Here is a 288,358-nt window from a genome sequence, read left to right on the forward strand (position 1 = left end):
TGAGGCCCCCTTTTCTCTTGAGGCCCCCGGGCCATGCCCGGGTGGGCCCATGCCTTAAGACGGCACTGCCTGCTCCCTCCACTACTTGCGGCCCTGCCTATTGGTAATATTATGGCCATTCTAACATTTAATGGTTTCTCCTTGGAGTGTTGTTACAGTCATCAACCGTTCGTCGTAGTGCTATGGTTCTAATTTTAAAAGTTCTCAAAATGACTCACCCTGTACGAGTTTTGAACATGAAAATACAGTGCACACAAAATAAAAAATGCAAATTTTTACACGAATCCCCCCCCCCCCCGTAATCTAACTTCCAATTAGACAGTTGTTGCTCTTTCTCTTCTGAGCCCAACAAACAAATTACATGTTTTTAACTGCATTATTCTATAGACGGAGATAGACTTGGAGGTATGGGGGGGGAGGGCACAATAATAATGATGTCAATTCATATATACATTAGATCATTCGACTCCACCTTTGACGCTGGAGGCGGGCAATGCCCTCCACTCCCCCTCCCCACGCATCTCCGCCCATGCGATTATCCCCACATATATTCAAATTCAAAAATTTTCTACATAAAAAAAAAAAAATCTATTATTGCAAATGAACGAATTTTGTTACCGCGAAATTTTGGTCTCATACATTCAGCATAGAAATGCGGAAATTTAGTAGGGTTTTCCGCCGCATCAGTAATTTTAAAAATTGAATTGAATTTTTGATTTTCGAAATATTGAGTTCGCTTAGAGATACGAGAAGCCCAGAAAGTTAAATATAAAATAATTAGCGCCAGATCCATTTTTGAGAGGTGGATATCCATACAATAACATTAATTTCAGATTTTTATTTATATCTTCTCAAGCACGAAAATTATAATTAATGTCTCCGTATTGTCTTATATTATCCAATTGCATCAATCCATATAGTTTTTTCGGAATCATCTTTCATTAATGCTGGAATTATCACTTTCATTAATGCTGGAATTATCACTTTCATTAATTTTGGAATTTTCACTTACATTAATTCTGGAATTATCACTTTCATTTATTTTGGAACTGAAATGATCTCTTTCATTCATTTTGGAACTGAAATTATCACTTTTATTTATTTTGGAACTGAAATGATCTCTTTCATTCATTTCGGAACTGAAATTATCACTTTCATTAATTCTGGAATTATCTAATTTTTGAATTATCTTGCATTAATTCTGGAATTATCTAATTTTTGAATTATCTTGCATTAATTCTGGAATTATCTAATTTTTGAATTATCTTGCATTAATTCTGGAATTATCTAATTTTTGAATTATCTTGCATTAATTATGGAATTATCTAATTTTTGAATTATCTTGCATTAATTATGGAATTATCACTTTCATTAATTATGGAATTATCACTTTCATTAATTTTTGAATTATTACTTTCATTAATTTTTGAATTATTACTTTCATTAATTTTTGAATTATCACTTTCATTAATTTTTGAATTATCAATTTCGTCAATGCTGAAAGTAACTCTTTCATTAATTCTGGAATTGTCTTTCGTTAATTCTGGAATTATCTTTCGTTAATTCTGGAATTATCTTTCATTAATTTTAGAATTATCTTTCATTAATTTTAGAATTATCAATTTCGTCAATGCTGAAAGTGGATAATATAAGACAATGCGGAGACATTAATTATCATTTTGGTGCTTGAGAAGATATAAACAAAAAGCTGAAATTAATGTTATTGCTTGGTAATCCACCTCAAATGTGGGTCTGGCTCATTAATTTACATTTAATTTTCTGGGCTTCTCGTATCTCTAAGCGAACTCAATATTTCGAAAATCAAAAATTCAATTTTTAAAATTATTGACTCGTCTGAAAACCACACTAAATTTCCACATTTCTATGCTGAAATCGGCAATTTTAACATTGATCTCTATGGGGGATCGTGTTTGTTTGCACCTAGTCACGTGATCTTCCGACGAAAGATGTCGGGGAGACCGCTGACGTCATGCTCCCTCCAGCGGGGCTAACGAGAAAGAGAGGACTATGACACTCCGAGCAGAAACGACGATCACGTGACCAACTGGGTCCTAACTTTTTTTCCCTGTTCCCCGTAACATGGCTTTCTTGCAAAACATCCTCTGCAATAGCCAAGTTCTCCTAACTTTGCAGAACATTCCCTGCGATCTTTCGCAGCATATATATATACGCATTCGGTTTGCAAAATATGTTCTGCCCAAAGGAGTTTAAAGAGAAAAAATGACATATAACACTCATATAACGAAATATTAAGCTTTCAAGTCTTTCTACACAAATTTGAATGTCATTTTCCGTCAAATATTGGATATATTTTCTTCTTACTAGACAATTACTGTATACAAATCTCATGGCCCCCACATCCTGGAACAAGGCTCCTAGGCGATATGGGGCCCCCAATGTCAAAGGTTGAGTCGACTGGTCTAATATATTATGCAAAAACCTGTGAATAAGGCTGTTTTTTGAAAAATGATAAACACTGGAAAAATAAAAACATTTTTTTTACCCTTAAAATTGGGATAAACTGCTGAAAATACACTGCACCGATTTACCTGCTTTTAATAGCTCATATACACTTCATCAACTCTAGAAATATATGGAAAAGAACCCTTCAAGTAAATTTCATCAGGTTCACTAAGTATTATATTCCAATGCATTTTCATAACCCTCAAATGACAATCTATTGGTCAAACACATACTGAAATAAAGTATATTTGCATTAGCGATTCAAGATCTATAGCTTAATTCTATGCAGTAAAATAAAACTTTTTGCCCATTAAAGAAATTTTGTAAACTGCTTATTCACTGTGAAAAAATACTGAAATATGAGAAAAAAAACCAGACAGATGCGTACAAAATTTTTATTTTCAATAATTCAATGCATAATTTGTTACAAAGCTGAAGTTTCGCAAGAAATAAAAACCACCAAAGTGTTGAAGCTACCAAATACTACAAATGTAAACATCAATTTTGCAACAACCACAGTTGCTCCAATTTTCCTCACCCCCCCCCCTCCAAAAAAAACCACTCGGGTGGGTGGGTTTCTAGATTTTAAAATGATAGAATCCTATCATTTTTGTCTTGAACATGGAGAATATTTATTTTTGTTTATTGTGTGCTGTTTCGCAACCTACTTTGAAAATTTTTCTAAACAACATGAGTTTGATCAAATATAATTTTTGAAAGAAAGTTTTTTTTCTAGCTAAATTTTTCTATAAATAAAATAATTTTGTGGGAGCATACTACCACCTTGATATCTTAAATCAGTGATTCTCAACCAGTGCTCCACGGAAAACTTGGAGCTCCGTGTGCAATTTCTAAGGGCTCCGCAGCGACTCGAGGAAAATAAAATAAATCAGTAAATTTGATAGATAAATAAAAAAAGGTCTACAGGGGTCCGCCATAAAAATTATATGCAAAAAGGGCTCCACCATAGAAATTATATGCAAAAAGAGCTTCGCCATAGAAATTATATGCAAAAAGAGCTTCGCCATAGAAATTATATGCAAAAAGGACTCCGCAATAGAAATTATATGTAAAAAGGGCTCCGCCATAGAAATTATATGCAGAAAAGCGAGTCACAAAAAAGGTTGAGAACCACTGTCTTAAATAATGCTTAAAGGAAAACCTATTTTAAAGCAGATCTGTGTGTTTGGGAATTCCAAATTATTCTCTACTGAAACTACAGATTCTGCTTCATAAGCTCAAAAACCAAATAAGAGTAATAATAATCTTTCAAGTTGTTTTAATTATCGAATGAAAAATGCACACCAAAATATAGTATAATATTTTAACGTTTATAAACGGATGAAAAATACAGCATCTTTTCCAGAAGACGAAAACGTCAACTACCCCACTTTCTTTCTGGAATAAACATTACTTACTTGAAATAAAGGGCCTTCAACTCACTCACAATAAAATGTCATACATAAGAAACAGTATCACGAAAATTGCAGATCACCGTAATGACATCAAGAAATTGACGTGCACGATTTGACACTCACAGGAATGAAATCACCACTCAAAACACTAGGACCAATTAGAAACATAATACTTGAACCACTGGAACGAATCTAAAAACATCTTGCCATGCCCCAGTCGAAGATAGGGCAGTGGGAATCTCGTCAATCCATGCGCATCACTAATCAGATGACAAGGCATCAAGAGACCACAGGAGAGTCATAGTAACTCCAGCTGTTTAACCCGCACTCGATCACAGGCTCATCAGAAACATACAGCAACACGTCAGCGAGAACTACATAGAAGAAACCAGCATATCTTTCCGACGAGACAAAACTGTTCTCAGATTCACCTTCAGAAAGTTCCCTAAAAAACATTAAAAATAAATTAAGCGAAATCTCCAGGATTTGTTACAGATGTTAAAACATTCGTCATAAAAGATACAACACACAGCAGGAAACAAAATCAGCAGTGTTTTTCAACGGGCCCCCATGGGCCCTGTGACAATTATTTACTATTATTACACAAAGAACACATTTAATGCTGTGCAATTGTAATTTAGTACTTCAATTTTTTTGATATATAAATTATTTAAAAAAAACACATTTTGGATTTCACGGAAAGGTAACATGGAATTTGCCCTTCGCTACAGGAGTCTGTGTTGTGTGTCTTGACATTCACAAAGGGGTCCACTACATCAAAAAGGTTGGGAAACATGCTCTACAGTACAAATACATACACTTTCAAAATGAACAAAGCATAAATATATAAAATGTAGGCCAAGTTCTTACAAAAACTATTCAAACTTATTTTACTGCTCATTAATAAATGATTACACAAATGTGTATCAATGAAATCTGCATGAATATAATACTTGAGTGTAACTTTTACAGGGCGTTCAATTGAAGCGTTGATGAAGTGCTCGTGAGCATGAAATCAGACATGAGCATTGCGCACCTTGGTGCTTCTGGGAGAAGACTGCTATTGCATAACGTTTGCAAACCTGCTACACAACATTGCTGGGGCATTGTAATATATACAGTGGATCCCGCTTATAAGGTTTTTAAAAAATCTGGCATTGAAAAATATTGTAAGTGGGAAAACGCTTTGAATGTGGGAAATCTTAGTACTTCTTACTAAGTAATTCTTATTAAGCATTATAAGCAAGAAAACATTATAAGCGGGATCGACTTTATACGGATAAACAGAAGGAAAAAAAATGTATCCAATATTGAAATTGAAAAAAAATGGCTTACTTTTTTTACTGTGACCTCAGAGGCTCCTCGCTTGGCGAACAAATCGTTGATCACCAACTTGCCACATACATCGCTTGGGCAGTGCAATCTATCTATAAACAAAAAAAATAAAAACCTATTAGCCAATATTGAATTTAAAGAAAAATTGCTTTTTTTAGTTTCTTGAAATATGCAATAATAAAAAAATTATACACAATGCTAATAAAAAGAAACTATTTTACTTTCCTTAATATACCATTACATTTTAAATTGATAAACCCACTCATCTTTTAAAATTCTATTTGCATTATACTAACCATAGCCATAATTTTATTTAAGTGATATGAGCGTATATGTGCATTTTATTTACATTATACTCTCATCATAGGCAAAAAATTTGCACCATACATGTATATCAACGCTTTTCTAGATGATTTGAATAACAATTATGACATGAATGTCGCTCTCCACTTGTTAATACAAGATATACAGAAGACTGGATGTTGTGAAGATATTTATTATTTGAGATGAGTTTTTTCCTTCCTTAAAAAATTAACATCTCTGCCTCTACCGGGAGTCGAACCCGGGTCCCTCGATTGCCGGACGAGTGCTCTGACCACTAAGCTACAGAGGAGATAGAGATTTTCCTTCGCTAGAGCGTATATATGCCGAACGGAACCGTGCAATGGACGGTGAAACCGATCAGCTAATAGCTCACGGACGACGAGCCACCAGAGGGCTATATATATATGACATATATAGCGAAGGAAAATCTCTATCTCCTCTGTAGCTTAGTGGTCAGAGCACTCGTCCGGCAATCGAGGGACCCGGGTTCGACTCCCGGTAGAGGCAGAGATGAGTTTTTTCCTTCCTTAAAAAATTAACATCTCAAATAATAAATATCTTCACAACATCCAGTCTTCTGTATATCTTGTATTAACAATTATTAGTTATTTTAGTCAAGCTGTTCATCATTTCGCAAATTTATTTAATTATTATACCTTAAATCGCAAATTTAACTTAATTATTATACCCCTACTGATTAGTTAATTCATGCAATTTCCATGCCAGAAATACGAACAGCTTCGCACGCGGTAACATACACAATTTGATTTACTTTATACAAACAAATATGTTAAATTAATAATAACAAAGATGGTAGTATTTAACACTCACCTGCATTTGCATGTTTCTCAGAAGCTAAAATTGGCAAAGATAAAATATTATAAAGCTTGATTATTGGATCGCATATTCCAACCACTGAAGAAATGCCTTCCTCTCAGCTAAAGCAAGCAGCAACACGAACGAACAACGAAAAAAAGTAGGACCCAGTTGGTCACGTGACTTTCGAGTGCCGTAGCCCCATGCTGTATTAAATCTTGAACCGCTTTGCGTAGCCCTCTCTTTCTCGTTAGCCCCGCCCTCCAGTTAGAACTCCTTAATGCCACTACCTCCTATTAGAACTCCTATTATAACACAGTTATAATAATGTATATGAAGGCGTCTTACCTCCTATATACAAAGCCCCTGCACACGTCACAGCTGACGTGGTCACGTGACTATCCGAAGGCCGATGACCGAGGGAAGGAAGAAACCAGCTATGGCGATGCTGTCTGATATTTCGGATATGTATATAGGAGGTAGTGTTAATACACGTATATGAAGGCGTCTTACCTCCAGTAATATAAGCTCGATGCTGTCGTCTGCTTCTCTCCAGGTTACTTGTTTTGGACGTCTCCTTGTGTCCTGAAAAAATTACTGAACTGGCAGTTCAGACTTCCAGTTCTGTTTATGAGCTTAGCTTGTAGGGAACCGAACAAAGCGACTTCTTTTCTGTCGTCTGCTAATGAAGAGGTTCTTTGTTTTGGACGCCTCCTTATGCTCATATAAAATAACCGAACTTTCAGTTTCAATTTCCAGTTCAGTTCTAGAGCTTTTTTTATAAGGAACTGAGCAGAATAAAGAATATAGTTTTTTTACTTAAACTTCATCATCACCACATGAGTCACTTTTAAATTTGAAATTAGATGGCAGCACATTACTATAAAATGGAGTGTGAAAAAATTCACTTTTTACGAATTTACCTGTCGTCTGCTTGTGTGGAAATCCTTTGATGTCTCCATGGGTCTGGAAAAAATTACTGAGCTGGAAGTTTGATCTTTCAGGTCAGTTTATATGCTTTCTTTATAAGGAGCAAAGCTGAATGAGAATAATTTAGTTTTTTATACCTGAGCTTCGTCATCACCACATAAGGCACTTCTGATTTTGAAAGTAGGTAGTAGCAGCAACCATATTTTTAAAAATGGATATCTTAAAGTATTCTAAAGTATTAAATTTTAATTTTAATACCCTTAAAATTGTTACTTCCTAGATACAATATCTATAGGACGTATTGGCCTAGTCGGGAAGACTGGATGCATTTATCGCACCCACGTCCTGCAGCAGGGGTCGCTAGCTCATGGTCGCTAGGCTGGGATCTTTGTTGAGGCCTTAGAGGCCAGATGATGGCTCATCTCTACTAAGTATAGACACAAATGTGGTAAGTAGCATTAGTTTTAAAGATGTTATCAAAGACTTTGAGCTAGAAAAAAGTAGGAGAAAGCTTTTAAATAAATAAAGTGAGTGATCAGAGAGAAATCTACTCTATAATATTTATAAAATCACAAAAAGAGCCTGTTTCTAAGCAACCGAAATTAGTGACGATTTTATGTTACGGAAATCTGTTACTTTTTGTGTTACGGAAGTCGGTTACGATTTTGGGTCAAGTATTCATTTAACTCTTACATATATCGGGACCCATTTGACCCATCGGGACCATGTTATGTGCATGTACCGAGAGGCTCCCACATCCTACAGCAGGGCCCTTGGCTGGAATTCAGATGGCGAGCCCCCAAACCAGCTCTTCAGGGGGCCCTCTGTGGTTAATTTATAGTGTGAAAAATCAAAAAGTGATAAGAATCGTTCCGGCCCCTGTCAGCCCTGCCGTTGTGGGGGGGGGGGGGGGGTCATGCCGAGAGGTATGTATAATATACATATAACACCAGTGCTCCCAACACACAGGGTCCGGGTACTCGGGGGGGGGGGATTGCACGTATACCTTCATGGGGAAGTTAAAAGTTTTCATTTCCAGGGGCCCTTGATATGGATCTCATTGTTTTCTTGCTGTTTTAACGTTGAAAAATTTGCGATAGCGAGAGCCCAAGATATATCCGGTCTGGGTGCCCCCCATAGAATTTGCGAATTCGGTCACGGGTAGTTGCGTGGGTGGGCCTGGATTTTATTCGTTGGTAAAACGAATACAAACAAAAATTTTCCATGACACTCGCAGTGGGGGATGACCGACAAGCTTCCAAGTCGGGTGCCCCATGTTTACAGGTTTCATTTTGGGAGCCTGGATGAATCTGATTCTCTTTTTTTTGCTTTTTTTGTTTAACATTGTAGAATTTGCAACAGCGGAAGACCGAGATAAATCCAGTCTGGATTCCCCACTGAAAATCTGAGTATTGGGTCCCCACTACTGGATGAGGCCCTGGATTTCTTTCGTTGTAAAATTGATGAAAATTTAAAGTTTTCTTGGCCCCTCACCGGGGAGATGTCCGACAAGCCTCCAGGTCGGGGCCCCATGGAAATGTTGACAGGTTTCATTTTGGGTGTCCCTTGATGAATCTCATTGATTTTTGTTGTGTAACATTGTAAAATTTGCAACACATCGGTAGCCTGAGATAAATCCTGTCAGGGGCCCTACTAAAATTCAGCGAATTGAAGTCTGGGGACCCCATGGGCAAGTTTCCTGGGGGTACTTAATGAATCACATTTGTTTTTTGTTGCTTTATTATTGCAAAATTCGCTTCTTCAGTAAGCTGGTGCTTTCACACGTCCCTTTCCATAGCACGCTGATGAAGTGGGACGAAATAAACAAGATATGTTGTGAAGAGAAGTTGGGGGGGGGGTTGCCAAAGGCGGAGGGGGGCCCCCCCAGTATTATATATATACAGATCATATATTCGACCTTCGGATATCCAGTCACGGATCCACAGCGATGAGTCAGGAGTAGTGGCTAATGTGTAAGATTGTCCTGTATTTTACGGGACAGGCCAAGTTTTACCATACTATCCGGATTTTAGGAGGGGCGATTACTCCCCACTCTACTTCTGGATCCACTGCTGGTCTTGATTAGTTACTTCTTAAATACAAACCTTCATTCAATGTTTTTTTTTTCTATTGACAGAGAGAGAGAGAGATTCAACATTGTGTAAAATATACGTATGGGGGGGGGGGGCACCAAAATCATTTAAGTGCTTAGGGCATGGCCCCCACATCCAGAAGTAGGGCCCTCTAGGCTGGGATCTTTCGCGACCCCCCTTTCTCGGTCAGACTTCTCACGGGCCCCTCTATAGTTCATGTATTGCGTGAAAAAGCAAAAAATTATGAGAATTGTCCCGGGCCCCAGGGCTAGAGCCCTGTCAGCCCCGGCCTTGTGAGGGCCATGGCTTAGGGCCTTCAAACATCTTAATCCGGCGAATTCTCTTTCCTTACAGATCGTGTGTGCTGAACCACGACCACCTAAATTACACAATGGTTATCTAGGTGGTCGTGCCAAGGGTCGTGTCTCCAGTGGTGTAGATCATGGAGGAAAGAATAACAGGAGGTGACATCAGGAACGAAAATTGAAGCCGTTGTGGCAACCCTATGGGCTGACGAGTAAGCCCAAACAAACCGCTCTTTTCCCTATACGTAACATGTGTTTTGCCGGATCGAATTCTCTTAAAATATTAATAACTAAATAAATTTAAGCACCATGACCATTTAATGCGTCTTCAGGTAATCTACATGATCTAATAAAGGGGAAAAATAAAATCTGATCCTTATATAAGGGGTTGTTATATTTTTAATTTATTTTTGAAAAAGGGGAAGATCACTTTTCACTCTCGACTCGTCATAAGTTTTTAGTTCAGTGCCTTCAATTTATTTTAAAAATTTGATGCATCACATTAATGTCTATGGGAATATGATTAATTAAAATAATATGAAGCTGCAATAAAATGCAATTTCATAATTTATTTCTTTCAACTGTTTATCTTGCCCTTTTGTTTCGTTCATCATTATGATAGATCCGGGACATTTCGAAAGTGTTTCAGGCCCGTGGGCGCTCGTCTTAAGCTTTACGTGAGGAATTTTGATTTCTGAATCAGTTCTGAGGTGCTCGAGCACCTTCTGACAGGACCGTAGCTAGGATTTTTGCCACCCGGGGCAACATTATTCGGCCGTCCGGGGCAAAGAGCATTTTGCCACCCCCGTGCCTCAAAGTACTGGAAGTGCTCGAACGTCGTCCGCCACTGTGTATTTATGGTTTTGCTGCCTGTAGGCTGTACAAATTTCGCCACCCTTCTTCCGTTCCACTCTCATATTCTTGAATACATATTACTGGAAATATATGCCGACCATCCGAACTTTCCGTTATGTAGATGTATTGAGAAAAAAATATTAAAAAATTTTTACGAGCCGCGATAAGTCATCTCTGGCCTATAGTATTTAGAAAAATAATCTGGGCTGTTTTTTTCCCTCTCCATTTTGTAGCTATTACTTTGCTTTTAAAGTGACATGTGTACGAAAATTTGACAAAAAAGTTTCGAATTGAATTTGAAATCTAAAATTGTGTCTGTGTTCAAGTTTTTGCCTGGAATGGAGAAATATTTCTACAATATTTTAAAAGGCATTTTGCTACAATTTGCTGAAAGGCATTATATATGCTAATGTTTTGCATATATAATGTTTTTCGCAAAAAAAGTCAGATTTTTTCAAACATCGCTTGTTCAAGTGTCTTTAAATATTGTGTGTGTGTACAGCACTGAGATGTTACATACTTTGGCATAATTTTTTTTAAATTAAAATGCCGAGAAGAAATTTCGTGGCACAAGATATGGGTAAATTTTGGTTATTTTTGCAAAGGTTCCATGCTGTTGAAGTTAATATTCGAAAACAAATAACAACTAAAATTGTAAAAGCTCTCGTTCAATTGTATAAATATATCCAAAGAATTTGGGGGGGAAAATCGAGTTCCTAAAGTGAATAGTAAATTTTTAAATGATTTTTAAAAACGGGATGTTTCTCATAGGAAAGCATGGGAAGCCACGGTTCGTTTGGGCTTACTTGGTCCCTTTAATAGAGCGATCACTGGCTTCATCTCGCAACCCAGATTCCCCATGCTTTCTCGACGGAGGCGCTGGTCGCGTCACCTCCTGTTATTCTTTCCTCCATGGGTGTAAATGGTAGCATGCTTGCCCGGTATGCAAGAGGGACTGGGTTCGAGTCCCGGTGGAGACAAGATGGCTTTTTTTTTTTCCGAGTTCACCTCAGCATAATATCCAGAAAATAAAATGTTTCCTTTATATCTTGGGCTGAGAAAAGCCATCTATCTCTCGAAAACCGCAACATTAAAAAAATTAATAATAATAACGAAATCGATGAGAAATATCCGTGAGTCACGAATGTCAGATTGAATCCTGAAGGTGCGGTCAAGGCCGTCCGCTTCTGAATGTAAACAACAGGAAATGTGCTAGATTCGTGCAGTTTCCGCTGATTGAAACGCCACTTATAATTAACCGTATCCTCTTAGAGTCGATCAAACAATCCAGTACAGCTGCAATCAAAATTGTCTAATGCGAACGAAAAATTGTTTTATATATATTAAATTATCAGTGTAAAAATATAGCAGATATTAACAATCGCCTATGTGTTTGTTGCCATTAAATGTGTTTTAGTTGCTGATTCCCCCCCACGCCCCCCCTTAACTATTCGATGAGTAGACCAAAGACAAATCCCATCGCCGAGAATTTGTACACCATCAAGCAAAGGTATGAGGATACTGCCCTGGTCCTGTACAAGGAGAGGCAAAACAAGACCAGGCCGTTGAATTTCTTAAGCATTGGAGAGAGTAGGAAAAGCTATGCTTACTCGTGTTACGGCAACCCTGCGGTGGTCATCCAGAAAAGGGGCAACGAAGTCACCAAGTCTGACGAGAAAGCCATACAGAGCAATGTCTGTGTTATCTTATAGAATACTCGCATTTAATGATTTCCACAAATTCGAAGAGAGCCCAAGATTTGATCATCCAGTCCTCAATCATGTAGCTATGATAGCATTACAAACTTGATTCAAATAAATGTATGAATCTCCTATTAACATGGGTAATATGTCCGAGTCCTATCGAGGTCTGCGATGTCGGTCTGTGTGTGTGTATTTGTTGAACGAGTGGGAAAGAGTATGTGCTTCTTGTGCAATAGAAGAAATATAGCTTATGATAATTGATGAGTTACATTGACGGTTTTCTTGTCCATGGTTGTGTTCAAGAATTGCTCAATGTGCGATATTTCGAAATATGTGATGCATTTTTGCCGTCGATGATGTTTTATTCTTTTTTAAAGCATTTATATGTGAAGTTTTTGGTTCTGATGTTGATTTTATTTCTTTAGGGTGAAAGTATAGCAGGTTATCGCTGTAGAATTTATGTGATGATGATGATGTCGAAAAAAATACATGTATAATGCGATTAAGGTGTTATTCAATGGAGTCAAAGGTATTATTTTTAAAAATTTGAAAAAATTATTAATTTAAAGAAACTATTTTTATTCTGATTTTTTTTAATAGATGATTGTTTCATTTTGTCTCTTTCCCCCCCCCCCCCCAGAAATGAATAATAATTTATGTTTCGGTAACCATGAATCACGAAGGAAAAAATTACGATTTGCTATCTCTTATCACTGATTAATTTTAACAAATTTTTTTCTAAATCAAAATATTTGTTGTCTGTGTTTGGAAAAAAAAAGTAAATTAGTTTGCAATTTTTTACTGTTTGATACAATATCAATTGGTTATGTAGTTGTTTGTTCAATATTTATGGAAATCCCATGAATAACCATTTGTTTGTAACCATTTTGTTTGTCACCAGCTTGATCAGCAGCAAGTTAGAGTAAATTTAACTACAATGAGCAAGTGAAAATGATAAAACGAATGATAAATTATTTATTGTCACTAATGCTATCTACATATGACGGCGTAGAAACTCAACCCACGTGTCTGAAACATTCCCAATGCCCCTGTCTACCTTCTTGCAAAGTACGAAGAAGTGATGATTAAAAAGTTGTTGAATATTTGGGCTTCTCGTAATCGTGTACTTTATGAGCTTTGTTTATTCTAAAAATGGCAAAACTCTTAAGTCAGTGATTCTTAAACTTTTCTCCACCCATGATTCTCTGGGCCTTGTTATCGTTTATCCATAGTTTCCTAAAATAGCAGTGATTCTTAATATGTGTGTTGCTTCTCCTAGGGGCATCACCAACCTTTGTCAGGGGGTTGTCTCCAGCTCTCATCACAGTGAGCTGGCGATATTTGTTTGTGTGCCTAATTTATGTTTTAAAGTACTTATTTTATGAGCAAAAATATCTATTAAACTATTCTGGGGAGCCGCAGATGAACCATGAACAGGGCAAAGGAGCCACAGGTGAAAATGGTTAGAGAATCTCTGGCCTAGAACAAAAATCATGTAAAGGCCATGAACAGGCATACGTCAACACATGGCAGAGGTTGATGACGCCCCTGGAAATTGAGGTATACACTTTGAAAATCACTGTCTTAAGCTGTATAACATCTTCTTTTACGATGGTATTACAAAAATAATGCCATCCATGCTCTGTAATTAGTATTATGTATAAAATTCTAATTGAATGTAATCAATAATATTTGATATTTCATAGCAATAACTGCTGTCATTTGCATCTCTGTTCATGTTCCTAACACGTCCATTGACGTTTGTATTAATCGTAACTTAATTTGAGTGAATTTTTGTAGAACAAGGTGATGTCTAATTTATTATTTGTTGTTGAAAAACTTTGTTTTTAAAATCTTATATGAACTAATATTTTTTACCGATTTTGTATTATGTTTCACTCATACACACACTTTTTTATACACAGTAAAAGTCAGGTATAATGACAGCTTGGAACAGGGAACATTTGTCATTATAACAGGCTTCTCATTCTAAGTAATAAGTGTCTTCAACTTTAGCTCATTGGTGGTGTTTTGCCAATCACTCCTGATAGCGAGATTTTTTTTGTATTAATTATATCAAACTTTTACTGTATTTGTCATGAAAAAAAAGAAAAATTGTGTAATTTCAGTTCTGTTTTATGGTGGTTGTGAAATGGATTAAGATGCCATTCCATGAAATAGATCATTATTATTATTATTTTTCGAGATTCCCAGGATGACAGATGGCTATTACTCACCAGGATAGTACTTGTACAATGCAGCATTAATGTTTATAGTCAAAATCTGAAACATAATTACACACACACACATGTATACTATACAATCAAAATCTGGAAAAAAAATTACTCAATTAGACCAGGGCTTGACAAAGTCCAGGCACTAGGTTCCATGGTGAATAAAAAATTGGCACCTAAAATCTTTTATATGTGGTTATTAAATTGTGGTTTCTGAGGGCAATAGAAAATGTTCAGGCTTTTTTTATGTCAACATGGGTCACCAACATGAAAAAGGGTCAATGGACAAGATTTCAGAAAAGATAAAAAATTATTTTGGACCAATTTTCCTTGCAAGAAAAATTTTTTTGGCTCCTGAAAAGTCTGGTTGCCATCCAAGTTGTTTTTCGATTCGTCAAGCCGTGAATTAGACACGATCCAAAATCTACATAATAAAAACTCTAAAATGTCTGCCTTTAGGTATGTTACACAAATGGGGACAAGTTGCCACTTTGAGCCCACCTCAGCGGGAATCTTGTTCCACACTCCACTTAACTAATGAATTAAATGTGCCTTTGATGATGGAACTTTAACTTGGGAGTTATGACTCTGGTTTGATTGAAAGTATGTTAGTGGATAAGGAAAATATCCATATCCCAATGAATATAACAGTTTATTATTTAATGTTGAAAAATTTAACAGATTGTAATGCTGCACATCAAGAAAAAATGTTGCACTTTTTTAACCATCAAACTTGGAATAAATTGAGCGTGGAGGGGGTTTAAGGAAAAACCTTTGAGATCTATTCTCAAAATTTTATAATATATACTACTCGAAATCACTTATAAAGGAGGCTTATTAGTCCTAGGTTGATGAAATAACCTTCTGTTGCAATGGATGTTCAGAGGTTCCAGGAATTTGGGATCTGGCCAGTGTCTTTCCATGTATAGAGGTGTTACTTTCATTCGCAGACCTCCAATGCAGAATATACCAAAAACTATGGCATACGTCACAGTACTATCTCGAGAAGGATTTTAAGAAAATTAACTACAAGAACTCATCTGTGTAAATAACATTATCACGAGAAATGCTAACCCTGAGCATTTTCATTCAGCCAAGGACTTGTTATAGAACAATGCAAAACATCCTGCTTTGATGGGAGGGGATGGCTAACACACAACCATACAAGCATATGCGTGACAAATCAGAAAAAATCAAAGTGGCAGAAAAAATTTGTAGAAGTCAAAAAAAAAATTTTTTTTCAAAGAAAAACTGGTTTAAAATAATATTTCTCTAAATATTTCTAGGACATAGTAGCCTTCTTCCATGTTGATATATACGCTGATACGAATTCCAAAAAAAAATTTTGTATTGTCTTGACTCCAATTTAGTAACCACATATAAAAAAATTTAGGTGCCAATTCTAGTTTTTTAGTAGTCGTAGCGATTTTGTGTCTGGGATTTGTCCAGCCCTGCTATAAAAGTCCTCCCTCCATATTGAGCAGTTAACACTTCAACCTTTTGGCAAGAGACACGGAAGAAAAATCTGTTCAGAATCAGCTATAAACTGTATGTCATGGCCTGATTAGCCCTGGTGTGCATAAAATGACTGTAATGTGACAAGAAAAAAATAGATCAAATGATCACCTATAGAAGAACAAAGCAAGTAAAAACATTTGAAATTTTAAGCATCATTTGTTTGGATGTCCCCCACTCATCTCAATGAATCGCAGTCATATGGTAATTTCTGCACTTTGTAAGGTGAGAATCTCGTAATGCTAACACATCGAGGTACCTCTGTATTTCGTTTCATGAATCTGGTGAATTTTTGATTCTCATGATTGTTGCGGTTTATAATGTATTCAAATGGTTACGGAAATTGTTGTATATATGTGTGGAATTATGCCCATTGTTTTTTTATCAGTTTGAATTTTATAATAAAGTGAAAATCCTATGTAATGATACCGTTTATGAAAATATTCAACTGTATAATAGTATTACTCTCTAGACCAAATGCAATTTTCATAATGTTAATTTTTTTTCATCTTTTATAAGATAAATCCTTTGTAGTGACACGTTTTACCTGTCCCTTGAGCATTGTTATATAGGAGTTTCATTGCTATATTATGCAATATAACTGTGTATTTTTACGTTAAAATGTCACTCAAGGCAATTGGAAATCTATCTTCCATAGTCTCAGGGATATTGTTAAGTAGATTGTATTTACAGTAATGAGATAAGTTTCTCGAAACATTATTCATTCATGTTTTATGTTGTTCTCATCAAAAGTTCCATCTATCTACTGTGTAGAGAAAAACCATTGTATCTAATCTATATATTTAAATCAAAAGCATATTTGGCAATATTATTTATTTGAAGATTTTTTTTTTAAATTTTACACTAGTAATAATGCAATTCCATTTCTGTTGTACCATGCAAATTTTTTTTTTATTGAATTTATTCAGTAATAACATACAAGATTCTAGGTTGTACTACAATGACTTTTGGTGGAGGGGTAGCAGAATCTTTCTTCTTACACTGCCGTTTCTTAGAGTTTGTTGCATTCGATGCAACATGTCCTTCATTTTATAATTTTATATGCTACACAGTGGTGGGATTTGGCCGGTTTGCATCAATTTAGTAAGAAGAGTTCAATGAGCCAGTTATTAAAAATGGCACCAGTAATCAGGGTTCTTTCTGAGGTGGATGCCTGGGTCACTGTCCAGGGTTTAAGCTACGGCCACATTTTTCGCAAAATGTGAAAGAAGTAGTAGCCATTTTCACAAAAATGCATACAGGAGGTACAAAATGAATAGACATCCAACCATCAATCATTAGCATTTTCGCTAAAAGAATTTTTTATCTAGCTTAAGCCCTGCAACTGCCCACTGAGTTCTTAGGCATAAACAATTTAACAATCTGTTCACAACAAACTGGTTGAATCCAACTACTGTTACATACTATACAGTATATATGTGATTATAAGCATTCCATAAACTAATCATAAATTGCGATTAGTTTGATACCGATATTTGGTAATGATGTAATTATATTTGAATGCTATTGTTTCTAATTTGTTTAGTCTGAAATTTGTTAAATCAATACTGAAATTAAAACAGAGAAAGTCATAGACAAAAAAGTTCTCAACATTCATCACTAGATGGGATAGTTTTATTCATAATTTAAATGTTAATTGGTGTGATCAATGGAAATCGTGATGCTCACCACTGCCATCTATCATCTTAAAATGGCCTTGACTTGCTGTCTATGCTTTTCCCATCTCTTCATCACTCCTAAAATGCTGTGGATTTCTGACACAGAGGGTTGGCTGTAGACAGCTCGGAATGGATGAACTTCATATTATAGACACCCCGTATATGGATGATGTCTGATCAAAATATTGGCAGTTCCAATGACCGTGTTTTTTTTTAGTTGTTTTGTTCATTAAATGTAATCAGCAATAATCACTCTATATGCTCATGAATTGCTTGCATAAGTTACATTTGTTTTGAGCACCAGTGGAAATTGCATTGAATGGAATTGTATGTTAATTGTATCGAAGGCTATGATATTACCCTTTTTGTGAAAGACCTTTTCATTATTAGTGAACTTGTATGGGGAAATTTATTATTGGAATGTTACTTGAGGCGAAAATGTCTGTGAAGAAAGTATACATATAATAATCCGTCCATCATGAGAAAAGATTTGGCACTGACTTTTTCAAGACTCTGCATTTAATATGAAATTTGCACCATCCATGAAAAAGCATTTTTTTATGCTGTACACTTTCCGAGAGCACTATATAGTGCATTGAGAGGAGAGGCAAAAAGTTCCTTTTAGCTTCTCAAATGCTAATCCGGATTATTGCATTTACTTTTGTGTCCTGTGCCAATCTGAATGTCATACATTTATTAGATTAGTAAATGCCAAAATATCACTGAAAGTCGCCAAACACAAAGGATGACGAATTTTGCTGTATAAAATTCATTTTCATTGTCATTACTGGAAGTATCACTGTTACAGATGTGTACAAGTCTCCCTCCTAGTGGACATAATATGCACTTCGACTGATTAATGTGACTCACAGAGCCCTTTGAGCTAAGTTAACTAGATGTACAAATATTGGTATCTCAGACTTTTGGTCATCCACCCTTGGGCTCCTGCTAGGACCTGTGTGACCATGTGAGAAACGTGTCTAGGGCCCCAAAATTTACTGTCTTTTGTATTTTTGTCCACATGTCCCTCCTCAAAGAACACTACGTTAAAAGTAAGAATTAATATTTGCCCAGGGTCAAAACTTACAGAATCTGGCTCCTGCAGCCTACAATTTGGCTCTAGTGACACATCAGTCATTTAACTCAAAAATAAATCAAAGAATTCCTAATACTTCTTATTTACATTGCTCTATTTATTGGATGATGTCTAAATTGTTTTCGAAACTGTTGTTCGGCTTGAGCTTCATGCATCCTTATTCTGGGATTACTCAGCCTCCCGCACAGAATACTGTGTGGGGCTGCTATTCCTTGTTAGATCTTTGATACTAGAAAAACATAACTGTATAGTATTTTTTGCCTAATCTGACAAAAATAGTTGTCATTGAAAATATGATAATGTTGTTCCTTGTACTGCTGCGCACACGTGCATTTTTTTCTTAATACCAAAGTAACCATTTGTTTTTTTTGTTATGCTGTTGATGTATATATATATGTTTATATATAAAATATTAACCACCACATTTTTTCTAATGTTGCTTATACAAGTTGAAATGTGAAAGAATTGTGCTTAAAAAGTTGATCCCAGTGATGCTAGTAATTTATTTTGATTTTTTGTCTATTGCTTGTTGGTTGATGAATTGTAGGGCTAGCTCTTGTTTATGAAACGCTATTATTGTTGACGATCTGAAATCAAATGTCTTTGTTCTGTTTTTGCTTATAAGCCCACATCTTTGATATGAATAAAGTATGGTTTTTTTAATGGTTTCTCAGTAGAATGCTTAAACTAGACAAATTTCTCCAAAACAAAAATAGCGGTAATAAGATTAATATACATCCGAATGCATTCTTCAAGTCTGATTGGATCACTTGTAAAGAGAAAAAAGACAAATCTTGTGCCCTGCTATTTGCCAGAGGGTATTGCTATCTATCTTTTGAATTAGCAGCAAGTGAAATGAAAATTTTTTATTTTATGGATGTGTCACTTGCTGTAGTGAGATTTTATTTTGATGTATAAAGCTAGCTTGTTTGTGCTTAAATATTGCAACAGTGTAGTAAAATAATTTCGGCTGACCAACATTGCATAGAGGCGAGGATCATTTCCTGACATGCAAAGCAACTATTATATAATACAGCCCAGTTCGGAATTGAACATTAATATACATTTTTCAGCCTCCTCATTGGGCAATTTGCGTGTTGTGGCATTTGTGTTTGTCCATTATCAAAATATAGGTATAATCTAATATACACCAACCTGGGAAGTACTGGTGAACTTTAACCGTTATGGTGTTATGCATTCCAGAATCGCTGCCACCTTTTTTTTTTTTCCATTTCAAAATTGATTGATAGTATAATCCTGTTTGTGAAATCACACAAACTTACAGAGAGTAAACAATATTAAAGCACCTTTAATGAACCAAACTGGAGAAGCAGCGCATACATCATACCATACTTTCCTGCACATAATCTGTGGATTTATCTGTCAAATAGATATCTGAGTTTGTTAATATGGATTATATTTTGCTGCATAATTATGTATGCAAGCTTTTATTTTCTGAGAGGTTGAACTAGAAATAAATATTAAAAAAAAATTAGATTGTAATTTTTTAAAGATTTATAGATACGAGTATTGACACCTTTTCTGCAAAAATGCAATCAAATCCTTTCCATTCCTTACAATGGCATTTATTACTGGTGAATGAAATTTGTATAACTATGCAGATTATACACAGGAAAATACTGTAATTCTATTCTGAATATTTGCCCATCTTATTAAGTAAACCTTATGAAATTGGTCAGGGAAAGATGCTATATTATTTTACATATACTTTTTTTTTTAATTTCATGACAGTATTATATAAGAAAAATAATAATAAAACAATTACAAATGGCACATGATATAAAACAATCAACATCTGATGAATAACATGACATCATAGAATTCTCTCTCGCTTACAGAAAAAAAAAAAGACATGACTTATTCTATACTATGTTATTTAAATTTCCTAAAAAATAACGTACACGATTTTGTACTGACGTGCCTGAGGTACAAAATAAAAAACTATGCCATGCAGTCTAAAAGAACAACACATTGCGCTTGGGAGATGTTAAATAAGAGAGTTTTCCGATATGCCTAGTGAATGATAAATAATGAATTGATATATGTACAGAGCGATTCAAAATCAAGGAATATTAAAAAAATTATATTTTAGTAAATAACACATATTGCAATTTAAATAAGCAAAGACATGCACGATATGACACCGGGTATTATTCGGCACCAGGATGAAAATTAGTTGAAATTCTGTCCACTAGATGCCACACACATCAAAATTTGCACATCTTTAGTTCGTCTAAGGTCTGAATTTTCCTTCTGTGACATATGTAATAAAACTATGAACCATGCTTAATTTCTTGCCATACATTTATTAGTATTTGCTGGAACATGTTTTATGAATGATTTCTGAATTTTGAATCGTTCTGCAATTTAGAAATGAGCGGGTATTAATTGCCATATTTATTGCATAAAAAGAAAAATACATGTGGGCACATACTAACCCAGTCTTTGAATTAGTGACATAAAAAACGTGTGGGAACAAAGTCCATCATGGGCCTTGCGTCAAGCAATGCACTGAGGCTCCCTACGATGCGTCAGTTGCTACGCAAGGTAATCAGAGACTCTCATCCACTAAGCGGCCGTCATGAAAATACATGAAAAGTAAAAAAAGAGGACAGTAAATTTAAAAACTTAATTCCAGCATGAAAACTCCTACAGGGATTCATTTCACTACCTTGCTTCCATTCGCACACCACCCCCCCCCCCCTTTGAGAAGTTTTGACAAGATCTACTGAGCACCAAAAAATTTAAAATCATCAAAAGGAAGGTCATTGATGAAAATCAAACTTCTCAAAAATAGAGCCAAAATGATATAATTTATATCGGGGGAAAAAATCATAAAAATAAAATTTCTTAAATTGTGTGGTGAGGGGGGTTTCAACCTTTTGCCACACTGATTTATATTTAAACAACTATACTAGAAATATTCCATTCTTCATTTTCACCTTTAATCAATAGTTCATAATTAGCCAAATATCACATTCATAACACTTGTTACTCATAAAAATTGATGATTGTACGGAACTTGAATTTGGATTTAAAATTAGACTTTCATATTCCATTGACTAGATTATAAAATTTTCCATTTTCGTGCATATCATTAGTATAAACGCATTTCGTGCAACAATCAAGTGTTTCAACGACTAATCCAAAACAACCAGGTGAGGCAAATTATATCAGAGATGTTACAGTATGTCATTTTTATGTAGTGAAAACTTGTCACTGAATGCATGGCTAATATAGTAATAGAGGCTAAATCATTTCAATAATGAGTCATGAAACCTTTTCACTAGAGCAAAAAAAAAAAATCAAACCCAGTTTAGACATGTAATAATTATCAGTATACGTACACCAATTTTATAATGTACATCAATTTTTTTGACGTCTATTTTCAATACCTGCTGATGGCAACAGAAATTATACACATACATAAGAATAGCAGGTGGAAAAGCATAGCTTGTATCATACCTTACATTTTGTATACATATTTTCACATGCACATAGTGCACATAACCAGTGATAACATCACTGATGACAGATTGCTATCAAAGATGACAAATTGAAAAGTTTCATATAATTTTCATTTGAAATTATATGATATATTCGAGCATAAAAAAGAAAACATCTCAGGTTACGATACATTACAGTGATACCTTGGCTAATAAACATCTGAAAATTGTATGCCAAGTCTCCAAAAACTCCTATATCTTTCCACATATATAATTTAGTACCTACGAGAATTGTTGAATCTGCAGCGAGTTTTTTATTTTTTTTAGTGACAAAGTCTTAATATAGATGCAACCAATGAAAAACAGTACAGAAACCCAAAATGACATTTGTTTCTGGAGAGAATTCTCTTCGCGTGCTAGATAAAAACCAACACACAAAAACGATACATTCAATACAAACCAACTTGATATATTCAAACATGAGATTTAGAATTCAACGAATGTGCAAAGAAACTGAATGGAAGAAAAGATTCACACCTTAAGACATATAAATTCTCAACACACTACTGATAACATAAATCTTTCACTGAAACCAGCTCGGATAAGACACAGCACGATTTCTTTAAGTGTACAACACACCCTTAAATATCTTACAATAATTCATAAAAATCTTTTTGATATCACATGATCTCTCAAAATTCATGTATCAACACGTATAATATGCACACCATATCGGAAAAAAAAATTCCGATTTGTTATTAGATTTTAGAGTTTTGGAAAAAATAACGGTTTTATCTTAAAATATTTTGATATAATTTACACATTTCCACCAACAAGAAAATAACTTCCATCGCAAAATTTAAATAATATAAAAAAAATTTAAACAGATATTTACAAGAAATATTTACTGTCACCGTTTCTTCATTTGTATATACACTTTTTTGCGCATCTTGTGCAGTCAAAAAATTTTTTTTTCAAAAAATATATTTCTGAAATGAATCTGCAGTTTTAAGACTAAGTTTGTTTTGGAACAAATAATATCCATAGGACATGATTATATTGCTCGAATCAAACATCTTAACACAGAAAAATGTGAATTACTGTTCAATCCTCAGGATTTACTGAATTGTGAGGCATGTCTGAAATTTTCCAGGTAGGGAAAAACAATAATTTATGAATTCGTAAAGCTAATTAGTGCTTAAAAAAAAGAGGTTGTATTGTCTCGCTATCATAATTTTTAAATATAGGGCACAAGTAAGGCATAAAGAAATTTTGAAAACTCAATGGAGCTGTATGAATATTTTGGAAGCTCTGTGGAAGCAGCTATGGCTAAAAGTTGGGAAACCCCTGATATGAGGTAATGGATGTAAATTTTTATAACGGAGTCAACCAAATGCATACGGATTACCAAAATACATTTACCTGGACAACAAAACAATTTTGTGGAAGTTCTTAAAAATCTTGATATATATACACCTTTATCTAAATTCCTCTGGCAATCTCTGTATAGTTAAATAAAACAGAAATAGTAATGTCATGGTTCAAGCAGAATTTTCATCAACTCATGCCAGGCCCGCAGCCAGAAATTTCATTCGGAGCAGGGAACCAAAATGATAGAACAATAGATTTGGCCATCTTTTTCCCTTTATTGGTCATTTCCTCACATTTCGAGGGGGCGGGGGAGGCAGACCCTCCAAGTACCCTCCCCTCCAGCCTTGACTCATGTCAAGTAGATATGAAATGGATCTGTTCAATAAAGGTCGAGAAAAGAAGGAATCACTCATTTTGGAAGGGATATGTGCATATTTGAAAATAATAATTTTAGACTATATCATGATTCACGACGATGAATTTAACCAGGAATCGATTGAAACATCAATATATGAGGGCCAGTCATAATGCCATTACTACACATTGAAATTAGTTTTAACAATCACAAACTATATTCGAGTTCAGCTTTTGATATGGTCTTTCTATGAAATGCGCTCCCACAAAGGGTGGGGCAAACAGGGCTCCAGCCAAGGAGCCCAAACCAGTTATCATTTTTGAAATGATAAATTCACTATTGAGGCAGTCCCATGAGAAGTCTGACCTGTGAACCAAAGATCTCAGCCTATGTACCCTGCTGCAGGATGTGAAGACCATGTGCAATGACCTCAGTTTGTCCATCGTTTTTAGAAGAATTGCTGGAATTTGTCTTTCTACATCACCTGCCTTTTTCAAAAGTTTCGGTGAGCAAAAGACGTGCAAAAACCCCTCTTTCGATATGGTCTTGGACTACTTCGAAACCACTGATGAGTGAAATCACTGTCAAAACAGCTTTGATTGATTAGCACAAGATGTTCTGGATCTTTTGTCATCGCTCTTGACTCAGGCTTCAGAACCACTGATGCTACAGCAAAGGCACTAGCTCAGCAGCTTCGATTTCTTTCAAGGAGATGTGACCAAAGTTACACAATGCAGTACATAAGTCATGTAGAATGTTTCATTGGGCAATAATTTTGCCATCAGTTTTGCTCATCGGTTAAAGAGATGGACGAAAAATTCAAGAATGGCCGACATACTGTGTGTGGACCTAGTAAATACTTTTGATAGAAACCATATTGAGCTGAACTCTAACTAATGTAGTTTGTGAATGATAAAATCATTCTCATCCTTTTTTAAGTGGTCTATATACTTAAAAATGACGCTAAACCTGTACAAATTCAATACGCTACATTAAAATTTTAAATGTCATCACAAAAATCATACACATATTTTTAACGAATAAAAAACAACTGAAAAATTCAGTTCAACAAGTTCAGAGAAGAAAAAAGAAGAGTCTTATACTTCACAAGTTTCTGCATCCATAACTTGACCGAAACAAAAGAAATACTTTGAAGGTGCCGGTTCGTCTTTCCTAGCAGGTGTATAAGACTGCTTCTCCATGTCCTGGTTTCTTGAACCAAAGTTCGATTGTAGACTCGGAATGTTTCTTAAATCAACAAAGTTGTTGACAGCGTGTGGACTGTCTTGTTTAGTTCTATTAGTGCATGGCATTTTTGGAACACTGGAATACACTGGCAATGAATTGTGAGGTACATTATGTTGGAAAGTCTGCTTGGGACTGCTGTTTGATGATGGGTTTGCTTCATTTACACTAAGATTCATATTAGACAATGAGGACAAAGGAACATAACCGTTTCTCAGGGGTGTGCTGTGACTTATGCATGAATGTGAAGAATTGAGAGGCGGCAGGAAAATTACACTATTTTCTGTTGTGGACACTGCTTGTGGAGTACTTGAGCTCATGATAGAGTTTTCAGAGCAGCCATTATCATCAGTGCCAGCATCTGATGAATTTTGGTTGCTTGAATCTGGAATTTTTCCCTGAGAGTTCCCTAACACTAGGAGATCATTATGGCAATCTTGAATGCCACATTCAGTCATTTTGTCACTGATATCAATATCAGTTTTATGCTGTTCATTATCAGGCAGTACTGGCCAAATGCTTTTGTCCAATAACGAATCAAGATAGTTATCTTGAAGATAGACGTCATTCATAAGCTCATATGCTTCATTGACTGATGGCATCGTGGCACTAGTCTCCATTCTGTTGTCACTGAAAAGCCCACAGAATTCAGCATGTTCTTCCCCCCCATTGTCCTGATTTGTATTACTCACAAATGGTATGTTCAATATTGGGTAGGCAGATGGATTTGGCTGACTTATAGCTTTGACTTCGCTTAGAGTAACATACCCTGGTTTTGGAGCATTAGGTTCCCGGTTGATTCTACTGAATTTTATATAGCCATCTCTCATGTCACCAGTTGTTGTTGGAACAAAGCTTGAGTAACGCTTCAACAGATTTTCGGATTCTGATATTGGTTTATTGAAACGTGAATCAATAATACTGCTGCTTTTGAGTTTACTGGGAAGAATGACTACACCATTTGAAATATGAGCATTTGCAACACAAACTGATTGGTTAACATTGGAATCAAACTGGGAATCATTGAACTCAAATCTTGGTAGCATTGAAAATTTAGAATAGCCAGGTTCTGATTCACTGCATTTTAGACCAATGATGTTGCCACTGCTTTTTGCTAGGCCAACTCTTGAATACGGTGGACATGGTGTAGTTAGGTGATAGGCATCCATAACGGATGGTTCACTGTTTGACAAGTTGCGACTGTAATGCGCCAGTGAATTCAACCAGCTTGGATTTTCCTCAGAAGAGAAGACAAACTTGCTGTAAGGTATACCATTTTTCAACTTCGAAGATGAAAACTCATCGTCATTCACCTTATCGGGTAGATTGACTGTTGCAGATGAGATCGTTTTTCTTGACGCTTCTTCAAGCGAATCTTGGGCTTCGATTACTACGGGAAGAGTGTTCTTGTGGCTGCTCTGGTCCATGAAGACTATGTCAGGCGATGGAGGAGCCATGAAATCAGATTCTGCACTGGATTCCGAAGATGCGTGCACTCTGGTGGTGTTTGAAGACATGCTGCTACAACCACTGCTTTCTATACTGGGCTTTCTTGAAAATTTGGTGCATTTACTGTTTCGGTACAGCAGCTGCAAAACATTAATGATGGTTTTTGTCAAATGTTTTAATAGGCATTAATTTGTATCCATCAGATATCAAATTTAATAACAAAAACCATGGCAGGAAATATATCAGGTATTACACTCACCTCATCAGTTGAAGAGTAACTGTATTGTGAACTCCCTGACCCATGGCGGTTTTTATCACTTTCGTCAATGACATATGATAGTCTCCCAACACTTGAAGCATGTACTGATTGTTGGTTCAGTAAACCATTTTTGAACTCGCCATAGTTATTCAGAGGATTCTAAAAAAATTATCAAATATAGAAATCAAAAACACATTATATAATTGTTGAACTTTCCTCACTGTGGCTTTCATGTATGCTACAAGGTTGTTAATGTAACTGTCATTGTAAATGTAACTGACATTTTTATTGACATTACAAATGGGTTGTATGCTTGAATGACTAATTTTTTAACTATTAAAGGCATAAAATTTTTTTTTGGTCATTATTTTTATTATTCTTGGAAACAATCTGACTACAAAATTATTGGTTTACAATGCAAGGATAATATGCTCAGGGATAAGTTAAGCGATATGCTTATATGACTTAGTGGGAATGAAGGTAATATTGCTACCCACACATCCTGTTTTTTACTGAATGTGTATATATATATAAAACCATTCTTTCCCAATATTATTTTTCACCTCAGGCTCTAGTGCAGGGGTGCACAACTTCTGGCCTGCGGACCAGATTTGGCCTGCCAAGGAGTTTCCTGCAAAAGGTGTTACGATAAAGAAGTATCAGTAGAAAAAGGCTGATCATATTTCCTTCGTGAAAAATACAAAAAATCAGGACCCAAACGAGCGCCAATTACCACTAAAAATTTTTTTTCAAAGTAAAAAGTTCCCAATTATAGCCAAAAAATTGACGAAGTAAAGTTGCAGATAACTGAAAAAAAATTGTCAAAAGGAAGTGAAGTTGCTAACTATAGCCAAAGAAATTGTCCAAAAAAGTGAAGTTATTAATTGTAGGAAAAAAAAATTGTCAAAAGGAAAATAAAGTTGCTAATGTCAGCCAATGAAAGAAAAGTTGTTAATTATGGCCAAAAAATTGTAAAGTTGCTAATTACAGCCAAAAAATTCTGAAGGAGAAGTAAAGTTGCTAATTATAACCAATGGAAGGGAAGTTGCTAATTATAATCAATGGAAGTAAAGTTGCTAATTATAGCCAAAATTGTGAGGGAAGCAAATTGCTAATTATAGCCTAAAAATTATCAAGAAAAGTGAAGTGGCTGCGAAATGAATATAATTTTATCTGAATTATTAATTATGTTAATTTAATGATGATTATCATCATATAATTTATAATCTTAAAATACTTGATTTTGGTAAAACATAAATTTGAATAAGATTATTAAGAATTAAGAAAATCGAGAAATAAGGAAAATTTCATAGAAAGTTAGGACGGCCCAAATTATGGGTCATATGGTCACCTCATATATATGTTTCTGACTAACGAGCCACATATGTGCAAAAATTCCACATGCCACTGAAACCTTTTATTAAGCAATCTTAATCTCAATATCTTATCTTAAAAATCCAGGGTTTTCCTTGGGTTTAGATTCAAGGGACCCTAGAATGGAGTGACTTCACTGATAATGTATGTAACTTTCAGGAATGAATGACACTCATAACTTTAAGTATCACTGTACTGTGTAGGCAAACAAATTTAGCTTCTCAGTGAGAAATACTTATCCATTGATCACTTATTATAGTTCACTCGCAACAGCAAGATTCTAGTTATAACTTGTTTTATCAGACTTTTACTGTATTTCAATAAAACAATTTTCACAAAACAAACTATTTCATGTCCGTGTGTCTGTTTAGGAAAAAAATTTCAAATACGAATAAAACTTTAAGGTTTTAATAAACATTAAAATTCAAAACATTACATAAAACTGAACTTACATTTTCAAGACCATCTAAACCTTTAGGAAGACGAACTGTGATGTTTTTGACTTGATGTATTTTATCACTCATCCTATCAGGGAAAAGATGCTAGTGTTTAATTCTAGAATTAAGTATATTTTTATTCTTGCCAATCAATATTCAAATAAACTTATTACAAAAATTGAAAAAATGAGCTTTTCATTTGCATATATAAAGCGCAAAGGGAAAAATAAATTGTAGAGTAGAAAAGTATGAGCCTTCAGAAATAATGAAAGAATTGTGTTATCACGATTTCCATGGCAGAATATTTTAAGTTTTACAGATCCTTCAAAATTTAACTTTTCATGTCAATTTTTTTTTTAAATGAGTGAATGAACATTTCAATAATATGTTTCAGATCACCATTTTTTTTTAATTTGAAACTCTATGATTCGTGAAACATTAAGATAGAGTATCTTGTGAAATTTAATTTGAGAGTTTCTCAAATGTGAATGCTTCTAAATGCAATGATCTTGATATAAGAAACTTTTACCAGAGTGTTCACATTATTGCTAATTTAAGCCAGGTTTTCCTAAGAGTAGAACTGTTACGCCATTGTGCAGAGTGAAAATGCTCATTGGTTAAAAACCCGAAATTCTGGGGTTTTTTTTTTACCAATCAGCATTTTTACGTTACACACAATGTAGAAAACCCAACTTTAGGCTGCATTGGAAACTCTTTTTCTAAGACAAATTTTCTATGGAATGAAATGACTTTATTATAAAGATATTGGACTGTATTTTAAATTTTATTCAGTGAACAGATATTTTAAAGTGAAAAATAACAGTTATGCATCATGTGTATATAAACATCCTAAGCTCTAAAATTGTTACTATGAATATAAGTATCATAGTGATTATTATGAGGAAAAGAAATGATACATGAATAATATTAGAAAATTACAATGAGAGGCATACCATCGAATAACTTTGTAGACTACCAGCATCATAACAGCCAACAGAAGGGTTCCACCAATAGCAGCACCAATAATCATCGCAAGACCTGAGATGAATTAAAGAAAACCCAATGATTGTTAGGTAATTCTTAAGGTGTAGTCACTAACTTGGATTTTGCATATTTGATAGCCTAAATTAAAAATATTACTACAGTAAAATCCACTAAAATTCTGTTCACATGGGCAATGGAAAAGCTGGTTTCTTTCATTCTGCAATAGGGAAAAATCACAAAACATTATGGGAAATGGACATAAAACTGCAAAAATCCACCAAAAAAGAGGGTGTAAATCTCTCCTCCTCTTTCTTCATGAAGAAAAAAAAGTTGTCAAGCAGCAATTCTATTCACCAAACCATCCCCAATGAAAAACCAATCTTGCACATGTAAACAGGGCTTACGAAAGTTATTCCATTGGGAAGAGACGACCCATAAAAAGAGGTGAACTGATGTGTGGGAAAAAAAATTCCAGACAAAGAAAAACTGGCCCTATTGGGAGGTGATCTTTTAATGGAAGTTTCACTGTATTGAAATTTCAGTGCTAAAAGAACAATCTATATGCTTAGATCACCAGTGACATTAGCTAAAATGTGTCATTATGCTATAAATTTTAAATAATTCAGCTTTCTGATTAATCTTTTCCTGGTATTATATAAGGAAGTTAAACATGTAGTGACTTTTTAAAAATATTTTATCATGCCTGATTATAGCAGAAAAGGCAATAAATAAGAAGTATCATAACATCTTGTGAATGAGTTGTTTTTAAACTACTCCCACGGAGTCAGTGGTTTTGGAGCCAAGAGTGCTTGTGAGCATCCACATCTTCCAGCATGGGGTTGAGCCTCCCCAGAATAAATTTAGGAATTGAAATCTGCTGAATAAAGCTCAAGTAAGTAACACACACACAGGTCTAAAATACTTCCAAAGAACCTGCATGCAATAATTTATGGAAAATTGAAAATACTGAAAAAATACAAAAAAAAACTCACTTGATTCTCTGAAATTCATAAGTGAAAAAAAAGGAAATCACAACAGCAGGTTTTAACGAGTGAAATCAGCTGTTGCTGGAACCTTCAAAGACCTTGACCATAGGTTAATGCACCAAGGGCTGCCCCAAGACACTCTGGCAACAGCTATCAACCAGAAATTTCCCCCTTCTCACATCACGGGTTGAAAATAAACCCAATGGAATTTAACTTCCATAGAGATAAACAACTTCCTGTTCAAGTTGCCAGGCAGCAATGTCTAATTTTAGGGGCACGCGTGGAGGATGTTTACTGTGTGGGGGGAGTGTGAAGGAGGATGTGTTGCTCTGACGTAAAGAAAATCCCCTGCCTCACCCACGTCAATATATGTTGTGTTTTTTTAAAGAGCCAAATAAGACATTTTTAGTTATTTTAGAATTTAAAATGGAAATTTTTAATGTTTGAGCAAAATTTTGAAAATTCGTTAAACACATGACATTGAAATAATTTCACATAAACTATTTAGAATAAATTTTCTAAATCATCTAGAATAAAGAAGCATTTCACATTCAAACAATTTTTTTTTTCTAAAAATGTCTCTGAAATCGAACAAAACAACAACCTCGCTCTACATTATTTTCACTTGAAATATGGAAAGAATTGGGTTATTACAATTTCCTCCACAGAATATTTTAAGCATGATCAGTACTTGAAAATAAAACTTTTTATGTGTGTGTGGTCCCCGAATTTTTGTTAAATTCATATTTTAAAGTTGATGACAATTTAAATAATACAGGGTGGGCAAAAAATCCTGAACACAAAAAAAATTAATTTAAAAAAGCAATCAATTGTCATAAAAAAGTACAGTTCACACTAAAATGCATATCATGGTCTAGAATTTTTTTTTTGATAGCTTAAAATAAAAATTTGAAATTTTTCCTGTATCACAAAAAACTCAACATAACACAAAAAACAACACAAACAGTGCATAATTAATGTTTATGACAATCTGGGTAAAATAAAACTACCACAAATCAACATGAGCGCACTTTCACCCTCTCAGATGTAACTAGAGCTTTGACCTTTGAAGACCGGACACACCCCACTTCCCATCTCAGAGAGATATCGAATCGGTCCTGAAGGATGGGTGTATCCGGAAAGTTTTATTATAAAAAACAAAACATTGTCGCCTCAGAGATGATGGCAACAAAAAATAAAATATATGTAACTAGAGCTACAAACAGCGCACATATGGAGAAAAGTGGTAGTTTTAAGTTTTATGCAACACAAATCATCAAAAATATTAATCATGCACTGTTTGTATTTAATACGCTGTCTGGTTTTCTTAATACAGTGTCATCTGTAAGTGAAAATTTGAACAATTTGTTTTGATTTATTGGAAAAAGTTCTAAGCTGTGATAACTATTTTAGTGCAAAATTTACCCTTTTATGTTGATTGATTTTTTTTATTAATTTTAAAATGTGCTCAAGAAAATTTATCATGTAAACAGTACAGATAACTGTCTTCTTAAATTCTAATATTATAGAAGCTTGGTTCAGAATTATTAAGTGATGACATATTCAGGCCTATTAATAATATTGAAATGGGGGAACAGTGCTCTTGAAGTTAAACTAATTCTGCTTGTCAACTACATTATTCTTTGAAAAAAAGATGTGCATTGTATAATATGTTTTAGTGGTTTTTACCACCATATTGGTCCTGATAATATTCTTTTTTACAATAAAAAAGATAAAATTCCTTATGACAATATATGTGACCTGCCTTTGGCTTTCTTTTCGGTATATTGATGTTGATGTCGGTTTTGATCCTGACTAGTGTAGATATGAGACTGTAGCCATATTTAACCACATTTAATCATATTCAATCGCATTTTATTCAATTCATGTTCTTCCTGGGGACTGCTCCATCCACTGGTCTGATTGATCAGTGTGTTTTTTTTCTCAAGAAAAATAACAGTCCTTTTGGGTGTTAGGTGAACCTATGTATTCACCCACTTAATTGTTATAGTCATCATGGCAAAGCACACTATTGTTATGGGAATCGGCAGAGTAATGATGAATTGCATTTGATAGGTTAATGCTACCCGTCGGAACCCAGAATCACCAATTATGGTTTACGGTAAATGATGGCATTAGATTTCCTTACGTGTTTCGGCTTTCTTTTCGGTTTTTGATGAGCCTGTTGTCTGGGGGTGGTCCTGGTTATTGTAAATAAGTTTGTACACACATTTAATTGCATTTATTCTTTACTAAATTGCATTTATATTATTTTCTCATATATTACATCTCCCCCTGTGGAATTTCATTTCCATGGGGCCCTGGTTGGGCCTATGTACGATTAAGTTATTGCTGAATATTTACCCCTTTCTGGGTGTTAGGTGAATCTATACATTCGTCCTCTTAATAGATATAAAACAGTCATAGCAAAGCACACTACTGCTACTGAATTGGCAGAGTAACGATGAAGGGGGTTTGATGGGTTAATGCTATCCATTGGAACCCCAGTATCACTAATTATGGTTTCCAGATAATGGCAATGTATCTGCACTTCTGGCTTAACGAATGCATGGAGTTAATATTATTTTTATAAATGCAGGAATGATAATAGCAACTATTTAGACTGAATTCCATAATTCTCACCTTGTGGCAACACGCAAGCTGTAGCTTGAGTATCAGCGGACATAGGTCCATACAGAAGTTCACCATGCTTACTATTAGCAGCTCGTACAGAAAACAGAAATTTTGAACCACCATCTTCGATCGATGAACATTTTATTTCAATCACAGTTGATAAGCCATCCTCAACTATTTCTATGCCGGTCTCTGAGTTGGTCCAGTTCTTCACTTCTCGCCAGTGAATCTCATAGAACTCAATCGGGCCATTTGCCATAATCGGCCTGTTCCAAAGGACTCTAATGAATGTCGAGTTTATGTCCTCTATTCGTGGTGGATCCATAGGACCAGGTGCTAAAATTATAATTGATTTTATACTTTCTTTTCTTTAATTAATTTTTAATCATACACATAACATTCACTTTTCAATTTCAACCATAAACTTTGATATTTTGGACACATTTTTGACAAAAAATATATATGCATGAATGAAAATTTTACCGCTTATATCTGTTCGAGCAAAGACAGCAGCAGAAGGAGGAGAACATTGGTGTTTCACGCATGCATCCAACTTGATGCTATAGTTCTCAAAATGCAACAAATCGCTCACATCTACTTCATAGAGATCAGAATACCCATTGACTTCAATGGTTTTCACCTTGTTTCCAATCATTAGCCGATACTGGGTGATCTTTCCATTTGGATGAAGCGGAGGTCTCCATGAAACATGAAGACTGGCATTAGGCATCGTCAGAACTTGGACATCCCACGGTGAATCGGAAGGAGCTACCCAATATCAATAATAACTTGATTTAAAACTGATATAGATTATATAATGCACAGCTGTTTTTACTGATTTAATTTATAATAACCACTCAAACCTTCAATAAAAAATCAAGAATAATTTGATGTCTTTAGAATGAAATAATTTTAATAAAAACAACTACTTACACAACAGGTTAATAAAAATCCCACAAATAATTCATTCCAAGTAATAATCAGCATGAAAGAATTATTATTAATCCTTAAAGCACTCTCCCATCACCCACAGATGATGAATGTAATAGCCTGCTCAATCATCTTGTGACGATTTGTTTCTTACGCATGCGTGATGAAATTCTTAAAATGATGTATAGATAACGCATATATGTTCTAGTTTTTTTATATACAGTGTATTTGTATTTTTTATTATTTCTCTATCTCTAAGAGGCTTGCGTGAACTGTGTGGAATATGGTGCATGGGCTGGTGTAGTTGTAGAGCAGGGGTCTCCAACGCATGGCCTCTGAGCCACATCTGGCACTCGGAGCTTTTTGTTGTGACCCGCTGACCATTTTCAGGAAATGGTCGAAAACATTAAAGGACATATAATTCTAAAATTAATGAAAGAAACAGTTTTGGAATCGTTGAAAGAAATAATTCTAAAATAAATGAAAGAAATAATTGCGGAACTAATGAAAGTAACAATTTTAGAACGAATGAAAGTACCAATTTAGGAACTAATAAAAAAAATAATTCTAGAATAAATGAAAGCCATAATTCTAGATTATATTGATGAAAACTCAGAATTACAGAAAGAAATAATTTTATAATTTTCAAAACAAATAGTTTCAGAACAAGCGAAAAAATAAAATAAACTAATGGCAGAAATAGTTTTATTTCCGACAGAAATTATTTTGTAATCAGTAAAAGAATTATTGCATAATTAATAAAAGAAATTATTTCAAGATATGTTAAGAAAGAAAATAATTTCTTGGAATTACTGAAATAAATATTCAAAGAATCATTTAAAGTGATTTCAGATTAAAATTATCTTCAGAGTCAATTAATTTAATCAATAACTAATAAAAAAACTTTTTCAGAATTAGTGAGGAAAAATTATTCTAGAACTAATCACACACAAAATTGATAATTAATAAAAGAAATAATTTCAGAATAAATAAAAGTCTTCAATTATATTTTGTCCCTCCTTAACTCGGGACTCATTGGCATCTTCTATTAAGATATCACTAAATTACATGAGTTGTTGGCCCGCGGCCTTCGTGGAAAATTTCAATTTTGTCCGCCGTGTCTGATAGGTTGAAGACCCCTGTTGTACAGTGTATTCCAAGATGGTCTCTCTGGGCGGTCAGCGGTCATGTCTGTCTGTTGTACAGTGTCTGCCTCCATTCATTAGAGTTCCAGTGATGGTTAGTTAAAACCCAGATTTCGAGTTCGAATTAACCCTTTTTTTTAAACTGTACTGAATTTGCAATATCTGTTTGATTATGAACTATCTTTCACAAAAGAGAACTGAAAAAAAAAAAGGAAATATTTTTTCGCTCCCACAGAAAGAGAACCATTTCTCTGACTATTCCCACAATCAAAAGGATAAGCAAGCAACAATTTAAAATTTTCCATGAAATGCCTTATTACCTCCTTCTAACGTTGCTTGGTACCTTGGATTGCTGTCTTCACTGCGAAGACCATCAAGATTGTAAGCTCTCACTATGATACTGTAATTAGAAAATGGCTGCAGATTGTGAAGAATGTAGCTCTGCTGACTAGCATCCATCACGTAGGAACTGAGTTTTGGACCTAGACAAAAAAAAGGAAAGCAATATGTTTTTATGGACTGGATATCGCAAACATGATTTCACTGCATTTAAGACCTTACATTTTTGTAATACCACAGTCATTTATCTATGAAAAATCACCAACGGTGGGATATGAAAAGCTACTGAAAATTTAATTGGATGAAAATATAATTCACTGGGAAAAAAAGTTTGATTTAAAAATCCTGTAAGATGAATATTTATATGAATGTGATAAATTATGATTAATTAATTTAAATTTAATTACCCAATGAATTTATCAATTATAAGTTATGAAAATAGTCTCAATCCTTGATTATAGAAAAGAATAAAAGCCCAAAAAAATAAGGGAAAAAACAGACATTTTTATTAAAAAAACTAAGACTGCAATAATCATGACAACGTTCTGTAAAATGGGGGCTGTATGCAGGACCCTCTTAAGAGCATCATGGGTCCCTGGGTCAAGTGATTTTTCTAACACCCTACCTGACAAATTCTCGAAAGATTCAACTATTTTTATTTTTTCGGAGACCCTTCTCTTCTCTTGAGGCTCCAGTGCCGTGCCTGGGTAGACCCATGCGTTAAGACGGCACTGGTGATATGGTCACACTATATATGTACAGATTTCTATCCCTCAAGCAGTAACACCATCACATATCTGACTGAAAAGGTTGTGCACCCCTGATTTAAAGAATGGTTTATAAATTACAAAAATTCTAATTAAATTTAAAGCATAGAGAATGTAATTGTCATAATACAATTGAAAAATAAAATAATTTTGTTGATTAACTGCTGTATTAAAATGCATAGTCAAGAACATGGCCCCACATCCAGGGTAGGGCCCCTAGGCTGAAATCCTTGGCAGGCTCCGAAGTCAGACTTTTCGCAGGCTCTTCTATAGTGAATTCATAGCATGAAAAATAAAAAAATGATAGTATTTGTCCTGGACCCCTGTCAGCCCCACCCTTGGGGGGGGGGGGCATGGTTAAGAAATACTAAATTTTTACGCTACTAAAAATTTAGTTTAATTAATTAATTTTCCTATAGTTAAATTAATCTCAAAAGTTGATTTAAGAAATTTTCGTTACCTTCACATATCTTGTTCTCATTCACTTTACAATAAACAACTTCATATTTCTGCACAACTTCTCTCAGAGCATCACAACGCAATTTCCAAATGACTTTCAGGCTTGTCGAATCTTCGGGCATCAGGAACACATTCTCTATCTTGTTCAGAGCTTTGAAAAAAAAAAAAAAAATGAAAGCAAAGAATAAAACTTCTTAAATGTTTGGGAATTTTTCAAATGAGCAACATAATTTATGAAAATAGACAGGCAGTATACTCTCGACTATCCGGTCTCTATTCTATCCAACCTAGTTAAGTAACAATGATGGTAATTCTCCGTGATAAAAATGAGGAACAATTTACTTTGCCAAGGCAATCCAAGTGTAATCAATTTGTGCAATCATCATCAATGAACAGTGAAATAAGTTTAAACAATTTTAGTAAAACAAGTCTACATTGATACAGTGAAATTTCACTATAATGATATTCTGCGGACCAAGAAAAAATATTGGTGAGGATATTGAGGGATTATCGTTATACAGCGAGAGGCAACATTATCATCATGTGCTAAATTTATGTTTCTGTTGGCATCTTTTCTAAATTAGCGTAGTTAGCAACCACCATTAAATACACTTGTGATGTTGTTACTGAGATGATACTGTTGCAGGGGTATATCATTGTTTCAATCATCTTGATAGCAAGGTTTCACTGTATTTTGTTTATTTTAAAAGTATATACGTATTCATACTGTACAGTAAACATGATTTTATGTTTCTTGCAATTAAGTTAGACATTATAAAATTTATATTGAAATGTGTGAAACATTTCTGTATGTGAACTTCCTTTTCCTGAATTACATTTTTAAAAAGTACAGTATAGGACATAAAAAACATTTATAAAGTACTGGCTTGTACTTAGAGGTCAGAATATATGAATATGAGTGGGTATTGATATAATGCTTTAATGGTATAAGAAGGGTAGGAAGTCAGCATATGTAGAACTTTGGCCTATCCTACTTTTTTGTTTTCTGGTCTACCCTTTCGCCACATTAGGCTCGATAGTCCAGAGTTTACTGTATTTCATAAAATCATTGCAGCAATTCAAAATCAGACTTTTTTATTCTTAGAAATCTATGCCATTAGAGCCACAATGAGAGAAAGAGTTGGCTAGATGGCTTGTGTTTTCATTCCAGAGGTAATTCATCCCATCTGGGTCCCTTTCAAGTGATATCAATTCTTTGAAATCATAATATTGGGGAAATTTTACTTACTCTCAGTGATGAGTCATTCCCCGAAAATTAGAACAATATTTCTTTACCTGCTTTGTATGGTATGATACAAGAAGCCCACTGCATCCCAGAGCTCGCATTCACTGTCCTTGCTGCAACTGCAAACTGAAAACTTGTGGTGGCATCAGACAAGTTCAATACCACTTTGGTGCCCGACAGGTAGGTGTCCAACCACTGTATCGGTCCATCATCACACCTTGATAACCAGGGTTTCACGCTGGAGCACCAAAACACTGTATAATTCACGGGCAATGACTTTCTAGACTGTTCCGATGGTTTCCAGGAAAGCTCATACTGACCGGGGGCATGAGATATTACAGTTATATCTTTAGGTGGCTTTGGAACTAGAAATGAGAAATGAAATATTTTGTTAATCTCGTTCATACAAAAACATTTGGTCCTAAAAAAAATTTTTTTCCTGTCATGTACACTGAATGAATAAATTTTTATAGGAAGTAAATAAATGCTTTAATTATTAACAAATAATGACATACTAACATTCATTCAATTTCTGATATTGAAGCATTGAACAAAAGCGTAAACTCACGATTTTCCTCTCGGTCCAGAAACACTGTCTGATAAACCTGGGAAGATCCTTGTGCATTCGATGAAGAAAGTTGAAACGTATAAGATATGTTCATGCGCAGGTGTTCGAATGTTGCTGAAATACTTGGAATACTCTGAGATTTTGTGGAAGAAACATCATTCTCAAGAAACGGTTGATCATATTTCACAAAATAAGTGAAATTATCACCATTAAAATATTTATTTTCCAGAGGCTATGGAAAAAAAATACAGATATTAAGCCATAAAAAAAGAGAAAATTATAGAACATTTTATGCTTTCAAAGCAAAAACAATAATGATCACTAAATTTTTTTTGTTAATCATTTTTATACATGGTATGTGAAATTTGATTTCCAATATCACATGCAACTGATTTTAAGATTTTATCAGTGGTTTTCATAGCATGTGTTGCTGCTCCATGAGGTTTTGACAAACTTTGTCAAAGTTCATTAGGAGCAGCAGGTATTGATATATGGCTACTCAGAAAAATTTGTAGTTAATCTGATATTTATCATTATTTTCATGAGAGGCAATCATTGGATGCAGGATGTCTACCATCATGAAAAAATCATGAAATGAGAGAAAAATCACCAAAAATCAAGAAAAAGTCACAAAATAAAAGGGAAGGTCACAATTTTATTACAAATCAATTTTCAGACTTTCCGCTTCAAGTTCCCGAGCTTGATTTTATCCTCAACAATCATGGCCTTCCTATCGTGAAAGTCTGATTGATACCCGCAATTGTATAGTAGAAATCAACCGAATATGGTTTTCTCTCCTTTTTCAACTTGAAGCATGAATGGGAATTGCTTTGTGTTTAAAAAATAAGTCACCCTAGCAAGCAGCAGACAACCAAGGTTTCAATTGTCTGTAGTTATTGACAAATCTCAATGACATATTTCATTTTGCCATATACTGAGTGTCAAATCACCAGTCATCCAATAATGTGAGCTAAATTGCCAGTGTCACCAAATAACGAGTGTTGCATTTCCAATGTCACCAAATGAATCAAGGATAAAAAATTCAGAAAATGGAGCTTAAAAGAAGCCAAAATTAATAGCTTTCAGGAACGACAAATAGTGTAAATAAGAAAACCTATTTCACTCTCATTTTTCTAGGTTCTGTTTTGCTATTTGCTGGAAATTACGAGTTTTTTTTCTAAAAAGTCACATAATTATTGTTCGGTCTGTGTTATACACCCTGGGATAAAAATCACTAGGACAACGGAGTCACACAAACACTTGTTTGAAAATCACTGAAGTATGCGAATCAAAATTCTTAATAAAAAAATTTTGCAAAAAAATAACCATTTCCATGCAGGTAAAGCTATTGCCGTACCTTCCAGTACAATTTCAGAGTCCTGTATTCATCATAATAACGTAGTTCATATGCTTCGGGTATGATTTCTGGCACTTTGTAGGGCACTAAAGAAAATAAAGAAGTAACATAAAATGAAAAACCACATTTCCAAAATATAAATACGCATATCGATTTGTATGTCATCAGTAAATATATCAAAATGAAAAGGAGGAGCCATACTAATTCCATATACAGATTCTAAAATATTCCAACTCACCATCTGGTAGGGTCATCTTTTGCACAGAGATTTTAGGACTCCACATGCCAAAATCAGAAGCGAATATTGAGCGGCAGTGAAGAGAGAAATTGTAGCGTATGTGTGGTATCAGCCCAATAACTGTGTAGGATAATGTATCGACACCAGCATCATACACCTGACAAAAGATTAAATACATACAATGTTAATGTATTTGTTGATACTTTTACAAAACAAGGGCTTTATTGCTTCAAAAACAATAATACTCTATTGAGTGATGATTAATATGCTTGAGTTGCTTGTATAGTCTTCGAATAACAAGAATGAACTTAGGGCACTTATTCATTGAAGACATACATTTTCTGCATAATTTTGTCTTATTTCTATTTCAAAAAAAAAAAAAAAAAAAAAAAAAAAAAACAATAATGATTCAGTTATAAAAATTATCCCCAGGAAAGAAGACAAGGTAAACCAGTGACAGCTTGTGCTGAGGAAATTTACCAAAACAAAACAATACTGCATGTCTATTTTTTAAACAGAAAAATACCCAATTTGGATACAGCATGTGCAATAGATAATTCTCTATTCCATCTTTATAGAACAGTCTTAAGAATGAGAGTAGCACAATTTTGCATATAAAATCTTTCTCATTTGCAGCACTTCAAGCACATTTCAATGTTCGTTTTAAATTGACTAAATAATTCCTACACCAAGGGGAAACGAGGAGATATGGCATATACGACTTCAAGACAGAAATGGTTATGTGCCTTTACACTAATAATACCAGAGAATTCTTTGTATTTGTCTATGAACAAATAGATCCCGAATTCAGTGAAGCATTCTTATGCTTGGCAAATACTGTATTTTAACGTGTATGAAGAACCACCCCCCCCCCCGTTTGCCAAAAATTGGGTCCCAAAAATAGGAGGTGTTTCATTACATAGTATCATAGGTACTATTTTTTCAACTTTTTTTTCCAAATTTTAAGCCTAAAAAATCAGGAAGTTCCTTATACACATTACAGTAAGTTGTGAATACTTAAAATGCTATATTTATTCCTATTTTTATCATTAATGTATTGTATTTTACAGATTATTCCGCAAAGCAAATTCATATTTATGAAGATATAATTTTAGTAGTTACACAAGACATTACAGTTTATATACTCAATTGACTTCTTTTTATCTGGAAGATTCCTCCAATACGATGTTCAAATTTTTTACGCATGCAGACTGATGAAAATAGTTAAACAATTTTAATGCAGAATGGCGGAAATTAGAGAAATAATTTGTGCAATGGCAAAAAATAATTACGAGGAATAATTTGTGGAATGGCAAAAAATAATTACGAGGAATAATTTGTGGAATGGCAAAAAATAATTACGAGGAATAATTTGTGGAATGGCAAAAAAAATAAATAAATATAGAAAATAATTTTCACAATGAATATAAAAATAATTTTTGCAATTAAATGTGGGAAATGAATTTTTGAAATAAAGATGGGAAATAATTTGTGGACTGGAAAAAAAATTAATACAGAGAAAATAATTTTCGGAATAAATATGGAAAACAATTTTTGAACAGGCAAAAGATAAATATGGGAAAATAATTTGCACATTGGCAAAAGATAAATGATAAAATGATTTGCTTGCCAGCGAAAGATAAATACAGGAAAACAATTCTGTGGTGTTTGGTCAGAACATAACTCCAAAATCACATTTTTGAGATATAAGCGTTTTCATTGTCATTTAAAAATCAAAAATGAAGCATACACACAAATACAAATGAGAATATCATACATCGGCATGTTGTTTAACCACACGGCATGTATTTGTGCATTTATCTCACTTCTAATTAGTTATAATTAGCAAGACTTACTTTTAGATCAAAAATACATTTTTTGGGGATATCATGTTCTGACCAAAGGCCACAGAATTTGCATACCAGCAAAAAAAAATTAATTAATAAGAAAATAAATTTGGGGACGGGCAAAAGGTAAAAAGAAATAAATTTAGAGATAATATTTAGTTTTTTTTATACATGGAATTATGTAGAGGCTACATAGACCTAACTACATAGAATTAACCATCTTACATCTCCAAAAGACTCGACCATTCTTAAAATAAAATCTATTTTTTCTTCTACTGACTGCTTTAAATGCAGCTTCTTTCCTCACACCACACAACGGTGTATGGAACAAACTCCCCATCTCTATTGTCGACTCTCCCACCATCACTAGTGTTGTGCAATATCAAACAATATCTACGTCACATTCAGCCACATTCTCTTGTATAGGCCTACAAGGCCAACAATATTGAAAAATATATAAATAGACTGGGTGAAATTTTTAGCAGACCTGCAGAAAGTTCCAAATGGTCTGTTGCGGACCAGTGGTTGAAGAACACTGCTCTAATGAAAAATTATCAGAGCATTGGCTACTTGGCTTAAATTGATAATAAAACTGAACAAAGATTTATAAACTTTAGCTAACAGTGTCATTGAAATCTGTTAAAGTCTTAGTAAATGTGTCAAAGTTTCACGGTGTCAAGTTAATATGTCAAAAGTTTTTCCATTTAGCTGAAAATTTTCGAAAAAAAGACAACAGCAAGAAGCTTACCATTCTACTAGGGTTATCAACACCCGTTTCTTCCACTATGATTTCATAATGTAGAGGCGGCTTCCTGGCCATTTTTTCCATTTTCACAGGGACTGTCCACTTGAGAGTGACATTCTGCTTATTGACTCCGATAACAGACAGAGACTGAGGTGTGTTTGGCACAACTGTAAACAGGATAATGGTATCTTAGTTATATTTTCTAAAAGAGCCACATTTACGGGTGTGCGACAGGTGTATCACACTTATGGTAACAATAATTTATTTTCAGAAACTCTGAATTCTCATCAATTCTGGAATTGTTTTTTTAAAAATAAATTTTAGAATTTTAATCTTTTTCGGAATTCTGAATTTTCATCCCTTTCTGAAATATTTAAATTATTTATTTTGAAATTATTTCTTTCACTTATTCTGAATTTTTTATCCATTCTGAAATTATTTTCTTCATCAATTCTGAAATTGTCTTTTTTATTCTGAAAATTTCCTTTGATTCTGAAATTATTTCTTTCATTTATTCTGAATTTTCATCAATTCTGAAATTATTTCTTTCATTTATCTTGCATTGTCATGATTTTCATTTTCTGAATTTTCGAATTTTATTTTATTTGATTCTTCTCTTCCATAGAATATATAAATTTGGCGCTGAAGGGCACCAAGATTATTAAGATACCTCCCCCTACTATCATTTTTGCAACAGGCCTTACATCCTGTCTGGGTTACCCTGTTTTCTAGCTCATTTGAAGATATATATGTTCGGTATACACTTATAAAACTTCATCAGATGTATAAAGGCAATGCATATCAGCTTTGTGACCAAAGAACGTGATTCAAGATTGAAAAATTAAAATTATTGAAATTGAAGCGATTTCATAAGAGAGTGTTTGAACTTACAGATTTCGTAATGACGAAGTGTGAAGCGTTGTTTCGATGAACCCAAAGAATTATTCCCATGGATTTCGAAAGTCAGAGTTTCTTCGCTGATATCAAGAGGTGGGTCTGTATCTGCTCGCCACTGACAGCTCGTGTTATTCAATGTTTCAGATGGGCATTGTCGTAACTCTGGTTTGTTTAAACTGAAAAAGAGTACCGGAAACAAGAATTATTACCCGATATCACCAAAATTGAATCTGAGAAAAATTTAAAAGACAGAGAAAAATAACAATGGCTAGCAAGTTGATGTTCATAGGAATCTCATCATGTGATTCAATGGTTTTACAATTTGACATTAGTTTTGCAATTAATTATTCATATGATCAGTGCCACCATGACAACTTTATTAAGCAAAATTGGTAACCTTGACTGCCGAATTCAGCAGTTTTGGCAACTGTTAATCTATTTCTATAATCTTAATTTTTTCATAGTGATTTCTACATTTCCTGCATATTTTGATTGAATATCACATATTAGGTTGATTCATGTAATAAATTGTATTTTTTGCGTAATTGTATGTGTTTTGTATGTGTATTCTTTGTCTGCTATCCTGAATTGATTGCCACAAAAAGAGTGATTGCTTTGCACGAAATAAGTCTCAGCGTTGACACTGACCATGCTTAAAGGAAAATAAATCAGTTTCATGATGGATTTGGTGAAACAAGGCACCCCATGTATTTATCAAGCTTGTGTGAAGAACTTACATTTGGGACAAGGAAGTCTCTCACATTTGAGTGTAATTTAACCGATACTAATTAGGCCTGAACATTTTTATCACACTTTTACATGAAATGACATTTCAGAGTAAAATGCTTTTATTGTTCAACGGCACCATGTGCTTCACTAGGGTGACCATATTGGATAGATAAAAATACAGGAAATTGTTTCCTGTAAACATCGCCAAATGTTGATGAAATCAGCAATTATTGTTAAGAAATGCCATCAAGAAAATTGACGGGAAATAAAAGGCTAAGTTCTACAGTAAACTTGCAGTGAAACAAAATGTAGGCCATAACAAATAATAAATAAATAAAAGTTGAATGGCGAAAATGTAAGCTGAATATTTTTGAATATTTATTTCACCTATATGTGAAAGTCAGCTTCATTGACAGTTTCAGTTAAGGTAATAAATTGGAGTTTTATTGAGGGAAAACGGTCAAAAATATGAAAAGGTCCAGCAAAATACAGGTCACATGGACACATTTATTTTTCCCACCATTTTTTAATTTGTGAATTTGGTGATTACTTTTTGTCGCCAACTGATTACCTCAGCGCTTTGGCTCTTTCAAAACTTTTCCCTGGTGATAATAATGGTTTTCAAGCAAAAGTGCTATCCTGATCAATTTTAGCGAAATTTTCATTTTTTATCGCCACCAGCATATTAGGTCTTGTTATTGTGCTGGTCATTATGCATCCTTTGCTCGTGAATTTTTCAATTTTTTTTATGGATGAGCATTCTTCAGTTAGACAAAGAAAAAACACTCCAGTTTTTGACTAAGTTGGCATGATACCTGCAATCGTTTCTTGCCCAAAATGTGGCACAAGCAGTTGGGTTTACGGAAATTTTGCCTGCCCTGACTGTGCGAGTGGATGAGTGACAAAAAGACCATATGAGTGATCAATTTCATGACCAAGTGCATGACTGTATGAGTGACCAAGTCGTATGGTGACACCAATGGTCATTCACTTGACCAGTCATATGGTCATTCACTTGACCAGTCATATGGTCATTCACTTGACCAGTCATATGGTCACTCACCCACCTTTTTGGTCACACACATTCATTCACTTACTTGGTCACTTATATAATCAGAAGGCAAAATTTCCAGGTCCAGTTTTGAATAGCAATCATAATAGGAAATTAGGTTGCCAGAATAGGAACCCAAAATCCAAATGTAGTGGGTTGATAAGAATCTCGTGGCAAATACTTTTTCATTGGTTCCAGAATTCCCCCCTTCCTGAACTTGAGGCAACCACCTATAGATAGCACCTTTATTTCCAACCCATCTCATTAATGGCAGTAAATTGCAATATAGCGATATGGCTAGAGTTGAGAGTAGATGTTTGGTGTAGTAGAACCTGCTCGTGATATTCTAGCTTGTCAAAAAATAGTTGAAAATTTATTTTTTGTCAGCCATCTTGATGTATGCAATGTTGGAAGATATTTGGCAAGCAAAAATTCTAGTTCAAAAACCTAAGCAAAATTTGAAATTGCTAAATTTGGCTCACCCCCCCCCCCACTTAACGGAATTTTAGCCATCTTCTTCCACTAATTTTACCACCTTTACTAATTTCATAGTAGCCATCATAGATCTCTGATCTCATGCAGATGTCTAACGAAGAGTATCTAAGTTAGCACATACATTACAGCCCCAAAGCAGAATGTTTTGTATTTTCTGCAATGAGCCCTCGGCTGACAGGAAATGTTCACTAAAAATCCTCATAATAGTGTAGTTTTTACATTTTTCTTAAAATTCTTTCTGGTTTTTTTTGAAGCAGCACTGGTTGTTCTGTGACACGCATCACAGATTTCGTCATATTCTGCTTTGGGGCAGTACAGAATTTAGTGGTTCCCAACTTCGAGGCGCAAATGCGAGCCAATCTCCCCATTAAAAAGTCTCGCCACAGAGAGCAATAGGCCTACAACGATTAATTATTCAATCTTTACACTTCACTCATAGTTAGAAAAACTGGTGGCAGATGGCAGCACTACACATAACAAGCATTACACGGAAACAAACTTCACGTCAGGTTTCACTATACGTACATGCACATTCCCGCATGTACCAATTCATTAGAGATTCTGCAGAGGAACATGGATGAGGTACATGTGTGGTTTAGTAGTTATAGTACAGAATATAAAAAATGTATTGCGCTATGTGTGAGTGATACAATGATCAAAATAATACTCACAAACGAGAAAGGAAGAAATGCTTATAAAGAGTATACTTGGACTGTATCTCATTGCTGGGAACATCCCAAGAACAAGTGAGACTCTCGTAATACCTGCTTACACATCTGAAATTGGTCACTGCACCAGGCGGAGCTGTAAAGAAAAATACAGGTTGGTTAATCGGTGTCATATATCTTCCTAAGTTAACTGTAGGCACATTTTGTTTTAACAGAACACAAATCTACTTACTTTCGAAAAGCATAGTACAAAATTATGAGCCCCCGTCCTATACATTTGAGCTCTCAGGCCATGCCCATGCATCGACACAGCTTTGTATGACATAGCCGCTAAAGATCATCATTGGGCTGCCATGGCCCCAGCCCGTGACGATTATCATAATTTTTTTTCCAAGGAGACTGCAAAAAGTCTTGCCTGGGTGCCTGCCATAGATCTCGGTATAAGGCTCTGTCACTGTGGTGGTCGAGTGGTCATAGTGACAGACTTGCATCGCGAGGTACAGGGTTCGATCCATCAGGGCCGTAACTAGGATTTTTGTCACCCGGGGCAAATATTACTTTGCGACCTCCCACTACTTATAAATTTGATAATTTTGTTATGGTGTTCTTTTGTTCCCAACAAAAACTGCTGCCTCCTAAACTTTGTGGTCCGGGGCAGTAGCACCCCTATGCCCCCTCTAGTTACCACCCCGCAATCCACACCGGCGATACAGTGGTGGTCGGCTGAAATTGGTTTTCTGTGGTCCCCAACTTCAAGGCAGGAATGCGAGCAGACCTCTTCGTTGCAAAGTCTCGCCACAAAACAGCAACAGTCTTAGAAATGATACAAATATTCAATCATTACACTTCATTTCTGAAATATAGATGGCAACCCTGAAAAATCAGATGCAACAGTAGATATACACTCAGACTTACTTGTAGCACAACTCACTGGGTTGTAAATTGACCATTGCGATAGACCTGAGTTGCACTCAGTTCGAAAGAAAGAAAGAGCCTAAAGCTCCGGCAGGATGTTCTGGAGCCATGATATCCACAAGAAAATGACTGGTAGGGCTCCATATGTTGCCTGCCCCTTAGCTTAGGGGCCTTTCATTTAGGATGTGGGAGCCATGTCTGGAGCCAACTATACCTGGCTAAAAATGTTATTGATTTACCTTATTTCTCTCTGGAAAATAATAGTACCAGATCTCATCATCTTAGAGGCCTCTCGACAACCAAGCAACCCCCCCCCCCCCAGGTAGGCCCCATACGTTAAGATGGTTCTGCTGTAGAAAACTTTACTCGCCATAACCTATGGATTATGAATGCAGCTCTACAACTAATTTTAAGGGAAGTCCCGCCTTAAACAATAAGTTGGTTGAAACGCCTTTGACTTCAAAAACTGATACATGGACAGCCTGACATCGAGCTTATATATAGTAATATAAGCTCGATGCAGCCTGAGCCTTAAATTATAATAGAAACCTCTTCTACATCAGGTAACCTTTTTGAAGATTATCAGAATATGCTGACCATATAGCATAAAAAAGTCGAGACAGCCAGAGGAAGGAAAAAAATAGGGGAATTCAAGTTTTTAAATACTAAAGAGTATTTAAAAACTTGAATTCCCCGAGTTTTCCTAGGAATAGGTTTTTTACGACGCGTGAACCGAATTAGATCATTTCGCGCCGGCAGAAACGTGTTACATAATCACGCTACGCATTTGTGTTTTCCTAGCGTGGCGGAGATAGACTTGGAAGTCTGGGGGGGGGGTGGCACGGTCATTATTGCTGGGAGGGGGCAAGATGTCAATTCGTATATACATATATACAGTCGACTCCACCTTTGACGCGGGGGGGAGGGGCATTGTCTCCCCCCCCTCCCCCCGTATCTCCGTTCATGCCATCGAGCTTATATTAGTAATATAAGCATGCTCCGGTTTGAAGAGAAGGGAAAGAAAACACAACAAAAATGTAAAGATCGGTGAAACGCGAGGCGCACGACGCATTTGACTCCTCCAGAAGCAGTCGGCCAATCACGCCCGACGTAAAGCGCTGTCCTGAGGCGTATTGCGCTCTGTAGGAAAACAGTCATATGCTGCTTTTCTTATCGGTGAGTAGACGGCGTGTCGCGCTGGGCGATTCACGTTGCGCGCGGAACAGGCAATCTGTTCCTAGGAAAACCCGGCTTTAACGTGAGAAATCTCCGATTGCCACAAAAAAAAAAGAAGTTGCCAACCGTCGGCACAGCTTAACCATTACAGCTGTAATCCCGAAATGCTCGTCTTCTTGAAGCTTTCCATGGGCGGAGATACGGGGCATGGGGGGGGGGGGATATATGAATTGACATCATCATCATCGTGCCCTCCCCCCGAACTTCCAAGTCTATCTCCGCCTATGAAGCTTTCTCACTTCGACAATTACGAGCCCAGCTAGCTCTGTAAAAATAAGGTGATCCAACAGCCCGTATTTCCTAGCATAGTCTCGGTTTTTTTAATGTTTTTCATGGCTGTCCCGACTTTTTTGCGAAAGTGTCCCGGTTTTTCTCATATTTTGAACTTGACTTTTTATTCGTCGAATCAACGATTAAAATTTATCTTTCCAACTCAAAAATTGCATCACGATAATTACTACAGATAAGAACATTCATCTCACATATTTGTCACGTTTTTTTCAATTCACTGCAGTTTAAAGTGTAACTTAATTTCCCGCGATTGGTGATTTTTCTGTGATTTTAGCATGAGTTGGCAACTTTGCTTGCATTTATCATTTTGGCGATAACTGGTATAATTTCCAGTATTTTCCCGTGTTTCGAACAGGGCCGGACATAGGCAGGTGCGGGTGCACCGGGCCGCTAAATTTTAGGAGCCGCAAAACTGGATTAAAATACCTTGATTACATTTTGACTTAAATGTTTTTAACAAAGCAAATGGCTCAAAATTCTGTCCAAGGACTTCTCTTAAAATTCAGACATCGAACCCTCTGGCCAAGAGTTTTCACAGAATCCCCTCTTCTCCGCCAAGCCAAGGGAAGGATGCAGATAGATCTAATACCCACAACTATCTAGTTGTAGATAATCGGTTCTCTAGCCTGACAGTGCCCCCAAAACCTTTAAGTGCCTGGAGGCACACTTCAAATGTTTTCGCTGGGCAGCGGACACTATTGTTCAAATTTATTGTCGAATGGCTATCTCAAATGTTTTTTATGACCATGAAAAATATAGTAGTTTGATATTCATTATTTGGGTGCAAATGTGAGCTTGGCGTGCACCGCGTTCGTGCTTACTGGGGAGTTACGAAACTTCGTTTTAAAGGGCCGCAAAGCTGTTTTCGCACCGGACCGCATAATTTTTAAGCTCGCCCCTGGTTTCGAAACCCAATTTCCAGTATTTTTCTCGAGAAAATGTTATTAATGTTGACTGAAGTTAAACAACTTCCATAGTAGGCTGACCATATTTGTTCGAGAAATTGGGTTCCGAAATATGGGAGAGAAATTGCCAATTCTAATTTCAATCTATTACTGCAATTTTTTGCGGCAGTACTCCATTTCTTGCCATTGGTGATTTTTTCAGCTCATATGCGAATAAAAATGATCAGACTTCAAAGATTGAAAAAAATAATAATAACTTACACCCGACGCTGACTTTGCTGCTACAGACTACGGTGTCCTTGGAAAGGTCAGGTATCTCCAGTTCACAATAGTAGAACCCAGAGTCACCTCTACTGGCGTTTGGCAGGCGTAGCTGAGCGGTGAGTCCGTCCAGGACGTGGACGAAAGCGGAAGAGAATTTCGAGCCTTTCCTGAAGGATAAGTGAGAAGAATTGACCTGGAATGCCGTCTTGTCGTACAGGATCTCGTACGAATTCAGCGTGCAGTTGAGGACCAGCTCTTTACCGATCAAGAGGTCATAATCCTTCGTCATGTCTAAAAAATGATGAGGGGGGGGGGGGGGAAAGCACAATTTATAAGCAAGAAGATTTCAATCTGTTTAATTGGATTTAAGGTTATGCTAAATCGATTGTTCCGACTCAGAGATGGATTTATGGTTTTGTCACCCTTCTGCCATTATAGTCCGATTTTCTTGACCACTCATTCTTCTATAGAAGAACGCCCTGGGCTAGCTTCACCCCAGCCGCTTGAAATACGCCACTGTCTTTAAGTCACTAGTTTGGTTGCTCATGGAAATGGTGACTCGCTCTATAGATCACTCTTTTGGTCATTCACATTCTTACACACGCTTTAAGGTCCTCTTTTTGGTCATTTACATTCCTGCACACGCTCTAGGTCTATTTTAATCATTTACTGACCTGGTCCGTCGTTCTCTAGGCCGCTCACTGACCTGGACACTCACTCAGTCTATTAATTATAATTACTCATGCGTGCACACATTCTTGTCACTTTTTTTGTCACTCACTGACCTAGTCCCCTGATCTCTAAATTACTCTTGGTCTCTCTCTCTCTCTCTCCCACGCTTAAACACACTCTAAGTCACTCTTCTGGTCATTCTTTTTTTTGTCGTTTTAGTCATCCATGCTCACAAAATCTATAGGCCTCTTACATTCTTGCAACGTCTCTGGGCCACTCACTAACATAGTCCTAGTCATAGGCGGATTTAAGGCTTTACCGCCCGTTAGCCATACAAATTTTGTCGCCCTTCTCCCATTCCACTAATATTCTTGACCACTCACTGATTCCTCAAAGGGTTATCCGTGGCATGAGTCCGAGCACAGAATTGACTCGAAAATCAAAATCATCTACATAAAGCTCAATGAGAGCACCCACAGGTTCGAAACACTTCTGGTGCTCCCTGAGCTCGGTCAGCCGGGACAAACAAACCACGCATTTTGGCGTCCCCTTGTAATGTTGAAGGAGAGGTTGAAAGGTGAAATTTATGTCTCTTCTGGTCCGTTGCCCGAGGCATCAGAGCAACACCAGCTGAAGCAGCACTGTAGCTGGTGTTGACCAGAACTACTTGTTTCTCCCTAGTTGCGGCCCCCCCCCCAACCACTCTCTCTCTATATATATATATATACAGATACATACATACACACACTAGCTATAATACCCAGTGTCGCCCGGGTTTGTAAAGGACTGAATAAGTGACAAACCATTATAATACTGGCAGCATTAAAGAAGAGACATACCACTGTAAAGGCATACGCATGTCTGAAACGAATTTCTAAGGGAATCACGGTAACTACAATAAACATTCCGAATGTGATTGTTGAGTTCTAGAAACCATTGTTGCCCGACAGTTTTTCGCGCGTTTGTGTATTTGCTCTGACAACCTTTCAAAGTAGTCTATCTTTCAAAATCAAAGTAGCCCTGTTTCGGGCCCTGTTTGATATATGTATATATGCAAAAGTTTTGGCAACGATCGATCTAAAATTGTAGATTTGTATAGAGAACAGACAGCAACAGAAAATCAATTTTATATATATAGATATATTTATGTATATAAGTCCCCCCCCCCCCCCGTAAATACACCACTGCTTGATGATTCATTTCACTACGTTGCGCAGTGGAACCTCCCTTAACGGACAATCCGTGGTAGCGCACAACTCCTGTTAACGGACTCGTTTTTGAATTACGTTATAGTGTAAGAATTCACTATATAGTACATGTTGATTTAAGATACTTTATTATATAAATTTATTACTATTAAAATTACTATGGGTTAAACTTTACTATTTACATCGCAGTCGAGTACAAACACATCCGGACATTCAGAAGTCTCGACTCTCTCTGTTCGTAGTACACATATACATATATAAGTACACACTCGCAGCATTCGCAGTGACAATCATGGATGACTAACGCCATCTGCTGGACTATTGGTTGCTATACAATAGTATCGCTACAACGTCTTCGGGCCTCAATGTATTTTACCATTCATTAACGGACACTCTTCCTTTGCGGACATAATCTTCGGTCCCAAGGACACTGTTTTTGGGAAGTTCTATTGTGACTGATACCTGTCTTAAGTGGTCATCGGTTGACGACAGGATTCCCACAGGGGAGGTGGAAGTTGACAAGGCGTTGGGCCCTGGGGAGCCCATGTTATTTCCATTATAAATGCAATGAAAACAAACATGATAACTTGTTTTCGTTATGAAAAAATTTCCTTCGCATATTGGAGAGATCTTCTTTTCAAAATGGTGCTGACCAACCAAATACGCAGGTCAACATTTGAAAATCCTGAGAAATATGTCGCTACTGAGAAGATATTTCTGAAATATAGTATAACCCCCTCTTAACGGACACCCCTCAGATGCGGCAGACACCCCCCCCCCCCCTCACGGCCAAATAATTTCCCCAAGTATAATAAAAGTATGCATTTGAAACCCCTGGTTAACGGTCATTCCTCCCCTTTTGTAGACGAATTTTTTTTGTCCAACCAGTGTCCGCAAAACAGAGGTTTCAGTATTATTCCAGATGAAAATCCGTTAGTTTCGATACACTATCAAGTATAATTTTGCATATTAGCTAAATACTTATTTATATAGTACATATTTGATTAAATCGACCAGAGCCGCTCTCAAGGGTATGTGATAGGTGCTGCCACACCGAGCCATCGCATATGTGGCAATATAAATGAAAAGAAGGCAACATGTCACGGTAAATGTGATAAATGCGGTAGCTATACATAATAACCGGTTATTACGCACAATCACCAAGCATTTTGGTAAGTTTAATGAATTTAGTTAAATTTATCACTTTTACCGGCGATTATGCATAATGTTCAAGCGTCGCTGGTAAGCACGAGGTATATGATATGCTATACATGATAATTCATATTGCATTATTTTCTCATTACATCGGGGTCCAACTATATTCATCACACATACTGTACTCATTAAGAATTTTCTTCATATTTATCTAATTCATCAATTACACTAGGACAGGGGTTATCAAATTTTTTTTCTCCACCCGCAGTACTCCTTTCCCTAATCAACATTTCTCCGCGGCTCCCCAGAGCAGTTGAGCAAAGAATCTCTTCAAAAAAAACCTTTGTCTGGGCCGTCACTGCGCGGCGCCCCTGAAAAGTTTGGAGGTGCACAGTTTGAGAACCCCTGCACTACGGTACGGTATAGTGCATAATCGCAGATAAAGGTGATAAATCTCAAGTATTTATCAAATTTACTAACGACGCTGGGTTATCATGCATTATTGCCGGAAGTGATAATATTTTCAGTATTTATCGAATTCACCAATGACGCTTGGGGTATTATGCATATTCACCGGTAAAAGTAATAAATTTATCAAACTTACCCAGACGATCGGTAAGTATGCATAATAATCAGTTAACATGTACAATACCTGATATGCCACATTTACCTCAACATGCAATAACTGGCGATTTCGCATACATTCGGGAACGTTTCTTTTTGGTAAAAATTAGCGATATCCCGCTTTTATTATAATACTAATTTATTGTGTTTTTCTATGGTCATAGTGAAATAACTTCACTTTAGTGTTTGATTGCATTTGATAAAAATTTTTATGTTTAAAATATGAAAATGTCTTTTGGAAACATCAACACCTCGGTTGTAATGCCAACTCGGATTTTACGACAAAATTTCGTGGAGTCTTCCATGCCACTATAACCGAGTACGACTGTATATGGGAGGGAAGATGTTTCAGTTATATGATTTCACATAAAATGTGAGTTTTGACCCAGAATCTTCAACTTCATCTAAAAAAACAGTTGTTTCTCAACCTTTTCCAGCCCATGGCCCCCTTTGGACCATATCTCTTTCCCGGTCCCCCCATTCCTCATCCAAGAACGAGACTCTTTTTACTTATTGAACTTAATTAAAAATCAAAAATTAAATTTATAACGAACCGAAATTTTGTAAGAACCCTGTGCCCGGATCCAGAAGGTTGGTGATCACCCGCCTCCCCCCCCTGACACATTACCTTGGGCAAGAGTTCAGTGAGCTTTCTTTTCTGAAGGGGCGTCTGTCAACATCATGGGTCTCTGGACAAAGTGATGTTCTAGGATCCCCCATACTTGGCTGGAAGTAACAACTTACATAATTAAATGCATTCGAAAATCATAGAACTAGATCCCACTATGCAGGTCCCCTATGGATATGAATCTCCCGGGCCATTCTAACATAGGCTAGGGTGGCCCTGGTTCTATGGACCGTTCTGTTGAATTCTGAAAGTAGTCAAATTCCCCCCCCCCCCATTTCACCACTTATCGTTGCTCCTCTTTCATCCATTTATCACCTGCGGCCTCTCTCAGAATACCCAGGACCGCAAGAGGTCCCATATCGAGGTCAGTAAGATGGGCGTCAAGCATAAGCATGCCGGCACCGCACCGTAAAATTTATCCTCGTGTCAGAAGTAGGACTTGTTAATATATGAGCAAAATATTATCACATAACTTTGTGCTTTTCAAAGTAATTAATCGCTATATTTCTCATCTCAGAAACATTTATAGTTAAACCATTTTTTTATGACACATGCCATTTTTAGCAAAAGAAACTACAAATTAATGATGGAGTACTATTTTATGTTTCCTGCAGTAAAGCTGGCTTCTAATATTGAGTATATGCACAAATGCTAAACAGATGGCAGCGCACATATCAAAATGATTTTCATAATTGCTATCGGTTTAAATATCATACTACTTTTACATTCTTGATCATTCAGTCCTCAAACTTGTCGCCCCTCTGAACTTGTTGCCCTGGGCTATAGCCTGCTAAGTCCTCCCTGTAAATACGTCTCTACTCCGATTCCAAAAACATAAAATGCCTGGTGGAGTTCTTCACTTACCTCCATATTTCGGAGCCGACCTTCCCCAACAAGCGGAGACTCCAGCGGGTAGAAGAAGTATAAGAATGCTGACATGAGCTATGAGAAGATCTGGCCAAGAAGTCGAATGAACCTTTGATAGCATAATTTGATCGAGAAGGTACATATGATATGTTATGTACTATTGTTGTGATGTAATTTTTTGGTTCACGTTAGAAACGTGAGCACCATCGGCGGCAACTGGAGTGACGAAACACCGGAAAAATCGGTCGCCGTCATGATTCTGCTTCCTCACTTTTCACAGCTGTGAAAGAAAAAGAAAAAAAAAACGAATACGTTATATATATAGTTGATCTAGAGATGCAATAAATTCAAGAAATTTCATCTTTCACAAAAAAATTTGAAGAAATTCTGAGGAAATTCACGTGTGAATTCTGGAGATCACAGGACATTGGAATCCATCGTGTCTAAGTACTCGCGTTTCTGACACAGGCGGGTATCCGGGGGGGGGGGGGTGATCGCGCCTCCCAAGAGCCAAGGAATATAGAAAAATTTGTCCGTCTCGTAAAATATGGGACGATTCAATTCAAAGAACCTATATAATGGTTCGCCTCTCCCGACACATCACCCTGATTCAACGCCTGCCTTTGCTATTTTTGCACAGCTGAAGATGTGAAATGCGAGCTGATCACCCTGTTAGAAAGTCTCGCCGCTGAGAGCAACAGGCCTACACCGGTGCTATTATCTGATAATAATTAAACTTCACTTATAGTTTGAAAAACTGATGGTAGATGTCATCACTGCACATAACCGGCATTACAACCTAACGTGAAGTTTGTTTCACGTTAGGTTCACAACACGTACATTTCGGCATGCACGAATCCGCTAGAAATTCCGTAGAAGAATGTATACGAGGTGCATGTATGGTTTAGTTGTAGTTAGCAGCTCAAGATGCCTGCCTCGGATTCATTAGCAGGCGAAGATACCTAGCTCCGCTTCACTCACAGCGGAAGATGTCTGCCTCGGCTTCATTACGGTACGAACATAGTGCACGCTTTTTTCCGATTGTGTGAGTCGGTGCCGTAACGGATTGGTTAAAAAACTCGAAATTTAGTTTTCAACTAATCCGTAACGCCACCGACTCGCAGAATCGGAAACCAGCGTCACTATGTTCGTAACCCCTGCCTCCGCTTCATTAACTACTGAAGATGTCTAATTCGGCTTCATTAGCAGCTTGAAATGCCTGCCTCCCGCTTCCATTCATAAGCAGCTGACAATGACTGTCCCACTTCATTCGTATCCAAAAAAGCCCGCCTCAGCTGCATTCGCAACTGAAGATCTCTGCCTTGGCTTCATCCGCAGCTTAAGATATGTGTCTTCGCTCGGATCCTGGGGGGGGGGGGGGGGTCTTTTCCCTTCCAAGAGTAATAATATGAGATCCAAGACTGGTCTGACAGGTGCTCGAAATTGGGGTAGAGTATGTTACACATGCTATAACCAATGCTCACTCTTCTATTCGAAAAATAGATGGCGACACCTCCACTCACTTCACAATTTTGTCTTCTCATTTCTTAGTCTAAATTACGAGGTATTTCACCACTGTTTGATTTGACGGCGATGGGTCGCAGATCCGATTCCTTAGGAAAGATACACGCACCGGAAAAGTCGCGATCATCGTTCATCTCCAGTATCAGTCGAAGAGCAATTAGACGTGTCAACTCTGATGTATATGCTCAAACTTATACCAACAATCCTTGAATTGTAACTTGAATGTAGTAGTATTTGAGTACCAGTACCGTAATCAGACACAAGCGTTGTGGTATTTTGAGCCCACGGTGATGAACAAATTGGTTGCAGGTTGAAGGTACTTGGGAAGTTGTGTTAGGAAGCCGTTCAAGATTTTCGTTCGGAGATTAAATGATTAGGCATCATCCCAGAAAGGGGATTAAGCTCACACTAATAGTTTTTCATGCTACTCACCACGATACTGGCAGGTATGGATCATCACTTCCTTTGCGAGAAAATCACCAAAATTAAATCAATCATGTTCAACAGTTGATACTAGCTTCATAAGTGATACTTTGGGCCATAGACATTCAGATCAACACCCATACGATAGAATTCTGTCATGTCTCTCTATTATACTCTTTGGGTTCGATGGAAGAAGGTGTGATGACGTTTCCTTCCTCTACAAAACTTCAATCATAGAGCTAATGACGGCAAAAAAAACCTTGAACATGCGCATGGACTTTGTGGAGGAAGAAGCAAAAAAAATTTTTTGAAAAAAAAAATTATTTAGGGAGAGCCATATTATGGGCGCGCACCTCTTTAGAGTGGTTTTCACGATGGGCAGGAAGCAACGTCTGTCTAGGCGCAGATAAGGACTCTGCCGCTTGCATATAGGAAGGACGTCCTTTCCTGTCTTTATGTGTGCATGCCAACCAAATCCTGTCTTCGACAACGTGGAGATACAGACGTCATTTTTAAATATGTGAATGGTTGTTCACACTGAGTTTACGTCCATCATCAGGGTCCGCTTGAGCTTACCGGCCGCAAAGCCTAACGTGCCACCACTAAAGATCACCCTGGTGGAAGGCCGGAAATCTGGGATGAACCTGATTTTTATTTTATCCATCCAAAGCCGTACTCATGGTTTACCCAACAAAATATTCTTGACCATATGTCCCGCGTTTATAGAAACTGTCCAATTTTTTGGTATAGGCCGTTTTCAATTATGCCAGACAACTTCTTCCACATTACAGTTCTTATTGATAAGCCATCACGATTTCTTTCTTTTGAATTTCCAATATCTCAAATTTCCTCGTGGAGTTAATGTTCAACGCCAAAATACCCAATTCAAGGTTCCCAGGGCAGAAACTATGGGAGTGCAAGGGGGTTCTAGTGCTCCCGGCTTTGGGCAAGTGAGGACCCGAATTCTTTTTTTGCCTTTGTTTGACTGCTCCAAAAAAATTACTGGGTGAAAGCACCAAAATGCACACTTGCCCAGTGTGATGGTGCAAAAAAAAAGTGACAGTGTGTGGTGTCTTGTGAGCTTCTATTATTTCAAATTTATAAAAATTTAAGTATCTAAACAAAAGCCTAGGCTGCCACCCCTTCCAACCAGCCACCCGGGTGCTTCGTACCCCTCGCCCCAATCCATCAACAACCATTCTAGATCTCCCCACCACCACCCCCTCCGCCGCAAAACATGCTTTTTAGACAAAACAATGGTATATTCGTGTAACAATCCAATGGTGTGGTAATGCTGCAAATTTTAACATTTGACGAGGATTGTTTAATCGGGGTATAAACCGATTATTTCCAGAGAGGTCGCTAGCCTCCGCTCAGACTCAGAAAACTGAATGAATAAGGGAATCGGAAGGATAAGTACAAATGTATGATGATGATGATGAAAATAAGATGGCGGTCCAACACGGAAGGCGAGGGGGCGAAGACTATCACGAGCCGAGAATGAACGATTGGTGGTGGTTCGAATACCAACTTTTGACAGAGATGAATGACGTTCCTGTGTTAATGACTGTAATCTGTTTTTTTCTTCTTCTTCTTCTTTCAAAAGAGGAAAAAATAAATAATAACGACCCTTTTTCTCTCTCTGCCAAGATTTCAACACTAAATAGTACTGTATACATCTTATTAGTTCCTATTTTCATAACATAGTTGTTTAAAGACACGGACCTGAAGCTCACCTCTCAGTATAAACCTGAGACTTCGACTGTAAGCTTCAGGTCGAACTCGAAATCTAAGACTGGAGGGTGTATCCTATTCAACCGCATTATCACCAGTGGCCATTCCCTGATAGAGAAGGGGGGGGGGGGGGGGTGGAAACCCTTTCGGTTCAATCCGCAACATATTATTACATCATTCTCGGTAAAATTGGTTCAATGGTTTCTGCATAATACAACCACAATGTTTCTGAGCAATGCTTGAACCAACGTTGTTTCTGAACTACGATGAAACCAACAACGTTTCTGAATTTGATGTACGTTTCGAAACAAGGCTCAAACCAACGATGTTTCTGAACTTAATTTATGTTTTTGAATAATACTTAGGTAACATACGATTTTCTACGATTCTAAAGCTATCTACAATGCTTCTGTTCTGAACGGCTCTCAAATTATCAACGATGTTACTGAACTGATCTCAAATTACCAATGATGCTTTTCAACTGCTTCCAAGTTATGAAAGCTGTACATGATTAGAATCCAATGCTTCTAAAGAATGAACATTCGATACTTTCAAAGAACAGACATTCGATGCGTCTGAAGAATGAACATTTGATGCTCCCGAACAGTGAACAACTGAACATTCCACACTTCCGAACAGTTTACGTGCTATGCTTCTGAAAACATGCCGATGAAAATAGCGCATGCAAAGCTTCTGGACAGTTAGCACAGTGCTGTTTGGCTGAAGTTGATTTTCTGTAGTTCCCAACTTCGATGAGCGAATTCAAGCCGATCTCCCTATTAAAAATTCTTGTCAAAGGGAGAAAAAGCCCTACAACGGTACAAATATTCAATCATTACAGTTCACTCATATTTCGAAATATAGATGGCAGCATTATAATAAGTATTACAAAGAAACGAACTTCACGTTAGGTTCACAACACATACGCGCACGCACAACTTCCAACATGGCCAATGACTTCTTCGACCACCTGCTAAAACTTCTTCGACAGAGCGGCGAACCTGATCTGGTTAGGAAGACAGTTTTTGCATGCGATGCTTTTGAACACGTGATAATAAAAATAGCACATACGACGCTTCTGGACAGTTCACAGTGGTGATCGACTGAAGTTAGTTTTCTGTTCCCAACTACGTGTGAGTACGTCTGACTTTTCTTTTTGCTGTTTCCAACTTCGAAGCACGAATGTCACCGATCTCCCCGTTGAAATTCTCGTTAAGGAGAGCAACAGTACTTGTATTCAATCATTACAGTTCACTCATAGTTCGAAATATAGATGACAACACTATATAACAAGCATTACACAGAAACAAACTGCACGTAATTTTTACAACACATACAAGCAAAACTTCCAGCATGGCCCGGGTCTTCTTCGACCACATGCAAAAAATCTCTTCATTGAGACAGAGCGACAGGCCATTACCATAGAGGAAAGCAGTTTAAATACGATGCTTCTGAGCAATGCAAATGAGATGCTTCTGAAATTCAAGTTTCCAACAGGAACGGCAAATAATGCTCCTCATACATCTGTTTAGAGAGGAGCAGCATTATCTAATGCAGCGGTTCTCAACCGGTGCTCCGCCGAGCCCTTGGGGCTCCTTGTACACTCTCCAGGGGCTCCGCGGCCGCTCGAAGAAAATTAAAAAAAACTAAAATTTAAAAAAAAATAATTGCAAATGTTTTTAAATAGTAAAAATAAATCAGTAACTTTGGTAAATAATTAAAAAATTGGCCTACGGGGCTCCGCCATAGACTTTTTTTAATTGAAAGGGCTCCGCGAGTCAAAAAAGGTTGAGAACCGCTGATCTAATGGATTAGATAATACATATTATTATTCATATATTTTATACATACATAATAATTAATGTATGTTTGTAAAAAGATTATGCACGAGGAGGAGCCAGAGTAGTCGAGGATAGACATTGATCCACGTGGGCTCACTGAGAAGCTGATAATAGGTAGCAATTGTTGAGTCTTACGAGAGACTTTATGGACTGAATCAAACGATGTGGTGCAGCGATTGGAATAACCTTGCTGCAGATTGATTCAGTTACCAATAGGAGACCGCAAATGAAATCAGGTTCATCATAAAAGTAGTCAATGAAAATCTTTGAAAAAAGGTGATCCAACTTTATTGATTAATAGTTATAAAGAACTATTCTTGATTATGAAGGTTATGTGATTTATAACTGCGATTTATTCACCTCTACCATCATTTTTCGACCATGAATTTTTCATACTTGGTTACTGGCGATGTGCTTAATTTCACCTGCCCATGTACATGCCCCCCACAAGAGTGGGCAGACAGGGCTCCAGTCCTGGGACCCGGGACGAATCTCGTCATTTTTTGTTTTTTCACGATATAAACTCACTATAAAGAGGGCTTCAGTGAACAAAATTGACAATGAAAGGTCTCGTGTGTAACAATGCGTTAAACCTCCAGTAATCATAAAAAAAAAAATCCCCCCAATAAACTATGTAATACGGCCTAGCTGAAGCACATTATAAAATATTTTTATAATGTAAAATATTTTTAATAAAATATTTTTAATTATATTTTAAATAAAATATTTTTATAATGTATCGCTGCCCTCATAAAAAAATGTTTCTAAACAGTAGAAAATTGGAATACCAAGAAAAATATTACTCATAAAAAAAACACAGCAAACTATTATCAAGCCTTGAAATCTTATCATTATGATTTTAACACTCTACGTAATTACATGAAGAGAGAAAAAAAAAAGTGCGAATCTTGCAGGTTCGAACCCTCTCTTTCGACCTGTTTTAAATATAAAAAAAACAACTTATATTCATGTGTAATGGATAACCAAAGCAACAATCAATCAAACATGGTGGTCAAGTTGTGTGTTGAGGTAGGGGGGGGGGGGAAAGAGAACTCGCCTTCATAGGGCCTACATCTACGGGTCATGACCATATTCAAACGTGAGCCGAAATTTCAGGGCTACTACAAAGTCAGAGAGAGAAGTCACAATCTTTTGCTGTTATTATTATTATTATTACTTGGGGGAAAAAATGAATAATAATGAGGTAAATAAGGGGAAAAAAACTAATGTAGGTTGTTACATTACGGTGATACATCTTCTTGAACATGACCGAAAAAAAAAGGTTCATCTCAGGCATGTATAGCATGCCTGAACGTCTGAGAATAACATAATGGATAGGTCTTTGAGCCTAGTTTTCCAAAATAATAAAAAATACTGTGGGTTTTTTTTTTTCTTTCTTTCTGGACATTGACCTAGGACTGTCAAACGTAGGACCCTGTGCACGGCCACACATCCTGTGGTAGGGCTCCTGGGCTAGGATTTTTGGCGGGACCGTCTGGTCAGTTGTTTCACGCCCCTCCCCTCCTCCTCCCACTATACTGATTTGTTTTGTGACAAAACGAAAAATAATAAAAACCGTCCCTGGCCTTGTGAGGGCCATGATTTTCTGCTTAACTCGACGGTTGAAAGCTTGGGTCACGAGTATTCTTGAGATGGGTCGTACAAATTTACTTATATACTATCCGGTTATAAATCTATTTGTTGAGCAATGGTTTCAGGAGTGTCTTAAAATTTCGGTCGTAACCCGAGACGCAGAAATTTTTGCGACCCTCCTGAAACCTTACTTTATACACCGCATTTTTGAGAAAACGGCATGCAAAAAAGACAGAATGCACAGGAATGTTGGAAAAGGTACCGATACAAAAAATCATGAAATTTAAAAATTGATGGGAATTTTAAATCAATGAAAGAAATGCATCATAATTCCAGAATTTATAAAAATAAAGTATTCCACTACTAATGGGAAAATAATTCCAGAGCTAATGAAAAATAAGACATATATAATTTCATAGTTTTTGTGGAAAAAAAAATTAGCCGAAGAATTATTTCAGAACTAACAAAAAATAACTCCAAAACAAATGAAAAAAAATTTCTGGAATGAAAAAATAACGGGAAAATTCGTAACATAAATTCCAGAATTTATGAAAAACCTTTCCACCACTAATGGAGAAATAACTCCAGGACTAGCTAGTGGAAAAATTCCAGAACTAATGAGAGGAATAATTCCAGAACTAAAGGTAGCAGGGCTGCCACCTACCAAATAAAAATTAAACTACCTGTTATTAATTTTTCAAGAAAACTAAATTGTACGCTTCAAAGCAATATGCAGCATGAAAACGAACAGAATATGCTATGATACTATATACATAATTTGTTTTTTATGCCGCATACCGGTGTAAATTTTATGCACCAAATTACCGATTAATATGCTTCCATGTTTGCCGCTAAATTACTTTTTGTAAACATGAAAAAAGCATAGTAACTGGTATATTTGGCGAATAAAATTCACACCATTGTGCCGAATAATAATAAAAAAATAGTTTCATACGGCATGTGGTTCATTTTCATCCTGAAGTCGCGGCCGAAAGAGGTTACGAACCGCGGAACCGCTAATTTATAGGCTATACTCACTAAAACTACCATAGCATTACACTCCTTTGGGAGTTGAATTGCGGCAGTAAACAAAAAAAAAATCGCGTTTTTGTTTGCATGTCACATGTAAAGCATTTGGAAATTTTAATGTTTTGATATCAATGTGAAAAATCCTGAGAATAGACGAAATAATGCTTTGAAGACAAATATGATGCTCATAAAGAAGGCACAATTCTTTATTATGGCGACAGGTGTGTGAATAGTGGTTCCATTATATGAAGCTCTCACATAGTTTCCATTATACAATTTTTTGAAATAAATTTGAAAAGAAAACAAAAAGCTTCATTCGACAATGAGATTTCTGAGCAATTGGAAAAAGCAGTTTGGATGTCGATCTTGTGAAGCCTTACAAGGGCCCCCCGCACTTAACAGTTTCCAGTTGCGGACCCGGTGCAAAAATTATTGTGGGCTGAGGATTCTCGAGAGTTCACATACATTATTACAAAATTTTCAAGAATGCTGAATAATAGCCATGCAAAAAAAAAAAGTATAAAATACACAATTCGAATGTAAACTAACGCGAAAATTCATGAAAATTTATAATGGAAGAAAATTTAAAACCAATGAAAGAAATATTCTTAGACTAATAAAAATCAGGACTTGAAGGAAGAAATGATCGGAAAAGTAATGAATATTTAGGATTGAATTAAAAATGAGAAAAATAATTGAAAGAAAATTTATCAGCACCTATGGAAGTTCAAAATTGATGAAAGAAATAATGGCGGAATTAACGAAAGAAATAATTCGAGTTAATGAAAGAAATAATTCGAGTTAATGAAAGAAATAATTCCAGAATTCATGAAAGAAATAATTCCAGAATTCATGAAAGAAATAATTCCAGAATTCATGAAAGAAATAATTCCAGGATTCATGAAAGAAATAATTCCAGAATTCATGAAAATTCAGAATTAATGAAATTAGTAATTCCAGAATTAATGAAAATTCAGAATTAATGAAATTAGTAATTTCAGAATTAATGAAATTAGTAATTCCAGAATTAATGAAAATTCAGAATTAATGAAATTAGTAATTCCAGAATTAATGAAAATTCAGAATTAATGAAATTAGTAATTCCAGAATTAATGAAAATTCAGAATTAACTAATATAGTGATTCCAGAATTAATGAAAGAAATAATTACAGAATTACTGAAAATTCAATTAATGAACGAAATAATTCCTGAATTAATGAAAATTCAGTATTAATAAAAGAAATAATTTGAGAATTGAAGAAAGCATTCAATGATTTGGGGCTCTAGGTACCTTTGGCCTACAACGAAAAACAACGGCAGCGTCCCCTTCGCAAGACGAATAAGTTCCCGTAATACAAATTTTTCCATTTTCTTAGTTGAAGCTCAGGCACCTTGTTATAGTTATTAGAAAAAAATTAATTGATATACACATTTTACTTCTATTACCGTGAGTGCGAGGCTCCTCAAAGCGCGACCGCACCTGTCTCACACCACTAAGGGCGACTCTGGGCCTTATTATGAAGATGAACAACTTGGTCGTGATTTTTTTCAGTGTACTGAAAATGTTTTCATCATTTCTGGTATGCAAAAGATAAAAATGCAAAATATCAAGCTAAAATGCAAAATATCAAGCTAAAATGCAAAATATCAAGCTAAAATGCAAAATATCAAGCTAAAATGCAAAATATCAAGCTAAAATGCAAAATATCAAGCTAAAATGCAAAATATTACCAAGTATGAACCCTTTTTTAAATACCTTTATGACTCGAGCATTTGTAAATTCGAATTCGCAAAAAACTTAATGTGTTCCGACCATGTCCCTCACATCCTGAAGCAGGGCCCCTAGGCTGGGATCTTTCACGGGGGCCCCCTTTATGATGAGTTTATAGCGTGAAAAAACAAAAAATGATTAAAATCCTCCCGGGCCCCAGGGCTGGAGCCTTGTCAGTCCACCCCTTGTGGGGGCTATGGTTCCGACACCCTGTGTCTGTGTCACGCCGTGTTAATGGAAATGTGTGAAGATCGAGCGGCCTCATTTCCTGTGAAATTAGGTCCGTTATTCCTGACCTCAAGATTATGATCTTTCGTCTTGCACATGCATGTGACTTTGTTCTCGCTCGTGGTAGCTTCCGGTGGGCGATTGGCCTTAAAAGGGTGATTAAGAACATAGTGCGCACTGGTTTCCGATTCTGCGAGTCTATTACGGATTGGTTGAAAAACCTAAAATTTAGGTTTTTAACCAATCAGCAACGGCACCGACTCGCTGAATCGGAAACCAGCGTGCACTATGTTCGTACCCTAAGATTATCGAAGATTATAATTAGCCAGTCCGAGCGTGGCTCATCATTCTTGCTTCCCCCAGCAGTCGCACACCTTAAGGAACATCGATACAACTTATGGGCTTCGGGAGTACATAGATTTAGCTTCGAGTTTCTACAAACTACTCAAGGTGGTTTCAAAGCTATTCTGTGTCGAGCGATGTGAGGCCTTCCCGGTATCGTGTAGCCCGGAACCCAAAAGACGGGACGACTGGAGGACTCGAGTTGCCCACGATCACAATAATATTTGCTAATACTACGCGATAAGGAAATGATGAGATTATTGAAAATTTAACCACTTATCACTGTATTTAGACTTATAAAAACATAGAATACTCCTCCGTCACAATAAAAGTTAAAAACGAGAACTGCATACAAGAAAATATGGGGGGGGGGGGGGTGTGGCACAATCTATATGTGAAAGAACGCATCACAAACATAAATATTTCAAGTCGAGAAGTAGTGGGGAGACTTGCATGCCAAAGTTACCTGTCATATATAATATCGGGGTATATATACATCCCCGTCCATGAAAATACCCGTGTTGGGTCGCTTGGATACCGAGTCTCCTAGTATTTAGACAAGATCACTATCCCGCTTGAGGATGGCCAGTGAAGTCATAGAAACACGTATTGGGTCGCCACGGTACCAAGTCTTCTAGAGTGTGCAGAGGTAATAATATTTCCGTGCGGTAAGAACAATCTCGTCAGAGATATATATGCACGTTTTGGATTGCCTGCTTACCGAGTCTTCTAGTATTTCAACGACATTGATATTCCAGTTTTATGAAAAATACACGTGTTGGGTAGCCTGGATACCGAGTCTTCTAGTATCTAGGTAACATTACTATTCTCGTATGAGGAGGGCTAAAGAAATGCATTTGAGAGCATCTATCAGGTCTTCTTGCCTATCGATTCGCCACAGAAACGCACTTTATGGCCACTTCAGTTTAATAAAACTTACGTGACTAGGTAGCCACAAGAAGCAGAACTTAAATCTCCAAGAGATTCCATTAGATATAATAGCAATGATCGTAACTCCCGTCCATTGTCACGTATTAAAACGCTTTAACCAAAGACACAGCAAATATTTGAACGATGATTTGCAGAAACAGTAAAAAAAAAAAAAAAAATCGGGAATCCTTTTCTCTATCAAGCATCGCAGAGGCTATACATAAAAGAATTCTCAGCCATTATCGCCATGGAAACACGCCAAGACAAAGCGTCCAATTGACGTCACATCGACCAGTTTGTGTGTGTCCCACAATTCTTTTTACCTATAATATTTTATAGATCACAATCACGAATGGGACAAAAACATGCGATAAACATTGTGTTGACTGACACACTGGCACAAAAGACACCACTAGCCTTTATTTTATTGGTATCATTTGACATTTCCGCATATGACAGGGTGGGAGGGACCATCTTCCCACGTTTTCGAGGAGTGAATTTACACGCGTTTTTCACGTAAAACCCCGAGATTTAACAATTTTCCTCGATTATGAAAACACAATGGAAAGACTATCATTAAAATGGTGAACCATCTATCTTTAGGTATAATTGAAAAAAAAAAAAAATGACCGTCTCAGCTTAAAAGTTAAGCGTTTTTTCCTTTCTAGAATGTATTGCAAGATGTTTAATTAATATGCACTGTGTTGTCAGAGTACATCATTATTTGGAAAATCATTTTCCTGGATGAACTAGGAGAAATAATTTGCCTTAAGAATATTGTTATAGCTATAGGCATTTATGGGAAAAACTAGTCAACCATGAATATAGGAAAAAAAAATGTATATAATTATTGTGAATAAACACTGTTGTTATAATTTGATCAATGTTTGAATGAAACTGTTGAATTTCGTTAGAAAATTGTTGCATTGTGCATTGCTACACAGACAGTTTTACATACCCCATTCTTGTCCTCAGTAATGACTCGAATAAATGTCCGAGAGAAAGTCAAACTGAGTAAAAAAATACGAATTCGAGAAACCATTCTTGAGACATGTAAATGACATTCAGAATAGCATTGTTACTTTAAAATGATTGATGTGTTGAGAAAAAGATTATTATGTTTAACGATAAGGTTCGAAAATAATAAGAAACATTATATTATCATCATGAGATACATTCGAAAATAGAATTGTTACATCGAGGTACGGTTTGAAAACAGAATCGTGTTATTTCGAGTTATGATTGTTATTTTATGATATGAATGTGAAAAAAAAAATCATTGTTACTGGATTTATTCTTCGAGAAAATATGCTTACGTCGAGATATGGTTTGGGAAGCACACTGATGTTTATTTTTGAATATGGTTCAAAGAAGCATTGTTGTTTTCTGAATGCGGTTCAAGAAAGCACGGTTACATAGAGAAAAAGCATTGTTACTAGCAGAAATTGTTTGAAAAGGTATTGTTACTGCCAGAAAGGATCCGGAAAATTCATTGCTAGTTCGAGAGAGTGGTTAGGAAAAATCATTTGTAGTTCGAGAGAGTGGTTAGGAAAAATCATTGTTACCTAGAAATATGGACAGAGAAAACAGTGTTACTTCGAGATATAATTCGGTAAAGTATTATTACATTAGGCTATCGTCCGAGAAAGCATATAACATCGAGGTATGATTTGAGAGAGTATTGTTACTTCGAGATATTGTTCAAGAAAACATTGTTAATTTTTTTTTCGAGATATGCCGTGAGAGGTAATTTTTTTTCTCTCGAAATTTGGTTTAGAAAAGCTATTGGAAGCAGTTTAGAAAGAAAAAAAAATTATTGCTACATTCTGAAACATGATTTGGAAAACCGTTGTTATTGACACAAAACATAATTTTCTACGTTTCGGCATCTCTTTAAGAAAAGAAAGACAATTTTTTTCCTTTATTTGAACCGTTATCAGAAAAAGTTGATATTTTGAGCACCGTATAAACAAACTTCTGATTGTTGTTAGAAAACAAATTTTTTTAAAGGATCGACAAGAATTACACATCTTATAAATTGTAGATATAAAACGTGACGTTTCGTGGTATCAACTTTCAATAATTTGATAGAGATTTTAAAGTAATGAATCTTCTCTCTTATCTTGAGGTCTGGCTTTTCCATTGTAAACTTCTTCCCAATCACTCTAAGTGCCCATTTGTCTTCGAGGTATGGCCACCTTCCAATTACCATTGTAATTAGCGGCTCCACGAGAAAACCAAAACGGAACAAAAGCAAGTTCAAACGCAAAAAGTGAAGAAATAATCGTCAAAAAAACAGTCGAAGAAATTAGGTCGAAAACACGTGTCACGTGATGCGTACGTGTCGGAGAACAACATATTATACGGGTAATCTCGCCCATAGTATAAGGAAAAAAAATAGTAATAATAAAACGGGGAAATAAACATCATAACTAATATTAAAAAAAAAAGCGTATCAGCGAATCCCGAATAAAACTGGGCCATAAAAAGCAAAATTATCGCTGTACGCGAGAAAAAGCGGACAAAAATAAAAGCGATCTATTTGTAAGCGTGCGTATTAAGCGGACGTCGTCCAAGCCGATGTACGATGAGAAACTTCTTTAGGGCACGACATCAAAATCCCGACTTATAATGAATTAATTACCCGGATATAACGATAGCACGACAAAGAGCATTCATTGTCTCCCTAGGAAATATGTATTCATTTTCTATACGTAAGAGGTTCTATATAAGCGAGTTTCTTTAAATTATATTATGGTAGCAGAGAAAGTATGTATATATCTCAGAGAGCGGCAGACCTTTGCGTTACGGATCAGGATACCTAAAAATTGTTGGAAAGGAAAAATAAAGGTCAGCAGGTATCTGTTATCTGAAGGTTTTACCTTCAAAGTAGAATAAAAACAAAAGGAAGGCCGTAACCTTGCGTATATGTATAAGTACTCGTGTATAACGAAACTTCCTGCTACAACGGATGCTTCACTGAGCACGAGCGACAAATTTCAACGAAGGACAAAATCTGATAATAAATTCGTCATAAGAATGAAAGTGGTTATAGAGTTCTGGAGTCTTGATGGTCACTTCAAAAAAGTGGACATTCAATGGTTCAACGTACAGATGGCATCTCTCTGTATATTGGTCGACTCCATATAACAACCAGGCATCCAATCGAAATCAAATTTTCTTGACTGAGAAATTGTACATTTTTTATAAAAGACGTTTGTTGGGCCTGTTGTACGGTTCGAGAGATCTTGGTTTACTTACATGTTTGGTTCGAGAGAACATTGTTGCTCCGAGATATGGTTGAGGGAACATTATTGACTCGAAAAAGCATTATTACTTCTCAACGGTTTTGAAAGCACGGTTACTTTGACACACTGGTTCAATTGAGCATTGTTACTTTGAGACACTAATTAAAACGGCATTTTTGCTTTGAGACACTTGTTCCAGAAAGCAGTGCTACTTTGAGACACTTGTTCCAGAAAGCAGTGCTACTTTGAGACACTTGTTCCAGAAAGCAGTGCTACTTTGAGACACCGGTTCGAGAAAACATTTTCTCTGTGTGACACTGATACTATAAAACATTATTTTGAGATACTGGTTAAACTAAGCACTGTCATTCTGATACACTGGTTAGAGAAAACATTGTTTCCACGAGAAACGAAGTTTGATTCGATGATTCGAGGTTTGTTAAAATTTGACTAATGTTAAACATATTCAACTCAGTTAAAGAAATTACGGTGAATATTTATGCAGAGTTTCTACCGTATATGCACAACTAAGAAGTTTCAGTATTTAGACCACAGAGTTCAGAAAAACTTTTTTATTCTACCGCCCCCTTCAGAAATTTAGTTCTTATCGCTCCTAATTAAAGCCACCCCCCACAGGATCCTATATTACACCCATGGTTCCTACGTTCCCCGGATCATCCCATCGCCTCCCGAGGACAGTATTGCACAACTTTGGAAAACACTGTTTTAGGTCATTTCGTCGAATCTTCAATCCTAATCCATTATTGCTAATTATTTAATCCATTACCTTTGTACGTACATTAAAGATCAAGAGCATTAATCACCCGGATTTCCGCTGTTTTCGTTGCAAACGCTTCCAAAACCGAGGTAATAAAACGATTATCGGAGGTGGCGCTATCTATCGTTCGTGAACGGCAACAGAAACCGAATTTAACAAAAATTCTAACGGATTTTTCCTGCTTCAAGGATTTTCTCCTCAATGGCGGAAAACTGATCAGTCCACGTCGTAACGACGACAACAACAATCAGTGCTCAATAAGGAAGAAGATACAAAATTATTAAGAGATGCTTTTTTTTTCATTATTATTATTATTATCATTATTTTTCGCTGCACGTGGCGCAGCAAAAAATGGCGACACATTTTCTGGATTTATAACAACACTTATTTTCAATTGCTAAAATTCATCAGGCGTTTTTTTCAAAAAGAATTAACTTTATTTTCGTCTCTCTTATCGAAGCTTTTTAACTCTTCTTTTTCTCAGCACTTTTAAGAGAGAGATGATCGTGAAATCATGAGATAAGATAACACAGAGGAATCTGTGTCTTTGGTTTCCGGGATGTTTAAAAGTTTCTTATCTTAAAAAAATTCGTTTTGTTATTTTTTTATTTCCAAGATGGCCTCGCTTTTAAAAAAGATGCGTTTCCTGTTTATCTGTCGAAGAGACAAAAAAAAAAAAAGTGTCTTTAAGCGGAAGTTTGTCTTGGAAAAATCTCCGATATCTAATTTCAGTTAATCAAGACGTGAATTAACACTGATTTCATATTTTGGTCATCATTCTTGGACACCTGACACGTCTATTTTTAATGGAATTCTGATAAACAGCTCGAATCAGGTACCCAGCCGTGGGTCACATTACGAACACGTGCCACTTATCCTCTCCTAAGTTCAGCAAGCTGAATGTGTCAATCAAATGAAACCTGTTAAAATAAATTTGATGTTGAAGCGGAATTAAATAGAAAATTTGACTCCAGCTCGTTTCATTTATGTTTTGAACAACTTTAGGAAAGATTCCTTGATGCTTATTACGACTATTTCCATGGAGGAACCTATGTTTTTACACAGGAACTGATTTTCGTATCCTCAAGTAGTCTTGAATAGAACTGAAGCACCTGAGGCATATCTTTTTCGGAAATCTGATTTCCGTCTATAGTAGAGTCTCTAAAGTTCGAGAATCCGGATAGTCCGGAGTTGGAATTGTTCTCAATTATTTCTCAAACCACTCTGTTTTTCCAAGGATGATGGCACTCTCCCCCTATCCAGTGCCGTCTTAATGCATAGGCCCACCCGGGGGCTTCAAGAGAAGGGGGCCTCATAAAAATTGGAACAGATTGAAATTTTCAAGAATTTGCCAGGCAGAGTCTCACAAAAATCATTTGGCCCGGGGGTCCATGATGAGGCAGCTCTGCCCCTATTCGAAAGTTTTCAACAGCTACCTTTTTCTTTTCTGAATTCATCTTCGCATCCGCCAGCTGTTGAAAACTCTCGAATGGATAGCGATCATCCTTGGATAAGTCGCCATCTTGTGGCAGTGTCAGCAATCGTGAGCTTTGACCTGAGTTAGGTCCGACCGTCCATGTACGGTCCCGTTCAGCGCACGAGCTCTAAGGAAAGAGTGTGATTCGTTGCCTTTGTAGTTTAATGCGCTCATCCGGCAAGTGAGAGAACGTGGGTTTGATTCCCCGCAAGGAAAAATTTTAATTTCCTTTCTTTCCTAAATACATCTTATTCAGCCAGCAGTTGAGAACCTTCGCACTCTGCATTAGTTTTCCGTCAAGATCGCCCTTTATTTCATTTTGTTTGATTCGTATAATAAAAATGCAAGTAATTTCAGTTTTATAGGGCCTTGACCAAAACTCACAAATATCCATGACTGTAACTCAAGAATTTTCACTGGACAAAACTCGAAAATTTCCCTGACTTCCCCGAACCGAAATAAGAAAGAAATATAATTCAAATTCTTAACCTTATCTTTGCATTTAGAGTCTTGTTTCTTTCTTTCACAGAATTTTTTTCCCGACTTTTGTCAAATATTTTACATTTTGCGGTAAAAATGCAGAATACGGTTCACCCTTATTTAGCCAATTGGGGTGCTCAATGCTATGATTGTTATAGTAACCCTACCATACAGAGGCTTTTCAGATTGACGTCATTTCTTCACAATCATCAACGCTGACATAAAAAAATAAAATTTAATTTAAATATACATTCATAAAATAATTTCCCGGTGATTAATTCTCAATGAATGAATAGCTATTAATTAATCGTGAAAATGAAAATTTATTTTATATTATGAAATGAAAAATAAATGAATACAGAATATAGTATGATGCCTTCCGAAATTAAAGGAAACGGTACCCCAGCACACTCTTTGGAAGGAATTATCGCTAGAACGAAATATAAATCTCTATCGGCACTATGACCCCCACATCCAAGAGCAGGGCCCCCAGGCTGGGATCTTTTGCGGGCCCCTTTATGATGAATTTATATCGTGAAAAAGCAAAAAATGGTGAAAATCGTCCGGGGCCCCAGGGCTGGAGCCTTGTCAGCCCACCCCTTGTGGGGGGCCATGCTCGGCACTATGTACTTTTTGAGTTAAGAATGATTCATTTCTATTTGATGATTAATCCATAAAAAATTGCTCACATATTGCATTGGCGATTTTTTTTTTTTTTTTGTTGGCGATGCTACCTTAGATGAACCATGCATTTTAACCCCTTTTTCCTCATCAATTGTCATTTTTTTCCGATTTTCCAGGTCGAGAATTATGCAATGGAAACCCGGCAGACACGCCACCATTGCCTGCACCACTTAAAACGTCATGAGGATGTGCCAGAAGGAAGAAGTCCAGTAAATGGGCAACACTATCAGTAGCAGCGATACTAGCAACAAAAACTTGAAAATGATTATTACATGGTTTTACACAAACACCAAAAAACGATTTCCTTCAGTAGAGGTAATAACGCAAGTCTGAAAAAAAAATTGATTAGTTTGTAAGTTGAACTGCGCTCGACAAAATGTCCATTAAGGCGGAGTCGAGTTCCCAAACGGGCGATTTGTTGGAAAGGGTGTGAGAAAAAACATGGAGGCGAAAAAATATGTATATTCGTTCCAACCCACGTTGTTAGGCACATTTGAACATTTTTTTTTTTTTCAGAAGAAAAGAAGATCCCGATAGAAAAGAAAATCCGAAGAAAAACTGCGGTCAAGGTCGACCACATCAAAAAGGGAAAACTAATCGATTCTTGCGGTTATTATTGCATTTAATTACTCGCGTGTGTGTGTGTTACCAGGAATAGTCTCAACCCATTTTATTTTTTTTAAACTCATTATTGTCATAATGATTTTGAACATGATTATTTTCACCCGTGATTACAGCAGCCGTTTTCTTTTCTTCATCCCTACGCCATTTTCTCTAATCATGATACACAGGGAACATGATCATGTTTAAAAAAAAAAAAAGGGGTTAAGTATTGAAATGTAACGATCCAAGAGATTCGAAAATCTCGGAAATGTTAGGACATGAACGGTCCAAAACGAACTTGTCCGGTCACCGATAGTCGAAATGATGGATCATTATTAAAATTTTGAAGAAAAGTAATTTTCCCTTCTACAAAAACAGATGATGATGGTGATTGATTGTCCATAATAAATTCACACTTCTCATGATAGTGATGGCGGCCCATTCTTTTAATCAAAAGACAAACGATGGTTCAAAAAACCCTCTTTTTTTGACCTTGAACAATTTTTTCGTACCTTCCTAGATATTGGTCGAATGTTGTATTCAGGTAATATTTTATTCTCTCCCATGCTTTCTAAACATTGTTTCGTTGAAGTACGAGGAAATAAAACATTGTTTATAAGGCGAAACATAGTTACATTCGATTTTTAAAAATGAAAAACGACATTATTTTGGAATGAATTTTTAAAAAAGCAATACTACTCTGAGATCCGCATCGACTGACATTGTTGTTTTACGAAAATATCGTCGGATAAGTACGGTTCGAAAGGCATTGACAGTGTGTGGCGTGGCTCCAGAGTACATTGTTACAATGAGATGTCGCTCGTAAATAGTATTGTTATTACAAATAGTATTGTTGCTTTGAGACGTTATTCGTGAAAGCCATTTTGAGATACCGTTCGTGAAATCATTTTGAGATATCGTTCGTAAAATCATTTTGAGATATCGTTCGTAAAACATTGTTGATGTAAGAAAAGCATTGTTACTGTTAAATATGGATTGTTGCATATTAATCAAGAGAGCATTGTTACTCTTATATATGGATCAAGAGCATTGTTACTCTTATATATGGATCAAGAGCATTGTTACTCTTATATATGGATCAAGAGCATTGTTACTCTTATATATGGATCAAGAGCATTGTTACTCTTATATATGGATCAAGAGCATTGTTACTCTTATATATGGATCAAGAGCATTGTTACTCTTATATATGGATCAAGAGCATTGTTACTCTTATATATGGATCAAGAGCATTGTTACTCTTATATATGGATCAAGAGCATTGTTACTCTTATATATGGATCAAGAGCATTGTTACTCTTATATATGGATCAAGAGAGCATTGTGTTACACATGGATCCAGAGAGCATTTTCACTCTTAGATATTGATCAGGAGGATATTGTTACTCATGGATCAAGAACACATTGTTATTGTGGATTATAGTTCGTGGAAGTATGTTTTGAGGTACGCCCCGAAAGACATTTTTACTGTGAGATAATGGTTTGAAAGCCATTGCTACTGTAAGTTACGATTCAGGAGAGCATTGTTATTGTGAGCTATAGTTGGAAGTTGTTCAAAAAATAGTTCACGAACGCTGTTTTGAGAGATCGTTCGAAATAGTTTTATCAACATGAGATATGATTCAGTTATGGTTCGAAAGATATCTCTTAAATATATTTCCAAGAGAACATGTTTCAAGATAGAAATCGTTACTACTGTTACTAGAAAGTACTGGTTAGGAAAGCTATATATTTGATTTAGACAATTTTTGATAAATTTTATGATAATTTAGTATGAAAAACTTTTTTACTGCTACTTAATATTATATATATATACGGGGTGCCGCAAAACTCATAAATAGTTTAGAATTTCATAAAAATTGAAGAAATTGCATATTTAATGCGGTTTATACGAAAACGTTATTCGCACGAAGGAATATTTTTTCAGTTTAGAGAAGTTCAAGATTTTGTCAATAGAGGACGCTACACTAAATAAAATTACTGGAAATATGCAATTCAGTAGTATAAAATGCAGGAAGTGTGATTAACGGCTCATTCCTGATACAACCACTTCCATGGGGTTTTCATTATGAGGTTGACATTGATTGACAAAACATTATTGGTAAAGGTGTTTTTCCTCAGCCATGAACCGCCTGCTCAAGCTTTACGAACGTTTCGGCCACAGGAAAAATGGAAGAAGGGTTCAGGTTCAGTCACTGTTGATTTGCTTTCGTGCAGCGTCCTCTGTTGACAAAGATTTGAACTATCTTTTCTACACCCAAAAAAAAATCCCCTTTCGAGGGAATAACTTTTTCACAAACCACATTCATATATGCCGATACCCTTCAATTCTGATGAATTTTTAAACTACAGTCGAATCCAGTTTTAACGAATACCGTTATAGCAAAAATCTCGTTTTAACGAACACTTTTCTAATCCCCCCAAATAAGTTTACAGAGGAACAATGCTAGGTAACCTGGAATTCCTTTATAACGAAATTTCGTTTTAACGAAGTGATTCCTCCGGTCTCTTGGCGTTCGTTATAACGGGATTCGACTGTATTTACGAATTTATGGGACACCTTGTACATGGCACCTACCAAATACTCCAAAAATGGAAGATAAAAATTTTAAACTTTAGGTATAATGCAAAGATGAATATTCTAATAAATTTCAGATTTATACGGGGTGTCCTGTAAGTGATAATGCGGCATTTATCTCCCCGACCGTCCGTTGTAGAGGTACGATTCCAATTTAACACATGTTCAAAGCCGTGTTCAAAAATTACTCTGTACCAGTTTTCCGGAGAAAAGTTCGGAAAGGACAGCATAAATGAGGGAAAGGAGCGTTGTCCGATAGTTTTTTCTATTTCTTAATAATTTTTCTCCGATTTTTGAATTCAAATTTCTTAATGATTATTGCACATGGAATTTTTTATTTTTACTGTTTGCTTCATGAGAGACGAGGCAACAACTTTCTAACTGGACGTTAGAAGACAAGGAAATCGTATAAAAATGTAGATTCTTTTATTTTGTGACGTACTGTATTTTCCCTCTTAAAACTGGTACAGAGTAATTGTTTGACGAATTTTAAGCATTTTTTAAATTTAGACTATATCTCTACGACAGACGGTTGATGAGATAAATGTCGCATTAGCACTTACAGGACACCCTGTATAATCAGGAATTAATCATCGAGGGGTAGTAAGTGTATTCATAATCATTAATTTAGAGAATTATCAGTAATTTTATAAGTTGTAACGAGTCTATATTAGCTTCTTCACAAGAGTAAAATTTCCTACAGAAAGTAATTAGTGACGGAATTGATGGGCCTGATGACTTAAATTGGGGTGGCGATTACACATCCTAGAGAATAATCGATTGCGGTCCTTGATCCCCTCCTGAAAATGCCGATTTCCATGCTCCATTATTATAGTATAAACATGAAAATCCGGAAGTTTTTGTGGGAAATTAATGTTGTTGTTGTTTTCGCGCCAGGTTTTTACGTTCCTTTTCCGCTTTCTTGTGAATGTCTTGATTAACGGAAGCTCGTTTGCAAAGGAAAAAAAAGACACAAAATTATATGGAAAATTACTGTTGGTGAAAGTTTCGTTTTGCGACATAACAATCGTTCGTTAATTAAACAATAATTTAAGATGTGAATTTTTTTTTTTTTTTTGCCAACAATGAACCTTTCTATTTCCAATTGATACACTGCTCAACACTGATTTTATTCTCAGAGATCATAGATATAATGCCACAGTTAATCATGCAACCCATGTCAAAGATATTTCAGTGATTTCAGGATGATTTTGTGGCGCCGATTCCGAATTTGGCATTGGTTTTGTCCGATTTTGGCTCTAGTTTTTGAGATAAAGTGAAAATTGTATTTAAATGGCAACACCATAAGCAGCATACACACTCACACAAGTTGCATTGAAACTGTGCGTTAATACGGTAGATCATTGGTAAAAATATTTCAATGATTTCAGAGTCATTTTGGGGTGCGGATTCCGAATCTGGCATTTGTTTTTCAGAATTGGCTTTGGTTTTTCAGATAACTATTACTCTCAACAATGTGATTTGTATGCTGCTTATATGTACTACCATTGAAATTTAATTTTCACTTTATCTCAAAAAATAAAGCCAATCTGATAAAACCAATGCCAAATTCGGAATCAGCAGCCCAATACACCCTAAAGCCACTGAAAGTTCCTCAAGAACTTTTTTTTTTCTGAGCAGTGTTATTCATGTAATATATTTATGTCTAACCCTTTGGATAGTACAACCAATTCTTGTTTTAACGAATACCGTTATAGCAAAAAGAAATCTCGTTTTAACGAAAACTTTTCTGATTCCTTAGAAAAGTTTACAAAGGAACAATTCGAAACATATGGAATTCCATAACGAAATTTCGGTATTACGAAGTGATTTCTCCGGTCTCTTGGAGTTCATTATAACGGGATTCGACTGTATTAAAACACAATAACACACTTCAAATTTTTTGATACAAACTTATTTTTTCCTCAAATTTTATAAACGTGAATGTTTAATTATTTTTTTACCATTCCTGAGTATTTCAGGAAGTTCTTAAGTAAATTTGATATAACTTTTATTTTTGTAAGTTTTCGATTTGAATATATTCATGTTCAAAATAAAAAATTCTTGATTTTTTCGTTTTTTCGGAAGAAGTTTTTTTATGCCTGTGAATGAATTAAAAATTGAAAATGTTCATTTGGACGAATAAAAAAAATTTAGCTATAAAAAATAAAGTAATGTTACTTGTTTTGTTTAATTTTGAAAATTCAATATTTATCAATTCAAAAATTCAATTTACATTAAATGTGGGAAATTCAATTTCAGTTCTTATAAATTTTAATTAAAAAAACGATTTAAAAGATTGAATTTCAAGTAATTAAAACAATTTAATTTTTATTTGGATGTTTTATCAAGAAAATTTACATTTTAGTGAATTTAGTTAACTAATTTAGATAATTATATCTCTACTAATTAAAAAATTCAGTTTTAATTGATTTAAAATTTCAATTTTAATGCATTAACGATCTTTTTTATCATCATAATCATGTAATGACGGCTTCAGTCAATCGAAATTAACATATGCAATAGTATTTATTTATGTTTGAATTTAGGTTTGAGTTTAGGTTTCGATGAAATTTCTTTAGTTTTTTATTTTATGAGAGCAATTCTGTTTGTTTTCCTTCCTAAAAAAGTAGAAATAAGTTGTTTGGTGTTAAACGTAATCACTTTTGTAATATTTTATGCAGTCACTTTTATATAATCATTTGTAATATTTTATATAATCATTTGTAATATTTTATATAATCATTTGTAATATTGTATATAATCATTTGTAATATTTTATGCAGTCACTTTTATATAATCATTTGTAATATTTTATATAATCATATGTAATATTTTATATAATCATTTGTAGTATTGTATATAATCATTTGTAATATTTTATGCAGTCACTTTTATATAATCATTTGTAATATTTTATATAACCATATGCAATATTTTATATAATCATTTGTAATATTGTATATAATCATTTGTAATATTTTATATAATCACTTTTATATAATCATTTGTAATCTTATGTAATCACTTTTATCATATAAAGTAAATTTCCCGAATCTTTTTTTTTTAATGTGAAATTAATAAAATGTTTTTGAAACGATTGTCAAACTCATTTATTTTCTTCAGAAAAATCTGCACGTGCAAATGAATATTTTCCGAAAAATAAATTGGAAATTATTTTGTAATTATCCATCAATATTAATTTCCTACTGATTTAAAAAAAATTATATATTTACACAAATACATACATTTTAGAACAAAGGCTGTAAAAGTTAAGAAGCGCAAAAAAAGGTGGCTGAAATTTAGAAAATTGAAAAACTGTCTATTCCTGTATGGCGTTGTCATTGATGGAGTCGAATAGTACTAAATTGCAGTTTCTGATAAAATATAGTCTTGATAATTCTATGTGTGGTCAAGCTTCTGATCTTTAAGAAATAACTGAATATCTTATAGAGCAGTGTTTCCTCAACCTTCTTGAAAACACAAGGACCAGTAAAATGTCTGGAAAAATTTGACGGAGCACTTGTGTTCCGCGTTACGAAACATACCTGTAATTTTGGTTGTTCCAACTTTTTTTTAAACATGTGTCCCGTTTTTTAACGATATTTATTTGAATTTGTAATAATTACTGAAGTCGTATTACACACATGCACAGCGGCTTCATAATATAAATAATATTATGATAATTATGATGAAAATTACAAATACTCACATATTTGTCAGGTTTAACGTTTTATCAGCAATTTTAATTATGATCGGTGATTGCGCCTACTTTTGGCAATGTTTTTTGATGACAATTTGTGATGTCACTGGCCTACCGTATTTTTCTCAATGAAATATTTTTCACCATTCGAATATTTTTTTTGGTGAAATACATTTTCGTTTACTACGATTTGTAGCAGCCCTTTATCTCCATACCTTTAAGCAATTTTGGCAGTAATTAACAAATTGCATTTAAAACAATAAATTGCAATATTTGGCCAAATTTTAAGATCACAATTTCCTGCATTCACCTCGACAGTGAATCCAAGTATGAAGGTATAATTTAATTTGAACCCATATGAAAATATTACCAATATCAATTACAAGGGATGGATAATCTTATCAAGTCTGCCTGCAGACCACCAGTGCCATTGTCGTGGACCATAGGTTGACAAACGCTGTCACAGCGAGGCTTGCTTCTTTCCTGCCTCTCGGATCAGATGAATAACAAAATACGGGACCTCCTATTGCCTAAGTGTCATGTCTTGACGTCAATTTGAGCTAATCGACAACAAAAACAACACCCGGGGGGGGGGGGGGTTTGGATGCTTCTTCGGTAGTAGAAAAAAAACCTGTCTCTCTCTCACTCACAAAACCTGCTGGTAATAGACGAAAACATTACGTAAGAGGAAAATATAAAAAAAAGTTAAAGACGTATAATTTTATCATGTGTGTAGAAATATACTTTTTCCTCGTTGAAAACCTATCTGATGTCGCAGATGTTGTTGGATGATAAAATAACATGTCGAATTTTTAATGAAAGGTGAGAGTGATAACCCGATATTAGAGCATTAATCGATGGCAGCGATGAGCCATTGTCAATACAAGTTCATCCTACGATGCAATTCAATCTCGTATTTATTATTTCAGAAATTCCTCCCGTAGGACAGTCTCTATCTTTTCCTCGCGTTATGGATACTTTAGGTGTGATCTTAGTTCAGAAAATTGTGAAATCAAATTAGACACGAATTCACCGCTGAAACGATTTCAGGAGCTGAATAGTTGCGGTAGAATCGGTTGCGAAAGTTTAAGAGTTGATTAAAAAAAAGCTGCAAGTTAACTGCGAAAGATGCAAAAAAAAGCAGAGCCGATTAAAAAAGCTAAAAAGTCGATTAAAGAAGCTGAAATGTCGATTACAAAAGCTACTACTAAACCACACATGTACCTCCTCCATATTCCTCTGCGGAATTTCTAACGAATTTGGTACGTGTTGGAATGTGCGTGTCCGTGTCGTGAACCTAACGTGAAGCTTGTTTCTGTGTAATGCTTGTTATGGTGCTGCCATTTATCATATATTTTTTGAACTATGAGTGAAGTGTAATGTTCGATGATTTTACCTGTAGGCCTGTTGCTCTCTGCGGCGAAACTTTTTAATGGGGAGATCGGATTGTATTCGTACGTCGAAGTTGGGAACCACAGAAAACCAACTTCAGCCGACCACCACTGTGGCAACGGTGGGGTTACAAAAGCTGGAAAGTCGATCAAAAAATTGCGAAGTCGATTAAGAAAGCTACAGAGTCAAAGTCGTTACAAAGTCAAATACGAAAGCTGAAAAGTCGTTGAATCGATTTCAGGTGTTGCGTTTATGAGAACTGTCTCAATGGTAATTATTTCAATTGCTTAACGTAGTTTTTTCAAACTTTTTCACTGAACCGAACAGAAAATTATGCTTCAGGCTTTCTGTACGAGTCAGATTGAAACTTGTAAACATCTTTATCTCTGACGTAAAACAAAAACCGCCTGAGAAACTAACCAGCACGTTATTGATACTTCAGTGAAGGGATGGATACTCTCTAACATATCTTAGAAAGTGTGTCGCACTTTCTCGTGAAGGTTCAGTAACCTCTCTCCCGTTTTTATTTCAAGAACACACAGAAATTCCTAGAAATTGCGAGGGAATGGAGGCTTATATACAGGTATATTTTTCTCCATACAAGACGATATTTGTACATAAACATGTCCCTAGACGAACAACAACAACTAATATGTACACACGCACAAGTCATGTTGACGAGCTACCGGCTCATTTCGGTAGCTCCCTCTGTATCATTACAAAACACCCACGCTGGATTATTATTAAAACAAAAGAAGCCACCAGCTGTAACAGAAAGGTTATATTATCCAAAAAGGGAAGTATGTATAAACTGTATAAACATGCTGTTTGTGTGCCAAGGGTTAGATTCCTTGTACACCAGCACAGCCTGGCATGACAGAGAAAATCATCAACCAGTGTGGCCTGGCGAATTTTCCACGCAGTTAAAGAGTAGAAATAACTCGATCTGCACACAAAGGCGTATTCACAGGGTCTTAGCATACTATATGGCCCATGGCGGAAAATTTGAGCAATGATTGATCAAGTAAATCGGTAGTAAGAGAAGAGGGCAAAATTTGTGTAGCCCACGGGCAGTACACTCATAAATCCGCCTCTGCCTAGGTCCGGTGAGGGACTAAATTAGTGAGTGACCTAGAAAGTTTGTAATCATGGTGAACAAAAGGGTCACCAAAAGATCAAGAGACTAGGTAAGTAAGCGACAGAAAGATCGGCCTAGAGCAGTGGTTCTCAACTTTTGGAAGAACGAGGCCCATTTGATTTTTTTTTTTTTTTTGTGAAAAGATGACTCGGTCGTACTGTATTTAAGGCTGATGGGTATAAATGGGGAGAAACTTAAACGGCAAATCACTCGCGGCCCGGTTTTACAAGTGTCAGGGTCCGATATCTAGCCACGACTCTGTGGTTGAGAAATACTGACCTAGAGCGTGTGCAAGCATGTGATTGACCAAAAGAATGATCCAGAGAGCAAGGGACTTTGGTAGGAGTAACTAAAAGAGTGATCAAGAGAATGTGTGAGCATGGGAATGACCAAGAATGATCTATAGGGCAACAGGGCCGGGTCAGTGAGCGACCGAAAGAGGAACTTAGAGCACTTGTAAGCATGGGAATGACCAAAAGAGTGACAAGAAAGTACGTAAGCATGTGAGTGACCGATAGAGTGAGGGACCATGCCAGCGAGTGATCAGGAAATGACCCAGAGCGTGTGCAAGCATGTGAATGACCAAAAGAGTTACGTATACAATTAGTGACCAAGAAAATGTACAAGCATTTGAGCGACCAAATATACCAGTTACTTACAGGCAGAGGCGTATTAGCAGGGGCGAGGGCCAAGCGGGCTATAGTTCGAGGCAGCCAATTTGAGTAATGAGCGGTCAAAAAAAACTAGACTAGCATGGGAGAAGTAGTGGCAAAATTTGTGTAGCCCACAGGCCGCGGCAAAACCATATATCAACAGCGTATTTGATATTGTGCATGTACCACCAACAAAGAAAAAAACATTCCTCTTGAACGTACACACACACGCACCACGAAATCATGTCCTTGAACTTGATTGAGCATTATCTTGACTCAAGACATATTCTTCTCAACCACTGCAACTGTCCACTCTACTCTCACCATCAATTCACTTTTAAAACCATCTCGCTTCCCAACCCACCTACCATCGCTAATAAACAAACTAGAGCTAGTCGAGAAATATATTTACACTGTATATCCTCCACCCAGTTCAATTCCGCCATTATCATTCTTCCTGATCTTGATTTTGGTTATGATGGAAGAACTTTCTCTCTCCACGGGTTTTTTTTCTTCTTTTCTCTACATAGGAACAAGTCTTGACTCAGGTAGAACAGGTTTCGATCCTTAGGCCCCGCTAAATACATTCGGTCTAATAAGTGAAAAAGCATAAAAGAACACGAGGAAAGACCTTGGAATCAGGGGGGCAATAGGGTGAGGTAAGGTCTTTGTAACGTAACAAGTTCTCTCTCTCAGCCTCTTTGGCAATGGTCATATTCATGATCATCATGGTGTTTGGCATAACCAGAGAGTTGTACTACCTTGTTTGAATGCAAATGGGTGTTTACCCTCCCCACGAATAGCCTAACACCCCCCTCTCCATGTGGGGTAGGTAAGAATAAGAAGAACTATTACCTACACTTACATCAATCTACGAGAATAAACGTAATGAAAAATCACGACTTTTCTCTGGAACCGGGCGCTGGTTGGAGTTCTCGGTAGCCCAGCTTGGGAAAGAATGAGTTATTTATACTGAAGTCGGATTGCCAACCGGAATACTGATACAAAAGAATCTGCTTTGAGTTAGTGCCCAGAACTGGACCCCTACGCCCATGTTGTTATTCGGGTTGCGAATATTAATAAGACCTCGTTGGAGATATGATAATCCAATGGCAATTAGCAGGACGAAATACGTGAAATTGCACCCGCACGGAAAGAGACGGATTTATGGTTTTGCTGCTCTTCTCCCGTTCTAGTCTAATTTTCTTGACTACTCGTTTTCTCAAATTAGCCACCTTGGGCTATAGAAAGCTTCGTCCTCCGTCTCTTGAAATGCGTCACTGTCTCCAAGTAACTATTTCTGTCACTCACTTGATTGCTCACTTTCTTTTAGTCACTCTTTTGGTTGCTTACTGACCTACTACATTACGCATCAACCCCGGCCATATCGCAATTTACTGCCGTTAATCAGTTGGGTTGGAAATGAAAGCGCCATCTATCGGTGGTTGTCCCAAGCTCGTTAGGAAAAGTATCTTGCTACCTATATTCTTTCCCCCGGTTCAAACCTGGGACCTGATGGCAACCCTCCCGGTGGTAGACGAGCATCTTACCACCACGCCACTCGGGCTGCTCATTGACTTGGTCAATTGCTCTCTTAGTCACTCTTGGAATAACCAATGGCCACAACAGGCAAATTGCCCTACGAGGTGGCTGAAAAAATTATGCCCATAAAAAAATATTGATGTACATGGATTCCAGTCGCTTACATGCTTGCAAAACCTCTAGGTCACACTTTCAGTCATTTAAATGAATGTTTGCAAAACCTCTAGGTCACTCGTTTGATCATTCACTCGCCTGGTCCCTGGCTCTCCAGATAGAGGCGGATTTATGGTTTTGCTACCCTTCTCCCGTTCTAGTTTAATTTTCTTGACCACTCATTCCTCGAATTGCTGCCGCGGGCTATAGCCCGCTAAGTCCCCCCCCCCCCCAATTGCAAATACATTCTGTTGACGTTGATGACTTGTACGTGTGCGTTTATGACCGATAAGAATTCATACTTTTGCCCTGCGGAAAGGCCAATCAACGCTGCTTTTGACAATTATTTTGTACAAAGTTATGCCAAGACACACATGCCTAATTCAAATCGCTTTTCACCCGTTGACATAGTAGAGTTGGGTTATTTGATTAGACTAAATATATAAGGTTCGGTAATACTTCGAGCCAGGGCTGTCTTAAGAGTATCGTGGGCCAGTTGATTTTTCTGAGGCCCTACCAAACAACTTCGCGAAACTTTCAACCAGATCTCATTTTTATGAGGCCCCTCTTCGCTTGAGGCCCCCATTGCCGTGCCCGGGTGGACCCATGCCTTAAGACGGCACTACTTCGAGCAACAAAATAAACTGCGATGAGTCCTCTCCTCAATACATCAATAGAAATTTTGTTTCGTACTTTTCTCAAACAATAGTTAGTTTTGTCTCAAATAATGTTTTCGCCTCAAACCACAGTTAGTTTTTTCTATATATAATCTATAAATAATAGTTTTGTCTACACATAATAGTTTTGTCTACACATAATACGTTTGTCTATAAATAATAGTTATGTTCTTATATGATAGTTAGTTTTTCTACAAATAATAATTGGTTTGGACTATAAATAATAGTTTCATCCACAAAACAAAAGTTAAATTTGCCTAAACAACAGCAGTTTGGGTAGTATACAAGCAACAGCTAGTCCTATCCACAAACAACAGTTAATTTCATTCATTAATTTCGTTTAATAGTTTGGTCTGCAAACTGTGCCCAAACAACCATTAACAGTTTTGTCTACAGAAAACAGTTGCCATTTTGTTTGCAAACAGCATTTTGTTTTGCCCTCATCGTTCCAATGAACAACAATAAGAATTCCACGTCATAGTGTCACTATATTATGCTCACAATACCGGAGACTATGACTGGCTGACACGGAGTGTCAAATCTGAAGGTAAGATATCATTATTTCAGTTGACATGAGCAGTAGACCCATTCGGTGCCGAGGTTATTCAGGCAGCGGCGGCACCATCAAGGATAGAGTACGATAGCCATCTTAATCGAAGTTATGCAATCGTATACCAACGATTGCGCAACCTCGAACGCAAATCGAAGACCTCCCAAGTAGTAACAAAACGATATCAATCTTCCTACAAATGCTCAAATTGTTTTCGATTTTCTCTCTATCTATCCTCTTTAATGACTCAATTAACTTATCGTCGGAGGCTGGACCGCGAATACTATTATTAATCCTCTTTGAAAAGTGCTTGTCAATCTTTAATGGAATCCGAAAATAAATCCAGTAAGATGTGAGAGATGCTTATCGGTCGCGACATCCTCACAACTGACAACTAATAAATTAACGTCTTCATTTGAATAAGTCTTGTCAAAATAAATAAAAACGAAATTCTTCTTCAAGAAACCTGTCCTTGACTCCTTATCTTTGGGCTACGTTACCCAACGAATCGCTGCTCAGGGCTATTGGCATAGCAGGCCCTTTGCAGCAAACAACAAGAAGGGACAGCAGATCTCGCCCGTCTATGACAACATGAATATACATATGGATATACCTGTCGGAATTCTCGCTGCTTTGCACATTATACGGGCATGTGTTTGACCCTGTCGAGTTCTCATGTTTCGCGATCGGAAAGCATTGCGGCGCGTCATTGCTTTTTATTATGCTAATCGAAGGCGTTTGGATGTATTTTCCATAGCTTCTCGTTCGTGTGTGTGTATGGTGCTTCTTTTCTACACCTTATAAATGCACTTAAAAAAAATTTTTTTTTTCAATCAGTCATTCAATTCTGGAAAAAAGTTTGTTTCTGGAACGAGAAAAGCTGAATTTTATGTTTTGAGGGGCCACAAACTGAAAATCGCGAGTTCCACATTCGAACTGTGAAAACTGATACAGTTATTTTTTGCCCGAAAATAATCGTTTTAGTTTTAGAAACAACATTCGATTTTTGCCCACAACAATTAATTTCGCATGCAAATAAGTTTTTCTTTTAATGCAGCGGGATTAGTTTCGTTTTAACCCTACAATGCATGCTGTTGCCATTTGGTAACATCTACTTTCACTATGTTTATATTCCGTTGTCAACTATGAACCTCATATTTGAGACATTCAATATTCCCCTTTTTTTCCATTTTCGTTCGGAAACCATTCATAGATGGCAGTGAAACTCTTCAATTAAAAAAGAAATGTCAGATCTGTATGTAACCTGTCGAAAAAGAAAATCATGAACTGTAGAGTTGAAATATTTTGCTACATTTCTTTTCACGATGAAGTTCGTTACCCGAATTTTTTTTTATTACTATAGTTTGAATCACTAAGATACGTATAGATAGATGTAGTTATAAATTTGTAACATTACTTCAGTACATTTATTTTATGCGAAACTTTTAAGGCTCTGTACGTTGCCTTTAACCCCGTGTAAGCAGTACAATCCGAACTGAATTTTTATAAAAAAAATTTCCTACTTTCTTTACGCGTCATTTGACTATGAAAACAAATTATCAGCTCCAAAAAAAAGAAACTCGCGGACTCTAGCGTTAAATCATGACAAATTTTCTCCGTAAAGAAATTAATTTTGTCTGCAAACCATGGTAAACACAAACACACACACACACAACAAATAGTTTTTCCTCCACAGATAAACATTTTTCTTCAATGAATAGTTTTTGCCTGCAAACAGCCGTTCTTTTGTTGTTGTTTTTTTTTAAAAACAGCAGTTTTTTCGTTCATAAACACAGCGATTAGTTATATTTACGAAGGTATTAACAACTACCTTTTGCGAAGATGAATTTTTGGAAAGAGAAAATTCAACTGCCCCTGCGGGAAATCGAACCCACGTCCTTTCACTTTCCGGGTGAACGCACTAGACTACAAAGGCAACGAATCTCTCGATCTTTCCTTGAAGCTCGTGTGCACTGAAAGGGGCCGGACCTGACTCAGGCCAAGATTCTCAGGAAACCTTCGTATGATAGCGGAGAGTGACGTCATCCTTTCATAATTATATTTGGTTCAGAACGAAAAAAAATAGTTTTTCTTCGTCACATTTAAATAAGTTTTTTTTTTTGACTCGCGAGAATCATTTTCAATCTTCAAACAGCAATATATACGTATTTTCGATTTTTAAAAGAATACTATTCCTTATAGATATACACAGCATATAAAGCAACCATTTGCGTACGCAAAATGGAGGGTTGGGGTTCTAAACCCCCCTCAGAAGGGAAAAAAATCTGAAACCCCCTTGAGAAAATTCTGTGACCGCCTATGAAAACAACAACTTTTCTTACGCATAAATCTCTAATACTTTCTTTTTCATAATCTCTAATTTTACTAGTAAACATCCTTACCTAATCTTTTAAACTTCGAAGCAACGGAGCGATAACTTGCAAGCCGAAACAAATACAACTTTGTTTCTCTTCGGCTGAAGAATTACCATTCCTTCTCAATAACAATCTTAACTGACTGCTGAAGATGACGATCACCACTTAAACTAGCAAAGCGCTCGACAAAACAACTTCCAGATAACCTGAGAATCACTTTGCTAACAATGAAATCAAGTATCCTATACGTTTTACTGATCGTTGTCATCAAAATCACGTGTTTATAATCTTTCATTGAAATTAAAAAGAAATTTAAGACGAATTTTCCGAAATTCCACAACAGATTTCCGTTGTTGCATCAACTAAATTACTGGATTTAGACGATTATATAGAAACAATTCATAAAAGCCTCAACTGGAACCAGGGCCCCCATCAAGGTTCCACCAAACTTTATCGAAGCTATAAACTACTGCGTGTTGTATTGCATGCGTTACTAAGTTCAAGAGAAAAAACCATTTTCACGCCCGAGGGTCTCATGAATTCCATGAGACTGTTGGATTCGGACAACTTCATCTATTCAGTGACATTCCTCTTGATAATCTCGTGATGACGTCATGTTTTATACGAGCACCGTATAAACCTTATAATCAGTCCGTAATCCGTTCTACTTTAATGGAGTTTTCCCCTTTAGAAAACAGCTTATCTGTTTTATACGTGAGGTGAATATCTCCATGTTTACTAGATATAGAGAGAATCTGTTTTTTTTTCTTTCCCGTTCAACAACGAAAACATGTTTCGGACATGGACCGTTCCATTTACTGGACATGAACACTCGCCTACGCCTAGGGGGCCATACAGATGAAATTCTGATATGATTTTTGATGATCAAAAAGCTATCAAATTTCGCGAAACATGCGTCCGCATTTAACTCATTTGTACAAACATGCCACATCCTGCAGTGCGTGGCTTACATTTTTTGGGGTTTGATTGGCCTCGCATCCATTACAAGCGAGTCAAATGCGTCAATCCACTCATTTTCCGCCAACCATTATAACTTCTGATAATTTGCAGTAGATCACTGACAATATCTACAGATAGGTATTTTCAATCAACCCTAAATGGTCAGGAGGGAACAAAAAAAAAAAACGCTCTCAGAAAATCAGAATAGATAGGCCGAATAGTAGTATAAACTCATTATCATAAAAAGTAATAGTTAAAGCACACGAGAAGATTCTGGAGCAAATCCGTATCCAAATAGAAAAGAGTTGTGTTTTTCTGCTCTATTCTAGATGAGTGAGATAGGAATAATTCCATATTCGAATCACGTATCTCCTCCTCATCTAAAGTAAAGTATATTCTCCGATATAGCGAAATCAAACCACTCAAACTACCAAAGGCGTCGTCGTCGTTCCATTTAAGACAACCCTCCGGGTACCAAATGCAACTGCCATTAATCCGGCCCTAGAAGTCACAGTGTGTGTGTGTTATATTGAAGTCGAGTTAAAAGCATTTGTGAGATGTTTAGTAATGATATGTTGCCAGATTCTTATCGCAATTGGGTTAGGACATGATGATTTCTTAAAAGGAAAAACAGACATGATGGGTGCGAAGAAACTAGACCTTGTGATGTTTGTTGAAAGTGAGCAAAAATTATAACGAACCAAACTGAATAGGATCCAAAGGTATTACACTGCTAAACCTTGATGTAACAATACTCTACGGACCACGAAAAAATATCGTCGTAGAAAGATTATCGTTATATCGAGAGAGGCAGCAGTTTAACGTTAGAACATAGACATTTCCAAACCTTTGTGGCGAGGTTTTACTGTAATTAGATAGAACGTTTTTCTGCTTGTGGATATTGTTATTGGTTCTGAGCATCACTGAAACAATTATATGAAATTTTGTCCACTTACAAAAGTCTTTGAATACAGTTGTTTTTGGATATTGATGCAATTCATCGATGTCTATATGTAATTATATTTACAGAATATTTTTACGATAAAAATGTATTTCTTTTAGGCCGTAGCTTGAATTTGATTGTTATTTTTCTCAGAAGTCTATGTAAATAAAAACAAAAAAAACACTGTTTGTCAAAAACCCTTTCTTTAAAAAAACTACCTATTGCTTAGAAAGTTTTGTGAAAAAAAAACATTGTTGCTCAAAAATTTCGCACAACAAACATTGTTGTTTAAAATGTTTTTGAAAGATAACATTAATTGTTGCTCAGAACTTCTTGAGAAAATACCGTTGTGTTGCTCAGAAGTTCGATCATTTTTGTCGCACCACGGTCATTTTCTGCACACGAGGGCTAATTAGACCGGGACCTACAATTTATTGCCGATTCCGAACGGCAGGCTTGTTTTTTATACTCGTTGAGAGGTTGGTGCGCTAACCCCTCGATGGGGGCGGGGACTTCCTGCGGTAGCAATCTTTTTCTGCGGTCATGTCGCCGTATCTGTTGTACCCGTGTCAGGAAAGTTTTTTTCTGACTACGAACCGGGTACCGAACTCGCAACGCCTCTAAACACCCTTTGGTACTTTAGGCGAGTATCTTGTCGACCTGGGCTACCTCGCCCTTGCTCAGAACTTTTTGTGATAACGTTAATTGTGTTCAGGATTTTTTGTGATAACGTTAACTGGTTGCTCAGAACTTTTTGTTAAAATGTTAATTGTTATTCGAAACAATTTCATGAAAAAGAAAAAAAAAATTGTTATACTACTGCATGGAACGTTTTGTGAAAAAACTTCATTGTTGCTCAGAAATTTTCACAAAAAATCATTGTTGTTTAAAATATTTTTGGTGAAAAAATTTAATGTATGGAATTTTTGAGAAAATATGGCTACTCAGAACTTTCTGAAAAATATTAACGGTTACTTAGAACATTTTTATGAAAAAAAATCGTTGTTATTTAGAGCTATAACATTAGAATATTATTGCTAAGGGCGTGAAAAAAAATCATGATCGTTTAGAAAATTTTGTCAAGAAAAATCATTGTTAAGGAAACAGTTATTTTCCGGATATTATGCTGAGGTGAGCTCGGAAAGAAAAGTCATCACGTCTCCGCCGGGACTCGAACCCAGGCCCTCTTGCATACCGGGCAAGCATCCAAGAGGGCCTGGGTTCGAGTCCCGGCGGAGACGTGATGACTTTTCTTTCCGAGCTCACCTCAGCATAATATCCGGAAAATAACTGTTTCCTTGATATCTCTGGCTGAGAAAAAAGCCATCTATATCTCTCAAAATCATTGTTGTTAAAATATTTTTGAAAAAATAAAATTCAATGTTACAACATTTTTCAAAAGAAAAATAGTCGTTATTTAGAGCATTTTTGGAAAACAAATTCATCGTCGCTCAGAACTTTTAGTGCAAATATTAATTATTGCTTGGACCTGTTCATAAAAAAATCATTGTTCCTCGGAATATATATATATATATTTTGAGGAAAATATTTATTATTGCTATTAATTCTTTTTTGAAAAAAAAATATTGTTTTTTAGAAAATTTTATTAAAAAAGATATCATTGTTCAGATATTTTTGTGGAAAGAAACATTACTGTTCAGTAATTAATAAAATCAAAATACCTTAATTCTTCATAATTCAAGCAGCACAATAAATTACTAAGGGGAAAGCGGTAAAATTTCTTGTGACAATTTTGAAAAAAAGCGTATAATGATTCAGATTTCATTGCAACTCAAAGCAATACTGTTTTATTTTACTTCATGCCTATTTTGAACATTACTGTCGTATAAAAGGGATTAATTGAATAATTATGTAATTCCCACATCAAAACCCAATTACCGCTGGAAACCAGCTAAAGAGTATCTTATCGCAATTTAGATAGAGACATCGGGGATTATGAGATAATTGTATCGCTACCATTATGCTGAAAGTTTCCAGGCCAGGGGAGGGGGGGAAAAAATCACACTTTTATTTCGACTTCAGCACAACGAGCATCGTAAAAAAAATTAATAACAAACCCGAGAGCACGAATCGATATCTTCTCTGTAATTTTCATATTCATAGCCAATCGATAACAAAAACGCCAACTACTAAATAACATTATACAAGTTTTTATTTCCATGCAACAAGATGACTGTGTGTGATGGTGATTTTAATTCTCCCTTTCTCCCTTCCCACTAGGATCATTCAAGGAACAAAGAACGTGATCCGAATGACCAATCCATTCGCAACATAACTAACACATCCGTGAAGGAAAACATCAAAAAGTAGGCGGGGCAAGTAGATGGCGCTACAACCGCACGCTCTATTTCAAAATCCCTCCCTTGTCTCCATCGTCCCACCGATTCTGAAGTTATTGGTGAGGCCTTGACATCGACCTTCGATAACTATAAGTGTAAAAAAAGAAATAAAACAAAAAGGAAAACTGATTCAACGCTTCGTTAAAGCAGCTGAAAAGCCCGAGTGATCAAGTTGGCGAGCCATGGGAGTCAATACTGTGCAAAATAACAATGGGAGAAAATAATTTCTTTTAGTATTTGTTGGGAAGAATACAGAGTACCCAACTTCCCGTGTGAAAGCCTAGACCATAAGATATTCCACGAGGATAACAATGATTGTCTTCGTAGTCGGCCTGTGCTTGGCTTCGAATATGAAACTGAAATAAAGGAATGCTTTGGTGAAATTGGACTTGGTCATAATACGATATCGTAGCTTTTAACCCATTAGCTGGCACGATCCCCATTTGAGGATTTTAGAATTTTACGTGCTTTACGTTTACAACTTTTTGTGCATATATATAATTTATCCGGCCAAAAATGTCAACAAAAAAAAAAATTGGCAGTTAATGGGTTAAGAAGAATATTTGGAAAATACTGTATTGTGTGAAAAGCATTTTATACCGAAATTATTGAACAAAAAACTTTCTCAAGACATTTTTGAACAAATAGTATTGGTTGAAATAACTATATACTCTCTCGACATTGTTGAAAAAAATTGGAATTGTTTAAAGAAACCTTATTCTCACGACATTGTTAAAACAACGGCAAAATTTCTCACAAGATTGTTGAAAAATGTCTCACAATATTGTTGAAAAATAAATTCTCACAAAATTAATTGAAAATTTTTTTTTTCACAAGATCGATAGCTGAAAAAACTGCTCACAAGATCACTGAAAAACATTTCTCATGAGATTCTTGGACAACTGCTCTCTTAAGAAGTTATTGAGAAATATTTTTCATGGCGTTGTTGAAAAAAAAAAAACCCCGTTTCCATAGCATTTTTTAGAGAAACAATTCTTAAGTCATTGTTGAATAAAAAACTTCAAGATCATTAAAACATGATTTCATGATGTTTCTTTAGAGAAACTATTTTTACGACGTAGTTGAACATTTTTTCTCACAAGACTGTTGAGAGACAAAAACTGTTCTCATGAGATTGTTGAAAAAAACTGTCCTCATGAGATTATTGAATAAAAAAAATGTTCTAATGAGATTGTTGAAAAAGTATTCTCACGATATTTTTTGGGAAAATTTTTCTTGCAACATTGTTGGAAACACTTTTTACCGACACTATTGGAAAAAAAAAAAAAGACTTTCTTCAGATATTATTGGAAAAAAAAAAATCTTTCTCATGTTGAGAAAACGGCATCGTGTAAAGAAGAAACTATTTTCACAATATTAAAAAAAACGTTATTACAACAATGTTTATTTTGTTGTTATTATTTTTCTTTTTGTAGCAGCACTTTTGAGAAAACTTCCTCATGGAATCATTGGAAGAGAATTTTTTTACGACAAAGTTCACACTATTGAAAAAAAATAATTTTATGGAGTTATTTGGAGAAACTAAAATCTCAAGGATTTATATATTTCATCTCTTCCCAAAAATTCATACCACCAGTATTTGGGCAGTAGTTCGTGGGGGGGGGGGGGGGGATTATTCCTGAAGAATTTAACCCGGAAATAGTCCGTCGTCTGTTTTTGAGCCCTTTTATGCATACATAATAATAACCACTTTTACACAGGATGTCGTGAGTCCTAATTCGGCCTTTATCTCATCAACCGTTCATCGCAGAAGTATGGCTCTGATTCAGGAAATGCTCAAAATGTATTCAGAAATCACACTGTACCAGTTCCGATAGTGAAAATACAGTGTCTCGAAATAAAAACCTAAACGTTTATACTAACGTCTAATTAGAAAGTTGTTGTCCGGTCTTTTTTGGGACCAACACAACAATTTCAAGTTACTATACTCTCTGGATATTTGAATTCAAAAATCGGAGAAAAGTTGGAAAACAATAGCATAAACTAACGGTCAAGGCTTTCCCCCCCCCCCTCATATGCTGTTCTTTTCCAACTTTTCTAAGATTTTTGAATTTAAAAATCTCGGCGAATATTGCACTTGTCACGTTTTGCTCAACGAAACATGAATTTTTTTTTTTTGGTTGACTTCAGGAGAGACAGGGCAACAACTTTCTAATTGGGGTTTGTGGGACAAAGTGTCTATATAAAAATTTAGGTTTCCTATTTTGTGGCACACACACACACACACTGTATTTTCACTCTCAAAACTAGTAAAGGGTGATTTTTGAACAAATTTTGAGCATTCTTTAAATTCGAGCCACACCTCTATGATTAATGAGACAAAGGTCGAAATAGGGCTTACAGTACACCCTGTATTATAAGTTCCTTTTTATATTTGCTAGTGTACGGTTTTTATTAAAGAATTCCGACTCCTCACGAGTTCTCATAGTTCACCTTCCTAGTTCTCATTCTCCAAGGCCGGCAACACTATGCGATATTTTCACTCCAAAATTAACAGCAACAAGATGCAACGTTCCGACATTGCTGATAAAATTCCTCAATACTGTGCCACGGTCGCAAGAATTCAAAAAGAAAAAAATGAATAAAACTCCCCTACACAGCCTCTGGTTTGATGACTCAATAAAACCCTGTCTCTGTTGATGTATCACGGTAGAAAATAAAATTGGCACCAATATAAATGTCAGCAGTTTAGCCATCGGGGACGTTGGTTGTGCGCGATGAGATATTGGACGGATTGTGGCTCCCGCCGGGATACTTCCAAGGCTTTGCTTTAGTGGGGGGGGGGGGGGGAATTCCAGAGTGGACAGAAACTAATATTTCGCGCAAGAGAAAAGATCCCTGGGTGCATCTAATGGGTGCAAAATACGATAGAAAATCCCCAATGACTATTTAAGGAACGCCGCTGTTTGTGCCGCGTGGTGCGGATAAATCGGGAAGCTATAGATTTTCAAGGTATTAAATTTCTAATAGCCTCTGGCCCCCCTTAAATTCTACACTTATCCCGAATGGAGATTTTCTTAAAAAATATAAAGCATTTTTATGTACAACAGCACATCTGAGGATGAAATTCTGAATGTTGAAAAAAAAATCATTGTTTTCAGAAGCGTAAATGGAATAAAAAATACAGAAATAGCTATTAAAGCCATTTTAATGAGCTCTGCTTTTATGCTGGTTACGAACATTTGCTGGCATTTTTGTGAACATTGTTAAGAGAAATGTGAAGAATTGAAAAAAAAAATGGTTTAACTTTTAAAAATTTTTTTGCAACATTGCTGAAACAAACATTGTCACAACATAACAAAACTTTTCATACTACAAGTGAAAAGAAGCACACAAATTGATATAACAAACTTTTCTCACAAATTGTAGAAAAAAGTTGCTTTTTATGACAATATTGAAAATTTTTTCTCATGACATTATTAAGCAACTTTTCTCTCGCAACGTTGTTCAAAAAACCTTTCTCGCAATACTGTTGAAAAATTTTTCTTGGAAAAAAAATATTCTCACGACATTGTTGAAAAATGGCAGTTTTAAAGGAACTATTCTCACGACATTATTGAGGGGGAAAAAAACGTTGAAAAAACTTTTCAACAATGTTGCAGGAAACATTGTTGAAAAGCATTTGCTATCGTTATTATTGAAAAGCATTTTCTATCGCCATTATTGAAAAAAACGCCATTATGTTAAGAAGCTATGCTCGGAAAATAATTGAAAATCTATTTTCTCTCAACGTTATTGAAAAACCATTTTCCCCACGATATTGTTGAAACATTTTCCCAGCATTGCTTAAAAAAACTATTCCGACGTTTCAAAAAAAACTTTCTCACGAAATCATGAAAAAAAATCTTTTTCATGCTGTTTTCATAATGTTCTTTTAGCAAAACATTGCTAAAAAATGCTGAGACAAATGCTGTTGAGAAAATGGTATAACATTGTTGAAAAAACTGTTATGCAGAACACAATTAGAAAAGATTTTTTCTCACGGAAAACAAAAGAAAGAAATTGTACCAATTAAGAAATTTTTAATTAGAGCATTATTAAGGAGAGATCACTTATCATACGATCTTAACAATAAATAAAATAAAATAAAATCTTTACTCAGAAGTTCTCAGTTCCGATTGTAAGCCGGTCTGCTGCCCTTACCTGAAGCGGGGCCGAAAATAATAACGGGGCCCTCTTGGCCCGATTCCATATATTTTACAGAAAAAGGGAAATCGGCACATCCAAAATGAGACAAAATTCCCATAAAAAAATTGGAACACAAATTGGAACTGACAAAAAAAATTTCATGAAAATTTCTTACTGAAAATTTCTTTTAATTGATGAAAGAAATAATTTCAAAAATTATTTTAAATTTAAAATAAATGATTAATTAAAATTGGGACTTAATCAAAGAAAATATGTGAGAACTAATGTTTCAGAATCGATGATATCAATACGATAAGTTTTCAGAATCGATGACTGAAGAATGAGAAAAATAATTAACAGAGTTAATCCCCCAGCATCTATGAAAATTCAGAATAAGTGAAAGAAAGGATTCAAGACCTGATAAAAATTCAAAGTAAGTGAGAGAAAATAAATAATTAAAGACCTGGTGAAAGTTCAGAATAAACAAAAGAAATGAAAGAGATACTCTTTCACAATTGATGATTCCATAATTGAGGAAAATTCAGAATTTACGAAATAAATTATTCATTGCCGTAAATTCGAGGGCCCCAAAAATTCAGGGCTCTGTGTGACCGCACCTGTCGCACCCCCTTAAGGGCGGCTGTGAATGTAAGAACATCATTGGACAGAAAATCAGGATGAAATTCATGCGGAAAAATAAATCATTAAGATGTTGATTCATCAAAATGACATTGTTTAAAGAAACCATTATCACATTCTTGGGGGAAAAAAATTTCCTCACAATATTGTTGAAAAACTTTTCTCATGACGTTATTAAAAAATTTCCATGGCATTATTTGGAGAAATAATCCTTATGACATTGTTGAAAAAAACCAAAGAAGGTGTACGAATTAAGAAATTCTTAAAGCATTGTTAAGGGGAGATCCCTATCACTCGAGACGAATAATTTCTTAACACTACAATAAAAACGAAATAAAAACGTTCAGATCTTCTGAATCACGATTGTTATAGCGCATTGTTGGGCAAAACTTCAAAGAGCATTACGAACTTCACATGGAAAAATAAATCGTCAAAATGTTTCTCCACGGATTGTTATGTATAATCAAAAAATCATTTAAAATTAAATTCCTTACCGGTTATATTGTTGAGGGATAATCATTGTTGCTGGCGCAAGCGTAAGAAGAATTGTTGTCACTAAAACGGAATCATTGTAATTGACCCGTTGGCGAAGGAAGACGCCGTCATGCCCGATTCTCGCCGGTTTGATATTTGCATAATGCAGATTTTCGAAAACGCGTCTAGGATCTTGGCCATTTCTTCTTCGGCGTTGATCGCTCCCGATTGACCCTTATGCTGCCTGTTGCCTACTTTTCTTTAAAGGCCACGAGGACAGGTACGGGATCTTGCATTTTAATGAAACAAATGGCCATGACCACAACAATATATTCCCTATTTTTTTTGGTTCATTTTGTTTTTTTAAGAGTCACGTTTACTTCGTTATATACGAATTCCGAGGAAACGATAGGGGTCCAGTTACGGCAAAAAGATTAATGGCCGTGTTGGTATGCAGACATGCAGCATAGGTGAAAGTTTCACGGTTGTGGGTCTCTTTGAATAATGATATAAATAATGTTATATACATCATATAATATAAAAAGTATTCGAATTTTGAGACTTGAGCGAAAAATTACTCGATTTTTCATTATGTTCTTGAACTTTGTATATTTCTGGAGTGACTTTTTTCCATTGCAGATGCTTCGGCGAATTCACACATTTTCAATCATCTAGGGTCGGAGAACATTTGTCCGAGACATCGGTCATTCCATTCACGGTAAAAGCGAATCACACAGGATTGGAATTATTCAATAGGAGTTCATTAAAAAAATCCCGATCTGAATTCTTCAGGAAGAGAATCCGATTCAATTAAAAGAATCGGGATCTGAACTCTTCAAGAAGGGTGCAGTTCCATAATAAAAATGGCTCAAGAGAGGTCCTTAGAAATGTCTGGATCCCCCAGCCTAGTCCACCCGAATGAGATCTCTCTAAAACCTGTGGCGCAACAAAAGGATTGTACGACCCAAGCCAGCAGCCCCCGCGACCCGGGTTTGGATCACGACCCGTAGGTTAAAAGGCCCTGCCCTAAGATCTTGAAGTGCATTTTTCAAGGAGAGTCACATCACCTTCAAGAGATCGTGGGCTCTCTCAAACATGCTGATTCATCAACAACAAAGCATAATCCAACATCAACTCATTAATTTAGGCAGATACGGATTAAACGAAGCTTCTGAGAACTTGTTATAGTTTCATCGGAGGGGGAAAATGGAATAATATCGTGGAAAACTAGCGGAAAGTTGCATCAAGGTGAGTGACTATGCAATCAAAATGGACGTAAAACATGGTATTATTATATTCAAAGACACAAGAAAACTCCCCTAATAGGATTTGTGACAGACGGTGGAACACATCTTTTAATAAACATACAATAAGAAAAAAATATCTTTTGACTGGGAAAACGTAACAACCTACATGTGTGTTTACAGAAAGCATTTTCTGTCCGTAATCACTTAAATTGCGTCCTAATACTTTCTGCATACACGTAAAAAGAAAAGAAGTGGTCAAGTCTGTGTGTCACGTATATAAGCTGCGTCAAGTCCACGGTGCAACGAACTCTATTCTGTGCGATACTCGGTCGAGCAGCTGTATGTACCGAGCGTGCAATGTTAGTTTACGCACGAGATACGCGTCACCCCGTGCAAACAACACACACACACACACAAATGATTCCACCGATTTCTCCCAATGCCACTTACTTCTTCCTGTGTTTTTACTGTTTAATTAAAAATCTGAGTGCAATGTGTATACAAAGTGGGATTTTCAAAGAAACTTGGCACTAGCTCGTGGCTTTCATGCTCCTAATTATCTGAACACCAGGACGGTGGTAGTCTTCAGCGACAAGTTTCTTGTTCTTGTGATTGACCAAGTCATGAAAGTTAGACCAGTGTCCGGACCTACAATTAGACGTCGATCACCCATCCTAAGAGGGGATTGGGTCCGGTAAAATACGGGATGAATTTGACGAACCTACCATGAGTCTGCCTCCTGACTCATCGCCTTGAATCCGTGCCTGCCTGTGATGACCGTTTCAGATAAATAGATCTGTTACCTATGATTTTTCCTAATCACATTCCTGGGATTCTTCAGGAACCTGTGAAGCAATTTGGAACTTGTTGCAGCGCCCCGGGGGACCATTGACCAGGATAACTGTGCCCATCATTTGAAGAGTTCTTTTTAGTCAACTTTTGACTTGCTGAAACTCAAATCAACATTCTTGTATGAGTAGCTTAATCAAAGTATCTATCAATGACGCGTAAGGAATCTTGTATTAGCATTGAGCATTTTTGGGCGGTACTGGTGGTACTAGCGCCGCTGTACGGTTGTGTAAGCACCGTGCTAGACATGTATCGCGACGATTCAGGTTTGAATCCAGTTGGTGTGGCCGGCTGAAGTTAGTTTTATGCGATTTTCCAACTTCGAGGTATGAATGCGAAGTGGTTCCCCATTCGGTAAAATACCTCCGCCGAGATCAGGAAGACCTTCAACACGATACTTACATAAAATTACAATTACAAGCATTTTCCGTTTTCACTTTGAAACATGGAAAAGACAGATGGCAGCAGCAATATAACAAAACCATACATATCTCTGGCAACATAAGTAGGTTAGAGCCACACAAATACTTGGAACACACGTTCCGGCTAGTACCGTTTCGCCAGAAATTCCCCAGAGGAAATAGAAGTGAGCAACGGATTGAAGATGACAGCAGTTTAAGTTGACGTGTTCATAATTTCTGTACACTCGTAATTTCATCAGAAAAATCATGATCTGAATTCTTCAAGAGTCTATAATTCCATTTAAAAAATCAGAATTCTTTAAGAAGAGTCCGATTCCATTAAAAAAAATTAGAACCGGAGTTTTTCTTACGCGGAGTTTAATTACATTTCAAAAAATCCAGATCTGGATTTTTCTAGAATAATCCAATGCCATTTAAAAAAAATCAGAATCTTAATTCTTCGAAAAGAAATCAGAATTCTTCTTGATTCCTATAAGTTCATTAAAAAAATCAGAGGATTCGAATTCTTCGAGAAGAGTCCAATTTCATCAAGAGGATCGGGATTTGAACTCTTCAAGATGAGTTCAATTTCCTTAAAAAAATATTATCTGTATTTTTCAAAAAGAGTCCAATTCTATTAAAAGAATTGGGATATAAATTTTTCAAGAAGAGTCCAATTCCGCATACAAAATAAAAATCAGGATCTAAATTCTTCAAGAAGAGCCTTGTTTCATTAAAAACAAAGTCAGAATCTGAATTCATCTGGGAAAGTCCGATTCCATTAAAACAATTAGAATCGGATTTTTTCAAGAAGAATGCAATTACATTTAAAAAAAAAATCCAGATATGGATTATTCAAGGATAGTCCAATTTCATTTAAAATTCTTAATCGGAATTCTTCGAAAAGAATCGAAATCATTGTTGATTCCTCCAAGTCTATTAAAAATCAGAGGACCTGAATTCTTCAAGAAGAATCCGATTTCATCACAAAGATCGGGAGCTGAACTGTTCAAAATGATTTCGATTTCGTTAAAAAAAAATAATTAGGATCTGTATTTTTGAAGAAGAGTCCAATTCCTAGAGGGATATTTACGAGGTTCACGTATAGTTACCTCTTTAAGCGGCATTGACGAGATATTTCGTCTCTTTAGAAGTACCCTATTTCAGCACTTACAAGCCTATATGTATTGTAAAGTTGATTTCCTCACTGGATCACTATACCCCTTAGTTATCACCTGCTGAAAGTCGGAGAGAAGTAAGCCTACTTCATTAATAAAGATATGGTATTTTGAAGGGAATTTAGCGATTTATGCTGTGCCGCTTAAAGGGTTAAGGAGTGGTAGTAGTAACGAGCAACGGATTGAAGACGATAGCAGTTCAGGCTGGCATATTCTCTAGAATACAAGCAGATTCATTCTATAAAAATCACGGGTTTATATATGTACATAATAATGGTTGTTAGTTGATTACCGCGAGGAAAAAAATGATCTTGTAAGTACCAAGAGTTGCCGCTACACGACATAATTGACGGTTCCCGTAATTTATGAAGAACTTCCACTTCACAATGTCTTGATATAGCAACGCTCTTCCTACTGAAGTTTGGGTCTAGAGAGCGACTAATTGACCCTAAAGATCTTGATTCTTCAAGAGAGATTACTCCCTCGGTCATTTTATAGAGCAATAAGGGTGGGTGTCCAGTTTGAGAACATTGATGAGAAAATCACTTTCTGAATTTGTGCTCATTGTTCGATGAAATATGAACGGACAAGTTTTTGGCAGCTCTATAAGCAAACTTATTAGGTAAGGCAACTGATCTAATGACAGATATATTCGTTTGTTGCTGTTTAAGTACCACATGAATAATTGATCGAATATTCATGAGAGAGAAAAATACTCAGCGTTGGACGTAAAATTCCACTTAAGAAACCTTGGGACGAAAATTCCCGTTACATAAAAACCGTAACTTATTTCATTTCCTCGTTATAGCGAAAAAACAATTAGTCTCTACGAGCGCTCGCGTCCTTTCCTCGTGCGACAAGACAAGAAACCACTGTCGTATCGATAAATAATCGATACTACTACAACAATAATGACGGCAAATAATAGACCAGAAAACTGAGATTCTTTCTGCTAATGGCTGTCAACATGTAATTAAAATGATGGGAGAAATGAGGAGAAAAACTGACATTTTGGCGACGAATTGTTTTCTTCAGTTCATTTACATCACGTCCTTCGGGAATTCATCACACTCTCGTTGTTTGTCGATTTTTGGCGCCGCTTTGGTGTCACCATCGACAAAAAAAGAAAAAGTCACTCACAATACACACCCCTTTTGAAATAAAGAAATGCTACAATTTACCGCAAACGACCGTGCTAAAAGAATTTTCTTACGCACCGCCCTATTGTGTGGCACCAAAGGAACCAGACGCCAAAAAAACTGGAAGGACTTCTCAGGATTATTACAATCATAGAAACACACACACATACACAGATATTATTACCTTTGTGAGGTCACAGTTATGTTCTCTATGGACATCCTTATATTGATGGAGTAGAAAAATTTTCCATACCCGTAAATGATTACGATACACTACAAAAGGCACGTCCTCGATACAGTTATATACTGGTTTCGAATTCCATTCTTGTAGCAGTCCTGATAATTGAATTGTGGTTGACCGGTAAAGCGGCGAGACAACAGAGTAATTCGGATCTGAAGGTACCGGGTGCCAATAGTTGTTTATTAAGAATTAGATAGGTCGCTTTAGTAATAAATTATCCTCAAGTTCACTTGGAGATACAGAGAGTCAATTAAATAAAAACTGAATAACGTTCTATGTGAGGAAAAAGTAGCTCAAGACTAACTGACTATAATGGAATGAAGGTTTCACAGTGGAATTGGGATTCGGAACAACTTAGAATAAGGAAGTATTCAAAATCTCGGTGATCATTTTAGCTCTTTCAGATCCGAGCATTAATTTTTTGAAATTTCCAATTTTTTAAAAAATTTTTGATACTCAGAAAAAGCATTTAAAACATAGTCAACAAATCTTCATTTTTTCAATTTTTTTATGAAGAAATAATTTTCTTCCTTCAAGTTTCTTCAGCCAAGATGATACAGGGTATATAAATCTTCGCATACAATTTTTTCCAGAACTTCATTGATAAATTTTATGTAATAAATAACTTTTCCCGGAGGCACTTTTCCCTGGAAGCCATTTTAAAAACCTCCTAGAGTTCAACTTCAAGTGCTGCCCTCTGATGAGAGCTCCCAAAGTTCATATTCACTATATTTCTAACTTAACTAACTTACACGATCCTTTCAGCCAGGGCTTAACTCTTTGTGAGGTGATAAAGAAAAAAAATTCTACCGTGAGAAAAGGCAACCCACACATTTGTGGCACCAGGGTTTGAAAGGGTTAGTGATTCTCAGAACTTGAATATTTTCAAAGGATTGTTTGATAATTCTGAGATTGGACGAATCAGATAACTGTTTGCAATTTATAAAACAAATCCTTTGAGCAATCTTCAGACCACCTTTTGCTCATTCTGAGATTCTTTGAGCGATTCTCACGCGACTTTTTTTTTTGCTAATTCTAAGACGTCTAAGGCCGATATTGAGACACGATGTTATTTTCTCGGGCCGTAATACATTGAAAAATAGATTTTTCTGGTTGTTATGCCAATTTGAACGGAAGAAAACATAGCTGTCTACACCGAGAATCAAACTCGGGTCCTCTATCATACCGGGCTCACTTGCCCGGTGTGATAAAGTTATACACAACCTTAATTTTTTTTCTATAACACGCAGCCCGGAAGAGACAGCTAAATTTTTTTTCCAGGTTCGTATTGGCATTTAACAACCAAAAAAAATCTCTTTCCCAATAATACTATCTAAACGATTCTCAGCCTACTGTTTGCTAACTCTGAGATTGTTTGAGCAATTCTACAGCGACTGTTTGCCGATTCTGAGATCCTGTGAGTGATTAATAAACGACTGTTTAGTATTTCTGGGATTGTTTGAGCCATTTTCGCACAGACGACTGTTTGCCAATTCTGAAACTATTTGAGTTATTCTAAGCTACTGTTTAGTAATCTTGGGACTTTTTGAGAGCGATTCTTACACGATTTTTCTCTTCTTTTCATAATTCTGAATTTGTTTGAGTGATTCTCAGGTGAATTTTTGCCGATCCTGAAACTCTTGGGTGACAGTTTACTAATTCTAGAGATTAATTGAGCAATTCTACATTGCCAATTCTGAATCTATTTGAATTATTCTCAGCATTTATTTAGTAATCCTGACATTGGTTGTGATTCTTTTTTCACAATACTTTTCTTTTTGCTGATTCTAAATTTGTTTCAGCGATTCCCAGACGAATTTTTGCTGATTCTGAAACTCTGAGTAATACTCTCGAACTACAGTTTGCTAATTCGGAGATTGAGCGATTCTCGCGAGATTTTTTGAAAGTTCGGATATTGTTTGAGCAATTATTAGATATATATATATTTTTTGGTATTTCAGTGATTGTTTGAGCGATTCCCACGACTTTTATTGTTGATTCTGAGATTATTCGAGCAATTCACAGACGTTTGTCAACTCTTCATCGATAAGCAGTGTTTTAATCTGTTGATATGTGTTTTAATGTGTTTGAAGTCGTTTGTGAATGAATCGCAGTACTGTAATGTGTTATTAAAATGTTGGCTCACAGTTCCAAAATTTGACTCCTAAGTCTCGATTGATAACCAGGGCCGTCTTAATAGCATCATGGGCCCCCGGGCCAAGTGATTTTTCTGAGTCCCCACCTGGTTAATTCTAGAAAATTTCAACCAGATCTCATTTTTGTGGGGCCCCTCTTCTCTTGAGGCCCCCGGGCCGTGCCCGGGTGGGCCCATGCGTTAAGACGACACTGTTGATAACCCCCCCTCCCCCACACACACACAATGACAGTTGGCCAATAAGTAATGAGTCAATACATGTACTCGTTACATCTGGAAGTACCGTTACTAAATATTTCGTTGCATTCATAAAGTAACCGATAAACCACGGCGCTATATAGGGTCAAATAGCTCATATACCACGATACCAAAATAACCGATAAACAAAAGCTTATCAGACACGTTTTGAGTGTCAAGATTTCTTTCAAGATTTTTGATTGAACTGGAGATTCTTTAAAGATGGAAAACGACATAGATAAGATCATGATAGCTTCTTACGTGAAAGTTGTGACGACGACATAATAGAAATCTTCAAGATCATGGGGAGGGGAAAAGATATACACTTAAAAATGCAGGAGTTTTCTTTAGAATCCACGAGGAAAACAATGACCGATCATTGATATTATCTCGATAATTGAAAGCTTCATGATGAAAGATGTTTCAAAATTTTCCTGTGTGTGTGACATTATTTTTTCCTTACATGCGTAAAAACACGTAAAATTCCAGTTTCCTGGCGCAATAACATTGATTTTTTTGTTTTTTTTTACAATTTGGCAGATTCTTCGTTTACAATGAATTTCGTCCGTAAGCAAAGCGTAATAACGAAAGCTTAGAACTTTTGAAAAGCGAAATACGGTACTCTCTTTAGAGTACCAGTATGTGTTTCTCCTTGAACAATTCTTCCCTTTCTAACAAAGAAAAGTTTTCCCTGTTAAAATTCTTCGAAGACGTCCCCTACTATAGCGACATTTCCATTGTGACACCCGACAAGACTGTTTGAAACTGAAACCGATACTGTACAATGTTTTGTTAACTAATACAGTAGAACTTACTTATTACGAACTCTCACTGAGTTTTCTAACGTTAAAATTTCTTATTTGGTTCGATTTTTTTGGAATGTTTTGGATAATTCGAAGTTGGAGCGAAAAAACCACGATTTTGTGTGAGCAAATTTAAAAAAAATTCTACTACAAGAAATCAGACTTTTATTAGTCTAAAGATTTAGTCGAGAAAAGCAAAGTTAGAAAATTCTGTTTTTCCTGTACTCTTTCTTTGATAATTTAATGACCATTTTAACATTATTCAGCTGGAGTGCATCGAGAATGTATACCACTTGATACTGATTATGTTGCTGAACCTATGGGATCAAGATATACCATTCAAAATTTGAATCTTTCTATCGTCATTAAGAGTATAGCATGTATCGGAAAGTATACACAAATTGTATAATATGTTAATGGAAGTTCCATTAACATTATTTAGTTCCATTAACATGTTATTTCCTTGACAGCATAAGAATGATGAGCGAAATTTGGGAAACAATTTCACAACGGAAGATCATGAACTTTTTCCGTAAATCAGGCTTTGGGCATGGTCAAAATAATTCTGCAGTGATGATGATGATGATTCAAGAACAGTGGAATAATGTAATATAGCTAAGATCGATTATTATAATTATAACATTATTAAAATTTCGGAAAAAGTTTCGTAACTGATGATAAAACTTTAATAATTGATAATAATTATCAAGTTGTAATTTGTAGTCATTTTACGGATCATTTTACTCAGGATAGATTAATTGGATCATTGGAACTTCTTCTCAGTGACTTAAACCAAGTTTGACTGTATATTCAACTGGAGAAACCGCGAGATACCTAGGCACTGCCGCAAGAAGCAACGTAAGCACTTCGGCCCCCAGAGGGGACCCGGGCATCTCCGGCAAAACCAGAATTTATTGATACGTCAAAGATTACATATAGAGCATCGTAATTAAAATTATGTAAATCAAATGAATCAAGTGAAAGTCAAAGTGTGGGTGCAGCGGGTACTGATAATAAACTGTTACAGAAAGTTGTATAAAATCATATCGCAAAAGGCGCAATCCGAAGTTTGATCAAGGATTGTATATTCAACTGTATAAAAACTATTTGAATATCCTGCCCCGGAATGTTGATATTTCGTGTTCAGACCTCTACACTTACAAATTTCTCGATATAGTCTATAGGCCTAGTCTAGAGTTTGGAAAACGGTAGTTACTGTTCTGGAGACCCATTAAAATGGTACGTCTCGTCGGAAGTTAATGACGTGAGGTGAATGACGTCAATGATAACTGCAGATAAACACACTACTAGCCAACATACTCTTTACACCGAGATCAATAGCTGATTCTGAGATCTATCTGAGCGATTCTCTGAGATGATTATTGACCAATTAAGAAATTATTTGAAAGATTGTTAGAGACGACTGTTTGAGTTTGAGATTGTCTTGGTGAATCTTAGGTGACTATTTGCTAAATTTTCCGTTGCTAAACAATTCTTAGGTGATTAGGACTTGTGGAATTTTTTCAGCGATTATTGTATGCGAGTTCTCAGACGTTCAAGTGATTCTTAGACGATTGTCCTCAAATCCTTAGATCGTTTGAGCGATTCTTAGACTCAGTTTGTTGATTCCGAAATTGTTATAACGACTCTAAGACGATCGCAAATTCTGAGGCTGTTTAAATTATTAAAAGACTAGTGTTTACCAATTCTGAAACTTTTAGAACGGTAATTAAGCGGCTGCTGCTTGTCAATACTGTGATTTTTTGAGCAATTCTCGAAGGACTGGTGGCCAATTCTGAGACTTTTTAAACCGGGGGTGCACAACCTGTTTAGTGTTTTAGTCCACAGACCAGATATTCGGAAACTGGTGCACTTATCGTACTGTGGGGATTGATTTTTTTCAACATCTTTCTCGGGACGGAGGTTGTACACCCTTGATTTAAACGATTCTCAGAGGAATGTTGGCTGATTCTGGAACTGTTCAAACGATTCTTAAGCGGTCAATTTTGCGGGAGTTTACGCAATTCTCGGAAGACAGGACTGATGCAAAATTCTGAGGTTGTTTGAGTGATTTTCACGGCACTCTTGGCCTACTTTAAGATTGTTTAAATGATTCTTAGAGGCCTGTTTTGGCATTTCTCTGGAGATTGAGAGCGTTTAAGGTGATTTTCGGGCGACTGTTCGTCAAATCTGAGATTTCAATGCTGAGCTTGTTCTCTCAGAGGTTAGAGACTTGAAGACAGTGAGTCTTTACCAAGTAATGAATTCTTTAGTGAACAAGATCCTGCATGTTTTGGAATAGTTAAGGCGTGTTATTGTACAAAATGAAAGAGGGAAGTCCGCCCGCAGGAACACTAAAGGTGGATGACCATACTTGACGTATGATCAGAGGCACCTCCATACAACAATACTGAAACAAGCAAACTCGAATGAGATACAGACACATAGCAGTGGTATAAATTTCCGAGTTATTATGTACCATAAGTATATCCGAAGGTGAATAAGAACTGTATCCACACTGATTCATACCACCTATCGGCTCACATCATAATTAACCATCATTAGTCAAAAACATGCAAAACATGAGATTTTGATTCGAGATGATGAGAAATTGCGGATCTGTGATGCGTATGAAAAAAACAATGTAGGGCAGAATAACATACAGTACATGACACACACCACGTGAAGTCCATTTCATAGGCGCCAAAACCCAGAATAATGAAAAAAAGGGGGTGGGGGAAGAAAACAAGTCCATTATCATCATCATCGTCGTAATTTACAAAATAATCTCATTTCTTTTCTTTTTTTTTATTGTCATACCCATGAATGACCTTGCTAAATGGCCGGACAAGGTTGACCCCTTTCAACACCGGTCTTTTTACTTACACAACATAGAAAGGGGGGGGGGGGGAACCAATAGTTTTGGCGATTTAGCATAGCTCGCACCGGCACCAAAGACGTAACAAAAATCGCATCGCATTGGTATGCAGCACGTGTTTTAATTGATCGCTCGGAAACTGGTATGACTCGTTGCAGACCAACAACTCTGTTCCTTTTCCAACACCGACAAGTCGTCGCCATTGGAGTCATTCCTCGAGGACTCTTTTTGTCATTCACCCAAAAAAAAAGAGTGGGGGGGGGGGGTAGAGTTAACGCGCACCTCTTTATAAGTGTTAAAACACCTGAAAATTTATGACTGAAGCCTTTCTTCGTAATTAATCCAATAGCAAATGTTTATGAGGCCTCATTCGGCTGCAAAGATAATGCGGTTCCTCTTATATGCTAGGCTCGTAGTACTTGAAGGACCTTGAAGGACTCGCGCCTTAATTCGAGGCACGAATTCTGTACCTTTTTTCTTGATGACACCCATAAACACCGTTCCCTGTAAGGGTAAAAACAAATTCTTCAAGTAGATAGTGTTTTAAATCTTTTTCCAACTGTCCAGTGACAGTCACTTTATGAGATTGGCCGAATCTATGTACGTATGAGTGTGAATAAATACTGTATATTCTAAATGGAAATTCTGTGAAGTGAGATTTGATGATTGAGAGAGAGGACAATGTTTTACCACCGTTCTACCCAAGATTGATAAGACCTAATGTCATTCAGAGGTTTCACGTGTTTGGAATCCGCTTAGTTCTTGTCGGAATGATTACTGACACCGCTTTCACTTGATGAAGAAAGGGTGAGTGGTAGTGCCAAAAGACGACCGCGAGCAGGGCCGCACGGGGCCGTTGAATTTTAAGGGCCGCAAAACGGAGGGGGGGGGGAGAAAGTTGATCACACATTTCGACTTTTTCTTCTTGACAAAGTATAATAGCTTAAAAGTCTGTCCAAGACAGGGAATCGGAGCTGATGTCCTAGGCACTGGACCAGAGCAGGTGCTAAATTCCTCCTTTGACCCAAACGCCTGCAACCCTAGACACAGCGTGGGCCACATTTAACTAATAAAGACTATGGGCCACTATACTAATCATATGCTCATCACTCATCCGAATGGCGGGCCATGTGTTGAACACTCCTGCTTTAACCACTTATTCAAAATTACACAGGAAAAGGCTAAATAAATACTTGTCCCTGTTAAAAAAGTATCTAATTGCAGCCCTGGGTAAATAATCTGTTCTGAAGCCATGACAGCTCTTCCCCCTATGGTCCCGCCATAGGTACTAATATTGTATAGTAGTGATTCTCAACCTTTAAGTTCTTGGTGGTAAGCACACTTGCAATTTTTTTACTGGGTCGCAAATTTCACGTGAACATTTCCCCGCGCACATTTCAGTCAGTTGTGGAACATGCTTGCTATATTGCAATTTCACATGGTATCCGAAAATGATGACCATCATGTAGAACATGTTTTGTTTCAGTAACAATTGTAAAAGTGTTTAACAATTGTTAAAATTGTAAACGTTTGCCTAAATGTGTCATTTCTTAATAAAACGCCCTCTGGTGGTGACATGTGCAACTAATACCCCCGAAACAAATTCCCATCAATTCATGGAGTCCTCCACAACATTTCATAATTTTCTGATGATTGGTTTCGCCTGTAGGCCACTTTAAAACAGGGTCTTTTAATTATGGATGCCCTAGATAACTTAATTCCCATCACAGCTATTATTGATCAGCCATTATTACTACTGGTGGCTCGAGGAAAACTTTGTACCCGTGCGAACCTATTTTTGGGGTTCTCTGCCCGCGTTTTTTTTTTTTTTTTGGTCAACACAGCTTTCAATTATCCAATCAACTCAGATTTAACGCCCTGTGGGGTCGCACGGTTTAAGAGCCACCCCTGATTATTACTTACACCTGTCATGCGAAAAGCAAATGCAGTGAGACGACTTTCATTGAGAAATTTATTTCAAAAGGCGTTTTCAGCTGGTGCTCCAGAGACTGGACAAGTGAAACGCTCTGCCACCTGCAAGCTATTCGAATTTTGTCGTCCTTCTTTCGTTCTAAATCATAATTTCCCAAACTTTTTGTTCCATCGCCCCCTTCCTCAAAAAAATTTTCTCCCATCGCCCCCCACCTCAAGTAAACCCATAGGATCCTATGATAAATCCGTAGGTTCTATCGCCCCCTTGAACCATTCCATCGTCCACTTTGGGAAAAACTGTTTTAAATTCATATTCTTGGCCATCAATGAATAAAATTTGCCGGCCCTCTAAACATTTCGCTCTAGGCCATAGTTTCTCAACTTTTTTTTGTTCCCCCCCCCCATCGCCCCCTTCTTCAGAATTTTTTTTCTCCCACAGCCCCCCTCCCCAACGCAATCTAACCCATCGAATCCTATGTTATACTCGTAGCTTCTACCGCTCCCCTGGAACATTCGGTCGCCCCCCTAGGGGGCGTTAACGCCCACGTTGGAATCACTGCTCTAGGCTATAGCGCATGCAGAGCAGCACCCCTGCAAATACACTTCTAGCTAGAAGCTGAATTTTTCCTTACATATATTTAACTGTTCCGGAAAAATTACTGTGTCACAGCACCAAAGCTCACATTTGCCCCTTGTGCGTTAGAACGTTCTTATTTCTGGTGTTACTCAACTTTTCTCAATATCTGTCATCAAGTATGGCTCAAAAGCTTAATGGCATGTGAATTTTTACTATTCGAAATTTTTAACCCGCTGCACCGCACTCCCCTGACACCCTCGTATAAGCCGCCCTATATCTATCGGGGTTGCCTTCGATTTAGAAATGTTTGACCGAAGCGGCTGCATTGAGTGTAATCAGATAAAAATATTGCTTCAAGTTACAATGGTTGCAACTTGTGATTCGCGTACCCGATGGGTACGTGATGAGTCTCCGTGAAAATTGAAATTTTCAAACTTGTCGTAGAGACGTCAAAAACAAAATAAAGTTGAAAATTTCAATCAAAAAATTGTTAAACGCAAGTAAAGTAGTTGTACATTACTGCCAAAAGTGCCAAATTCAAATAAAGTTGACAACTATACCTAAAATTGCTGAAAATCGAGAGATGGGGGGCTACAGCAAGTGGCAATTGGTAAAAGTGAATTTCACCAAAAAACGTATATTTTTTACAAATATGTGAGATGAATATATTTATGACTAATTATCATAATTAACACAATTTATAAGTCATGAAAATGGTCTCGGTTCTTGATTTCAAAAGTTCTAGTAAGCCTCGTTGAAAGTATTGGAAAAAACGGAGCAATTTAAAAACCATTGGACTGTCAAAATTACGGGACCTATATTTTATGACCAGTAAAATATAGGTCATATGGTCATCATATACACAGGGTGAATAGGTAATAGGGCGTATTGTATTTTACATGCGAACCATTGATCCTAGGGGCATATTTCACCAATTCGAAAAAGTTCCCAACTGACGTGTAGACCTCAGATATGTGATTCATGTTTCAAGGGGTTGTATAGTTATTAAAATAAAAATTTTAACTTTTTATACGGACGCTCTGGACATACGGGCGCTCAAGAACCCAATTACAAAGTTGTTGCCCCCTGTCTCTATGTAAACGAAAAAAAAAAAAACGTTTTTAAGTGCAATATTTGCTAAGATATTAGAATTCGAGAAACGGAGGAAAGTTTAGGGGGAAAAACAGCGTTAAATGCGGGAAAACCGTTTTACCCGCAATTAATGCTATACCCCCCCCCCCCCAAACTTTTCCTCCGTTTTTCGAATGCACTCTGTGTAGAAGTTTCTGGGCCGCAAGCAGCAGAGATGACCCATATGTTGTCCGCGGACTGAAAAGGTTGAGTACCCCTGGTTTTTCTGAATAATTTCTGACGCAAGAAGATCCGAGCGGGTATCTCGAAATTGTATCCGCGATTCGACATTACGCGTATCCACTAGACCCTTATCATTTTTTCGAGTATTAAAATAAATTGACGTAAGAGTAATATAAACGGAAGACAGATAGCAAATGACGACGCGATGGACTTCGTCCTACCGGGAAGAAGCAATAATTCTCAGACAACGCGATGATTTCATGGTAAGAGGTAATTTTTAGAAACGTCCGTTGGAGAGTCCCTGAAGGACAGAACGGTCATCATTGGCGTATAGACCCAAAGTCAAGTTTAAAAAAAAGTTCAAGTAGATTCCCCTCCCACACTCCCTCGGCAGAAGCGTACGCAGGACACCAAATGCGAGGAAGGCCCGGGAAACCGGGGGAATCTCTTCCCCGAGATATTTTGGGCTTACTTACCTTCAAAAACTGTTTTAAGTTAACAGAGAATTTTAATTGCTTCTGCAAAAATGTTTTAAGCTTTCTACCATCTTGGGGGACATAGGTCCCCCATGTCCTCATTCCCTGTGAGTACGCCTTTTTGCTTGGAAGTGATAACCCCGAAAGAGTCCCACAATATGCAGCGAGGCTCATAGGAAAGGATCTGTTGGTGGGTCTACACTAATGTTTCCTAAGTGGGCGATGAATTGGTCCAGGAGGGCGATAGAAGATACAAGTATAACATAGGATCCTATGAATTCACGTGAGCCGTGAGGGGGGTGGGGGGGGGGGCAACGAGAGAAAAAAAATTCTGAAGAAGCGGGTGATGGAACAAAAAGTTTGGGAAACTATGGTCTAAAACAGTGGTATATAAAAATATTCATCTCACATATACGTTTTGTTTAGTGAATTACAAAAATTTCCACATTCACTGCGTCTTGCAGAGGTTTCCTAGTTCAAGCCATTGGCGATTTTTCAGCAATTTTAGCAATGGTTGGCAACTTCACTTGCCTTTGATTATTTTTTTGGCTATAATCAGCAACTTAACTTGCATTTGATAATTTTTTGGAGATCATTTGTGTACACGTATAGATCCGGATTTCTGTTTCCCGTATTTTTATGAAGGAAATATGGTCAGACTATTATTGTGTTGTGGTCAGGAACTTATTGTGTTGTGTGAAGTGATACGTTTCTACCACAACACCAAACATGGCCCCCGCTATGTCCCTTGCGGGATATAAGCGGATTACCTTGTGGCTGGGCTTTCCTGGAAGAATACGCTTCTACCGGAACACCACCGGCGGGTTAGATGGAACCCCCTTGTTGGGCCACATCTGACCCACGGTCGTAATTTGCCCATCACCAGTCTAAACGGTCTCCTCTATACGATGTATCTATATATTTAAAAAGGTAAAAAGTATAAACATAGAACCCTATCATCATCCTCTATGTGAAAGCCCTGAGGACCCGTGGGTACGAACATCATATTTTGGGAGCCGACTATTAATGGTCATCATAAACTATGATATACTCTTTTATTTAATGGTTTTGGGCGAGGTAGCCCAGGTCGATAAGATACTCGCCTTAAGTACCGAAGGGTGTTCGGAGGTGTCACGAGTTCGATACCCGGTTCGTCCTTGTCAGAAACTTTCCTGACACAAGGGTGTAACAGAAACGTGACATGGCCACAGAAAAAGATTAATACCGCAGGTAGTCCCACATCGAGGGGTTCGACCACCCTCTCTGTGAATGCGTCAAGACCTTCTGTTAACTGAATGGATCCTCCCGAAATTTTAAAAAATGCATGCGTAAAAATACGATATTTGAACTTGATAACTGATATTTAATCATTTTTTTATGATGCCCCTCCCCATCTTGGAGCAGGGCAGGCCTATAGGTCAAAATTTTCATTGGGCCACGTCAAGAAAAAAAATTTTTGAGGGCCACCTTTAAAACGAGAATTTTTCAGTAAACTTATTGCAAAAAAGTTCTATCTTGTAGCCAGAGCCAACCTTCAGCTTTGTATAAGAGTTATCAAGTTTCTTACGTCGTACAGTAGGCCTATGGGTCAGAATTTTCCCTAGGCCACCAGGATTATCCCCCCGCCCCGGTAAAATAGATCGGTTAGTAAATTTGTAGTGTAAAACGTGCAAAAAAAATTTGATCCCTGGGCAAGAGCCCGGATTTTTTTATTTTATGGGGGCTGCTCTTAATCAGGGTGCTCAGAATTGGCATAAAAATGTGGGTGCTTAGGGTACTTTAGCGTTTCCCTCCAGAAATTTTTGTGATGAGGGCTGAGGCCCCCCCCCCTCCAAATAAGGCATAAATTATGTTTGACACCACTGCCCCGAAGTTCGCCTTGGATCACCTTATACACAAGACGTCTACGGCAACTCTTGCCCTATGGGTATACTATAGAGCAGTGGTTCTCAACCGGGGGTCATATGCCCCCCCCCCCCCAGTGGTACTGGGATACTTCAAGGGGGCCACGGAAGAAAATGGAGAAAGGGGCCATGATAGGTAGTCTGGAGGGCTGCAGAGACATGAGAAGAAAAATTAAGGTGTGAAGAAATAACGCTTTTATATTAGTGACTATACACTTACAGAATCCAACAAAACCCACCCATAAAACCAGGGCCGTCTTAGGGCATGGACCCACCAGGGGCCTTCACCGCCTATATTTTGCAGCAGATTCCCTAGGATGGGGTTTTTCGCAGGCCCCCGGCTACATTTTTCACAGATCCCCTCCTCTATATTAAATTTATAGTGTGAAAAACAAAAAAATTATGAAAACCATATCAGGCCCCGGGCTGCAGCTCTGTCAGTAACACTCTTGTGAGGGATCATGCCCGGGGGTCTCATGTCCATAGGTGACGCCACCTTATGATATTTTGTATAGTACAATAAATTTTGAAAATAAGTAGGAAATATGTAGGCTGTTTATTTCCAGCTGGGTATGGGACTACCATAGCATCACTTTGCCTAAGGCGCCCATGATGTTGAGACGGCCCTGAATAGAACTCAGACGAGCGGCCAATCTTATTTGCAAAATTTTCGTTCAGTATAAATCCACTGAAAAAATCAACTCAATACGTGTAAAGGATCTTGCTTCTAGATGAGGGTCGAAGACTCTGGGTAAGGCAGGGGAGCCACGAGAAAAAAAATATGGTTCAAAGAGGGCCACAGGGAAAAAAGGTTCAGAAACACTGCTACATAGGTACTCAAAGGGGGACCCCTCTCCTCGAGCCGGGATTATGGGGTATTTTTGCAATAAAAGAAGAACCCTCCCGAGAAAATCCTGCGTACGCTACTGCGCCCCACCGATGTTTTTCTCGTGTGTTGTGTGTGTGTGTGTCGACGCCTCTCCCCCCCCCCCCAAACCAGAGTAGTTCCATATAGGCCAGGATTTTCCCCGTACTCCAGGAACTTTCCCAAATTAATTGTTTCCTCATAAATTAATCGTATAAAAATGGGGATAAAAATAGTTTGATCCCTGTACAAGAATCCGCAAGTATTTTTCATGGGAACCAACACTGCCCCCAGGTTAAAATATTTGGCGTGGCCCCGCGTGATCAGATCTTTCACGAGTGCGTTTATAGTGTGAAAAACAAAAAAAAATTATGAGAATCATTCTGGGCCTTTGGGCTAGAGCCTCAGCCCATCCTTGGAAGAGGGCATAGGACCCACCACTGCCACATCAACGTTGAGTCGGTCCCATCGTCCAAATATGCAGGTGCCCACAAAATATATATATGTATATATATATACACACAAAAATCAATATCTAGACGGGGCACTTTTGCCCCGTTAGTTTTGTTTTTTTTCTGGGGACCCATCAGGAATCTTAAACCATGACCTGTAACGGGGTTCTTTGACTGGAATCTTTGACTGGCCACTGTATAGTGAATTTATAATGTGAAAAAAAAAAAAAATTACAAGAATCGTCCCAGTCTAGAGGGTTGTTAGCCCTGCCCTGGTGAGGCCATGTCTCGAACGGGAGCGATGTCATAGATTAGGATTTTCACAGGTACTTGAGTGTAAATTTGTTCTCCAGTAAATTTTCAGTACAAAAATGACATCTTGGGACCCTATCATATATATGCCCAACCCGTGGCCCTCGGAGTCATCTGATGTGGCCCGCTACCTCAAAAGCAATTTTTTAAAAATGACGTGGGTGGCGCACATTTGCTGATGACTTAAGTGACCCGCAACACATTTACAGATCTACTTAAGTGACCTGCGGTGCAGTTCCACATCATTTAAGTGACCCGCAGCCAATTTACAGACCATTAAGTGACCCGTGATATAGCTCCGAAACATTTAAACGTTTCGTAGTACAATCCAACATCCCTCAAGTGGCACGTGACACATTTTCAGGTGACTAAAGTGACTCGCGACACATTTTCAGATGACTAAAGTGACTCGCGACTCATTTTCAGATGACTAAAGTGACTCGCGACACATTTTCAGATGACTAAAGTGACTCGCGACACATATATAGATCATTGAGTGACCTGCGATGCAGTTTAGAGGCCCATGGGTATAATTCTACATCACTCAAGTGGCCCGCGGCAGTGCCGTCTTAACCCATGATCCGGGGGCCTCAAGAAAAGAGGGGCCTCAGAAAAACGAGTAGTTGAATTTTTCGAGAATTTTCCAGGGAGTAAAAATCATTTGGGCCGGGGGGTCCATGATGCTCTTAAGACGGCCCTGGCCCGCGGCACATTCCCAAATCACGGAAGTGGCCCGTGGTAATTTATAGATCACTTTAGTGGCACGCGACACATTCAGAGATCACTCAAGTGGCCCGCGACACATTCAGAGATCACTCAAGTGGCGCGCGACACGTTTTCAAATCAATGAAATGGCCCGCTCTCTCCTCAAGGTTGAGCACCCTTGATTTATGGGAACCATAATCGAAATAGTTGAAGGCCGCAATGAGCCCATGCACCATAATTTCAAATCAAAAACTATGAGAAAATTTCTAAAAAAACAATCGAATTCACGTGTTTCCGTAGTAAATACGCTTTTACAATTTTTTTAATAAGTTTCTCAATGGCGCAATTAAATATTTTGAAGACAATGAATATCATAAATATTCAAAAATAAATAATAATCAATGATTGTCTTACCTTGTTTCAGCAAAATCCGTGATATTATTATGATCCTTTTCCGGGCGATTCTTTTGTCAGTGGCGTAATCGTTCTTTTTTTTTTTTTCTCCTTCCCTCAAATGAATGATGGCAATTAAATTCACGAAAAAATATACAATTTTATCCAACAGCTGATATTGCTTCGATTGAACATTTGTAATTGTCTTCACAGCGATTGTTTTTCATTTGATTATTCGCACGCACACAATTAAAATAAAAACAAATCTCATGACGCGACGCACGCACGAAACACACCGAAACCGCACTTGAAATGTGTTTCAAAGAAACATCACATCGCGTTTACGAGCGCGCGCGCGCGCGTCGAATATCTCGAATTGACACACGATTGGAATTTATCGCCAAATTTCTCGCCAAGTTGTTTATCATAGCTCGGAAGGGAAGTTCGTGTGTTTATTATGGTCATTAATCCCTAATAGACACTCAAACTTGGAGTGGAGATCCACGCAGTGCCGTATTTTAACGCATAGGTCTATCCGGGCAGTGCCGTATTTTAACGCATAGGTCTATCCGGGCAGTGCCGTATTTTAACGCATAGGTCTATCCGGGCAGTGCCGTATTTTAACGCATAGGTCCATCCGGGCACTGCCCGGGAACTTTCAAGTGCAGAGAGAGAGAGAGAGCATCATGAACAGAGCCACCCTTAAGGGTGTGCAACAGTTGTGGTCACACCGCGGCCCGCGCTTTGACAGGGCCAAGCACTCACGGTGAATTTTTATCAAACGCTTTCACACAGTTCTGAAATTACTGTATTTCCTCCATTAACTCTGGATTTCCAGAATTCTGGAATTTTCACTTCAATTCTGTCAGTCACCTGTGATACATTTGCAAGTGTTAATAACGTTATTCTATTACGCACAAACATCAACTGTTAAAGTTTTTCACCAAATTGGGTAATTCAATCTACCTTATTGCTCAAAAATATTTATCAAAATCCAGTCACCAGTTTTAATCGAATAAAGAGTTGTGTCTTTTATTTTATAGGTGGCAGAAGGGTTTCCAGTATAATGATACGTTTCTCAATATACATATTACATCCTGTACTGCATCCTTGTATTTGCAAAAAAAGGCATATTTTGGCTGACAAAATTTTATTTTTACCCGTTAGTTGGTTACGGACAAAAGTAACTAAGAAAGGCACCATTTCTTTTTATGGTTAAATGTGTTTACAAAATATGGACGTTTAGAGGCTCAGAATGCTTCCGTGTGCACAGTTTTCTTTTTGCTGCGCAGAAAAAAAATTCCCTCTATATTGTCATTTTTTGCACTGATATCGAAATTCAGTGAGCAGAGAAACAGGTTAGTGCAGGTGAAATAAAAGACTATGTACCCCATCTGCAAGGAAACTAAATTAGAGGGCACATTTCATGTAGGAATAAAGATTTTCATTTCCCCGCGGGCATCTCGGTATTCATAATTCTCGCCTCAGAGCCAGCGCCCCCCCCCCCCCAAATGAGATCTTTAGTGAGGCCCCCTATATAGTGAATTTATAGTTTAAAATAAAAAATAGTAATGATATTTGTTTCCGGTCCCCCGTGCTAGAGCCCTGCCAGCCCTTTCCTTGTGGGGGACATAATGCTCTTTTAAACCATTATATTGGTGAATAACCACGATATTCACCGACAGCTCAGATGAACACCCTATGATTCAATGATTAGCGTCATGATTATTTCTGTTAAAGCATATGTCACAGTTCTTGTATGGGAGCTCTTATTCTGGTGATGATTTTAATCAAAGCTCTTGATTCGTGAATAGGCCCTATGTTTCCCAATATGATGACAGGGCTCCAACCTCGTGAGTCCCAACCATGAGCTCAATCGGGCATGGCACGGAGACCCATAGCCCACACATCCTTCAGTAGGCCCCCTAGGCTGAGATCTTTGGTGCCTCTCCCCTTGTTAGGTTCTTTACGGGAGCCCAGCAAACCCCATCTCCGTAAGAGCCATGCGGGGACCTCAGTTAAATGATACGATAAGATCTGGCATAATGTTTTATGGCAATAAATAGCATATTAAGAGCAGCACAGGCTCACTGGATAACTGGTGGTTAGGCAGCCTCATGTTAACGAGACATATGCAAAACAAAATAAAATATACTGTATGAAAAAAATATTTTTAATTGGGGTAGCTGCCACCTCAAATCTGATTAAGAGACGTGCCCAGGGACCCTACTTTCCCTAAAGCTGATGATGCTGTTAAGACCATGCTTCACCCCCCCCCACACACACAGGAGAGGCTAACGGGGCTCGTCGTGTCAAGAGAATTATGGGCCTCTGGCCAAAGTGATTTTTTTTCGAGGCCCTACTTAGTTAAAAATACCTGCCTACCTAATTTACGTTATTCTTAATCTCGGAAATTTCAACCAGACTGAATTTTCGTGAGGCCCATCTGTACTTGGGGCATAAAGGCCGTGCCCGGGTTGGCCCATGCGTCAAGACAACACTGCTGCGGGTACTCAGGTATTGGTCTTATATTTTTCCAATATTTAAAACTATAAATTTTCCTGAAAATCAGTAACTATAAGGAGTAAGCTATAAATCTTCACCTGAGGTCCTATCAAAAATAAAGCCTCATTCACAAGGATGATGTGGGGCAGATGTGCCGACATGAAGAAAACAAGAAAACATGGGGGTGGGGGGCTGAAAGTTGCCAGTCGTCCCGTATATATGGGACTCAAACGCATACTCAGGAGGAGAAAGAAGGGTGTGGGTGCATTACATGTTTTTAATTATTGGGGGGAGCAGGGTTCAGCCCTCTCACAAAATTTATTGGAGGGGCTCAAATGGCCTCAGCTCCTAAGTTCCAGCGCCTATGATGTGGGGGGGGGCAGTGGCGTATTTACAGAGGGGCTTAGTGATAAATAGTCCAGGGCGGCAAGTTCCATGAAAAACGGAGGCCCTTATGGGGGGGGGGCACGCGTGACTCTCCCCCACCCCCTAAAACTAGCTTTACCCAAATTTCCTCTCAATTCAAAATGCTGATGGAGTTTGGGGAACTTGGTTTTCGATCGCATTATATTTATTATTTTGTTTGTTCTACAAATGGACTAGAAAATCAATATGAGACCCACTGTAAGTCTTGGGGCAGGACGGAGTGGGTCCCATACTCATGTGTAGGGTTGGAAGTTCTTTTTGTCAAGTAAGCTTTTTTTCACAAGTAACAACATTTCGTTGTGTCTTAATTAGAATTGTGCTTCATCGTGAATCCGCCAGATGAGATTAATCACGCCAAATTTGGCTTTGTTTTCTTCATTTGTTGATATATTGACCCGTATGACGTCAATTTTCGCCCGTTAGCACGTGAATAGTTCATGACCGGTTCAATGGGGAATCAAATGCGATTGATTGTCATTTATGTTTGTTTGACTGCAATTATATTGGGTATGCGATGATAATTTTATATGCATGGCTCTTCTTAAATTTTTTTGATTCTTTTTGAATCGCTTTTTATTATTAATTAAATTGCTTTCATTTTTCTCTTTCGTGTGGGAAATATGAAAGTATTTAATACCTGAAATCGATCTTAAAACTCTGTATGTGTATTCTGTTTCAATGTAATGTTTTTGTAATTATTACATTCGCTGTATCTTTACTAATATCGCAGGTTTTCCATGCTTAAAATTATTACGACAAATAAACAATAAAATTAAATTATTATAAGTATTGTAGCGCCATCTATTGTTGTTATAATCAAACAAGAAAAATTTGTTTCTCTAGTATGCACGTTTCTTATTTTTCGCTGTTGCCAAAAAACTTTACGATCAATTAATGTACTAACATTGGCGTACGCAGGGAAGGAGGGCATGCCCCCCCCCTCCCCAAGGGGTGGGCTGACAAGGCTCCAGCCCTGGGGCCCGGGAGGATTTTAATCATTCTTTTGTTTTTTCACGCTATAAATTCATCATAAAGGGGGCCTCATAAAAGTCTGGTCCGGGGGCCCGTAAAAGATCCCAGCCTAGGGGGCCCTGCTTCAGGATGTGGGGGCCATGAAGGAGGTTTAACCCTCAAGCCGAGATTATAGTGTTATCTTGCAGGAAAACACGTAAACCCCCCCCCCCCCCCAGAAGGGAAAAACATTTAACCCCCTCCCCCGAGAAAATTCTGCGTACGCCTATGTGTACTAATATTATACTTTTGCTTTGTCTGTTTGGCAGTTAGTTTTAGTTTAAAATATTGTATTTCACAGCCTTCAGAATACCATTTTCTGTTACGGGATGTTGGCCTACATTTCTTAAGTGCGGCAGATCTACCCTGATGCAGTGGAACCGCCGAAAAAAGTATTATTCAGATCAGGTCTTATTTACTTACGATTGGCGTTTATAGAACTTCTCAGTCTATAGTCGCCAACCCTGTATTGCGGCTCCGAAAGATCGTCATGATATTACCATACAACGCTTTCTCTGTCTGGAAGTTTCTGTGCATCAGGCATAGGCGGAGATGATAGACTTGGAAGTCTGGGAGGGCACGGTCATTATTATTGCTGGGGGGCACGATGATGATGATGTCAATTCATGTATACATTAGATCAGTTGACTCTACCTTTGACGCTGGGGGCCGTCCCCCCGTATCTCCGCCCATGGCATCAGGCAGACCTACAACACGATACAGTACTTCTGCTTCACGAAAAAGCAGGCACCTGCCATTTTAACTTCAAAATATGGAAGACAGATGGCAGCACCGGTACAGCTCGAAACAAACATCACTAAGGTTTATACAAAAATTGCCACGTTTTCAAGACAAATAAATTCAATTGGTCGAATGGTCGACGCGTTTCGGCTCTTCAATGGAGAGCCGTCATCAGGACTTCGTGGTCAGAATTCACACGAATGAGTCGTGGAGGGGTGATATTTACGTCGGTCGTCCGAAGAGTTCGCCTTTGTATTTGCTGCGTACGAGTGGTCTTTGGATGCAAATTGGGAAGCCATCTGTTGCAAAGTGTTGAAAGTTTTGTCACGACCTCAGTCGTGGCAATTTTTGCGACGTTGAAAACGTGGCAATTTTTGTATACATTAAAACCAGGCAAAGTTTCTCATTTTTGTGATAATCACTAAGGTTATCAGATTCGGAAATTGAGAAAAGAGGACGCCTGCCAGAGCACTCTTGTGATGTCGCATTTCTTAAATTTTACAGTAGAGGAAGCCACTGTGGTAACAAAAAATCCCAAAGAACTTTATGGACCGCTATTTTCTAAATGGAAGTGTTACACTTAAGTATTAAGGAAGTAATTAAACTAGGTTACCAGTTTCGAAAACTGTGAAAGGGAGACGTCTGCGTGCGCACCCGTAATAACGTGCGATTTCCACAACAGATGGCGCCATAATACAGACCAATAAAACCGGCCACGCAATATAATCCTAAGTACATAGCTGCCAAGTCTCCCGAATTTTTCGGGAATCTCCCGAATTTTACCTTCATCGCTCGACCTCCCGAAAAGTTCTTTAATCTCCCGAATTTTTACGAAAATCACAAAAATCCCTAAAATTGTCCCTAAAAATTACCTACTTCATTAAAAAAAATCCCCGCTTATGAAAACAGTCCCTAAGGAATTTCTTGTGGGGCACGAAGCCCTTTTTTTTCCCTTTCGAAATGACGTCACACGTCGTAAATGGGGAAATTCCCTTTTTAAGGAAGTTTTACAAACCCTCTGATGGTAACAAGAAAGTTGTTTGTCTTATCGTGCAGGGAAATGGCTTAGCAGCCAATAGTCCTGGATAATAATTGAAGATTATGGTGATGCACATGTGGTCAAAATTTCTTTTGTTGAAGTTACGTACGTGCGATATAACAAAGCATGAATAATGATAAGCAAAAATATATTTAATAAATTTTAAACATATTTATTCCCCGATGAATTTCCTTTCATCAAACGTTCCAGAAGAGGGCCGACTTTTCCTTTTTGTACAAGTTGTGTTACGGACATAAACATCGGTCATGGAAAGACTACCATCATCACTCATGTGAAATGAAAAAAAAACATCAAGCAAGTGTCACAAAAAGTCAGTGTTCTTAAAAAATTGACGGTGTTTTCCTTCATCTTCCGATGATTTTGGGGGCATTCGCGCAGAATGTTTGTTCACGTTTCTGATTGAACACAATATATATTTTTACATCATTGAAGTTTTGGCCTCCAATTTCACTTGTTTTTTGCGTAGGAATTTTATTTCCAAGGGTTTAACTTCCATGTGTGTAAAATCCCTATTTAATTTGACTTCAGTTTTTGAGTAGGGATTTTATTCCCTACGCTTGAACTTTTGTTTGGAAAATCCCTATTTTATTTGGAAAAATCCCTATTGTATTTATTAGGGAGTGGTTTAAGCGTAAAATACGGGTTTGCGCGAAAATCTCCCGAATTTTCATTTTGAAAAGTTGGCAGCTATGTAAGTATAACTCTGACAATATGAATACGCCAGGACCACACACTTTCCAGCATGTACCACTTTGTTTCAAATTCTCCAGAGGAATGCTTGCGAAGTGCATGTACAGTTAAGTAGCAAAAGTGAGAGTAAAAAGTTGTCCGGTGACCTTACGTCCAGTAGTTCACGGAACAAGAATGTTTTTTTCTCCGCATAATTGTTTACGCCCAGGCTTTTTAGGAAGCGGTTGAAGCCAACTCGTGGGTAAAATGGTTTTTCCGCACTTAACGCTGTTCTTTCCCAAATTTCCTCCATTTTTCGAATTCGAATATCTCTGAATATTCCACTTAGAAACATGGAATGTTTTTGTTAGCATTAAACGAGAAAGGTCAACAACTCTTTCTAATTGGAAGCTAGAGCACAAGGGGAGCGTGTAAAAATTTAGATTTTTTTTTCATTTTATTACACACTGTATTTTCACTCTCAAAACTGATACATTGTAATTGTTGAACGCTTGTTGAACATTTTTAAAATTCGAATCATACCTCTACGACGGACGGTTGATGAAATAAAAGTAGCGCTTGCACTTACAGGCAGGGTTGGGTTTTTACCGGAAGAAACTGGAAGAAATTGAAAAAATTTGCATTAATTGCTATTTAGTTGAAACACACGTAATTAATGCTTGTTATTTCACCTCATTGGTTGTGAAATAACATCAAATATGTTTTAAAAACAATATTTTTTTAACATTTAATTATACATATCTCACCACAACATGTGCAATATTTAATTTTCCTATAAAGCACATATATTGAAACAAATTATTTCAATTGCCACTCAAAATGTTTTAATCTGAGAATGTAATAAATATTATACAGTTTAAATTTTAATTAATACATGTTTGTAGAAAATAATTATTTTCATATTCAGCACACTTGGCATTATATAACTATCAGGAGTAATATGTACGCGTTTAACAAAAATGTAAAAATATTTTAGGAATTATCATAGTATTCGTGTATGATCAACAGGCGTTCCCTATGCAACAAGACCGAAGCTGCTGAGAGACATCAGATATAATAGCCAACTGAAATGCTAAGAAACATTTTTAATCGTAATGTTTTTTCATCATTGCGAGTGACTATCTGTATTTGAAATTTTAAACTGCTCTCAATATAACAGCTACAGAGAAATTGTGCGAATAGTGCTGATTATTATGACGAATGAATAGTGCTTTTTTTAAAAATGCTGGCTTGATGCCTTTATTTGTAAGTCATAAAATTAAGAAATGAAGAGACTATTCTTCCCTATCATTTGTTCTCATGTCTTATCATCTTATCAGTGCTGAATATTAGGATGAAAGATTGAATTCTGAACAGGAACTGTGGCAAAAAAGTACTTATAACATAGGCACGCAAAGTACGTTGGCACATAGTAACTTGTGATTTTAACTGCAAGTGCAAATTTTTTTTTTTTTTAATAATAATAACGTGATCATCACGTATTCCCAAGGGATCACAGTCATACTATCAGTACTTCAGTCATACCATTCAAATTTTAATATAGTATTATGGTAAGAAAGATGTTACATAAAGAAGTAGTGTTAAATATCTGAAATTCTCTTAAAAAAGCTGTGATTGTGTTGAAATGCTTCTAAGTTGTTTTATTATATACGTATATATTTTTTGGATTCACCCACTCAACTTTGGAAAAGCCTAATGGCTGTCATAACAAAAAAGGTTTTGTTACACCATGTTACACTGAACTGATGAAAGTGAAAAATTAGTTTTAAAATGGTTATATATTTCTTGTGAATAAAAGTAATTTGAAGTTCATAAATAAAGGACTTTTTATTCAAATATACAAATAATAAAACCTTTCAAAATTAAAATATAACATTACAGTTGATAAAATACTCCTGTAATAGCAGTAAATTAAGCTTATGATTGCGTAATTTCTTCCCATGGTTTTTTTCAATCTTGGCAGCGACATACCTGATGAACTTTGTATACATGTCAAAATGCTTTTAAGCCCCCTTTCAAATTTTGCAGAACTCAAAAGCATTTCCTCGTCTTTTGCATTCAATCATTCCAAGCTGAGAAATCGATTACAGCATGCAACTACTGCTAAAAACCCTTTTGTTTTCCAATGTTGCACTGCAGTGAGGAAAATGAGGAATTTTATATAATTATTATTTGTAATAATAATCTGTTTTCTAATGATCTTTAAAATAAGATAAAAGTATGGAAGAGATCAGTATCACTTAATAAATTAATAATGTTTGTTTTGTTACTTGTTAAAAATAATTTAAAATAATTTTGTCAATTATAGATTGAAATTAGATAAGTGGATTTTAAATTTTCAATGAAATTTCTGTAGGCCTGATGAAAAGCTTGAGCTAGGTATGTGAGCTTGATCAAAGGACCGATACAATTTTTCTGATTCATTTTACATGTACATAGTTAAATTGTCATAGACCTAATTCAAATTTATTAGAGGTGTTAAAATGTATTTGCCATATCTTACATTGTAGTGCAAATGATGAATACGAAAGGAAGACTGGTTTTTTCCGTTTGGAAGAGAAGCAAGGTCGGCAGTTTTTTTCCAAGCGGAAGAGACTGTCCAACTCTTCAAAACACTGATGCAGTTATTAATTTGCATTCATAATTAAATTAGTGAAATTAAATTTGTTTAATGTCATAAAAAATATACATTAGCTATATCTAAAGCATAAATTCTAACATGTATGATAAATTATTGGAGGAAAACTAGTTTCTTCCGGCTGGTTTTTTTCCGTGGTTTTTCCCGCTTTGGAAGAAACTGTCCAACCCTGCTTACAGGACACCCTGTATAGCAGCAAGTGAAGGTACACCAACGGCTGATCGAATTTTACGTTCTTATTTATTGATATATTTGACTGTACATTCATTGATGCCGTAATAACGGAAAACCGCAGCAATGAAGCCAACTTTTGCGAATATTTCGAATTTTTCTTGCAAGTTTTTCACTTTCAGAATCATTTAAACAACAGTCTTGTTCAAATATTTTTAGAAGTACCAGAAAAACCTTTAAAAGAGATTTTTTTAAATGTTCATTTAAAACATACAACTTATATTTTGTTTTCCGATATATACGAGGTGTTTTTCAAAAAAATCTGAGAAAGAGACAGCGAATACCGAGGGCCGACTGTGGGTTGCATAGATAACACGGCGTATAGCATTTTACTGGCAAACCTTGGATCATAGAGGCATACTTCCAATTAGAAAAAGTATCCAGATAGGTCATCCATGTTACCAGGGATTGTATAGGTATTAAAATTAAAATTAAAACTTTTTATAGTCCCCGTGTGCCCAAAAACCCATCTAGAAAGTTTTTGCCCTGTCTCTTCTGAGGCCAACTAAAAAAATTCCACGTTTCCAAGTGCTATATTTACTGAGATATTCAAATTCGTAAAGCGGAGGAAAGTTGGGGAAAAAACAGCATTAAATATACGGGTAAAAACCATTTCTCTGGATAAAAAATAAACCATAAGTAAAATAAGAGCCGATATTAAGTCTGAGTTCATGTAACTTCAGAGACGAAAACAGATTTTATACTTATTTTTTAAGTTTTTCCCCACGAAAATTGACATTCTTTAAAAAACTTGGCTTTTTGCGATCCTATGGCGACGTGGACTCGACATAGGACCGCATCAGGAAACAACGATAATTCATTGTTACAACGATCCTTACGATGATAGAAAGCCCCCCCCCCCCCCGTCAATTCAGCTTTTTATAGCAAAATTCATAAGCTATACAAAAACCACAAAGAGATGAACATCCAGGGACCTTTCTCATTGTGAGGGAGTCGTTATGAAATACGAACTGTAACGAACAAACCTCTGGACCGCAAAGTGTTGATACGAAAAAAACATTTTTCAGGTATACATTCAGAAACAACAAATACTTTGAGATTTTTCCTACTTGGAGATTGGGGTGGCATCCCATTTTGGCCATATTGCACCCCCGTTCAAATCGGTGTCAGCAAGATCATGTCTGATATTTCGTCGGAATTGAAAATGAACTTCGTGTTGAGTTTGGGTGATAACTTCTATTTGAATGGAGTCAAAGATGATCGTGATCCGAGATTCAGGGTAAGTGTTTCCAAAATGTTTTTCATTACAAATTAATGATAATATTCCACATTTTCAATTACATTATGTTTATCAATAAATAGTGCAGTAGAGCAGCCATAGTCCAAAGATGATCTTGATCTAGATTCAATAGTGAGGGCCGAGAAACAAACACTATCCTCAGACACATAGGTGTCGGAACCTAGGGACTGAGGCCATTTGACCTCCAACCCCCGATAATTTCTGAGAAAACAATATAATGCATTCTCTTCTGTGTACGCGCTTGAGTCCTGTAATTACGGGGCAACAAGCAACTTTCAGCCCCTCTTTCCCCAATGTTTTCTTCATGCCGGTGCCACTGTTCAAACACCAGTTACACAGATTGTTTCAAATGATTGGAGAGTTTTGTGATTTCACAATCTCCCTTGGTATATGACCACAAAACTCAACGGTGAAATAGAAAATCGATCTCATGATTACGTACTTATTACTACGGGCACAAAAAGGGGACATATCTGCAAACGCAAAAGTAGGCATGCATTTGCTTCAGCAGTATGAGAAAACGCGTGGGTGATGTCGTAAAAATACGTTCTACTGTGGCCATCTTTGACTTTGATATGATTTTTTTTATGTATCAAGATATTGAATCGTTAAATCTCCGGGCTCATGTGTTAAGACGACACCGGTTGCGTGATATCTGATGCAGAGTCCTTTAGGGATGTTCAAAAATTGCAGCCGTACCGTGCTTTGCACATTATCCGTTAACCGCTAATAATAAATAATCGTACACCTAGAAGAATACTGTCACAACTGAAAAATCACGAAATTTAATTAATTCCATATTCAAAACAATTTTTTTTTCTCTACAAGTAAATAATAGTGACATTCCTGTAGCTAAATAACGAAAATAAATTTCATTTTTACAATACAAAGGGCTGCCTACAAGAACGAAACTTCTGGTACTTAACGAAACTTTTGTAACTGGCCTCTAAGCACCAGAAGTCTCGTGGTAGAGATGTTTGTTTGAAGAATTTTTTCGTTGTTAGACGTTTCTAGCTGTATGTACTACATGATTATACAGGATACATTTGAAAAAGCTTACAGCTCGAGATATCTCCAGATGCCTTGGTTCATATTGGCTGGTAACCATGATCATCATGGAAACATGACCGCTCAACTGGATTACACGCTGCTGTCGAACCGATGGTATGTTTGTAAGTTTTACTAATCGATGAAATATCCCCGAATAATTGTATTTTTGATGCAACCCTGAACCTGGACCGTCTTAACTCATGGCTCACGGCCTAGGAGCCTTAAGTTCGCTAGCTGGCCTCGTGATAACGAGATTCGATAAGGTCCTCCAACCACGAGATGAGACAGCACGTCACGTCAGACGATTCTGTTCTTTTCCAGAAGAACAAGGCAAACCTGAAAGATCAGTCACTGATGAGCTATTCTCGATGCGCATGCGCCCACCCGGGCACCCCAGGAAAGAAAGACCTCACAAAAATGAGTTCTGATTGAAATTTTCAAGAGTAAGCAGGTAAATTTGCTAGGTAGTGCCTCAGAAAAATCACTTGGCCTGGGGGGGGGGGGCACGACACTCTAGCACAAGACGGCCCTGTGCACAATTAATTGTTTTATCTAAAAGAATTGAATAAAATTCCTCCAAGACGTACCATTATGTAGCCGTCTCATTTCGTGCTTGGAGGACTATTATTCGCATGTAAAGGAATTGGTAGGCAGGCACTTTTAGGTCACTTTCACTAAAAAATCAACATTTATGTCAATTTTCCAATAAGAGATTAAACCGACCTGACGATGTGTAACAAAATTTTTCCCTTTTATGTTTCTCTCTCCCTCTCTCTTATGTGTACAAAATTTTAAAATTTTCTCTTAAGTAGGAATTTTCCTGACCTCTATTACAAGAAATCTTTCACAATTTCACCATCAACGGTCCTGGATATTTTCATGATTGACACCGTGCTGTTATGTGGAAACACGGGACTCGATAACGAAGAGCGACAACCGGTGTTGCAACAGCAAGACATCCCAGCGTCTGAGAAACAATGGCAATGGTTGGAGGATGGACTGAGATCGTCAAGGTAGACATCGGAATTTAGTACAATGTGTCTCGAAGAATTATTCTATGGCCAACAATTCATGGTTTGTTTGTTTTTTTCGCCTATCAACTCATCATTGATGGCGCATGGTTCATTTTTTCCAGAATCTGAGACGGGAGAATAGCGTCTAGATTGAGTTGCCACAGATTAAAGACTAATTACTTTTATTTTGTGTCCAAAATATACTGCGATACTATTTGGCTGAAAAGCCTACAATCGTCCCTCTTCTTTAAAAAAAAAATTCTCATAAATGACTTTTTTTTGTACGTCGCAGAATGCTCACATCTCCGCTTTTATTTGCTAGCAGCTGCATTTGCAATTTCACACTTCAAAAATATGGAAGACAGGTGTCAGCACAAGTGAAAAAAGTAGTAGTAGTAGATTCGTTCGCTCTCTCAAATGAGAAGGCACTCTTGTACCACCCCCCCCCCCACGGCAGATGTGGGTTACTTTCAATACGATTAATTAGGATGCTATTTTGCAAATACTATAGAAATGGGTTTTCTTCCTCTGCCAGGACGAACAGCCAACGATCCTGTAGTTTCAAATTTCGTTATCGTACTCCGAGGATTTTTAACATTCATTGGACATTTTTGAATCTTCTTCCAACTCCGATATTTCCGTATTTACTGCGGAACTGTTGTTTTAGTAAAACAATTAGACCAAGAAAGCGCGATCTCGTAAACTTATCGTCATTGTGAGCATCAAACACATTGAGAAACAAGATCTTCGTGAATGTTTCTAGGTTTTACAACAGCTGCTGCGTGACATCGCATAAATTTACATGTTTACGACAGGTATTCAAACTGAACTTCCCTCTGGTAGCGACATGTACAACCAATTTTTTCCCCCTGAAACAAATTCCTATCACTTCAATGGAAGCCCACACCCTATTAGTTTTCCGACAAAACTAGAGAGAGAGAGAGAACTTCCATTGCTATTTTTTTCCAGCTTTCGACCAGACTTTTCTAGAGCTACCGGATTCCGAAACTTAGAAATGAGGATAAATGCACGAGCACTCTTGCCTACGTCACTTACATATTTTCACAACAGATGGCACCTCTGCACCAACAAAGAACAACAACTGTTTTCCAACCACATGCAGACACATATATTTTTTTTTGGGAGGGGGGGGGGTGTATTTTTCTAAATATTAGTGTTTCCATCATTTAACAATTGAGACAAAAAATAATTAATATCACGTTTATTTTTCAGGGCTAACTATTTGCTAGTTTGTGGGCATTATCCTGTGTATTCCGTCGGGTTTCATGGCAATACAGAATGTCTTGTTCAACGTCTCATCCCTCTTCTTCAAAAATATCGTGTACATGCGTACATCAGTGGCCATGATCACAATATACAGGTAGTTATGTATTTCGGTTCTCAACACAATTTGTGTCTACAGTAGACATAAAATGCTAATTATATACGATTCAATTTTCCCAAACTTTACCCCTCACAAAGGCAATTGCTTCCTAATATTTTTATTACTGAGAACTAACAGTGTACACGTGAGGCAAACGCTGTATTGTCACGAGTTCAAAAGATGTATCAAGTTCAAAAAAAAAATGTAAAGAGTTCAAAAGAAGTGGCGTCTTAACACTTAGGCTAATGGGACCAGGAATACAAACAAAACCAATTAATTGAAGATAATTCGGTAATTCTAAATTATAACAATTTCTTAAATTATTTCTTTGATTGATTTTGAGTTTAATAATTCTGGATTTTAGATCGATCTGAAATTATTTTTCTCATTAATTTTGAATTTTCAATCACTTGGAAACATTTGTTTTAATAAATCTGATACTACTTTTCTACTACTTCTTTTAAACTATTCCTGCCTGAATATCTCATTCTGGAATTTTCATTTATTCTGAATCGTTCCTTCCTGTAATTCCGAAATCATTTCCTTCATTTATACTAGAACTATTCGAAATTATCATTCTGAAATTATTTCTTCTCAATAATTTGAAGTTATATTTTTTCCCAATATTATGTTCTAGTTATTTTTCCCCCCCCCAACAATTCTGTTTTGTTTCTCTCAATAATTCTGAAATAACTTTCTTTTCATAACAATTCTAGTTATTGGTTATTTTTTCCTCAATGTAATTTTGCTTTTTTCGTTTTCTTTCCTCAATTACTAGATTTAACTCTCTCTCTCTCTCTCGTCCCTATTTTCTTTTTTTTGCCTTAAAGGCTCCAACTAGAGTATTTACTTATAATTCATGTTCATCTACACCTACAGGAACCCATTATTTATCTCTTCGTGATTTTTTTTTTCTTTTTTTTTTTACGTAATATAATATAACGATTGAGTAAATTTTTCAAAAATATAGTAAAAGCAATACTTTTTATCTCGTTAGAGATGTCTTGGGGGAATCTTAAGAGTCACAAAGAACCCCGGTTGAGAGACGCGGATACAGACCAACATCTCTAAAATAGCATCCGGAAAATTTTCCTCCCCGACCTTCCGTCCCCCGGAAATTCCGCCCTGAACATATGAGTAATCAGGTGAGGAAGTGAGCGAACATATGAGTGACCAAGTGAGGAAGTGAGTGACCGTATGAGTGACCAAGTGAGGAAGTGAGTGACCGTATGAGTGACCAAGTGAGGAAGTGAGTGACCGTATGAGTAAGTGAATGCGAGTGACTATATGAGTAAGTGAATGCGAGTGACTATATGAGTAAGTGAATGCGAGTGACTATATGAGTAAGTGAGAGTGAGTGACTGTATGGTTGATAGCCCCGTCGCATGAGCCCACCCGGGCACGGTCCGGGGGCCTCAGGAGAAGAAGGGCCTCACAAATATGAGATCAGGTTAACACTTTCTAGAATTTACCAGTTAGGGTGTCAGAAAAACCACTTGGCCCGGGGGCCCATGATGCTCTCAAAACGGTCCTGATGGTTGAGTGAATGATCAAATGAGTGACTGTAAGAGTGAGTGAGGGACAATATGAGTGAGTAAGTGTCCGTATTAGGGACCAAGTGAGCTCATGACTGATCATGGTCATTCACCCATTCAGTTGTCACACTCATACGGTCACTCACAAATTAAATTCGTCACTCACCCTGTTAGTCATACAGTCCCTTACTTGGTCACTCATTTGGTCACTTAATTAGTCACTCATCCACTCATTTGGTCACTTAATTGGTCACTCATCCACTCATTTGGTCACTTAATTGGTCACTCATCCACTCATTTGGTCACTTAATTGGTCACGCATGCAGTCAGGGAAGGTGAAATGTCCGGGGTGAAGTGCCAAGGGCGAAATTTGCATAAACCCTCTAAAATCTTGTCACTCACTTGTCATAATATTGCTCTCGGAAAGGTAGAATAATTTGTTTTGTTTTGTTTTGTTTTCACTCTCTCCGCAGCATATTCAGCCAAAAGGAGCTTCATGGACAGTGAACTATTTTGTAATTGGAACGGGGAACTTCATTGACCCACAAACAAGGAATATTCATAAGATTCCACCGAAATCTCTGATGTTTCACTGGGGCGACATTTTCTCGTTAGGGGCTTCATCATTCATTGAAGTCAACGAGCAGAACACGACGATATATTTCCACCGGTCATCACACGAACAGCTTTATAACTTTACACTCATCCCACGGTCGTAATGTTTTCAGTGAAACACATGCCAAACTTTTTCCGTGTCGTGTCCGGAAAATTCACCGTTAGGAAAATTCACCGTTAGGAAAATTCATCGTTAGGAAAATTCATCGCAGAAGAAAATAGTCGTCACTCACTCACCCTTTTGGTCGTTCATTAAAGAATGCGCATGGAGATTGATTATTTTTTGTTGATATTTTCATGTCGGTGAATTTTTCAAACGATGTTTTCCTGTTGGTGAATTTATACATGATAAACTTTCCAATCGATAAATTTTTTGCATGATGAATTTTTCTGTCGGTGAATTTCCCTGTCGGCGTATTTTTTTTACACAATGAATTGTATTCTTGTTGGTGAATTTTTCACACGATGAATTTTCCTTTCAGTGAATATTTACTATACAATTAATTTTTTCTGTTGGTGAAATTTTTTTTCGATGAATTTTCCTGTCAGAGAATTTACTCTATACAATGAATTTCTCTGTCGGTCAATTTTTATACAATGAATTTTCATGTCGGCGAATTGTTTTATGCAATGTATTACATTCTTGTCAGTGAATCCTTTATGCGATGAACTTTTTACACAATGATTTTCCTCTCTGTGAATTTTTTACACGATGAATTTTTTACATGTGAAATTTTTTTTTATACAATGAATTTTCTTGTTGATGAATTTCCTTATACCGGGAATTTTTTTCATGATTGTGATGTGATGTAATGCTGTATGTATACGCTTCTATCGATAACTTCTCTGATCTTTTAAGTTATATGGAAATTACTTAGAATGTACCGTTATACAACGTGTATGAAGCCTATATACACTCTGCAGCGGTGTATAATCCGTGTAAATTTCTGGCAGTTATTTTTATTACCAACAAACGAAATGTAATAAATAGGAAGGCTTGTTGGTTACGCGGGTTTTTTTAATGATCTTTATACACGCATGTAATGCGCCATCTGGTACTTAAAAAATTATTTTAAACAAATTAAAAAAAAAAAACAAGAAAACGTTCGTTGTAACCATCTAACAAAAAACAAATCTGCAAATGATGAGCTTCGTCTGTACAGTCGAATCCCGTTATAGCGAGAATCCCGTTTTAACGAACACTTTTCTAATCCCCCAAATAAGTTTACAGAGGAACAATGCCAGGTAACCTGGAATTCCTTTATAACGAAATTCCGTTTTAACGAAGTGGTTCCTCCGGTCTCTTGGTGTTCGTTATAACGGGATTCGACTGTAATAAGCACTAAGAAATTCAAGCATATTTTTTTTATAGGTGTAAATCTTGTGAGTTATACGGAAGATATTACGGTTATAACGATGATAGAATTATCAGTGATCAGCGCTTGAAATGTGTCGAATCAGCTATTTATACTATAACCTAATAATTATTATGACCATGTGTGTTGCCAATCTGTTCGAGATTTACAAACAATGTGGAAATGTTGCAAAAAGGTCGAATAATTCTGATAAAATAAATAATAATCTTTCATAATGAAGAATCTCAGAGGAGTTGCAGCTTATAAAAAGCAGTCAAAACAGGGGTTATCAGTGGCTCCTTTCCCCCCCCCCCCCGATCTTATGCAAATCTTAGGTAAATATTTCTGGCGATCCCTTCTAATTTCCTAGTGAAGTTAAAATTAAATTAAATTCTAGTTTAGTCGAGTAGGTGCTTGGACCATGTGCCCCCCCCCCGCACACTGGAGCAGAGCCCCTGGGCTGGGACCTTTGGCGGGCCTTCAGACCAGACTATTCTCGCGCACCCTTTATAGTGAATTATGGAAAGAAAGAACAAAAAAATGATGGGAATCGTCCCGGGCTCCACGGCTGGAGCCCGGTCAGCCCCCACCCAGTTGTGGGGGCTATGGCCTGGACCCTCAAGCTATCGGCCTCCCATTTCTGTAAGCCAATGGGAAGAGGGGCACCTTAATTCATCAGCTGTATTATCTGGACATACTCACGAATTGAAAATGTTTCAAATTTTTTGAGGGGAAATATGTAGATCAGGCCAGATATGAGTCATTTTGTCGCTCGCGGGCCAGAAACTTCTAAGAAAGGATGACCATATGGGTTCACGGAATCTTTGCCCCCGACATCTCGCCCCTGTTACATTTGGTCCCCGGAAATTTCGCCCCGGTATATTCGACCCCTGAAAATTTCACCCCAGATATTTCACAACGAACATTTCACCTGCTCTGACCATATGAGCGACCCGGTGAGTGACCACTTGAGTGACCCTATCAGTGATCAAGTGAATTGGACATTATACCCCTGACATTTCGCCTGCCCTGACCGTATGAGAGAACATATGAATGATGGTACAAGTGACCGCATGAGTAACCAAGTGCGCTGGACATTTGACATCCGTGACAATTAACCTGCCCTGACAGTATGAATGACCGTACGAATAAACATGTGAATGATGGTGTGAGTGACAGTATGAATGATCAAGTAAGTTAGACATTTAGCCCCCGATGGTATTTTGCCTGCCCTGACCGTGTGAGTGACCGTATGAATGATCAAGTAAGTTGGACATTTAGTCCCTGATGGTATTTTGCCTGCCCTGACCATGTGAGTGACCAAGTGAGTTGCCATGTGAGTGACCAAGTGAGTTACCCTATGAGTGATCAAGTGAACTGGACATTTACTCCCTTCACATTTCGCTTGCCCTGACCGTATGAGCGATGGTATGAATGACCGTATGTGTGAACAGATGATTGATGGTAAGAATGACCATGTAAGTTACCGTATGAGTGATAAAGTGAGTTGGATATCTGCTTGTGACACTTTGCCTGCCTTGACCAAGTGAGTGACCAAGTGAGTTGAACATATACTTCCTGACATTTCACCTGCCCTGACCGCACGAGCAATGGCATGAGTGACCGTATAGTGAACATATGAATGATTGTATGAGTGACCTCATGTATGATCAAGTAAGTTATTTTATATCGGTAGACATTTACAGATTGGCATTTCACCTGCCATGACCGTATGAATGACCGTAGAAATGACCGCAGGAGTAACAAAGTGAGTGACAAAGTAAGTGATCGTACACTGAAGAGCCAAAAAAACTGGTTCACCTGCCTAATATCGTGTAGGGCCCCCGCGAGCCCGCAGAAGTGCCGCAACACGACGTGGCATGGACTCGACTAATGTCTGAAGTAGTGCTGGAGGTAATTGGCACCATGAATCCTGCAGGGCTGTCCATAAATCCGTAGGAGTAAGAGGGGGTGGAGATCTCTTCTGAACAGCACGTTGCAAGGCATCCCAGATATGTTCAATAATGTTCATGTCTGGGGATTTTGGTGGCCAGCAGAAGTGTCTAAAGTCAGCAGAGTGTTCCTGGAGCCACTTTGTAGCAATTCTGGACGTGTGGGGTGCCGTATTGTCCTGCTGAAATTGTCCAAGTCCGTCGGAATGCACAATGGACATGAATGGGTGTTCAGACAGGATGCTTACGTACCTGTCACCTGTCAGAGTCGTATGTAGACGTATCAGAGATCCCATATCACGCCAACTGCACACGCCTCATACCATCACAGAGCCTCCACCAGCTTGAACAGTCCCCTGTTGACATGTAGGGTCCATGGATTCATGAGGTTGTCTCCATACCCGTACACGTCCATCAGCTCGAAGCAATTGGAACCGAGACTCGTCAGACCAGGCAACGTGTTTCCAGTCCTCAACAGTCCAATGTCGGTGTTGTCGGGCCCAGACGAGGCGTAAAGCTTTGTGTCGTGGGGTTGATGTTTCGTTGAATGGTTCGCACGCTGACACTTGTTGATGGCCCAGCATTGAAATCTGCAGCAATTTGCGGAAGGGTTGCACGTCTGTCACGGTTAATCGTCAGATGACTGATGATTTTCGTCAGTCCCGTTCTTGCATGATCTTTTTCCGGCCGAAGCGATGTCGTAGATTTAATTTCTTACCGGATTCCCGATATTCACGGTACACTCGTGAAATGGTCGTACGTGAAAATCCAAATTTCATCGCTACCTCGGAGATGCTATGTCCCATCTCTCGTGCGCCGACTATAACACCACGTTCAAACTCACTTAAATCTCGATAACCTGCCATTGTAGCAGCAGTAACCGATCCAACAACTATGCCAGACACTTGTTGTGTTATATAGGCGTTGCCGACCGCAGCGCCGTACTCTGATTGGTTCCATATCTCTTTATTTGCATACGCGTGCCTGTACCAGTTTTTTTTGGCTCTTCAGTTTATGAATCATCAAGTGAGTGATCAAATGAGGGACCGTATGAATGACCAAGTGAGCGACTACATGAGTTGGACCGGATATCTCATTTCAAACTCGACATTTCGCCCCTTGTGTAAATGTTAGGTGAGTATCGCGGCAGAAATTTGCACAAAGTATAATATAATGTCTATTGCTGTCACAAATGCATTGGCGTACGTATTAAGCATGACGAGGAGGGGGGGGGGGATAGTTTGAAGGGAGATTTTAATGTTTTTATTCAGGACTGTTATATACTCCAGCTTATGTTGAAAAATTTCGCTGCAAAGTAAATTTGGAAACAATTATTTTATGCTTTACAGCAAATTCCAAATTTTTAGGGCCCATTAAAGTACTACATAACCACCTATAAGAGGGGGATAAAGAGGAGGTTCATCTTTGCAGACACACCCGGTCAATCATTTTATCACTCACTTCGTCAATTACACGGTCACTCGATTGGTCACTCATTTTATCACTCACTTGGTCATTCATGCGGTCACTCACTTGATCACTCATATGGTCACTTGGTCATTCTTACGGTCACTCACTTTGTCACTCACTTGGTTATTATTGCGGTCACTCATATGATCATACACATGGTCACCCATTCTATCACTCACTTGTTCATTATTACGGTCGCTCATACGGTCACTCACTTGGTCATTATTACTGTTACTCATATGGTCAGTGACTCACTTGGTCAATCACTCACTTGGTCAATCACTCACTTGGTCAGTCAATCATACAGTTATTCATATAGTCAATCAATCGGTCACTCACTTGGACACTTACATGGTCAATCACTTGGACACTTACATGGTCAATCACTTGGACACTTACATGGTCAATCACTCGGTTACTCGCTTGGTCACTCATGCAGTAAATCACTCAGTCACTGACTTGGTCACTCATACACTAAATCACTAGATCACTCATGTGGTCAATCATTTGGTCACTCATACGATCAATCACTTGGTCACTCTCATGGCCACTCATACGCTCAATCAATTACTCACTCACTTGGAAACTAATACAAGCATTCAGTCGGTTACTCACTTAGAAATTCATACAAGCATTCAGTCGGTTACTCACTTAGAAATTCATACAAGCATTCAGTCTGTTACTCACTTAGAAATTCATACAAGCATTCAGTCGGTCACTCATACGGTCAATCACTCAGTAACTCCCTTGAACACTCATACGGTCAACCACTCAATCACTCGCTTGGATACTCATCATACCGCCATTCACCTGGTCACTCATACAATCATTCATATGGTCAATAACTCGGTCACTCGCACGGTCAACTATTCAGTTACTCATATGATCAATCTCTCATTTGTACACACATACGGTCACTCACTCATACAGTCAATTCCACAGTACTCATAGATACTGTCGCTCACGTGGTCAATCATTCTGTCACTCAGTTATTTGTACGGTCACTAATTCATTCCTAAAGCTGATTTCACACTCACTTGGTCCCTCACATGCATGGCGCCCACATCCTGAAGCAGGGCCCTAGGTTGGGATCTTTTACGGGCCCCCGACCAGACTTTCACGGGGCCCCTTTATGATGAATTTATAGCATGAAAAAACAAAAAAAATGATTAAAATCACATCGGGCCCCAGGGCTGGAACCTTGTCAGCCCACCCCTTGTGGGGGCCATGCTCACATGGTCACTCATCCACTTATATGGTCACTCACACAATCAGTCACTCATATATTCACTCATGCGTTCAGGGCATGTGAAACATCAGGTGCGAAAATTTCGGGGGTGAAACGTCCCGGGGCCAAATGTACCGGGGAAAAATGGCAGGGGCGAAATTTCCGGATCCCGACTTCATGATTATATTATGGTAATTATGACTCCATCATAATTAATTAGTCATATAAATACATGTATAGGCTATTCGTTTCACATGTTTGTCAAACATGTAGGCCACATATTTTTTGTGAGTAACATTTTTACCGATTGCGACTTACAGCCCTCCATTTCTCGTCATCAACGACTTTTCAAAAGTTACCAATTGCAACCAAATAAATTGTGAAAGGCAAGTAAAATTGTCGGAATGCCAAAATTTCAGAAATTTTGGTCTTTTGAAACTTTACCTGCCTTTGAACGTTTTTGGCTGTAATTAGCATTTTTACTCGCCTTTCACAGTTTATTGGTTGCAATTGGCAACTTTACCTGCCTTTGACTTTTTTTTTTTTTGCTACAATTGGCAAATTTATTTGACTCTGGCAAATGTTTTTGGCTGTAATTCACATTTTTGCTTGCCTTTGACATATATTTAGCTGTAATTAATTACTAATTTGCCTTAGACAATTTTTTTTTTTTACAACTTTACTTGCCTTTTGCAATTTTTTTGGCTGAAATATTGACGTTTTCTCCTTGCCTGTAACAATTTTTCCGGCTGCGATTGACAACTTTACTTTCCTTTGACAATTTTTTCGTGATATTTGGCGATATCGCATATGAATCCCCCGATTTCCCGTATAATTATTTGTGAAGGAGATACAGTCAGCCTAAGGGGTCATTCAAGTATTACGTCAACATCGGGGGGGGGGGGATTTTGGATTTGCTGACTTTTGATGACAGAGGGGGGAGGGGGGCTTGAAGGTTGCTTACGTCATCAACCACCCCTTCTTGAAGATATGAAATATTCTAAGCTGCTGACGAAATTTTGCTGATAGGGGGAAGGGGGGGGGGTCAGTTTTTGCTGACTTTTGCTGACAAGGAGAGGGAGGGGGTCAAAAATGGCTGAAAATCTGCTTACGTAATACTTGAATGGCCCCTAAGCATTTATCGTGTTTGTGTGTGTGTGCTGATACTTTTCTGCAGTACACTTTTCGCGGGCCGGATGGAACCCATCGGTAGTGCCGTCTTTACGCATGGGCCCACTCGGGCATGGCCCGGGGGCCTCAGGCGAAGAAGGGCCTCACGAAAATGAGATTTGGTTGAAATTTTCTAGAATTTACGAGGTAGGGCCTCGCTCAGGAAAACCAATTGGCCCGGGAGCCCATATGATGCTCTTGAGACGGCCCTGCCCATTGGCAGGCCGCATTTGGCCTGCGGACCGGAGGTTGTACAACCTTGGCGTAGATGAACTAACTAATAAATCATTAAAGTCAATTTAAACTTGTATGAGTTCAAAATTTGATTTTCCCAACATCATTTGAATGAACGCATTTTTTTCAAAATTAGATCTGAAATTTTTTGTGATGATTCATTTCAGAATTTTAAAAAAAAAAATGAATCCTCTTTTGCCTTTACTGGGGCCATTAAGGTTTGAAATTACCGCGTTTTTTAAAAACTTGTTTTTTTTATAAAAGTGGAACTTGTGCTGTAATTTATCCTACGTTTGACAAAACTGTACTGTCCTATATCTTTGTTTATGTTTGAACTCTTGATCAATAGATGACAGCATAATCTTCACTCTACAATTGTTTAAAAATGACCATATTTCATGAAACCAAGACGGTACATTGAAATTTAGAAAATATTATATTACGGATGTTTTCGATTATAGCATTTCTGCGTGTAATGTTTCGGGCACTAAAAAATTCGTATTCGAAGCACGTCGAAATACTTTTGAAAGTTTAGTTTTGCTGGGCGAAACAAGAAACACAAAAGTTGTGTCGCTTACATTTGTCACACACTTCTCATCACGATATGACGTCATCGCCTGACGCTATCAACGAATCAAAAAGTTTCATCGCGAAGAAGTCGGTAGACACATCAGGAATCGGGTGATGTTGCATTAATAGGTCGTCGAGGAGATCTTTCACTAACCGTTAACCGCGTAACAGAATCTAGAATAAACGGCCATATTTGTGTTATTATATTTTGTTATATAAATAATAGTGCGATTTGTGTTGCTTATACTATTGATTTAATTGAGCCGTTATACAAATTCCACGGGTGATAGTGTTTGAGTACGGCAAGTTTTTGGAAGCTGTCGTCTGAAGTTGTATTTTTAAACCGAGTGTGGGTTTTTATTTTATTCTCGTACTCGTCGCTTAACGTAGTTATGGCGCTATCTTATCAAAACAACTGAATGGACAACAACAACAGTAGCAGCATGGCGGGTTAGAGAAATAACTGTTGCTGCGTTACAATCCACGTTGCGGATTCGTTTCTTTTAATTTTTTTTTTTCATTTTATTTTCCCATTTGTGTGGATGATGGATCAGTTGTGTAGCTCCCCGCAGGACACTGACTCCAAGATTGATATATCCCGTTAAGGTGAGTCCAACTGTGACCCGCATTTTCTTCTTTCTCTCTCATAATTGAAATAAATAATTATTATTGATTTGTAATGAGTGTCGTGAGTATGTTTGAAACACAGCCGTATAATTTTCGTAATTTGTAGAGGTTTAATTGTTGAGCCATATGTAATTCCCCCTTCCTCCCCCCCCCCCCATCCACTTGAAATCTGATCTTGAAACTTTGATCTTTTTAAAAGGCATGTGTGTGATTATTCGCATTTGATATATATTTTGCCATGTGTATATCATGTTAATCTTGAGTTTGTTGATTTTATTTTGTTGAATCTTGACAATCTTCGCGGAATAAGAATGGTATACCGATCGTGATTTGGTGATAATTTGGCGCGTTTTGTCAATCGTAATTTACCGACATTTGGAGATATTCTTAACCAACAAGCCCCTTCAAGTGCTCCATCTTTTATGAAAGCAAATGGATTTTGTTCACCAGTGTGTAATAAATTTTCACGTCGGAACGCCAACAGAAAAGCAGTGCTAATATGGATTTTGCAGTTTTTCCTCCAGCGTCATTCTTGCTAACTGCTATCATCACGCGTGGCTCCACTACCTCTAAATTTTGTAAAAAAGTGAATTAAGGTCATTCAAATGACCCACGGAAGTAGGTGGCCTGCGGCAAAGGTTCCCCTGACTTCTTATCAGTTGTAACAATGTGGCTGATCAGATGGAAAAACTAGTGGCAAAATGAGGGAGAACCCTATACAAATTGACTCGCCATAGAATGTGAATTTCAGAACAACTACAAATTTCTGATTTGGCCATCAAGAGGCTGAATGAACGCTCACAATTCAACAAGTTTGATCTTTTCAAATGATATATTTTGGTGCAATGGCGATTGACAGTGTGAACTCTGCCTGGGGCGTAGTTTCTGAGCATGAGCAGCCCATGGCTCAGGTCCGCATAAATCTATTTACTCGCAGCATAATTCCAGTTCACTTACGTGACCTACAATACTGTTACACGTCACTTGAATAGTCCACAGCACATTTCCAGATCACTTGAGTCTGTGACTACTGGAATATTTACAGATCTCTTGAGCTAACTTGTGATACAATTTCAGATCATTCAAGTGATCAGTGGCACATTTACAGACCACTTGAGTAGCCCATGGCACTATTAAAGACTTTAAGTGACCTGCAACAAGTTTTCAAACCATTGAAGGAACGCTCTCGTAAAGATTGAGCACTCTTGCTGTGCATGCTGGCTCGGAACTAGGGAGGACAAAGTGGTTGGGAGGCTTGTTCCCCAGATGGCAAGAACATTAAAACTTGTAAAATTATTGAATTTTGTAGCAGAGTAGGCGGCAAAATCCTAGCTATAGCTCTTCACACATGCAACCTGTTAAAAATTCCTTTACATTATTTCCAAGTTTTTCCTTTTTAAGTGGTGCATGATGGAATGTGTTGTGTGTTTCATATGCATGGCCCTAAAGTTTATGGTAACAGAGTTATGAGAGTTTCATGTAGTGGTGCAGCCACCTGTCTTCAATGTTTTGAAGTGAAAGTGGTAAATGTCTTGTGAGTTTTCCTGTAATTTTTTTCCCCCTGTTGAAGGTCTTGCTTCCCTTCTTTGTGTAGTGGCTTTTTTTTTAATGTTTGAGATCGCCAGTTTGGATTCTCACTAATTGAAAGTTGACAATGTCATCATCAATTTCAACAGCCTAATCAAGTTTTAATGTGAAAAATTATTCTCGCTGAAAGCTGTTGATTAAATAATCAAAGTTACAAACATGCTGTAATGACAACATAAGCAATGCTCAGCGCTTCCAATTATAGTCTTACGCAGGGTTAGGTTTTTGTCAAATACTGGTTTTGACATAACAAGTGTCAAAAACCTATATGAATGGTTTTGGATAATGTTTTGAACACAATAGGTATATAACATGATGAAAAAAATTACTTTTTTTCCATATTACCATGTCTTATTTTTGAACATTAATTTATTACAATAATTCAAAAAAATATATTAATTATAATTTGTAATTTTGAATTTTTCAGCATAAGAGTCCAGAACAGTGATTCCCAACGTGGGGCGTTAACGACCCCTCGGGATGGTGGGAAGTGCCAGTGGGGCAGTATAAGCTACGGATATAACATAGGATCCTATGGGTTAGATTGCAATGGGAGAAAGAAATTTCTAAAGGGGGGCGATGTGGGTCTTAAAAAGGTTGGGAAACTATGGTCTAAAGCAGTGATTCCCAACGTGGGCGATGGAATGTTCCAGGGATTACCTATGTTCAATTTTCTAAGCAGAATAGAGCTGCTTATTCAAAATATGTATGATAGAGCATCAGAGTTAGGTCTTAGACTTCAGAAACTAAATGAGTATTAAAACAGTCACACTTATTGTCAACGTTGTCAAATAGTTTTTTAACCTGATAGATATGTTAAATAACAAAACACTTACTTTTATGCAGATTAAAGGATTTTATCTTCAGAATTATAATTACAGAGGAAAAAAATCTATTTTCATATTTTAAATTTTCTGATATGCCCTAAATTTTATTTCATATAAAAATTTTCACGCAGCATCTGTTAATACACCAATTAAACTCACTTATTTTCACCTAAAAATTTCTTAGCTCAGGGTATATAAATTCAGAGTTTTAAAGAGTATTTTCAACCAAAGCAGGGCTGACAGTATTTGATACCCAAAGCATTTGCTTTGCGCGTTTAAATGCAGCTTCAATTGGAAAACCATTGTGTTATAAATGATAGTAAATATACCATATCATAGTACAAAAGAAAAAATAACTGAGTTTGACTAAGCATGAGTTACTGGAGTTTCTTAAGCATCTTATACAAGCTAGCATTGTGAAATTAAGTGACAATTTAGTATTTTGATTGCTAGATATATTTCAATGTTATGCACAATAAGAGTATCGCGTTGACTATTTAGATAATTTAATAACAGAAATCAACATTACATATTTGATGTAATAAACTTTTTTAAACACTTATCTGTTGTAAAAAGAGTACAGCAGATGGTTTATATCAATGCAAACATATATAAGCAGTTGAAGAAATTTTGGAAGGTCAAGAATCATCTTGAATCAGAGAATGTCGTATCATTCCATAGTTTTCCCTTTAGTGTTTATGCTATGCTTTATTCAAATTGTATATTTTATGAGAAAAAAAAACGTCCAAAATAATTCTGTAGAGAGTAGAAAATTATTGTACAATCATATTAAATATTTATTCTTTGGAGAACATAGTCACTTTAAACATTGCAAACATTTAACGTGTGTATTTCCAACGGGAATTTTTATATTGAAAAGCAGTATTTGAGGTTTTGACAAAGGTTTTTAATGTGACAGTTTAAACCATCAAAAACTGTCATGTCAAAAACCGGCTATCCCTGGTCTTATGCAGTGCACGAAATAAGCTTACGTACCCACCCATTAAAATTACTGGCATCAGCAATATATCTTGAGAGCCCAGCATATTTTTTCAGGAAAAAAAGTCCAAAATAAGGTTTTTTTAACTTTCAAAATCTTTTGCTTTCCTTTTTTTCCGCTCATGCACAGCCCTGTAGCAATCACAGCGTCCCAAACTTCCACCATGCTAGATGATGGATGCCTGACGCATGTCTCGTTGATGGTCATCCCAGGTTTTATATCCGTCTAGTGCACATCACTTTCAACTTTATGAAATATTTTGTGACATGCACACATTGATAGGAAATTTCAGCGAACGGCTCAAGAAACAGCATAACATGCGGATGTAGAGGAGCTTATAAAAAACACTTTGAAAGTGTATGAAAGAAAAACCATCTATAAAAGTGTATTCACTGTACGTTGTAATAATTGGGGGATTCTGAAATTTTGCTCCTGGTACTTTTTGTCCCTGGTACATTTCGCCTACCCCTGACCATATAAATGGCCATGAAAGTGACTGACTGGTTGAGTGAGTCAGCGATTGACTATGGGTGAGAGAATGACCACATGAAGGATCATTTGTGTGAGTGTGAATGAATGACCATATGAGTGATCAACTGAGTAGGTGAGTGAATGGCCAAGTGAGTGACCATATGAGAAAGTGTGAGTGAATGGCCAAGTGAGTGACCATATGAGAAAGTGTGAGTGAATGACCATATTAATGATCGTGTGAGTGATCATGTTAGTGACTATGAGCGACCATGTTCATGATCAAGATGATGACCGTATGAGTGACTGCACTCATTTCATCTCTCATTCTGTTAGGAAAGGCGAAATTTTCGTGAATCAACAATTGGATCTGCTTCGCGTTCTTACATTTATTTTACTTCTGTCATGAAATTCAATGAAGCATTTCAAGCAAGAATTAAGAGGTTGTATAATCTTGCCGATTGTTTAACAGGTAATGTTTTAACACAAAAGAAACAAAAAAACATACTTTGGAATTGTATTAGATTGATAAACTTCATGTTTGCTAAAGCCTGATTATAACATTTATGTCATTATATTTTCATGCAGATATTGATGTCGTTTCTCTCACAGTTTATTCCGTTTCTTTTCTCCAGCTGCCAAGCCTTGCCGGAAAATCAACTGTCCAAATGAAATGAAATAACCATGTGTAGGTAGCACGAGGAGACCAGAAGGACTTGCTGCATCTCTCTCAATAGAGTATATAAAAAATATATCAAACTGTGTATATTGTTACGAGCGAGGAAAAACTCTATAAAGAAATATACGTTGCGATATGGACTGTTACTCTGTTGCAAGGATGTAGAAGCACCTTATTTTAGTTGTTTCTATGAGAAAAAAAATCCCGCCTCTCGTCCATATTATTATTATTTTGCCAGACCTGTGCTTTTTTATTTCTTCTCGTTGTGAACTTGTTTTGTTTGAAGTGATTGATACGAAGAAAATTTTTTGTGCACTTGTGCTCATTCCGTCGATGCAGTGATCATCAATTTTCATTGTTCATTCCAACAGTGCTTAAAAAATAATAATAATACAGAGAACGAGGAAGAAACGTTTATACCACAAGATTTATCTTAATCCAATTTCACATAAGCAGCTGGATCTGTGATTTATCGAAGGCTGTTTACTGGTCCAACACCTGGTGAATATGATTTGATTATTTTTTTTTTTTGTGATAATTGATTTTATATAGTGAAACACGCAGTATTGTATGTTTATAATATTGGTTGCTTTGCAATTTGACACTCAAATTTCTTGTGACTATGTGACTACATGTATATCAAATCGACAAGTACGCCCGTGTGGTTAATGTTAATATTGTCAGGCTATTAGTTGTGCGTTCTGCAGCTGACTAGTGTCAAATTGCAATGCATTACGGCATATGTAAATAAGCTGACTCTCACATAAATATTGCATGAATAAATATTTTTCCCCCCTTGTATTTCTTTCAGGGCCTATCATGGTTTCCCATGTGGTTTTCCACTGATGGCGCATACAAACGCTCCAACGCATGATTTTGCACCACCGTGGCTGAAAATTCCTTCGTACGATTCGCCGGTAAGTCAAGTTAAAATATCCGTTTTTCTCTCTCTCTCTTGAGATGACAAAAGAATTATGTTCACAACAGTAATTGGACATACTTGTGAAGATTGCAAAGGTCAGATCAGACTTTATGGTTAATGTGTTAATTTTATGGCCGTGCCCCCTTGCCTTTAAAAATGTTTGAGTTGTCAGTTGTATCATTTTCTCACACTTCACGTTAAAAGCCAGCCCACAGAACCCCATGCTGTATTATGTAGCTGCCGTGTCTCTGTCATAATTGGTTTTGTCCGATTTGGAGAACACTGGCCTAACCATTATGTATTTATAACAAATACATGTAAATAGTTGTGAAATGATGTCATGTTCTAATATTAGATTTATGATATCAGGTTCTAATTTACTTAAATGATCTCTTGTTGGAATTTAAGTTGGAGAATTGGTTCGTAAATTGGTATATTCCCTATTAAATATGAAATTTCATGTTTATAACTCTTTAATATGAATTCATATCTTTGTTTTGCAGAAGCCCTCTGGTGCAGACAGTAGTGATCACAACAGTAGTAGCAGCAGCAGCAGTGGTTTCACCAATCATAAAGAGAGTCACAGCTATACACCTTCTCGTCATACCAAAGAAAGTGATAATTTCTCTTCTCGCCATCCACCCTACCATGATTCTCGTAGAGAGAGAAATGGTTAGTATTAAGCTGGTTCACTTTTCAATGCATTATTTTTTTTACATGAGTATATGAGATGTTTTATGATTTCTTTTTATTCTACATTTCAATGACATCTTTTTGCCATTTCAAAGAATCTCTTAATTGGCCTTGAACCAGCTCTTAGTTTGGATAGTACAATATACCTCTGGTGCAGTCTAAGCTTCATAAAACCATCCACCTCCCATACGTCTACCTGTCGTGCCCTTTATGAATTAGAAACTCCATTTCATGTAGTTACTATAATGTTTGTAAATCTTGAAATGTTCCTATTGTTTTATGGGCTGCGAAATCACTTTTTAATGATTTGCAATGTTGGGGAACTTTTACACTTGTGCAAAAAAGAGGTATTGTCAGACTATTTGTTTGGTTTACATGTTAAAAAATGAGGAACAAAAAGTTGTTTTTAAACTTCCTTGAAAAGTAATCTTTCAGTTCTCGAATGGAAGTTTAATGTACTCAAAATATGATAGTGTGATAAAAAATATGAGGTGTATACGTTAAATATATTTAAGTGTGTATATCAATTTTGTTTGTCTTGTTCAGCTTTTTCAGGTGATAGAAAACATTCATATTTGTCCTCGTACCATCATTCGATAGACTTTGAAGATCCTTACTTTGAGGGGAATGGTTACCACAACAATTCCTACCCTAACGCCAGCTGCAATGGTACTTCCAATTCACACGTTTCACTTCGTAGGCCTCACAGCAGGCATGACTTTAGAAATGGGCCTTCTTACGGAAAGGTATAATTTTAAGAATTTTATTTAAATTTTACATAAAATCACTCCAGTTATCAGTTATATTTATTTTTCATTTCTAATCACCTTTCTACTTCCTGCCAATTAATTATTTTCATTCATGACCTATCTAGCGCTATTGACAAAAACCCACAAATTGATGGTATATTCTTGGGTTTCTCTGAAGCCTTTGATAATGTCCCACATGATGGACTACATCTTATGCTCTGTAGTGCTGGCTTGAATGTTCAGTTGTTTAAATGATAGGAAGCTTACTTCTGTTAATCTCAAACACTTCGTCTTTTTCAAGGACCAACATTGCCCTAATTTCCATGTGCATTCCAGTATGCATTAAAGGTTTTTCCCTCTCACTATTGTTATTTTGAATTTGTTAACTACTACTTCGCCACACACCAATTCCAGTCACATCACCATACAGCAATTTTCAACCAGTGGAGTTGGGTGGGAAATGAAGACGCCATCTATCGGTGGTGGCCCCAGGCTCGATAGGGGAAAGAACTTGTTTTCAATGTTCTAGGTTCAAGTAACCTTCATAGTGGAAGACAGGCATCTTACCACTGCATCACTCTGGTGCAGTTTATGTTATGTTAGCTGATCTGTCCAGAATTTTTTATAGACGTGTATTTGTGAAAATGATTTGTAATTTTGTGGGAAGCAAAACACTCTAGTTGATTTTATAAAAAAAAAAGTAATGCAATTTCAGATTTGTGGTTTCATTAATTTGTATTTTGAAAAGAGTTTGGAAAACATACTGGAATTGCTTAATTTACTGATGTTCATACCGGAATCAACATACTTGCTTCCGCATCTTGTATAGACGTTGGCCAAACAATGGTTACATAGGTGATATCCTACATTTTTGACTGTTTTGCTTGATTATTTTACCTAATTGACAAATCTGTTTCTTTATTTCTTCCAGGGAGATTTGTTCAACAATCACATGAAGAGTAACGGTGGTTATCATAACAACAGAGCAAAGTCAAAATTCTCAGAGCCTTCAGCAAACAGCAATAGTATATTCAGTGAGAATGCATCGGGGATCAGCGTTACCAGCAATAATTTCAACCAGGAATTTGTAAGCTTTGTAAATGATCATTCGTAAAATTTTGCTATCATAATTTGCTGTTCAGCTAGCTCACAAGACATAAGTATGTCTGAGTCAATGAAATTCCAATTACACAGATTACTTCTTAGTATGATTTGACCACGTTAACTAACTTTTCTTTCTTTCTTCATCAGCCCTCTCTTCAAGGAGACATTTCGGAAGAGCCTGTTTCGACTCCTGTGAATGGCAGTGTTTGGGGTGAGTTTTATCCTTTTCTATCATTTTTCCAGCTCAACTCATTCAGTAATAAGTTGCCCATAGTGCATGCATGCCAACCTTTGGACAGGGTCTCTCTGTACTGTCTGTAGTGGCAATGTTTGCTGATGGGAGAGGGGAGCCACTGCCTCTCATTTTTTCCTTGTGACTATTTAAAAAATTCAAATCAGTTTTATTTTCTTCAGCTTGACTATATCGGGCATTTACCCAACTCTGACAAACATTTAAAGTGGCCTTTTGTTCAAGTTTGGGCCTGTTTGTTATGAATATTCCTTACGAAATCAATGAAAATTCTTTTTCGGAAAAGGATGTTACCACTGTTTCATTGTCATCCACATCTCTTTTCCACTTTCTTTGCAGAAACGTATCCATGAAAAATTTTATGAAGAAACTTGATAAATTATTAAATTACTGCTCATTCGTTTTTCGTTTTTTTTTTTCAATTCAGCAATTAAAGTATATGGGCCCCACATCTGGGGATTCAACTTGCGGATGTGCAGACAGCTAAACAAAGTAAACCTTCACAACGACTACCAACAAAGTTTCTTCATTTCTAATTCAACTTTATATTCATTCTTTATTGATGCTGTCTTTGCTTGACATCATTTTGTACTTAATAAAGTAATAGAATTCAGAGAATTCTCTCTCCAACTAAAAACAAACTTTTGAAGAATAAAAATGCATCAGACTTCTGTAATTTTTCTTGATTCACCATAATTCTGTATTTTACTGTGGAAATCCATGGAAACTACAAACATTCTGTAGTAGTTGGCAAGTATGCCATAGTGATAGACCAGAGTTATGTTAGGTTTGAAAGAAAGCTTACGAGAGCCTCATTGGTCTTATTTATTTGTGCACATCGTTGCATCATGTTGTGAAAAGTTTTCCAGTATAAACACCCAAATTAAATAAATGTATTCTTTATGTATTTAAAAAAAATGGGCTAAATTGTAAAATTTTCACTGTGTTTACATTTTAATTTGTCAACTTAAAAGTAGTAATTTGTTGTTGATGCTGTTGATTTTCGGAGTGAACTATGGGAGGATATCTGTGGAGTATATAATTTGTTTTGATTTAAAGTTTATGCTCGGGTGTTTTCAAGAGATTTTATGCTTAGATGTTTGCTGAAAATGAAGTTCCTCTCCCCCCCCCCCCCCCCCCGGTAAAAATAGTTATAGTGGAACCTGTATGAAATGGAACCTTAAGAGATCAAAATAATGTTCTGTTTTAAGCTGGGATTACACTATAAAATTTTGATTAAAGATCTTTTATAAAACTGGAAAAATTCAACCAATAGGTGCATTACATTTGGATCGGTTACAGTCGAGCAAATGCAACTGGTGATGTCATTGGTGAAATTTTTCGAGTTTTATCAAAGAACTTTTACGAAACTTTTATAGCGTAATCCCGTCCTTAGACAAGTTTTCGTTTTATAAAGGTACATATCAAAGCACAAATCGTCTATTGGACTACCTGTTGATTCTGTTTAAGGCAATTTTTCGTCATGCATAGTGTCCCTCTTAGGAGTTATTCACTGTATTAGCCATAAAATATTAATGATGTTCATTATAATGCATTATAGAAAAGTATTGAGTGCTCATTAATTTTCATCTATTTTCTTCCATGTTCTGTTCCCCCCCCCCTACTAGAAAAACCAAGAAACATCAAAGTTCATGGAAGTGGGGTAGGCAGAAAACTTCAGCTTGTTAAGAAGACGAGCATGATTGATTCCACCGCTGATAACTCAAGGCGTAGTATATTAGGTAGGTGTTATATATAGTGTGCAAGGAATTTATTTTTGCTGTTTTTGTGTCATTGAAGGCATTTTTCTTTAAAAATCAATGTCAGCTTGTTGTTTAAACCTCATTGTCTTGCTCATTTTAAATGTGCGGTCGGATCCTGTTATAACGAATACCGTTATAGCGAAAATCTCATTGTAACGAAATCTTTTCCAATCCTTCAAATCAATTTACATAGTAACAATGTATTGCGCGATTCTGGTATAACGAAATGAAAAATCCGTTATAACAAACTCTAAAACAAGAAGAAAAAAAAACAACAGAGTCAATCTCCATCCACTCTTTCAACGTTTTTGAAAAAATCGGACGAAATTGAAATTTCAAATTTGAACAAAAAAAGTTATAGGATCTCCTAGGAAAAAGATCTAACTTTCGAATTTACAAGATGTGGATGCAGCTGTCTTTACCTGGTTTCAGGACATTCGTTCCCGAAATGTGCCAGTTACTGGTGGTCCACTCATAGGAGAAAAGGTTTTGGAATTCACACGTGCTGTTGAATGCGAAAACTTTGAAGCAAAAACGGTATGGTGTGGTAGCAAAACAAATTTGCGGGGAAGCAAATTCAGTTGATATGAAAAACGTGAATGAAGGGAAAGCTGGTGAAATAGCGAAAGGGATAAATAAAAAATAGGCCTACAGGGCTCCACCATAGAAATTATGTACCAGAAAGGGCTCCACAAGTCAAAAAAAGGTTGAGAATCGCTGCACTAGAGTATGCTTTGCTACCTACAGCATCTGAAGTCTTGGCTAGTTTGGAACTCTAAAACTATATTTATCAGAGAACCTCCAGACCATTTATTTGAGCATGCGTATACTTTAGAAGAATTCGTTTTTTTTCTTGGCTTCCACAATACTTGTGCAAAATAATAATAAAACAGATTATTTGCCTCTAAAATGCTAATTAAGTAAAACTTATGCAAAAAAACTCCAATGTTCAATTGATTTGAGTTGCTTTGTGTCATTTTTGAAATTCAACTTCATTCTCTTTTTTTTTTTATTATCTAGAGAACGTAAATAACTACTTTTTTCCCCTAGAATCAAATTCTGCAATTTTTTTTTTTTTTTTTTGCGCATGTTAAAAATTGGAAATTCCTTTTATAACAAAATTTTGTTATAACGAAGTGATTTCTTCGGTCTCTTGGAGTTCGTTATAACGGGGTTCGACTGTATGTACATTTTGGAATGAATGTCTTCATTTCAAATATAAAACTGTACGATTACATCTCATTCCTGTATTATGCTCCGGTTTTATGTCATAATTTGATCTATTTTCAAAAACTTCACAAACAAATGTTCTAAGGCAGAAGCAAAGCAGTTTTTCTTTTAAAATGAATTCAGTAGTATAGCTGGTCGTCGGTATTCACAGATTTTATATTCATGGTTTTCATATTCTCTGCCTTTTTCCTAGTTTTCTGGAAATAACTTTTCAGTTCTAATTCTAGTGTCTGAACAATATATAAATTGTACGTGTCTAATAAACAAAAGAACAGACTCTCGTAAAGGTTTTTCTGGTGCTTCCGGAAATGTTTCTAGAAGACTTGTTTAGTTGTTCCTCTGAAAGGAAAAATTTTACTATTGGCAATGTTTATCTTTGTTGCTGCGGTTCCCCGTTTATTGTATCATCGATGAATCAGTCAGATATGCAGAGGGGGGGGGGGGGAAACTTTAAATTCTTGAAAAATCAGCTGTTGCTCTGTAGCTACATCTGCTACTATATAGCCCTTAATCCACAGTCAAGGGCTAGATCCATCATTGACTCATTCTTCCCATATGTAAAAATGTTGGTAGAGGAAGCCTTGTCACTATACTCTAACAAATTTAGTGGAATGAAGAAGAAACAGGCTAGCAGGCATTAGTGTTCATGTTTTTCAAAAAACATTGTAGAGAAGCACTGCATGCTCCTATTTACTTTGGCAGCCCAAAGCAAATATAAATGAGATGCCAAAAAACAAATGCTTATGGTTTTCGTTATTAGCTGTGAACCCCTGGAACATAACCCCTGTGAATACCGAGGGACTACTATGCAATATAGACTCATAATGCTATCAACGTTAATGTTCTTGAGCCAATGTGTTCTGAATGAGTTAGTTCATTGGGACTTTTTCTCTCGTATGGTTCAAGTTCAGTAACTCTCACAATCTAGGGGCCGTTCAAGTATTACATAAGCAAAGTTTCAGCAATTTTTAACCCCCCGTCAGCAAAATTTCGTCATCAGCTCTGCCCCTCTGAATCCTAACTAATATTTTCGTAAAGGGTGGTTGATGACATAAGCATTATCCAAACCCCCCTCCCCCCCCCCCCTTGTCATCAAAAGTCAGCAAATCTGGGACCCCCCCCCCCCCCATCGATGATTACATAATACTTGAATGGCCCCCTATCAAGAATTCTTGCAAGGGCTTGATAGCAGCTGAGGAATTAGTGCATTTTAACTTTCAGTAGCTCTCCGATTGCTTGCAAGAGCATACATATACTCAAGGGTCAGGATGCCGCCATACGTGAATATGTGTCTCATTGAACACACACAAGTTAAAAAATTTTATTTGAAACAGAAATCTGAATGAACACATGTATGTATATTTTCCTTGTCTAATCCTTTTCACTGAGTTGAATGGTTTTATTGCTGCCACATTGTGTTATCAAAATTATAAAATTGAAAAGCGGTTTTTCTTAGAAATTAATGGGCAATGTGAGCAAATTTAATTTTTTAGAGAAACTTTTGGGAGTGTGGGAAAGAAATTATGTAGCAGCAATGATCGTAATTTGTTTCAACTTGGGGGAAAAATTGGGGGTGAGTGAATAAATTTCCTTTTCAGCTTCATCATCATCATTATCTGGTTCAGTTCTTAGTTCATCTGGAGGAGGAGGTCCTGCATCATCGTCAAACTCGCACACAGTCATTGTTACACCAGTTGCCAAAAGCAGTTCTGGCACCTACAGAGCTCTGGTACCAGCCAAGACCACCAGCACCAAAAAGCAACAGATGTGCAAGGATGGAGGTTCTGCAAAAATGTCGTTCATCACTAAAGTGAGTATTGGAGACTTTCTTACCTTGACATAGAACTTGTATAGATGTCCTCTGCAGTGGCCATTTGTTTTGATATTTCATTTTTAAGACAACTGAATTTCTATAATGTTGGCGTAACACCTGTTGGTTGTGTAAATACTCATTTTTAAGCTGTTCATTATAGCCTTGGGTCAGTTTGTCTTTTTTTAAAGGATGTTTTAAAAACTTCAAATTTTGTTCAAGTACCTTGAACAAAATTTGAAGTTTTTAAAACATCCTTGAAGTTTTTAAGTACCTTGAACAAATCAAATGATTTCCCATAGAAACCTATGGAAAATCACATTTCAGCTAATGAATGTGATTCTGGGACAAATCATCTTCGTTAGCCAATGTATCACTGTATTGCATGATGAGTGGAAAGAACAAAATAACTTGCCATATTAAAAATTTGTTGTCAGTGATAAGTACATGGGAAGGAAAGTCATTATCAAAAATCACTTATCTTTCAATATTTATGTATACAGCAAATGACTCTGAAGAAGAATCAAAATTTCAATTTTCTTAGATACCATCAGTCTAATCGTTTGCTAAAGTAAATATGTGGTCAAAATGATTGTTTCCTTCATTACATTGTAAAAACCCTATTTCTGCTTTTATAATCAATTTCCGTTGTATATGTTTGAATGACTTATTTATTTTTCTTCCCAAATTTGTTGTAGAAACCATCACCGTCTTCCCCTGCTCCCACTAATCACGCAATGGAGATACTTGTTAAACATCCAAAAGCTTGTGGAAACAAAAGTGAGTTTTTGAAAGCTTTGCGGAATGAGAACCAGAAGGAAGCGCAGGAAAACAACTCAAAAAATGCACCAACCAACGGGGGAGAGGTGATTATATAGTTTTATCATGTGGCTAAATATGGGGGGTTCACATGTTGGAGTGTAGTGCTCAAAAGTGTATAACACATTTTGCATAAGCGTATAGAAATGTATGCGATCTTAAAACAAATGGGTCTTGCACTTAAAAATATGAACATGCATGTGATAATTTTTGTTTTATGGAAATACAGTGTTTCACTGATATGTTATTTTTTGCAGTTGTGTTCAAAGGAGAGGGAAGATAAACCGCACAGCAATGGTATTGATATCGAGAAACTCAACATCAGTAATGACAATGAGAAGCCATTGCTTTCAAGCTCTTTGGAGGCTGAACAGAGGTAGATATATAAGTGTTGATTTCATTCACAATAACTTTTTATTCTTCGTTGCAAAGTGACAGTTCAGTTATTAAATAGTGATATCAAAATCTCAGCAATCTCGTTTGAAATCACTTCCATTGAAAAGCAGCAATATCGTAACTGAATATTGCTACTTTTCAATGGAACTGTGATTTCAAACGAGATTGCTGAGATTTTAATATCACTATTATATCCTTTTTATATTGATATTTTAAATATCGATTGGTTCCATTTTGTTTTATGTCCTTTTATAGGTTATTGCGTGAGATGGGGTGGAAAGAAGAAGCTTCAGATGATGATAATTATGCTCCTTTGACTGAAGATGAAATGCGTGAGTTCAAGGCTCTCAGTGAACAGGTAAATTTTGAAGAATTTTCTGTATTAATAACCGGTTCACTCTCTTGTATGGTGAGATTTGTATGATTTGCCCCTGCATCCTATGCACATCCTATATGTATATATTGGACGTGCATTTGTAAGATCATTCAAAAACACCTTAGTTTATGGCAAATTTACGTCTTTCTTGTACCGTTCAGCTCTCCTCTGGGTTCTATATCACCCACTTTGCTTTTAATGACATGCTATGCATGTAAGAGTCAGTAGTACCAATGATTCAATCTCATAAAAAAAAATTATATACTCTATTCACGAGAATGTATCTTTTGAGTTTGGTATTGAACCAGCTTTCGATAGTCATCTCACTGTCATAAATTAGTGATTTCCCCATTTATGTGAAAGCAAATGCAAGTTTGGTTTGTTTCGAACAAACACATTCAATGCTCCGACATGCACCAGTTCATTGGAAATTTCCCAGAGTAATGTTTACAAAGTGCATTCCAGTAGTAGCACAATAAAATAACAGTAACAGTAGTTAATTTGTTAGAAATTCCATTGAGGAATGTGTTCAAGGTGCATGTATATAGTTAATACAGTAAGACCTTGGTATAATGTCAAGTTGTCAACCACTTTTCAACAGCGTACTGCTTAAGTAGTAGTTTTTCAGAGATGCCGATGTACTCTAATTTACCTGGGTGCCGGGACCCCAGGTTATTCGAAAAATCTGGGTCCTTTTTGAGTGAAAGTGGATCCCTCTCAAAAAAGTTTATATTGTAAAAAAATTATGCCCCCCCCCCCTCTTCCCGCCATAATTCACTGGTATCTCTATGAATTTTCTTCCAGCATGCTGCAGGATTCTTTCTCCTCTCTTAGACACTTATCTTCTGATTTCCTATTCATACTTTCGTTTTCCTGATAAAATGATATTTTCCCCTACTGATAGTTCACCACTCTGATCTGTCACCATTTAACTGCCATGTATTTGCACACCTGAATATGGGAACTATGTCAGATTTGTGTCGGACTTGCTAGTGTGCTTATGTGTGTGCCCAGCATTTGGTGTGTTTTGTGTGCAGTAGGTGGTGCCATCTATCTAGTGCCGCAACTAGATAACTTTCTCAAATGAGGCAAGCACACATTTTGGCGCACTCATGTAATGTAGAAGAAGCAGTTATAAAGGGTGAATTTGGTGTCCCCCTCTGGTCCAGAGCCCAAGACGCTTATAAAATAATCCTTACATTTCTAGCTACATTGTAGAAATTTAGCGCATCGTGATTGGCAGAAATGAGTGATGAACCATTATGTCACTCCTGGTGAATTTTTACTGGTGACATTTAACAATAGATACATTTAATTGTGCTGGAATCCAACACAATTAAACTTGGAACTGAAGATGGTTTGCAATGCCTTTCAGCTTTAAAGTGCAAATTTGAGTGTTTCCGTTTAAAAAAAAATCGTCACTGGAAGCAGCAGAAATTACTGTAGTTGATTGTCATTGTGTTAAATCCCGATGTTTCGTGAAAAAAATTTTCATTCCGGGAGTAAAAAGCGCATGTTCACAGAATTACGAATGTTAGTTTAGAAACTTTGCCGAATAACGAGCGTTAAATCGTCAATGTTGCCGAATAACGAGCGTTAAATCGTCAATGTTGCCGAATAACGAGCGTTAAATCGCCAATGTGCCGAATAACAAGCGGTAAATCGTCAATATCGCCAAATAACAAGCGTTAAATCGTCAATCTCGCCAAATATCGAGTATCGGATCGCCAATCTCGCCAGATAATGAGTGCTGAATCGCCAAACATTGAGTTGATTCTTCCGAAATTCTCTCCCATTTTGCAACAATTTCTTTCCAAGTATAAAAAAATTTAAAACTTATAAAAAAATTTTAGCACATTTGAAGTGCTGCTGTTCAAGGCAGCAAATAGTGCCCTCAGTAAGCAAAAATCATCTTAAATAGACTGGTGCAAAAAATTTTATGACATCCGCTCTTTCAAACAAGGTGTCAAAAGCCTAAAACACCAAAAACAAAAATCAAGCTGACGAAAAGATGTTTGATAACAAAAGACAGTGCAGTTTTATTTTGAAAAGGGTTGAGGGTTAACGAAAATATTCTTGTTAATTTCACTGCTCCAATTTATAAATATCTGCTCCGAATCCCATATTTTGCTGCTCCGAATCCCATATTTTGCTGCTCCAAAACTGCTCCAAATCCTGAATTTTGCTGCTCCGAAATGTACTTAGTCACTTCCCACCCCTGATAATTTGACAATTGCATGGCCCCTTCTTCAGGGAAGCAACTAGAGTAGATGTCCTTCATTTTATTCTTCAACAACCCATGTGTATATAGTTCAACATCACTCGATTACGATACATGGCAAAAAAAAAACGTTAGGGAGGTTTTTCCTCTCTACTTTTTGTCTTAGAACCAGGAAAGAACACGTCCCGAAAGATGCGTGAATGAAATTTTTATGTGTCCTTTTCTGAAATTCCAGGTATTTGACCCATTATAGCGCTTCAATGGCATCTCTGGTTTTTATTTGTCCTCCAGGAGTACTGTCAGGCCTTGGCAATTTTTTCCTGCAAAATATTGAATTTTTTAACTTGTCCTTGACTTACAGACCCTACTGTTTTTTTTAAATGTTTCCCACTGCTACTGAATACTTATCAATCCTAAAGAACATGCCTACAAAATTTGGTTAACTTATGCGCATTTCATTTTGCTTCCTCCCACAGATGGTTAAGAAGAACGGTTTCAGACGCAACTTGCAGACCAACTTCAGTCCACGGCGCCTAGCGCCATATTCCTCGCCCAGTGCTGTTGTTCCCTTGCCAGCTGACGAAGCTTGTACCAGCTCTTCATCAGAATCGGATTCTGATTTTTAGATGCCATTTTTTTACACGATTTTTTTATCTTTTTTTTCTGTTATCAGTGAGCACATATATTTTTATATTTTGACTTGAATTATAGATATCGTTTCTTATTTGGTGAATACAATCAGAGTTACGTATGTTTAATGCTTATTTTAAAAAAAAAAGTTAAAAAAAAACAACCAATTATATCGATACAGGGCTGTTTCGAAAAACATTTTTTTTTTTTTTTTCGCTTTACTTTTGTCGCCTTAAAACGTATATCGGTACCACCTTTTTTTTCTTTAAGATTGGATTTTTGGTGAATATATATATATACAGCTTTGATTATTATCTGTGAATATATGGGAACAGTTATGTATAAATAATAAGGTTCCATTTTTGTGTTGTGACATTAACACAAATTTTTAGCTTTTTTTCATGATAAAGGATTTAATGGGAAAAAAATTTAAACAGTTTATTAGGAGCGAAAAAAGAAAGAGGTGCACATCTAAAATCTTTTTAATGTATATACAATGCAAAATAATGGAAAAAAAATAGTGAAAAAAAAAATACTTGATACGCTTTCATTTTCACGTTGCTTTTTTTTTCTGAGAGGATATATAAATAATGTATAAAAAATATATATATATTATGAGTGTGTTATTTTTCTCTTCCCCAAAGAATTGGTTCGCAAATTATGTGGACATTTTTGATGGCGCTTGATGAACGGAGCCTGATCTTGAAAAAAAAATATATATTGAAATTGTACAGAAGTGATGTTTTTTCCTCCAAAAAAGAGATTTGGAAAAACCATTTCCTTAAAACTGGGAAAAAAAAATTATGGAAATGATGGCCGTTGTTGACGATTGAATAAAAAAAAGTAAAATTATTTTCTATGGTTTTCCATTTTTTTTGTGTGTGTGTCTTGTACGAAGTTGTCTGTATTTATTGTGTACATGCTAATGATGATGAAATTTCTCCCCCCCCCCCATTTTTAAACAGCTGTGATCTATCCCTGCAGAGGCAATTTACAACCACTCTTTTTCCAAAGAGGTAGTTGTGTCTGAATATTAATTGTTGAATTTAATTGTGAATTTATGTAAGTTTCATACCTGAATTAAGGTGAAAGGGGCAATGAGTGAATATTTTAATGAGTACAGTTCAAATGTGAGATGTGTTAGTCACTGTGGCTAATGCACTTGGCACATTTACAGATCAGCTTAAGTGACCCGAAACACATTTTAAAATCAATGAAATGGCTCCCACTATTGAATGTTGAACACCCTTGATGTAACTCCTGGAGATACAACGATTGGAATGGCCTGCATATGTTCATTAATGTCTTTTTTTCAAAGATGATGGCAGCCGTCAATGGCATAGACACAAACCTAGTATGTCTTAAAACACATGCCAACCCATGGCCCTCTGAATTATCCGATGTGGCCCCGGGACGAATAGCAAAACCACACAAGAGGATCACGAATGATCAAATCATTTAAGTGGGACACATTTCCAGATCAAGTGACCCCAAGCTCATTTCCAAATCACAGCGGCAAACCCCCAGTTCACTTAAGTGGCACGTAGTTTAGTTGCAGATTACTTTAAGTGGTTGGAGGCACATTTACATAGCATTTGAGTGGCCTGCAGCACGCTTCGAGATCACTTGAGTAGCTCGCAGCATACACATCACTGGTCTGCGATACATTAACACTTTAAGTGGCTCTGTGCATTTTTTATATGTAGATTATTTCAGTGTTGCTCTTGACACATTTCCAGACCACTCAAGTAGCCTGCTGCGCACTTTCAGATCATCCAAGTGACTTGTCACACATTTCCGGATGACTCAAACGGCCCTCTGCACATTTTCATACCATCTGAATGACTCGCGGCACATTTCAACTTCACTCAATTTTTTGAAGGGAGAGTGATCTATAACAGTGCCGCAAGTTATTTGTGTGATCTGTAAATGTGCCGTGGGTCACTCAAGTAATCTGGGAATGTGCCGCGAGCCACTTAATTTATCTAAGTGTGCCGGGGCCACTTTAAGTGGGCCACATTTAGGCCATGGGTTGAGAACATATTGTGCTTTAAAATAACGGACACCCGAAGTTATTTTCTGAAGGTTGAAAAAAACGGTTCATTTAGCAACTAATCGGCTCGTTCGTCTCCCCCCCCCCCCCCGTAAAATCAGACGTGGCCCGGGCTCTGTCCCGTTAGAGATGAACGCTCGTTACGGGATACCGAGAGAGAAACCCGTGTCTCATGGAATCGCGTGTGTGCACCCGGACTACCTGTCCTGGTTCCCAACTTCAGGGCGCGAATGCGAGCCGATCTCTTTAAAAGGTCTCGCCACAGAGCAACTGACCTACAAACAGTACAAATGTAATTCAATCATAACACATCACTCACTTCTGAAATATAGATGGCAGCACTGAAAAATCACACTGACCTGAGTTGTGCTCGGTTTATAGGAGCGCTGCGAGGCCTGCAAACATTGGCCAATCACGTCTCTCACAATCAGGTCAAAGAGAGGGCCGGCTATCCACGGTGATGGCACCCCAAAGCATGATGCGTTATAAGGGTCCCACACTGGTGATGCGTGCTCGAGAATCGGTCGAACAAAAGTGTTGAAGGCACACATCAGAGTCGTACTTCGAATAGCACCTTATCATGTGAGCAGCGGAGTGGCTTTTGCTCAGTTTTTCTTATACAGCTGGACATTGAAAGGCTCAGGTCTATATCGATGCTTAGGTCAGAGTGTGCGGCTACTGCTTTTATTACGCAATTATTTAGAAAATATCGCGTCATTCAGGATTGTTGATCCCTATGTTTAACACAAAAGTTTTATCCAGAGATACAGGCGGTGAATTTTGTTCACACACGCTCTATATCAAAAGGTGATCCATGCTATCTGAAGGTTATAGGCAGACTGAAAATCTTCTACGATATAGAAAATTTTCAAATCGTCGGCATATACATAGCGAGGTACGGGGAGCAGAAAAAGCGGGATGTCATATGTGAATGCGAGAAACATCAGCGGACCTAACACTGAGCCCTGTATGATTCCGCTAGTTACAATCCTACTACTCGATAGAGTATGACCCACTTTTACTTGCTGGTATCTGGTTTAAAATAAGGAGGCTAATATACGTATCACTTTATCAGGAAGTCTAAGTAACTTAATTTCGCAAACAGAACTGATCTTTTCAGCTTGTCAAACGCTCTCTCGCGGCGCAGAAAACCTATTCCTAGGAAAACCCGGCGTTGTTATAGCACTGAGGGCAGGACTCGGCACAACAAATTCTCGCATTCCGTTTTCTTAGTAGGCTTTTTGCGCCGCGTTTACCGAACTGGATCATTTCGCGTCGGCAGAAACGTGTTACATAATCACGCTATGCGTTTGTGTTTTCCTACCGTGGCGCATCAGCTCAGGGTGGATATATAAAGTATATGACCCTGGCATCAGCTACTCCTCCGTCTGCATGCTCCGGTTTGAAGGGAAGGGAAAGGTAACACAACAAAAATGAAGGGAAGATCGGTGAAACGCACGACGCATTTGACTCTTCTAGAATCAGTCAGCCAATGACGCTCGACGTAAAGCGCTATGTGAGCCGCGTTGCACCCTGTAGAAAAACAGTCATGCCGATTTTCTTATTGGTGAGTGGACGGCGTGTCAAGCTGGGCGGATCACGTTGCGTGAGGCACAGAAAACCTATTCCTAGGAAAACCCTAGGTTTTCTGTGCCGCGCGCAACATGAATCACCCGGCGCGACACGCCATCCACTCACCAGAAAGAAAAGCAGTATGACTGTTTACGCTTTACGTCGGGCGTTATTGGCGCACATTATCTGGAAGAGTCAAATGCGTCGTGCTTTTCACCGATCTTCCCTTCATTTTTTTGTTGTTTTCTTTCCGTTCTCTTCAAACCGCAGCATGCAGACCCACAAAGTAGCTGATATGCCAGGGCCATATACTATATAGCCGCCCTAAGCTGATGGCGCTTAGGAAAACACAAACGTGTAGCGTGATTATGTAACACGTTCCTGCCGAAGGGAAATGGTCTAATTCAGTTCACGCGGTGCAAAAAACCTATTCCCAGGAAAACCCGGCTTAAATGATCCTTCTAGCTCGAAGGCTAGAAGTCCCAATGCTACCGCACATGGAAACGGGATAGTCTTTTTTAAAATATCGTTGGTGCTGCCATCTAATGTCTAAATCAAAAGTGACTTACGTGGTGTTAATGAAGTTCGGGTTGAAAAACTATACTCTTTATTCCACTCAGTTCCTTATAAACAATGCTCATAGACTGAACTGGAAATTCAATCTAACAGATCAGTTACTTTCGCAGGACATAAGGAGACGTCCAAAACAAAGGGCCTTCCATCAAGCAGAGGACAGGTAAGAAGTTAGTTTCCTCACTTCAATCAATAGTGTAGGTGCTGCCATCTAATTTCAGATTTAAAAGTAACTTCACATGTGGTGAAGATGAAGTTTAATGAAAAAACTGTATTCTTCATTCCACTCAGTTCCTTATGAATAAAGCTCATAAACCGAGCTGGATGTTCGAACTAAAAGTTCGGTTATTTTATCTGAGCATAAGGAGCCATCCAAAACAAAGAACCTCTTAATGAGCAGACGACAGGCAGAAAGTCACTTTGTTTTGTTCCTTATAAGCTGAGCTGGCTATTCGAAGTAAAAGTTCAGTAATTTTTTCATAACATAAGGAGGCGTTCAAAACAAAGAACCTTGGAAGAAGTAGACCACAGTGACTCTGAAGCTTAATTATATACTGTTGGTGCTGCCATCTAATTTTGACATTTTCAACAACTCAAATGATGATGAAAAAACAAGAGAGAGAGAGAGAGAGAGATCGGTATTTTTAGAATAATTAATATCATTGACTTCGTTATAAATATGAACCAAAAAATCATTGATCAAAATGGGGGAAAAAAGCTTTTATGATAATTTACTTACTCTTATGCATGTAAATTACCGTGAAATTTTTTGAGACGAAAATTTCGGCAACAAAATTTGTACACTTATAATAAAATTAATAGATTAATTATATTTTTAAATAAATAATTTTCTATAAATAATTATATTTTTTCAACAAAAAAATATTTTTTGTAGAAAGAATATAATTATTTCTTTCCAAAAAAAAATTCTGACAATATGCATGATCGAACACATAAGTGAAAATACGGATTATGTGGTCTTCCAATAGGGTTACCAGATTCAAAACTGAGCAAGGAGTACACCTGACGCTCACCTTAGATAACGCTACTTTTCCAATTTTTTGAAACAGATGGCACTACCCTGACGGTAAAATTATATAATAACGTAATTAAAGCCGGGTTTTCTAAGTATTTCAGCTCGTCAGGACTTCTGTAAAGCCGCCGGGTTCTCCTAGAAGCAGGTTTCATGTGCTGCGCGCAACGTGATTCACCCAGCGTGACACGCCGTCCGCTCACCAGTAAGAAAAGCAGCATGACTGTTTTCCTACACAGCATGGGCGGAGATACTGGGGGGGGGGGGGAAGGAGCATTGCGCCCCCCCCCCCCCCCCCAGTGTCAAAGGTGGAGTCGACTGATCAAATGTATAAATGCATATATGAATTGACATCATCATCGTGCCCCCCCCCCGGACTTTCAAGTCTATCCCCACCTATGCTACAGAGCGCAATACGTCTCACGACTGCGCTTTACGTCGGGCGTGATTGGCCGACTGCTTCTGGAGGATCACGCACTACGTCCTTGGCAGACTCTTAATGCAGCTTTGGCTGAGTGGGAGCAATAGACAAGAGCTAATAAACAACCCTGTGGTGACAGCCGCGATGCTTTGTCATTTTTCAGATTGAGTCTGAAACGGACCCGTGGGCTTTCCATGGATGTGTGTATGTTGTCCTTTATATATATATTTTTTAATAAATGAGATGGCGTCTGCTGGGGTCGTGGGTTCGCGGTGTGTGGGCTCAGTTCGATGGCAAGTTCTGTTCTTTCCAGCGCGCCTCCAATACGTTAGAAGTTCCTATGGAAACTTAACGTGGAGGCGCGTCTGGTTTTCATGCTTCTGGGGGAGTCAAATGCGTCGTGCGCTGCGCGTTTTGACGATATTTATCTCCTCTCGTGTTTTCTTTCCCTTCAAACCGGAGCATGCAGACGACAGAGTAGCTGATGCCAAGGCCATATACTATAATATAGCCGTCCTGATTTGATGCGCCCCGCTAGGAAAACACAAACGCGCAGCGTGGTTATGTAAGACGCTGGTGTTGACGCGAAATTATACTGTTCGTATCACGCGGCGCGCGAAACACCTATGCACCTATTCCTAGGAAAATCCGGCTTAAGCCGCTGTTATAGCCCTGAGGGCAGGAATCTCGGCACAACAAATTATCGCATTCCGTTTTCTTAGGGGTAGGCTTTTTGCACCGCGTTTATCGAACTGGATCATTTCGCGTCGGGAGAAACTTGTTACGCAATCACGCCACGCGTTTGTGCTTTCCTAGCGTGGCTACATAGGCGAACGCAGAATTTTCTCAGGCGGGGGGGGGGGGTTTACATTTTTTCCTGTAAAATAACACTATAACCTCAGCTTGGGGGGGATTAGAACCCCCCCCCCCCCTGCGTACGCCAATGGGTGGCTATATAGTATTTGGCCCTAGCCAGGGCCGCAACTGGGGGGGGGGGGTGGCACTAGACCAGAGGGGGCGCAAATTTTATTAACAAACCTCTCCTTCAACATATTACAAGGGGGTGCCAAGATGCGCACTTGCCGCGGGTGACCAAGCATCTAGTGGCGGCCCTGATTTGGATGATATATTATATAGGAACTTCCCAAACATGCGAAAACTGCTTTTCACAGCGGAGGTAGTAAATTTCGGGCTTGTCTAAACACGAACCAGACTCAATTTGAAAATGAGTTTTTCATCATCCGTTTCTGTTCAATGGATTTGTATTCATTCCCCCATGATGGAAAATTGGATCAAAATATTGATTAAAATAATTTTCAACATGTTCACTTATCTAAAATATTATGTACAGAAAAATAAAACTTTAACCCCTTACATAAAGACGATACTTTAAAACACCACGTTCGATTATTTGTTTTTTGAACTGTCTCAAAAACATTGTTTTGTTGTCTTTAATTAGAACTGAAATGACCTACCAAATAATTTACATGATAAATATTTATTATCATTACATTTACACTTTTATTTTATTACAATTTGTTTCTCATTCTACATTTCACAAAGTCGGATATAAAGGGTTAACCCATTTTCGACTGAAGTTGAATGTTTGAACTAATCATTTCCGCAACGCTGTTAAAATTTCTTTTAATTTTCACACAAATTTTTGTATGTGAAAATCAAAACTGATTGATGCTTATCCACAGGACTTGAACGAGAACTTGGCAGCTGAGCTACACTAGTTCCATTCTTATGTGCGGCATAAATTCAAGTGGAACAAATACTGTAAAAGCAAAAAAAAAAATAATAATAATAATGAAATTAATATATAAAAGTTCTATATAAAATAATTGTAGAAGACGAATTGAGCGAGCTTTTCCGAATGTTGATACCGGTTTCAGGACATTTTTAACATTGATGATTACGAATCGCTCTGCTGAGCATTCATTTTTTTCAAAAAAAGCATATAAAAATCTTAACAGAACAATTATGCAACAAGGTAGGCTCGATGCTCTATCTTTACTGTGTATAGAAGCAGATGTGTTGCGGAGCATTTGTTTCGAAGACTTAATCAAAGATTTTGCGCCAAGGAAAAGTAGAAGAAAACATTTCAATAAATAAAGTGCGTATTTAGAAATATTCATATTACAAATTTTGGCTCAGATGTTCATTACTTTGGAAAAAAAATATTTCATGGTTTTATTCATTGATAGTTCCAAATATTGAGTGAAATATATTTTTACTAATATATACTTATGATAGGGCACCAAAATCACCCGTGCTTAGGCAACACCCCCTATAGATAAGATATATATCTATGGGGGTGTTGGCTTAGGGCCTTCAAACGTCTTAATCCGGCCCTGCAGTAGGTTGGCTTTGTCACAGTCGTCGAAAGCAAAGCTATTCTCAGTTTTCACGGGAGTAATTCTGCTGTACGCACGCGATTTTCGTGAAATATCTTTGTATAATGCGTTGCGATTGGCGGAAGTGCAAATAATGGGAAGACGTCGACTTTTCTTTTCCTGTATGTACAGGTTTCATCAAGAAATGAAACGTTTCTTATGATGAAAAGACAAGGGTGCTACATTTAGCATTCCTAATTGATATCTAGATTCGAATCCTGGTTCGGGTATGAATTACTAACTACTAGCAAATTCCCTGGGCAGATCACACAGATCCCTTGAGAATAGGACAATTATCAATTACCAACTTTTTGTTATTAGAGAACAAAATTTAAAAAATTAATTTTTGATAATTGGCGGTCCACTTGATATATAATTTTGAAGGAAATGGCCCAAGGTCCAATAGAGTGACACTCCTGATCTAAAATAACTGAATTGCTTCACGCCAGAGTCTTAATCACACAAATGGGTCATTCTCACAAAATTGGATGGGAAAAGAAAATTCAAGAAAACAAAAAAATTCTTAGCAGCACTTCTTTACCTGCTGATAGATGAAATGTAATCAACAGCATAGTTTGAAACTAATAGTGAATTTCTTTTAGTACAGTTGAACCGTTATAGCGCCCTCAAAGGTGTGCCAGGAATTTTCAGCGAACATATAATGGGACCACATGGGTTCCACCATGATTTGATATTGCACTAAACTCGTTATAGGGTCAGAATTCTGCAAAATAAATGGTGGCGTTAAATCGAGGTTTGGCCGTACTATGTAAAGAGATAATATTAATCGAAAGTGGAACTGAGGGACTTCTATGCATTTCAGCTCTAAATTAATGCATTCGTAACATTTCATCTACTCAGACACTATTTTACACTTACAAGTGGAGTGGAGGAGAAATTTGTTCATTCTGCGTGACAAAGAGGCTCTTGGTTAAGTGCTCATTGAAAATAGCCTCTTTAAACTTCTTGTTAAAAGTCATGTAGAAAATTGCAGATGGTTTAGGGGCTATTCAGTCAACTTAATTGTGAGCTTTTACTTTTGCTTGCAGAAGTGACAGATATTTTGCAGAGTAATGTTTATCAAGACACAAAGTATACAGTTTTTTTCAGTGTGTCTGCCATCCATTTATATCTCAAGCAGCAAAATATTGAGTGAAAATGCTTAATTGTGGTGACCACTAATGTTCCCTCCAAGTTGTACAAATACGTTGTTGCACATGGTGGAAGTGATTCCGGACATGCTTAATCACGATTGATTCACAATTAATGTATATAAAGTGAAATCTTGATATAACAATAGTCTGCAGACCAAGAAAAAACATCATTGTAAAGGTAATTATTGTTGAAAAAATATTGAATATCATTGTAACGAAGTTACACTGTATAACAAATTGCTTCGCAGAGCACAGGAAAAACTGGTCCACGACAGTAAAAGAAAAAGAGGGAATGTTGGTGACCACTAAAGACTTTCAGAAAAATGAGGATATTACATATACAAGGTTTGTCACACACAAAAAGTATCTGACCAAAATTTTTCATGTGTATGAACTAGTGAAGCATGATTTGGTGTACGTATGTAGGTAATCCTAGTGTGCATGCTTGAAATTTTCCTGTCTGCAGAAGCTGTCAGTTGCCAGTTTATGCACAGTCCACGCCGAAATTGCTCTAATCAATCGACAATACTTTCTGAATAGAACAGAATTATTACTACAAAAAAAGACAACAGATGGTTTAAAAAAAAAATTCATTTCTATAAAATTATAAATCATACAAATTCGTGTTCATTGGTGCTTGAGCACCCACAGTACTTTATAGCATAGGACCGAGTAACCCCAGAATTAAGAAATCAAAATCTCTTTTATAAAGCTCAAGCAGAGCGCCCACCGGTATAAAATACTTCAGACACTGTAGATCGTGTTGATGGAATGCTTTTGATTCTGAATCTTTGATCACAAAAAGACTGGTCACTTGAATTATATACATGCCTGCATTAATAACAGCCAAATAAATTTAAAAACTTCACATGCCTCAGGCATTTCAATGAAAAGAGTGCATACTGCAAAATGTTTGTATGCATGTGTGGTGTACATGTCCCCTCGAACATATTTATGGTGTCAGAGGTGTGTGTGAGGACATGTCCGGAAAATTCACAGATCAACAATTCATTGAATGGAAAATTTATCATTGAAAAAATTCACAGACAACAGTTTGACATGAGTGAATGAGCTCAATCACTACATAACTAATTCTATAACTCACTCACTGTCTGGTTCACTTGCTCACTCACAATGTTGCTCACTATGTCACTCAATCACCTTCTCAGTAGGTTGTTCATTCATTCCCTAGGTTGTTCACTTTGTCACTCTCATCTGGTCACTAATTAACTCACCAGGTTGCTCACACTGTTACTTTCCAAGTTGCTCATTTTATCACTAACTCACTAGATTGCTCACTCTGTCACACACTTGCTCAATCAATTACTGTCTCCCACTGTGCCACTCACTCATTAACTACTGTATCATTTATTGACTCACTCCCTCTGTCATTCCTCGTTAACTTACTGGCTCACTGACTTGCGCCAAACTGTTGTGAATTTTTAGTCATGAATTTTCCCATCTATGAATTTTTCTAGCAGTGAATTTTCTGTAAACTGGTGAGAGGAGAAACCCTTCTAAACAGAAGACAGGCCCATTTTCACGCCTCAAAGTTATAAAATAACAACAGCCAACCACAGTGCTGTTTGCAGAGATCAAATCTGTGCCTTAATGCTGCCAAGACATTGCAATATCCGAACAGCAACAGTGGTAAGATAAATGAAATCTGAAAGACGGTTAAAGAGGTCGTACCTTTCCATAATGAATTATCATCTTACAAAAGGCTTACAGATTGTTTCATATTTAGTGAAAAACTATTATTACTAATGTGTCTTGTTTCCTAGTTGTTAATAACAGAATATCTAAATGTCGCATCTTGCACACAGATTAGTATGTGTTTGATAAGGAACAATCACCATTTGCGGATTATTCTGATCACAGAGAGGATAGTTTTGTTAACCAAATTTACGTAAATGTGAGTTCACTGCAAGATGTTGAAAAACATAAAGGGAGGGGTAAATAGTTACAGAATTAAGTTCCATCACGCTATATTTTTCATCATATGCATATAATACAGTAAAAGCCTGAATATAACAAGTAATAGCTTACAACAAGAATCCTGTTACCATGAGCGATTTGCAATGCACAATCGGTGTACTAGCGTCGAAGATAAAAACAAATTTTTTTATGACGAATTGCAAAATTAGAAAGCGTTTGCTATGCCTAGAGTAAAAATTTTCAAAAACGCCAATTCTTCCCGGGCACATTTCTCAGCCATTTATAGCAAAGAAGAGACAGAAAAACCAACTTTTTCCCACCCTTTCTATTCCTAAGCTTTCCCTTAATATACCAGTGCTTCTCAAAATGTGTATCGAGACTCCTGGGAGCATCGCAGTGAGCTGGAGATGTAGATTTGTGTGCTTATTTATGCTGTGAAGTGGTTCTTTAAGAACCACTGCAATATATGAATGGGACATGCCATAATCCAGTTTTGAATTTCAACTTACTTTTGTCACTTGCTACAGGGCTGCATTTAGATGCTTGGTCGCCTGGAGCAAGAGCGCATTTTGGCGCCTCCTTGTAACGTTGAAGGAGAGGTTTGAGAATAAAATTTGCGCCCCCTCTGGTCCAGCGCCCGGGGCACGAGATCCGCCTGCACCCCCGTAGTTGTGGCTCTGACTTGCTATATCTCACAGACTAAAGTCCTCTCTCACACTAGGGCTTATTTGAGTGGAAGTGACAGTTTGAAAGTCATTTCTAAACGCTGTACGAACATCAAAATTTGCAATAATTGTGCTTAAAAGCTTTCCAATCAGCAGAAAAATATTAATGAGTCCATGAAGGCATGAAAGTGAGGTGGCATAGCTACTAACCTTGAAGCATGAGAATTGGGTAGGATTTTTATATAGACCTGAATTCTTTACAATAACTGTACAGACAAATATAAAAATAACTTTTTCCTCCTTTGGAAAAATGTGACATCAAACTAGCTATCGCCAAGACAAGCAAAGTCGCCAATCATCACCACCCACCATTGGGTGAAATTGCCTGTCATTACTACACTGAAGTCAAAATCAGGGCGACAAAAAATTGGTTTCAGTTCAAAAAAAGGGACAGACTTATTAAAAATGATAGGTACAGTAAAAGTGATGCTATTACTAAACTATGCATGTATCTTGTAACATGAATTGGAAATGGAATGTGCGTGGTCATATTATGAATCTGATGTGAAGTTTGTTTCTGTGAAATGCTTGTTATAGTGCTGCCACCTATTTTCCGAATGACGAGTGAATTGTATTTATTGAAGATTTGTACCATTATAGGCCTGCTTCTTTCTGTGGCGAGACTTTTTAATGGGGAGACTGGCTTGGATTCACCCCTCAAAAAGTTGGGAATCAAAGAAAACCTTCAGCCGACCACCAGTGGGGTTCGAACCTGGGTCCTCGCATGATGCGAGTCCATCAATATGACCACTCAACCACCACAGGGGCAATCTAATGGATGATGGCAAATTTTTGTCCTTTCCTTTATAAAATTTTACATTGCTTTGTGATTTAACACAATGGTGAGGGGGGGGGGGGAAAGAACAATCTATTCGTGTAACATCATTTCTGAGGGAAGAAACAGAAGGGGACTTTATTGAAATTTTTTCAGAATAATTATCTTCACCCCCACCCCAAAAGTAAGGATTTTTTGAAATACAAGAACTTTTCTGGAATCTGAGAGATAGCGCAGAAATTCAGGAGACCTGGCAGCCCCCAAAGCAGAATGTGCCGAAATCTGCGACGTACGTCACAGAACAATTACCGCTACTGCAGAACAATTTGGAAGAATTTTAAGAAAAAGTGCAAAAAACACTATTACATGTATGGGGATTTTTACCGCAGAACATTTCCAGTCAGCCGAGGGCTTGTCGCAGAACAGTACTAAACATTCTGCTTTGGGGCTGGCAGCTATGAAATAGTAAAGTAAAAATTTTTATTTTTCAGATGGTTGGCTAAATTATTTTGAGAAACTAATATGATGTTCCGAGCTAAAAATCCATTTCACTATTGCTATCCTGTTCAATCAATGAACAATGTGATCTAAATGGCGTTCATTGCGAAACTAAAGCAGAAGTGTTTTGCAACAATTTATTGACTATCACAAGCAATAATTAAATATGCTTATAACGAAAAGTCTTACAATTTTTCCTGGCGATTATCAGCTCCCATTATAACGACTTTTACTGTATTAAAATATAACCTGAACTTAACGACATCAAGATTTCTCACAAAGCAACAGAATTTTTATTTACAGCAAACTTAAAATATAAAAACTATATATGAAAAAATCCCATAAAAAGGGAAAAATACCGAGTATTACTGACCACACCCCCCCAAATCGTGTAATAAATAAATGGGAAAAAAAACTGGATTTCTGTAATACATATTTTATGTAAAAGAAAAATGATCTGCATTGTATCAAAAATGAACAAAGTGATGTTCTACCGTGAGATGGAAAGTAAAGGTCTTTCTCAGATATGATGTAAGAAATTCGCTCTTGAAAAAAAAAAAATCACAGTCTTTCATAGGGAAAAAGATACCTCCTCGTTGCTTGTCTCGCAAGCCCAACAACGTAATTACTATAGTATAATAATAAAAAAGATGGATCATCATCAATGGCTAACATAGTCGATTTGTACATATAACTGCGTCACACCAACCTGTAAAATAAAGAAAAAAAAAGTATTAAAATGTGATTAGAAACTTTGCATGTATACAAACACACTTTATTCAACACTTTTTGTATATACAGTAGTACACTTCTATGTATAGACTCACTTGAGCAAATATACTCTGTGTATGGCTTAAGAGATACTTTGGGTCAGAGTTATAGGCTGCTTCTAATTTTAAAGTGCCTATTAAGACATTACTGCACAATGTCCAAAAGTGTGGTTCCTGCACGCTCAAGACGCCTTCCAGTTGCATAACCTGCACGAAAATGGGGTGAAACGATTAACAATTATAATTTCATTGCATCAAATTTATCAAATACGAATAGAATGCTACAACAGACAAAATATCCAATGAGATAGAGTATGTTATTACATGCGCACACACAACCATACATTCCAGTATAAATTTGTTTCTGTATAAGCCAATCCCTCCCAAGTTGAGAGAGGATCACCAAAAAGACAAAAAATTTAAAATCTGTGTATAAGCCAAGCTGACCCCAACCCCACAATCAGACAGTTTTGAGAAAAAAATTACATTTCTCAGATATGAAAATTGCAACGAAAAATTACCAAAAAAAAATATTTTTCATCCTCCCTTTTGTTTGGTTGACACTTTACAAGGCAATAGTAATGCATTTTTTCATTGCATCAATGGCTACCACAAGGGCAAGAAGGTATGGGTGCATGTTCAGTCTGCTGGCTGAATATGCAAGATGGCTATCATTTTCAGGCCACAAATAGTGTACTTATCACATCATGTAGATTCTATTTTTTGGAAAAGCCTTCATGCAGGGCTGTCTAAATGCATATACTACAACTGCTTAACCGTACACATTCCTCTACTAAGCCAGAGACATGCACTTCGTCCATATTCATCAGTGGAACTATACAAATACAAATTGTATTGGTACATGTTGGAATGTGTGTGTATGTATAGTGAACCTTCCGTGAAGTTTGTTTCTGTGTAATGCTTGTTATGTTTAACAAGCTGTGTAATGTTGCAGTTTTTCAACAGAATATTTACTGTGAATGACTATGAAAGTGCCTATAACCTTACTGGTCGAATTGACTGGTGATAGTCTCTCTAAGTGTATCTAAAATTATTTTTTCAAAAAATAATTTAATAATATTCATATTAATATTAATAATAATATAATATTAATAATTAATTAATGATTTTTTTAAATTTATAATGGTTGGACAGCGTAATATTTAAGCATTTTTAGGAAAAATTTCAACATTGTAAATGACCTAGTTCATCACGAAGATCAAGCAAAAGGTCAAAATGACCGCCGTGGTCCTTCTAGTGTTAATGCATACATTGGAGGGCCTCTTGCTAGACTCCTACATAAAAAGACTCATGCACAGCAATTCCCATCACTCATGTTCAACTTATGGTTAGGAGGCTTAGTGCATTGCTTGACCTTAGGGGCACGAGATGGTTTGAAGATGGCCCTGCTTTCATGGGCAGGATAAAAATCTCCTTGCAGGCTGATTTCTATCACAGGCCTAAAGTTGTGCACCTCTGCTATAGGGGAGTTGCTGGTTTAAACTGATTTCATTCTCTCTCAAAATACTGACTTATATATGAGCTGGCACCCTTCGTCTCCGATTTAGAGATGAAATGAATTTTTGAACAAAATTACTTGGCTTATACACCAGGGTTTAAGCTGGATAAAAAAATTCCTTTCGCAAAAAAGCGAAAATTGGAAAAGCTTTAGCAAAATGCTACAATGCTATGTAATGATTGATGATTGGATGTCTTACTCATTTCGTACCTCCTGTAAGCATTTTTGCGAAAGTGGCAACATCTTCTTTTGCATTCTACGATTTTCTTTCGCATTTTGCGAAAAATGCGACAGTAGCTTAAACCCTGTTATACACAAGTATATTTTGTAATGACAATGGGACAGAAAGTTTATAGTGACATGGCCTTGGGCATGACAAGGAATTTCTTCGTTCCATGTCACACCCAATATTCAAATACAGGCTAGTTTGTTAATGATACAGTTAGAGGCAGCACAAATATAAAGGATACCATTAATACTGTGATGTGAAAATAACATTTATTTCCTTTAAACAGGTTGTATATCATTTGCTAGTCAAGTCCCAATGATCCAGACATTTTCCAACTATAATGCAATTTTTCATTCTTCAAAGCAATTATATTCTTGTATAAAGGTCTATCACATGCATTGGCTCGTTTCTGTTCCGAAAAGTCTGTGTGGTTTTGGTTAAAAAAAAAAATCTTTCCACCATTAGTATGTTCATTCACACTTGTCAGGAGCAGTTCAGAATCTGATCCTAATGTTTTGTAAAGAGGCAGATCACTCAGAACGTAGACAGGGCAGTGACTTATGTGCAGGGTTCGCCCTGAATTTTTATCAATTCTAGTGATTTGGCTAATCAGATGAAAAAAAGTTGCAGCCAAATTAGTCATAAAATGCAAATTTTAAAACAACTGCGTCAAATGGCCAATTCAAAAGCACAAACCCTGCTTGTGTGTGTGTGAATAGACGTTTATGATCACACCTAAGTGCAAAATTGGCTGAGTTAAAAGAACATCACACCTTTTACCAAATGTATTTCAAACATATTTAAAACCAATTTATTTTGAGTAAAACTAAGGGAATTGTCAAATGATATGATTTATTTTAAAATTACACAAGAAAACAGAATTGAAAAAGACACTCACCCTTTGGTAACAAGAAGGAAGTTGTTTATCAAGTTCTTTGGGAGTCCTTTGCATCAAGACACAAATAGAGTCATTCAGCAATGGTAATACACTGTAGTTAAAAATAAAACAGAGTTGATCACTAAACATCTTTCATAAACATCACAACATAAGTGGTTAGAGTAATGTTGGAAAAACATCAAGTAGATACTCAATCTTACAACTGCCCCTAAGTCGGAGAAAATTATTGAACCACCACCATATATAAAAATATAACCAACTACCAACATGAGCCATGTTCCCCTAATTTACAGACTAAACAATGTATGTAAGGTGAATGAACAACCTGGTTTTTCATTGGCCTAAGTTTATTATTCCAGATATGACATTATCACATTTGTCTTGAACAGATGCATGCACCCCAGTATGAACAGATTTTATTTGATCACCACTAATACATTGATCAAACATAACAAAATTTATCTAATACAAAGGCCACAACAGGCCCAATGAGGTGGCTGAAAAAATTATACCCATAAAAATATGGATGTCAAATATAACCAAAATATAATTTAATAATATATAATGCACTGCTCATAAAAAAGATTATGGTTGTCTTATCTAAGTATAGATAGGTTCAATTTATCCCACTATGTATATATCATACTTCTCGCACATATCAGTGTGACAACCCTATCAGAGAAAAACTCTGAGAAACCACAACATGGAATTGTCCTTTACTAAACAATAATGATGTCCCCTTGTTGAAGCAATGATTGACGGTGCATTAATAACACGTGGTCCGTTCAATTGAAAATTTTGAATAATTCTATCATATCCCCAACACCTGCGTTCCTCCACTGTAAACATTCAAGAAATCAAATTATGAAATAAATTGTGAGTTGATACTTCACACAAATAAATAAATTCCTATACAGCTTTAAAAATGTGAATGGTTAAAAAAAAAAAAAAACGCTCCTAATTCATATCAAATGATTGAATTAATCAGTTGACATCATAAGATCCCAGCTATCATTTATATATATATTAATGTTAGATACAAATCAGATAATTCATATAAATTAATTTCAATTTTAAAAGCTTCAAATACACGTGCTAAGAAACATAACATATTCTCTGCAAAAAACAAGCTCTCTTACCTAAAACCAATCAGAACAGCAATGAACATAGAACAGATAGGGTCAGCTATTAACCAGCCAAACTGGTTCATCAGTATTGCTGATACTATAACCCCGACACTACCGAGTGTATCAGCTAATATATGGAGGAAGACACCTATACATATGCAAAGAAAAAGTTAATAAACTTTTGGAACATGATTACACTAGCACACATTTATATAAAATATGTAGCCTGCCGATATATCAATGAACTTAAATACATAAGGCTTAATTGTGCTTTCAGTTGATTTCTCAGAGAAATATTTCTTTTAATTACTAAATCCTGAAACAATTTTTCATAGGTCTCAATCAAAACAAAGCAACTGGTATTTCTCTTGCAGTGTTGGATCTCGTCTTATGAAAAGGGTGTCCTGCTCACCATCAGCCTGTTTTTTTATGACAAGTAAAATAACCAATCTATAAGCAGGGTTTCCTTAACCAGGTGTGTTTACAGACCCTTTGGGAAGATTTCAGAAAAAGGTGGTGAGCTTGAATGAGAGACCAATTAACATATTTTTATATGTTAAATATTATTTCAGAAAAGAGCTCCATGGTCTCAAATGGACTGATTTATGCAAAATTGGAATATTGCACATGAAAGAATGTAAAAATAGCAATCTAACTAATATTACATATGAATACTTGCCTTGTAATATCTGACTGCTTGACCCACCATGAGAATGGTTCTCCGTTTTACAGTCATCGCCTTTGCATAAAGAACAAATTATGAGCACGTGAAATAAGTTAGACACAAAAATATGCAGAAAAGAAAAAAAATGAAGTGATAAAAATATACATACTGAAACCGTGAGAATGGTCATGAGCGTGCGAATGATTATGATTGTGGGCATGACTGTGACCATGATTGCCTGTAATGAAATATGAGAATGTACATTATAATTTTTGTGTCGTTAAAACAAGCAAGAAAACAAAGGAGAGGGAGTGGAAAATCAAGAAATCCTAACAATCATCAAAGCAAATACAGCAATACCTTGGCTAATGAAGGCTTTTTTCATGGATTGACAGACTTAGCTAATGAATACTTTAGGGAAATGAACATTAACATGATACTACCATGCAATGAACCAAATTTTTGAGCTAATCATTGTCAGTATCATTATATCAAGATTTCACTGTATCGGGGGTTGGCAAGTTTTTACCGTAGGAGGAAAAATCCACAGTAAAAACTGTTCTGGAAAAAATATTCTTTTCCCAACCATGCATGCAAGGCATTGTTATGCATTTACCTATTTATTATGCAAATGACATAGTTTTGAATTCAAAATTTTGGTTTAATAATCAATAATTTTTACAGTTGGATAATTTGTTTTTGTAAAGAATAAAACAAATCAACACTTTCTGCATTGTGATTTATGTATACTATCAGTTTAAAAAAAATGATGAAAAAGAATTGTATATTGTTACAAACCCCCCCCCCCCACCCAATCATCCTGGACGATAGGTGGTCACTGTATTGGAAGGAAAAATATAGGATAGTCATTATATGAAAACAATAGGGATTTTTCCTACATGTCATTGTAATGGAATCATTCTCTATATCATGGGGGTCATTATAATGACAGATGTGCCAACTTTGGAAATCCAGAAATCCGGAGATTCTCCCGAGGGGGGTACCCCCCCCCCCCGACACTAATTCATTGGAAAAAAAAAAAAAAAAATCGAATTTTTTTTTTTTTTTAAATAAATTAAGAAAAAGTTACATTCTTTCCCCTCCCCCAAAGCAGGTTCTGCATTGCCCCTGAGAAGAATATAATTCCATGTCAGTCTTTCCATGCAGAATAAAGAAATCCAATCTACATACTGTTCATAAAGTATAAGTGTTTCCTTCCGTGGATGCTATCAGTGATTGATAATCTTGGGTATATGAATTCTTAAAAGCTTTATATTTAGCTGTATATAGCTTAAAGTTTTACATTTTCTTTCTGAAGATGTTTAATCGGAGGAAACAATTAAAAAAAATTCAAATTACAAAGCTGCGGACGAAAAAAATGTGTTTACCGCACGGCTGTTAATGGAATACAATAACTTTTATACAGGAATTTCGGCAACCAAGGTCATGCCCCTGATAAATGATTGCCGATAAACACTACGAAAACGAAGTCACGTCTTTGCCAGTTGCTTAAATGCGGTCACAAAGACTTTTTTACAGCTGCTCGATGGAAATGACTAAGGCTATCCTATATGGGTGTTTTCCCTAACAGCAACGGTAATCATTGATGCCACGACAACGTGAACGCTCGCGTAAAATCTAATTTTCTGCCAAAATCCGGAGAAATTTTAACAAATCCAGAGAGCGCGAGGAAGGATGAAAAATTCGGAGTCTCCCGCCTAAATTGGGAAAGTTGGCAGGTCTGTAACGAGCATCAACTAGGCTTATTTATGTAAATGTATTTTTCACCAGATTACTTTACAATATGTTATAAAGTTAATTATTGTAATGATTTCAAGCCTCAGATACATATAATATACATTGAGTCAAAAAATTTTTTTTCCATAAAACCATTTTTGAAAGTTTTTGCCACTGTCCCGACAAAAAGATATTTTTTTCAGGCAAAATGACCAACCTGCTTACTAATACTGCTTTATAAAACTTATTAAATTTTTGGCAATATCTAGAATGAATCTAAAATTTTTTCATAGAAATAAATAAATTTCATTTCAGCTAATGAATGTCATTAGAGAATGAATGATCTTCTTCAGCTAAGGTATCAGCGTATTAACAATGAAAGAATATTTTCATCAAGAGGGATCTAATAATCATACACCTGTAATGTTTTCATAATAAATATGCATTCAAAATTTTTGTAATGTACTATAAACAAAATTGGAAAAACTCCAATTCGATCAAAACCAATTGGTTTTGACTTACCTCCATCATGGGCATGACCATGTTGAAACGCAAAAATTCCAACTAGGTTAACAAGAAAACCAAGAACTGAGACAAGGAACAGTCGCTCATGTTTTACTTCTGGAGGCTCAATAGCTCGCTAACAAGAAAGAACAGGTAGAATTAGTGGATCTGCATTAATTCAGAAAACACTAAAATATGTGATTATGTACAAAATAGGAAAAAAAAAAAAAAGACAGATCATTGCAGACATAACAAATATATTACAGGATCACAAGTTAGGGATTAGAAGGGAAGCAGGGGCTAAGATAATTATTAAATGTTGATAAATGCTAACATCAAGAGACCAAGGATTTGTGGGACGGCAAGTCAGTACAAACACAAGTGACCGTTACCACACGTATAATTGAGGAGTATCTTCAAAATTCTAGTCTCAGTTTTCCCGTCTTTTACCCACACACTAATCAACTTAACTTTTTACATCATGAGAATGATAGTTAATACACAAGCCATGGGCTCATAAAATGTGGAATAAGACATTGAGAACTTGGAAGAATAAATACAATGGAATTCCAGATTAAGACTTACTGGGTTTTGGTCTACCATAAAAACTGATATCTTTTAAACTGCTCCACTATGAAACAAATATGAGATAAAGTTATGACATCATCAATGCAATGGAAATGTCACTGAGGAATCTGTCACAACTTCAGATACATAGATGGCCATATAATATACAGTGGATCTTGCTTATAATATTCCTTACCTAGGCCTTTTCCCCCCACTTAGTATGGATTATTTTCATGGTCTCCAAGCTTTTACTAACACTCAATGAGATTTTCTGTTTGAAGTATTTTCATGCTTACAAGACAGGTTTTTGAAAAATGGATTACAGAATCACCCTAAAGCAGAATATGCTGAAATAGGTGATGTATGCCGCAGAACATTCTGGAAGAGAATTTCAAGAAAAGTACAGGAAAAGGCTATTATGGGAATTTTTCAGAACATTAATGTGGCTCCCCCCCATAAACAACATGATTATTTAATTTTGGAAATTCATACCTAGAAAAAGTTCAGAAACTTAAAAAGTGATATATCAGATTTATATATAGATAATTTAAATGAATTGAAGACACCATACGTAACCACCCGGCTTACCTCAACCGCTTCTGAAAATATGAAAAAGGCGATGAATAGTAGGAATAACCCATTAACAAACCCAGCAAGTACTTCAGCTCTCACATACCTGTAAAAATACATAACACAATATAAGTATACATAGCAGAAAACTGTACACTTGCTGTATACATTGAAGACAGGTATCAACCTTAACCCATTTGCATGCTCCTTCGGAATTTGCCTCTTAAACACCTTGCAAAATATTTTGCAAATGGGTTAATGTAGACACTGAAATTTTTTACGTAAAAAAAACACAGCCAAAAAAAAGAAACGCATCAACTTTATTTTTACCCATAGGAAAATCTGTCATTAGCTCTCCATTTGGTAATTACAGAAGCCGCTAAACCAGCTAGAAGAGCTGTGCAATCGAAAAACATGTGGAATGAATCTGATATGAGACCCAAACTGAAAAAGAAAAAAAAAAAATCTATGAATATACACGTCTAGCTAGCATTACAAGAAAAGATTATATGCTCATTTATCACTGCAGTAGACTCTCGACTATCTGGCTCGTGACTAATCTGCCTAGTTGAAAATAATTATAATTGTCCGAAATAAGGCAATAAAAAATTTACTTTGCCAAAGCATTGCAAATGTAATCAATTTTTGTAATCATTTATCGATGAAATAAGTTAAAGTAATTTTTGTGTAAGAATTGAGCTAAGATTCTAATATTTTGGTTGTTTCAATACTTTCCCACCTCACTAACCTCCTGCCCCCATAAAATACCATATATTTTTTTAATGTGAAGAGAAGGCTTTCTTCTGATTTTAATATTAAAAATAGGAGGAATAAATTAAAAAAATAAATAAAAATAGCGAAGACAAAAATGCGCCAAGTTGTATGGTTATAATCATACTTATTTTTACGATACTTAAAGTCAATTAATTACAGACCTACCAATTTTAAAGGGCAATACTAATTTTCATTTTTACCTGTTTGTCCATACTCCATAGAATAATTCGACAAATGCGAAGGAAACATTTAAAATGAGGAAGCAAAACAAGTTTCTGGATGTCTTGTCCGAGAATATTAAACTGTAATGACAAAATTAAGAAGAAAAAAACATGAAGCACTCATTCATGAAAATCTTCAATTTCAAAATTCATTTCGAGTAGCATGTCAATTATGAGAAATGCCTACAAATGCAAGGATATAATAGCGTCACATTTTCAACACAAATATTGGAGGAAAGTGTGTGTGTGAATTAGGTGGAAAAATCTCCAATATTGAAATGAAATTTTCAAGTATCCTCAAAAATTAGTACTGAAGAATAAATTTTTTTGATCATAGCTGGGTATCCCATTAAATGTTATATCAGACATTTGCCTTATCATAGTTATTTTACGTGCCCTCATGAGCTGATTGGATTTATGAGAGTCCACAACCAACTAAAATATTTGAAATATGTAATAGTTATAGTAAGTATTGAATTTTTTTTTTTGTATTAGACACAGCCAACATTACATAACCAAGGTATTCAGACAAATTGAAAATAATTTTTTTTTTTTACCTAGAACAGCGGATTGACAAACACATGGCGATTAAAAAATTGACATTGACACCTAATTTTTTAAAATGAGCTATGACGAAAGACTCAATTTTTTGAATATGCTTACATTGATCATATCCTGACACCTGCATTCTGCCAAAGTGTTTAAAATTTTTAATGGAATGGATAGAGGATAGACTACGAGTTATTAATACACCGTCAATCGACTGCTTCAACTAGGGGACACCAGCACCGATTGACACGGAACAATTTCAGGTTGTGGTGTCACAGGGAATTTTTCTATGATAGTGTTGTGAATAAATGGAATAGCTTATCTCCAGGGATTGTGAATTTTAACACAATTGATACGTTTAAAAAGAAATATGATAGACATAGTGGGATAAATTGAAAAGCTATTTATACTTAGATAAGGAAACCATTATATTTTTTATGGGTAATGCATTAAATATGATTGTATTGATGTTGTATAGTTGAATGTATTAATTATTAGATTTTTTTCGTGATATATGCTCTTATACCAGGTTATTGTATTTTGGTAATATTTGGCATCCATATTTTTTATGGGCATTTTTTCCCAGCCAATTGGGCAATTGCCATTGGGAAATTTGCCTGTTGTGGCCTTCGTACTTGAAGACAGCACAAAATTATTGAAATTATATCAACATGTGTCTGTTAGCATAGAAAAGGGTTCCTGAGTCCTGGACAGGCCGAGGAATAGACCTATGCTATTTTGAACCAATTTTGCCAGGAAAAACATTCTTGGCACCTAATTATTTTGATTTGTCAAACTCCTGATCTAGAAAAAATGCATAGTTGGGTCCACTTTTGTCACTGTTCATTGACAGGGCTCCACATGCTTTCGAATGAAAAATTTCCAAGGTGCAAATTTGCTGGATATACCATTCTTCTATATAATATATGTATGACTCTATTGAGGAAACTGTTATTAAAGGAGGTGGCTATGGAATTCAAGCACATTTTATAACTGTGTTTATTCAAGTTGAGTTCATAACTCTGAATTGACAAATTAAAATTTTTGTTTCTTGTTTTTCTGTTTTCAAAACAAGGTGCAAAGCAATCTTGAAACATGGAACGAAGCTGGCTCATGCTGAAAGCAACAGTGGCATATTCCAAATTGCTGTCACGTTTTGGTACCCTTTCAGAGTTGGTTCATGGGTCAAAATACTAAGATCTCTCAACCAAAGCCAGCACAAAATTACTCCTTTAAAAAATGTATTCAGTTGCTAAATTCTCACTTCCAATTTATAACATAGATGACAGCTCTTCTGAACAGTATAAATAGCCTTGCAATCCTTAAACACAACTAGAATGGGATAGTTAATAAAGCAAGCATGGAATCAAATACAATTATTGAGCATTCTTGAGCTCGTGATGCTCGATTTACTGAGCAACACGAACAGTGTATCAATGTTAGTGTTTCAGAGATACTTTCACTTACATATTGAGCCATAGCAATATATAGTCTAGACCAGTGTTTCCTAAAGGGCAATATCACCCCTGGGAGGACAGTAGAAGATATGGAAATTACATAAAATCCTATGGGTTGACTTGAGTTAGGAGCGATGAGAGAAAAACATTTCTGTACAGGGGGGGGGGGACAGATCAAAAAGTTTGGGAAACTCTGGTCTAGCCTGTCAAAATTATAAATTCTCAATGTTGCCAAAAAAAAACCCCACGAAACTGACAAGAGACTCATATTTTTATTATAACCATTATAGCTTCAATGACAGATGTTTGCTTCAAGGAGTAAGCATTTGTATGTCACACAGTCAACATTGATATTTTGGCTCGAAGTTCATTAGAGAAGTTTATAAGGTTTGCATATAAAAATAAAACAGAAGTTTTTCCCCCAATAAGAATTTTCAGATTCAAAGCTGTCTGAATATGTTTAGCAATATAGTGCATACGTGTAAAAGATTTTGAAATTTCCCGTACAGCAGTGGTTCTCAAAGTATACATTACTGCTCCAAAGAGCCTTACCAAACTTTGCCAAGAGTGTATAACCAAGCAGAAAATAATGTGCAGCTACATAATGGTCAGTAGGAATCTGTTGCTGCCAGGAAAGCACCACGAACATACAAATTGTTAAGATGAGGGAGCCGCAAGTAAATGAGTTATGGCAAGAAATTCACAGGCACTAAAGGTTTGAGAACCACTGCCATATAGCAACAGAAAAAAAAACTAACTACTCAACCTCAGCAATGCATTCAAAATAAAAAAACTAAAAAAAACCCAAAAAACAGGACTTGACAAATTCTAAAGATGAGGTTGCCATGATGACTTTGAAATGGAGTCTAAAGTTTTCTATAAAGGATTACTAAATTAAAGTCTGAATGCAACAAAAAATTTTCAGAATTTATGCCACTCTGTGTCTACCAACATGAAAAGGGGTCCCTGAATAATGAAAATATTGAAAATTCTATTTTGGCACTTTTCCCAGGAAAAAATAAAACTTGGCTCTCCTAAGAAAGTTTGCTATAGCCAAATTTGCCTTTTCTGGATTTGTCAAGCCCTGCTTTGAATTAGCAATAAATTCATTCAAATCCATAAGCTACTAACTTCCCTGTCGTGAAAAATACATTATATATCAAATAATAAATGCTTTGCAGTGAGGTTCATAAAGAGTTCATAAAATCGATAGAGACTCTAAATCATGCATTTAAACTTGACAAAAAATATCTGTTAGCAATACTTATTCAAACATGCAGGGTGTTTAATTAAAATTTTGAAAGAAGAGTTACAGAACTGTTAAAAGAGTCTAAAAAGACGGAATAAGCATTTTTTGGTGAAATGGTTACGGTATAGAGAGAGAATTTATAATGAGGAAAAAAAAACTTACATGATAATGTTCTCTCTATCCACCCCAATGCAAAAGTGACAAGATGGAAGAAAGAAAATAACCTTCAATTACTTAATGAAGAAATTTTAATCTTAAATCTATTTAGCAAAACATGACAGAATCAGAGAGAAAAAACTAAAAAAAACAACAAAAAAAAACACCAATTATTTAGAAAACCAAACGCCAAGAAAAGTACAAATGAATCCAATATACCTTTAGGAAATATAGGCTACCACTTAAGAAAACTATGAAAAAAATTTATTATCGTTATACAGTAAAACCCCTCTTTTGTGGACACTCACGGGACAAAAAAATTTGTCCGTAAAAGAGAGGTGACTGCATCAGAGGGAGTTCTTGTTGTGAAACTGTAAAATACAGTATTAATAACTGAAATGGTTCTTTGTTTGCAAATGAATGGAATTCTAACAATATAAGATGCATTCTATGAATGTCTCATATATTAGAAATACGAGACATCCCCATATTTGTTATGGACATCTTTTTCTCAGCCACCTCGTTGGGCATTTTGCCTGCTGTGGTCCTGTATTTGTATTCAAAGTCATGAAAATACTGTGCATAATTATTGCACAGATGCACACTGGAAATTACAAAACAAATTATACATAGTTTATACACCAAATTTACATCTCTCGTGAAAACCGATTATCAATGTTTGGTGGGTTTCGCTAAGTACCAACAACCAGACGCAGAAAATTTTAGGCATCAATGGTAATTTTTCGTTAGTCAATGCAACCTGGGATTTGTCAAGCCCTGAATTAAACTAATTAAGACTAAGGCTTGGAAAATCTAAAAAAAAAAAAAAAATGGTGAGAGTCAGGGCTATAACTAGAAAAGGATGGGGGGGGGGACTGCCCTGGCAGCAAACTGAAGGGGGGGGGGAAATTTTTAGGAAAATCAAAGATCAAATCAAAAATCATTCATAAAATCAAATTTTACAGTTGTGGTGGGCATCAAAATCATGTTTATCCACCCTCCCAAAAAACCCAGTTAAAGCCCTACCAGGAGTTTCTGTAGTGCCAGACTTTTAGGGCACTGGAGCTTAGTGATAAATATTGTGATTAGCCTCAGATATAAATTTAGTAAAAACATAGAAAAAATATGAATGGTTAGGGGAGCTAGCCTCTGACTGTGCAGGTAAGGGCTCAAATCCCAGTTGTGCATGGATGCCTACTAACACTAACATATTCCCTGGACAGATCATGCAGATCTCTTGGGATTACGTGATAATCACATTTAAAAAATTACAGAAAAACGAGACCAGATTTTTTAGTGCTATTGCAATCTGGGATTTGTCAAGCTTCTATTAAGACACTCATATGAGCACTTTTTTCTAAAGATTGCTTCAAATGAAACTCCCTTTTGAAAGTACCCACCCTATAGATAGGTAATAGCTAATAACAAATCACTTGTTCACAGTGTTATTGGCACACACGTCAGAGCTATTGTACGAGACTTCCCATGCGCATGATCACAAAGATCTTCAGCCATAAAAAATTCTGGTTATGTGGTTATAGAGGAAACCAATATGTATGTATTCTGTCAGAGCTGAAAACTAGCAAGGTGCCTTATTCTACTTAATGAAATTGTTGATTGAACCAGGGGCCTGACAAATCCCATGCACCAGGCAATGATGGCAACTGAAAAATTGATACTGATGCCTAAAAGTACCGGTAGTTATATACTACGTTTCCAAAAGTCTGTCCTTTTTGGAGTTTACACATTTTCTCAATTTTCTAGGAAAATACTGGATGAATCGTTATGGAATTTCAGTCATATATACCCAATATTGGTACTTGCCATTTCCAGTGAGAATTTAGAGTGCATTTGGGGGACTGACAAAAAAATTAAATGGGAAAAAAATGTTTTGATCAACCCTGTATCACAGAAAAATTTGCAAATGACTTGTAACTTTAACAAAATATTGTACTTTGTGCAATACTTCTGTGCATTTTCGTGAGAACAGCACACATATTCATGAAAACATAAATGTTTTCTATAAAAATTAGGCCTACAATTTTCATTGCATGAGTTTTGCTTTTGCAGGCCGAGTTTTCACTCAACTTTTACGAAATTCACAAAAAACCATGACGTTACTCATGAGACATACTGTGTAGAATAGTAAAATATGACAAATCATTATTAAATAAGATACGAATATTTATAGTAAATGTTTATTAATTGCAAATGCTCAAGAAATATTAATTTTATTTTTCTTAAGTTGATTGTCAGATATATAGTGCAATTCATATAAAAATTCCAGTTGAATGCCAGGAAAATTCAGAAAGATTGTAAGCGCAGGGGCACAACTAGATACTTTGTCACCCGGGGCAAGACAGACTTTTGGGGCCACTTACATGTAGAAGCAGCAGTTAAAGGGTGAATTTGGTGTCCCTTCTGATCCGGCTCCTGGGGTACAAACCCACCTGTCCCCCCCTAGTTGCGGCCCCGTGTAAGCAATATTGTAAACTGTAATTTTGAAATTTGCTTACAAGTAACTGGATAATAAGGGATTTTCCCCAAATTGGTAAGAGATTATTTGCTGTTATTTCATTTTTGACTTGAGTTTATTTATTTAGACATCATACATGCATGTTACGCTAAAATACTTTTCTTACATAGCATCAGACATGTGTCTTTGCTCATTCATATAATGCTATGGGCTTATTCTCGAAATAACCAAATAACAGAAAATAATTGTATACCAATTTGTGCAAAATCACTTATCATTCAGTTACTTTCAGCAAGTTTCAAAATTACAGCTCACAATATCACACATATCTTTCTGAATTTTCACTACATTCTGCTGGAATTTTTATATACCGTAAGTTGCACTATATCTGGCTGGCAATCAAATTATGAAAAATTAAAATTAATATTTCTTGTGCATTCACAATTACTAAACATTTACTAAAAATACTTATATCTCATTTAATATAATGATTTGTCACATTTTAATTTTCTGCACAGTATGTCTCAGGTATAGCATGTTTTCTGTGAATTTCGTAAAAGTTGGTTGAAAACTTGGCACGACATAAGCAAAATTCATGTAATGAAAATTAGAATTTTTATTGAAAACATTTATTTTTCCATGAATATACCTGTTATTCTCATGAAAATGCACAGAAATGTTGCACAAAGTTAATGCAACATTTTTTTCAAAGTTACAAGTCATTTGCAGCTGTCTTGATCAAAAACTTTATTTAATTTTTTGTTGGTCCCCAAATACACTGGTGACTAGATTTTTGCTAGAAATGATGAGTACCAACATAGGGTATATGTGACCAAAATTTCTGAACGATTTGCCCAGTATCTTTCTAGAAATTCTAGAAAATGTCTAAATTCCAAACAAGGACGCTAACTTTTGGAAACAATGTATGATAACCATTAAACTTGCCTAGCAATCCGACTTGTATTTTTCTTACATTCATACAGTGTAGTTATCATGCACTTAACATAGAAGATGGGAAACGGGGTGTGTCCTGTGTCCTTCAATGTTCAGTTTATGATAACCACTGTATGAATGTAAGAAAAAGACAAGTCTGATTTGTAGGCAAGTTTTATGCCGCAACTTTGCTTAAGAAAGATTTGAGTAATAAGAAGGCGACAAATCTTATTCACAATTTCTCGCATTGTCTCTTCTGGTAGCTGAACTTATTTTTGCTTAATGCAACATTAAAAATCCTGAAAGAACCAGTTTTAAATCAATTCAAAAGTAATCAATTCAATTAGCTGTTTATTCAATCAGAATCATTGTACTTAACCTAAACATAGCAAGCATTACGCAGTAACAAACTTCACATTAGGTTCACAACATACATACCGTGAACAGGTTGTACAACAGGTACCAATTTGTTAGAAATTTCACAGAGAGGAATGTAGACAAAATGGTTTAGTAGTAGTAGCTGTTCCTACACACTGTTAACAATTTTTTAGTACACTTGGTGCCTAAGTTTTTGCCAAGCCTCGGGATAAACCCCCTTTCTAATAATTTGTATAATCTACCACACATACTGTGATACACCTTTTACAGAATCACTAGTATAGGAATATATTCAACCACATGGGTAATTTACCTATATGGTGGATATATTCCCGTATATATTACAAAAGGTAATATTAATTTTTGAATTTTGCATAAAAAAGCTGAAAATTAACCCTGGAGCCAAGAAGCATAAGTGATGTTGAAACTTGTGTGAAGTATATGAGACATCTTTTGAGTTTTTCAAAATATAAAACTTCAGACAGACATCTATTGAGAAGCTTGATCACTGGACCTGACATCTATGGTGAACATGGATAGTCAGCTGCGAACTCTACTGACCAAGACCCGGAGAGGTCAGACTGTTTACAAGATCTTTGATTTCTTTGCTAATCATTGACTCTTGATTACTTTGCAAAGCAAGGTCGAATGATTATACAAGACACTGGTTTCTTCGCCAACTTCTGCTGGGCCAAAGTGGCGTGGTGATAAGATGTTCGTCTACAACTGTATACAAGATTCTCGATTCGTTCACCAACAATTATTACTACTACTACTAAGCCACACACACACATGCACCTTGTCCAAATTCCTCTGCAGAACTAACATATTGGTACATGTTGGAATGTGCATGTCTGTGTCGTGAATTTAAAGTGAAGTTTGTTCCTATGTAATGGTTATTACAGTGCTGTCATCTGCCATCTATTTTTTGAACTATGAGTGAAGTGTAGTGATTGAAGATTTGTAGTGTTCGAAGTTGGGAACCACAGGAAACCAACGTCAGCCGATCACCACTGTGGCGATGGTGGGATTTGAACCCAGGTCTTCTTGATAAGAGTCCGTCACTATGACCACTCGACCACCAGTGACTTTGTCAACAATTGCCGGAAGATTAATACACTATGAACTATTGATAGGTTACAATCTAGAACCAACGTTCTAATTACACTACATAACAAAACTAATAGAGAGCCCCTTTATTCCTGGACACATCCATTCCTAAGGGCACCTTGATATCTCTACAAGGAGATGTAAGAGTGAATGTGTCTTTTTCACATAAGTGAATGTGAATTTTCCAGGTCCAGAACTGGTACGCCCCCTGAGCCCCCACCTTTGTAAAGGCCATGATTACAGTATAGTGACCAGTTGTAGAGCCTTGGGTACAGCTTGACAAGCGACAAGTTGCTGTGGAGGCTAGAAAATATATGTATCTGTGCCTAAAGTTTTCTATATGCAATTGCTAGATTACAGTCTAGATGACCGAATTTTGATATCATGATAGTTTGTCTTCCAATGCAGGTCCCTGTAAAAAAAAACAACATTTAAGACAACTTTTCTAGAGCAAAAAATCATGATTAAGAAAAGTGGTTGGTACCTAAATGTTTTTTTTATTCTTTAAGCTCTGACCATGGACAACATTTATGTATCAGTCTTGAATGGCGATTCACGTTAATCGTACTTTCATCACCACTGTGGCAAGGCCAAAGGCAGCATCTTGTCCATCTCAATGCTTGAATACAACACTGGATAACCACTGAACATCTGCAGTATAATCCACCGATTCCGTTGGTGACTTTTTTCTGATAAGTTGCCAAAGCCGACATAATGGCACTGGAATTCCATATATCTTTTATAGATCTTTCTACCCAGGTGGCGCTAGTTCCACAGGCTTAACAAACAGGTTCCTCATATATTTCAGGTTCCAATATTTGTCTAATATTTGAAATAGCTGTTTCATTCCTTTAGCTGCTGTTTTCTGACATGTCAGTAGCATTATTTCCCGATTAGGTTATATCATTCTTATATATATTATTTTTCTTGCTGTCATATTGATTAATTATTTAAAAGAGTCCGGGTTTTATTTTTATAAACAGAGAAATATTTCCATTATTATTGTTTTCTATGCTGATGGTTTTTTGGTATCCATAGCGTCAGTTATGGCCTTGGCAACTTTTCGTCGGACGTGTTTGGTTGCAGAAAATTACCAATCTTTGGATTATACGACAGCTGCTCCCTTTCTACATTACGCCAAAATGTGTGCTTTCGTGGTTGATAAAGTATCTAGTTGTGACACTGCACTCATGTCCTCTTCACAAGAACTTGAAGGGTAGGATGTGGGGTAGTCTCTATATCATGGGGGGGGGGCCCTTAGCTTTTACACATAGTTCCGAGCATCACTATGTGTAAGGGGGAGGGGCCCACGATGTTGAGACAGTCCCACGTCCAACACTTTTTGTGGAGAGGACATGAGGGCAGGACCACAACTAGATACTTAGTCAGCCAGGGATTGGCATAATGTAGAAGGCAAACTTAAGGGAAAGGGGTAATTTGGCACCCTCTCCAGTCCAACGCATTGGACTCGCCTGCTTCCCACTAATTGCAGTCCTGCATGAAGGTAGCCTAAATAATTAAGCTGAGTATAGACATATCAATTGTTCAACAAATTGTCAATCATGATTGTCATATACATGAAAAATATGAGGGTCCCCCCAGCATCGTTTTCAACAGGCCATTGGATGCTTTACACAAAAAAAAAAAAAAATTTAGGTTCATTGACAGTTTAGTTTAATGGGTGCACCATCAAAAAAACATGCATTGGTTTTCAAAAACTATTGGTATACAAATGGTATCGGTACACAAAACTTCTAGTGGGCATTCAAGATATATTGTGTATAGATAAATCAAATCAAAGTTGATTATTTACCGGAACCATCCTTGAGCTTTTTCTTTTAAGCGCAGCCGCCGGCCGTATTCCCTGTCATTGCTGTGTATAGGAAGCATTGTTTTTTTTCGCCTCCTCGATTAATTTAACAAATATAAATAAGTAGATGTAGATTTGTTTTTTTAATTGAATCACGATCGAGTCTCGCTATTGAAACATATGCTCATCATCTTTCATTATACGTGTTACTAACAGATGGAAAATTTCTTTTTGGTTACGCTTTGGCGAGCAAAATAAAGATGTACAGCTGGCATGGGATCACATCGTTCATTCAGCAGGGTACACGAGAAAAAGCTACATCCACGCTGTCGAGCGTTACCGCGCGCCAATCAAAACCGTTGTCTTATTCCTTAGATTAAACTTTTTTCACTCAAAGTCACGTCTGATTGATCGAAATAATGTAGCGTCATCAAAGTGTTCAATTCATTTTCATGACGAATTTTGATGGTTTTTAGATACGCAACGTTTGCTACGCCCCAAACATAATTTTTTTTTGTAACACAATATTGATAAATAAATTGTCCTGTCTCAAAATAAATAAAAAACATATTATTATAATCGTTTTACTCAAATTTATTAATTTTGGATCTTTTTTTTTTTAACATTCAAGAGAAAATGTTTTGTTTCTTTTCGTTCGAGCTCTCTCTAAGAAGAAAATATAACAACTGGATGCAACTGGATGTCGTTTATTGTTTCGATTGTGTCGTTGATTGTCGTTATCTTTATCAATATAAAGTTACCAAACGGTGAAAAATTTCTAATTATATACTAGTTTTGAGTGAATTTACTATAAATTTGTCCATGATTGTTAGCAAATGAAAGTAAATAGCATTTAACCAGAAAAACATTGAAAAGAGCTAGAATATACCATATATTTATATTTATTGTGATGATTATCAAAATACAAATCATAAGTTATTAAATTTATTTTAATCCATGATTTTTGTCAAGATCACAAATTCAAGAGAGCTTTTTTTGGAAAAACGGGACATTTTTTATAAAAAAAATGAAACGGATGAATTTACTAAGTAATAATATAAAATAATAAAACAATTATCAATTATTCTCATAATTACAAATTATATAGTAACTAAAAAGATATTTAACAATTTTTAATACTGATTGCATGAATTGTCCATACCTATTCCGGCAAAATATGGTCACAACAGTTTCAGACATTTTGCCATATCATCGTAAGGCTACGCTTAATTTCGTAATATAACCATTATATTAGTGAATATAAACGAGAGTTTCGTAGATTATCGTTTCTTGATTCAGGATCTTACGATAAAGCTATAAGTTTAGTATCGCTCCCAGCACTCAGGCGTACGGGCCTATCCCGCCGCAAACGTGACGTTTCAAACTCAGCATCATCAATGAAGTGTTTATCATGTCTATCTGCTTTGATTTGTTAACTGTGAATATAAGGGCATGGGCGAATCGTAACAGGACCAAAGCCATCAAGAGGACCGCCCTTCTCCTCCACACCGCTCCGGTCTGGGGATCAACCATGGCCTCATCATCTTCGCATTGCAACAACAACGAGCCGCTGTCCCATCCACATGCTCAACCGTTTCATCCCAAGAAAGCTTTGATTTTAACCAAATTCTCCCGTTACGAATTCGAGAAAAGGAGGCACCCTAGTCTATCTGAAGATGAACTCGTCAAAAATGTAGGTACAACATTGTTTATAACGTGAGTAGGGAGGGTACCTCAGTGTGTTTACTATGAAAATTTACCAATGTTGAATATTATATTGTACACGTTTTACGCCACACATGCCCAACCCATGGCCCGCGGGCCAAATATGATCCTCAGAGTCATCCGATATGTGGCCCTTAACCTCAAATTTAATTTTGTATTCCCAGGTCACAAGTGACCAGCGATATAGTTCCACGTAACTTGAATGGAGTGGCCCGAAGCATTTTCAGGTTACTCGAGTTACCTGCCTCACAGTTTCAGAGCACCTGCGTTACTCTTTGAAAGTACTTAAGGCGCCCATGGTACATTCCCAGATCATTTTAATAGTGATCTGCGGAAGTTTCGGAGCACTTATGTGAACTGTTACACAATTCTAGATCATTGTGGGCCATGGCACATTTGTTGATTGCTTAAGTTGTGTGTGGGAGAGTTCAGATCACTTGTGGCCCATGGCACATTTAGTTACTCAAAGTAACCTGTGGCAGTGCTGCGATTCACGACAGGTTTGATGCTTGGTTTGGCTGCCCATGCCTGATGGCTCTAAGGCTTGAGCATGTGTGTTTTGGATGTTTAAAAAGTAAAATTCCAAAAAAAGCTGTAAAGATAGATTTTTTTTCCATCTCTTCTACAGCTAGAAGAACGAGGATCAGATTACCAGAACTTGCTTCAGCATCACAAGATTCATTGTAAAAATAGAGACAAAGTGCTGGAAACTTTGCAGTAAGTAAAAAAAAAACTATTCATTCATTTGTGTTTTGCTGATTCATATGTGTAATTAATCTTTTTTTGCATATGTGTTTGTCCTAGGAAGAATTCCATAGAAACAAAACTCGTCAATAGGTTTGATTATACGGATGCGAATATCGATTGGGCAGACATTGTGATAACTACTGGTGGCGATGGCACATTCCTCATGGCTGCGAGCAAGATCAGAGGCAAAGACAAACCATTGATTGGAATAAACAGTGACCCGTCAAGGTAATACAATATGCATATTAAAAAACATTTTGAGAGATGCATCCTTTAATTACGTTTTTCCTTTTTAAACTACTTTATTTCCTAATGCGGGGCGTTAAAAATCCTAGTTATGGCCCTGCTTTAATTAATTACTTGAAAATTTGCTTCGCTCAGTTCATTTATTTTTTACTGTTTGTGAAAGTATGCTAGAACCCAGCAAACTCATACACCTTACTAGTATGAAGAGTTCTAAAAGAAAACCACTGCACACACACAAATGCATGTGAAAGATGGTGATTGGGTGATCCCCAGTCTTTATTAAACAGAGTTATTGGTTCTGTAACTCTGGTAGTACAGATAGGTGGAGTAGTTTCTGTGGATTGCCAGTCACTATAACTATTAAAGTAAACAACTCCATGTTTAACTCTTTCCACAGTTTTATAAATTTTACTCATTTATGTTATAACTGACTGGCACAGTGAACATAATCAAATCCTCTGTAAAATTCCACATCTTTTTTTCAAGAGGAAGACTTTTTTTTTCAGATTCTCCGAGAACAGTGGAAATGAGGTAGAAAAATATGCATTGGCAGTTAATCTGGCTGGTTGGACGGAAAGAGGAAGGGGTGGAAAACACATTCATATAAAGCTCTTTGGGCTTGTCATTGCGTGAATAAGAGGGTTTTAAGGAGGCAAGATATCTTATATATTTGCCAAAATACAAAGCATTAGTTCAGGCGAAATATCTCGTTATTGTTCTCAGAGAAGGTAAAGTCATCTGAATATTCTATTAAGCCGAATAGGTCCTGATCAAGATTAACAGGTTTTACTGCATTGCTTTCTTGTGTTACTACATGTGTGGACTATGACAATAATCGATTCGGAGACGGACTACCTTTTAGCCTTTACCTGTTTCATCAGATTACATCTTTCATAGTGTATTTAACCGGTTGAGCGGTGAAAGGTTTTTCGATTTCTATTTGAAAAACGGTGTGAGGTTATACGGAAAAATACTTGTAAAGTGGCGAAGCTTCTTTATCTCAAGTAGTGCTATCCCCCCCAACAAACATGCAGGACAACAGAGAAGGCGTGGTTGGTGGGGTCCATCCAAGTGACAGGTTGGCTACACCTATTCCTAAAGTTATCCTATTCTTTACTAATACACACTCAACTTCAGTACCTGTTCTTTTGTTACAGTATTGGCCATTTTTTTTCTCCCTGTCGTGGTCATAGACATATTTAGAAGTTCATTTTTCCTATTGCTGTGGAACATCGCTAAAATGACACTTGATACAACGATATTTTTCAAGTATTATTTGGAAATGTCTATACTCTAATGTTAATCGGCTGCCTCTCGATATAGCGATAATCCCACTACAGCGATATATTTTCTTAGTCCGCAGACTATCGTTATATCGATGTTTCACTGTATATATATTGTACTTTTCTCACTAATTTATTGGCGAAAAGAAGCGTTTATATTCTCTAAATGCACAGCAACACTATAACGGGGTATCAGGGATTACGCAACAAAGTTTTTCTTTTCATTTTTATTTAAAAAAATATTTAAGCCCGTTCTGAGTCTACGTAGAGTTTCACGGTGTTACAATACTTTATAATCGCACTTCCTTGCAATTTTTTCGTCCCTCTTTCGCTGACGTTGCATGCGACTTATCATTTTGTGGTATCACTAAAGTATCTTAGCACATTTTATCCGAGAAGTGTGATGCACTTTTCCAATGTATACTTTTCAGTTTAATCGAATTGCTTTTTCGCAAGAGAAATGGCTGCACAGTTTTGAACAGTATAGGAAATTTATGAAAGCAACACACATTATGTGTGATAAGGCACAAAAATATACATATATGGTGTACCTTGAATTTCCTAGAAAGTTGAAAATAACAGTAGTCGATGATTTTAATTACACAAATATCGATATTATACCTTATGAGTAAATTTGAAATATGCAATGAATTGGAAAATACCTTCGTTTTTATTTAATCTATTTATACAACACGAAATGATTTATACTTCACGTAAAAAAACTAACTGGTTATAAAATATATCGATTTTATGTGTATATGGAAGGAAGCAATTATTATGATGTATTTAATACATGCCATTAATAATGTAAGATACATTATAAACGCAAACGTTTTAAAAGCCTATTGGAGCCTCGTTTCGATTGGTGGCATGTTCAGCAACGCGATGTATCTTACAGAATTTTTTTTTCTTTTGATGAAATTTACTTTCTTTGATGATATACAGACCAAAAAAAAATAAAAGGTAACAAAAGAAATGGAATATTTGTCAAAATTTTAATTGAATCAACGATAACAACTGCTTTTCAGGGTTAATCTCAATGTAATGTCACATTCAGTTGGTCACATATAATTGAATTTTTACGCTTCGCATAAATTACATGTGTTATCATAGGATTCTAAAAACACATTCGAAAAAAAACCGCATACATACACACAGTTGTACCCGCTTATAACGAAGTTAGAAAAAACAGCGAATATATTCAATATACGCGAATTCCAGCTTGGAAAATGATACGATTCAGCGAATAACACATTTTGCACGAGCGATACGCATTTTTCAGTAATCTGAACATTCTTAAAATGAATAGATTAAAATAAAGATTAAAAACTTAATTGATGATATAATAACATTCCATATGAATGTTATTATATCATCAATATGTGATTATATAGAAAATAATATGTACCGATTATTATTTTTCTTGATATGATTGTAAATGTCAACCGTATTGCGTTTAAATCATTTTTGCCAAATGATGCATGCACAAAACATGTCTTTTTATTTTAGTAAGTGCATAAACACCAAACAATTTTTGGTCTCTTTTTTTGAATTATACAAAAGGAATTATATTATCAAATCCGGACCACAATCATGCCATTCTTTTTTGCATGCATATTATGTATTGAGAAAACTACTATGTATATATATATATATATCTATCGAGTAGCTTTGTGTATCAAAATTATACTAAATACAACATAGGCGTTCTCAGGATTTTCTCAAGAATGGAAGGAGGAGGGGTCAATTTTTTTTTTTTCTTCTGAAGGAGGGGGGGGGGGGAAGTGAAGTTTTTACTGAAAAATAACGCTGTAATCTCGGCCAAAGCTTGAACCCCTTCTCCCCTTTTCATACGCCAACGAAACATTCTGTATTTGGGGGGGATCGTTTCATGCCTTGACGCTGCTCAGAAAACATGTCAATTTCAATATTATTTTTGTCAAACTGACATCTCTCTATGATTTTTTTCTTTCAAATTTCACATAAAAAAGAAAAAATTGAGGAAATTAAGATGTCGGATAAAACAGTAGATTTTGCTTTCGAAGACAAATTAAACATGCAGCACAATGTTTCAAAAAGGCCACATCACATACGTTTTCAAATAAAGAAAGTCTTGGTTTTGACGTGTACCGCGTACGAGCTATTTCTTTATAAAATTTAGTTCCCTTGGTAGGGTGCAAGTCACATAGACTATTATTGCTTTCAAAAGAGAAAAAATGTCTTTCTGAGCCTTTCTGATCGGTATATCGATCTCTAAGATATCGATATACCGATTTCTTTGATCGTTAGAGTTGCTGTCGCTAGCCATAATTATAAATGGTCACAATTATCATCAAACACTATGCCAACGTGGTGATGACCCTAAATCATAGGAATCGATACATGGGGCCGGTCAAAGCATAAAATTTGGACATTGGCTGGGCAAACTGCTCAATTTCGGGCTTCGCCACTGTTATGCAGGGTCGCAACTGGATGCTTGGTCACCCGGGGCAAGTGCGCATTTTGCCCCCCCCCCCTGTAATGTTGAAGGTAAGGTTTGAGAATGAAATTTGCTCCCCCCTCTGGTCCAGCGCCCAGGGCACGAGGCCCGCCTGCTCCCAGGGCTCGGTTGATTGCGCCGAAAATGGGAGTGCTTTTATTCCCCCAACAGGTCGATTGCGCCGAGTCTGGAAATCGGGTTGTTTGGATATCGGGGTGAGCGCAATCGACCTATAAACGGTTTATCTTCTGCGCAATCGACTTACATCCCTGCTCCCTAGTTGCGGCCCTGCCCATTTATACATATTTATTTATGCAGACCAAGAAAGAAATATCGTTGTATATTGGTTATCGTTATATCGAGAGGCATCAATGTAACATTAGAGTAGTGACATTTCCGCACAAAACTCGAAAAAATATCATTGTTGAAGGATTTATCGCTTATCGTTGTAGCGGGGTTCCACTGTATTTAAAAAATTTGTAAAATATAATTAAAACATTTATAATTAAAACAGCAATTGTGTATTAACAAATAGCACGAAATATTATGCAAGTCTCAAGTTAAATCTATATACATATAACTTAGAATAAATTCTAAAAAAAAATAATAAATTCTGGAAAAAAATTTAATTTTAATTTCATCTTCCAGTCAATAAACTTTTTGTTGGATTTTAGTGGATTGCATACATTTATTTATGTGTTTATATACAGTGAAATCTCATTACAATGTCACTGATACAACGATAAATCCATGGCCCCCATATCCTGGACTAGGGCCCCTAGGCTGGAATCTTTTGCGGGTCCCCCCCGACCAGACTTTCGTGGGCCCTTTTATGATGGATTTATAGCGTTAAAAAACAAAAATAATGAAAATCGTCCTGGGCCCCAGGGCTGCAGCCTTGCCAACCCACCCCTTGTAGGGGCTATGGATAAATCCTACTACAATGATATTTTTTCGTCTTATTTAGCAATGCCTATAGCCTAATATTAAAGTGCTGTCTCTCGATATAGCAATAACCCTTCTACAACGATATTTTTCATGGTCTCGAGAATATAGTTATATCGAGATTTCACTGAAAAATTAAAATAAAATAAAAAAATATTTTTGAGAAAAATTTTGACGTACAGCTTCACATGTTGTGAATATAAGTGTGGAAAAAACAGTTCCCCTCCTTAGAAAGATGAACAGTTTCTCTCCTTCTTTCTCTGTACCACCCCTCCCTAATTCCATTTTAACAATCTAGCATTCTTACTTTCAAGATACCAGTAAAAAAGCCACACCTTATTCTGTACAGACGGTATTTATTGTGACGGTCTATAACCAATTCATTGTACTGTTCAACCGAGCGCTTCATTCATTTGAAGGATTAGGAGGCGTTGAAGGTGTCAGTCAATGTACAATAGGTCAAGGGGGAAGGAACAGGTCTTCCATGACCCATATATTCGTCACCACCGCTCAAGGATTGGAAAAAGTTTGACCCATATAGTCGTCATCACCACTCAAGGATTGGAAACATTATGACCCATATATTCGTCATTGCCACTTGACTGGTTAAGCTCGTTAAGTCTCGCAAAAAGTAAAGTTCAGATATTTTCAGTCGAGCAAGACCATAACCTCGAATAGCTGAAATGGATTTATTATTGAAATACACTTTTACTGTTTTTATGGATAATGCCAATGAATCCCCCCTCCATTCTACATATTTTTATTGAAATTTTATGTAAGGTAATCACGGGTAATTCTGAGTTACAATGTACATTTTTTTTCCATATATTCCAGATCTTTGGGTTACCTGTGTCTGCCTACAGAGTTCACAGAGAATTTTCCGAGTGCCATGGAAAGGTTGAGAAAGGGAGATTTCCGGTATGTGTAATTATATGTATGTATTACATTATGTATTATATATGTATGTGTATGTATTTCCGGTATGACAGAATGAGTATTTTGATATTTTCGATCATGTATTGAATTTGAATGATACAAATGCATATTTCCTACTGTTGATCACAATTTTTTCTTAATCGTGATAAAAGATTTCATTTACACGCATGTGCGCCCACACACACAGCCTGCAAATGAAAGATTGAATGTATATCTCACACAGTGTATATTCTCCAATATCACCAAACAGCTTGTCAATGTAACTTGGCCCAATAACATTTACTCCGATTTGACAGTTTTTTTGGTATTAGAAGCTGTATCATCATCATTGATAAAACAAAGCTCTGTATACATATGCATGAAAAAGCTGATTCAAAAAAAATTTTCCAGAAATAGACCCATCACAAGGTACAAATTAACGAAACCATAAATTTGGCATTTCATTTTTTTTTGCCGGTAAATTAACTAGATTGTATTGATTTTGACAGAATTTGACTTTTCACACAAATAAGGAAATTTGTTTTTCATGAAAACAGGATCCTATGGGAAAAGGTCTGGATAGACCCCTGGTTACATAAGCTAGCATTTTTAACGTTCGGGAATGTGCACATGAAACTAAATTTGATGATTAACAGCCCCAAACCATAATTTTTGCATTGTTCTGCACGAGCTATTGGCGGACTGGAAATGCTCTGGTGTAAAAATTCCCGTAGTATTTTCTACACTTTCCTTAAAATTTGATCCAGATTGTTTTGCAGTAGCGCTGGTTATTCTGCGACGTAAGTCAGATTTTGGCATATTTTGCTTTAGGAAATTAACAGTTCGACAAATCTTGGTGTACAGTATATTAAACTCTCAAAGTGTTATATGTGATGTATAAGATTAGCTAAAATGGTAACCCAGTAATTGTCAGACAGAAGAAAAAGATCAGACGGGGCACCAGTGGTAGGATGCTTGCCTACCACCATGAAGACTACCATCAGGTCTGCAGGTTTGATCCCCAGGAGTGACAAAGAAAAGTGCTTTCTCCATTGAACTTTAGGTGACCAGTGTTAAATGAAACCACCTCTGTGTGCCCTCACCGAAAATCACCTCTGTGCTCAAAACAAAGATGGAAGTATAACATGACTTTCTCTAGAAAGATTTCAGACCCAACTCATTCGGCAGTAAATTGCTGTATGGTGATATGATCAGAACTAACGTGTGGCAGAAAAAAAATCAGACACTACTTCTGTACAAAAAGGTGTTCAGAGGTGTTATGAGATTCGATACATGTCCAGTTCTTGTCTGAATCTTTTCTGACACCAAGGTACAACAAATGCCTCCCACCAATGACAAAGCAGTTGTGACTATAAAGCAGACTATTGCCGCAGGAATTCTTGCTATGAGCTGTTAGCAGAGGCGTAGGCTGACCATATTTCCTCGAGAGAAATACGGGAAATCGCGATTCCAAATACAGGAAAATATGGGACATCACCAAAAATGATGCTGAAACTAAATAAAGTTGCCAAATATATTTTTTAAATTATGGAAAAATCACAATGGTTGGAAATGAAGCATTACTGCAAATTGCAGTGGGTTAAAATGAATTCCACGAAAAAAAAAAATGGTTTATCAAGACAAATATGGGAGATTAATATTCTTATTAATCTCCCATAATTGCCGCCTGACAGTCGAATGGTTAGGGAGCTAGCCTCTCACTGTGCAGGTCTGGGTTCGAATCCTGGTTCGGGCATGGATGTTTATTAACACTAACAAATTCACTGGACGGATCATGCTGATCCCTTGGGAATACATGAGGATTGTGTGTGTGTGTGTGTGTGTGTAAATAAAAATTATATTTGCAGTTGTAGTTATCATAATATAAATAGAATAAAAATTCAAGTAGGCTTCGTGTAAAAAATCGGAAAAACTGGAATGCCCAGAAACACAAAAATGTCCCGGGAAATATGGGATGTATGGTCAACCTACAGAGGTGGATCTAGCTCACACTGTTGAGTTGGGTGATTTTAGAAATTTCTAAAAATCTGATTTCAGCATGGGGTCCGCATCTTTTCTCTAATTTTTCATGACGGTCCTGTTTTTTGTTTTTTTCCCCTCCATCCCAACTTTTTTGAAAATTCCCTGGTTTTACCGGTTTTTTAATCAAAGTTTTCTTGGGTTTGTTGTTGCCATATTATGTAGAAGTTCCAAAAATTTCATGAATTATCTCATTTCGCTCTTCCCCCTATAAATCCACCTAGACTGTTACTGAACCACCCTCCTTGTTGGGATACGGAGAAAAAAGCCATTTGAAATTGACTGACAATTATTGATCTTTGTCTAATTACTCATGTTGCAATGAAAAATGTAAAAAAGGAAAGTAAAATGAATTTAGGATGTTTTTAATAATGAATTCCTGTGATTTCTAGGTGGATGTTTCGTCACAGGATACGCATCACATTGGTTGGTGAACATGCCTTTGATCCTCCAGTTGAGTTACATGACCAACAGTTGCAATATCTAGAATACCGGTTTCTGGATAGTGAAGACGAGCACAAAGATGACAGCTCTTCAGCGAAGATGGTGAAGCTGGATGATAGCAATAAGCATCAGTTATCGGTTCGAGCTTTGAATGAGGTTTTCATTGGTGAATCACTATCTTCCAGGTGATTTTATTGATCATTGATTAATAGTGGATGCACGAGTTTCGAATTAGTTGTAATGGCAACAAAATCTCAAGTTATGTTCTTATCAGTATGGTGGAAACTCTATGACAGACAACTATAGGGACAAACTATTTTGTCCAGTAAAAGGGAGTTGTCTCTCAATAGGCAGCAGAATAAATCATAGTGTTATTCACAGGATTTACAAAAGCATCTGTTCAAGAGAGGAGCTGTTATGAGAGATTCCACTGCATTTTTGGTACTACAGTACCTTTTTAGTGATAATTTTGAATGGATGTTAAGTCATTAAAAAGTTATACCTGGATAGAAAAAATAATTTTGTATTTGCTACTTCATTGGCCCTGGACTATTTCATACATACCTAAAGACCAGTCATGGCCCAGACTCTGTCCCTTAGGGGATATGAGCCATTTACCCTGAAGGGTTGAGTCATGCTAGAGAACATAGTTACTGGCATTTATCATTTAAAATTATGGTGCACGTTTTGTGTATTGGTGAAACAACAGTTTGCATAACAAAGCAGATGGATACCTAGACCTACTCTAGGTTATGTGACTCTGATGCTACCTAATAGCATTCAGTTGTCTTCTATATTTTTAGGATGTGCAGAGGCGTAAACAATGTTCACAAAGCTCTGCAAAGAGCTACAAATAAAAATGCTGCATTTGTCAGAAACGATCTTGCTGGCATCAAACAGTAAAATGCAAAGAAATCCCTTTTTTAAAAAAAATAAATAAAGATGGACAGCACAGAGAGTAAAACCATCCGGTTTACTTTGAGTTATTGGACCTTGCATTTACAAATTTTGCATTTTTAGAAGTGGTCTTGGTGGAGCACCATTTTTAAATGTTAATAGATGTAAAACTTGCATCTTCATAATTTGTAACAAAAGTTGACAGACTAGGTTTTAGAAGACTCCTGGGAAAAAAGAAAGTAATATGTATTATGAGAACTGTTATGTATATGTGGTTGCTAATATGCTGTTTTGGTCCAAAATTCTTTTTCTTACCAAGTCATTTTTGTCATTTTGCTTTGGCTCAAATCAATCTTATAGGATACTGAAATAGTTCTATGAAATTTTTTTTTTTTTTTAATTTTGTGAAAAAAACTTTTTTTTTTATAAGGCTATGATTACGTTGCGTTATTAGGGTATTTCTTTCCCCCCATCCTACTTTTTCTAATTTTTTGAGTGGGAGTCCTTTATGCATCTTCAAATCATATGAGTGAGTATATGAATGTATTTCATTATCCCTTAATGAACACTCCTCATTAACAGGAGTCCTGTAGGTCCACTGAAGTCAGTTATGGGTGACCATCAGTGCATTTTTTTCAATTTTTTGTGATTTGGAGTGTTATATGTATGTTAGCTCAGCATTCTTATTTATGCTGCAACTTTTTTTTGTTTTTGAAGCTAATGTTTTTTCATTGGCATTGTTACTGTCCACTTTTATTGTATCATCGAGAACATAACATGTTGAATCAGCGTTATCTTCAGGTCTGTCTAGTCACAAAAAATTCTCTCGCGCAGTCCCCGCACTTGGCGACCGTTGGCCACAGTCTTTGGTGAGCCGCCGCACACTCCCCCCCCCAGTAGCAAACTTACGGTTCGAAACGGTCCGGGAAATGGACAGTTCGTCCGGAACGTGTTTTTCTTGTCTGAGGAACGGGAGGCGTAGGTAAGGTAATTCTTGTTGGTGACGGACTGGAATCGTTCACGTCTGAAGCCAGGAAGGCGGGTTTCAGTCTGTCCAGAGAAACTGTTCTTTTTTTTCCACGGACATCGATGTCGAATGTCTTTAAGCTCTCTGAGCTAACTGATAGGATGGCCTGTGTTTCTGACGGCATACGTTGGAACCATAGAGTTTTTAGAAAATCGTCGCTTACAGATTTGCCGGCTAAATCTCTCATTTCCCTTAATAGGTGTGAAGGTTTTTTGTCCCCCAACTGTAGTTCGGACAACAACTTGCGTACTTGACAAGTGTTAGAATCAGAGAATTCTTCGATTATCCGTTGTTTAAGAGTCTCATACTTGTTTGTTTCGGGTGGGTTCAATAAAATATCTGAAACGGAAGCGAGCGTTTCTGGATCTATAACCGCAATCACGTTATTGTATTTGGTAGCGTCGTTAGTTATGGCGGATATTGAAAAACAACTTTCCACTTGAATGAACCATAACTTTATATTTTGCCGCCATATGGGCGGGAGTTTCAAGGCAACGCGACAAATTTGTAAGTTTTCTGGTGATGGGTCAGGTGGCGAAGGGTTAGGAGAGTTATCGTTAGGCATTTTTGGATACAGACTTTTATGCGAATCTAGTTATATAATTGCGAAAATAAAAATAAGAACATTTGTTATCCTGACCAAACAAAATAGAGCGATCACAAAAAGGTCCTACCCTGATCTTAATGGCATCGGCGGTGCTGCACACATTGGGCTTCGGCTGAGTAGATTCGTCATCTTTATGTCATCAGAAGGTTGCTTCGGTCTAGGTCACCACTGTTACTGTCCACTTTTATTGTATCATCGAGAACATAACATGTTGAATCAGCGTTATCTTCAGGTCTGTCTAGTCACAAAAAATTCTCTCGCGCAGTCCCCGCACTTGGCGACCGTTGGCCACAGTCTTTGGTGAGCCGCCGCAGCATCTAGAAATCCTTATGACTTTCACCATCGAGACATTCCCAGCTAAGTCTTGGTTGGCTTTTTCTCATAGCCAACCAGTGGTAATCCAGATAACTTATTAGTAGAGCTTGGTTTTTTTATGACCTAAAGGTGAAATGTTGTTGCTGATAGGTTAAGAAACTTGAATTTCAGGTTTTAATTACATGGTTAATAACAATAAGAATTTTCAAACACAACGTAATTCATAAAGCAAAAAATAATTAAATTGGAAAAAAATGGTTTTTACTAAAATGTAAGAAATATTTATAGATTAATTAATATGTGAATAGTGTTAATTACAGTAATGAACATTTTATTTTAATTATTAGGAGTTTGAATGATTTTTCAGAAATGTTATTGCTTTTAATGTTAATTCTATTTAAACCAAAAAAACTGGGTTTTTACCAACCCTGATTAAAACATGAAAGTTTTGAAGAAAAGCAATCTTGTATTCATAGAACTTTTTGAGAGCAACACAAGTTCCAATCCTATATTTGTGGAAACGATACAAGTGCTGTGATTCTAGAAATTTCCATGAGATCAATATTGTTAAAATGAACTACTTTTTTATTTCCCAGGGTGTCTTATTACGAGCTTTCCATTGATGGGTCACAGAGAGAAAAGCTTAAAAGCTCTGGAATCACTGTTTGTACTGGCACTGGATCAACATCTTGGTCATTCAACATCAATAAAGTCACTGAACAATGCGTGCAGCAGCTTCTACAGATAGGTGAGTGAGAAGAGACTGCATTTACATAATTTTAGCGCATAACAGGATATTACAAAATTAAGCCCACTCAGATAGCAGGCAAAATAAAATGTAGTACCTGCAAATATGTAGGCTGAATATATATATATATATATATATATATATATATATATATTATATTTTTGTAAGTCCTAATTAACTTTTATCCCGTCAACCATCGTCCAGATTTTTCTCTGATCTCTCTGAGAAACGTTTTACGACTTCATTGACTTCTAATGAAAACAATTAGAGCAAATTGGGAAAAATTCCATCATCTTTGGTAAATGTTTATCTCTGTGAAATTTTTGTAAGATTTGATCTTGATAATATTAATCTGATTGTATGCGTGTGTATTGCATTTTCAGCAAGCAAGGAGTCTAAGGTCAATTTTCCGGGCAACTCAGAGTTTGTCAAGAATGTCACTACAGAATTCAACAATTCCCTGATATTTGATCCCACAAAAAGAGCTATGGCTTACACGATAAGAGACCCCGTGGTTTTTGGTAAGTTACATATTAAAAAAAAAAAATTCTGTACATTTTATGAATTTATTTGAACTGTTATACTACTGAAAAGTTAGGGGAAAAAACAATCATCCGGATTGTTTGTCTTTACTGGGTTTGACCATTACTCTTTAAAAATTGCAAACTTTTTTGAGGTTAAAAAGCAGTTTTTAAGCTTTGCAATTTTGACTAATGATGGAAGCTATTATGAGCAAAAAACAAGTCACATGTGTACGTGTGTATTGCATTTTCAGCAAGCAAACCAAAAAAATGTAATGCAATGTAATGTAACCGGTTACTGTTTGGAAGGATCTCTAAATGTGATATTTACTTTTGTCTGATCGTTGGCCGTGGGTTGCTGATCCGCCCAGACTTACGCCCAGTTACTGGGCTTTCCCAAGTTCTGAAATGCCATGATTTGAATATGTAAATCTTGATAGTGACATAGTTATTTTTGCTGTGAGACGGGTTCGTACTGTTACCCGATTGAGCCAGGATTATTCTTGTTTTGTCTGTGTATAAAAAAAACTCTCTCACCATTCATATGAGTAATTCATGATGAGTAATTCATATTCATCATGTAGTCTAATGTATTTCCAGACGTATTTTACTGTTGCATTCAGCTTTGTCTTTCAATATGTGATTGACTGAAGTTTCTTTCTCTGCTCATTTGGACTTTGACTGGGAAAGTTATCCTGTAATGTGAAATTAATCCATTCCCGGCTTAGTTGGTTTCCATCAAATTTGGACGACTTAACAAATTGATCAGAGTTCCAGTCGAGATTGATTATTTCAACAATCTCATCTGATGTATTGATGATGTCATGGATGTTGAGAGATTGCTGTTCCTGCGATTCTGTATTCCGGCTGGCCACGTGGTTTTGGTCTTCTACCGCTACTAATTTCTTCACGGCAGTTCCTGACAATGTACAAGTCATTAGCACCGCACTCATTTCTTCAGGGTGATGTCCTCTGGAAATTTCCATCAAAATATCTTGACAATAATCTAAGACTTAAGCACACTTCAGTCTATAAGTGTCCATCAAAAAACAAGATGTCTTGATAGGATATAGTCCTCTGGAATCTTGCTGAAAGATAAGTACTTTATTTTGCCGCACGATTTATAGAATTTATTTGAGACTAGTGTAGATTGTAATGCATGAAAAAATACAATATTTTATGTATGTTATGAAATAGAAAATCTTTAAATTCTTATAAATAAATCATTCATTGAAAAACTGATTTCTGTTAAAATCCTTATGTTGTCTACTGGTTTTGTTTTAATGAATCCAGGCATGCAACAAAACAATGTTGCAGCAAGACCACTCTAACAATGTTGCAGCAAGACCACTCTAACAATGTTGCAGCAAGACCACTATAGCAATCTTGTACATTACATGACTTATTTTCATTCGTAGTAGCTTCCTGTGGAAAACTGGCTCAAGTGTTTTCCTGTGAAAATCATTTTAGTTTTTAAAGGTACAGGCTCTGACCGCTTCCTTATGAACATATTCACACAGGAGTTACAATTCAGAGGAAGATATGTTCAGCTAGAAATCGGTGCAATGACTGCCAAGTAGAGCTGAAGACATAATGAAACCATCGTATTGAGCATATTTAGACTGTTACACCAAGTTTTAGACTTGTCACAATAGTTAAGAGAAACACAAACCTTGCTTCACATATCATGTGTTCTCATGTTTGTTTATATGAATTTCATTCTAGTATTCACATAGCAATGTTGTATGGCATATACCCTATGTTTATGAAAATCATACGTACAACAAGGCTGGACAAATATCTAAAAATTGATAAGTTCAACTTGAAATAATATATGCCCAAATCAATGTTTTACATGATAACATCGGGCACGGGGTTTAAAAACTACATGTCGAGCAATATATAGATTTGTCCAGCTCTGATATACAATCTAAACACATTTTAAATACCTGGATCTAAGTTTAATTAGTTATAAGTTAGAACTATGATACAAAGTATAATGTTTCCCATGGCTTGACAAATCCCAGGCCCAGGCTGTCATGGCAATTAAATAGTTTATTAGCACCAAAAATTTCCTGTGATTGTTAAATTTGAGTCTGGATGATAGCAAAATTTTCATTACAGCATATATCTCAATATGAGGAGTTAGGAAAAAACATTATTTAGGACAATTTTTTAAAGCAAAAACCATGCTTAGCTCCTAAGAAATTTGTCTGGCATTTCTAAATATTTTTTCAATTTGTCAAGCCCTGATGTAACTCATCCACAGGCCAAATAGCCTAAGCAATTTTAACTGTTGCTTAGGAAAGCCTCGTTTGGTTGAAAATGGTACAGAAAGTGGGTTTAAACTTTTTACTGATCTGCTAAGCCAGTGTTCGACAAACTGCGGCTTGCAAGCCACATGCGGCTCTTTGGCCCCTAGAGTGTGGCTCTTCCACAAAATACCACGTGCATGAACACAAAAACTCCAGATTTTTGAAAAATGTTTAGACCAGGGCCATCTTAAGGACATGATGGGGCCCCGGGCCAAGTGATTTTTCTGATCCCTACCTGACAAATTTTTGAAAATTTCAACCGGTTTTCTCTAATTTCTCTGAGGTCCCTGGGTCCCCATGCGTTTAGATGGCACTGGTTTAGACACACATTTTGGCCATTTTGTTCTTGCTCCTTTCCCCTCCCTTGTGAGTCATCTTTTTCGTGGGCTTTTGTCGCAAGCCTGACGCTGCTGTCATGTGACACTTCGCGACCAATCAGGGGGGTCGAAACTAGGAAGTTCGGGAAAAAGTTGTTGAAAACGAGGCGTTTTTCTTAAAGTACTGGTGGGACAGATAGATGCGAAAGACAAATCTCCTCTTGGAACAGGGGGGGGGGGGTGGCATGCAATATTTTCCATACCAAAGGAACGCCAACCTCTACCCGGCCAGATCATAGAAGACGACGCTCCTGGGCCACCACCTCTCATGATGACTCTCCTGTGGCCACCTCTCTCCATCCGCATCCAACATCGGTCATATACAAGACGAGTGTGGATGGGAGAGTCTGAAGGGGTTGACCTCAGCAAACTTACTTCAATCAGATCGAGGACGTTTTCAGCAAAGGCCAGCTTAGGAGTACCCTAATTAAGTTAATAACAATGTACCTACCTATATAGTTTAAGTTTAAAACAATTGGCTCTCGAAAGAAATTTCAATCGCTGTACTGTTGATGTTATTTGGCTCTGTTGACTAATGAGTTTGTCGACCACTGTGCTAAGCCATAAACTTCAAATCACCTCGCACCACCAAGTGAACTTCATTTTATGTTCTTGCACTTCCTTAACCCCTCGAGCCCGGAGGAGATTTAAATGAATCTGTTAGATCAGACATTTAAATAGAATCGTCAGCTTTCGCAGATGTTTAGTAAAAAATTATAACTTAAACTAATCATTGAATTAATTTGAAATTTTTTTTTTTTATCAAACGATGTCTTATCTATAATATTAAATAGTATCACTTGTCATAAAATTTTTAGGTAATATACATTTTATTTGGTAAAATTGTTTTTTTCTCTTTTACCACTGTCAGAAATTGGATTTATAACTCAGCCTCAAAGCTGTAAAAGTACTAAATTATACAGAGCGTTTTAACTCAAAAACGGGTTGAGATATGTTCTTCACAATAATATCTCAAATCCCTGCATGTTAAGCAGCAAATGTTCACTCACAGTAAAATGACAAATTAAATTAATATATATATATATAATTATACTTATTACTATTATTTATAATTATATAATATATATATATATATATATATATATATATATATATATATATCTCCACATTATTCCTCTTTTGAATGATACCGAACATGCAGAGATCGTGAAATAATATAATGGATTAAATTAATGGGTTGATCGCTGCTCGACGATATGTGAAGTCTGGGCCCAACATAATCCCTACGTTTGCTCAACGTTGAAGGGTTAAATAGCCTTTATGTCATTGGATAGTTTCAAGCTTACAATCCTAGTTGTGTATGCATTCTTGGTTAAGAAACAGTGATTTAATTTGATGTGATGAATGATTTTAACATATTAAAACTAATAAATTTTATGTTTAATGAGTTTATATGGATTTAATGAGCCTTTTGATTTTAAGGTACTGGCTTCACGTGTAAACCAAGAGGCTTTGCTAAGGAGTAAGTTAATATTTTTTTTTTATTTTTCATGATGACGTGTTTTTAAACTTAATAGGGTAGCTTTAGCCTATGTTGAACTCGGGATTTCTCCTTTTGATATTTACTTGTTAAGCTTACTGATATTTTGAACTGATTTCAGGTCAGTTTTCCATAATGCAGGTGGTTTCCAGTAATAATGAATATATATTTTTTCATGATTATTTTCTTTTGAATTAGTTTTTTCGGGTTATTTGTGTTATTCAATTGCTGTTGAGCAAGGATTCGATTTGAAAAAAAAAAATCAGAGTCAATATGTGTCTGAGTGGCGCTGTGGTTAGATGCTTGTCTTCCACTATGAAGGCTACCACCATCAAGTTTCACAGGTTCGAATTTGAGCAAGAACATCAGAAACAAGCTCTCTATTTACCGTGCCTGGGGCAACCATGGATTCTTCATTTTCCCACCCAACTTCATTGGTTGGAAATTGCAGTATGGTGATGTATGACTGGAGTTGGTGTGCAGTAAAGTAGTCAATCAATATGAATGAATTTTTTTCATATAAATGGACTTAATCCCTATCCCAATTAGTTTAGATTAGCAGAGAATTGTTTAGATCGATTATGCTCGTCTTTTGAACACATTTTTTAAATATATTATTAATAAAAGTGGGTATCTTTTAATGTGTTGAACAAACCTTTATAATTTGGGTTAACTGTGCCTATAGTCAGTCTCTGTTTACAAATATTATATATCTTTCCTATATTCTCCTATGCATCAGAAATCTGGGATCACTCACACTTCTGCCAATATAGGCCAGCTAGAATTAATTGAGAATAAAATCGCCCACATTGTCCATAACTAATGGGTTTTCATCAGTTTCTATTTCTGAATGTTAAAAGACCACAACTTAACTTTTTGCCCTCTTGCAACTCATCAATTCACCTCCCAATTGATTATGCTGTATAACAGCATTTCTCAACTTTTCTGAATTTAAAAACCAGCAAAGGAGACAGTTCGATGGACCTCTACACAGTGTGAGTAGTATGACTATGCATCCAATATTTTACGGGGCATTCCTGTGATTTAGTCTATTTCATACAGTTGTCCCGTTTTTTTCTACAAAACTTATTCAAATTTGTAACATTTACTTAAAATGGCTAATGAAGATAACTTTCATAACATAAATAATGGTATGATAGTTATGAATAAAAATATACAGTCAAACCTCGTTAATGAGTCACTCTTGGGAGAGCAAAAATATGACTTAGTAAGCGGAGTGACTCATTAAACAGAGTAAGCCATAGCTGTGCCAATTCCTGCCTGAGGACAATTGGGACTTCCAAAAAGTGACCCGGTAAGCGGAGTGACATGTTAACAGGGTGACGCACTAATGAGGTTTGACTGTACTCATCTTACATATTTTCTCCTGTTCAGCATTTTTTCCGTGAACTACATTTTAATTCACTGCCAATCCTAGTAGTCCTCTACTTTTTCCTTGATTCAAAATTTTAAGTGATTTCAGCAGCAATTGATGATTTTACCGACTTATGGCAATGTTTTTGATTATAATTGCCATTGTCCCATATTTTGCCGTATTTCAGATCAGTTTTCCATAATGGTGGTGGTTCCCAGTAGTAATGAATTTTTTTTTCATGAAATACATTTTAATTTCCTGTGATTTGCTTCAGTCCTTTATTTTTTTTACTTTTTAGCAATTTTAACAAATTTGTCATAAATAGTATTTTTTGGTTGCAATTTACTTCATATTTAATATTGGGGTTCCCAGTATTTTCCTTGATTAGAAATGAAAATGTGAAGGAGTATTTTCACTCAATAAAATTTGGAGAAGTAAAATTCAATTTTACTCCTTATGTGTGTCACAATCATGCATCTAGATGTATGTATTGCCAAACACTCATTGGATCAACCCTTGTTCTCCATTATCGTTGATTCTCTCTCGATTTGGTGAATTCCTGCTCATTGCAAAACAATATCTGTATCATAACTGCCATTTTATCAATTTCATTATATAATTGGGTTGATTTGTATATATGTTATGGTAAATATAAATCAATCAGTTATTATCCATACTTGCCAATAGTCTTGATAAGTTTGATAAATTTCACTTTTTTACTGATGAATATGCATAATACCCAAGCGCCTTTGGTAAGTTAGATAAATACTAAAAACATTATCACTTTTACAGGTACACATAATAACCAAATGTTGGTAAATTTGATTAAAATACTTGAAATTTTTATCACCCTTCTCTGTGATTATGCATAATACCCGTGTGTAGTTGGTGAATTTGATGAATATAAAGCAAATTCCAAATGAGTCTAGTATGTGTGAGGAATATAGTCTGACCCCCTGCTATAATGATAAATTTTGCAATCGTACCCCAATATAATAGTACAACACATGTTAATGAGATTGTGCATAGTATATCATATAGTGTAATTTTTATCATATTTACCAGTGATGCAATGCTTGGGTACTATGCATAATTGATGAAAAAAGTAATAAATTAAGGAAATTCATCAAACTTACCAAAATGTAATAATATGTAAGTATGCATAATAACTGGTTATTAAGTATAATACCTGTATATATGTTATGGTAAATGTGATAAATACAAGTTTTTGACATTTCATTTGCCATTTCAGAATAGAGGTTAGGTCAAGGATGTTTGATGCTTGTCTTGTCATCGATGGTGGCCTCTCCTTTTTGTTCAATGATGGTGCAAAAGCAACATTGGAAATTCTGGAGGAAGATGCACTTCGAACAGTTGCATTTACGTAAAAGAGAATATACCTGTATATGTAGCTTGGTTTACATTTGTATTTAATAGCTTTGATAAATGTGCAAATTTTCATTATTCGGGTATAAACAAGATTTATAGAAACAAAGGAAATGGATTTGTACAAATATTTATATTTTTTTGCTGTTTTTCTTTTATTTGTTTACTTTTTTTTATGAATGTCTGTTGAAATTTCGGAAAAATAGTAAAGCATACAAAATATTGCTGTTCGTACTTTATTAAAAGATACTGAATTTTGTTGTATTCTTCCATCATCTTGAAAACAAAATGCGTGTTGAATTGATAGCTTATTTTTGATGATAGCAACCCTTTAATAGTTTTTTGGCTTTGATTAGGTGCTCGATGGTTGACCTGATGAGTTTCCTGCATTTCAATGTTGATCTAACATATGGTACATATATTCCATATGCTTGAACACGAGATCTAATTTATTTCGGGTAGGGGATGTTAAGTTTTGCTTCAGTTTGCAATATTGTACAAAAAAGGGATTTGTCATTCAAAAAAATCTTTTCGTACGTTTTTTATTTTACACATTTGCTTATGTTTTGTAAAAATTTATTTCAAACTCTATTATTCCTTGATTGTTGTATGTAGTCTTTTTTTTTTTTTTTGGACTGTATCAATTGAAATTTCACTCAATATTGAAGTCAACCTGTAATACAGGTTTGTTTGAAATAGGTTGATTTTTGTTGGAAGTGGAAAATTGAAGAAAAAGCACCCCATCGGGATGCACTCCTCCCTCTCATTAAGGTGCACCCATAGAATTAAGATGGATTTGCCAGACTAGAAAGACAAAAAAAAGGCAGCTCTAAATCTGCTCCTATTCACCCGTTTGTTTTCTTGTCAATCGTTTACAACTACATAAACTGTACCCATATCCTCCCCTACTTACATCTATAACTGACAAGTACAGTATGTAAAATCGTTTGGAAGTGGATTATTGTACAATAGAAGCTATCGAGTTGGAAGATAAGAGGATTCAAGTTCAAAGAAAATACTGTTGAGCATCATTGATCATATAAACCAAAAATGAGTTAGGTTGTAAAGGTGTTCGGCTGACCAAGTTCTGATAAATGAGGTTCTACTGTATATAAATTATATTAAGACAATGAATATTTCTCTCTCATATTTTTCAAGTTTCTGCATTTCTTTTTTGAGATTCTCAGCAATTTCAATAACAATTGGTGATTGTACCTAGTTTCTGCAACGTTTTTGATGGCAATTGGTGATGTCCTATATATTTTACACTATTTAAGATCCCAGTTAATGTATATTTCTCAATGAAATATGGTCATCTGATCATTTTAATATTTCCCCCCATGAAATTTCTGTTTACTGTGATATGTAGCAGTCCTTCATTTCCCCCAACCTGCAGAAGTTTCAGCAGTAAATTGAATTTTTTAATAAAATTTAGGGATATCCCTTATTTATTGCACCCTATAGGTTTGCTATTCTCAAGATGATGTATGTTTAACCCAAGTATGAAGGTATAATTTTTATTTTAACCCCTATGGGGAAAGAAAAGTAACGTCAGTTACAAAGGCTGAATAATTTCATTCTGTTTAAGTTTTATTAGAATTAATTTTATCCAAAAAAAAGTGATTGCAGACTACAGGTTGAGAAACACTGACTTAGGGCCGTATTCACCGACATGGTTTAAACTGTAGTCACAATTTCCGGATAAGAGATCAACGTAGATTGGTTAAAAACCTGAATTTAACCAATCCGTGTTGATCCCTTATCAAAAAAATTATGACTATAGTTAAAACCATGTCGGTGAATACCGCCCTTAGGGCCGTATTCGCTGGCGTGGTTTAAACTAGTCATAATTTTTGGATAAGAGATCAACATAAATTGGTTAAAAATCTGAATTTAACCAATCTGTGTCGATATCTCATAAAAAAATTGTGACTAGTTTAAACCATGTCAATAAATACCGCCCTTAGAAAAACCACCAGACACTTTTCACATCAACATTATCTAGCAATGCTTATTTGACACTTTAACATGATTGTTTTAAATTGTTTGAAATTTTTTGGCTCTTATGTTTACCATTTTTACCCTTCAATTTACTGCCATGTTGGCTGCATTTGCTGATGTCAAATAGTTCTATGGAAAGTTTCTCATATTCCCCTTTTTTTCATGTCTCAATTTTCATGTCAAATTTTTTTAAAGTGTTATTTATAATAATAAAATGCAAAACAATAGTTTTCTTAGAGATTCATGGGATTTGTTCAGAAAAATTGTCATTAGCCTAGGTCCACTCCAGAACTGGGATTTGAACACAGAACTTGAACTTAAATTTGCTCTTCAAGAATTGAAGTGCAAATTTACATTTTAAATTTTTTTTGAAAATTGAAGTTTTTCCATGATTTCTAAAAATTAAGTAATCTAAAGAGAGAAATTATTAATATATGATAGTATTATGGTCAATCTTTTTTTGTAATATAGTTTTCACATTTTCCTGTTCACATTCTCCCTACCTTTCAAAACCGCATTCCATGGTATTTTTCACCATAGAAAGTTTTTCAGAATTTCTCAAATTGATTAAGAGGTACACATACTTCTTTATTAGTGAATAAATTTTCATTCAGTTTTAGTTTTTCAGGACAGAGCCATGCCGAACCTCTGCATGATTATATTTACTCAGAAAATAAGTACACATTTGAAAAATTTTGATCATTAAGTTGAAACACTATTATTATCAAGTGCAATTACTTTGTGAATCTGTCATGAACATAATAAATTTAAATTAAATCAGATATACTCATTGAATACCTCTTCTATACTTTATTCAAGCATTCAAACATATTTTAAAAAATATCAAATTAAACTCTTAAAATCATTAAACTTTTCAATCAAATCTTTTTAAACACTTGAACTGTGACTTTAACCGTGAGAAAAAAGAAATTCCCACAAAGAAAAAAAAATTGTCTTGACTGGATTTGTCTAAGAGCCATTCAAAATAGGGATTGTAGTAAAAGTTGGCAAAACAAAAGCACAACACCCATCATCATTCTCCTCTGCCTTTGGAAGCATTACATTATATTAAATTTTTGAACTTAATTTCAACGAAAATCAGGTCGGTCAGGTAGAAGAGAGCCCCAGACCCTCTTACCCTAAAAGTTCCCGCCAAGAAGTGTGTTTCACAGATTTTTCTAGCGCACTGACAGAGATGCTACTCTTTATTAGGTCAATAGGGATCATGTGCTACTTCTGAAATTTCATCTAAACAGAAGAGATAATGATTATAACGTGACGGCAGCCACCAAGTGAAAAATACAACAGATTGGTATATGAACTTTAAAACAAAAGGCTTTCGCTGAAGATAAGAAGTAAAGACGGGCCTCAGCTAAACGAACGCGAGCGAAGAAAAAAGAAGTGTTCAATTCTCTGATTGATTGAAATAAATTTAAAATCCTCGTAGTAAAAATGCTCTTACGACATAATACCGACTGGATAGTACAACCGAAAAAAAAAAAGTGGTACTATAAATATCTCACTTCACTAAAACTAACCACTCTTATCATTTTTAACCAGAAAAGTTTTTTTTCATAGCATTTGTTTCTATGATACGACTATTTACTCAGAAAATTTAGCATACGATATGACTGTGGTTTCGACTCAATGAAATTCAGATGTCTATTAATAATAAATAAATGGAATGATTGTCATCATTTGGATTATTTAACATCATTTGAGGTTAATTTAGAATATACACATAAAATATTTGAATTCTATTCAAATCACTAAATGTTATTGAGAAAAGTTATGAGATTTTTAATTGTCGTGTGTGTGTGCTTTTCTATCTAGGAAACGTTATGCCACTTTTTTTAAGCGTTAGTGGCACCTGTGGGAGCTGTATCCACTATCTTGCATTAATAAGGAAATTGGGCTATTTGATCTTAGGATGATTGAGACTGGAAGAAAAAAAACTGCTGGTTTCCGTAAAATAACGAATGAGAATAATTAAATTTCGCTAATTCTCGGTGATCTATAAATCCATTGCTATCCTCATTTTAAATGATCCCTATTAGGGATATAGTCATCGAGCTTATATTACTAGAGGGAGAATCCGGCCACCGCATTCAAGGAAATCACGTGACTTGGTGGAAACACAGTTTCTGCCTGGCAATTTCCCCATTGAAATGTATTTCCGTCTCTAAATATTGGATTTTAAAGATTAAAAGACTTAATTAATATAAAACTCATTTTTAAAGATAAAAAAAAGATTAAATTATTTATTTCATTAATACTGGAATAATTTCTTAACTTCTTTCATTAATGCTGAAAAATTTCATTGATTCTGGAATTATTTCCTAATTATAATTTCTTTTATTAATGCTGGAATTATCTCTTCCCTTAATTTTGGAATTATCACTTTTCATCGTTCTGGAATTATCTTTCATTAGTGAGATTCCCGGAGGAGACATCATTTTTCTTTCCAAATAATAGTTTCGGCATAACATTCAGAAAATTTAATTTCTCAGTATATTATCCGAAAAAATACTATCTCTTAATAAAGGAGTAGAGTAGTTAAATGAATAACTTTCTATACGACTCCATTCACTACTTACGTAAAATTGTATAATCAGAAAAGCCAGCTCAATTTGGAATTGTTTATTCTATGTCTAAACTTTTCAAAAAGTAAAAAGTCGCACGATGCACGTGACAAGAGTGTTTTGAGCATTTCACATTTTCTAACAGATAATTCTTTATCAAACAATAATAAGGGCAGATCACAACGACCCGGCGACTTGCACGAAGTAGGCAAGCCACACACAGGGACGACCTGTACCCCTTCAAAAATTAATACCAATGAGATTTGGTGAGAGCCGAGCGTTACCAAAGCTCGTTATTTTCCTTACTCATTAGTTTAAGGCACGATTGTACGAGGGTTTCATTAATATCTCAAAAACAAGTATCTATTAAATGTGTTAACTGATAATGTCGTACCCTCTCCAGAATAAACTTGTATTAAAAATAACTTCAAGTATGTTCGAAAGTAAAATTTATGTCAATTTTATTTAGTTTGGAGAATAATTTGATACATTTGGAGAGTTATTCTGGTGAATAAACTATCATAATCACCGTCATCATAGATTTTGCGTTTAGTTTATTTGTCACTAGATGGCAGTATAAAAGTCTCTTCAATTGATCTACATATATGAAAGTGACATCTTTTGGGTTTTTTTTAAACTAAAAAGAAGTAATTTGAATTATCAACTTTTATTTGTGATCATAACAATCAAAGCTGCATTAACTTTCAAGCCCGGTTTTGGTAACAATATCGCAAAAGATTAAGTACCTTCCACAAATCAGGTTAAAATGCATTTGTTGCACTACTGGTTCCAGTGGCTCTTCAACGCTTCACGTTTTAGAGGTCTGGGGCTAGGACCCAGATATTTTTGGGGACCTCTTGAGAATTCAAAATTGATGGAAGAACAAAATTTGAGAATTAATAAAAAATCATTCTAAAATTGATGAAAAATTAACGAAACATGATTGCAGAATGAATAAGAATTGAAGTCATGCGAGAGATAATTCCAGAATTAACGAAAATTCAGAAATTCCAGAATTAAAAAAAATCAGAATTCATGAGAGATAATTCCAGAATTTAAAAAAATTCGGAATTCATGAATTAATGAAAATATTCTGTATCATTAAAGAAAAATACTGTATATATGTATAATTTCAGAATCTCTCACTCAGTGAAAGCCTCTTGAATAATTTGAGGCCCTCTATTTGATTCGACGGCCCTCGGCTTATAGGCCCTGTTGGCCCACCTTAAGATACCACACACACGCGCGCGCGCTGGTTTCACAAATTTCTCAAAATAAACGAACATTTTGTCGATCAGAAATACTTAATATTTTTTTAATTAAAAATAGACCGATAGGTAGCTTAGCTTATCATATTATTGATCTCGAGTCACGGCTGAAAAAGGTCAAGAACCCTAGACCTATGTAATGCCGTATAATGACGAGGAAGACATGCATGTGAAGTCTGTGGGGAAACAAACCTTTCAACTTTTTTCCAGCTTTTCTTGCATTCGTCTCGAACAAAAACATTCACGTCTAACACATCCGGCCAAAAAAATTAATGCAATAGCGAAACGTGTAATTGTAATTCTGTTTTAATGAAAACTCTTACAATCTCGACGAGAGTTCGGCGGTATGTTGATTGCTATCTAAAAACTTGCTAGATATAGCGAAGCCTAAAAATATTTTTTCATTCTATGCCTGACAACACCAAGTATGTCGGATTTTTATCATTGAATCACTTGCACCTATTTGACTTTCTGATGAGAATTAATACAAAAAGTGAGGGCCGCCACTGGGAGTGGGGGAGCAAACGGGTCAGAGTGGGCTCGAATTTTACCCTTTAACCTCTCCTTCTACATTACAAGGAGGCGCCAAAATGCGTGATCGCCGCGGCTGACTATGCATTCAGTTGCGGCCCTGCAGCAAAAGCAGATCAAAGACCTGTGATTAAAAGCAGAAATATTGACGAACGAATTAGAAAAACGTACTTTATTTGAATCACGTACAATATGGTACGAATTTCTATAAACAATATTTATATTAGAAATCAATATATTAAAAAAAAAGGTACAAAAACTCTATCTACTAAATGGATCACAAAAGTTTGGCAAATACAAGTACAGCTTCCATCAATTTCAGCTGTAGGAAAATGGTTCAGTTTGGTACATCTTGTTGATACTCAGATTAGGACATTGGTTTATTATGCTTTCGATAAATGAATAATTAACACCTTTTGGGAATGTGTTCCTCAATAAATTATTTTTTAGATATTAATGATAGTTTTTGGTCTTGATTTTATGTACAAGGTGTTTCGTAAATGCACGTGCAAACTGGAATGCTGGAAGTGATTGAATCGTATACAAACGCAATGTCGGATTGGAAATGTGGTCTTCGTCTTAATTATGATGCTCATTGTGAGTACTTTCTCATAAATTATTCAGGAGATACTATCATTTTTCAACTTCTGAATTGCAAGATGAATTGAGGAGCTTATTTTCAAAAGGACACATTTCCACTTTTGTTAAATTTACAGTAGAAGTAAAAAAAAGTATTCCCCCAGAATACGTTTGCTTTACAAAAGTAGAAAAAAGTAGAAAATAGCCCAACAGGTAGCATGCAGGAATAGTGGAAAAATATTTAAATATTATGTTTCTTGATCCACATTCAAGGGAATTACATACATTTGAATTTTGGAAATTTTGGAAAAAACTATCCCAAGAAGGTACCCTTACTGCCCTCTTCTCATTAACATAAGAAACATGATTTTTCAATAGTGGAACCTCACATAATGAACACTCCCGTTAGCGGACACCACCTCCACTGACGGACACAATTTTTAAGTGCATCGACGGGACTCAGTGTATCTTACTATTCATTAATGGACGCTCCTCGTTAGTGGACAACATATTTGGTCCAGTGGTGAGAGATAAAAAATGCCGAAGTATGAAAAAGGTGGATATTCCCTTTTGATAGAAACGACTAATTTCACATTGTAATAATTTCTACGAAAAATATTCCCGTTTGAATAATCTCTGTTGCATAACTTGACAGAGCTTATCCCAAAGATTCATAAACCGTTAAAAAGTGCATTTCGGAAAAAAATGGAAATGTTCCCTTTTGAAAATAAGCTCCTCATTTCTGAATTAGCAAACTCAGAGATGGTTGATATGGAATTCACAGACATACCCGACGTCAGACTGTACTACCAAGAATGGCGGGCGAGTACCGAAGCAATTCAACATACACTGATAACTGAGGCACGGATTTTTTGAGTAATATTTTATTGATTTTTTGCTAACAGTTCTATTTTCAGTCATTAATCGCTGAAAATTCTCATTCAAATTTCACACAGTTTTCTGTATATAAACTCCGTGAAAAGAAATCTCCCTTAAGATATACGTGCCTCGCGAAATTTTCTACGAAGAGTTAGAATCGGGAAATGGGCTGAAAATTTTCTTTGCTAACAGGAAAAATCATTGGATTATCTTTCTAGAAAATTTAATTCAGGTGTTAACCTGGATTATATATAATTCCAAAAAATATAATTCTTAATTAGAATGCTAATTATTCTAGAATATAACTCCTTTATCCAAAATATAATTCCTTAATTTAATCAAAAAGTGCAGTTGATGTATTTGATTCTTCAGATGCTTGATCCGTTAAGATACAGTACGTAAAATCGAACTTCATAAATGGAGTGACATCGAGAAAAGTTTTATTGGAAAATCAAACGAAGTATTAGAAACTAATCCGGGTAAGTTCTACACCTTCTAAAAATAAATATTAATTTTATGATGAAATATAATCAAGTTCACTTTCTGTGATATCTAGGATTTCTTAGAGAGAATATTGCAAATAAACAAAAGATATTTTCAAGTTTGAATATCTCAAAAACACTTGTCATTGTTCAGCGCAATTAATTAGTGTCAACTACTAGAATAGTAATGGCAGCATTTATTTTCATTCCAATTTTGTAAGATGGTTTCGATTAAAAACCATTTGAAACTTTGATTTATTTCATTTCAATTAAAATCGGCTGTTTATTTTTAACTTAATGAAATTATAAGCAGTTAATGTGTATCATATATATTATAATACTTATATATATATTTCTCAATGTCTTGGGTTTCTCCGGCCCACGGGCCAAAATGTGGTCAACCCTGAAAGGGTTTTCATCCGGCTCATATGAATGGTGTTCCGGCGTTGAACAATGCGATGTATAACTTGCGGGATAACCATATTTCTTCGTTAAATATACGTTAAATTGGGATTCCCTATATATATAGAAAACTATAGAAATTGCCCATTATCGACAGAACAGTTGCCAAAGGTAAGTAAATTTGCCATTTATCATTGAAGTTACGGAAAAAACGGGACATCTTTTATAAAAAAAAGTTGTGACGGTCAAAATTAAGGAAATGTCCAGTAAAATACGGGTCCTTTGGTCATCCTATTTATATCAGTTTCTTTGTCTTGAGCGGTAGCAATATTTCATATCTTGCCGAAAAGGTTGTGCCTTCCCTACTACATAATTTAATTTAGCGGGAGACCATAATCTGGTGTGGTGGTGGTGGTGCTATATAATTTGTGTTTGTGGGTCTTATCCATTCCTAGAAATTTATACACACATTTTTGAAACACCTTGTAAATGATAACGAGAACTGAAACTATGAGATTTTTTGTCGGGCTCATAACGAAATTTCAGCATAAATTTGCGGTGACTGATTTGGTCCTATGACAAGGATTACGAATCATTTTTTTTTTCGTGTGTGATTGTTGTGACATGTATTTCTTTTTTGTATTGATATACAAAACATTAATAATATAACAATAATTTTTCCTAATATTGTCCGTATCGCACTCGTGGTCCGGCGTTATTACCATAGCCTGCATACTGAGGTTGAGCCTGCGCAGGTTGGGGCGCGTATTTAGCTTGTGTCTGCTGTGCCTGGTAGTGCTGGGCTAGAACGGCGGCTTCTGCGGCACGGTGAGCTTGGAGGGCCTGGGACTGAGAAGCGTGTGCGTAGTTGGCGCCGGGTGCTGCTGCGGCCTGGTAGTTGACGGCTTGTTGCGGTGCTGCTTGATGGTGGACTTGTCTTGGTTGGGCTTGATATGCCTGAGGTTGATGGTATACGGGCCTATAAATAATATAAATTTTTTTTTTATTTGAGCCTATTAAGCCTAAAATACATAATTGGTCCAGCAGAACCTGCCAACTTGAACTGACACAGAATGTCCACTTGGGCATGTTTTATTGGAACCGTCGGTGTCCAACTTAGATTTTAACGTATTTGTTTACTGGAACTTACTTTGCGGGTGCGTGTTGCCTAGGAGGTCCGTAATGAGCCTGTTGAGGTGTGAAAGGAGCTGAAGGTTGGGGTTTAGCAGCCGGTTGGTGTTGATAGGCGGCCTGGTGCTGTTGAGGTTGTGCGTATCCGTGGTGGGCCGCTGGCTGATGGTAAGCTTGTTGGGGTGCGTAGGCGGGCTGGGCTGCTGCTTTGTGTCCTCCTTGGGTTTCTTGGGGTGGAACGAATGGGTCTCCGTTGGCGTAGTTGTCAGGATAATATCTTTGGTGATAGAGAACGGTGTTGTTGGGTCCTCGCTGGTCGAGAGGCTGTAATGCGAAAATGAAACATGCAATATTAACTTATTCTCAACACCAATGATACTATTTTCATTTTTGTTTATTCACACCAGTCTACACTCCTCCGTAAGCACCACATGGGCCTATGCACCGCAGTGTGGAAAAATCATAAAAACATATATGTGAACTTGACGTAAGTGCCACGCTGGACATGTATCAACGGCTAACCGGAATAGTCTAACAAACTACCTCTTCATGACATTTAATAGGTGCACATTAATAAGAACAACTCAGCGCGACGCTCCTGAGAAAGGTTGATAACACCTCTAGGAGCCACGATGCACACTTTGAGAATCGCTGGATTATATCATGGATAATTCTGTCTTACCTTGTGCAAGTAGTCATTGACGAAGAAGAACTTTTCAGCCTTGCCGCAGATGTCTTGGTCAGATGGCACGCAGTTCAAGTGAACCTGGTGGAAGACGGTACCAGCAGGACACATCATAGAGTGCTTGTGTCCTCCGACGCAGTAATGGAAAGCTTGGCATCCGACGTCACCGTCAGCGTAGTATCCGTCCTTTTTGGCACCGCATTCGAACTTGGATTTCTCGAGAAGTTGTTCTAGGGGGTGAGGTCCTTCGTTCTTCTCTTCTTCGCCCTAGAAATAGACAGACGGAATATATTAGGCTTGTTCATTGTCACGAATACGTTGAGGTACATAAAAATAACCGGGATAGTTAGTGCTTGTTGCTGTCAGATCTTGGGGTTCCCTGCCTCAACCTGCCGAACGGCATCCATCTATATGGAATGGTTCGTCTTACTTATTGATTTATTTATTCATTCACACTCTCACAACAGGCACCAACGATGAAAAGAAAAAAAAATGCAAATATATAGAACTAATTATCTTTAAAAATAAATGGTTTTTTTTAAAAACGTTGGAAATAATTTTTTCATACACAAAAGCAAAGTACTGTATTCTTCAATTTGATCACTAAGGGTAAGTGTGAGAAGTAGCTTTTCTTGCAAAAGGATGTTGAGACCATTGGAAAGAATTCAAAAAGCTTTCAAAGATGCTGCTTTAAGTCAGTGGTTGTCAACCTTTTCAAGCCCGCGGCCCGGTTTTATTCATTTTTGTGAGTCGAGGGCCCGGTCAAACACACGACCAATGGAAAATGAACGAAGAAAAATGAAACGGTTAATCACTCGCGGCCCGGTATGAATGATATCAGGGCCCGGTGGTTGAGAAACACTGCTTTAAGTAAATCCCAAGATTACCAGTCTCTTATTAAAAAAACGACAATATGATAGAACCGAAGATCTGCCAGTCTTATGGAGAGCAGAAATGAGGAAAGAGGGGAAAATGAAAATCATTAAAAGATAATTGTCCGAATTTTTAAATAAACAAATTTATCATGAAGCACCTGCCAGTGAAATTTAATATTTAAGTGGGCACATCTGCCAAATTTGTTTCGCGGATGCTCATACGGGAGCAGAAGAACGTATGGGAACACCTGCCATAGCTCCCCTTTCACTTTATTTTCACTCACAGCCAGCTAAGGATATCTGGCCAGTTGAGAATAACTGCTAAAGGATAATTCATTAAATTTTGTAAATAACTACTGCAAATTTCAACCTCTACCTACACATATAACTCACCATGTTTTTTCGCAATGCATTTTGGAACATAATTCAATAAAAACAATAAAATATCGATTACTTGAAATCTGGATACAGTTTGGTATCAAACAATGAAAATCGAATGAAAAAAAGTAAATTTGTTGAGAAATTTAAAAAAAAAAAAAATTTGATTTATTGATTGATTCCAACATAACACTAAAAAAACTTTTCGTAATGTATGTTACGCTATGTTAAATGTATGACACCGATTTCATCAGAAGTGGGTATTTAATGGAAATGGACATGCATAACTGCTCATGTCTTCCATTGAACTGTGCAATCGTTCTGAGATGCGTGAGAGAGAGAGAGAGAGAGAGAGAGAGAGAGAGGTGATGGAAACAAATTATTTATTTTATGTATATTGGTAAAGCGATGAGTATTACACAAATTAATTGCTTTTATGTGGTAATGTGCCGACAACGAGATCGATATACAAAATTAAAAGCCAGATGGTTATAATCTGTATAACAAAGCAACACAACAGATGAAATTGTATGTAGATAACTCACACACAAAAACGAACTCGCATGTTATTATATACTTCAAAGTTCTTCGAGGCGTGCCCGAAGGTAGTACGTGTTTAAACCACCTACATATTTTTAGTGGCACGCAAGACTAGTAGGTCTATGCATGTCTAAGGGATCAGCAAGTTCCCTACACATTTCAATGCATTAGAAAGTCTCCAACACATTGCTTAATGCATTAGAAAGTTTCCAACACATTTCAATGCATTAGAAAATTTCCAACACATTTCAACGCATCAGAAAGCTCCTACGCATTTCAAAGGGTGCGAATTACTTTTATGCATTTCTAGTAGTGGTATGTGGTTATCGTAGGCCCACGCACGTGTAAATGTCGTCTACACATTCGCGCTATGCGTTATCTCTGAGTAATTCGCTGAGCTCTCGTATGTGAATAAGATGACAGGGGTCACAATGATTTACAAGATAACTAACGAAAGTCATACTTTCGATGATCAAATCGGTAGTTGATGCATCAGAGGCGACTTGGATTTTGTATGGGAGAAAGCTGTGGTGCTGCGATCGCAACAGGTTTGTGCGTGGGTAGAAAAACAAGGAATAACAAAAAGAAAAGCAAAAGTCAGGCTCATTTACCTCCCGGTCAAAGCGAGTTAGCATATTTAGACGTATCTTTAGGAATTAGCAAGTTTCCTACTCATTTTTAAGAAAATGAAAGCTTCCTCCGCATTTCAAAGGGTGCGCACTATTTTCTTTCATTTATAGTGATGCGCAAGTATAATAATACGCAATTTCTATCAGTACGTGAGTATCCTGCGTATTTCTAGGAATATCGAAGCCTCCTGGATATTTCGAGTGATGACCATATCTCGTACGCGGGCTTAGGGAGTGAGCGGAACTCACATACGCTAGCCTCTTACACATTTCAATAGGTATTCACTCCCACGTATTTGAAGGAGTAATCAAATCTGAGTTTGTCCCAATTGAAAGAATCTCTACCATTTGATTATCCACCTGAATTGGCTTTAGAGGACTCGAATGGACGAATGAACATCAAAATAGCATTCTATATAAAGACGAATGCACCATCATCATCAATGGGACCCACCATCGAATCTCTTCCTGACCGAAAATCGGGACAACGCCCAGAAAGAAATAACACTTTTTCTATTCAGAAGTTATCATTAATCTGGAAATTTCTCGAACGATATTCCAAAGTTTAGGAAGAGACATGGGGGGGGGGGGGAAAGGAAACATTATTCATTTTCTTCTAATGACGCGATTTACACAAAGCTTCATTTCCTTTGTTTGTTTAGGCCACCTCCCTCTATATCACAACACTGCAATTGCCGATCGCGTTTTTAAAGCGATATTATTACCACGACACGAACAAATATATCTTAATCGTTCCCTATATCATTTCTTTTTCCCGAGAATTCATTGAACCGAAAATAAGAAAAAACGCTTTCTTTTTTATCTTATTTTCTGCTTGTAATTGACACATAATTTCGGCATCAGGAAACACCGGGGAAAGAAAATAGAAAATCGAGTTAGAGATTATACACCAGCGAAATAATTCTTATTCTCGACGACATACTTTAAGAGGCGAAAAAGATTAGATCGATGTGGTTCCGATCTGATAACCATTGGTCGAGGCTATTGTTTCCGTTATAACCTCGAAGAAAGTACGAAAGAACTTCCGAAAAGGCATATATGTATTTATAATACGTACCCAGATACCCAATAACCTCTTCGATTTATGCAGGTAATACATTTCGGGGTCAATTTGCATACTCTTATCTCCACTCCGAGGCATAAAAATCGCATACATATATTTTCCGCATTTAATCTCTTGACATAATTGCGGTGCTCTTTGGCAATAGTCTTTAAAGCTTGGCATATCTTTAAGAAGCCCGAGGACCTTCGAACGCATTGAACCTTCCACACATCTAGAAAGCATATTCATTCTATTTTTTTCGCAGCAGCGTTTATGTAATTCCACAAACATTGGTCCAAAGATATTGGTTCAATGGACTCTCAGAAACTTACTGGTGCTGAAGGTTTGTGTCCCTGGTGGTGCTGCTGTGCCCTCTGCGGTGGGTAATGCTGTACTTGCTGGGCTTGGTGCTGTTGTTGCTGTGCATAGTGGCCCTGGGGTCTGTATGGTGCAGCGCCATTGTAATCGCCACCGTAGCCTCCGTAATTTGTTTGTCTTTTTATCTGAGGAAATGATTAGAAATAAATATTTGAAAATGATTAAAAATGGGTGTCTGGAAGAAAGGCATATGTTATGATTTTAAAATTTTACAGAAAACGCCAAAAAAAAAAAAACAAAAAAAAAAAACTAAAGGCATCTCATTTCGAAGTCTTAATCGCATCAGGAATTACATATGTTCTTCTTTGGTATGCCCTTATGCGGTAGTTTTAAACACCAAAATCATTACAACGGAGTGTTTCACATCTCATTTAACCTTTTTTCACAAAAAAACCTTTTCGGAAAAAATGTAGCAAATAACCATCTTTCAGACACCAGATTGGCTCTAGTTTTTGATATTAAAAATTAAGTAAGTAATTGGAAGTAAAAAATTGAATTTCAATGGCAATACATAAGCAGCTTACAAATTACATTGTTGAGAGTATGCATTATCTCAGAAACTAGGAGCTAATTCGGCGAAACTAATGAAAGATTCAGAATCAGCTCCCTAAAATCACTGAAATTTTATCTTTCCCAATGATTTACTGTATTTATTTATAGTGCACAGTTTCAATGTGATTCGTAGGATGCTTATGGTATTACCACTGAAATTAAATTTTTACTTTATCTCAAAAACTAGAGCCAATCTGACAAAACCAATGAGATTCGGAATCAGCACCCCAAAATCATCCTAAAATCATTGAAGTATCTTTTGAAAACAAAATCATTGTTGAGCAGTGTTATCATAAAAAAGTAATGTTTAACAGATTTAAATTAAAATACAATAATTTTTCCTCTTCACAATCCTCACTGTTATACTATATTCAAGGTGCCTAAAAAATGACTCACTATTTCAAAAGGGAATAACTAAACAATGACTCTTCATTGAAAACACCATTGGCTGAATTTTTGTTAAAACATTTTGTTAGACCCTAATAATTCCAAAGAGCAAAAATTTGATGTATTTGACAGAAGGGTTTGATGCTGTGACTTTGACCGAGGGAATCCTCCGCTCAGACAAGATGATTATTTTTGAGCGGAAAACAGACTAGCACTCGACGCTAAATTTCAACATGAAAGATTAGTGGCAATCCAGATTGCAATAGACTGGTACGTCTTCAAACCGAACCATCGACATTCTAGTTAAAGAAGGTAGCTCAGGTAATAAGGATACATGTTTCGTAAATGTGGAATCTAATTATGGACTTGCAAAGAGCACCGGGTAATTGTACTTCGCGTGAATCCTCTCGCAGGTAGTCTGCTTGGTTCATACGAGAGGGACTGTTCCTTCTCCTCTTGTCATAGTGTCATCACGTGTTTACCCATTTCGGGCACCTTCGGAGCGGATGGTCGATGCATTAATGCAACTGGCTTTCGGCACGCTTTTCATTAAGGTAATGAAATTCTTCTCAAAGTCTACCGTGCCTGCAATATTTCTGCGTAATAATCCATGCTTCCACACGGGGTGCCGTTATAGAAGAGGGGAGGGGGTCAAATCAGGAGTAAGGGAAAATAATAATTAGAGAAAAATTTGGGAAAACAAATTTTTTCCCTGTAAAAGTCAAACCTTGAATGTATTGGATGGAATAATCAGCAAAGGCAACAAATTTTTAATGCATTAACATCAAGCTGGGAACGCAATCGGGTAAACAATGAATAAATTTCAATTTATGAAGAAATGGAGGAATACAAAGCCCAAGGTAAAAATTTTACGACTAAATTATGTCCGTATTTCACCATATTACTTGTGACGAGACAAATCTGAGAATTTTTTGGGTTGTTTCACGCTGGTGCAGCTTACGCAACGGAGTGGCAACCCTAATGCGGTCCGCGACGCTGCAGCTGACCATTATGTTGGCCCTTGGACAGAAAGAAGTTGGCCACCCTTGACATATACCGATTCTTCGAGGGATATTAAATAAAATTCGTCACGTTTTTGTGATAAAAGTATCAATTAAACTCAAACGCAATATCCTGTAGGCACAATTGATGTCTCATTTATGTCATCCAAATTTAGGGCAATTATAACGAAGTGATAAACGGAAAAATAAAATAAAAAACCGGAAATTAAAAACTTCATTAGTTTTTCCTCTTAAGTTTTCAGACTCTGGATTTCCTCTTCCTGATAGGTGAATGTCTCTGAGACAATCAGATTCTTCAATTGATTCGCTTCTGCTCTTTAATAGAGCCAATTAAAAGAGTTTCTGAGATACACATCTCACCGTTAAGTTATTACACAGATAACATAAGCAAAATTAAACTGATAATAACTAATTATTAACTAATTACGGATTTTTAAAATGATAACTATATCAATGCAAGAAATGACTGTATGCATACCCTTTCCTCGGCTCTACTGACAGCCACTGGAAGAAAAATCGAGAATAATCGATTAATATAACAATTATAATCTTTAATATTATTGACATTATATATATTGTAAATATTGTGTATACTTTTATTATCAATTATAATTAATAATTATTATCTCGAATTAATATATGAAAATCTTTGCCAAAGTGTATCGATATTCTTCCACTTAATTTTTCCGCGTTTATTGCCTTTGTTCAGTTCAGTCTCTTGATTAGATCATTAATTTGTTTCGTGATAAACCAGTTCTTTAATTTGTTTATTGATTAATTTGTTTTCTTCGTTTGGGTAATAATCAGTTTCTTACTGAGTATTGCATTAGGATTATTCCTTCATTTCAATAATATTTTATTAAATTCTTTTATTTACATAAAATAAAAGAATATGATATGTACTTGTACTTTTGCCTCAATATATATATTTCAGTACAATTTCATCTGTAAATTTTGAGATGTTTTGTAACTTGATATCTAAATTCAATTAATTTTATTAAATGCAATTGAATTGTGATTTATATCCTATATTTGCTTTAGTTAAAATTTGCACTTTGATTCAAAGTGAATTCAACATTGACGACACTCTCCTAAATGAATATACTAATGAAATATTGTTTTGATTAAACTTCGAAATTGTTATAGAGTGTTTAACTTGATTAATAAACATTCAGGGGTTTTCCCGAAAAGTGTCCGAAAATAATAAATATTGCATGGATGATTCTAGAATTGAAGTATCATATTAACCCTTTATTTACCATTGTCACTTTTTTGGGACGTTTGTTTTCATTTCTAATTAAGCAGTAGAATTTTTAGTTTTGATTGTTGTACCTAAATTTTGAACTGATCTCTATAAACGTTACAAACTCAATAAAAATACTCTAAAATTTTTAATGAATAATGATTAATTAATTAATAATTTTAATTTAATAAAACTTTTTTTCTAAATAGTTTTTATTTCATGTTTTATTCATGATATCATTTTTAAGTAATTTTTTTTGAAAACGTTTTGGCATATAATGGATTAAATAATAATTAAATAATAAATAATTCCATAAATAATCACTTTTACCGGTGATTATGCATAGTACCCAAGCGTCATTGGTAAATTTAATAAGTACTAAAAAATTATTACTTTTACCTGCGATTATTCATAATACCCAAGCGTCGCATCGTTGGTGAACATGATAAATTGTACTAAATGATATATTATACATGAGAATTCATACACAGGTATTGTATCATTATATCGCGGTCTGATCGTAAAATTTATCATTTATATTAGGGTCCGACAATATTCATCACATATGCTAGATTCGTTTAGAATTTTTTTTTTTCATATTTATCAAATTCCTCGATTACACTAGTATTATTTATAATCACAGAGATAAATGCGATAAATTTCAAGTACTTATCAAATTTGCCAACCTGGCACCTGTGTGTTTATTATGCATAATAGTTGTTAAAAGTGATAATGTTTTCAGTATTTAACAAATTTATCAACAACGTTTGGGAAATATGCATAATAACTGGTTATTATGTACAACAACCGATTTATCACATTTACCGTAACATATATACAAAAAATAAAATAAAATGGAAAATTTAGCTGCGATAGTTTTCCTTCCGTCAAAATGATAATACTATAGGGCGGAAAATATAAAAATTAGTACTTTTTATACAGTACGCAATATTTTAATCATTAAAATTTGTGCCTCTTCCTATCGCTCAGGTTTCCAATGTAAAAGCTCGCGCGGAATCCTTTATGGTTATGAAGCTGTTCCGCGGAATCCTTGCGGCTGTTCCACGGTACCCTAACAAATTTTGAATACAGTAAAACCCCTCTGTTGTAGACACCAGCGAGACAAAAAAATTCTTCCGTAAAACACGGGATGACCGTTAATTAGGGGTTTGAAATGCATACTTTTATTATACAAAGAGTAATTATTATATGGCCTTAAAAGGGGGGGGGGTGACTGCATCTGAGGGGTGTCCATTAAGAGGGGTTTTACTGTATTTCTGTAATGTGCAGGGTGTCCCATAAAGTTCAAATAAGTTTTGTTGCTTAGGAGAATTCACTTCTATCGAATAAAAAGTTTTTAAAACATCAGTCATCGAAATACAAAGTCTCATACGTTTTCCAATGTGGATGTTAACGTCGTAAATTTCTTTCGATATAACGGATACTTTTACGATTTTTATAATTTTTTTTCATCGTTAGAGGCTATATAAAATTTTAAATTTTTATGCTTACTCCGGCTAATATTTTGCAAGAGTGAATATATCACGCGATCATGATTCGATTTCTATTTATATTCATTTTAATTTTTCACACAGAATCAACCTATTTATATACCTATCTGGCACTCTTCACGAGACATCCCGTTTATACATTCATCGATGAAAATGTCATATATTTGATGAGTTAATAATATGCATTTACTAGGGATGGGAATCGACTAAAATTTTAAATTGTTAATCAAAAATTTTTAATCCCTTAATCGACTGATTCATTGAATCTTAATAAGTTGAGAAATGTAGGCAGCTTACTTGAAATAATACTAAACATGTTTGGTCCATCTTGGAATTTTTAAATTAGTGATTTTAAGGTTAGTCACTGATTTTTGATTTCGGGCTACTTTCAATCTCATACCGTTACATTTTTTCCCTTGGAAACTGCTCTCAAATCGTACTGGAATACGAATATAAAAACCGCTATTCACAGTAAAGATAACTTATATTGGTCTTGTCTTTTTAAAAACTTCCATTAAATCCAATTTTAAACTGAAATCATCACCAGTTTTCATTGAATCGATTTGTATTGCCTCTATGTCGAAAAATTCGATTAAAGTATTGACTCAAATATTTTTAAATATGGCCACTTACCTGAAATGTTATATTTAGGAATATAATTTAAGGCATCTAAACGGTTTCGTCTAATAAATCACAATAAATTCTGAACTTTAGATAAAAATTTTAATCGAACTTTAGATAAAAATTTTAATCGAACTTTAATCAGATTAATTGAATCAATTAACTCAACTAAAATTTTTAATTGAGATTAGCAACTGATTGATTAACCGACACGATTAATCGATTAATCGGACCACCTTTAGTATTTACCACATATTTTAAAACTTTGTTTATCCAACCTATTTTGTTACATTTCTTTTACATGAGGGATATAAAGCTCCCCGAGAAGCGAGACGTTCTTAACCAGAGATTGGTGTGCTAACTACTTTGTGCTGCCAGGTGATGAAAATTTAATTTCCCGAGTTTTTATAATGTTACACAGTACACAATTCACACGTCTTGGACTGGAGTATGCTGTAAGGTTTTGGAGACCATACCTACAGAGGGACATAGACTTGGTTGAAGGGGTGCAGAGAAGAGCTACGCGTGTCCTTATTGGAACACGGGGCTTGAGTTATGAAGAGAGACTTCATTTTTTGAATATGTTTACATTGGATGAACGCAGATGTCGAGGAGATATGATCGAAGTGTTCAAAATTTTCAATGAGATGGATAGAATGGGCCATGAACTCTTAGTACACCGCCAATCGACTGCTTTTACAAGGGGACACCACTATCGATTGGTAAAGGACAATGCAAGGTTATGGTGTCACGGGGGGGGGGGATTTTTCTCTAATTGGGTTGTCAATAAATGGAATAGCTTACTCCCAGAGGTAGTAAATTGTAACACAATTGAGACGTTTAAAAAGAAGTATGATAAACATTTTGGGGTAAATCGAGAAGCTATTCATACTTAGAATAAGACAACCATAAGTATTCTTTATGGGCATTGTATAATATTTTATCATGTGTATATATTGTTTATAATGTTCCCAATTACATTTTTAATTGGGTTGCTTTATTTTTGAAATATATGACATATTTGTTATGGACATCTTTTTCTCAGCCACCTCGCTGGGCATTTTGCCTGTTGTGTTGTTTATATTTGTATTTTAATAATATTGGAATAAGTGAAACTTACCAACGAGGAATAAGACAGCTATTACTCTACACTTGAAACTCATATTCACTTTCTGCAAATAAAAAAACATAATTGAAGTTAGAATAGAATTTAGAACTTATACACAATATTGTCAAGATTATTCAACAAATGTCTTATTATCTTTCTTAGTTATTACCAAACAAAGATTCTTTATCGGGCTTGAATACATATCATAGTGAATTATCAGGAACAATAGAGTTCGTTCAATACGCAATGACATGCTTGCATAGACAATGGAGACGACAGTTGTACATCAATTGTGCGGATACAGAGCATATATAGTCATGTATTCATACCCCAAAAAAAGAATCATAATATGCGGCTGAGTTGATATTGCTGGCAATATCTCATCTTTGACGATATGGAAATAACGTTGATTACACCAACGCAGAACAAGACCCTTATTACAACGCTACAATATGATATAAATCATAACTGTGTGAGCTTCTAGCATGAAGTATTAGGTTTGCGTAGATCAAATGAGAAGTATAGAAACTAAATGTTAATTTCACAATTTCACATGAAGGGATAAGTGGCTTCACGAATCAGGAAGAGGTGGACATGCATTTTATGCACAGTACAGTGAACGGGAATGTTCTGGAAGGCTGTACCGGGAATGTTTTTCCGCAAGACGCGTGCCAAAGTTGTCTATAAAATAGAACGGGCTGGACCGTTTGGTCATGATGACTTTCTGCAGTTTGCGTAATATGTCATTGAAGCGAGCCAGCCAGTGTTTTCCTATAACTCTTCTGAAGTTATTAAACAAGCCAGAGGGTCCCTTGGAAAAATTTGCAGGCGTAATACTCCTCTTTCAATCAACAACAAACTTATTTTGTATAAATTGACCATGCGACCTACATTACTTTACGCAGCTCCTGCTTGAATGTATGCTAGATATCCCAATGGTGTCGCTCTTGAACGTTTCCAAAATGTGATACTCCGAATAGTTACCAGGTCCCTCTGGTTCATCAGAAATAAGCATATACGCAGAGATACCAAGATTGAAACAATCATGGATTACATCAAAACTCTCTCAGAAACTGCTATGATTTTCTTCTCACCTCTGACTAAACATGTAAAATCTCCATTTACAATAGCACTGATACTTTTTAGACTTAAAAAACCTAAAAATTTTCTGGAGATGCCCAGACCCATGTTCTTGTATGTATGACTCATTCTTTTTATTCTGATACTGCCAGAATTGATACACTACTTATGTCATTAGAAATACTTCATGACAAAACACATTTTATATTACCTATTTGCCCTAAGTAAAATATATGCATTTAATTGACAGAATAATGATGGGAGGAGGGATATGGAGCTGTAATAGTTTCTCCTACGACACCTTGATATAAGAATGAAAGTTCAAGGTCCACTTCAACTTCCTCATGAATTGCTTATGATTCTATGTTCTGCGATACAAATCAAATATATTTACAAAAACGTGTTCCATTTGATTGACCCATATATTGATGAAAAATAGAATACACCAAGCGGCACCAAAAATTCCAACGCATAAAACAAACGAAACGAATCACAATCAGGCAAAGACAACGACGTACGGCCAAGGTATTTTTACCGAAGAAAAAATTCAATATACGAAATTCGACCTTGATTCAATTTCGCGAAAATTCACATCAAATTAAGAGTGATTGGGGTTAAAGTCAGTGCTACGCCGAGTATTGTACACCGAAAGCCTCAAATGTCCAAACTCCACCCAGTCGAGGGCTTAGCTCTCGTAAACAAGCAAATACAAGCACTTAATAGCGTGTTATTATTTATCACAAAGGACACACACACACACAAACAAATCAATGAATTCAATGAGAGTTCGTGAAGCCTGATACCGACTACGTGGTTGAATAATTTCTTATTATCTTCTACGCAAAAGTCAAAATGGTGGAAGAATCCAATGAATGTCTCGTGTGTATTCGTTATATCTTTTTTCCTATTGTTTTTTTTCCCAATTGATATTGGAAATGGCATATTTCTCTCTTCAAGTATGTCAAGGCGACTTTTCCGATGATTTAACAGGTAGAGAGAAAAAATAGGTCTCGTGCCAACAAGTATTTTTATACATTTATTTTTTTGGGCAGTTATTCACCGGAACCAAATAAACAGCAGCCACACACTCGGTGAATGCATTCATATCTCTCTCAGCAAAGCGCATTCTCTTTCTTCACCGCAATAAGATTCTATAAAGTTTGTTTTGTTCTCTAACTCCCTATTGGCCAATCGACTAGGTCTGAATTACTATTAAATCTATTATTTTAGTGTTTAGGTCTTTCATATATCCCATTAGAAATTTATATTTAATTTTTCGATGCATTGGAATTTCATACTTCTCTTCGACATACGAGGGGACCTCAAAAAATTGCAAGAATTATTTTTTTTTCTGGAGAGAAGAAGGGACATTATATTCGTCGGCTCCCATTTGGTACGTGTACGTGATTTCCCACCGCATCAGTTAGTCCCTGATGGAAGGTGTGTGAAGTTGATGTTATGCTTCTCTCGTCTCTGTCCCTATGTCCGTCGTCATTTTTTTGATAGGGACTATTTAAACTTACTTGTTTCGATCAAGTTTGAGTTGAACAAAGCAGAATTATTCTTTGATTATTAATATTTCAAATTATTTTTTCCCTAAATATGAATTTTTCATTAATTCTGAAATCATTTCATTCGTTAAATATGAATTTTCATCAAATATGAAATCATTTGTTTAGTTTCACACACATTTCAATTAATTCTGAAATTATTTCTTTCGTAAAATATGGGTTTTCATTAATTCTGAAATTATTTCTTTTCTTAAATATGAACTTTCATTTTCTTAAATCATTTCTTCCGCTAAATGCGTACTGTCATCAAATCTGAAATCATTTCATTCGTTGAATATGAATTTTTCTTAATTCTGAAATTATTTCTCATTAAATATGTATTTTCACTAATTATGAAACCATTTTTCCATTAAATACGAATATTTGAATTGATTATGAAATAATTTCTTTCATTAAATATGGATTTTTCTTAGTTCTGAAAGCATTTCTTTCATTAAGGAACAGGACTAAGTTCCATTTCTATTTTTTTTTGTGTTTTTTTATGAAAGCAGTGTTTGTTGTGATTCCAAAGAAGGCCTTGTTTTGTTTATGCGACGCTTAGAATCAAAATTACGTCTACTTTATCGTTGCGCTTTTGCACATAAGTAATACGCGAATAAAAATTTTAAACGTGTTCTGCGAAGAATGCTATTTTTGATATTTTCTGGGGTTTTTAAATATGGTTTCTAAAAATCTAGTCATTGCATCATTACAAAATTTGAATATGATATTCTGCTATATATTTTTGAGCTCATGAACTAAAATATGAGGACAATTACATATATTTATCTAATTACAGTGCTTTATACACTATATATCAAAGTTTAAAAAAAATTCACTCATGCAGGGCATCGATAATTAAAAGACCATATTTTAAAGTAGCCTACAGGTGAAATCAGTCATCAGATAATTGTGAAATTTTGTGGAAGACTTCATGAAGTGATGGGAATTTGTTTCAGAGGAAAAAAAATAGTTGCACATGTTGCCACCAGAGGGCGTTTTATTAAGAAATGACACATTTAGGCAAAGGTTTACAATTTCAACAATTATTAAACACTTTTACGATTGTTACTGCAACAAAACATGTCCCACATGATGGCCATCATTTTCAGATACCATGTGAAATCGCAAGATGGCATGTTCCACAACTGACCGAAGTGTGTGCGGGAGAAATGTTCAGCACGTGTCGTGAAATGCTGCTTATAAGATCAGGTAAAGCTCTTGGATTGTCACGACTTACCAGACGTTTCAAATCCCCCAAAGCCAAAAATCGCATGGATGTGTGGAGGAGCTTCGTCTTGCATAAAGATTGTGTCTGCAAGGCAGTGACGTGCTTGCATAGCCGGAAAAATTTCGTTCTGTAACAGCAATGCATATCACTTCCCGGTGATCGAACATGCCACTGGACCTGTAGAACTTAACACCTCGTTGACGTATAGACCGAGAATAAATGATGCAGTTAATCCACACCATACCGTCACTTTTGATGAATGCAACGTAACCTCTAAGATAGTGTGCAAATTTTCTGGTTCCCAAATTCGGCAGTTGTGAGTATTGACTGCACCATCCAAGTGAAAAGGCGTTTCGTCTGTACAGAGGATATTCCAAGGCCATTCTGAATCGAACTCAACGTGAGTTAGAAACTGCAGTGAGAACAGGAGCCGAGCGTGATAATCATATGGAAGCAAGCGCTGCACAAGTGGAAGTTTGTACAGATAATATCGGAGGATATTCCGCATGATCTTATGGGCAGTTGAACGTTGCCTATCCAACGCCTGTGCTACACGCCTGACACTAGCGCAACCCCGAGAATTCGAAGCTCTGTCCTCTTCCACCTGAACCGAAACCTCCTGAACTGCGTCTATAGAAACGGGGTTTCTTCCTCTTCCAGGACGAGATCCTCTGGTTTCAAATTTCGTTATCATACCCCGAAGGTTTTTAACATTCAATTCGCCTGTAGGCTACTTTTAATTATGGACGCCCTGTACAGTGGCCCCCGCAAAAGACAGGTTTACCGTACTTGGCTCTCTCGCTAGTTATTCGTTATAACTTATAAGACTTGTAGACTTCCCCTCAAGGACGCTGCTCAAATGAAAAAGCTGCAGATTGTAGTTTTGTATATACACTAAGTTGGAGAGTGTGAATCACTATATTTCAGAAAATAATTAATTACAATTTTCTGCAAGAGATCGAGCCATTGGCGTACGCGGGGGTGGGGGGGTTCTAACCCCCTCAAGCCGAGATTATAGTGTTATTTTGCTGGAAAAACGCAACCCCATCTTCAGAAGAAAAAAAAAATTGAAACCCCCCCGAGAAAATTTTGCATACGCTTATGGATCGAGCCATATCGTACTGAAAGAGTAACTGTACAGTGGTCACTTATCGAAACTGTGGAAAGCCATTTCCTTAAATTTTTCGAATCTAATTCACATTAACACCCCCACTTAATAGTAATTGAGAATAGTTTCTTTATCAATGACATTTAACTTTTTAAATTTATGATCGGCGTAAGACCTTATGCAACAGCGCCAGATTTACTAATTGAATGCTATTATTGTCAATTAAATAAGATATTTTATTTTAGAGTTTTATTAGCATTTGTTAGCATTTTAGAGCTTGATTTTTATTATGAGTCGGAAAAAATATAGTTCACTAGATAATCTATATATATAATTAAAATTATTTTATCACACACCGTTTAGTACGTTGCAAAATCATGTCCCTAGATGGCTCTTCCCCTAGACCTTTTGTTGTCATTAATCATATTTATAAAGTCTAGGTAAAATTAAACGCGACCATCACACAGAGACGTACGCAAGGAAGAAAGTGGTGCTCAGGAATCCCATGCCTCCCACGAAGCCGATCAAAAATTAAAAGAAAAAATTAATATTTCAGTAAAAAAATTGAAATATCTAAAGAAAATACTCTTTATATGCTATATTGACCGATTTCTGTTAATTTAAATGCTTTTTTGAAAGGTGGTATTCAAAATTTCTCGGAAAAGAAATTTTTGGGACCCTCAATCTTTTGTGCCCCTTCAAAGGTCGGTCTTGCGTACGCCACTACCATCATACCAAATTTCACATCTTTCACGTTATTGTAATTCATATTAAGTTCGACCCTAAAGTTTTACATGGGGACTATAAAGTTCCCTTTCACGGAGCATTCGCACTCCTTTATAACATTATCTCGCATTCCTTTATAACATTATCACATTTAGTACCTCAACGGGCTTTCGAATCCATGGGAAAAATAATCCACGTTTAATTATTGGTTCTCATTTTCTGCGCTCACCAGTTATCACAGAAAAAAGTTATCCCGTCGCCCCCAGCTAAGAAAATCCTTAGGATCCCATGTTATATTTGTAGCGCCAACCGACGATACCACCCACTGTGGAAAACTCCGGCTTAGAGTCCTCTTCAGGTATCATCCAACCACATCGATTGTTCTTCAACAGCCATACTCCATTACTACTTGTGTTTTGGCAGATGTTGCTTCTTATACGAGGTAAGAAAAATATACTAGCTTGTCGCTCAAGATAGGTTTGGTGCTAGGCGTATTCAAGTTATTGCTCTTGAGAACTGCAGTGAAGGCCTCCCCCCCCCCCCGAAAAAAAAATTCGATGCTTCGGCGTAAATTTGTACGCGTGAAATACTGACTTAAATCTAAATTACATGTTCCATTAACGTTGCAATCAAAGGAACATGGTTGCAATCTATCTAAAACATGTTTACCTAACAAGGGTACTCAAGTTTAACTGTAAATATTCCACCGTTCCCTTAATTGAATTGAAAATAAAATTGAATTAAAATCCCCTTAAGTATACTGCATACTTGGCGGCTCACAATGGCGGCGAAAAAATTGTAATACAATGTCTTTTTGGCTTCCTGGAAGGACTTAGTGTCCCTTGGGGCCACATAGTGTATATTCGTTATATGTGTATGTCTTTTTTTTTTCTTTTGTATTCCTTTTTGTGTGTTATTGTCCAGTATTTGTGTAATGTGTATGTGTGTGTATTTGTTTACAATAAAAAAAAATAATAATAAGTAATATGCCGCGGGGACACCAAAGTGATATAAAACTGCATCGCTGATCACTTAAGTAATCTGTCGTGGGACACTGAAGTGATATGAAACTGCACCGTGAGTCACTTGAGTGATCTCCAAATGTGCTGCTTGGTTCATTTTTAAAATATTAGGTTTGAGCTCAGGGGCCACATTAGATGAATAGGACGGCCATATTTAACCCGCGGGCTATGGGTTGAACACATGTATTCAGTTATTATGTGATTAAATCATTATGATTTAGATTATTTGTGTCAGGTACCCAATTAGGGCTGCCTGGACAAGAGGGGTTCACGGCCTAATCGTATATTAAAAGAAAAGCGGAATTGAAAAATTTTTTTTTTAATGAATTAACTTCAAAAGAAAAGTTTTTATTAAATTAATGCGCAAAAGCACCGCAGCAACGGTGGTAGACTGCAGCAGTAATATTGTTACAATTTGACAAACATTGTGTTTGTGGTGATATCTCTCGATAGGAGTATGAAACATTGCTTTAGTTCTTTTGCAGTCCAGTAGATAGCACTGCTATCGTATCATAATTACTAGTACTGGAAGAATGTTCTCCATTGTTCGAGAACATTCTCGTTCATAGATGAATATAGTTTCTGCTGCTATAAATGGGGGTTCATTGCAAACACCAAGTTTTGTGTGGGGGGGGGGGGGTGTCCACAACTACAAGTGTCTGGGAACCGCTGATTTAAGTTACCGAAAGAATCAGGAGACACCCAAGCTCTGTCACACTAGGTGATTCCAGCACATCGTCCCATGGGGACTCGGGTGCGTTATTTAGGTGACCAAGCAACTAAACCGAATTCCCGATTTAAGGTCACACAATATGCCGATTCCACTCACTTCAGCAAATTACCACAATGCTAAATGATGCAGATACTCAATATCTCTTAAAGTATTCAGATCAACGCCGCCCGGAACGTGGGTAACGAAGTATCCGCTAAATACCATCTCAAAGTAACCGTGAACCACCAGAGATCGCGACAAAAGGTGACTGTCACTGGAATTATAATCGGAGCGTTACGATTATATATGTCCCATCGACACCAACAAATTCCGCCCGAGGCATCAAATTCTCACTGGCAGAAATTTACATGGCACTTTAAGTTGTATCGCAATTTAATCCGATTAATAACGGGGTTAAAAATTACCGTTTAATATTAAAAATACACGGTCCAGTATCCATTTAATACATTATTCAAATTATTTTTTTCTCGGAAAAATATGATCAAATAACATATGACCGGTCAACCGGAGCCTTTGAGAATAGAAATGAGAGTGAAAGTCAGAGTAAAAAAAAAGCGGAACACGTTCTTAGCTGCCATTATTATTATCATAACATTTCTTTTGTGGGTTATTGTTTGGTTATTACTTTGACCTTGTTTCCAAAGATAAAGGTCTTTGTATGGGAAAATTTTCTAAGGCATTAAATACAGTGGCGAGAGAAGAATTTCTCTACGGTATGGAATTTCCGAAAACAATGAAATTAATCACCGGTACGAGAAGGTCGCAGAATTTTTGTGAAAATCTAAAAATTATCTAGTGAATTTTTTTTTCCTTCTAATTATTTGTTATTTTCCAAAAAGTCTCACTTTAATATTTAGAGATTTCAAAGAAAAGAATTTCCATGGTATGAAATTCCGAAAATGATAACAATAATTTAGAATAATGAAACTGGTCACCGGTACCACAATGTTTTCCAGCATGGTGCAGGTCTTTGACCACCTGCTTATATCTCTTCGCTGAGACAGAGCGGAGGAGAAAGCACCACAATGTCAGAATTTTTGTGAAAATCTAAAAATTATCAAATGAATTTCTTTTATAATTATTTGCCATTCTTTCAGTCAGTCTCAATACTAAAAGGTTTTCAATAAAATAATTCTCATGATATGAAATTCCGGAAATAAAATAATGATAATGAGCATAATAAAATTGGTCACAGGTACCACGAAGCCATAGAATTTTTGTTAAAATTCAAGATTGATGTACATTTTTTCTCTAATTATTTGCCATTTTTCAAATTAGTCTCACACACACTTTATTCTTAGAAAAATAATAATTCTATAATAGATTTTTCATGGTATAAAATTGGAAAAAAAAACTATAATGACAAAATAAAATTTGTCACCGGTATCACAAGCTCACACAATTTTTGTTTAAGTCTGAAACTATCCAGTAATTTTTTTTTTCGAAATATTTGCCATTTTTTCAAATGGTCACCCTTCAACATTAAACAATTTTTAAGAAAATAATTTTCAAGGTGTGAAATTCCGATAATAATAATAATGAGTATAATGAAATTGGTCACTGGTACCACAAGATCGCAGAACTTTTGTGAAAATCCAAGCTTGACTAGTCAATTTCTTTCCTAATTATTTGACATTTTTCCAGTCAGTCTCATTTCTATATTGAACGATTTTTAAGAAAAGAATTTTTATGGTACGAAATTCCGAAAATGGGAATAATGAAAATAATCACTCCGGCACCATAAGGTCGTAGAATTTTTGTTAAAAGCTAAAATTATCTAAAGACTTTCTAATTATTTGCTATTTTTTTAATCAGTCTCACTTAAACATTGCAACATTTATAAAAGGAGAGAATTCCATGGTATGAAATTCCGAAAATAATAATAATAATAATAATGAAACTGGAACCACAAAACTATATAATTTTTTGTGAAGATCAAAAATTATCAAGAGGAAATTATTTTCTAATTAATTTCACTTCAATATTAAAATATTTCCAAGAAAGTTTCCTTAAGAATATGATTATTGAAATTTAGAAAAGGCATATGGTTTCTCAAACAAGAGCCACGGCACTTTAGGGTTCTTTAAAAGGGATGCTAGAAGATATTTCTAGGATTATAAAACAACTCATTAAGATCTTTTTTATCCGAAATAGAGTCTATACTCATTATCCGAAATAGAGTCTATACTCATTATCCGAAATAGAGTCTATACTCATTATCCGAAATAGAGTCTATACTCATTATCCGAAATAGAGTCTATACTCATTATCCGAAATAGAGTCTATACTCATTATCCGAAATAGAGTCTATACTCATTATCCGAAATAGAGTCTATACTCATTATCCGAAATAGAGTCTATACTCATTATCCGAAATAGAGTCTATACTCATTATCCGAAATAGAGTCTATACTCATTTCGGATATGCGTTGATATTAGCGAAGAACTATAAAAGAGGTAAAATAAGAAGCTTTGAAGATATATTAAAATACTGTACGTATCGGATCTGAATAATTTTTAAGCATTCAAATTTGAAACTATCAAAATATATTGTATAATCGTTTCTAAGATAAAACGCTCTAGGCACTAAATACAATGGATATGAAAAAATCTCATACTATGAAATTCCGAAATTAATGATAATAAGAATAATGAAACTGATTACTGGTACCACAAGGTCGCAAAATTTTTATGAAAAAATCTAAAATTAGTCAATCGCAATTTTTATATTCTAATTACAGTCAAATCCTGTTTTAACGAGTACCGTGACAGTGGAAATCTCGTTCTAACGAACACTTTTCTAATCCCCAGATAAGTTTACATAGGAATAATGTAAAAACTTGGGATTCCCTTATAACGAAATTTCATTATAACGAAGCGATTTCTCCGGTCTCTTGGAATTCGTTATAACGGGATTCGACTGTATTTGCCAATCTTCAAATTAGTTTCATAATGTCAAAATATTTTCAAGAGAAGGTTCTATACGAATGTTATCAAAATTTAAGGTGCTTTAACCCTATCAGACTTGTGAGTGGGGGGTTCCTTTTTTTCACTGTAGAATGTTTTTTTTTGAACTGACATGGTGGAGTTAAGTCCTGACATGGTGAGTATGAACTTTGGGGGCTTTCATCAGAGGGCAGCACTTGAAGTTGAACTTTCAGGGGTTTTCAAAGATGGATCCAATGCTTAAGGGAAAAGTGTGGGTTATTACATAAATTTTAACAATAAAATTCTGAAAAAAATTTCATGTGAAGGTGAACATTCCTTGCATCATACTGGCTGAAGAAATTCGAACGAAGGAATTATTCCCCCCCTCCCGCCCGAAAAAAAACGAAAATTTGAAAAAATAAAGATTTGCTGCCATTTATGTTTTAATGCATTTTTTGAGTATCAAAAATGGAAAAAAAAATTGAAAATTCCAAAAAATGAATGTTTGGATCTGAAAGGGCTAAAAGGGATACAGGAGATATTTTTTGGGATAAAATTACATGCTAAACCCATTTCACACAGGTAGGAATAATTATTTTGAAAAAGAAATCAACGAGAAATTATTACATTTTGGTTTTAATTTTATAAATTTACCTAAATCTTACAGTGACTAGTAAAAATTTGTAAATTATTTGCTCATAAAGTTTATTTTTTTAAGTTTTTAAGCCACTGTTCTATAGCACATATCTTTGAAATATGAACGCCTAAAAAATTATTTAGATTTTTTTCTAGGTATGGGAAGTTTTATTATATTGAAAGCACTTGGTTTATACTCCTGTTGTTGGACTTGTTATTCTGTTATACAAATTTATGTAGATATATATGCATATACTCATTTAATAAAATTCCGGATGCACCCATCTTTCGGGAACGCTTCGATATGTCCTTGAGATGGGAAGCGGGGTGTGTCCGGTCTTTCAATGTTCAATATTGAAAGCACTAATCAGTAGCCTACTAGAAAGATTTCTTCACAAAAAAATAAAAAAAATTATGGAACTTTCCAGTACCAAAATGGTGCCTTGAAATCGGCTAGGGGTGTCGTGTATAAAATATTAAAAATTCTGATATTCTCGAGGGCACCGATGACGTAAAATGGTCGGTATGTACAGCATGATTACAAGAGGGTGGAAATATTAATTATTATTATATCGTCATCTGTGGACATCATTCATAAGCCATGTCCCATTTTTTTTCGAAGATGTTGAAATTTTTCCATTAAAAATAAGACATTAATTTCCACACAATTTTTGACTTTTTATACCTCATTAAAACTCAAGTTCTAAAGATATATTCACAAGTTTTAATGTTTGATGAATGCAACTTTGTTAATAAATTTTTAAAAACATTTATTTTTCACATCTAACGTATAAGAAGTGCACTTTACTTGATGCTTACCTATAAGAGTGGTTGGTGCGTTGCGATACGAATCCATGATTTAGTAGAAATTAATAATTACTAAAACACTAGGTAACATGATAACTAAAAACCAGATGAGATATGGTTCTTAAATTTAAAATTTTACATTGTTTTACATCGATATTTAATACCATAAATTGTTTATTTAATCAGGAAAACATTCACGCATTGCTAGAATAAAGGCACACAGTTGATACACAGTTTTGATCATGCAAACAGTATTTTGTACATTACAAAAGGAAGTATAGAAATACATCTTAATCCTATCCCGATAATCCGATATAAAAGGGATTAATGATCAGCTTGCATCGAATATGATTTTGTAACAAACATTTCTGACCCAAAATATAGACTTATTATGGATGGGAATTAATCACTATGTTTGTAACGTATAATGAAATTATACGGGGAGCAAATCGAATAATATTTGCATTGATGAACGAAATCTCACTAAATTATTGGGCAAAAATATATTAGAGGAAGAAAAAGGAGAGATTACATATATACTGTTATGTGTATGTATGTAGTTTTTAACTCGGATTAAAGTGGATCGATTATGCATGATTAAGCGTTTATTTTTATTCAATACGGTATTTTTATATCAAGGAATGTTTACTGTTTCGATAAAATTTGAAACATTACGCGTTTATAAAATTTATATACTGTTCCTATAATGGGTTTCTCCACGAGTTGTTGTATTCCCCCTATATTAGAGGGGTCTTAGTTAGATTTCTCGATCACGTATACCCTCTATACCAGTAGTTCTCAACCTGAGGCCATGTAGTTCCTATGTGGCCCTGGGATATCCTAAGGAAGGGGGAGGGTACTGGTGAAATGAATTGAAAGGGGTTCTACAGCAAGTGGTTGAGAGAGGGGGATGCGGGAAAACAAATGCAGATTTGAAGAAATTAAGTTTTTAAATTAAGGGGGTCGGGGCTTAACATGCTTTCCTATGTGAAAAATTTCTTTAATTTGAGGAACTGTTAAAATTTTTCTATTCACTTGTTTTAGGCCTTTAATGTTTTTTCCCAAATACTATAGATATTTTTGTACAATTTGACAAGAGAATTTAGGATTTTAATCGCTGGTTATTTTTTCTCAAATTTTAACTTCAACAACATGCAGCTTTCTCAAAAATAATTGAAATTTACTTTTACTTTGTGCCACAAAATCAATAATAATCATTTTAATAAGAAATTTTCTCGTTAAAGTATGTAACACCTTAGCATTGAGAGACACAAAATTTCAAGACATTTGAACAAGTGGTGTCTAAAAAAAATGTTCCTTATCTGACAAAAAAACTCAGTTTTTAGAAAAGAGCATTTTAATGGAAAACATTTGCATATATACTTATAATGCCTGCTAGCAGTTTATATTAAAATATGTTGAAAATACTTCTAGTGCAAGTAAAACAAAAACTTTAACACAGTTAGCAGCAGAAAATTTTATAATACTTGTATTTGAAAATTGAAAAATTCTGAGAAATTTATTTTTTTTAGAAAATTTGCGATTTTTCACCAACCCCCTTAAATATAGTGGGAAAATTGTGACTAATTTCCGAATACAGCAAAGCTGCTCACAGAAATTGGTTCACCTTAACGAATGGGCATGACCCGAGTCCTCATGCCCATTATACAAATACAAATACAACACCACAACAGGCAAAATGCCCAACGAGGTGGCTGAGAAAAAGATTATATTTCCAAAAAAAAATATAGCAACCCAATTGAAAATGCAGTTAACAAAAATTATAATCAATATATACACATGATAAAATACTATACAATACCCATAAACAATACTTATGGTTGTATTATACAGTGAAAGCTTGTACTTCCAGATAAGTATGCCTTCCCCCCAAGAATATCACTTTGCCCCGAGACCCATTATGATGAGACTGCTTGCTATACATGCCCCATCCCACAAGAAGAAAGCTCATTGAACTCAAGCCCAGGTTGAGAATTACCCGTTAAAAAGTTTCGCCACAGAGAGCAACTTACCTACAAAGGTACGAAATTAAATCATTACACTTCACTCATAGATTAAAAATCGATGGTATCACTCAAATTCATGCACAACACAACATGCGAACTCAGCCTGCTAGATACACATGCACACGTCCGGCAAAACTCAGAATAGTAAATTGCCCATGGCTAAAAAGACCGGAGCTGTTCGGTTTGAAAGAAAGAAAGCCCATAGGATTAGGCGGGATTGATTCCGTGTTTCATGGATTATTATAATCGTCCTGTGTACCTTTGTGTTATGAGAAACCGGACAATGGTTTCGGTCTAAATTTATTAAGTGATGGAAGAGAATCAAGATTCAAGATTTTTATTTAGTGATTCGTTTTTCACATTATCATCACAAGGTTCATATTATTATTTTATGATTTATTTTTCTCGATGATTTATCTGGACCGCTTGATTTTTCTTGATGTTTTGAAACCATATCACATTCTCCGCGAGTGGTGTTATATATACTTGAGATTCTTATTAATAAATTCCCAATAATTAATATCTATTAATACTGTAAATATCTATCTGAGATGGGAAGGGGTGAACCCGGTACTTCTCATTTTCATGTATTTTATAGGGCAGGCCATCCCACCATATAATTTGGCTCTTGGGAAGGATAATCGCTCGCAACCTCTGCATCCGAGTCTTGTCCAAGGGCACAAATATCAAACTTATTTATTAAATTTATTTTTTTTATAAATTTTGTTTTGATTAAATTCAGTTCAATAAGTAGAAGGCGTCTCATAAGCTGTTACTTCCTGGGCCCAGGAAGAGACATCGTGGAAGGCGGTGGGGGGGGGGCGAGGGGTTGGGGAGAGGCCACGAGAAGAAAATATGTATTATTTAAAGGAAGAGGGGCATAGACAAAAAAGGTTAAGAAATACGACGATTAGTTAGAAATTTTTGTTTTGTGGAATATGGAATTCGACAGGGCTTTGCTCATCTGATTTAAGCATTTTCGATTTTGTAGCTTGATGTCAGTATTAAATTAAGTTAAAATACATTACGATATCTATAAACAAAACACCCTTCTAAAAACGAATTATTCTACAATTTCACAGAAGTTAATTGGAAAAATTTGACCAATTTAGTTCAGCTCTTGAACATAAAGTGACAAGTAAAGTATTTCTTGACGATAGTACGGTCGATTTTTTTTTCTTCCAAACAACCAATTACAGTAGACTCTGGACTATCCAGCCTAATGTCGCGGAAGGGCAGGCCGGATACAGGCTGGAGTTCTATAAATACTTCTTACCCCCACCCCCATACCATAAAAACATCCTTTTTATACCAAAACCCGCTCTTGTTAATATTTTCATATCTCTAATTATACAGGCGAGTACTTAATAAATGTTTGTTATGTACTTCTAAGAGAGAAACTGTTAAAAAAATTACAAAAAAAAAGGAAGTCCAAGAATAAAAATAGTGCACGAATTTTAAGATAAACTTTATAATGACCAACTTAATTGAAGGCAGCGTAAAATCATGTGCACGGTGTCCGTGTGTGTGTGGGATCACTTTCATTTACTATTATTGCATGAAGAACACATTTAGTGTTGTGAAATTGTAATTTACTACTTCAATTTTTTATATGATATGCAAATTATAAAGAAACATTGTGGATTTCATAGAGAGGGAGCGTGGAAATTAACCTTCATTACGGGGACACCGTAGTGCCTAGACCTTCACTGAAGGGGGGGGGGCACTACATCGGAAGTGTGGTAAACACTGCTGTACAGTACAAAAATGCATAAATTTTCAAACAGAACAAAACAAGCGTAAAACGTAGGCTAAGTCCTTACAAAAATTATTTGAAATCATTTTACTGTTGATTGATATGATTACACAAATGTGAAAAGGTAACATTGTAATTAATTAGTGTATTGTTTTTAAACCAGGCCGGATAGTCGAGAGTCTACTATAGTCATAACAAAAATAGCTATAAATACAGTTAAAACTTTCCTTTTATCTGAAATGATAACGGACCGATTTCAGAAAGAAAAAAATTCGGATATCAGTAAATAGTATTTCCATAGAGCTTCTAAAAGGTTTAATTAAACGGCTTTATGGCTAGTTAAGGGTCAAAATTGTAAAAATTTGCTTGTTTCATCAAATGAAAAATTAAAAAAACTCTACTAATCTATCTCTCATACTTCATCTCAGCTAACAATCTTTAAATATTCAAATATAAAAATAATTTTGATTATAATTCAGGTTATTATAATAATAACCTGATATTATTATAATGACCATACTTTTTAACGTGATCAATAGGTCTATAAAATTATGCTCGTCGTAGAAATATCATTAAAAATACAGTATAATTTAACCATTCATTCATTTAAAAAATTTGATGTACATATTTTTGATTGCACATGCAATGCTAAAACAATATTTCTCGTATTTCTAATAACTATTTTTTGGGAAATTTTTGAACTTTAGGGAAAAAAATGTGTTATTAACACATTACGCGCATGATAAAATAGCATGACATCAATGTAATTGAGTAAAAATAAATTCGAAATAAAAGAAACCATTCAGAGTACATAAAATGAGGCCAAAAATATTTGAGATCCATTCATAAATACTTTATTTATGTAATTTTTTTTTAATTTTAAGAATTTCAACTATGAATTCAATTTAAAATAAGATTGGATCGATGAAACCTCAATATTTAGCTTCATTTTATGAATTGAGTCCTATAAGAAGACAATATCTGTCGAACGATGCTATTCGTTTGTCCTTATCGATTTCTGCAAGAGCGCATTAATAAACAGTAAGGCCCAATAATTAGGGTCCCATTGGGCTATTGAATTTCTCGCCCAATCGCTTATAGTGGCCTTATTGAACTGCCACAAGAGCTTAAAAATTATCTTTCAAACCCAAAGTCGCTCTTAGGGCGGTGTGCGACAGGTGCGGTCGCACCGGGTTCCTGCGCTTTGTGAGGCCCTGCGCTCGCGGCGAATTACCGGAGGCGTTCACCAGTTCATAAATTATTTCTTGCATTAATTCTGAATTTTCATCAATAGTGGAATTATTTATTTCATTAATTCTTCATTTTCACCAATTTTCTAGAATTATTTCTTTTATTAGTTCTGAATTTTCATATAATGGAGAAATGGAAATATTTTCTTTCATTGATTCTGAATTTTTATTGAAGCTGTGTTGGAATCATTTCTTTGAATTATTTTTAATTCACAAGTCTAAAATTTTCATTAGTTTCCGGAACTGTATTTCTCATTACTTTAAAATTACTTTCAGTGCTATATTTTTCCCTCAGCACTCCTGTGGATCAGTCATTCCCAACGTGGGAGTTAACGTCTCCTGGGGGCGATGAAATGTTCCAGGGGGGCGGTAGAAGCTACGGGTATAACATAGGATCCTATCGGTTAGATTGCGTTGGGGGCGATGGGAGAAAAAAATTTCTGAAGAAGGGGGCGATGGGACAAAAAAGGTTAGGAAACTATGCTGCAGATCATAGTTTCCCAAACTCTCTCTTTTCGTTCCACCGTCCCCTTCTTCAAAAAAATTTTCTTCCCATCGGCCCCATAGGATCTCATACTAAACCATAAGCTTCTATCGCCCCCTTCGGGAAACGCTGCTGTAGATGCAGAAATACTGGATGCCGATTCCCCTCCAGCATAAAGTACACAAAATCGGGGCGGGTGGGGGGGGGGGGGCTCGTAAACATTTTCAGCTCCCCGAAACTATTGGGACGCACCTGACCCCCACGTCCGGTAAGGGTGACCTGTTCAAAGATATACTTGCCGCGGCTTCATAACAGAAATTACGGAAATTAAAAGTTTATAATCCATATTATCCAATTTCGGTTGGAGTCCAAAGTAAGTAAATGTCTTCAAAAACATCAAAAATACGATTCAACATCCGAAAGAATCCCGGAAATCGGACATAAATTTTGCCTCACATAAACTAAGCTATCACGTGAATATTTCTGGACACCAATTGACGTAATTACTTCTTTAAAGAAACTATTCACAAGAATTCAAATTTCGATGCTCGAATACGGAAATAAACGCAAAATAATTTCAGAATCAAAATATTTTCGATATGAACTTACTGTTTTTAGCCGATTGCTATCCCTCGCAATGTCTCTCGGAATTATATCCTTTTCAAGTATAAAAAAAAAGGGACTTTTTGTGACTTTTTCTTTCTTTCTTTTCTACTTCCACAAGACGAAGCGAACAAAAAAATTGAAAGCGATTTTGAGCAATTTTCCGTTTTTATACGTCCGCCGGCCCTAAAAGAAAGAAAAAAAAAATTTTCTTCACTTTCTCTTCTCTCCCTGAAGCACATTAACCTACTTCCCTGGGCCCTTGCTAAAGCTATAGGTAGGCTTTTAAAGCCCGTCAACAGGTAGTATATGGTTGAGTAAAAGAAAAACCTACTACTTACTGGTTCTTTTTTTATTTTTCTATGCTATCTCGGTGTTGTTCACGCTCTGGTGCCGCGATCAGGTTCTCTCAAATATATTAATGGTAAATAACATGAACGAGGTATTTATTGATCGATCTATCCGACATCGCTATTCCAAATATTTCGTTTAACAGACGTATTTATCGTTTTTTTTTTGAATTGGGGTGTCTTTATTTAAATCAAGGGCAAACGTGTGACATTCTTTCCGGTGGTGGCTGTTTGAGGAATTATAACGCGTAATGTCGATTAATCTGAGATTGTTTTGAAACGTTCATCACGTGTAATATGTGGTGAATAATTTTGAGATTTAAAAAAAAAGCTTAAAAGACTTACGTGAGAATAGTTAGTTATGCCTTTAAGGTTAAAATTTTTCTCATTCATATTTCTTCTGTGCGGTTTTGCTATTGATTGATGGAGAGGATGGGATTTGTAACAAGACCTTGCGCAAAGGGAGCCTTCAACTTTTTCTTTTGGAATTAAGAATACCGTCTTTAGCAGGGGTGAACAACGTCTTGCCCATCAAGGAGGTTCCACTCGGCTCACGAAAGGTGTTAAGGTACATCAACAGGTGATCAACATACCCACAACCCGATGAATACTAAAGGTTCTCAACCTTTTTAAACTCGCGGGACATTTTTCGGTCAAAAATATTTATGGTGGAGCCTCGTAGGCATATTTTTTACTTATTAACCAAAGAGTGAAAACGGAGCCCCAGAAGCCCTTGAGGATCCGCGGAGCACCGGTTGAGAACCGCTGACATAGACTGACCGAATTTCCTTCATATGGAAAATAGGGATCCATGCGGGATATCACCGTTAATCGCAATAAAATTGTAAGAGGCAAGTAAAAGAGTGCCAATTTTAGCCAAAAGGAAAAAAAAAATCATCGTGGGCAAAGTAAGGTTACTAATTATAGCCGCGAAAATTGTCAAAGGCAAGTAAAGTTGCCAAATACAGCCAAAAAAAAAATCATCAAAGGCAAGTAAAGTTGCCGATTACAGACAACAAAATTGTTAATGGCTAGTATAGTTGCCAATTATAGTCAAAAGAACCGTATTATTTGACAGGGGGTATTACACTCATTATATGAGCACTTTCCTCTGCAAGCATGCATCTGACAGCATCTTTGATGCACGGTGAAATTAAATTTTCACCAATGGTGTGGTTTTTTTCTCTCGTCTCGCAATACGATAGCTAATGCAGTAGGAGGCCTCAGTAGCTTTCACAGAATCACTTTTGGTAGATTAAAAATATTTTTTTACGTTTACAGGTGCACGGTATTTAATTTTGGTGTTTCAGTCAACTCGCTTCCGCACAGATCCTGTGTTTAGTCATTGATCTATAGCGTAAATCACGTGAGTAGTAGGTGCTTGATAGAAAAGTTGACGTAAAAAATTATAGGAATAACACGCACACGCCGCAATACAAACACACACAACAAAAGTTAAACACACGAAGAATTAATTAATCTTCGTTTTTATGCACAGCCCGGGATGCGTCAATAATCAAATCTAAAGCGCGGAAGTAAAATGATCCGAGAGGAAGGAGTGCGCGAATCCGGATCATAGGTTGGGAGGAGGGAAGGCCGATCTTTTCAGCACGCAACCCCTCTGTTAGAGATTTTATTGATAGGAAGGTCAATATATTGCTCCAGACAATATTAGTAAAAACCTCTACCTACTTTTTTAAAATTCTTTTTAATCTTTCGTAATTCTTTTGTTGTTTTTTTTTAGATTGTGGGTGGCCGCCATTACCATTTCCTTTTCGCGCGTACCCGCTAACAGCCTCTCACTATCCCAGAGGGTACACGTACTCCCGGTTGGGAACCGAATTTATTAACCCGATACTTCAAAGTACTGTCTCAGTACTATACGTTTACAATAAAAAAAACAAAACAAAAGAACAATTCAAATATGTTTTATAATACATGTGGTTGAATATTTATTCATTTTATACCAAAAGAGAAGCATAATTTGTTTCATAAATTTATTACGGAACATTTTGTTGGGGTTTAGTATACAAAAGTGTAATGTCCGGCGAACACTTTTACAGGGACGAAACATGTAACGGAATTTTACTAATCACAAGTTATTGATAATAATTTTTTTGGCAGCGAAAAAATACCACAGGTGGTCTTAACGCCGGTGGTCTTAATATCCCTATACAGATTTTTTTTTTCAGGATTTTTTCAGTCAGCAGTGTCGTTATATCGAGACCTCATTTAATGGTTATAAAAAATAAGAAAACAGCATGTTCAAATGGTATTAGAATTGCAGTTCACCATTATTCACATACGACCAACAACTCACAATCTACTGACGGTACTTATAAGTACCGGCCACAAATTTGGTATTTCAACATGGGTTTCATTTAAAGAAAAATGCTGTTATAAATCAAAATTTGGACCAATAATAAGTAAAGGTGAAAATATGTTGCATTCACCTTCAACATTTCTTTCGTATTATACCTCTGTAAAGTTGCATTGAACGGTGACCATGAAAGGGAATTTTTATGCATTAATTTTCGTCATACTCAAAAAACCATACTTGTGCTGTCATTTGGTATAAAGTTGTTATACAGTCTCTATACAACGAAATACAACGCCCAACAATTTTTGCAAGCATTGTTACGGGAACAAAAAGAAAATAGCGTTTTAAAGTACCGTCAGTAGATAAAGTGTTTATTTCAAGATGTTTGATCCTCTTGAAACTTTCGCAAAACATAGAAAAAACTATAAGCAATTAATAACATCGAGAACCTTAATTCGTACATCGGAGTGCCGTAGATGAGACTTTAACAGACCAATTAATAGCAATGAATCAAGTCATGATTGGCCTAAAGCAGGGGTTCTTAATTAACCTTTTTTTTTCCATCCCGCACCCCCATCGCAATTCAATTTACCAAATGATGTGTTATCTATTGGTTTTATTAATTAAATATTAATTAATTAATTACATTAATTATCCATTAATATTTTAAAAAATTCTAAACTTGGAAGAATGGAAAAAAAAAATGTTCACAGATTATACACTAAAACAAAATTTAAATAATTCTGCATGTCAATTTTTAGTGACTAATTCGTTGTTTTTTTACAACAATATTGAAACTGCATGTATGAGTGTGCCCCTCTAAATTCCTTCCAGCTGGGAACATTTCTAATTTCACACAACACGAGTGAAAGAATCGGGTGTCAAAATGTAGGTATATATGATCCGTATTTTTGAATTGAAAATTTAAATCCCATACTTGAATAATCAATGAGCATGTTACAATTTTGTTTCTCCAGCTCGCACCCCCCCCAAAAATGCTTTCCCGCACCCCTGGTTAAGAACCACTATTAACTAAATAAATCTAGACCAAGAGTTTTCGACACATAATCCGTGGGAGTGGCCCGCTGAGCTCTTTCATTACATGCGTGTAGGATAGCTACTCACAGGCATCATTAAGGTGCTAGATAATAGCGCAGAGTTCAAAACAGGGGCAATGAAACTGAGGATTCACTTCGTTACCAAATGATAATACAAGCTTTTGATAAGTTAAAAATTAATGACATTAATTAACTGAAAAAAAATTAAATTTTCTCTATTGTTGACAAAAATCAAATAAATTTAAAACTCAATACAAAATGTGCCTATTACAAGTCACTAAAGTAAGTTATTTTCTGTTGATTCCTATTCAATTTGTGACATTCTTTCCACCGTCCATAGATGACGCTTTCCAATACAGCAAATATTCATTTTAGCCGAAAAAGTTTCAAGTGACATTGAACTATTATAAGAAGACTATTCTTAAAACTTTAATTGAATAAAAAGTTAGATAAAATTATAACTTTTTTTATTTCGTCTGAACCCTGTAGGGTTCATCTCCATAAAAATTTATTAATTTTTAAAAAAATTTTTTTGCATAAACCAATGTAGATTGGTGCGTGCTGTTAACACACTTTCAATTAGAAAAAATAAACGGCAATTTAATTGATTACAGTGGATTTTTTAATTAGCTAAAATGATTAATTAAAAGCAAAATATACAGTCTGTTTTGATTTTAATGTTACCTATAAACACATGTGTCAAGTCTTGCTAAGCAAAGTTGAATATAGTATTAACCTTGAATTGTATTTTCAATCCTCTTAGGCCGGGATTACACTAAAAAGTTAGATAAAAGTTCTTTTATAAAACTTGGAAAATGCAACCAATAATCGTATCGTAAAGGCTGCATTCGCGCAAATGCAACCGATAGGCTAACCGGTTGTATTTTTCGAATTTCACAAAAGGACTTTCATGAAACTTTTATAGTGTAATCCCGGCCTTAATTCAGAGAGAGAGAGCGCTATTTTATAAATCTTTGAAATACGCAAACTACCAGCAGCCTTCAAAAGATTACGTGCACTATTAAAACTATTAAACAAACTATAACGAATTAAAAACTAGGAATCAATTCTTTCTAGGTAAAAGAGTATTGCACTGAGCAGGGCCGTTTTAAGAGCACCATGTGCCCCCAGGTCAAGTGATTTTTCCGAGGCCCTACGAGGCAAATTCTTGAAAACTTCAACCAGATTTCATTTTTGTGAGGACCCTTCTTCGCTTGAGGCTTCCGGGCCTATCCGGGCACGGCCCGGGAGCCTCAAGCGAAGAAGGGTCCTCACAAACACAATCAGAAAGTTGTTGCCCTGTCTCTCCTGATGCCAGAAAGAAAAAAAAATTCTATGTTTCCAAGTGCAATATTAACGAGATATTCGAATTCGAAAAACGGCGGAAAGTTGGGGAAAAAGGGGGGGGGGGGAACCAAAGTGATAGAACAATAGATTTGGCCATCTTTTTCCCCCTTTTCGGTCATTTTCTCACATTTCGGGAGAACCAGACCTCCCCAAGTCCCCCCCCCTCTCGCTACGCCCTTGTAACTGGGAAATTTACATATGGGGCGTTAATCGTGCACCCTGCATTTTATAGGAATCTGCGTGATTTGCATTCTTCCGGTAATTTCCTTTCACGCAGCGTTCCCTAATAACGAAACTTTGAACTATTTTTTTTTTTCTGTACCAAAAAAAGGGCAAATCTCTTCGTGAGAATAACTTTTTCTCACAAAATCCCCATTCACACACACACATACGGACACTGTATATTCAAATGTACACATATCGGGTTAATTGACAACTTCTTTTCAATATTTTGGCCATATAGCAGCGATTGGCGATGTCCCATATTTTCTCGTAATATGCTTACCATTATTTTCACGTCTCAATAATATATGCTCGCCTTAATTTTTCCCAACTTCACGTCAATATAAAACGATCATGTTAACTAGAAAAATCCCTTCAGAACAATATCCAAGATATCGTTATATCAAAGTTACATATTTTCCTGTATATAAAAACATAACTCCATGTCAAAAGCTGTAAATCCAATTAAAAAAAAAAAAAAACAGTCGTTATTGTAGGATAAACAAACTTAGGCGTGGCATCGGACCCAATTTCCCACCGGTACTGGGATTAACAGTAAATTATGAACGACTTGCCACTTTGTTGTACACATTAATAAATTCCGAAATAAATAAATAAATTACACGCACGCACGTATATATATATTTATTGTCTGGAGCATTTTTATAGGTATTATATGGTGAAGAAAGGATTCACGTAATGAAAAATGAAAGAAATAAAATATTTGTCCCAGTTTTTTGGGAACTTGTCTAGATCGAAGTTGGCGATTCTAATGCCCTTTTTCTTCGTCCTTTTTTTTTTCTCGGTGTCACGTTGTCCGAGGAATTTTTATTGCACGTGTTATTTCTATGGGGTCTTTACCCAATAAAACATTTTAAGCAATGTCTGATTCACGATTGACGATTTTTGTTAGGTGTCTCCAAATTACACCTACGGGCTTTTAAGGAGTGGGGGGGGGGGGGGTAAGATCATGAATATGAATCGCATTCATATACGAATGTATGACCGGACGGTGCTTGGAGAGAAACGAGGTACAGAAAGTAGTGAGAATTTTTTTTATACTAATCTCCACATGTAAAATAACATGTCCTGACTGATTGTCTGACCGACTGATTCATCATCGCTGAGCCGAAACCGCTGAAGGTATAAACATGAAAATTAGTCAGTAGTTTTTAGTTTATAATGTAGAGACTCACTAAAAGGGATTTCTCAAAATTTAATCCCTAAGGGGGTCGTAGGGGGGGGGGGGGGTTTAAAGGCTATATGGAGCCTTATGGAGGACTGAATCTTGAGATTTATTACGCACGCACACACACATTTACAACATAACATAAATAGCACACACAAAAACAAAAAAAACACATGCAATACAAACACAATATTATACAAAAACATATATATTACAATTTATGTGGTTCTCAACATTTTTTTGTCCATGGCCCCCTTTCAACCATTTCTCATTCCTATGCCCCCCCCCCCTCTTGCGAACATGAATAATTTTCTACCCCTCCCCCCCTCGTTTTTACATTAGAAGATAGTTATTCAAAAACTGTCTGATGTATATAAATATGTTTCAATTTAATTTGATTAATTTTTAATTTATGAAAATAACGAAAGAGCAAAATAAACGTAATAGAATACAGTAAAAAAAAACAGAATAAATTATTTTCAATCAATGTAAATTCTGCGCTTGAAGACGACACAACGTCATCAAGTTACTGTAAATACAACGCCACAACAGGCGAAATGCCCCACGAGGTGGCTGAGAAAAAGATGCCCATAAAAATATGGATGTTATATATTTCAAAAATACAGCAACCCAATTCAAAATGCAATTAATAAAGATTATAAACAATATATGCACATAAAATATTATACAATGCCCATAAAGAATACTTATAATTGTCTTATTCTAAGTATGGATAGCTTCTCGATTTACCCCAACATGTTTATCGTATTTATTTTTAAACGTGCCAATTGTGTTACAATTTACTCCCTCCGGGGGTAAGCTATTTCATTTATTAACAACCCTATTAGAGAAAAATTCCCTGCGACACCATAACCTCGCATTGTCCCTCACCAATCGTAATCGGTGTCCCCTTGTAAAGCAGTCGATTGGCGGTGTACTAAAAGTTCATGGTCCATCCTATCCATCCCATTGAAAATTTTGAATACTTCGATCATATCTCCTCGACACCTGCGTTCATCCAATGTAAACATATTCAAAAAATGAAGTCTCTCTTCATAACTCAAGCCCCGTGTTCCAATAAGGACACGCGTAGCTCTTCTCTGCACCCCTTCAACCAATCTATGTCCCTCTGTAGGTATGGTCTCCAAAACCTTACAGCATACCCCAGTCCAGGACGAACTAAGCCTCGAAAAAGCGGGAAAATCACTTTAGGAGAACGCGAAGAGACCTTTTGGAAAATGAAACCGAACATTCTATTCCATTTTTTGACCACCGCTGAACAATGTTCAGAAAACCTAAGCCGCTCGTCAATGAGAATTCCCAAATCGGTGGCCCTAGTTGCATCCGGGAACCGTGGGTTATTCGAACCAAAATGAGCGACCATGCACTTATCAACGCTAAACGACATGCTCCATTCATTTGCCCATTCTGCAACCCTGTTTAAGTTGATCTGGAGCAACTTTCTATCACATTGATTTCCGATTACACCATTAGCTTCACAGCATCTGCGAATTTGACCACGATCTTATCGATAAAAAGTGAAAAAAGTATGGGGCCAAGGACACTTCCTTGAGGAACTCCACTTGTGACGCCTGTCCATCCAGAAAATTCCCCGTTCACCATAACTCATTGCGACCTATCTCTTAACCACGATTCTTCTATCCAATTCCGCAAGTTGCTCCCAATTCCAATCTCGTGTAAATGCTTCAAGAGTTTACCATGTTGGACCCGATCGAATGCCTTCTGGAAATCAAGGTAAACAATATCTACATTTTTGCCCTTACCCAAAGCCTTCGTCACGTGATTATAGAAGCAAAGGAGGTTAGTTACACATGACTTCCCCTTCCTGAACCCATGCTGATTATCCGACAATACATTATTCTCGTCTATCCACTTCAAAAACTGCCTTTTGATGATAATTTCCAAAATTTTCGAGAGGGAGCTCGTGAAACTCACTGGACGATAATTTGACACCGCTTCTCTACTACCCTTCTTAAATATCGGAACAACATTAGCAAGTTTCCAATCCCTTGGGACGATACCCTCAGCAACACTACTCATGTATATCTGTGTGACTGGCCCTAACAAGTCATTAGCACATTCCCTGAGGACCCTGGGATACATATCATCTGGTCCTGGTGCTTTGCTCGTACATATATTTCTTAGAAGATTTCACGTCTTCTACTTGAATATCGTTGAGGGTTTTATTACCCCATGCAACACCCGTATATCGGATATCATTATCTCCATTAAAAACCGACGCGAAAAAGTCATTGAAAGCATTACACATGCCTACATTGCTCTCTAACCTAGAGCCTCCTATCGAGAGGGGGCCAACCGTCCCCTTACATCCATTATTGACGCATCGAAAAAATGTTTTGGGTCAGAGATAATGTTATCTGCCAACCCAGATTCAACTTCCTTTTTACTATTCCTTATCACTCTCTTCAACACTCTTCTTTTATCAGTAAACAATGATAGGTCACGTCGTCCACTTTTATACTTTCTGAATTACTAAAGGTTACTCTAAGGTTACGCACGCTATCCGTGAATCATAGAGGGTGCGATGTACAAATACGCTTTTTGCGAACAAAGGGTATGACGTCGTGCAAAAACAGAGGACAGCTTCGTACTAAATTCTTCCCATTGACTTACCACCCCTACTGATTCCAACCGGTCTTTGAAAACTTCCGCTAACCTTCCTCTCAAAACATCAAAGTTAGTTCTTCGAAAACAAGGAACCAGTCTTTTGTTATCAACCTTACCCAAGGAAAAGTTAGTGACATCTGACTATACGATGATCACTGGAAGAAAACTCTTCCCCCACCGAAACATGTTCAACAAAATCCTCAGAACTAGTAAGAACTAAATCCAAAATAGCATTACCCCTAGTGGCTTCTGATACATGCTGATACAAAAAATTTTCGAACACCATCTTAAGAAAGTCTCTTTCATACTGATCTCTAGATGAAAGGTTCACCCAATCAATACCTGGGTAATTGAAATCCCCTAGTATGTGAACCCTCTTACGCTTACACATGTAGGAAAATTCATCATGGATGAAATTTGTATTATTTCAAATTAGTTTATTTTTGTGTAAATGATTAGGGTTTCGTTGAGAAAATGTCAGTTGTAGCTTCCAAAATACGCATTCCTGTAGTGATAAAAATCGCAAAAAGTGGTAGCAAGTAGTTTTATTAATTTTATTCTCTTCATGCGGATAAAAGTAGTTAAGAGTAGCCACACAAATTAATCACAATTGAAAAGTTCAACCTTTCACATCGTTTTCAACAATAATACATGTATCAAGGATATAGGTTCATGTTGTAGCCCTACTATAAACTTAAAAATATGAACTAAAATACGTGTGAAAAAACATTTAAATATTTGTTTGAAACATTCATTCCAGAGAAATCATGTGCGCAGTCACAGGGCCGGATTAACCATAAAGCAAAATAAGCACGTGCTTAGGGCATCAGTACAAAAGGGGCATCACAAAAAGATATCATATGGTATTTTTTTTTAATGCGCGATTTTTTTTTCAACATCGATCATCCGATGAAGATCCTAAAATTTTAAGAATACTTGATTGTATAGTTGAAGATCATTATCACAAGGGATGGCACAAAAGATGAGAAACTAATAAAACTAGACCACATTATTTTGCCGAGTTTTTTGATTAGCTTTTCACAATTTTCATAAAGTACGCCCAGGGCTGTCTCTTAACATTATCACACGCCCACATGCAAAGCGATTTTTCTGAGAGAGGCACTACAACCTAGCTAAAAATTCCTACCTACCTATTTGCATATTTACTCTTGAAAATCGGAACCAAATCTAATTGTCACTTGGTTGCCAGAAGTGCTCAGGTGGGCCCACGCAGTAAACCAAGTTCTACAAAATAAGGACATGATTTTTGTGGGTCATTAGTGGATCAGCTGTGTAGTTTGATCTATAGAAGTAAAAGAAATGCTAGCAGGTGTAAATTACGAACTTGGGAATGTATCTAAAAAAAAAACCCCAATATATAACGGTGATTCGTCAGAAATAAGGTACCTACTGACAGGGCCGCAACTGGGGCTGTACTATCTCTTCATGCTTATCAGGAATCCGATCCGTATCCCCACCGATTATGACAATATAAGCATGAAAGGGAAATTTCCGTACTAGCGGCATTCTCCCTCCGAAAACAAGCATCGTATTTCTCCGAATATTCGGATGACGATAAGGATAAGGGAGACCCACTTCTTAAGCATCGGATGATCGTATTCTCTACTCGCCATCGCAAGTGGAAAATACGAAAAATGAAAAATTTATTTCTTGGATTCGGAAATTTATTACGATGACTTAAGTGGTGTTTTTCCTTGAAAGAAAATTGCAATTTCATAAGAATTTTTACAATTGATTGGACGGATTCAATTGGAAATCCAAGTGTAGTATACAGTGAAACCTCGCTACAACGATACTCGATATAACGATAATTCCCTCTAAAGCTATATTTTTTCGAGATATTTTTTCACGGTATATTTCTCGATGATATAATTATATTATTCTAAAATTATATATATATATATAAAATAAATGAAGCAAAGTAATAATCACCCACGTCCATCAAAATAGGCAATGGAGGACAATACATTATTATTCCAATGCGATTTTGGTAGTTCCTTATGAAGTACGGCTTAAAAAGAACTTCAGTAAATTAATAAGAATGCTGAAATATCCTTCTGAATAATATTTACACGCTGAAAAATATATTTTAATTATAGAAATAACTCTTCATATACTCTTATTTCCCATCCTCCCCATTAAAAAAAATAAAAAAAAGTATCTAGCCGATACCCCGCTAACACCTTCCATTTTTGACGTTAAAGATTGTGGAAAGAAAACAACAACAAAAGGTTCTGCACGTGCATTAAAAATGAATTGCGTTGCCACCGTCTCTGAACAAAAAATTCAGTAAATGTATAGTAGTAGTTGTATACCCCAAGCTTAATTTTGATTGGTCAGTGGTCGTTCGGCCAAAGGGAAAAATCGTTTTTCCCTGTGTAGAAAGCGATTTCTTTGATTTTCCCTCTTTCATGTCACGTGACGTTAAGGAGTGACCCTACGAATAATTTCTTGGTATCGTTTTTCGGATTATTCTTAACGTCATGCTTATGAACGGATGCTTATAATTCGGATCGGATGGGAATAAGCATGAGCAGGTAGTACAGCCCCAGGATACTTGTTTAGGCACCCCCCTCGCGTAATGCTGAAGGATAGGTTGAATGGTTAAATGTGTGCCCCCTTTTTAAGGCACCCGGGGAACCAGAGACTCACCTGCTCCCCCCCCCCACCTACTTGCAGCCCTGCCTATTGGTAATATTATGGCCATTTTAAGATTCAATGGCTTCTCCTTGGAGTGTTGTTACAGCCTTTATCTCATCAACCGTTCGTCGTAGTGGTGCTATGGTTCTAATTTTAAAAATTCTCAAAATGTGACCAGAAATTACCCTGTACGAGTTTTGAGGATGAAAATACAGTGTACGCAAAATAAAAAATGAAATTTTTATACGATCTTCCCCCCCCCCCCCCGTCTTCTAACTTCCAATTAGACAGTTGTTGCTCTTTCTCTTCTGAGCCCAACAAACAAATTGCGGCCCCCTCTAAATTTTTTTATGTAGTTGCTCCCCGACTTACAAACTTTCGAGTTACGAACATAAATCTTGAAGGGGAAATGTTGTTTTCACGAAAAGAACTAATTCTATCACACTCTTTTTTTTTTTCATTATTTCAGGAACGCGTTGATAGTCTGGATCGTAATCAAACACGATCCATTGAGAGGGGGAATGACATTTAAAAATTAAATTCACAAAACTCATAAATTATTAATAACAATTAGCACGTGGTCCACCCACCTGCTGACACTTCATCGTGGCTCGAACCATATTGAACAGACAAAGTTTTGTCATCATCTCTTTATCAAATATGCGTTGCAATTAGATAACTTTGATCATTTTTCGAATTTTTTATTGATGTTTTTGTTTAATTAATGTAAATTAATAGAAGTAAAGGAACCAAGTACTGGAATTCCATGACTCCCACAAGAGCGGGGCTGACAGGCAGGATCGTCGTGATAGCATCATAGGCCCCCCGAGCCAAAGGATTTTTTTGGAGGCCCTACCTCAGAATTATTCTCGAAAAATTCGTAAATTGAATCTGGGTAACCCTATCTGAAGACCACATAATCCGTATTTTCACTTATTTGTTCGATTATCCATATTGTCCGAATGTTTTTGTGGAAGGAAATAATTATTTTTTCTACATAAAATCGATTATTGCAAATGCACGAATTTTGTTACCAAAATTTTCGTCTAATAAAAAAATTTCATGCCAAAAATTGACGAGAACACTCCCTCTTTCATCATCGCATGAAATTTTGAGATTAAATGGCAGCACCAACAGTATATAAATCAAGCCTCCGGAGAGCGGGGCTAACGAGAGAGGGCTATGGCACTCCGAGCAGAAACGACGAACTGAGTCCTTTTTTTTCCCGTTCCCCCGTAACATGGCTTTCTTGCAAAACATCCTCTGCAATAGCAAAGTTCTTCCAACTTTGCAGAACATTCCCTGCGATCTTACAGCATATAAATACGCATTCTGTTTGCAAAATATGTTCTGCCCAAACGAGTTTAAAGAGAAAAAATGACATAACACTCATATAATGAAATATTAAGCTTCCAAGACTTTCTACACAAAATTGAATGTCATTTTCCCTCAAATATTGGATATATTTTCTTCTTACTAGACAATTACTGTATACAAATCGCATGGCCCCCACATCCTGGAGCAAGGCTCCTAGGCGATATGGGCCCCCCCCCCCAATGTCAAAGGTTGAGTCGACTGGTCTAATATATATACGCAATATATTATGCAAAAACCTGTGAATAAGACCCTTAAAATTTTTTACCCTTTAAATTGGGATAACAAACTGCTGAAAATACACTGCACCGATTTACCTGCTTTTAATAGCTCATATACACTTCATAAACTCTAGAAATAAAGATATCTGGAAAAGAACCCTTCAAGTAAATTTTATCAGGTTCACTAAGTATTATATTCCAATGCATTTTCATAACCCTCAAATGATAATCTATTGGTCAAACACATACTGAAATAAAGTACATTTGCATTAGCGATTCCAGATCTATAGCTTAATTCTATGCAGTAAAATACAACTTTTTACCCATTAAAGAAATTTTGTAAACTGCTTATTCACAGTGAAAAAATACTGAAATGTGAGAAAAAAACCAGACAGATGTGTACAAAATTTTTATTTTTCAATAATTCAATGCATAATTTGTTACAAAGCTGAAGTTTCGCAAGAAATAAAAACCACCCAAAGTGTTGAAGCTATCAAATACTACAAATGTAAACAACAATTTCACAACAACCACAGTTGCTCCAATTTTCCTCACACCCCACCCCCCTCCCCTCCAAAAAAAAAACCACTCAGATGGGTGGGTTTCTAGATTTTAAAATGATGGAATCCTATCATTTTTGTCTTGAACATGGAGAATATTTATTTTTGTTTATTGTGTGCTGTTTTACAACCTACTTTGATAAATTTTTCTAAACATGAGTTTGATCAAATATAATTTTTGAAAGAAAGTTTTTTCAAACTAAATTTTTCTAGAAATAAAATACATAATAATCCAAATGACTTGAGCAACAGAAGGGAGGGGAGGAATAATAATCAAAGAGAGAGAGACACGCTGGAAATGGAACAACGGCTGCTTAGAATTTTTGAAAAAACGCGGCGAACAAAAGAAAAATCCTGTTTGACGAAGCCAGCGCCATCTAGTATCACCCAGCGAACACCGAAAAGATGTTAAAAAATATGGCAGCTCAGAGCCCCATTATGACGGCATTGGCAACTTATCGCGAGGAAAAAATTGCCAAAGTCGTGGCGGACCATACTGCATCTGTTCCCCAGTTATTTTCTTATGGCATAAATAGGAGTTTAAAACAATAAATTTTAAAAAATAATTTCAGCATGGACGAGATAATTCCAAAATTAATGAAAGTTATAATTTCAGCATTAAAGAAAGAAAATATTCTAGAATTAATGTAAGAGATAATTACAGCATTGATAAAAGTGATAATTCCAAAATTAGTGAAAGAATTAATGAAAGAGATAATAAAATTAATGAAAGATAATTTCAGAATGAAGGAAAGATAATTTCAGAATGAAGGAAAAAGAGATAATTCCAAAATTAATGAAACAGACAATTCCAAAATTAATGAAACAGACAATTCCAGAATTAATGAGATATAATTTCAGAATCAATGACAGAAATAATTCCAGCATTAATAAAAGAAATAATTTCAGCATTAATAAAAGAAATAATTTCAGCATTAATGAAAGAAAAAAATCCAGAATTGATGAAAGCAATTATTTTAGAAGTAATAAAAGAAATAATAATTAATAAAGGAAATAATTCCAGAATTACTGAAGGAAAATTCAAGAATTAATAAAAGAAATGATTCCAGTATTATATAATGAAATAAATAACTTAATCTATTTTCACTTTTAGATGAGTTCTCTATCCTTTTTTTAAATCTTTAAAACCCAATATTTAGAGACCGTACATTTCTACGTGCAAATTGTAAGGCCGGAAGTTTGTTTTGACCGAGTGACGTGATTTCCTTGCATTTGATGTCGCTGCAGTCGCGATGGCTGGATGCTCCCTCCTGTAATATATAATCTCCGTCGTCTGCTTCTCTCCAGGTTACTTGTTTTGGGCGTCTCCTTGCATCCTGAAAAAATTACTGAACTGGCAGTTTAAACTTCCAGTTCTGTTTGTAAGCTTAGCTTGTAGGGAACCGAACAAAGCGACCTCTTCTCTGTCGTCTGCTTATTAAGAGGCTCTTTGTTTTGGACGTCTCCTTATGCTCAAATAAAATAGCCGAACTTTCAGTTCAAATATCCAGTTCAGTTTATGAGCTTTGTTTATAAGGAACTAAGCGGAATAAAGAATATAGTTTTTTTAATTTAAACTTAATCATCACCACATGAGTCGCTTTTAAATTTGACATTAGATGGCAGCACATTACTATGAAGTGAAGCGTGGAAAAATTCACTTTTTACGATCTTAAGCCGGGTTTTCCTAGGAATAGGTTTGTTGCGCAGCGTGAACCGAATCAGACTATTTCGCGCCGACAGAAACGAGTTACATAATCACGCTACGCGTTTGTGTTTTTCTAGCGAGGCACACCAGATCAGGGTGGCTATATAAAGTATATGCTCCGGTTTGAAGGGAAGGGAAATAAAACACACAAGAGTGAAGAGAATATCGGCAAAACTGCGGCGCACGACGCATTTGACTTCTCCAGAAGGAGTCAGCCAATAACGCGGCGTGTCACGCTGGGCGAATCACGTCGCACGCGGCACAGGAAACCTGCTCCTAGGAAAACCCGGCTTAACTTTCCTAACTTTCCGTATAGCTCAGTGGCTTCTGTGGAGGACCTTTGTTTTCGACAAAGGTCTCCTTGGGCCTTGAAAAAATAACTGAACTGGAAGTTTGATTTTTCAGGTCAGTTTATAAGTTTTTTTCATAAGGAGCAAAGCTGAATGAAGAATTTAGTTTTTTATACCTGAGCTTCGCCATCACCACTTAAAAGGCACTTTGAAAGTAGGTAGCAGCACCAACAATATTTTTAAAAATGAATTTCTTAAAGTATTCTAGACTCTAGAGTATTAAATATTAATTTTAATTCCCTTAAAATTGTTAGTGCCATTGTAAATTCACTGCAAATGCTACAAGGCAAAAAAAAAAAAAAAAACTGCTTTGGTGGCGTAACATTTCGAGTCACCCGGTATATACGGGTTTTGTCATTGCGTAACGCAGTGACAAAACTGTTCATGTGAACATAATAATGATTCATTATCAGGATTTCAAGCCCATCGGGAAATATAAATAAGGGGCCATTCAAGTATTACGTAAGCAGATTTTCAGCCATTTTTGACCCCTCCCCCCCCCCCTTGCCAGCAAAACACTGACCCCTGTCAGCAAAATTTCATCAGCAGCTTAGAATATTTCATATCTTCAAAAAAGGATGGTTGATGACGTAAGCAACCTTCAAACTCCACCCTTCCCCGTCATCAAAAAGTCAGCAAATCCGAAACCCCCCTCTTAGCAGTTTGTTGACTTCAATTTCGATACGGTGAAAATCTGATTCTTCGTTGGATGACAAGCTACCTTCAAGTGGCTTTTTGGTTCATAATGTGACCGCTCTCTCGCAGGCGAACGAAGCAACGTGCGAGTTGGCTTAAACACAACACAATATTTCACATAATAGTCTGTACTATGTTTAATATACAAGGCACATAGGTAACGGGGCATATGGCATTTTAATGGCGAACCATTGGTTCTAGAGGCATACTTCCAGTTGGAAAAAGTTCCCGAATAATGTGTTGTACTCATATATTTGATTCATGTTGCCAGGGGTTATATAATTATTAAAATAAAAATGTTAACTTTTTATATGGACACCCTGTGCCCCAAAACCAAATTGGAAAGTTGTTTCCCGGTCAATATTCACTCAGATATTCGAAGAGAGTTGGAAAAAAAACATCATTAAATGAGAGAAAACCATTTTACCAGCATTTAATGCTGGTTTTTTTTTTCCCCAAATTTCCTCAATTTTTCAAATTCGCATATCTCGGTGAATATTGCAGTTGGAAACGTGAAATTATTTTAGTTGCCATCGGAAAAGACAGAGCAACAACTTCTTAATTGGGTTCCTTAGCACACGGGGATGGTATAAAAAATTGTTTTTTTTATTTTATAACTATACAACCCCTTACAACATGAATGACATATCTGAGTTGGACACGTGATTTGGATACTTTTTCTAGTTGGGTATGTCTCTAAGACTAACGGCTCGCCAGTAGAGTGCCATACGTCCTGTTACCCATTCAGTCTGCATATGCATGTAAAAAAATAGTCTGAGACGAAATACAGTCGAATCTCATTTTAACGAATACCATTATAACGGAAAAAGAAATATTATACAAAGATACGCATTGAGCCGGTTATGGACATTTCAAAGTGAAGACTTACGTGAGAATTTATTACACGTTTCTGAGAAATCAGCAGATGCAGTGATTCTCAAATAAACGGATTTAAATTGCTTTAAATGTCGTCATACGCCATTTTAGAATTTTTTTTTCTTCTAATGTCCACAAGATTGTTCTTGCAGGATAGGAAAATTGCATTGAAATTATTTGGGATTTTGCAGGCCAGTAGTAGTGCAGCAGCAGGCTTACATAGTAGGGCAGTTAATAGGAAGCATTACAGTATAGATTAAAAAAACTTTAAAGATGTGGTGTCAATCTTAGAGGAAGTCCCAATACATTATCTGCTTGGATTGCATACAGAAACCAATCAGCACAAACCAAATGACGTTAAGATCGTCTTAAATATGTTTAAAATCACGTTTTTCCTGTTAAATTGAAATGAATGGCATATGAACACTTGCGATTGAGACACAACAGCAAATTTATGCAATTACAGTTTCTTAAGTTATACAGCAATGTAGTTTTAATAAATTTAATTTCGCGGGTATTTTTCCTCATGTATGATTTGGTCTCTTGGATGGAGTTCGTTATAACCGAATTCGACTTTATTTCTTTTCAGTGGAGGCAATGGGTTGGTACACCTCTCCCCAAAAATTCATTAAAAAAGTACCCCAGAGCAATCGTTCTTTATTCGATTTTTATAAATATATTCCCCATCAGACCACTCAGGTTTAGAGGTGTCGCGAGTTCGATACCCGGTTCGTCCTTGTCAAAAAACCTTCCTGACATAGGGGTACAATAAAAAATGGCGACTTGACCGCAGCGAAAAATTGCTACCGCATTGAGTCCCCCATGGAGGGGGTTAGCGCACCAACCTCTCGATGAGTATAAGAAACAAGCCTGCCGTTCGGAATCGGCAATAAATTGTAGGTCCCGGGGTCTAATTAGCCCTCGTGTGCAGGAAATGACCGTGGTGCGACAAAAATGATCAATGATCAGACCACTCAATGCCGGTTGAAGATAGCTTTGTGCTATCTTCTACAGACAATCTACAGACCTCATTACATTCGTAAAGAGAGAGAAAAAAAATGCATGTATAGGGTATGTAAAATGTCCCTCTTTTGCCCACTCACGTGCTTGAAAATTTTCTTGGTCACTATTTTATGCACTCAATAATCACTTGTTAATAAGTTACTACCCTTACTGTCTCGGTAGCAGAACCATCTTATTAAAAGCATCAGGGGTCCCTGGGCAAAGTGATATTTTTGAGCAGAGGCGAATTTATTCAGGGTTATACAAATTTTGCAGGCCTTAATTCATTGTACTAATGCGCTCAATTCCTCGGCAAATTCGAGTCATTCCTCGAATTTGCCGTTCCTCTTGTCACCCCGGACTATAGCCTACTAAGAGCCCTCCCTGTAAATACGCCACTTGTGATGATACGGGACAGTTGGCGAATTCAGAAAAGGAGGATGTCTTTTCAGAACATTTCGAAAATTTCTTTTTCTGGATTTCCAAACTAACTTAAAACAAAGTAACTGGAACTTGGCATTTAATATCCTTCCATTAATATCACCCACGGGTACCTTATTTAACATTTTAGCTATTCATTGTAGAGTCTTTCTTATTGTAGAGTCCGTCCGTCCGTCCTCTCGTTTTCACGATCTGTTGTGGAACATTTCGTCTCGATTTGGTGCCAAAAGAAGACATTTCATTTTCATCCTCAAGATTTTCCTCACTTGTGAGTGCATTCAATAACGTTTCTATCAGCTCACATTATTCGTGAGAATTTTCAAGCAATTACCAAAGCATAATCGATTGAAATTATGTATGTATACCAAAGAAATCAAATTTTCACGTTGACTGTACAAAAGGTGTGACGATTCTAATAGTAATATTAATAGCACAGTCGAATCCCACTATAACGAACTCCAAGTGACCGGAGAAATCACTTCGTTATAACGAAATTTCGTTATAAAAGAATTCTAGGTTTTTAACATTGTTCCTATGAAAACTTATCTGGGGGATTAGAAAAGTGTTCGCTAAAACGAGATTTTCGCTATAACGGTATTCATTAAAATGGGATTCGACTGTAATAGCAATCTTTTTGTAAGTTCTTTTGTCTTTAGGTACAAAATTAATGGTTCGAATGCAGAATGGGTTTCATTTAAATTGAATGCGGCCCTCTTTTTCTGGTAACCTTACGAAAGTAGTCACTTATGTTCGATGCTTACCTGATGCATACAGTCCAAATATCTCCGAGTGACCAGATTTTAATGAGTAGAAACCGGGATATCTAGTTGATTCTTGCCGTATATACAGCTGATTGTCGTTTAATGAGAAAGAGTGACGGATTGATGTCACCAATTTTCGCCAAATATTGCTTATTTGCAATTAGTAGTTCCATCAAATTATGTTACAATATTCTCTTGGGTAAACTCAAAAATTATTTGGAACACTGGAAAATATGCCTGGACGTGTTTTTCCCTACTTTTACCGATTAAACTGTTGTTTACCTGTTGTTTTTCTTGAAATTAACGTTGAATTATCGAGAGAGCCAAGTGGGATCCATTTTAGACTAAAACCGAGCCAACACTTGTGTCCAGCCTGGCCCAGTACGTCCCAAGGTTGGTCATTGGTCAGTTGTGTGGCCGCTCCACCATTGGAAATCACCATTCGTCAGATGTTTGAGGCTGGAAGGTATTGGAAGGCTGGTTGAAATGAACGACCAGGAGCTTCCAGTTCCCGCTCCTTTGAAGGAAGCCAAAGGAGCCACCTCCCTTTCCAATCTTCCAAACCATCTGGCCCCACACATATTCGATGAAGAACGCCAACAGCATCTTAAGGGGAGTATCCCTGAAAAGTTTTTTTCAATTCGAAGGTTTCGACAGCTGGCTGATGCAAAGACAAATCCAGGAAAGAAAATTCAACTGCCTTTGCGAGGAATCGAACCAACGTCCTCTCACTTGCCGATTGAGTGCTCGAGACTACTAAACTGCAAAGACAACGAATCCTCTTTCCTTAAAGGCAGAGGTCTTCAACCTTTCTCCAATCGCGAGCACTTCCTGTATCCATCAAAAGAACAGCACCCCTACGGCAAGTTTAACATACGAATGCATGAAATGATAATGATTTCAGAATCCTTGAATGCGATTTTTCCAAGGTGTTTAATTGGAACGTTGATCAAGTGCTGGCGAGCACGAAATCGGACACGAGCATCAAGCACTGTGGGTACTTCAGGGAGCACCGTGGTGCTCACGAGCAACGAGGAGTGTTGAGGATGCCTGCCTTAAAGAGATTGTGTGCGCTGAACGGGGCCGTACATGGACAGCCAGACCTAACTCAAGCCAAACATCGGATAAACAAATATTCTCCAAGGAGCATAAGGTCAGGCTGGGCCACTGTGTAGGCAGCTTATTCCGCTGGTGCTCCGTTGCAGCAGGGGAAGGCTGACATTGGAAGCAGATATTTACAAATGACTATTGAATCAGGCACAGGGCATGAGTGTGGCCCTCGCTTAAACGTCCGAGTTCAAATCAACTCTTGTTGCATATGGATGAAACGGATTCTTACCTATTCATGCTATTTTGCTGCATATAATCGTGTTAATTCTAACTTTTTTATTCCTCAGTTGCATTAACAGAGTCTTCGAAAGTGTTCAGCCTGCGATCCAGAATGCCTTTCACAACGAACAGAACGGAACGCGAACTCGCAGCGTGTCGACGAATCTTGAGGCAGTAAGTAGGGCTTGCTAGTGTATTATTCACACTTGAAAATAATAGTGTGTGTGTGTGTGTAATCTTCAAATTTGTGACATTTCGCACCTATTATTTACATGCTGCAATGCAAGTAATTAATATCATGACAATATTGATATGATGATATTTAAGTAATCTGACTACCGCACTATAGTGTGGTAAATGGTGCCAAGGTCGTCTGAAGAGCGTCCTGGGACCCCCGTGTTGAATGATTTTTCTGAAGCCTTGCCTAACAGATTAGAAATGCCTGCTCACAAATATGATATTCGATCTCGAAAATTTTAACCAGATCTCATTATTACGTGGTATCCCTCTGCACCTTTGATCCTCGGGTCGGGGTTGGCATTTTATCGAATCACAGTGCAATCCTTATATACGTATGTGGAGGATTTGTTTACTTAAAATTTCTGGCGCTAAAGCGGGGTTGGTGTGACAACGAGGAGCACTATAATGAGGTTCGACTGTACTTGCAGAAGTGGGGTTCCATATGGTTGTAACCACAGGGCCTGTTTCTCTCATAGGCAAACGAGGTACGTGTGTAGGGCCCACAAATTTTCGGGGTCCCCTTTCAGATGTCAAAATTGGCATCTTCTTCCGATATTGTAATTTTTTTTACAAAAATGCCAACAAATACTCCCAATTTTTGATCGTCTTGGGGGAGGGGAGCATGGGCCCTTCCAAGCAGTTCATCCCTTGCGTACGCCTCCACCTCAAAAAATGCACTAGATAAAGGGTTCCAAAATCCCATGTTAGCCCAGGGCCCGAACTTATGAAGAACAGGCCCTGGTTAGACAAACTGTTCTCAAAGTTTGCAGTATCTTATGCAGGAAGGTGGTTATATGAATGCGCTCTCTTCTTGGTAGATGGCCTGGGCACTAAAGGCTAAAGCGCTCACTCATAACTTATGGTTTGTCTTTAAGGGGCTAGAATCTATTTAGCTGCGTGATACCGGAGGAAAATAAGCATAGAAGCATGTCAGTTTCGCGCTGTACTACTATCAGGATCGTAGTGTTGGATCTACGAGCCCGCATAGCAAAAAGTCTATCAAGGCCAGTAGTGTATATGCCAATTGCAGGAGTAGTACTGGACGATTTTGTCGTCAGTACCTCTCTGTGGGGTTCGACAGTAAATGTGGTCAAAACGCAATTTTATAGACGCTGGAATGATGGGATACAAAATGAGACATGTTCTTGGCAAATAGTGCACCTGCAGTTCCGTTGTATAAAATTTAGGCAGAGTCGGCTCTAATCAAAATTCTCTCCAGTGAGAGACATGCTGTGGTTTCGACAACCCACTGGCGTATTTTTGTGTACAATACGGGAAAGGCCCCCCCCCCATGAAAAACCTTGATCTGGAGGACCATACCAAAGATCCAAGCGTAAGAAACTTTCTCCAGGATGTGGAAGTGGGGGGGGGGGGGCTTCGTTACGTATATAGTACCACGTATTAGGGTGTAAAAGCCGAGTTCGATAAAACCTTTCTTCATCCTTGTGTCCGAAACTTCTGGACTATGGGTGTACTCCATTTGTGAAAAGTTTTACTAACCGTCTACACATTCAACGGTTATTGAATTTTTTCTAAACTTGGAGCCATGCCCCTTCCTGAGATATTCCAGGGTGGTTGGGGACACGAGTGAGAATCAAATGGAAGTGGGAACCATAATAGACTCTTCTGGGAGCTACAAAGAGCCTGGAAAAATATTCAGATGTAAAGAAATGAAGCTTTTAAGTGAAAAACGGTGGAAGAAAATGTGACCTCTTTCAGAATGAAGCAGAGCTGTCCATAAAACCAGGGCCCTCTTAATGAATGAGGCCCATCTCGACACAGCCAAGAGGACGCGAGTGTGTAGGAGGCCTTATGGTGATGAGATCTGATACTGTAGTATACAAGAATAAGTATGTAAATTGGTATAAAGATACTTCGTCGGGAGCCTCTGATGCTACTGAAAATGGTCCTGCATGTAACCAGGGCCATCGTGGGTCCATCCACGAATGTTAATGAATCGAGTCGGCCGTGGCTTATTCCAACATGGTTCAGAGCTTGATGCGGGGGCCTTCATAACGAGATCTGATACCATGATTTGCGAGAAATAGTGAATATGTAACCTGTTAAGTCTAGCTGAGTATGGAGGCCTTAGAACTTTTAATTTTCAAGAAACCCCCCGCCGTTGTAGAAATGCATAGAATCCTTACAATAACCCTTCACTGTATCGGGGGCGGGGGCGGAGGTTGACTTTATTCATTAAATTTTTGTTGACTATGAATTATTTATAGAACCATCACTTGCTTGAAATGATCGTTGGCCTACGCCAGTGTCTCTCAGTGTGCGTCGCGGCTCCTTGGGGCGTCACCAACCTTTGTCAGAGAAGTCGAGTCGAGTTGGAGATGATATTGATTTGTGTCCCTATTTATGTTTGAAATGGTTCTTTTATGTCTCTATATCTGCTAACAAAAATATCTGCTAACTAAGTAACCGTATATGATATCTCGGCCCATATCCTACGGGGAAAAATATCTACTGGAGGCCTGTTCAGCACCCCATTACAGTGGGTGCTGAACACCCGCAGCGTCTCTGGCTCCAATGCCACTGTATGTAGTGCAATATAATTCTGCAGTGAGAAATTTGGATGGTTTTTTTTCTTACTGGGAGGCCGCAGATAAACCATGAATTCGGGAAGGGAAGTCACGAGTGACAAAAGTTTCAGAATCACTGGTTTACACTAAGGGTGCTCAACCTATAGGAGACTGCAGGCCGGTGAGGCACACTTCACCGGCTTGAAAACGTATCGCGAGCCACTTAAATGATGTGCAAGTCAGTAACGTGATCTATAAATGTGTCGCGCTTCACAAATGATCCGGAATTGTGCCGTCGGTAACAAAAGTGATATGGACCTGCACCGAGGACCATTTAAATGCTTTGTAACTGTGTCGCGGATCACTCAAGTGACGTATAAGTACGCAGTGAGTCATTTAAGTTATCTGAGAATGTACCGCGGGTCCTTTAAGTGATTTGAACCTCAACGTGCATTACTTAAATGATGTGAAACTGCATTGTTGGACCACTTACGTGATCTGTAAATGTGCCGCCTGCTGCCTAAGTGGGCTACATCAGACGAATCCGAAAGTCAACTTTAGCCCGCCGGCCATGGGTTGAGCATATATGGCCTATACCATAGTTTCCCAAACTTTTCATTCCATCGCCCCCTTCTCCAGAACTTTTTTTCCCTCATCGCCCCCCACCTCAAGTAAACCCATAGGATCCTATGTTAAATCCGTAGCTTCTATCGCCCACCAGGGGGCGATATTGCCCACTTTGGGGAAACACTGCTCATGTCACGAATTGTTATTGAAAAGAAGAAGGTGGGTGATGATTATAATTAAAATTAATTTTCTGCGTCTCCTTTTGAAGGAAACAAATGAAGATCCTCGACAAGATGACCTTCGATCGCTACAGTCGCCTCCTGTTGGAACAAATAGCAGACGAGTTCTCGCTGTCGAAGGATTCGGTTGAAGTGATACGGAGCTTCATACTCGACATGTTCGAGATGATCGGATCGGAAGCCCAGAGCATCATGCGCCGTAACCGGGACGTCGTCATGACTGAGCGTCACGTGCAGAGCGCCACAAGGGTAACCCTACCGGGCCAACTATCGATTCACGCAGTCACCGAAGGAACGAAAGCAGTGCAGAACTACAGGGATAACACGCGGTGATGACGGGTGCTGGTATCTTCAGTCAACGATCCGGTCGATTTCCGAATTCTGGTTTTTTTTGTGCGTGTGTGAACATTTCTCCTCATTCAATGTGACGTCCCGTTTTTTTAGTGTATTTTTCCGTCCCGTATTTAATCCCGTAATATGTAATAAAAATTTCGAAATTTTTTACATGTTACTTTTGTTGATGAGTTATGCCAGTGTTTCTTTACCTCGGGCCAAATGGTCTTCTATGGAGAATGGGGGTATTTTAAGTGGGGCCACACGGGTAAAAAGTCAAATGGAAGTAGAGCCTTGACAGGTGGCTAAAAAAACCACAGAGAGGTATGAAAAATTTTTTCAGATGAAAAGAATCAGACTTTTCAATTGAGATATGGTTAAAAAAGCTACTCTTTCAAAAATTTAGCAGAAATGCTAAAGGGGGGGGGGGGAGGGGCGAACCAAACACAAAATAATTCAGTAGAAGTTGGTAGTAAATTTTATATTGTTTTCACCTAATAACCCATACAGCGAAACTTAGAGTCGTGGTACGGCTCCGTGAAACTCTAGGCTGAGTCACACCTACCCTCTGTGAGTGCAAGTGTCAATGATTGTCACTTGGAGTGGCAAAACCTATTTCTCTTTCAAAGATGGAGGATGATGAGTCTGTCCTCCTTCCTTGCTTCCTAGGCACCTTAAGCCGTAGGAGTTCAAAAAGCGTCAATTGTGACCATGACACACAATCTGACAAAAAAAAATAATGCTTTTTAGCGTGTTTATCCAATAACCATTCTATAGTAGATATATATCTGCTATAGAGATAGTGTTTTTGGCTTATAACACCTCAGCACACATTTCTCCTACTTCCTAAAAATTTCTATCGATTATAATCGATTATTAGCGATCCTCATGTGGCGATTTGTGATCGTTGTCATAATCGAATGAAATGATTACCTGAATAGAAAAAACCTGATAATTGGCCTGCCACGTCCAATACACGAGACCTAGAATACCTAACAGCATCGGTTATATAATTATTATTATGTGAATTGCATAGGCAACTGAAAACTCCGTCTTATACCATATTTTGGCTAATTTGAAAAATTATCGAGCTCTTTCTAATCGGCCTTTTATTCTTTAGCCTTATTGAATTGAGACCGTTAGGTCTTTAAGCTAATCGGAAAATGTGCACCAGTTTGCTCACACAACCTGGTTTCATACAGGTTTGTTATTAATAATATTGCTTTTTTGCAATAGGCCGCATTTCTTAATGTAATTTGACTTTCATAAAGTCAAATGCAACGTACTGCCATCTATTGTGGTTTTACTAGTAAAAAATTGTTTATGTCATGTACAATATTTACGTGTTAAAGTAAATATTTTGATTTCTTTTGTAGAAAAAATGAATAATTTAGCTTAATTACACAAACTTATTTTACAGAAATGTTTTTCTTGTATGAGCTGCTTAATATTTACGAATATACAGGGTGCATAGGGAAGCCCCTTTATCCTGGAATAGTTCCTGAACCTTTGATCCTAGAAGCATACTTCCAATTGGAAAGAGTAGACAAATAACGCGTGGACCACAATTATGTTATTGATATTGCGATTATTATAATAATTAAAATGAAAAAATTGACTTTCTTTACGGACACCCTGTGCTCAAAAATCCGGTTAAAACAGTTTTTGCCCTTGTCTCTCTGGGGCCAACAAAAGAATTCCATGTTTCTAAAGTGCAGTATTCGCTCAGACATTTTTGAATTCAAAAAACATGAATGTGGGGCGGGGGGGGGGGGAGTATTTTCGTTAGTTTATGCTGTTTTTTTTTACCAATTTGTTCTACATTTTTTTAAATTCAAGTATTTCAGCGAATATTGCATTTAGTAACGTGGATTTTGGCATCACGAGAGACAGGGTAACAATTTTCTAACGAGCTTTTTGATAACAGAGGGTGTTCGTATAAAAAAGTTAATTTTCAAATTTTTAAAGTTAATTTTACGGCAGATGGCAGCACTACACACAACACGTTTTACACAGAAACAGACTTCACGTTAGGTTCACAACACAAAATGAACGTCTCCCAGCATGTGGCCAGGTCTTCTTCAACCACTTCCTAAAATCAGTGCGGCGGAACCATTATATCGTTAGAAGGGAAGAGGGGGAGAAGGGCATAAGCTCCGGAGCCTAGGGGCTAATGCCATTTCAGCCCCCCCCCCCTTCCCTACAATTTCTGGAAAAACAATGCAATGTACTCTTCCTGTCCTGCGTACGAGCTTGAGTCCCGCATATACGGGATGACCAGCAACTATTAGCCCCACCCCCAATGTTTTCTTCATGCCAGCGATTCTGAAGGAGGACCGTGCCTAGTCAATACCTTCTAGAGCAGAAGGTATTGGTATTATTCTGCTCTAGAAGGTATTGGCCTAGTCCAGGAGCTCTAGCCTAGGGTTCCCAACCGTCCTCCTTTTTGATGTCATTTCAAGCGTCCTCCTTACTTTTGGAAAAAAAAAATTCACCTTTTTGTCATTCTTTTCAGGTTTCCAAAATTATTTTTAATTTTTTCTGGGGAAATTTTTTTCCTTTCATTTTGAAATATTTCTTCTTAGTCTGTCTATATTTCTTCATTGATATGAGTGTTTTTGTGGGGGGGAGGGGGGGGGGGGGTTCCCACGTGGCATTCATCAATAGCCGTCGAAAATTCCCAGAATGTTTTCTGTTTCTACTTTTTTTCTTTTTTTAGCGGTTCTGTTTTAAAGTTGGGGAAAATTATTGTTTCGGCCGATTTTGTTCGTTGGAATAGTAGTGTCATCTATTGGGGAAATCGGGATAAGTGACGTCAGTAAGGATGCGCGCCCAGACAATACCTTCTAAAGCAGAAGCTTGCTGTAGAACAGTGTTTCCCAAAGTGGGCAATATCGCTCCCTGGTGGGCGATGGAATGGCCCAGGGGGGCGATAGAAGTTACGGATTTAACATAGGATCCTATGGTTTCGGTTGAGTTGAGGTGCGATGAGAGAAAAAAAATTCTGAAGAAGGGGGCGATGGAACGAAAAGTTTGGGAAACTATGCTCTAGAAGGTGTTGGCCCAGACAACACCAGCAAACGCAGAAGCTTAAGCTAAGTAAGAAGCAGAAGCTGGTTTAGCTGGTGTAGTGTTACTAGATACCAGACGTCCTCCTTTCTTAGTCTTCGGATCTAGTAACCCTAGCCCAGTGCCGTCTAAACGCATGGGCCAACCCGTGCACGGCCCGGGGGCCTCACAAAAATGAGAACTGGTTAAAATTTTCCAGAATTCACCAGGTAGGGCCTGAGAACAATCACTTGGCCTGGGGGCCCATGATGCTCTTAAGACAGTCCTGCTCTAACCCAGTGATTCTCAACCGGGGGGCCCTATATCAGGGGGCCATAGAGATAAAAATTGCAAAACGGGAGCCACAACTGCTTATAACAGGGGCCACGAAGAAATTATTAAAAGAGTGACCAAAAGAATTTAATTTCAAACAAAATGCATAGAATATTTTTTTCGCAATTTTTCTCTATCATGGTCGCAAGGGGGGGAGGCACACTAATGAGAAATGGTTGAAAGGGGCCCATGGGAAAAAAATGTTGAGAACCACTGCTCTAGCCCATGTAATGCAGCTATGGTTCTCGATTTCTAACGTGTTTTCTCTCGAATGTTTGATGCTAACGGGATAGTGCCATCTATATATAAAATTTAGAACTACTATTATTTCTACTGTATTTTATTTTTTTGCAAAAAATTAAATTCTTGATTGTACATTTTATAACGATGGCACTTTCCACACTAAAATATAAGCTGATTCATTTAAAAAATAGAAACTTTTCTTGATTTTAACTCACCGGAAAAATATTTAACATGATTTTGAAACAGATAAATTTTAAATTTTTATTAGTTAATGCAAACGAGCAGTCTATTACATTCATCGAATGTCTTATAAACGAAAAATAACTCTCCTATCACACGGCCTTCAATTTAATTTATTTCAAACTAGCTAATACCCGGTGACATTGCCCACCCCGTAAAAAATTTACATGTGTATAGGTTATTAATTATTTCTTAATCAAAAAAATGTCTGCTTGAAGTAAGAAAAAATTACTTTTATTTTACAATACTTTAATTAAAAAACTTCAGGCAATCGTTTGTGCATACGCAATATTTTTTGTTTTTCCATTCGGTGTGTAGATGTACAAATTTTTGGTATTACCAACAGGCGACTAAAAGCTGTCCGTGTGAAAAACAGGGCTCAAGTAGGTTGATACCTGCCACTGCTAACGACTGGCCTTGCGCTTTGTTGATTGTCATGGCAAAAGCTAAACGAATCGGGAACTGTAGTTGCTTGAAAGTGTGAATGGCATTTCTTCAGTGATAATTGGGATACGTGGAATGTGAAGACGTATTCTCCTTTGGCACAATCCAGTTAAGATCTTTGCTTCAATGATGTAATTGCGCAATTTCTTCGCGCAGTCTGGTGCCATTGCAGAGTCTCGGTGTCTCCAAATTTCTTAGAAGCATTATAGGTGCTCCGACTTTGAGGGTCAAGTTTTGTGGTGGCACACCCGGAATATTCAGAAATTCTGCATTATACTACAGAACTTATTCACCAGATAAGTTCACAATGTAAAAAAAATCGTTTATAACGAAATTTCGTTATAACGAAGTGATTTCTCTGGTCTTTTTCGTTATAACGGGATTCGATCGTTAAATGTACGGTTTTTTCTTGAGTCAGAGCTTTCAGAATTTTCTCATGATTTTTAAGGGGCCTCTTACTTTCTAACGTGGTCGAAAAGCCTCAAAAACTGCTCTGTAGTAGAAATATCAGAAAAACTTGAAATGTAGTGTAACCTCGATATATAATGGTACTCTGTGTACCAAGAAAAAATATCGTTGTAGAAGGATTACCGTTATATCGACAGGCACCTGTTTAATATTGGAGTATAGACGCTTTCAAACAAGACTAGAAAAATACCGTATTCGAATGTAATACTACATATATTTTCGACTGTATCATTTTCAAATTATTTGCCTCCTTTGAACTAGTGTTTTTTTTTTTACGTTACTTTGAGATATGATGCTATCTTTATCATGCGCACAATGTGCTAATAATAATTTTTTTTTATCTTAGAAAATTTGCAAAAAAAGGGTAACAGATCCATGTAAAGCATTGTGTTTGAAAAGCAAAACCGAAGACAGATATGTGTCGGATATTGTTTTGTGGGCTCACAAGCTTGCTTAGTCCCTAAATGGTGTGTAACTGTTTTAAAAATCTTAAATAAAGGAAATATAAAATTTTTTATAGAAAACCCTGATTTTTTGAACATTTCGCGATTTGCTTTGTTTGAAGCGCTATCTATTGACAAAAATTTAAACTAATGTTTTTTTTGTACTATTCAAAATCCTTTTGTGATATAATAAGTTTTCCGTTCACTGTATTCCAATGCATTATTCTTTACAATTATTTTAAATTTTTGGTTCTTTACGAGTTTATAAAACAACCTGAAATGTCCTTTAAAACTAGTTCAGCTCTTTTTTGTATTTATATATATATATATATATATATAAATTTTGTAGTGGTTATTTCAATTCGTTGGAAAGGATCCTATTCCTTAGTTAAGGTAAGTCAGCGGTCGGCTAACCACTAGTTATTGTTAATTGGGCCTGCTCCTATGACAAAGGTTGGCGGCGCACGGTTTGAGGAGCCCTGATATAAACGATTAACGAGTCTTTCCCACTCGTAATTGAGAAATAAACAAAAGATGTGAAAATTCGAAAATCATGTAAAAGTTTTCTTTCAAAAAACAATGAAAGAATTAAAACGAATATCTTGAACCCCCTTTGAAGTTATATCGATATTAATTTTGTTTGACTGCTTGCATTTGATGCTTTGTTCGATGACATTTTACTTGAATTTTCCAATATTTTGACCATTAGTCACGAATATTTTGAAAGATTCCGTCATAAGCGGGGGGGGGGGGAGTAATTAGAAAAGAATGAAGGACGATTATTTAGTTCCCAGTTTATATTTATAGTAAATTTAACTTGCTTATTTGAGTATTTACCAAAGAAAATATGTATAAATCGGTAATAAAGGTAATTTTTTTCTCAAGAAGTTACAATTGAAAAAAATGATATAAAATTTTCATTAATATTCTGAAGTTTTCTTTCAATGAAACGGTAGAAAATGTCAAAATTTGCATTTGAAAATGCCCGATAAATGTGCAAAAGGTCCGAGTTCTGACCGAGAATTTATGCGACCGAATATTATAACTGACCGGATATTTTGCACTGATTTAGTTGAAATTCATTCAATTGATTTTTTCAAATTATCAACGCCACCAGTGTGTGTCGGCCTCTGACATTTTTTTGAAAAGAAAGTTCACCATACTTAGAGCGCGTTAAAAGAATCCCAGACCTTTCCTTTGGTATTTCCGTCTTCACCTATAAAAATTAAAAATTATGAGCTTTTTGAGATCATAAAAGAGAAAACTTTTGGGAGCCATTCCTGAGTGCTTGAGAAAAAGTTACAATGAGGATAACCCCTGTTGTATTCATTTTTTATGCATCGTCCTGTTACCCTGCGCAAACGTTATAGCCGAATGAGGTGTTAAAAACAGTGATCGAATACTTTTTTCACCATAAAAGTGCTGATCGAACACTTTTTTTTCTGATCAAATTAATGATTTTTACATTTATTTCGTATTTGGAGTGATAATTTCCACTAGAATTTTTATCATATTTAATTTTTAAATGAAAACATTAAGGAAAAGGATGCATATATATATAATGTTCTTATAAACGAATAATAAATAAAGTGGATACAATATTTTTTTTTGTCAAAGCATGCAGTGATTTTTTACTATCCCTCTCTTGTTCTTTCATGATGAAGTCATTCACTTTTTGCAAGCAGAAAAATAAATTTGCTAAATTCTTTTGCTAAAAGCTAAATTATATTACTGTACTGCTAAATTATATTACTGTACTGCTAAATTATATTACTGTACTGCTAAATTATATTACTGTACTGCTAAATGTCAAATTCTAATGCCAAATACTAAATTCTATTGCTAAATCCTAAACTTTATTGCTCAATGATAAATAATTTTATTCCTAAATGATAAATAATTTTATTCCTAAATGCTAAATTCTGTGGTTGCATGTTAAATTCTGTGGTTGCATGTTAAATTCTATTGCTGAATGCTAAATTTTGTTGCTAAATGTTGTTTTTTAAATTTCTCTCATGCCCGAAAACTTCGACTTAAAACTTCGAAAATTCTACTACTAAAATACTGAAAAAGCTCTGGGGCCTTGTGGAAACTTCGACTAAAACATATTCGAGCAACCGGAGATCGAATTATCGCGAATCGACTGTATTACCTTCGAACCTCCTTATATGACTTAGACTTATGACTCCCTTATCGGTTGAACTCTCAAAAACCCCTTCCCAAGTGTTTTTTTACGTATTGAAATAAAACTGCTGACCAAGGTTCATAATTACAGCTTTAGCGGTTTCGGCTTGGAGTGATTTCTGCTACCTTTCAATCCCCTCCCCTTTATTAAGGAGGAGTCAAATTTCGAAAAAACCCTTTTGAGTTTGTCTTTACGTCATGAAATAAACATACTGACCGACGTTCATAATTACATCTTTAGTGGTTTCGGCTCGGAGTGATTTCTTTGTTACCTTTGAACCCTCTTAGAGGTCGAATTTCGAGAAACAGAAACCCTTCTCAGTTAATCTTTACATCATGAAATAAAACTACTCACCACATTTCATTGATCATTTTTGTCGCACTACGGTCATTTTCTGCACACGAGGGCTAATTAGACCAGGACCTACAATTTATTGCCGATTACGAACGGCAGACTTGTTTTTTTTATACTCACAGAGAGGTTCGTGAGCTAACCCCTCGATGGGGGACGATTCCCTGTGGTAGCAATTTTTTTTCTGCGATCATGTCGCCGCTTCTGTCGTAGTCCTGTGTCAGGAAAGTTTTCTGACAAGGACGTACCGGGTATCGAACTCACGACACCTCTGAACATCCTTTGGTACTTTAGGCGAGTATCTTATCGATCTGGGCTAACGCACCCAACCAAATTTCATATATATAGCTTCAGCGATTCGGCAATGTGTTTGAGGGGGGTGAAGTTGTATGGGGGAGGGTCCTGTTGCGGGTTGGCTTGTGACTTGGTGTGGGTGGTTTGCTGGTCTTGGATGTCATTGGATTTTTCCACCGTGGCCCACGTCTCCTGAGACGGACCAGCTTATATTCCCTAGTGGGACAGTGCGGGGGTCATGGTTGGTCTGGTGGTGGTGGTCAGTAAGGTGGGGAAAACTGCGTCAAAATTCATAAATCCGCATCTAATTTAAGTGGGTGTATACGGAATCCACTGTTCATATTCATTGTCGCAGGAAATATGCTCTAAACAAAACAAGCCATTACAAAAACTAATTGCAATATTGTTTCTAAAGTAAACAAATCTATGCTCGTGGGGAAAAATCGAATTGTGTCAATACTTCCCCACTAGCTTTATCGATGCAATACCAACATTTTGGACTTAAGCTAACTTCAAATAAAAGTTCGAACCTGTCGTACATCCGTTGTCAAACATGCCACAGAATGGAAATCCTGTCCAAGTCAAAATTCCTCCGTTTATTGAGCAACTTCAAGTCTTCTACTGGGTAGCCTTCATTCATGGATTCATCGGAGAGGACGAAGAGATCGTGGGATCCCCTCTCGAAAACTGGAGGAGCTTCCTCGCATGCGCTTTATTTGCGTGTTTCAGAACCTGCATCGGTATAGGCATCACCAACGTGTTGGGCGTTATCAGGCAGATCATCGGGTGCCCGAAGGATTGCATACAAGCTACGACACTTACCATCTACGTGAGTAT

At 36.5% G+C, this 288,358-nt stretch overlaps 6 protein-coding genes, 1 long non-coding RNA gene and 1 other non-coding gene across 13 annotated transcripts; 3 read left to right on the plus strand and 5 right to left on the minus strand.

The window, feature by feature from the left end:
• Positions 1-2,866: 2,866 nt before the first annotated feature.
• Positions 2,867-6,757, minus strand: LOC149084080 (uncharacterized). Its single transcript, XR_016192944.1, has 3 exons — positions 6,390-6,757; positions 5,235-5,326; positions 2,867-4,344 (listed from the first exon to the last, which is right to left on the minus strand). It is a non-coding gene; the product is annotated as an uncharacterized LOC149084080 (long non-coding RNA).
• A 13,316-nt stretch (positions 6,758-20,073) lies between these two features.
• Positions 20,074-118,958, minus strand: LOC149084081 (cytokine receptor-like). Of its 3 annotated transcripts, none has more exons than XM_089234432.1 (18): positions 118,663-118,958; positions 55,589-55,871; positions 50,435-50,728; positions 46,830-46,962; positions 43,878-44,059; positions 42,990-43,153; positions 40,395-40,551; positions 40,157-40,242; positions 38,800-39,031; positions 38,282-38,596; positions 36,987-37,136; positions 35,741-35,902; positions 33,829-34,113; positions 33,355-33,681; positions 29,695-29,779; positions 28,757-28,829; positions 26,931-27,089; positions 20,074-26,811 (listed from the first exon to the last, which is right to left on the minus strand). In XM_089234432.1, exons 2-18 carry the CDS (start codon positions 55,731-55,733, stop codon positions 25,075-25,077), a joined length of 4,686 nt encoding a protein of 1,561 aa, XP_089090558.1. In that variant the 5' UTR covers positions 55,734-55,871; positions 118,663-118,958; the 3' UTR covers positions 20,074-25,074. The 3 variants fall into 3 exon arrangements, with proteins under 3 accessions (XP_089090558.1, XP_089090559.1, XP_089090560.1); XM_089234433.1 differs by lacking the exon at positions 118,663-118,958 and adding an exon at positions 57,548-57,652; XM_089234434.1 differs by lacking the exons at positions 50,435-50,728; positions 55,589-55,871; positions 118,663-118,958 and adding an exon at positions 47,059-47,389.
• A 2,988-nt stretch (positions 118,959-121,946) lies between these two features.
• LOC149084082 (tartrate-resistant acid phosphatase type 5-like) lies at positions 121,947-135,807 on the plus strand. Its single transcript, XM_089235447.1, has 6 exons — positions 121,947-122,079; positions 128,972-129,183; positions 130,244-130,368; positions 131,067-131,267; positions 132,501-132,648; positions 134,660-135,807. The coding sequence occupies exons 1-6, from the start codon at positions 122,010-122,012 to the stop codon at positions 134,903-134,905; spliced, it is 1,002 nt and encodes a 333-aa protein (XP_089091573.1). The 5' UTR covers positions 121,947-122,009; the 3' UTR covers positions 134,906-135,807.
• Positions 135,808-142,935: 7,128 nt separating this feature from the next.
• On the plus strand, positions 142,936-161,783 carry LOC149084083 (vasculin-like protein 1). 3 transcript variants are annotated; one of them, XM_089234436.1, is made up of 13 exons: positions 142,936-143,386; positions 147,902-148,469; positions 148,780-148,885; positions 149,394-149,562; positions 150,130-150,329; positions 151,264-151,419; positions 151,584-151,647; positions 153,315-153,428; positions 156,278-156,489; positions 157,188-157,355; positions 157,566-157,684; positions 157,960-158,062; positions 160,778-161,783. In XM_089234436.1, exons 3-13 carry the CDS (start codon positions 148,814-148,816, stop codon positions 160,925-160,927), a joined length of 1,527 nt encoding a protein of 508 aa, XP_089090562.1. In that variant the 5' UTR covers positions 142,936-143,386; positions 147,902-148,469; positions 148,780-148,813; the 3' UTR covers positions 160,928-161,783. The 3 variants fall into 3 exon arrangements, with proteins under 3 accessions (XP_089090562.1, XP_089090561.1, XP_089090563.1); XM_089234435.1 differs by having other exon boundaries at positions 142,937-143,386; positions 147,925-148,469; XM_089234437.1 differs by having other exon boundaries at positions 142,937-143,386; positions 147,925-148,469; positions 156,305-156,489.
• Positions 161,784-172,127: 10,344 nt separating this feature from the next.
• Positions 172,128-194,224, minus strand: LOC149084084 (zinc transporter 7-like). 2 transcript variants are annotated; one of them, XM_089234438.1, is made up of 12 exons: positions 193,774-193,990; positions 187,070-187,084; positions 183,632-183,733; positions 182,988-183,101; positions 182,676-182,763; positions 181,539-181,656; positions 179,449-179,517; positions 179,295-179,354; positions 178,628-178,763; positions 177,489-177,579; positions 174,900-175,049; positions 172,128-174,781 (listed from the first exon to the last, which is right to left on the minus strand). In XM_089234438.1, exons 1-12 carry the CDS (start codon positions 193,848-193,850, stop codon positions 174,734-174,736), a joined length of 1,068 nt encoding a protein of 355 aa, XP_089090564.1. In that variant the 5' UTR covers positions 193,851-193,990; the 3' UTR covers positions 172,128-174,733. The 2 variants fall into 2 exon arrangements, with proteins under 2 accessions (XP_089090564.1, XP_089090565.1); XM_089234439.1 differs by lacking the exon at positions 187,070-187,084 and having other exon boundaries at positions 193,774-194,224.
• An 884-nt stretch (positions 194,225-195,108) lies between these two features.
• Nadk2 (NAD kinase 2, mitochondrial) lies at positions 195,109-215,895 on the plus strand. The gene is made up of 9 exons (XM_089234441.1): positions 195,109-195,463; positions 196,124-196,212; positions 196,300-196,470; positions 202,030-202,113; positions 204,543-204,779; positions 208,037-208,188; positions 208,572-208,709; positions 212,845-212,884; positions 215,530-215,895. Exons 1-9 carry the CDS (start codon positions 195,182-195,184, stop codon positions 215,663-215,665), a joined length of 1,329 nt encoding a protein of 442 aa, XP_089090567.1. The 5' UTR covers positions 195,109-195,181; the 3' UTR covers positions 215,666-215,895.
• A 4,520-nt stretch (positions 215,896-220,415) lies between these two features.
• LOC149084086 (U12 minor spliceosomal RNA) lies at positions 220,416-220,569 on the minus strand. The gene has a single exon (XR_016193051.1). It is a non-coding gene; the product is annotated as a U12 minor spliceosomal RNA (small nuclear RNA).
• Positions 220,570-223,511: 2,942 nt separating this feature from the next.
• On the minus strand, positions 223,512-254,577 carry LOC149084087 (uncharacterized). The gene is made up of 7 exons (XM_089235448.1): positions 254,458-254,577; positions 236,523-236,574; positions 232,506-232,531; positions 230,021-230,191; positions 226,201-226,470; positions 225,538-225,842; positions 223,512-225,366 (listed from the first exon to the last, which is right to left on the minus strand). Exons 2-7 carry the CDS (start codon positions 236,563-236,565, stop codon positions 225,069-225,071), a joined length of 1,113 nt encoding a protein of 370 aa, XP_089091574.1. The 5' UTR covers positions 236,566-236,574; positions 254,458-254,577; the 3' UTR covers positions 223,512-225,068.
• Positions 254,578-288,358: the final 33,781 nt, after the last annotated feature.

This window comes from Pholcus phalangioides, unplaced genomic scaffold (assembly GCF_987345545.1).
Source record: "Pholcus phalangioides strain wild (caught in Gottingen) unplaced genomic scaffold, Ppha-v1.0 ptg000008l_1, whole genome shotgun sequence".
NCBI classification, from domain to species: Eukaryota; Metazoa; Arthropoda; class Arachnida; order Araneae; family Pholcidae; genus Pholcus; species Pholcus phalangioides.

What these genes read in the sequence shown, in the direction of transcription:
- LOC149084084 (XM_089234438.1), bottom strand. Translation starts at nt 193,850, where the DNA reads ATGCTTCCTATACACAGCAATGACAGGGAATACGGCCGGCGGCTGCGC. An exon ending in AATGACAGATTTTCCTATGG is followed by an intron (nt 182,764 to 182,987) that starts GTAAAAATAAAG and finishes GTATTTTTACAG; the next exon opens with GTATGTGAGAGCTGAAGTAC. An exon ending in TTCCTTCTTGTTACCAAAGG is followed by an intron (nt 175,050 to 177,488) that starts GTGAGTGTCTTT and finishes ATTTTCGTGCAG; the next exon opens with GTTATGCAACTGGAAGGCGT.
- LOC149084081 (XM_089234432.1), bottom strand. Translation starts at nt 55,733, where the DNA reads ATGTACCTTCTCGATCAAATTATGCTATCAAAGGTTCATTCGACTTCT. An exon ending in CAGCAAAGTCAGCGTCGGGT is followed by an intron (nt 46,963 to 50,434) that starts GTAAGTTATTAT and finishes TTTTCTTTACAG; the next exon opens with CTCCGCCTGGTGCAGTGACC. An exon ending in GTCTACAAAGTTATTCGATG is followed by an intron (nt 28,830 to 29,694) that starts GTATGCCTCTCA and finishes TTTCCCTGATAG; the next exon opens with GATGAGTGATAAAATACATC.
- Nadk2 (XM_089234441.1), top strand. Translation starts at nt 195,182, where the DNA reads ATGTCTATCTGCTTTGATTTGTTAACTGTGAATATAAGGGCATGGGCG. An exon ending in AAGATGAACTCGTCAAAAAT is followed by an intron (nt 195,464 to 196,123) that starts GTAGGTACAACA and finishes TCTCTTCTACAG; the next exon opens with CTAGAAGAACGAGGATCAGA. An exon ending in GCAGCAGCTTCTACAGATAG is followed by an intron (nt 208,189 to 208,571) that starts GTGAGTGAGAAG and finishes TTGCATTTTCAG; the next exon opens with CAAGCAAGGAGTCTAAGGTC.
- LOC149084083 (XM_089234436.1), top strand. Translation starts at nt 148,814, where the DNA reads ATGGCGCATACAAACGCTCCAACGCATGATTTTGCACCACCGTGGCTG. An exon ending in TTCTCGTAGAGAGAGAAATG is followed by an intron (nt 149,563 to 150,129) that starts GTTAGTATTAAG and finishes TGTCTTGTTCAG; the next exon opens with CTTTTTCAGGTGATAGAAAA. An exon ending in TCAAGGCTCTCAGTGAACAG is followed by an intron (nt 158,063 to 160,777) that starts GTAAATTTTGAA and finishes TTCCTCCCACAG; the next exon opens with ATGGTTAAGAAGAACGGTTT.
- LOC149084087 (XM_089235448.1), bottom strand. Translation starts at nt 236,565, where the DNA reads ATGAGTTTCAAGTGTAGAGTAATAGCTGTCTTATTCCTCGTTG. An exon ending in TCAGTAGAGCCGAGGAAAGG is followed by an intron (nt 230,192 to 232,505) that starts GTATGCATACAG and finishes TCATTTCCTCAG; the next exon opens with ATAAAAAGACAAACAAATTA. An exon ending in TCAATGACTACTTGCACAAG is followed by an intron (nt 225,843 to 226,200) that starts GTAAGACAGAAT and finishes TTCGCATTACAG; the next exon opens with CCTCTCGACCAGCGAGGACC.
- LOC149084082 (XM_089235447.1), top strand. Translation starts at nt 122,010, where the DNA reads ATGACCGGTTCAATGGGGAATCAAATGCGATTGATTGTCATTTATGTT. An exon ending in TTTGACTGCAATTATATTGG is followed by an intron (nt 122,080 to 128,971) that starts GTATGCGATGAT and finishes AACATTTTTCAG; the next exon opens with GTATACATTCAGAAACAACA. An exon ending in GATGGACTGAGATCGTCAAG is followed by an intron (nt 131,268 to 132,500) that starts GTAGACATCGGA and finishes TTTATTTTTCAG; the next exon opens with GGCTAACTATTTGCTAGTTT.